This window comes from Pholis gunnellus (assembly GCF_910591455.1).
Source record: "Pholis gunnellus genome assembly, chromosome: 8".
Lineage (NCBI taxonomy): Eukaryota > Metazoa > Chordata > Actinopteri > Perciformes > Pholidae > Pholis > Pholis gunnellus.
This window is the reverse complement of record NC_136534.1, coordinates 20,981,289-21,269,646: the sequence shown is the minus strand read 5'-3', so window position 1 is coordinate 21,269,646 and position 288,358 is coordinate 20,981,289. Positions and strand designations below refer to the sequence as shown.

Genomic DNA, 288,358 nt, shown 5'->3' with positions numbered 1-288,358 from the left:
GGATTGAAAAAACAGCAAAAACCACTAAAAACTAATGCGATACCTCCAACACATTGACAGCTGTTGTCCTGTACGATACAATTAGACCCCACAGAGGATAATATGTCAGGTGGGGATCCTCTGTGGGTTTTTTTGGGCTGTCATTGGCCGAATCCTCAAGGGAGGTCCAGCCCAGCATGGCGCCGTGGTGATGGGCCTTCCCTCGCCTTGGCAACCAGACTGGGGTTAAATTAGGAAAGGCTGACCTCAGAACTGTGGCGGGGACGAGGGCGAGGTCAAACGTTCCCGTCTGCTTTGATGATGGCGGAGGTTGGAGAGAGCGGCAGACAGACGCTCTCCATCAGGAGCCTGAGGCACCCTTAGAGGACGGCTCAAGTGCTGATGGTTCCTACTGTCGTGTGCGTGTGGAGATCAAGCTAATTCATGCATCACCCTTCATTTTCGTGTGCCCTGTGCAAACGGTTTGCAACATTTGTTTCCCTAACCTCTCCACTCCACAGCTTGAACCCCGACTCTGTGAGAATGCAGGGGACACGTAAATTGTCCCCTGCATTAACAGTTGGCAACTGACTGTTCAAAAGACAACTCAGCCAAACAACGGTTGTCCAATCCTAGCTTAGCACATGCAGCTTTAGCCTCAAATGTTTACCATTATATCATGTGTGTAGCCATCAACTTTTCGACTTTTTACAGCCAAGCTATACGGAGTTAGCTTATAGCTGATAAAGTCAGGTTGTCATTTCAGAAGACTTAATCAACAGTTGCCGGCCAGAAACGAGAAACTTTCTTTTGTTTACTTCTGTGTGAAATATCAGATCTGTTGTTTGAAGAATGACTCAGAACTGGGATTTGCCTTTGTTAGAATTGTAAACTGCTCAAGTGCCACATGAGAAGGAAAAGCTTGACAAGCGTGACTGGAGTAACAAAGGGGAGTGGGGTTGAGCTAACGGTCACCTGGAGACGTAAAGAGCAGACAGTGATTTACTCTCCACCCCCGGCTCCTGGTGTCTGGCCCTGCAGAGGCTGCAGAGCTTCTCTCTCTCTGCAGCCTGAAGGTTACAGTCTGAGCCGGTCGGTCTACGCTGTGGCTGAGCTCAAAATGTGTGCTGTAAAAAAATGTTTCGGCATAAAAATGGCATAAAATATGTCCAGCATTACCTGATTTGAAGTTTGCCAAAAGAGAGCAGTTCAACATTTGTGGACATATTTGTGTTTTGTAAAAACATCAGTGGTATACTTTTGGGCTCTGTAGCTCCGCAAATGCATTTAAACTGCATTGTGAGAGTTGTAGGATTGAGTGTTTTTGGAACCTGACCCATTGGGATTGTACCAGCACCTGTTGAAGTGAACTATACCTGCATATATTATAACAAATGATTGCCGCTCCCTCTGAAATCCATGCAAAAATCTGTATTGTTGAGCCGAAGATAACTGCGTGGTTTGAGGATTTCACCGTCACTGAAGGCTTGTGTGAGGAGGAGGTGCTGAGGGAGAAGTTGCGGATGATTTGATTTTTTTAAACATACATTATCCCAAACTAATTTTTACTGACTGTGGAACACATCAAAGCTACCATCTAAAAAGGAAAAAGGCCTGTCATTGGTTGTACCCAGGCCACATTGTGAACATATGGTCCCCCGGAGACGCTTTTACTCTGTTTGGTGAAAACATCAAGACCTGAGAGTGAAAGAGAGTAAACGAAAACCATAGGGGTGCAATAAAGTGACTAATAAAGAGACTGTATCGAGGCGTTTGGGTTATGAACTCTGTGCCCTCGCGGGAGTCGAGTATCAGCGCCGGAGAAGTGTAGATGAATGTTTTCATGGATACAGTCGGGGAACCAGGGCCAGCTGTCGACCTGATGTTTTCCTGTTCCCACATGACTGGGAATATAGATCTGACTATGTGATTAAGCTGCTTTCTCACCACCCAGTGGCCTAAAATGCGTTCACAGGGAAGAACACACTGCAGAATGTTGCTGTAAAAGATAAATGATGGATTTGGATACAAAATGTATTGAAATTATAATAATTTTCAATGCTATACTTTGAAAAGAGTGGAAAACACTCATTTTTTGCAAATCTGCACACACCCATGTTTTGGGACTGTCTTAGGGTGGCATGTCGGAGGCGGTAATAATAGAGTCTGTCTGCACTGTAACAGCAAGTTCACGAGTTTGAAACCTGAATGGTTATTTGCCCATCAACAGCTGTTCGGTCATCAAGTCTTGCACGACTCCTGCCTGCTCACACAGCTATCAGGCGGTGTTTGCATCTTAATGCACCACATGCATGCACGTCAACGGATCATTTGTAGGGAATATATTATGAAATCGGATTAAAGTAAAATTTGTATTGTTTTATGTGGAATCAAGATTTTGGAAAGTCACCCCAGATTGAAACTGGGTCGTTGTTGAAGATACCGAACTCTCTTAAAATTAATCACAGTAATGACCGGTGGGACGCCAGAGTACTTCAGATCAAATTAGATGTAGCGCAATCCTGCAGCTAAAATACTGGTTTGCAACCAAAAGAAAGTTGACTTTGATCGCTGCTTGCCGCCCTGTTGAACCAACATCATCATCAAACTGGCTAAAGATGTCATGTGGCTTGCTGTGGATTTTTGATTTAGCTCCATAGTTTTATTATAAACCTGTTTACTGCTTGTTATGAGGAGCATCTGCTCTCAAAGAGACTTTCAAACTTCTCCAGCTAGCGTGGGTGAATTTTAGTTAATAAACCTCTAACCACTAAGAACATGCTGGTATTCAAGATGCCATTTTTGGCAGCATGAAAAAAAAAACTTTTTGTTGTTGTTTACTGCCAAAAGTTTATTCCTATAGTCTTTTGAATGGTGACTAGCTTGTTGTTTTTTTAGCAGAAAACTGGAGATAACGGTATGCAAATCTATTATGTATCTCTCTAACTTCTATAACATTCTTCAAAGCACAACTAAAACCATCCACCACAAAATCTGTTCTAATTTGTTTGTTGAATTCTTCTCATTCTTCCCACCGAATGCAAAGTAGGGCGTTACACCAACACCAAATATTGGTTAAATATACTCTGCAGTGAAAATGTTCCTCTCTCTCAGAGCAACATGTGCAGTAAACCCTGTTAATCTGCACTCCTAGCAGGTGAAAACAAACACGGAGGAATATTTGCTGCTAGTATTTGGCCCGGCGCTGCTGAACTCTCGACCCCACAGCCTCAAACCCAAACTATCCAAAACACTGGACTTGTCACAACAAAGAAAATGAATTTCTCTCTTTCCCGTCAAAACAAATAAAAGTGTCCCGTTAGCTTGCTGTACAGTAGTGGCTGCCCAAAATATGGTAATGGATTTTTTAATGTTCACAATAAGGAAGAGCACTCCCATGGCATGTGACATGTTTAGCATCCTTGACTTTCACAAATGTCATTGGTAGATTTTCACAGCTGGGACATTGTGTTCAGACAAGAAGAAGAATATCAAGAAATCATATTGCAGAAAAATAGTTCTGCACAGAGAACTCTGTTTGATTATTCTTACTCTAGAAACCTCATTTGGGTTCAAATATAATATCTAATATATCAAAGCTGACATTACTGTTGCAGGCAAACATACTGCTCTTTGGTTAATGGTTTTAAGGTCTGCACATTTGAACACATGTTTATGAGTAGCTGTATAGTTAATATAGTATTCACATTTAAAAAAAACTGAAATGTATTTCCAGACAATAAATCGCTTTTCTGGTTCAAACGTCTGAGAGATTCAGAGTCATAACAACTTATCTCAGATATAGAATATGTTGTGTTTTATTTTCAATATGTAATCATGTTTTGGTTGTTAAGTCAAGACACAGACAGATTATTAAAACCAAAGATAGGTGAGCAAGAGGGGAACATATTCAAACAAAGAAGGTACATGATTTACAGTTTTCAACTACCTGAAGAGTAAAAGACTATTTCTGACAGTCTAATCTATTTCTTTGAATATTTTCTGGGAGAAATAAAGTTCCAGGAAGAGCCAATTATTCAGTTTTTCTGCTGACAAGTGAAGCCTGTCAGAGATTAACTGGCTGTTTGCAACTGGAAGTATCGTAGGAGATAGCTGTGTGCTTCACTGTCAATCTGGGTGGAAAACTACCAGAATAAAAGCACAGTCTCTTTATTCATACCAACCTAGATTCCTGCACGAGGCAGCAATGGGTAAAGTAAACTATTTAACTATAACATTTAACTATAACACCTAAACCAGAAAGCTGTCAATAGCTGGAATACTCCCTGAATGAAAACTGTTCAACATTCAGTTTCGGTTCAGCCCGACTGCAGTCGATCTTTGCCCTTGTTCTACATTGAGGGGTCAAGAAGAAAACACATGAAACTCTTGTCTCCTCTTTTTGTAGGTTTCAGTTGGGGCTGAACCCGAGCCCCTCCGGCAGTCCTGCCGTTGTTCTGCTCTAGTCTTTCCTGGCGTTGGATGGTTATTTGAAGAGGGTCCGTGGCTCCTGGTCAGGTTTCCCACAGGCCCGAGGCCCAGCACATCTCCCCGACCCCCCGGGAAGCAGAGGTCACGCATGAGAGAAGGCGGAATGAAAAGGGCCACTCCTCCTGATTTATGACCCGGCGCAGCCATAGGATACCTCCAGCTCAGGGATGGTTTTTGTTACGGGAGGTGGAGGTACACCAAAGCAGATTCCCCCAGCACCTCCTGCCAACGTTGGTTTAAGATTTCAGACATTTAGAGGGGGAAGCTCGGCATTTCAGAGTCAAAAGGGGCAGTAGCTGAAACTGCTTTGTGGTGTGTCCGGACAATAAGCAGGTACAACACAGTTATCTTTTTCTGTTGACTGATTCTCTGGTAGGTTTGCATACCCAGATGTTCGCCAGCTGTTGGATTTTGGAACACCGTTACATAACTGATACGACTACTGCTGTTTTAGATCATTCCAGACATTCTTTGGACTCACTCATGAGGATTTTATTTTGGTGTCTCGGTCGTGAGTCTGCGACTGTATCAAATCAAACTGTGGGCTGACGTTCTGGTGTCCTCTTCCACTCTTGATTCATAACTCAAGTTCCAAAACTACATACTAGGGCTGTCATTTGAGATTTAGAAAAATGCAAAATCGACATGATTATTTGTTCGGTTTCTTCTGAACGCAACACATGTGGCTTTAATGCGGAACTTAGTCGTAGCACAGTTGGTTTTCTTCATTCTTATGCCGACAGACATGAGTCAAACGAGGACTTTTTGAACGAAGCTTTAACTTAAAGGCAAATTATGAAGCACTTACTGTTTGATAACACAACATTCAAAGTTGTGCCCTCACTCGCAGCATCACGTACGGCAGCGAAAGTGAAAGCCAACCCTAGATTCTTTCTCTTTTTTGGAACGAGCTTTGACCTCTTGACGTTTCGCCTTGTTATTTTTTGCGTTTTTTTCGGCACAGTGTCTGGCATTGTGGTTGCTTTCTTGTGTATGCATACTTGCGCATGCGTTGGGGCTTTACACCCGACAACCGGAAAACGTCCCAAACACAGTAAAATAATCAGAAAATAAGTAAATACACGTAGAGGGCACAGTCTGTGCAGATACAGACACCGCCACACACTTCTAGTGGGTCACAAGTGATGATTGAGAGGGATTATTTCTGCACAGTATACCTTTAACAAATGTTGTATACTTAATTGCCCCCTGCACCATTCTTACATTTTTCCAGCTCTGAGTCAGTCAAGTTTCTCTTTTGCCCGTCAACGGCACATCCAAAAAAAATCCAGCTAATTTATAAGGCAAACTGACATCTTTCATTATATTTCAGTCTACCAATGTTTAGGGACTACATACTAAAAACTGGGACACAGCTCCCTCGTCCTCACCAGTAACTTCATTTCCAGACCACCACTGCGTCTACAACGTCCCCATGCTTGTAGAATTTTGATGTATCTAGCACATCACTGATGAAAATGTGCCTTGGCAACAGCTGCTAATTGGCTTATCGTGTTTTATTCTTGTACCGGCAGATCATACAGACCTTTGTGCTAGTTTTGAGAGTTCAGCCGCTCTCTCCCTGAGTCATGAACCCAGCTTCTCTCAAGCGTATAGACATCCACAGTCTGCTGAAGCTGCTGGCACAGAAGAACTAGGCCAGATTTGACACACTTCACAACCCATGCTAACCCTGACACACATTACTGCTTCTCGGAGCTCAGAGGAAGACAAAATAAATCCTAGCTACACATGCGTCACAGTTTGAGGCCACTCGGACACAACGTGATAATATTCGACCAGAGTTGTTGTCAAACAGCTGGAATGGAGGTTTTTAGCCCAGAAGAAGCTCATTGTATGTCTGCCTCTGCGACGTGACACTGAAAAAGTCTTGTTGTGACAGTTGCTAGAAGCGTTGAAGACCACAGTGACTTTAACACTGCAGGCATGAAGGGAATCGCATTTTTCATTTGTTGCCCTATAAGTCTGTTCTACTTTTGTGGCATTGAGGAAACGAAATGGCCGTTTAACTTCTTAACATTTGCGGATTATTATACATTTGCAAGGTTTCAAAAGATGCTTTATTCGGGTAAAACTCCAAACCAGTTTGTGATGTCATAATTGGGTCAGAACTTTGCTGGACAGGATTTGCTGGTGGGCAAAAAGTGTAAAGCAGGAGGTGTTTGGACCCCCTGTGGTGATTGTTTTATGTAAGTGGAAAACCACATCAGAAGCATCAAAGCCTGGAGTGGTGGTGGATCGCTGCCAGTTCATCATCCACTTTGCAAACCAGGCATTATCTGCGAGCACGGCAACATTCTTAAACAGGTACACCATCTTGATTTTGCCACAAAAAAACACTGAACCGAACTAAACCACGTCAACCCTGTAAGAGCACAATCTGATTTGTCCTCTACTCTCCCAGTTACTGTCGGTTTGTTTCCAGGAAGACTGAGAAAGAAAGGCCAAACCCAAAACATGACCATATGTTTAAACCTTGTCCCATGAACCCAAAACAGGATGTCGCAGCAGGACCTCCGGTAAGAGTAACTGACATAGACATAGGCACATAGGAGGGCTATTGTTTTCTTCAGCTTTGGGAAAGACCGAAAGAGGGAAAGGGAAGTGTGGTTAAGGGATGGAGAAATTGGATGTGTGTGTTTATGTATGCAGTTACACTGAAGTGTTGCTGTGAGAGACTTAAGGACTTTAGAGTTATCTGAAGAAACAAACCAGCTCGCAAAATGCTGTTCAGTGTCTGCAAAACAGAGCCCTGGGAATGTGTCAGACGATGGTATCCTTAAATGTCCTTAAACCACGTTGGGCCTCTTTAAAGGGAAAGTACTTCCTAAAATAGAAATCATGTATTTTTTTCTTTGTGAATTTGAGGTACCTAGAGTCAGCGATTAGCCTAGCTTAGCAGTACTGGAAATAGCTAGCCTGGCTCTCCAAAGCATAGAAATCTGCCTTTCAGCACCTCTAAAACTCACTAATTAACAAAATATAGCTTGTTTGATTCATCTGTACACAAACAGAAATCTACATATGACAAGTTGTGTTTTTTTTAGGGGGAATTACGTGCTGTAACTATTTCTTGGTGAACAGACGCAGCACTGGTAGGTTAGCTGTTTTCCCTGCTTCCAGTCTTCATGCTAAGCTAAGCTAATTGCCTCTGGCTCTAGCTCAATACCTGACGGACAGATGTGAGAATGGCATCGATCTTCTAATTTAACCCTCGGCACGAGAGTTATCACGCATAATTCCCAAAATGTTCCTGACAATAAATGGACCAACTCCAAAATATGTCATCTGATATTTTCACTTCAAAAGCTGTGACAGGGGAGACCTGTGCGCATAAAAAAAACCCAAGAAAACCTTTTAGATTTCTTTCCCCTTGAGACTTGAATACATTGTGAACTGGTGCAGAAACAAAAGCTGAGTCAGCAGGTCTAAGAAGGAGAGAGGAGACAAAGACAAGAGTGTCAGGAAGAGTCTACAGGCAGGGTGGAGGTTGGCTCTCGGACGGCGTAGACATAGCATCGGGCCACACAGAGGCCTTCTTGTCTATAAACACAACCTGTTGCAACTCACTCAAGAGCATACCATGCAGGGAATGCTAAAAGGATTAGCGCGTAGCCACTTGAGATAATGTGAAAAATGAGACGTGATGTGGTCACAAAGAGTCAAGGACGAGACAGCGTCACAACACTGACTCAGTCAACCATTACCCTCTAAGAAGATTAAAGAACAACAGCCACAGCATTTTCTTTATGTTTTTGTACATTGACTGCTGTAATATCATGTAATATAAATGAATTATTTCTTAAATATTCACAGGATTTCTTAAGTATCATTTATGCAGGGACACTTATTTTTACTAATTGGTATACAGTAATTGGTTTACTAATACCTTTTTTTAATCACCCAAAAACACAAGAAAGACCAAAAAGAAATCACCTTCACACACTTATTTCATTCTTTGTGTTTATTTGCTGTGTACATCATACACAAACCTCTTTGGAATAAAAACTAAATCTCTCATATATATACTGTATATATATATATCAAATAAAAAAAGAGATTCAGAATTTCACGGAGCCACTTTGTAAACATGCAACCAAATGGTTTTCAACAGGGAGATATAAAAACAAGAAAAGTTGAAGGGATTTCAGGAGTGTGCCATGCCGATGCCGAATACAGAAAAGATATCATATCGAAGCTGCAAGTACTGTAATTGTGTAAATTTATCACATGTAGAAATAAATCGTGCCCTTGAGTTCAGTAACTCTCACCCCAGAACGCCTCTCAGTCTAACCTCCGCATACCTCGGCAGACCCCCAGTTCATATTTCAGTGGCATCCTTTCATGGAGATAAAGTGAGAATCACTGAAGGATGGATGAAGTGAGGTGGAATCCGTGGTTATCAGAGAAAGGAGGCTTCAGCCTCCCCTTGCTTGTTTGGATGGGAAACGGCTGACTGAGTCAGCTGGGAAGGTTCAACGTCTGCAAACTGACAGATGGTAAAAGTGACATCCTAAAAACATTTCTCTGTAAAGGGTTTGACAACTTGAGCTCTCTTATTTTTGGAGGTGAATATATAATTTTCATGACATTTTATTAATTTTTTAAACTTATTTTGTGACTTTTAAGTCCTCACTGTGCTCGTATGTGCTTGTTTTTTCTCTGACAGGAATCTTTCTCTGTTGCTGAGCTTGCAACCATGTAGCCTACACAGCTATGAGCACTGAACAGGCATGAAGCATTAGCTGTGGTAATCAATGACTGTGTCACTAGTGATTATTGGACAGTGTTTATACTGCGTGAACCCTCCTTTGGGTTTAGAAACTGAGATGAAAATGATAAAAATGACGGCCAGACATGGCTCCTTGTCTTCCACGAAGCAGCTCCTTTGAATCCAGCTCAGTGTTTAACGTTATATGAGATGAATCTCCCGTAAAGAGTTCAAGCCATATGTCTCTCTTTCATTTCCTCTCTCTCTGTCCAGTTCAGTGCATTAACAACCCCACAGGGGTGCCTCGCATGTTTGTTCCAACGCCTGCGTTTAAGGAGTACAAAAAAAAAAAGGCAACACACAAACTAAACTGGGACAGATCCGGATGAGGTACTCATGGTTCACTTCACACTCACACAACAGTTTTCCAGTTTAGAAAAAAATAACATAGCTTAGTGGTTTTCCATTTTAATTTAGTCATTAAGGGGAAGTGTTGGTGTCAAGCACACTGACTGTGCCCACTGTGTCATGACGAACATACACTTATGTGCCTTGTAGATGGTCACAGGGACTGATTTCAGAAATGGAGAGGACAACAACGTCTACTCAACACACAGTCTCACACACACACACACACACACACACACACACACACACACACATCATAAAACATTATGCCGGGGGAAATGGTTCCATTCATCAGTAAGGTCTGTCTATACACCCACACAATAGATCTATAAATACAATATATCAATTTGAACAGGAGATAACTAGAAGCAGTTGTTGTCCTCTCATTTGAAGAAACAGTCTCTTTGGAGTTGGGGAGACCAAGAGACAAAAGGTAATCGTGTGCCATGGAGTGCTAACCCTACGAGCAGTGATAGGCGTCTGAAACAAACCATAAGTTGTCAGAGAAATTTGTTTGAAATTTAAAGAAAATTTTGACTTGCATTGCTGCTCCAAAAATAGCAAAAAACAAACTCTTCCTTCTGCAATGCATTGCGGAAATGCTGCTAGCTAATCACAGCCCATACTGTTGCTTTTGAAATTCAAGTGATATTCAGTGATGATTCAATGCTTTGACTTTTGGTTCATAGTGCATCTCAACAGCAGATTTCTGCACAAAGGGTAAAGGTCTGCACCATGTGATATCCGAAAAAGAAACCAGCAAACTCAACTGTTTGTTTCAGACTCTCTGCACTCCACGGCACATGGTTTCTTTGTCCCTAGGTTAAACAGTAGACTCTTTGGGTCCCTCTCGAGCAGCGTTCTTACACCCGTAAAGCCACTTGATGACGCGAGCGTTCCTCTCAATGATCGACACGCCAGTGGGAGGCTGATCGGCCAGCTCCTCCTGAAACAGCCCGTCTCCTGAGTGCTGGGAGAACTCGCTGGGCTCCGAGCAACCGTCCCCGGCGACACTGCGGAGGGCCAATGAGAGTGTGTCTATGGAGCTGGCACCCGAGAGGAAATTTGTTCGACCCAGACGCTCTATCATGTCCACGTCCAGACCGCAGAAGTCAAAGAAATGCTCCTGCTCCGATAACGCTACTGAGCAGCGCAGATGCAGGTCTGACTTTGAGCGCCGCAACTCCCCAAACTGTCTTCTGGGTGCTGGTGGGGGTGGCGCCCGCTTCCACGGGTCATTCTCATCATCATGGTTACTTGAGTGGCTGCCATTGGTGATACCATCACCGGTACCATTTGTAAATCCGTTCTTAGTCCGTTCAAGCGTAGAGCTAAACCCAGGGCTGGGGATAGACCCTGGGCTGCGTTCTGGATCCGTTTTACTGGACCTCCTGCTTCCTGGTCCTCCATTCGTAGTGTCTTTCTCATTGGTCCAAGACATGCGGGAGTCTCCATCCCGTGAAGGCGCTTTCTCTTCACCGATCACCATCTTCTGGATTCGGCCTTCACTTCCGCTTCCCTTCTCCCTCATGGAGCCCTGGAAGAGGCGGCGGACAAAACTGTAGCCCCTCACTTCCGTGTTATTGTTGTCCCCCACTGCTGCACCGTTGGGACTCTTGCACTCTTTCTTCTGTCTGTAGATGACGAGGGAGTCCGGCCTCAACATGCGTTTGCCTGTGCTTCTCCTGAGCACAGGGGCGCTGTGCGGCGCTACCAAGGAGTTGATGCCAAGAGTCCTGGGGTTGGGAGGCAGTACATTGTTCGCATTGCTCCTGTTATGCGCCTCAACGTCCACAGAGGTCCGTCTGTTCTCCTTCCTGGAGTCATCATTTTCATTCTCATCTCTTGAGGTGAACGAGCCGGAGAGTGTAGAGAAGGGGGTGTTGGATGAATGCCGCGGGGTAAGACGAGGCGTCAGGCTCCCGGGGATGGATATAGCTCGCCGTGGCGGCGGTGGAGGGGTAGCACATGGCACCAGCACAGGCTCCTGTTTGGTGTTGATCACCTGCTGGCTCTTAACATATTTGGCTTTGTCCGCCTCAAGCCTCTCCACAGCGCTGATGGAGCGGCCGTGGCCTCCACCGTCTATCTGCCTGCGCAGGTAGTCTGGACCCTTGTTGAGGAGCCTCAGAGGAGAGGGGGATCCAGCTGGCGTTAGGGGCTTCATGTTGATTTACTGAGCTGGGAAAGACATCAAAACTGCAGCCCTCAAATGACCGACAGCCTCTGGTGTCCCCCAGTAAGCGGTTGTTGGCAGTTTGCAAAGGTTCCTGAGGGACGAAACCTGCTCTCTTTCCTGTTCAAACGGCTCTTGAATCTTCTTTGAGGAGTATTAGATACGTAGCAATTCAGGAGACCACAGAGTCCAAGTTTGTTGTAACCTTTTCTATAGATAGCTTGCAGTCTTTTTTGGGGGCAATTTCAGAGCCCAGACAAATTGATATCTCTATCCAGTATTTACACAGGCATTTGGATAGGCAGGCAGGGCATAGGGAAGTCCTTTTTTTGTCAGCCAAGCCCTCCCAAATGAGACGCTCCCTGCCCACACCGCAGCAGAAATAGCAGGCAGGGTGCACTTTGAAAGAGTGACTTTTTCCTCCCCCACTTTTTCTTCTTCTCTCCTTCTCTCTCTCCCAACAACACCCTTCACTGTTGATCTTTTCAGTGACGGCTGCCTGGAGAAATGAGATATAATGGCCTTAAATATTTGCTTTGCGCAGGTTGTCTGAGGGACGCCGGGTCAAGACTTTTTATTGTTTGCCGCCCGTCGTGGTTGAGGTGACCTGAGGGTGGCCGGCACCGAGGCACTCGGTTCGCTGATGGACAGATGGGGCAGATGCAGATCTCGTCCTTGTCCTCACCTCACCTGCGGGGACTCCTGGGAGACACAGATAGAGAAAGAGTGGGTTTTAGTTAGAAGTGTTATTCTCCAGGGCAAAAGCCACAAAAAACAGATGGCAGCAAGGACGGTGGTCCCTAAAGCTCAGCTCAGATTCTGCTCATTTAAAGCTCGAGGGGGTTACTTGTCTGGAGCAGACTGCAATACAGAGCTGACATGTGGAAGCATTTGATGACCTTACATATTCAATACTAATCAACTACAGGCTACATTGACATGTTGCAGCTGAACCAGACATTTTAGAAGTGAGACAAAATGTGTTTTTCCTTTGTCACCGAACATAATATCAGCAATTCCTTAAATGTGAACACAGATATCCCATATATGAATGAAGCACATGTGGGTAATGTTTCCTATGCATGTATTTCTTTAACTTTTGTCTGGTTTGTGTCTGTCCTCCTGCAGTTTTGTCTGTTGTCCAGACGTTCTTGCAACATCCTGTAAGTGTTGGATGAAAGATGAATGGATGCAAGGGTGAGGGTTCCGGGACACGTGAGGGGTTCCGGGACATGTGAGGGGTTCCGGGACAAGATGATGTCATGTGTACATATTGTGAAGCCCTCTGAGGCAAATTTGTAATTTGTGATTTTGGTCTATACAAAAATAAATTGAACAATATCTGATGTCCATCCACATGATGTGCCTGTTTCCTGCTCAGGAAGTACTGCATTGTTATTTTCTTTCTGGGCAGATTAAGCCAAGACAAATGGCAGCAAGTACAACATCCTGTAATTTGGATCACTGAGAAAAACTGGCAGGCAGAGACAGTCGGATTTTATTTTGAACATCAAAATCAACGTTATGTATTTAACTTGTTTTTTTTCCCCTATATCAAAGCACTGCAACAAGCACCAGTTCTGCTCTCTATCACCGCCTCTACATGAACAAACCAGGACATGTGACTGAAGGAAAATAACAATGACAGCTTTAAAATGTTAAACAAACATCTCAACTGAAATCAAGACTGAGGTTGTTCTCATTTAAACAGTTTTAATTAAACCATTACACTTCTGAAGCAATAACTCTTTCATAGTCACAGTTAAACAGCTTGTTCTTCAAATTAACAAGGCACCATGTGTTCTGTGAAGAGAGACGTTTCATATCTTTTAAGTTTTCGTGCTATGTGAGTAGTCGGGAGAAGGGAGGAGGCTGCGCGTCTCTATAATGGGAAAGGCTGGACCCGAGGAGTATTTATAGCATGAAAACAACCAAGCAAACTTATCATGTGTCTATGTATGTGTGCATGTGGTCATGGGTATATTTGTGAATCTGCTCTAGTTTTGCACCTGAGCCTATAAGCTGTGTGTGTGTGTCTGTGTCTGTGTCTGTGTGTGTGTGTGTGTCAGCACGAGGCAATAAGAGGCTTCCCTGAAAATGAAACGCATTCTTTCATCCTGTACCTTTTTCATGTCGACAAAAACAGAAGCTTGCCGCTTGCGAAACAGGAAGATAAAGAACTTGCCTCTTAAACTTGAAGCTGTTATGTATAGATACACCCAGAGGCACAAGTGGAGCCTGTTTTCCATTCGCTTCCCTTCAAAATGTATTAAGAGTCCACCTGGAGAGATAAATGCTCTGTGTTTCTGTGCTAGACGACAGGAGGGTGTTGTGCTTATTGTTCGGTCAGGTCTGCCTCAAGTGTTATCAAATGCTATTTTAACTTTTCCTTCACATGGGGGAAAACAATGGACAACCTTCTTCGGCAGGAAAAGGGATATATGTCTCATCATTTAAGGCAAACCATATGACTCAGCTGATAGTGGCAAACACTTAACCCTCAGCTTTTTCCGTCTTATATATATAAAGCATTTGTCATTTGTAAGATAGTAAAGATAATAGTGTGACATGCAACTAAGGTCATAAGCTACGAAGCTGAGGACAAAGTAACCAATATCAAACCTGCAGATCAGCAAATTACCAGCAGTTTGTTTATGGACATTTATTTATGAAATATATTGATCAAAATAATGTTTCACATTAGAAGAGTGCTCTTTTATTTCTTTTATTTGGCTTACCTACAATTAAAGAAACATTTATTTCACGAGGCAATTCCTAAAATGTACAACATTCAGGGTTCAGCTTGACTTGTAGTACTCTATAGTCTATTACTACTGAATGCTTAACTACTATTGATACATTAGACGGTGACATTTCATGCTCACGTAACTCTACCTGGTTCAGTCTGCTCACCCCTCACACAGAAGCTCGAGCCTGTCAAATGGCACGCCACTATAAATTCACTGAGGAAGAGGGGGGGAGGGGGGGCAACGGCCAACTAGTTGTTGTTTTTCCAGATGTCGGGCTGTCAGAGCTCGGGAAAGTCAGACATTGTTTAGGTAGAGTTCCGGGACAAAATGTCAACAGGTGTGGAAGGAAAAGAAAGGGCATGACACAAGTTAAAAAGGGTAGAAAATGAGGAGGAAGTGGGAAGAGAGGTTACGGTTTGTTGCTGGGGTTTGGGTATTTATTAGACACCTTTCTTCCGGAACAATCTGTTCCCCATCTGTGTTTAAAATGGATAAGGTGCAGGTTAATGCTATTGAAGCATTAAAGGGGGGAATTATCGCCATAGGAGCCTAGACAAAGTCATTAATCCTGATGGTGGCTTTCCATTGAAGGGGGATGGGGGTAAAGCATGCAAAATGATATGAATACAGCAACTAAACCAAACGCTCATAACCTTGAAATCCACAACACAGAGAACGATATTTTCCAGCTTCCAATGTTTTTTTTTCCTCGGCTCTATACTCTTAACGATAGTGTGCGTTCATAGAATCTGACACTACGAGCTTGAAGGAAACCAGCCGCTTTCAGAGGTTATCTCTTGCTCCGAGTGCTATCGCGGACATCATATGACTCAAATCTGAGTCAGCTGTTTGGGACACAACGTCTCAACCAGAAATGGTGCTGAGTAGAGACGACGACTAAGCAGTCTTTTCAACAAAATAATCAATAAAATGTTCAAACAAAACTGGAACATCAGGGAGAAGAAATGCGCATAGTGAAAAGGTTACATTTGACAACACACACACACACACGGAGTGAACCAGTGACTCAACTGGGATTTGCTAGAGAACAATAGCCACCATTAGCTCCATTGACCCTAATGAGCCAGATAAGTACCCAGCACCTTCTGCTGTGATCTCAAGGTTTGTGAAAATCTTTCTCTTGGTGCGTGACCTCATTTGCCTCTCACTGTAGGTTGTCATTAACCTCTAAACCCTTTTCATCTCTATAGTGAACAACCCCTACGACCTTCTCCTTCATAATGCAATCTAGCCTTGTGTCTTTCATTCCCGCTGAACTCTCCTGCTCTCCTTCCCACTCTTCGTCTCTCTACATCTCCTGTATATGCCAAAGGGCCTCCTTACCCTCTTATTTTCCTCCCTACTCCATCACCCTCTTCCTGCCTCTCTCCTGCTCTATTTACTGTGTGCTCCCTGCATCTAAGTGCAAGCTTCAAAAGCTTTTGCCAAAACAGGATGTTTTATTTATGAGAATTGATTTTTTTTCTTCATATATTGACACTGTTAGTTAAGTAAAATGTTCATGCGGAACAGTAATCCGAGGGGTTGCAAGATAAATCTGATTTCCAAACAAAATAGGTCAGAAGAAGGAAAAACATTTATTTTCTGAAGTTGTTTCTTGAGAAATGCTGGAGAGTTTTACCTCTTCTGGACTCTGAAATAAGTGAAATTCCCATTTTATTAAAGCAACCCGTGACGGGGGGGCTTAAGACATTGCATGCCTCTGAAGGGTCATAGACCAAATAGTTTGGGAACCAGTCGTCCAGAGTCCAATGGAAACATCCTCTGTCATACACAAAAAAAGAAACCTGATGTGGGCACCATGTCATCATTAGTTTACTTCTCTGTTCCCTCTCTAGCTGTTAATTCAGCAAAATGTACACATTTAATAGCTACAAAGAGAATTTGGGCAAATTTCTGCCTGAATTGGCAAGCTTCTCCAAGTGTCAGTCTCAGAAAGTTACAGCCCCCACCCCAAAATACAAGGGAGCAAAAGGTTTCAGATGCTGTTCAATAAGCACTCTGGTCCATTGCAACTCTATGTGAGCCTTATTACAGGTCGCTCTAGGTCAGTCTCTGGCTGAACAATACACAAGTTTTACAACATGACCAAGAGGATAGCTAATGTTAGTCTAAGTGGATGAACATACAAGGAAACAAGTGAAATCTCATTCTAAAAGTGATTTACGGGACGTGCGGTCAGTGCTAACGATAACAACGGAACCCAAACATTGACCAACTCGTGGATTATCAACTCAGCAGGTTAAATGTGCAACCGCTGTCTTACACCTTCCATCTCTCTGTTCTTTAATAAAACTCCTCTCTGTCTGTCTGTCTGCCCTCTATCTTCCTTTCCCGCCTCCCCCATGTCCTCCCTGTGAAGCGGATGGCCCGGCCTGCAGGGGAGGCTTAGCCAGGCGCCCCCATGCAGCTAAAGAGGAACCAGATGTTCTGTGTCGTGCTACATCAAGATGCTCCGCAGCCCTGACAGAGACCTGTCATGTCAATTTTCCCTTTAATCAACAGCACTTTCATTTGACTCCTTCAGAACACAAAGCGGGTTATGTTTACGTTTTGCTATCGATTTTACTGTCACGTGCAAATATTTGACGGTGAAAAGAAAAGAAAGAACTGAACACCCCCAGAAAATCCAGGAAGTGGTTGTTTACCCCACAGAGAAGAATAACTTCATCCGGGCTCACTGGGCGTATCCAAAGAAAACCATCTGGCCTCGGATCAGAAGGTTAAAGGAAGTTTGCGTGTGAATTATGCATTCAGTGAGGTAAACACGAGATACGAGGTTAATCAATTCACATGGACCACCTTTGAAGCTCCTTGGAATGAATGTAGCACACTTACCTGTCAAATAAATCCTGGGACAGATAAGAGGCATCTGCTGCCGCCAAGGAACCAACTGGCCATCTCTAACGCCTTTTCTCTTCCTTCTCTGTCCCTTTCTTTGTACCAACATCTGGCGGCACTCTTCAGGATGACACAGACTAACGATCATCACTAAGGGACTGAAATGTTCAAACGTTAACCAAAGCTCTTCATGTCATGACGAAGCATCTGTGCACATCGATTCTCTGCAGTGTGAATATAAAGCGCCTGCATGGGCCAGTAATGAGCCACGACTCATGAGACTGTCCGGTTGGGTCATTAACCAACACTACAAACCTCAAGAAGTCTGTGATGGGGCAGGACAAAGAAAAGGAGGTGTCTTCTCCTATTATCCATACCAGTCTGTCTTTGCATTATTAATGGGCCAACAACAATAGTCCTCCCCCAGGTCTACAGATAAGTCTTGACCTGGTTGCTCTGCCTCATTAGTCAGGGAGGGAAAGGGACAAATAACAACATGGTGGCAGTAAAATGTAAGAGATGGAGCCACGGGACAGACACTGTTCCCTCAAAGACAAAGCCTGGTAGCCAGTTGTAAATCCTGTCACCATTGTGAGGCCGTGAGCGCCGTTAACTGCTTGATCTACGGTTAGAGGCTACCTTGGGGATGGCTAGGCCACCTGGGATGAGTTAAGGGACCCCCGACCTGAATAGGCCTCCTCCCAAACAGTGAAATGGACAAGATGGGCTCTTATCTCCCTGCTGCAGCTCTTTTGTCATTCAAAGCAAATCATCGCAGAGACAGCTGAGCTCTGGAGGAACAAACCAAAGAGGCCTGGGCAGACTTTAAGATGACAGTGATAAGACGCGTGCCATGCTGGGTGCATACACAAGTCCGTGTCAATATTAAAGATGACGGTCAAGAGTGAAAACACAGGAGTCTGCGAAAGGAAGTTGCTCGCGATAACCAAAAACCTTTCAATTGACCAGCTAATTAGCCAGTGAACTAAGTAAGTCACGCCAATTGGCTAAGCTGGCTAATTACTAGCTAATAAGCTTATTAGCTTATTGGTAAAATTAGCCGGAACTCGTTAAGGAAATTATAATTTTGGCCTCTGTGTTGAAACTAAATTTAAAAAAAGTATAGGTATAATTCACATTCTACTCAAATAACTTAGAAAACATCATTTTAAACAGATAATTAGCTTGTAAATGAGATAATTATTAGCCAACTGGCATGTCAGCTAATAATCGATAGCGAAAACACTTGCTAGTGGCTGTATTCCACTTATCTGAGGTAATAACTAAAGCAATGAGATTTCAATGACAGCTTTAACATGTGACGACCTGTAAGAGCCGTTATACTGTAAGTCTGGCCTTTACAGGAACTGTTACACCCATGCAGTGCTAACACAGATAACGTCTGCTGAGATAACGTGTTCACATGTATTCTTACTTTTATCCACAGACTTGTGTAAGTTCCTTTCTCTTCTCTGCTAAGAGTGCCGTTGCTGTCGATGATTAAACAGCTCTGACCTATAAAGTTTTATGAGTCACTGAGTGTTTACCTTTTCAGCTACAGTTTTTCAAGCAAATATAACTGTATAATTATAAATATAATTGTCTGGCCAACAATTTGACTGGAAAATGTACCTTAAATTCAGTTTCAAACGACGAGAATAACGAGAGACTAAACTATCATTAGAATGCAATTCCAATTTCAGCCCAAATTTTGACATAAGTGACCCAAAGGCCTCTCGGATGATCTCGACACCAGGTGCACTGTGCTGGGAAACCTTATAATCCACACAGAGACACCTGAACCTGCCTCCCAGTCCAGGAATGTTAAGCCCAGCTGCAATACCTCACTTCTGATGAGTGAACTATTGTCGGTTGAACTCGTGCACTTAGAAGGAGATGACGTAAACCTGGATCCTCGTATAAGAACTGTACAGAAAATGTATTATTATTAAAGCCAAGGATCCAGAAAGACATTGGATTACTTGCATTTGTCTTTAATAAGGACAACACTCTCTACACTCATCTGTGGGGCATGGACCTATTAAACAATCAAAAAATGTGTCCTAAAATAGTCATTCATTTCAAAGAAAGCCACTCAATCAGAGGATTCATCTAAAAGGTTTCTACCACTCAGGTGCTCATATTGAATGCACATTAGTGTCTCTTCTGGTTGAGCCTGCCTGACTACCCACACACAACAATGATGCAAACACAATGATACAGCTTACTATGTTACTACTATAATAATTGTAGGAAAAAAAAAGAAAATAATAGAAGATAATACTAATAAGATAATAGTTTTTCATCTAAGTCGATGACCTGATTTGTCTAAATCGTGGGTCGAGGCCGTCCAGAGTGTGCAGTGTGTCATATGGATGTTTGTGTGGGAGGAGACAGTAAGAGAGAGTTTGAATACCAAGTGTCCAGATCTGGGCTACATCAAGTAGACGTCCCACAGCTCTGGACAGCGTTGTTTTGTAAATTATGACCACCGCTGTTGCTCCCTTCACATGCCAGCCTGGCTTATGTGACAAGCAATAGTCTACTGTGTGTGTGTGTGTGTGTGTGTGTGTGTGTGTGTGTGTGTGTGTGTGTGTGTGTGTGTGTGTGTGTGTGTGTGCAGCACAGCCCTGGACTGGGAATGCACTTTGCAACTCAGGGTAACACAGATCTCCCCTAAAAAAGCCTGTCCTCAGGCTGTTTTTACAGCGCAGTGCATGCACAGAATTCTGGGCACATCCCTGAATCTCCCAGGGTCTTAAATTATGAAGGCCTGCTCCCACACTGTGCACCCTCATTAAGCTCTCAGCTGGGGAGAATGCTCTGAAAGACAGCACTGTCTGGCCAGCTGCCAGATGTTTTATTTCACCAAGTCGGCACATTTTTCACTCTGCCAGGCATATACGTCTTCTACAAAGTGATAAAAGACGCTTCAGTGGATGGTGGCCGTTAAACCCGCAAAGATCAACTAATATGTCAAAACATGGTAAGTGGTGTTAAATCATACACCTGTGTACCTGCAGTGAAACCTTGTCACAACAAAAAGCCTCACAACGCTGTGATGGATGAACATCTCTACGTGGAGAGGGTGGGATCCACCACTTCTAGGTTTTGTTTTAAGATCGAGGACGTTGAACGAAACACCAGAGAGGTGATTTTGGTGATGCTCAGTACTCAATGAAGAACTCCCACAGCGCCCAGAAAGAAGGAAAATGAGCGTAACATCTGTGTAGCCCCACCCTCTTTTCACGCAGACACACCAGGTTGTCAAAAGGACATTCACACAACATTTGCAGAATTACTCTGAACACATGTTGCTGATGTTAGCAGTAAAAGGTTAGCACCGACTTGTGAGGACTCGAGGACCAGCGCTTGTTTGGGGTTGGTTAGAGCTTAAAGCTGCTCCAGCTGTGCCGTGTCCCTCAAATACTAGGTCGTCTGTGACTGTAGTGTCAACCCCCCCCCCCCCCCCCCCACCACCACCACCACCAACACCCCCACACACACCAACACCACTCTCCACCACTTAAAATGTGCCAGTATCGATTTGCTTTCTGCACAGCTGAACAGTTTGATCAGGTTCATTTAGTACAACTCCGGTTGAAATAATGATTCACTGACACTTCTTATTCATATACTTATTGGATAAACATCATCCAATCCTCTTTTTTGAGGCACAACATTTAATTCAAAGTGTTTTTTGCTAGCTTGCTTTAAAGTTAATTAAAAAGGCCCTGAAAACTTGGTTCCAAAGCTTCAGTATTTCTCTAGAACAGCAGATATTATGGACTATAATAATTAACTCTCAAAATTTAACAGTCAAAAAACTCATCAGGAATGTGTAGGTTTGACTTGACAGTGCTAAAATAATAGCAAACAACCCCACAACTCTCACTTTGATTCAACTGTTCCTGAAACCTGATTGGTGCAGGAACGTAAATAAGTGAGTCTGTCCTCTTTCTGCTAAGTGAGAAAAGCAAGGACAAAAACACATGATGCGGAAATCTCTTGTGTAAAATAACAAAAACATTGGCCAAAATAGTTTATGGTCATGCCCCATCACTCTTAAAAAGCTGATTCAGTTAAGGCTTTTAGGGCCTTACATCCAACATTAATCTCTTGCGACCTTTCCAAAACAAAACCTCAAACAAGCATAACAACTTTCCGACTACGAGAAAAGAATAACAGAAAATCTCCCACACAAAGTACCCTCGACCGAGCTTTTTCCTCGCTGCCATCTACGCTTAGCTGTTAACCTCCCCTGAACCTGCCAGCTGTCCTCTCTCATTACCGATCGAGCGACCTGCTTCTCGGCAAACAGCCCCCCGAGTGCCACGGAAAAGAGACCCCCGCCGTTCGTGCCTTCTCCTCCTCCTCCTCCTCCTCGCCTCCCTCGCCTCCCTCGCCTCCTGTCAGAATCCGAAAACATCTGGAGGAGCCGGAAGAGTTTTGCGGGGCGGCGTCGACGGTCCCCGCTCCCGTGTCGGAGCGACTGTCCGGGCCTGTGTCATCTTCCTCGCGGTTGAGCGGACATGCGGCGCGGCACGGTTGAGTGTGATGGGATGTGGCAGAGCGACAGAGGCGCCCCGGTCGGACAGTGAACAATTACGGGGATGTGAGAGCGGCGGAGAGAAGGGCTGCTCTCACAGCTGTCACCCACACACAGGGGACTGTCAGGAGATGGAGATCTGTCAGATCATGTCTCATGATTTCGTTGCCCACAATTAATTATGGATTGAGTTATGAGCCCCATGGAGATGCGAGTGACGTAAGAGCAGACTTCAGGCCTGCAGAGAATGACAAAACTTATTATGGTAATGATCACATCAGCTCCAGAGTTTGGATGCAAACACTTAGTGCAAGTCTTCATTTCTGCCAGCACGCTAAAGCGTATTCAAAGACCTTTCCCCAGAGCGCAGCATCATAAATCTTTCAAGAGATAAGCCAACAAGTAGAGGTTTCACTCCAAAAGGCTACATCTATTATGATAAATATGTCCCTGCTCATCAAATTATCACTTCAATGAACATGATTCCACACTCTGTTGTTTACAAAACAGGAGAAATAGCTTGGTACATATAGCAGATGGTGGGTTTTACTTCTCCTTCTCAGCCAGCAAGCCTTTATAAGAGTGGGTATCACGTTATCATGGGGTACCTGCCTGAATAAGTTGTTTTGCTGCTGGGTGTAACTGAGAACTGTGACTATTTTTCACAAGTTCTTCCTCTTTTTTAAACAGTTCCTCCTGAAAACTGTCAGCGAGGAGGTTCCCAGAGACAGACTCTACAATGGCCCAAACAAGGAGCAATAAAGCTAAATTATAAGCCTGGTGGCTTGTGTGTGTGTGTGTGTGTGTGTGTGTGTGTGAGTGTTTGAAGTCTCACACTGTTGTGAACCTCAAATTTCTAAAACCAGCTGCTGTTCAGCAACACACACACACACACACACACACACACACAAACACACACTAACGCAGTGCCAGGGGGAAGATGATGTCATTAACAGGGTACGTTTTCTTCTCTAATTAGAAACTCGAGCCTTCCACCATAACTTGGGGGACTTTTCATCTAACACATGCAACAAAACGGGGATTAAACGGAACAAAATGTTTGACATCATTCTTAAAATGTGACGTTTTTAGGGCTGCGCTCCGCAGGAAAACTAAACCGTGCCTTGAATGTGACTGTAGTACAAGCTGAACTGTGAGTGATAAGATACACGAGTGGCCCATTGTGAGCTAAAACCATGACATATCTGGCGGCTTCCGCTAGCCCTCCGCAGCCAGCACTGATGTGGCTCCAACCGATCAGATTATACACTCGTAGAGCCTCAAAAAAACATTGTTTTTTTCAGGGGAGAAAATTGGAAAATGAAAGACTTAAGTGGAATCCTTGTGTGCTATTCCGTCCCGTAAGATATTCCCGTCTTTGACCTGTGCTAGATCATGCGGACGTCAGTGTCGTGTGGTGGCTCCTTGGCTTCTGTTTCAGACGCCTGTACGGTGCGGTGAGCGTGTGAACAATTATGAGGATGTTTGGTGTCTCAAGGCTTTCTGAAGTGTTGCACCACCAACACCATCCTCATCCATATCACCGCTGGTGCTGTGAGCCGAGCGGGACGGGGAAAAGACCTAAATTACATTTCATTTAGTCACGTTAATGATGTCAGGCCTCCTGTCAACGCCGCAGACGGAGACTGCAGCGATCAGCTCTGCGCCCCCGGGCCCTCTGCTCTGTAACGGCAGGAAGTATTCCCGTCTGCTCCGCTGGGATCAGCATCAAACACAGACGAGGCCGTATTACAGCTGGAAAATTAGTGCACTGCCACATGAATCGCGAGAGGAAAAAAAAGAAGGGACTGTTTACGATAGGCCCCACACAGTAATTTTGCAGGTATAGGAATTCAGTCGGAGAGATGTCTGTCGCCTGCGTTCAAACACGTGCAACGTGTTGGATGTAGGTGTTTATGAGCTGTGACTCATTGTAGCTCTCGGGCAGGGATGCAAACCGAGTCAGATTGGTGGGTTTAAACTTTCAAGAAAAAGAAAAGTTGAATCATGGAAAGGTAGGGAGAGACAATGGGCCTGAATCTAACTTCTAGTAAATTTATTATACGTCATGCATAACAAGTGCCTTGAGGGTGATCACCCAAAACAGCAATCTTATATAAGTTTATCTCTTCAGCCAACATGGACTCCTTAAAGTGCTCAAAAGATGGAAGTCTGGGCTCTTTTGTCAGTTAGTTGAAGTAGAATCCCCCCCACCTCGTCTGGAAAGTAACAACAAAGGCTTCATAACCGCACCATCATGTCCATGATCTGCATCAAAAAGCATGAATTAAACCTGCGCACGGGCCAAACCAACGCGTGCTCACCTACGAATCTCAGGGTGAATGTGTTTACAGGACATGTGTGGTCTGTTTAGTCTAGCTCCAAGTTGTTTACGCTGCTGACCCCCACACCGATCAAACCACTGCATGAAACACATCAGAGGAGAGTTAGGGGGTGGGAGGTGGGGGGGGGTAGAGGCAGGTCAAGGTGGAGTTGACCCCGAGGGCACGCGATTGTCTCCTTGCGAGGAGAAAGTCTTCACAGTCTTTTCGGTTTTCAGAGTGGGTGCGTTGCATAATGGCCCCTCAGGTCCCCAACTTACTTTTGTTCTTTTGTAAGCTCTCAGGTAACACCGTCTCAGGCTTTATAATGCTTTCATTCGTACGACCGGCTGCAAAACGAGACATGCATATGTCACAAACGAACTGATTGGTAGGAAAATGCTTAATTTAATTTCAGCACTACGAAAACTCTCTTCCCTGATTAGTAGCCAGAGCCTCACTTGTGCCGTTGCCCTGATTTCATCCAGATGTAAATATTTTGTGTGGAGCAGAGTTAAGATGGGATAAACCTGCTGCCCCAGGTTATCTGCTTTAATCAGCCTCTCCATACTACGCTGCTATTACTGCTGCTGGACTTCAAGGCTGAGTTAAACCAGGGAGCCCACATATAGCTTTACATGGCAGATGATGAATTGCTGCATTTGTCAACTTCTCACAAAAAAAATAAATAAAATCCATCCATAAACCTGGAGTATTGTTTATGGATCATCCAGCTATAAAATAAAAGTCTGACATCCATCACAGACATGCTGCCAAGCATAATTTGCCTTATAGGGCATCGGCCATAAACACACCATAAAGATCTCAGACGTGACTCTTAAGAAGACAAACTGTAAGTAAACCTGTAGTAAACTTTAAAACGGCAGACACGTGCACTACAGTATGTCTCAGGGGGAGAGCTGTATCCAATTAAGGATTTAACTTGTATTAATTCATAGTCATATAGGTATGTAAAGCCAAGCAGACTATAATAAAGACTAGTTATCACCAGTGAGTTCCACACTCATTGCCAGAGCATTGTAATGTAATTTTATTTACCGTTTCAGCTGTTCAGTTCGCATATGGTTCATTCAATGCGCGAGCAATCCGTGCCAATCTTTCGCTCGTGCAAAAGTGTAAAACAGTGCTGCCACATTATGAGGGCAGAATCACAGCGACCACGGATCCGATGAATCAATTCCTACCCGAATCCACCCTGATCGGTACCCGGAAAACTTCCCAAAATGCATGTCTCGACTGAGACGTCCGCTTATAACGGAACCGTTAAAAACGAGAGCCAGCTCCTCGCTCACCTTGTCTGCTCAGTGTATCCGCTCCTTCAGATCCCGTAAAGGTGGCGGAGATCCTCGCTCTTCTGTGACAGACGGAGCTTCAGCGCGCTCAGCTCTGCGCTCTGCGGGGACTGTTGGCACACTGACGTACCGCTGCACGGCAGCAGCCGATAGAGAGTCCCTACAGCGGAGGGGGAGGAGGGGGGGAGGGGGGGCAGGTATGAGGCTGTTGCGTGTAAACTGACTCCTGTGCAGGGAGCATTCAGGGAGCTGAGTGGAGCTGAGTGGAGCGGTGGGGGGGCAGGACTGGAGACTCCAGTGTCCAATGTACCATCACAATAAGTAGTTTAACTTCATAGACATTATTCTAGTGTCAGTAGTGGTAGAAGTTTAATCAAGTCAAGTTGCATATATCTTATCTTGAAATATGTGATGGAAGTAGCTGAGGCAGTAGTTATTTCTAAAAGAGCAAGTCCCACTTAAAGCTGGGGTTGGTAATCTTCTTCACATTTGTTTTTTTAAATATTCTTGTTAAAATTCTCACAGCATTTCATTCGGTCCAAATCTTCCACAAGCTAACAGCCATGTTGGTTGTTCACGTTCATTATGATATGTTTACGTCATAATGGTAATTTGGGGGGAGGGGCTTTAAAGTTAAGCCTAAAAGGACGGGTTGTTGGTGTTTCCGTCTTGAAGAATTTCTTGCTACATTTAGCAAGTTTTGGAGCTGGTGCTGCTTTCATTGGAAAAGAGATGGCAACACTGGGCTGTTTTTTTACGGTTGGATCATTTATTTAATCTAGCATTCTCCTGCTTAATTTCTCAAAATTACTTAATTATTAATGTTCTGTAGATCATATGGGCAGGAAGGACAAATCCACGAGTTTGATATAATTTAATTCATAATAATTATTTTTTTCTTTTAGATTAGTAGCCCTACTTGTGTTTTACATTTGTTTTTGCACTAATCTTTTAGCCCGTACTGTTGTTGTAAAGGTTCTACCACTTATTTTTTGGAAAAAACTGGAGAAAACCTGAAGCAAAGTTGTTTATTAACAACTTGTTAACTTATAAAGTCTTTATAAAGTGTGGGGTGTAGGTAGCCTACCAAAAAGTTTACTACCATTAAAACCTGTTCATGACTAAGAGTCTACGACCATATTCTAGTTGCTTTGTGAGGCTGAACGGAGCTAAATGCTAACGTGAGCATGCTAAATAGCAATGCAAACATGCTAACGGTTATCAGGTAATATGTTTAATATTGTACACCATATATTAGCTTGGTGTATTAGCATGGGAACGTAATTGTTAATCGCCACCAAACACAAAGTGCAACTTTTACGGATGTTTCGTCATAAATCAAAGTATGACCAAAATGTATTTTATTTTAGAAAGAATTACTAAATCGTTAGTTACCCACTAAGCGGTTTAAAAATAGCTTCCCTCATACTGATTGGGTATACTATCTTGTTCACTAATGTCAATCCAGCATTTAGTTGATTGATTGATTGATTGATTGTGCTTTTATCAGGATTGTTCTCCAGTTGTTGAGTCAGGAACCTTACAGTGCACTTTACACAGTATCTTAGTGGACTTTTAGCTTTTAATAGCCTCACAATTAGCACATGATCTGAGCAGCTTTATCCACTTTTATGTTGTTAACTGTCACATGTGACGCAGTTAGAATAAAATAATACCAGAAAATGTTCCTTATGTGTGAACCATGAAGCTGGGAAAGCTTTACATTCACATGACTTATTTTAATGTAATTCTTTCATTTGTGGTCCTCTGCTAATTATTTGTCATTTGGCTGTGGGCAATAAATTATGAAGTTACAATATGCTGTTGTCCTCAATACTTGAATACAATCTAAGAATAATCAGCAGACTTTGCAGCTACGTGCTGCTCGTTCTCAGCGACCATCCTCTCTTCTTCTGTGTTTTCTCTGCCCCCCCCCCTTGTCATAAAACACAGCTCACCAGCTCAAAGAGGTCAGGAGAGAGAGGGGGGGGGGGGGGAGTGAAAGAGAGATAAAGGAGTGATCCACACATTTCACACACACACCTGTTTCTCATTCTCAAGCCCCTCACTCTTGACAGGGTCGACGGGCTAAACTGGCAAAACAGGCAAAACTGAGGCGGCTCTCTCTCTCTCTGTCGCGCACGGGAAAAGTGTTAAACTGATAGGAAAGTGCGTAAATGTGCAGTTTAAAAATAGCAAGCACGCTCAGCAAAGCCTTGAGAGAATAGAGGTTTAAAAAAAGAGATCAATACACTCTCAGTATTATTAGAGTTATGGCATTTCTTAAAATAGAAGTTCCTCTTTCTGCAGTCACGCTACATTTGGGGCACCTCCAGACTGGAGCCGTGGCTGTGCCACATCTGGGCACAGTAACACGATCTGCGGATCCCGTTCCCTGATCTCTGCCCTCGCAGCCACGACTCAAGGAAGCCACACTTCCTGCTGAGGGCTGTGCGCGAGGTGGCGAGCGACCTCAACCTTGTTTGACGCCATCTTTTTGCCCCCCAGGAGGGCACTTCCTGCTGCTATGTGGTTGCAGATGGCCGACGTAGCAGGTGGCTAATTCCTAGCATGATTCCTGGTGCCAGTCAGCTGTTTAAGACCCTGTTAACTCGGGGGCGATAATCCTGTAAAAGCCGTGAAAGATCACGCACAGAGAGGGCGAGGGAGACAACCAGGGTCCAACAGGATCTGAAATGTTTCAACTGTGAGAGATCAGACTGGTTGTGTGCTCTTACACTCTTAAACCAATTTGGGTTTTAGATCTTGAGAGTGAAGACATTTTGAGCGGTCCATTCTTAATGAATGGGCGGTTTGAGAGTTGAAGGGTCACTATTTCATAGTTCCAGTGAAAACTGTTCAGAGTATGCAGGAAACTGTTCCTGAAAATTGAAATTCCGTTAGCACCAAAAACTTCATTGGCTTCCATCATATTTGGGTGGGAGGAGGAATCATCGACACATATATTTTAGTTTGTTCTGTTGAGGGTTTTTTTCTGTAGATTTGGGTCTGACCCTTTGAATAATATGTGGTGAGTTCTGTGTTGTCTGTGTGGCCAAAACCTGATATTATTCTGTGCCTTAGAGCTCCATCATTGTTTTCTAAAAACTATATCAAAACACGAAACGGAGCCTCACCGTTGAACTGAATGGCTGATCGTCCTTCAGTAACATGAACATGGACTCATGTAGATTATTTTGAGATGAACCCACGTACATCGTCCTGCTGCGGTAAACAGTCAGAGCACCAAATGTATGTTGATGCACAGCTGAAAATAGTCCCCAACAAATTCACTTTTTACTCCTATTATTTAACTAGTACTTAAAAAAATACAGTGGCCAGTTGTTTTAAGGGATTGTTAAGCCTTTTTTTTTAACTGAACAATATATCTGTAACCTGATTTTTGGTAGGAACCATTTGTTGCCTTGGGGCTGATTGTCACAGACAGGACTTGGAAGTCAGAAAGTATTGAATGAGAAAATGCTGCGTTGTTGGTTTCGGTCTTTTTTTTATGAGATTTATGATTGTTTGAATCACAAACAGGTCTTGGAAAATTGCAGAAATGTCCTGACTCTCAGACTCAATGTGGTTTTCACAGAAATGGAAGAACAAGAGCACACACACACACACACACACACAAACATACACACACAAGCTTGAGGATTAATGACACTTCAAAGGAAGGAAGCCGCACCGTGGCCAGCTTCCTGCCCCTTCCCATCTTGGACCATTTGCTGGCATCTCTGTAGCTGACGTTGTAGCCTTGTGAGCCATGTGGTGGCTATTTGGAGCCACAGAGGTAATCGTCTGTTGCGGCGCTTCGTCTTCCGTATAGGTTAAGTTCAACAATAAGCGGCCTGGGGCACCTGAACCAGTTGTGGTCTTGCTCAAACTTGATGGAGCCCATTTGGCAAAAATAAATCCATAAACACAGTTTTAATGGTCGGGAAGGATTATGGTTTTAGTTAGATATTGATAAAGTCAACGTTAAACCTATATTTATATTTAAACAATATGTTTACCAAGCCTTCTCCAACCTAAATAGAGTGCTTTGAGTTGCATTAAGTGTCCTACAAAACCTTTTTGCTGATAGAAGTACAGTATAAGAACATCATTTCTAGGAGACAGCTTTGACTTGTCTGCAGTCTTTTCATCTTCAGTGCTGCTTTTATCCACAAAAATATCTTGAGCAGTGACCGTTTTCTCTCATCCCTACGTGAGTGGAGTGACTTAAGGCCCAGACCTGGTGGTTGACCTCAACATGCTCGCACCGGTGTGTCCTCTTTTGTTTATCTTGCCCTCTGTGCTGACCTTTACCCCTCTCCCCACCACACTCCTGCCAGTTACGACGCCTTTTGTATGGCGTTTGCATCTGGTGGAGGAACAGCATGCCCCTGCATTGTTTAGTTTTAGTGCTCACAATCTCACAGAAAGAAAGGGAGGAAGATGTTCGCAAAAAAAAAAAAAAGCCCTGAATATATCAGAATTGTTGACCCGGTGCCACAGTCGTTTGTATGAAGAATTGTTTTGTTTGCGCTCCAACATGCAGCGGCACTGATTGACGTCTGGGTTGCAGCCGAGGTGTGAAGTGCTGCGTTTTGGATCGGAGCCTGTGTCTGGGCAGCTCACAGCACTTATTGTCTACTGGAGAAGTGTACGAGAAGAATGTCAGGAATGCAGTGTGTGTAATATTTCCTCATATTACAGATCAATATTTGTGTAAGTACTGAGAGAAGCAGCTATCTCGTCACGTAGGGAGACATTCTCTGGGTATTTCCACTTGTCTCAGGGACTCACAGCCGTGGGCAGAACATCTTTGCTGTGGTGACACAATACCAGACGGTGAAGGGCCTCAGCAGAGAAGGAGCTGGCCTTATCAAAAGCACTCAGACAGTCAGACTTAGGGGTCCGTCAGCCAAAAGGTCTTCACGTAAACAGCCCAGGCCAACTCATTCAGGCTTTCTGTGAAAACAAACAGTGGAAAGTAGAGGATTAGTTTTAGTATGCGGGTCGGTATCTGTCAGCTGGATGGCCGGAGAGGTTGTCATGTCTAGATGGCAGCTCTGCCACCTGCAATAATATTGAACGCTGTAAAGGTTTGTTGGAATAATATGAAACTGAGAACGTGATTTTAGCCTAAAAGCCCTGATATGTTATCTCATTAAAGTCCTGATATTAAAGTGATACTTCACCCAAAATCAACATTTGACTATCAAATACTCTCCTCATGTTGGCTTTAAAGGTGGCTGCGGAGTTTGATCCATCACAAACAACAGCAGCTGTGGTCAGCTTCAACTTTCAACTCGCAGCCAAGTAAAACTCAGAGCGCCGACTTGAACATAAAACACAATAAATACATGTAACGATAACATAATTCATTCCAGGTCAAGGAATCCATAGTTTTCACAAGTTAACACCTAATATCCCAACTGACTACACAGTGTGACTATAGTGTGACATAGAAGCAGTATATTTACTTAAATTGAGTGTTATCGAGAGCTTACAGGTGGACAATGAAGATGTTCATTTCAGATGGATGTTTACATATTTTTACTGCTAAGAAAATGTGTAATTTAACTGAATTTATAAACCAACATAATAATTCAATATAAAGACGGGTATTCCTTCCTCTTACCTATATCTTTAGAATACTTTGGGTTGTGGCTTTCGACTACATCTAAATGATCATGCAGTATTTCCTCTCCTGATGATCTCACCGTCTATGGAAGTGTGAAACCACATGTTTCCTTTGTGAAGTGTTACCTTGCAATTCATATTTCACACTTTTTTTTCACAGGAGAGACTTTTGGAATGAACTCCAAAGTCATGTGAGGGTGTTTTTGTGTTGTTTTTTTTTACTTTTGAAATACTGTTGTGCCCCGTAGTGGAGGATGAATGTGGACAGTCAGCGCTGTACTGGAAGCAAGACAGACTTCAAAGGACTAACAGAAGGAAAACCTGACCATGCACTCCAACAGAATCTGTCAAACAGCTGGCACAGAGCAGATGTGGATCTCCATCCGGGCTAATCGCCTCAGTACAACCTTCCTCTCAAGACACAGCAGGTCAAGCCTATAAACCTGGGCCTATTAGTATCATTATGGAGCGCTCCACATCTTAAACAGGCCACTTCTGCCTCAACTGTACCCCTACAGCAGAGTGACCAGGTGAATACAAAATGGTTTCCACATGCCTGGTGATGTATGGCTCCTGGAGGCTGGCTAATGAGCTACACCAACCATTATAGAGATGGTTTGCAGATTGGGCTTCAATCCCACCGTTAGCTAACAAGCTAAACAAAGCCTCATCTAAGGAAAGTCATGCTCCAACAGCTTTTTTCCTGTTGAAATTCACCCTCGGATGAAGCCGACTGAAAGAGGATGTTGTCCGTCCGATAGTTCTCTCTGATGTATCCTCGTCCCCTGCAGGAAGACAGGAGCCTCATCACCTGTGCTGTGGCATAGGTGTTGAGCAGGGTAAGTGTCCCTGTGACAGGCCTTATTGTCCCCTCAGGGATGGAAGTTCGGCCCTCCTTTGTGCTTGTCCCTCAACAGGAGACACACTCCTTTTACCGTGCTGGGGTCCCAGCATGTGGGGACATGCATGGATTCACGTTTCCCTAATTTAGCGGCCCTGCTTTTTGAACAGTGGGGGTGGTCGGATGTGGACAAACTGATGCTTGTCAACACCTATGTTGCCCAAAACAGGAGACTAAGTGGACATATGTTGTAGCGGCGCGAGGCGTGGTGACGTGGCGCAGATTGCTCGTCTCGTGTTTGTTCCTGATTTGCTTCACACGAGTGTGTCTTTCATGAAGTTGATTTAATCTTTAACAGATCGCTTGGAGCAGAAGTCTGCATACTCCAATGTTTTTGTTGGTTTCAAAGATAGCAAGCAAGCATTATGATATAATTTGAACCGTGTGGCGCAGTTAAACCGAGTTCAAATTTTAATCAACGGGGGCTTGCAACTGTTTGGATCGGCCATGTGTTCACCAAACGGTGCTCCGGTTAATGAGGGTTGGAGTGCAGCAGCTTGTTGCCAGGCCATAGCAGGCTTCACACCCATGTGCCAAAAGTGTTTGTTGCCTTTTTTGACGAGGACAGTGACAAGCAACCAGCATCTGTGCCACGATGTGAGCTGTAAATCAACCAGTGTCCAAATGCCCATGAAACCACAAGTCATGGATCAAAGCGGATATGAAGCTCTTTCATTTCCTACTCTTCTAGTTGGTAGGGCTTGATTTGAAACGACAGACATTTCTCAAACACATCATCTGAATTTACAACTTTTTTGTGACGTTATTTCTATTGCGAGAAAGTCTGTTCGTCTCTAATGAGATTGCCGCCCCCGGGGGAAACTAATTTACAGTCGCTTGAAACGACGGCAAAATGTTTCATGTTAACTTGTTCGGCTCCAGCACGTGGGTACTTTTCATAATGTGTCCCAGTAGGGCATCTGCCAGCTCTGTGCGCAACATTGCAAGAGCTCACAGCGCTGGCGGATCTTTGATTCTGCTGTTTGGCAAATGTCACTGGCAGTTTGTGCGCTCCCATGTTTCATGGCTGTCAGTCACAGAGGTGGTCTTTGCTTTTAACCCCGTGGAGGTTCAAAGGGAATGGATTTTCCCAGTGCCATCAGCCTTAATCAAAATCACATTGGCTGCAGCTATTGGCCCATGGTGAAACTTGGAGGCTTATCCAGAATTTAACTTTGATTAGCCCTGCGTCCTGGGATTGAGTTGCCCACCATCCTCTGCTCTTTGATCTGCAAGAGCTCTTGCAGGAAGCTTCACTACCCCCTAACGAGCAGTTGGTGGACCAGTCCAAGCTTCCCTGAGGGGTTCCCGCAGAAGACTGACCCACAGTGTGAGCACCAGATTGGCAGACACACAGTCTGGCTCCAGCCATGGATAACCTCAGGGTACTCTCATGCCTAATGTCACATGGTCATTAAATCAAGGAGCCTCCATTAAAATGGACACAACTGCTTTTGACGCCAGTGTCTGACACACTGACACCCTTTATGTGACCATTACAGGGATCACTGCCCAGTGTGCGGTTGTTGACATAAAGGGGAAGTTTGACAATGCTGGAGGGCAGTGGTAAATCTGCAAAACACTCAGCTTGACCAGAGGCTTAATTGTGTAGCGTATCGTGTAAACTATGCAGTGATTCAGGCTAGAAAGCAACGTGGTCTGGTGCTTCCAGGTGTCCTGTTTTGCCCATTGAGTTGATTCTGGGTCTAACACAAACACAAGGTTAAGAGTTTGATTCCTGCTGGGATTAAGAATTCATGCATTCGTTATATTGTTGAAGTATTTTTTCCGATACCCAGCAGTCCGTACTGCTCATCCGTAAAGCACCCTTCAGACGTTCACGGGGGGTCAAACAGTTCGGGTTAGGCCTTGGTTGGAGACCTGAGACCTTTATGCTCTCAAAACAGTGTCAAATGGACCCTGACCTCAATCTCTGCCTTTTGCCTCAGACCTCCCACTCACTGCTTGTTTTCAGAGGTCACGAGTCCGCTTTGGTCAGTATCTTCTGTCATTTTGTGCCGGAGCTTTGCCCTATAATTGGCTCACAAAGGATCCTCTTTTTCTTGTGTTATACCTCTTCCTGCTGAAACTATTGCACTGTGTACAATATGAGACGTGAACATGTATTTCAGACTACAGGTTGCACGTTTTGTTTGACAGAGATATATCTCACTGGTTTTCCTTTGAGCCTCATTACCATCTTAACTTTGATTTGTTGTGCTGTAAAGTGGAAAAAGGCACTCAAGCCCGCGCACTTTAAAAGAGACAGACACGGCTGTAAAAGTTTCTAGTAGGTAAGTATCACCATGTTTACAGATAGTGCTACAAGATTACTGTTGTGATATCACTAATAAGAGATTAGCCACGGTAAAAACAACGCCATCGTAACAAATCTCTTTGTCCTCTTGTTATTCTTAAACCGTCTTCTGCACCTTTTATCAGCTGGAGGTTTCTGTGTTGTCTCCGGGGACAAGGCAGTAACAGCAAAGATGCTATAAACAGGAAACAGAGGCCCTCTCTGGTTTCGTTGCTCATTGCTCCCAGGAAGAGACAGCCCCACTTCAGTGAGTGACACAAACCAGAACACACACAGACACACACACACACACACACAAAGTCCTCAGCATCTATCAGGTATCAGGCTTTATTTACCTACTTGACACCTTAATCCTCCACTTGTCGACGCAGTGAGTGGAAATTTACCTCCAGCTTTACAGTGGCTGCCCCGAGAAAATTGATCCTGTCTGAAGAAGTCCAGGAATTCATAATCCTATCTGAAGGAGACGGACATGGATGTGAGACATACTTACTGTAGGTCATGACGCTTTGCAGTGATCAGAATTCAGAGACATCTCGTAAAAGAGAGCAATCTTTAGTGGAATACCGGTGATTCATGAATGTGGAAAATAATGCAGTTTGTTATTACTTCACTTCCTTGATAACTTTAGGTTGTCGGAGTCATGTTTTCTTTTGATTCTCTGGATCTGATATTATGGTAGAAGGACAATTAACAATACCTATGATTCAGTGGGAAACATTGTCTTGATTTGAGGTTATTTTAAGTCCAAAATGTTGGGAAACCTCATGGAAATTAGCCTCTCATATGCCGAAAACACGCTTCGTATGAATAATTGACTTTGGAAAGTTAACTTTCCATTGGATGATGATAGCGAATGGCAGATTGAATGCCTTTTCGCTATCGGGAGGAATTTGTCTCTCTCTAACAAACCTTGCCTCTTCAGCTTCTATCACTTGGACAAACACACACCCACATACAGATGAGGATCATCAGAGTGGGAGTCCGACCTGACTGACTTGCAGCTGTGTCAGCAGGAGTTGGAAAAATCCAGGAGAAAAAAACAAAAAACACAAAAGAGGGCGACGGAGGGAGAGGGATGAAAGGAGATAAGAGAGGATGAGCGGAAAGGAAATGCAAGTGTTTATGTTGGCCCGCCTCTTCCTTCAGGCCCATGGAGATTTACTTGATGTGTGTGTAAATATGGGTTTGTATGTTGTGTCTGTGTGTTGGTACATGGCTGAATGTACCTGCATCGTGTTTTTGAGTCTGCGAGTCAGTGTGTGCAGGCCGGTGCTAATGGCCCTGATAATGCTGAATGATGAAGTGGCTCTCACTGACAGACCGCTGTGGGCTGATGTGAGCAGGACTGTCAGCCATCCGTAAACTGTATAATGATGACTCATAACTCCTCTGATTGAGTCTGACTATGGCACTGTGTTTGCTCTTTCTATTACTCCCTTTTTCTACATTTCTGTGGGGAATGAGCGACAGCTAGGCTAACATAAAATAACTGTAGTTTTAGACGGATTCCAGGGATATTCAAGCTGCTATACAAAGTCTCTTTCTCTCTAGAGCTCGATGCGTTCATGGTTGTCTGGACGGACGTCTCTAAAGTCTCTAAAGCTTGAACACTTATGATTCTAATCATAGGTTTTAATCAGCCTTTATACACAGTCAAAACATATTCTAATAGTGTAAGGTCACGCTATGCACGAACACAGAACCATCTTTCCATCTTGCCCATTCACAATTTCTACAAGTTTATTCAAACAAGATGGACACGTCTTACAATAATAATAATATAAAAGACAGGCAGAGTTACTTTGTGCAATTCAACTTTTAACAGGAAGCAAGAACAGACAATAAAAACATGGAGCTGCAGATGGCTGGGTGATGGAGACAATATGGTCTGCAGCACAGTCCTAGACACAGTCACAGCTACATTTTTAGCCACAATATGTAAAATACTACTCCAATAATATTAAAACTTTCTCACATCAAGGATTCTTTTTGCAGCTGAAGAGCTCAATCTGCAGCCGACCAAAGATCTGACTTGCTAGAAATTCTTCTTTTATTATCCGGCAGCCAGATTGTTGATCATTCAGGCAATTAACTGCATGTCAAACAACAACTAGTCTGGCAGAAATTCAGTCAGATTCTAAAATTGGTGTGGGGCAAAGAATTCTGTTTTAAAAATGATAATGATCGTACAAAATGTCCTCTGCATAAAACTCTTTACCCTTTAGGAGACCGGAAAGGATGCACTGAGCCAGAGATGAGAGAAACCACCTATGCTGCATTTAGTACAAAGAATACAGTTGAAGTAGTTCTTCTTCTACATGGACTCCACTCCTCTATTTTCACTTGAGAGGTGTGGCTCATCAATAATTGTGCATCTGATGGAGGCTGTGATAGAATGAGACTCTTATTACACACAGACCAGACTGAGTAACATGGGCAGTGACTCCAGAACAACAAGTGTCCTCGAATAAACTCTGGAGGGCGTAAATAAATACAGAAGGTCAAAATTAACATTTTCACAGAGTTCATGCGAGGAACTCACACGGAGCTGCAGCCTGTTGTAAAAAAGGTTTAACTGAATTATCTGGAGAACTTTGCTGCTTTGAGTCAATGTTGGACAGGTGACTGAGTTTCCAGGTTTTTTCTCCAGATAAGTCAGTAAACCTGCTTTTTGTAACAGGACATTAGAGTACTGGAACAGTTTCGATTCATCCAGTGACCAATAGTGGTGCAACACAACTTACTTGGTGGTTGTAGTTTGTTTCTGTTTAGTCATCTTTACATTTCCCACGATGCAACTGGTTCTACTGTTAATACTGTTTATCAAGCGTACTCATATCACACTGTTCACACTGTATGTATATAAGTAACTTCATATCTACCCAGTACAGTTTGTCCTATATGTCACGCACAGTACACATAGGCATTACTTTGCACTTTACTGCTGTTTGCACTTCTAGTTGGGAGCTAAACTGTTTTGTTGCCTCAGTTCTTATATTCTTATGAAGTTGAATCTAATCACATTTTTTAATCAAAGTTTTTGATCTTCCACAGGGCCCTGCCTGTAATATCTAAGTACTGTACAGAATTTTTAGTTGGCATTTTAATGTGCATGTATAATATGCTGCTATATTAGCCAAAGGGGCTGACCCTAAATGAGTCCCTATAAATAAATAATAGGGTAGAGAGCTTCAATGAATGGCCAGAGCTCAGCCAACGCATGCTATATTCAGTGTGCAGTGTTCTTGAATTGGAGACTTGCTGAGCTTTATAGGGACATGAGGCGCGGACACGCGTATATTTTCTGTCTGTCTCTCTTTTTCGTAATACAAACATAGGCCCATTAAAATGTAATGGTTTGGATGATATGTATGTGTTGACGCATGCAAAAATACGATGAAATTATCACACACAGGCCCCACTCCACCCAAGAACACACACCACATCACACAGTCCCCCTCGCTCTCTTCAATATTTAAGGGACTGCGGTTCAAGTTCTTCCCCAAACCAACACCATGACATGTTTCTTTGTTTCTCTGCCACCCCCCCCCCCCCCCCCCCCCCCCCCCCCACCGCCACCTTTTCCTTGTGATCGCTGACGTGCACAAACTCAACAATCGCTCACTTTTTTCTCCTCTGCCAAAAACAGTACAATTCCTTTGTTGTTGTTGATGTGGCTGCCGTTGGACCAAAGACTCGAGACAATGGCTCATTCAGAAGAAGCCCCTGTGTGAGTGTATCTTCTTGTAACAGACGTAGACGATGTGGTCAAGACAAAAGAAGGGTTCCCCTGTTGCTGCAGCGGCGATTGAATACATCTGGGTGACCTCTTTCAAAGGCTCTCTTCTGAACTCCAACCGTTTCTTTGGTGAATCTTCTCACAGCGCGCCTTCTCACACACAGTTTGGGGATCAAATATAGCACCTTAATCATCCGCGTTAATCACCTCCTTTCCCAGTCCAGATTGAGTCAGCTTCACAGCACTCCAGTCACAAACCGGTTTCTCCTACCTTCAGGCTAACGTTTCCTCCATTCTGCACCAGACAGTTCCTGTCAACATTGCTGTTTTCCAAACAGACTTGTGTAGTAGATGACATCTTCATTTGGAATCCATCAGTGGGCAGGGCTGATTACAGAGCAGTGTTTGTCTATTGTATTGTTCCCTTGGTTGCCAACACGTCTGGCTTTCCAGCGGGCATTGTTAGTGGCTGTGACTCAAATGAACACTCAACACAGCGTTGTTTTAAAAAGCATTACCGTATGTGAGCGTCACACTTTACAATGCCTATTGTGGTTAATGGTTAAATCTAGCAGAGTTTGGGCTTTGTACTCGTGTTTCGTGGCTTTTTTTTGTTTTGCTAAGTGAGATCATGTGGAGCTGAGCTGCCAGATGTGCAGCATCTCTCTTTTTTTAAATTTCAGAGTTGGTGAACTCTTTTTTCCTGAAGTCTACCATAATGTAGCCTATAATGTAGGTATTTAACACTGAGGTATTCATTATGAAGAAGCTATCCATGAGTCTTTATTCCCTCCACTTTCACTTGTTTCTGAGTCTGAATATCCTGCACTGACGTTGGTTTTTCCTTCAGGAATTCTTAACATCTTCCTGATTTTTTATATGCAGATCCTTATCCCTACTCTGTAATGTCCAGCCCAGCCCATGACTGCATGCTCCCACCCTTCTTCACTCTAAACACACAGCGCTTTGTGGTTTTGGTCCAGAATGCAACTCTGTGGCCAGCCGCTACTTAGGAAGGCTGAATGAAATGGGAGCTCAGTTTCCCTTTCCTCACAGTAGCACCTATAACTTGTCATCACATTTACACAGACAGACAGACACACGTCAGCAAACTGTGGCTCACACTCAAACCATGGGAAACTCTTTGTAAAATACACTGAGCAAGAGTCTGGTCCAGAGTTATCAGGTCAACCGAGGAAGAGGCTCGGTGGGGCCTTCCCCGAGAATGAGGGTTCAGAGGTGGGCTCGAGCTCAGCCTCAGGGGGGTGGGGGGGGTACGGGGAGACAGCTCCAGCGCTCTAATGCAATATTCAAATCCAGCCTGTGTCTGATGCAGCAGCGTGCCCCGCTGCTGTAAAGCTGTCCTGTCTCATCACCGTCCATGCTGAGTCACGCTCCCCACGCCCCCGCTGCCCCCACAGCCTCTTGACTTTCTCTGTGGCGCTCGAGGGCCGCGGGGAAGAACACACATGCGGGAACACGGGCAAACACACACGCATGGACGCATGTGCTTTAAGACGAACGTAGGCGAGCAAGCATGCCCTTCATGTACCTATACACACACGCGTGCAGACACATGAACACATACTGTGTGCTTCAAGCTGGCTGGTAAACACACATAGCCTGTATGACCCCCTTTCATGTGCAATTATGGGTTGATATACATTGTAAATCCCCATTGCAGTATAGTTACAATGTACATCATGCACAGTTTTCCATAATTGCACTGACTTTAATACAAAAACAACTCCCACATGTAGAGTCTTTTTGCTAGTGGTGGAGAGTAACTAAGTATTTACTCAAGCGCTGGACTTAAGTACAGTTTTGAGGTTCTCCTTGTACTTTACTTCCATTTTATTTACTTTATTCTGAAACTTTACACTATTCAAAGATAAATATTGTTCTTATTACAACCCTATATTTATCTGACAGCTTATCAAGATTTTACAAACAATAAATATGACACGTTGAATAAAAATCAAGCTATAAAGGTAGTTTAAACAGCTCCACCTCGACCAGTACAGTGTTAAAGTTAGAGCTGTAAGTTTGTCCATTACAGAGCGCTGACGATTAAGATTATTTTTCCACAACTGTAAAAAGGTTTATGATGATGTTTAAGTATTATCTGCCCTTTGAAATCACCATGACTGCTGTTTACTGAGTTACAGTGCATCAGGTTTTCAGAGCCCTCCTCCTTGCAGACTTCTCCTCTGAAATGAGTATATGCGTTAATGCTCTGGGGCTACTCCCACAGAATTACTACTCAGGAAGCATAATTCAGATGTACAGTATGGTCGACGGAGATACGGCGAGAGCCAGGAAGGATGTGGCCTCTCCTGCGCTGTGCTGGCTCGCTCTTCCTGCCACTGTACTCTATACTGTACGTTCACAGGCAAGGTTACGCTTCACATTCTCTCTCCCTCATAAAACAAGTCGTTGCGTTGTAACAGTGAGTCTATAAACCAGTCGATGGCATGCTCCAATAGGTCCCATAGCTCACTTCAGTACAAACGTGCTGTCTCCCAGAAATAGTTCCCTGAATATTTTATGAGGACTTTTATTTTTGTCTTTCCTGAGCTGAAAATGGGGTGAAGACAGAGTTCTGTGGTTCTTTCTCTTCGACGGGCTGCTCCCTTTATAGACTCGTTGGTCAGCGTATCTTTCTCATGTGGTTTCACTACGAGGCACACTGGAAGTGAACTCTGGAATTGACTCGTCACCCTGAGCTGATGCAGTGGCAGCGGTTGTGGGACTAAAACTGAGAACTGCTGGACTGATTAAAGAGGTTGACAGAGCGCGGTGACATATTTAGCAAAGAAAATGACAGTTTACTTAAGAGGAGCAGTGTTTAGAGAGAAACGCACGGTATTGTGACACATGTGACAGTTTTTGCGTGGGTAAGACACACAATTCTCATCACTATGGAAATAACAGCTTTCCTGCCCAATTAGAAAGCATCTTGTGTTGGAAAGGACAAAAACAAAATACAGCTGGGAACAGACTGAAGCAAAGGCATGACGCTGCTGTTTGAAGGAATACTTCAGCCCCAAAATGACTAATTGTATATCAGTAACTCACCCCGTGTTACTTTGAATTCTAGAATAAAGCTTTGTTTTTCTTGCACACCTCCACAGTGAACGGTGAATCCGAAAACCGAGAAAGTCTCGATGAATTGAAGTTAATGGGGGGCCGCGTTTAACGAAAGCAAAACTATGTCAAAACATCTGTTTACAAACTCTCACACATCAATTTTCGCTTAAACCTTAAAACACTTCCATATAAACAGATTAACGCTTAAGCAGGAGCACAACTTGTTCTGACTTGCATGGACAAGTACCCTGTTTTAGCCTGTTTTAGCCGGTTTTAGCCTGTTTTAGCCTGTTTAAGCGACCTTACAGAGCTTGTTCCTGATTAGTCATTTCAGGAATAAAAATAATAACACAACATCGCACATTACATCCTTTAACATATTTTGCATAATGTGTGCATATGGGTATTTCCCCCTAGTTCATTGCAGTACATGAGTATGTGCGTAATGTTATGGGTGTGTGTCTGTGTGGATGCAACACACAGCATTGGTACAGCATTCTAAAAATCTACTCCATTTACTGAAAAAGACGACTGACCGAAAGTGGTTTTGCGCTGTGCCACTCTGCAGCTCCCCCTCTATGATCCCCTAGTGGTTATTCTATTGGTATTTATTTATTTGTGACAACTGGGGCGTGATTGTTTACACACCTTAAAAAATCTTACAGTGATGCCATTTTTTGTATCCATTATTTTTAGTGTTTTTTATAAAGCGTTGCAAAAGGTTTGACTGTGAAGCCTGACTCCATACAGTAACAAATAAGTTTATCAATGGGGAATTCGCTGTCTCAGCAGAATCCTCAACCTGTGCTCTTAACATCTATAATTGTGTTCATTTGATACCCAATAACTGGTTGTGCTGCAAACTGTCTACGGATTTTACAATAACTGCAAAACATGTCTATAAATACAGATTTGAATCATTTAATACTCCTAAGAAACGTAATTACATAAAGTAAAAATATAGCCATAAAACCAAATAGAGTACACAGCCTTTCTGCATCCATAAGCTAAATTCCCTCTATTTTGTTCCTGAATTGAGACCTACCACATTATAACATCCGACTATTAGTGCCTTTATTCAGTTTCACTCCTCACAAACTCCCTCAAACAGTCAGCTCTGTGTGTGGACATAATTGTACAGTGAAAACAAGTGCAGAGTCCAAATGACGGGTTATTCCGTTTAATAATACACGGAAGAGGAATCTCTTGTGGTGGTAAATTATACATGAAAACTGTGGTGGTGAAGTACAGAGCCGCCATGTCAAGGTACATGCTGGAACATCTCCTCCTGGCTGGCTGCACCTCGCCGAGAGGATGATTTGTGTTCACGCCGGTGCATCGTGAGAGGTTGAGTCAGAACACTGTTAAAACGCCAACAGCTTTTGCGAGTGGCGTAATGTGTGTGTGTGTGTGTGTGTGTGTGTGTGTGTGTGTGTGTGTGTGTGTTTGTGGGTGGAGTGTGGATCCGTGAAGTGTGAGGACAGATAACGCCCGGTATGTGCATGTATTTGGATAAGAGACAGAGAATTGATGCTCCTTTTACGCTGTACGTTCATATTTCTCAGCCTGTAGAGGTACTGATATACGGCTCATGTCACAGCTGGCCTTGGCCGGTGCAGCCTGAGGTAAACCAATCACTGTCTCCCTCTCATCCTCGGCCTTGTGGTTGAAGTCATAACTCTAGCAGATGTTTTCCAACAAACATCACTTGGGGATTAATAGGGCCCTCTACAGGTTAAGTAATAAACTGACAAATTGTGGCGTAAAACAAAGTTGCTGAGTGAAGTAATTAATGCCCTCTAAGACACTCTAAGTGCTCTAAATTTTGCAGATAGTTAAAATATGAATTGGCAACATGCGAGATACCTCTCAAGTGCTCAATCTCTGCTAAATAAAATGTGATGTGTGTATACAGTGGAATACCTCCGAGCAAATTGTAACGCCTGCTTTGAAGTTCAAAGTGTCCCCTCCCTTCACCCCCGTCTCCTCTATTCTGGGTGGTGCCAGATGTGACCTGGGCAGAATCGCTGAACGAGCGCACCTTTCTCGGTAATGAGGTAAGAGTTATGGTTCGCCCCGGAGCCAAAAGGTCTGCCTGGAACACAGAGAGAAGAACACCTTGGCAACCTCGACCTGACAGCACAGAGCAGAGTCTGGCTCAGCTGCACTTAACGCACTTTTATTAAAGCAGTGTGTGAGGGAAAACAACATGTGACGTTTCATTTTGGGATAAGGCCTCACGGCTCCCATCTGAATTTGATTTACGTCGCTCAGATATTATGTGCATCTCTGCTCAGGGATTTAAGCGTGTCCTCGCTCAAGGAGCTGACGTCATTTCTTTAAACCACAACGATAGACAATAAAGGCCTTTTCATACAGTGGCGTATTTTGCTTCTGGTCCTGCCAAAAAGACTGTCTCTGGACCCTGTTGACAGGCATACTTGTGAGTTCAAACTCAGTTGCAATGTAACCTTCTGAATCCAAAACCTCATTATGACTTTTTAACCTACATGTTTCCTTAGTGAATATGTAAACAGAGTTTGTCCCGCTTGTTGTGGCATTTTATATTTCCAGACAGATGGCACCACCTTCAGGCAGATAGCTGTACGTGCACATGTTTCACAATTGCAAGCAATGACATGGGGTTGATTTTGGGAGGTGGTGCTGCAGCATCGTGGTGCTGCATCATCGTGAGACAGCTTGAGTGAGTCAGGGTTTTTCTTCAGGTAAAAATATCTTCTCCATTCAGGTAGGTGGCTCTAGTAGGAGAAGGCGGGGGTGGGGGGGGGGGGGGGGGGGGGGGATTTTATATATAATAAATGAATCTCATGCTGCAGTGGAGAGGCTGTCACAAATTAAGCAGAGAAATGTCATCACATCAACCACCCATTCATTTGGTTGGTTTTGTAACTTCCTTATGTGATTGCAAAATTTCTCTATTTCTCATCAACTGTTTTCCTCATCCGGCAATTTCAAAATGCATGTCTCCATCTTTGTCTGGCAGTTTGAGCCGAGCACAGAAAGAAACTTCGATTAAAAAGAAGAATCAGGGCAAAACAACCCAGCCCACATAGTGACACAAGGAGCAGCATTCTCCACCAATTTAGCATTGCACTCGCAATGAGACGGTTTAGAAAGTGATCAGAATCAATGCAGCCAAAACCCAACGATATTTCTAATAACACACGTCCTTCTTCCTTGTCAAAACCTGGCACTTACATTACCCACAATGCAGCTTGTTGTAATGGCCTCAGGCCGCAAACCTCAAGCACAAATGAGGAGCTGGCTTCAGAGGTCGCGTTAACGCCCTTCTTCCTAACTCCACACGGCCATATTGTTTTCATTTTCAAACGGTAATAGTACGTGTATGTGTGAAATCGTTAAGGTTCCCCTATATGACTCATATGACATTCTGCACACAAACAAATATATATATATTTTGTTTTCCAAATAATTTAACATATTCTCTCTTGCAAGTAAGAGATTGGAGTGCACTGTTTCAGGTGAAGAAATGTCCTCCTGGCGTGACATTTCTCCAGGCTCTAATTAATGACAACTCTTGGTAATTTAATAATGATGGCCTACACAGCATGCTGTCAGCTACTCTGAGTGCGTTTCACGGGTCATGTCGATTCTGAGCGGCCACCAGATTACACCAGAGACATTATGTGGATCCCCGTCTGACCCTTAGCGTGCCAAGGCCACATGGCCATAATTATGAAAATATCCCTTTTCCTAAGATGATGGAAATTATACCCTTGAGACACCAGTGGTCTGCGGGAGCTGTTGTATACGTACTAAGCATGATGTGATCTGACATTAGTTAGAGCAATGATATTTGCAATGGCTGAGAGGAAATGGGGGCTGAAGAGGTTTGCAGTGATATGATGAGAGAGAGATGTACTCTTAGAAATAAAGATGTTGGAGCTATTAGTTATTTTATTCACAAGTAGTGTTGTTAACTTATTCTAGTTGTTTGCTTATTTAGGTTAGATTTTTTGATGTATTAAGATAGCTTTTTCTTTTGATAGTCATTCGTTTAGTTTACATTTTTGTTGTTGTTAGTTTATTGGTTTGTTTGTTTGTTTAGGAACTGGGTAACACTGTGGGCACTTGCGGTTATATATACGAGACAGGACCAGCATGCACCGGGGTGGACCTGTGTTTTTTTTACCAGAACAGGAGGGGCAGCGATGGGAGTTCCTTTGTTTGCTTGTTTTTGTTTTGTTAAATAAATCATGAGAAACACGGATTGTTTTTCATTTTTCGAACAAATGGCCACTACAAAAGGTGCTAACTAGAACCGAGTTCTTCAGTTGTTTTTTTTAAAGGTTCCACCTGGAATCCTTACAGAGGGTTCTACCTACAACCCAACATGAAGGGTTACAACTAAAACCACCTGAGAAAAGTCCCTCTCAGAATCTTCTGCGGAGGTTCTATCCAGAACGTATACACTTTCTAAGAGTGCTATAATGTAAACCCACATCTAGCGTAAAACCCTTTTATATTCCATGGGTTTCATCTAGAACGCACCCAGGAGGTTCAACTGAGGATACTTTTGTTTTCCAAGATCTTCATCTAAGTCATTTAAGGGCCAGGGCTGATGTGGTTCAGCGCAACCCTCAATAATCACAGCTCCTCTTAGTTTTTTTGTTCCGAAGCAAAGGGTTCTTTGGAACCCTTATTTCCAAGAGTGGACATTATTCAGATGCTATGTCAGAAGTGACTGTTTGCCCAGCGAATCCTTAAATAACCACCTGTGCCAGAGGGAGCTCAGAGTGCGTTTAAAACCGTCAAAATATTTTGCATCGGCCCCTGCTGACAGACATGCTGTCAGAGCTCGTCATCATTTACAGAGCTTAGGTGGCCTCATGTCACCATGTGATTTTTTTTTTCACAAGTTTCATCCCAGATTCCTGCTGGGTCATCATCCACCAGGAGCTGACAGCACGGGATCCTGCAGCCAGCCTCTAATGTTAAGCTGATACACGCAGCCAGGGACAAGTCATTCTGAGCAGGGGAATGAAAAAGAGCAGTTTGCACATAAACTGTAAATTAGGTGTATGATTTATTCATTAAATCTGACCTTTGGTAATCAGCATGTGTATGTAATGCAGGATGTAAGGTCCCATTTAGTCTGATATTACTTGTTCATGTTGTGTTTATCTGAATAAATGGGATACTGTACACTCTACAGGGGGTTAATATTAGAGTCACTTTTTCCAAATGAAAGAAACATGAAGACAAAGAAAAACGCAAAGTTCGTTATTTGCCTTGTTTTATAATCCAGTGGAAATAGTAAACATTACAGCCAGTTTTTTTTTTCTTCCCTTTTTAATGCTGCCTGGCAATAATTGACTTGTTTTGTTCCACAGTGCGTGGTTTGTGGGAGAAGACACAGTGACTAACTCCATGAAGATAAAGGCAGAAAATAGAAACTTCAAAGTGGATATACAACCCGTTTTGGGGTCAGGGTGAGCTGGTGGAGTTTTATGATCTGAAATTGTGTAATTGCACAGTTCAGACTTCTATCACTTGGACTGGACTTTCTTTAGCTTCAGGAATACGAAAGAAAGCCTCCTAAAAACAAAAACAAACAAGCCTTGGACTGCAGGCTTGGTCACCAGGGTTCAATACAAATATTTGTGCTTGATCTTGGATGGATAGAAGGCTTTCAACATGCAACTCCATTTTCTACAAGGCCGAGGATTTATTTTTAGTAGAGTACAATCAATCTTTGATCAAATCTGAATTTCTGGCTTCAGCTGTAGGGTGCAGAGTTGACTACAGCATTGAACTCCATGTGGCCTTGAAGCACATTATTCTATTTTGCTGTAAGTAGTCTCGGCCAGGAATGTTGTTTAGCTCTGTTCTCCCGAGTCGTTTCCCTGTATCCACTGACCACAGCACAATGCCTCCTATTATTTTCTCCAAAGGTTTAGGGCAAGGGTCGGCAACCCGCGGCTCTTCGGCCCCTCTGTTGCGGCTCCCTGAGGCTACATCCACTGCTATTGGAGTGGAGTTTGGAGTTTTTAAACGAAAACGATCTCCGTACACACGGCGTTTCAGCATCGTATTCGAGATGATCTCCAGCCAGACTAACACGCCTGAAAACGAATATCACGTGACTATACATGTACACTGGGCACGAAGGTGCCGGTGTAAACAGGAAGTAGGATTGGTTGCTTAGTTAAAATACTACGACAGAGTAATAAAGTAATTAAAGAGTCTTTAATAATGAAAGGTCGTGCTTGATACTTTGCTCTACTGGTGACTGAAGTCTCTGTCGTTCTGGGGAGCAATCAATGTTTTGTTCCTTTACAGTTTATGTGTGTGGACTTCACAATAGTTGTGCAGAACAAGCATAATAATAAGCATAAGCAATTAATAAGGAAAGGAAAGTTTTGTGTTCGTCCTCCTCAAAGCCGCTAACGGTGACTTCAGACGGCCGCTCCGTAGGGCTGATAACACCGCTGGCAACGCCGCCAACAATAAAAACATGTTTTAATAGTTTGTCAACTAAAATGTGCGCCACATCCTATTACGCCTTTGCCTGCAGGTGGCCAATCATATATTATTTGCAGACCTCCACCCTCGGTAAGCTATTATGTTGAGCACAAGAGCTCTCTAGCAGTGTTCCTGTGTATGTGTTTGGTGCTTTTATTGTGAAGGATGAGACGGAAAAAGAAAAAGAGGTTGTGGTGAAGTGTGGGAAAAGTGAATAAAGTTGCTGCTGTCTTGGTGCAGATTATTTTATTATTATCATAAAGTATTGGCGCAACATTAACCCTCTGTAAACTATCAATGGATAAATCCCCAAAAAAGAAAAGTCACGGAGAAAAGTCACGGAGAAAAATGGTGAGTTTAATTCTGCGTGGACGTATTCATTTGCTTTCACTGCCAACGATGCCGGTTTACCTGTATGCTTGAAATGTGGCGAGAAATTAGACAAAAAAACATGTAATGTTGAAAGTCACTTCCAGAACAAGCTATTTTTTTTCTCCTCTTCATAAGAGTTTGATATTGTTATAAAATGTCAAGAATTGTCTTTATTCTTGTTCTATAATTTCACAAATACAACAAACTATAGTTGTTGTATGTATAATATAACTATATACAAAACTTTATAAGCTGTGATATCAAATAGCTTTTGCGGCTCCAGACACATTTTATTTGGTGCAAAATGGCTCTTTGGCTTGTAAAGGTTGCCGACCCCTGGTTTAGGGGATGTTTGGAATCATGTTGTAGAAATCTGGGTTCTTGCAGCGAAGCTCTTGGCATCACAGCTTTACCACAACAGAGCTGAAGGAGGGTGGGTAAGTTGTGCATGTATGTGTTCCAACATGGACTTTACTGAGGTTACCCGGGGGGTTCATCGTCAAACTGTTAAGTAAAGTCATGCAAATCGACTGAAGAGGAAGCAGAAATAGATGTTCTGCTTGTGTGAGAGAATAGAAGAGACCTTCGACATTCATTTTTATGAAAAAGCACAAGAAGCACAGTAAACACACACGCTAAAACAAACACAACAGCATGATAAACGAGAGAGATATCCTGATATGGATCAGAATAACTAACATGCCCCCCTGTCTTACAAATAGACAGCACCCCTGGTCCTGCAGATGTAAAGGCGTGATGAATCTCAGATATGACATGCAGGCATGCTCTAACTATAACCATGAATATATATACAGGCTCAGCTCCCCTCACCTTCTTCCTGTAGGTCAGCAAAATGGCTATAACCATAGCAGAAAGTGTTGTGTATATATAGTGTATATTCGGGTTTCATTTGCTGAGTACACAGGAACGAGAACCAAAGTTCAAAGACACTTTAACACAGCTGTCAGTCAAAAGTGAAATGAAAACATTAAGTCACATAAAAAGAAGCGGCTGGTGGTAGCCAGCCACTTCCATACATACAACTTCAAACAGGTTTTGAGTGTGTGTATATATTAAGTATACTTGAATCAAAACAGTATGCATACTTGAAAAATTGTGTGTGTTGATCTGGATGATTGTCCAACAAGGTAGTGCAAAAAGGAAATGATGCACTGCTCACAGCTGAATGAAATGAAAGATTTTGACTTTGTATCATAGGAAAAGCACGGGTGTTAATAATAATATTAACAATGGTTCTATTCAAGTTTCCCAGTAAGCCATGACAGTGTGATAGTGAGCCAGAATCCACAATACCATTAGCCTGAATGTGAATCTAAGAAGACCTGAGAAAATCACTGGGATTCAATCATTAGGGGGAATACTTTCTTTCTTTTCGTGTTTAATTTTCTGTGAAGTTGCAGCTTGACCGCTTAAGATATCTTGCATTACTTCCTGTTGTTATTATGTAAAACAAATACTGGAAATACCAGTATATTACATACATTTAATATGTGAAATGAAACAGGACTTGTCTATCAGAGGAGGCCCGTGTCTGTCTGCATCCACCACAGGAGATAGTGGTGACTACAGATCAGCGGTCTATAGGTGTTTCCTGTGATGACGATGCCTTATCTGTGGCGGTAACTATTCGGCCCAACAGATTATAAGAGGCTGTAAAACATAGAACACCCTTTCAGTCATAAAGAATGATAAAGACATATAGAGACAGAAAAACGGCACAGACAGTTTGTCGCCTGAACTCTGTGACGGTGTTTTAAATGTATGTGTTTTGTGCAGGACACTGTTATCAACACTGACCATACCTTATTAATGTTTCCCCTCACGATCATTCTGAGAGACTAGACATGATCTAATTCATATGTACTCAGAAGTTTTGCCTCAGAGCAATTAGTGTCCTTATAGTTTTACCTTCACTGGCCAGTCTCTTCTCTAAAAGTCCATAAAGCAGCTATTTGAGCACAAAACTATAATCAACCCATGTGTCTCTTCGTGGTCCTAATTGTTGGGGCAGAATACACAAGTGGAAACACTTATTATCTTTATTTTCATTATCAATTAATCTGCTATATGTTTTCTCTAGAAAATATCCAAATAAAGAATTTAAAAAACGTGGATTCATTATGCTCTTGGGGTTGCCCTTGTGCTGGCACAGAGGCAACATTACTGGTTTGATTAGCCTGTGGTGTCACTTCAATGCTTTTGTAATAAGGGGAATTATGTGTTCCTAAATCTGAAAGGTGCGATTGGAGATTCACTAGTATTCACTAGTTGAGTCATAGTTTCCAAGGCCACACCCACAGGAACAAAAAACAGAAAACAGTAAACTGGTTATTATGACTATCCTTAAATATATTGGTTCAATATACCTGCTCTCAGGGCCCCTGACATTCAACATTACATGTTTTTTTGTTTGCTAATTTCTCGCCACATTTCAAGCATACAGGTAAACCGGCATCGTTGGCAGTGATAGCAAATGAATACGTCCACGCAGAATTAAACTCTCCATTTTTCTCCGTGACTTCTCTTCTTTGGGGATTTATCCATTGATAGTTTACCGAGGGTTAATGATGCACCAATACTTTATGATAATAATAAAATAATCTGCACCAAGACGGCAGCAACTTTATTCACTTTTACCACACTTCACCAGAACCTCTTTTTCTTTTTCCGTCTCATCCTCCACAATAAAAGCCCCAAACACATACACGGGAACACTGCTAGAGAGCTCTTAACGTGCTCAACATAATAGCTTACAATAGTTTACAGAGGGCGGGCGTCTGCAAATAATATATGATTGGCCACCTGCAGGGAAAGGCGTAATAGGATGTGGCGCACATTTTAGATGACAAACTATTAAAACGTGTTTTTATTGTTGGCGGTGTTGCCAGCGGTGTTATCAGCCCTACGGAGCGGCCGTCTGAAGTCACCGTTAGCGGCTTTGAGGAGGACGGACACAAAACAGGACTTTCCTTTCCTTATTAATGCTTATTTTGTTCTGCACAACTATTGTGAAGTCCACACACATAAACTGTAAAGGAACACAACATTGATTGCTCTCCAGAAGGACAGAGACAGTCACCTGCAGAGCAAAGTATCAAGCACGACCTTTCATTATTAAAGACTCCTTTATTACTCTGTCGTATTATTTTAACTAAGCAACCATTCCTGTTTACACCGGCACCTTCGTGCCCAGTGTACGTGTATAGTCACGTGATATTCGTTTTCAGGTGTGTTAGTCTGGTTGGAGATCATCTCGAATACGATGCTGAAACGCAGTGTCTACAAGATCGTTTTCGTTTTAAAACTCCAAACTCCACTCCAGTAGCAGTGGATGTAGCCTCAGGGAGCCGCAACAGAGGGGCCGAAGAGCCGCATGCGGCTCCGGAGCCGCGGGTTGCCGACCCCTGCCCTAGCAAACATAATGTCATTAAAGGAAATGTATCGCCATTTATATATTCCAAGTCAATTTTTGCAAATGTATGCACCCTCACTCCTCTGACAAGACATTTTTGAATATTACTGCTTGTAATGCTTGGTCACATCATGCTTAATAAGTATTCAGATCACGGAGCGATCTGGTGTCTGCAGGCATCATTTCTATAATTTCTATCATCCGAGAACCGTGTTAACGTTTTCAGCAGAGCAGTCACACTAATGGTTGTAAGGGGACAATGTTAAAGCGAGCATCTACAGTATGTATTCAGGTTTTCAGTGTTGTAAAAACGATGCTCTCTAGGCTGTGGGCTATAATTAACCCTGACCTCGGACCTTCCTGTGAAAGCTACCAAGCAGAATTCACATGAGATTAAAACAGTATCAGACTACTGACATTGACAAAGGAACAAATGTGCAGCCTAAAACGGAGGAACTAGTTTCAGCAGTTATGGAGATGCTATTTGTCTTCCTCACCAGACACCTTAAACCTCCATTCCTATAGGTGTCACTATAGTCGGCCGTCCCCCCTCCTCCTTCCACTCCAATCCTCCGCCCATCCACCAAACCTCCGCGAAAGGGTGTGCGTTTTGAAGGTTGTATGAAGCTAAACAAAACGCAGACAGGAGCAGTCGCTCATGTCTTCACATCAACCTGGGACGAGCCTCTGAAGCAGAGGCGGAGCACACCCCAAGTCTCCCACCACTCTCCCTTATCCTCCCTCTGGGCTGAGCCCCCGACCAAGGTCCTTGTCATCCTGGGGAATAGCCGGACGCATATGCGGACATTGATATCAAAAAGTTAAAAGATACATAGGTGCGCACGGGCAAAATGCAATGTGGCAGCAGTGTGGCTTCTTCTCTTCAAGGTCAGTATCTGAGCACCGCCGCCGCCTCACGGACGCGTTTCTTCTCGGGCAGTCGGAGGGAAGAAGGAGAAGAAGAAGAGGCGTGGATGGGATGCCGCTGTGTCTCGCTTGCCTCCAGCATCAATGACATATGTCACCGAGGAGGACATTGATAAGTCACTGACACTGGACCTTGTGAAACAACGTTGTAAAAACAGCGTAGTTGTCTGTGCAATAACTCTTTCAAACATCTTGGCGTTTCCTGCTTTCTCTCCACGGCCTGCGTCGCTGGGACTGTTTACCTGGCTGTCAGTTTCGCGGGCTAACGTCACCTGACAGAATGGACGTTTGGTTCGGTTTAAACTAGTCGAACCGACCGTTAAAGTCAGTTAGAATGTTTTACGGTTGAAACCGTTGGTTAACTAACTAACGCTAACGTAACATTATAAAGTTGTATTCAACTTCCTCGAACTCGCTTGGCTTACAAGCTGACTTTTAGTGTCTCATTTCTTTCTTTTTTTTGTTTCTTCGACACCATGCCTTCGAGGACAGGTTCACAAACTCTTCCCGGTATCGGTAAGAGTCTACCGGAGCGGGGGCTGCTCCTGCTGGTTGTTTTGGTGTTACTCCCCCTCGGAGCGGCCAGCTCTCCGAATACCAACCAACCGGAAAATGTGGACAACCACAAAGTGCCGGAGGAACGATATAACTATACTAAAAAGGCTTTCCCTGTGCTCAGCCTCGACTACCATCACGTACACGTTCCCTTTGAAATCGCGCTATGGGTGCTGCTGGCCTCGTTGATGAAGCTAGGTGAGTATCGTGTGAATGTTGAATGTAGTGCGTTTTAAGTTCATCTTATCCAGGAAATGCTAGCTTGGAATCTGGGTTAGGTTATCGGGGTTGGCCACAGGTGTAGTAGTCATTGCAGGAAAGTTGGCACATGTGCAGCTAGTTGTGCACAATATGCCTGCATATGAAATTAAGGTAGTCTGTTTTGTTTTTTTTATCAGAAAGGTATTTTAATCAAAATCAAGAAAAGACTGTGTTCAGATAAATCCAGCAGAGATCTATAAATCACAGAGGTTAACGTTACATGTCACAACACATCTTTTAATGGGCTTGCAGTGTTTGACAGAAAGATCAAACCTGTCACTTTACAGCTATAAGATAATGTCTGGCCTTGCATTCTGCATAACAATGGGAGATGCCACTGGTATGCTGACACAGCGGACCAGAATAGCTCAATTTAGTTGGAGACTCTTTGGGCGAATCTATACTGCTGGTGACGCAGATTACTCATCAGATCCGTCAGCCTCATGCGCTGAGAGTCCCTTTGCTTGTGCTGTCCTGACTCCTTGCTACAGTGATGACTAAGCACCTTGATGCAGCGGTCTGGATGTTGGACAGCAACTATTTAGCACAATTTTCCAAGACAGTGGATCTTTCTGCTACGCTATTGTGAGCCAGAAGCCTCGAGGCATTGTCTTAAAGGATGTCTCAAAAGGATACACACTGAGACACTTCTGTCCAGCTCTTCACGTTCCTCTGCTGCTTTAGTGTTTCCTCACTATTTGTTGCCACTCTTGGTACTCTTATTTCTTTCCTCTTTCTTTCTATACTGTCATCAATGCCTCCTCGCATTGTGCTTTCCACAAAACGCTGCATTGTCCCCCCTGCTATCTTTGTCCGAGAGCCAGCAGCTTGTTGTCAGTTGCCGGTGACATCAGGGGCCTGACTGAGCACCAGCCGGTAGCCAGGGGAGTATATACCGCCTCACTGTCTGGGCGAGGAGCCCGGTGTCTCACGGGAGGGGGGAGACATGCAGAGAGGGACCGTCCTGGCTCGGGCGGCTCTCTGTTGGGGCGTAGCTCAAGGGCATGGAGGGAAAAGAGATTGGGATGCTGAGAGAGAGAGAGAGAGAGAGAGAGAGAGAGAGAGACAGTTAAAAGAAATGAGACAGGACTAGTGTGTGCGCTGACAGCAGTGACCTTAAGCCTCTGATTATCCCAGGATGACTGAAAATGGGCAGTGGGTAATTTAGAGTGGCTGCTTTACATTGCTCAGCGTTGGCACAGGGTCTGGTTCATATCTCACTGTAATTAGCTCTGAAAAACCTGCTACACAGACCTCATAAAGGGATCCTCTGTGTTTAGAAGAAGGTTGTGTTTAAAAGGTCTGCTCAGGTATAACCAGGAAGAATTAATGCTAACAAGCTCAGCCATTATCTCAATGACCTTGTCCCAATATAAGTTTGTGAAAGTAATATGTAACAGCAAACTCATAAACAAGACTTGGTACAGTTTAGCAGGATGTAATGCTTTTGTAGTTTATAGCCTCATCAAACATCCACCGGGCTCCCGACTTTCATATTGACCTTTCGGTTTGGTCAGATCTGATAGTATTCACACTAGTAAAACATGAATGGGCCGTTGGTCGCGCCTTTGTGGAAATTACCTCTGGTGGCTGTGAAGCTGCTTGGTTCCAGTGTTCCCCGTCCTTCAAGCGCCGCATAACATGTCTTACAAGTCCCGCTAGTCTCGCCTGCCATTTACAGTTCAAAACTGGCCAAACACTTTGAAGAGAGGGTGTGTGTTCCTTCAGGAAAGCCTCACACAGCTTCACACACACACACAGAATTTGAACTGCTTGTTATCAATGCAAGCTTTATTATTATCAGTTGTAATTATAGGCGAGGCACAAAATGACAAATACTGTGTATGCTATACTTACTACATTTGTCTAAAAGTGAAAGCTATTCAAGCACATATAGTAAGTAGAAGTACCAAAGAAGAAATACAGATATTTAATAGTCATAACATATTGTATTTATTTAGACAGTAGGAAGTGACATAAGGAGAAATGCAAAAGAATACACTCACTAAGATTTGGGAGTAAAACTATGCATGTGCATACAATATAAGTGCAGATTTTGAAAGCATGAACTGAGTGTCCATCTTCAATGTTATTTAGTAAGATATTGCACATATTCAACGGCAATCCAGAATTGTAACTTCAGAAGACGGAGTGATTATCCATCCATTTGTCTTTTGTTTTTGTTGTATTTTTCTGAATTATGTATTTTTTCCTTTTTTGTTGTTTGTTTTTCTCTTTCCTGTGACATTTCTTATTTTTTTCAATATCTGGATTTTATGAAGTCTTTTGTGTCTGGAGAAAAAAAACACTGCCAGATTATGTCAGTTGTTTTATTAATCGTCGAGGAACTGCAAACCTGCAGGTTGTTTTTTTGTCTTGTAATTACCAGACACGACTGTGATCTTAAATCTCTTTTTTTTCACAGTGTGTTGTTGAATTTGTAAACTTCACCGAGGTTTAATTTTCTAAGACCCACAATCTCTTGATTAACTCTGTTTCATGAATGCTGCCATTGTTTAGCTTGTATTTGTAGAGTAAATGGTTCACTAAGAGACCTGCCCGTTCCTTAAAGGATTGTGTTATCTATAGTAAACAGTTGATGATAACGAAGGTGGGAGACATTATCAGAACCACTGGGTTGACCAATAAACCCCATGTGTAATTATTCCTGGACAATGTGTGTCCCTCCTAATCCCTCCTGCTACAGTTATTATGTAATTCATCAACATTCTGTTGATGAATTTGAAGCAGTGCACTAGAATGAACCAACATACTTCCATCTGTTGTTGTGGAGTCATACATTACAGCATTTGGCAAACCCATTTAGAGATGAGGGCCATAATATCGTCCTTATCGATAAAGCCGGCGTGGGAAAGATTCCAGGTACACCATTAGAAACCACACCCTTGGTAAAGCTGATTGAGCTCTACACATCTTATCTTCAATGTGTTATTTAGGTTATGGCTTCGCACAGCCGTTTTCTTAAAGAAAGAACAAAAGTACATGCCCTTAATCTTAGAAATAGATGTCTTTGCCTTACACTTAAATCAATATATACTTAATATAATTTAGGTAAATAGCTTCTAAAGCAATAATGAATATTGATTTGGTTTGATGCTTCTCTATTCTGTGCATGCGTCAAACGGTAATCATCATTTTAGGTGTCCTAGGCGAAGGACGTTTGAGCAATTAGTGGTTGTAGTTGACACACCGTTATCTGTTTTATTGGTAGGCCGGTGGCTCGGTCTCTTTAGCATCGTAGAAATAACTGTCTTATCTGAAATACTGTCGTTCCCGTGAAAACAAGACAACCTTATAAAGGTGGATCTACTTGTAGTACAGTGTTTTTACTTTTGTTTCCCTCTAATGCCAAATCTTTAAATGTTTCTACACCAGACTAACTAAACATCACGAAAAGACCTTTGTACAGTATTGCCTGTAACCGACATTTGACACCGTCACTGAATTCTACTCCATTCAGTAGTTGTAGAGTAAGATGTGCTTGTGAATTATAGTAAGGATCAAACCTTTCTGTTGCTTAGAATCATCACCACGTGAGGACTCACCCATGTGAGTCGGTATTGTTGTGCAGATATGGCATCAGGGGTCATACTGAAATACACCAGCAGCAGCAGCAGGCCCTTATTAATAATTTAAACCAACACTGGTCTTGCACAAGCAACTCGAGGAGCACAATGATCTGCATCAAACAATCAAACTATGACTCACAAAAGCTTAGTTTGTACTCCGAAATAAATGTGCATCTTGACCTTCCTGTGATCTACGTGTCACGGTGTTGGAATGCTGGCCAGCCGGTCCAACATCTCGATTTAGGAAAAAGAATCAAACGTATCATCAATCCTCTCCTTCAACAAAGCAACTGTTTGAATGTTTTCTCTCTTTTGTGTTTGCTTAGTCCAGCAGATTTGGTTTGCCGGCAGTGTACAATTAGTCACCTGGCAACAGGACACAGTTCCTGGCTTTGGGAATGGTCTTGTGTAGCGAGTACCTGGCTCTGCTGACACTGGGTACACATGCAGAAGTGAGAGGGCTGTTACCCTTTACTGGTTTTCAATAATGTTTCTGCATAAAGGCTCTCAGGGGGGGAGTGGGGCAAGGACACAACGGCTGCCATTATTGACAAGAAGAATTAACCGTCTGATCTTGTAGTTCTCTTAAGATCTTAAGACTCTGACATAAAAAGCTTTGAGTCCACTTACCGCCTATCTCCTTCATACATATGTCTTGAGAGCGCTGAAGTTGTGTGCCACAAGTTGTTCTTTGAAGTTCATAAGCCCTCGTTTTCACTTATCTTATCTCCTGCGGCATGGCTCTTCACTGACGAGCACTGAAGGCCATAATCGGACTTTAAAATATGTGAACTGTCTTCCTCCGCTGAGTCTTTTGTCCGTGGTCCTGTATGCGTTGATGGTATTTAGAAGGATCAGCATTGAAGCCGAAAGGGCTTTTTGTCTCATTCTCTTCCTGGTTGTCTTCACGTGTCCCTCCTGGTCACCCATGAATGATAATGGGTCATTTAGAATGGGTCCTTCTGGGATCCAGTGTTGACTGCAGTAATACGTTTAGGTCCATCCAGTCACGATCTGTTTGCTCTTCCCTCGAGGACTTCACTGCCCTTCTTTTGATTAAAGGATTTGTGTAAATGGATTTCACTGCAGGACGCGGCCATTCAATCAGTTTGGGTATTTTCTACCCTTGAGAAGTGAAAAGATGTTCCTCTGTGAGCTGCTGGGTTTTATTCCACAGCTTTTGCTGAGGTGAGCCTGAGACTAAAATAACACATTGACTGAAGAATGTAAGATCCCACGCTGCGACTGATTTAGGATTAATCTTATTTTGAAATATGAGACTCGATATGGATGATGAAACGTAATAAAATTGAATTTGGTATGGAACCCTTGGCAGAAACACCCCAACAGAACTTTAGACGGTGTGTTGGTACCATTTTTAAAAGATGATCAGAGTCTTTATATACCCATTATCTTTAATTGCCTGATTCAACTTAAAATTCCAGTTTGGTGTGGCCTATTCATGGCTCATGACTCGGGGAGTGAAAGCTGGGAGCTAAAAGTACTCTGGCTGAGGTCCATTACTTAATGTCATTTAGAAGGTCACTTAACACAAGGAATCATGTGACTCCTTGTCCTCTAATAATGCCCCCACTTTGGTTTCCTCGTACAGTTATACTTTGTTTTAGTAGGATAGTTCTATCATGAGTATCTAAAAGCTCTGCTTTACCAGAAGGTCTCCGTTTGGCTGCTTAGTGGCTAACAGAAGTGTGTATAACCAAACCACTCACAAGTGTAAGTGATTCGGTGTGTGGAGGATTCATGAAACCCTGTCTACCACTAGAAGTATTCCCTGTGGACTTTGCTGAAAAATAGCCTGTGTTTACAGTCAAGTATCCTAAATTGTAAACCACATGTTGTACCAAATTAGAACTCAATTATGAGGATTAAAATACACCATGAGGTTCCATAGACTAGCGGTTTAGACCATAAACTAATGTCTACAATGTTTACTGAGGTAATAAATCAAGTTAGAAGTAGGGACATGTTCTCATAGACTTCTCCTTGCAACTATAGCACACTGCTGACTATTAGAAATAATGCGAGTTTAAGGTACTTCTCCATTGGACCCGGAGTTTGCCGCCTTATCAGTTCTTAGATAATATTGGTAAGTCGCTGTCTTCCTGGACTTCAGTTTCTTTCAGTAGTGGCTCTAACTTTTATCCAGCTGTTTACAGAGGATGTTTATTTTCCCTGTGAATAGCAAACATAAGCAATATGTTTCTGAGAAATGTAGAGCAGAAGGCCCTTCGAGGTCTGGCTGGTAGAAGTAAATGCTCTTTGTTTGCAATCTCATAACACCTTGTTGTAAGCGTTGACGTCTGCTGCCCCATCACGTTGCAACAGGTGAATGTGCATGTCTTCCATTAAAGATAATGCTAAATGCATAAGCTCTTAACCTTCCCTCATGCACATACATGAAGTGTTGCTACATTTAAATTGCTAAGAGGGGAATATCTGAATTCTTTGCGAATACCGGCAGAATTATGTAAAACATGAGCATACATTCTGTGGAAGGCCTGTCACTGTAATCTGTTCTGGTGAACCGGGAACCAATTAGCTGACTGGAGTTGTGCAGGCCCACTTATGAGATCTGGTGTCCCCCACACTGAACGGAGATCTCTGCGGTGTTGAGGTCTCAGACACTTAGACAGAGCTTATTAATCATGTAGCAGTGTCCATAGGGAGACGAGATGTTGTGAACTATATTGTGCTAATTTAGCTGTCGTTTTGAAGCCTCCAGTCAGCAGATTGGTGCTTTCTTCTGAAGAGACATTGTGCCGTGGATGGTCTCAGAACTAGCTGTGGAATTTACATCCTGCTCGCCACATAAGCCTTCAGAGGGGATCCACGTAAGCTTTCTGTTTACTGTGCTTCAAGCAGTTATCACAGAACATCTTTGTTAACCCAAGCCTGCGAAGCTGCGAAGCCTCTGCAGAGTTGTGGGCGGTTTTCTGTTTTCCATTCCAGTGCATCGAAAAGAGATGAGCACTGAGTCTCTGACATCTCACTGTGGGGGAAATGAGGTCTCCTTAGACCATTAAAGACAAAGACTCCCTCACTATCTTTCCTCAAAGCTCCAGAGTTACAGCTGCATGCAGCTGCACAATCCACAGGCATGCACTTGTTGACCTTGCATGCCGAAACAGTAATAGTGTTGTCTTCAAGTATGAACGCCCCGCCCCCTACCTCAGATGTCTTGAATTATTACAGAGAATTTCAGGCGTGACACGAGAGGGTGGAGCTATGTACAACCGAACGTTACAATTAACTTTCATGAACTGTAAACACACTGTGGAAGGGCTAAAGTTGTAAGACGAAAAACACGGAAAACTCCCAGAACACCGTCATAGCGACCTGTCAATCACAAGATAGCCCCCCCTAAAGCATACCCTGCTTTATCTATTTCACTCTAAACAGGACCGTCATTTACTAAATGAGCGTCATGCTGTATTGAAGAGGACTTGATACTAGCGATTGAGACTATAAACTCATGTTCACAATGTTTTACTGAGGTAACAAATCAAGTATATACTTCTATACGAGTGGACGTCTTTTTGCAACCAGAGGAGTCGACCCTGCTGGCTATTAGAAAGAATGCACGTCTGCATTGGCTTCACTTCTCACACACATGGATGTTGACGCCTGCCTATTGCATAACAATGCAATATGATCGTACGTTAGCTGCTCCACCGTCCTCATTTTACACATGTAAGCAAACCGGAGGGGAACACGCCCTGTGGCTGCTGTACCAGATGGTGCTGCTGTCACTGCCCCCTCCACTGTTGTACTATGTAGCTGTGGTGGTTATTGATAGTTTAACGTGTGTGCTTTGATCCCAACACACAATGGGTTCAAATTCTGTTCATCCATTTTAATCTAGACATTTTAGGGGCAGGGTGGACAAACACCTCAATGAACACGTTGATCCCTCTGTTTCTGTCTCTGATATAGACGTCCTTACAAACTACAGGTCTCATTGTGTTATTCACAAGGACATTTCATCCTTTTGGAGCATGTAACGCTCACATGAGCTTCTAGCATATGTTTCATATCTATTTAATTCTTTGCATAAGATTGTTTAGCCTGTGTGAGCATGTAGCCTTATTTATCTGTTTGTGTGTCCGTGTTAATGCAGCATGCGGTTTACTGATACAGTGCCAGCTGGAAAATCACATGTCAATGTGCTGCTGTAGTGTACAGTAAATATAGACGCAGAAGAACTTCTCACTATGCGATGCAGGCTGGTGTCTCTTTGAAGTCTTCGGCTTCTTATGTTTATCGTTTAAGCGCAGGCTGCAGGTGTCCCGTCACCTCACTGTGAATGTAGCCTTGGTCTGTGTTTCATGCGAGACGTCACGGCAGCTCAGGGGTGACGGTATATGTGGTCCCGCATCAACTAACTAGTTACCCGTGTTGGGCCAGCCTTTTTAATTAAAGTCAAACAGCTTTTGTCTTATTGCTTGTAAAGACATCCACATTAACAATCTCTCGGGTTTCCCCACAGAGTTGCTTGTGCTGTGACATGCGAGCCAAACGGCCTCAAGCAACAGCACGTCATTGCAAAAGGTCATTTCATTTACGTGGGACTCCACCAAAATTGGATTCGTACGTAAACGAGAAATAGAAGTTGAAAGATTCTCTTTTCGTGTCACTGGCAGCACGTTTTTACTAGTCTCATCATCTCCTGAATGTGGTCTCTTGGCAGCCAATGACTTGCTGACTTGTCATGTGACATCTTTCGACAACTAATGTTTTGCATATTATTTCCATTTTTTCCTTTTTAAGAACTCCCCAAGGCCTTTGTGTTGAATGTGTGTCTCACCAGCATCTCCGCAGCAGACTGTACACTTCTCATGTTCTTTTCCTAAACTATACACCTTCAAGACTGGAGACACCAATGTATGTATATGTCAATCACATGGTGAGAACATAAGTTCTTTAACCGTTTTCTTTTACAGACAGGTAGTAGTTGAAATAAGCAAAGGTGTGCAGGAAAGCCTTGACGTGTCTGCACAGCCTACACTAGAAGCAGAAGTGTGTTTCCTCTGTATTTCCTAAGAACAGCCTTTTATCTACCTGAGAGTTCTACAGAAGTTAGAATCTGTTGCCAGGATGGTGCTAGTACTCAAAGAAGTGTGGTATGTCACAACTGATTGCTCTAGTAAAGTTGTGTATCCAGTTCTTAAAACTTCTTGGGAAACATTCCAATTTCCAGGTAAATCACTCCCTCGTCCTTGTTTATTGTCTTCCTCCATGCCACTGCATGTCATCTTTTTTTTTTTTGTCCATCCATGTCCCCAGGATTCCACCTGATTCCTCGTCTGTCCGGTATTGTGCCGGAGAGCTGCCTGTTGATCGTGGTGGGTCTGCTCGTGGGGGGTCTCATCAAACTAGCCGGAGAAAAGGTCCCCCCAGTGCTGGACTCCAACTCGTTCTTCCTCTGCCTGCTGCCGCCCATCATCCTGGATGCCGGCTACTTCCTGCCCATCCGTCCCTTCATGGAGAACCTGGGCACCATCCTGATGTTCGCCGTCGTGGGGACCTTGTGGAACGCCTTCTTCGTCGGAGGTCTGCTGTACGCCGTGTGCCAGATCCAGCCTGGCAGTCCGTCCGTCCTCAACTCGATAGAGCTCCTGCCCTGTCTGCTGTTCGCCTCCATCATCTCCGCTGTGGATCCCGTCGCTGTGCTGGCCGTGTTTGAGGAGATCCACATCAACGAACTGTTGCACATCCTGGTGTTCGGCGAATCACTGCTCAACGACGCCGTCACTGTGGTGAGTGACCAAAAAGAGGAATTGTGTGCTGCTAGGAGATCTTTCATGCTTCTATTTGCTTTTATTGTTTCTCCAATGAAGTAGACCTGTAGAGTAGGAATACATATGCCGAGGTGTAAACCGGTGACCAGAGAAACATTAACGTTGTCTCCTTGTGAAGAGCATAAAGTCATTTGTAAATTAAAAGTGTTGTTTAGCTCAGCAGTCTGGGAAGCAGCTAAAAAGTCCCTGGGTGTTATCACCAGATCAGGTTGTGTGTTAAATGTATTAATTCGTATAACCACACAGTTAGACTTAACCTGTCAACACACTGATTGTGGTCTGTCGACTACCCTGTCACTACACAATAATCCCCAGCTAACAGCGCATCAGCAACAGCACCATCCTCCGTATAAAGTTACTTCAGCATCATAGCTATCCAAGGAATCAACTTTAGCTTTAACGACCTGTGTTTTTGACATCAGCTATCGCAACATTTGTGTCAGTGAATGCTGTGTTACATTGTGAGATGCTTACTAAATGCTTGGTACACAATATAAAGTAATTTTTAATCCATTTGGCACAAGAAAAAAAATTGCAGTTGTGTTTTCCCTTGCAAAGCAGTTATACGATGTGCTCAGTTTCTACATATTCATTAAGCAAGAACCTGAAAATGTAATAAAAATAAATAACCAATCTTTTACCTTTTTTGTTTTGGGATTTTAGAATCAATACAGCAGTATGAGATACACTTTTCTATCATCCTTTCTTTCTAATATTATGTATTCATACTCCTCTTCTCCTAGGTGTTATACCACCTGTTTGAGGAGTACACGGGTGCCGGCACCGTGACGCTATTGGACTGTTTCCTGGGAGTCGTCTCCTTCCTGGTGGTTGCGTTGGGGGGCGTTCTAGTGGGAGCTATCTATGGGTTCCTGACCGCCTTCACCTCACGCTTCACCTCCCACGTGCGTGTCATAGAGCCACTGTTTGTCTTTGTGTACAGCTACATGGCCTACCTGTCAGCTGAGATGTTCCACCTCTCTGGCATCATGGCGTAAGTTTGGGGGGGGGGTCATATATAGATTTACATATTTTCAGAATGTACTGTATAAATTCAATGTTTGATTTCTGTACAACTCAAGCGTCATTTTAACTGTACTGTATCTATTACATAATCATATTTTATTGTTAATAATTTTCTGTTTTTACCAATTTTCTTAAAATAATTTGACAAATCCTAATTACTTTATTTTGCATATGTAGCGCATGCTTTCAGTAGACGTCTTTTAAAGCCTGTTAGAACAGTAAGACCATGGATTGTCAGCATGGTTCGTCCCAGAATCCTTAAGACTGACAGTTCTGGTGCCTCCGTCTAGTGAGTGAGCTACTTCATACAAGTTCTGCATTTACAAATTCAGTATCCAGTGTGTCATGTGCGCTCTCTGGAATCTGTGAAATACTCCAGCTGTCTCAGGGACGTCCCTCTTGCATCACATGTTTGTATTATGTGGATCTTCCCTCAGTGATGAGATGTCATGGTCGATGTACAACCTTGCCACTGCAGGGTAAACCTATTTCACTCATTGCCCTGACAGTATCTCAACTGTACGTCTTGGCAGATTGCACTCCATATAACCAGCAGTATATTGAAGTAATCTGATCCAACGTCCCCTAAACCAAGCCTTAATTTATTGGCATCCCAACATTCGCTGAGGAGCCGTTTCTCATCTGCTCCTCAGGTATTTTTCAATCTTTTTCCTGGTTGAGCTGCTGGGTGTTATTGATGTTGCAGACAGGATGGGATGATGTACTGAGTCTCGGGGCCGAAGGATGCGTAGCTTCAAGGTCTATCTCTTCCAAAGCCTGTGGCTGTTTCCTTGCTCTTCGGTTCATAAAAAAAAAAGGCAAAACGGCTCACTGTGTGGATTCCTTTCATCGTTCCCTAAAGTCTTGAGAACCAAACCACCGTTAACATGGAGAAGGAGGTGGAATGAGGGTGAATGTTGAGTAGCCGCTGAGGCTTATGGGACATGGTTGGCGTTTATTTCTGGCCTTCTGGCCTTTGACCTAGAAACATTGCTTGACAACAGAATGGAATAGAGAAGTGACCACCAGACAGGGAGTGAGATATCTTTATAGGTGTCACATGTTTCCAAAATCAGTTTGGAACTCTGGGTATCCACAGCACTCCTTTAGAGGAAGCCTCTGACGCTACTGTTGCTCATGACTCACGTAAAACCACCATTTCTCCTAAAGTTAGGGTTTCCTTTAACATTTCTTATTTGTACTTTGCTTCATTGTTCAACTGTGTTTAATTTCCGATGACATCTAGCATTCACAACAAATTTGGAGACATGGAATCTATGAAAATATGTTTCGTAATAGTGCATAGATATATATATCTCATTTGACAAACATCTGCCTCTTCTCCTTCCAGGTTGATATCTTGCGGAGCGGTGATGCGGCCCTATGTGGAGGCCAACATATCCCACAAGTCCCACACCACCATCAAGTACTTCCTGAAAATGTGGAGCAGCGTCAGCGAGACGCTAATCTTCATCTTTCTGGGTGTGGCCACGGTGGACGGACCTCACTTCTGGAACTGGACCTTCGTCACCGTCACCGTCATTCTGTGTCTGGTGTCACGGGTCATAGGTCAGCTGCAGTGATTCTTACCTCTTGAAGTAAATGTGCCATGCTGGGGTGTGTAGCAATATTGCATGAAGGGGAAAGAGTTAACCTGCAACAGAGGAAGTGTTGTTTGTTATATTGTCAGTTGTTTGGGGTTAATTCATGCAAGATCTCTTTGATGATGCAGTTTGCTTTTATCGCTGAATCTATAATGAAACAATCACTTCATATTTCATCTTGAAGTGCTTTTAAATTTAACCGGTTTGTCATCAACTGGGCTTAAATGCAAATCAAGAAGAGCAACAAAAATAAGTTGCTTTGTATTTATACATCTTCCAAGGAGATACACTCATTATAGTGCACTTTGAAGTGAGCTGTAATTTACACACAAAGGATGTCAATGTGTGCAAAAAAGTCCTTTTACTCAAAAAAAGGGGAACAGGGAACTGCCGCCATCATGTTTCATCACACACAGCTGTCGGTGTGTGAGAAGGAGCTCCGCCGAGGATTTCCGGGTTGACTTCAGGCTGTCACAAGTCCTTCTATTCCTGATTCGTCATACTAGAGTTATTAATGTCGTTGGAGAGAGAGCGAGAGATACGCAAAGTGAAAGAACGATGAGGCGAGCAATACTGACTTCTCTGTGACATTCTCAGCCTGAAGAGCTGACGAGGCTTTGACCAAACATTTCAAACACAAATATGCTGTCTGTGACTGTTGCAATCAGTAATCATGCACGTGTTACCAGCACCACATGAGACGAGATCTTGTGATGGAGAACAGTTCAAGTGGTTCTTCTCCTGTCAGTGAGCCACTCCGATGTTTTTGCAGGTTTTAGGTTGTTTACTATAAATCACATATCTTTTGCGGTAATACTTTCCAAAGTATGCCTTTAGAGTTTTGAACTTGATATTAAGTTCAAATAGCAGTCTTTGACATGAAAATACTTTCTTCTCATTGTATTAACTTAACGTCTATTACAAGCACACAAAGTCACAAACGTCCTGTTCTCATTACGTTGTCCTCCCCAGGTGTGGTGGGTCTGACCTTCATCATCAACAAGTTCCGCATCGTCAAGCTGACGACCAAGGACCAGTTCATTGTGGCCTACGGTGGCCTGCGAGGCGCCATCGCCTTCTCTCTTGGCTTCCTGCTTAAGAAGGAGCAATTTCCCATGAGAGAGATGTTCCTTACTGCCATCATCACCGTCATCTTCTTCACGGTCTTTGTTCAGGTAAGAGCACTCGGTTTAGGTCGTCCTGGTTTGTTTTCAACAGACTTTCCTCATGTGTTAGCCTCGTAATGGGATGTTATCATGACCACAATCACTGCACAATGCAAAGAGATTCCTATGCTGTGGCTCTTAACTTAGAGTGAAAACATTACAGTACTGTTGGTCCTCTCAGGTGCACCAAAATTCATTTTTTGTGTATTATATTTTCCCAGTAAGTCTAGTTTTTCAGTTTTACATTACATCACTGTTTTGAATTCACACTGATGGGTCCACCGACAAAACCAATCCATCTCAGAACAAGCATTTTATTTGCAACCATTCAATGAAATGTTGTTAGATGTGAACATCAAAGGCTCGTGGATTTGCATTTCTAGAAAAAAAGATCCATTCGATGTTTCATCAAGCGGTCAGACGTTCTTGATCTTGAAGTAAACAGCTCCAGCTGGTTTGGGAAAATGTGATTTCAGCTTCTCCTTTAAAGTACACCTTGAGGCAGCCAGGTGGGCTAATTAGTGCATCAGATCTAAAACACATGCCGAAGAAACACAACATGTGGTTTATGTAGACACACATTCCTGCTGTCCACACCCACATAACATACAAACACATTAAACAAAGGCGAGATGAAGACAAACAGGCAGTGACTCCATACATCTGCCCTGTCCCGTCAGATAAACCTGTCCCCTGGTGAAACTGTAGGAACGTTCTTGGATGTGTTTTGGGTCCAGAATGGAGGCCGCTAAAATAGAACCCGGAATACATGGAGTCTCTCCTCAGAGGCGAGATCAGAAACATGTTTTATTTATGCTGCTGGATTCAGCTCTGTGCAGTGTGAGGGGAGAGGCACCTATCACCTGCCATGTGGAGTTATTTAAACGTATGACTCTGTGACAGTGCGGTTATCTTTTTATTTGGAAGAGAGTAAGCCTAGCTGGTCTGAAGTGAAGATCTTTATCAGAGTAATTATTATCTATATGACAATTTACAAGTAATATAATAAACGTTGAATATCCTGATGGATGGTATTTCCTTTCTTTTGTTGGATTACTTTACTTTGCGGAATACTTTATTACAGTATAACCAGTCAGGAAAAGTGTAGGTTCCTTTGCATGCATGCCTGATAGCATGACTGGATCTTGTTAAAGAGCGGGGACCTTCAGTCATCCACTTTAGGCCATTACAGATAACCAGACGGTCATCTTAATCTCTTTAAGAAGCAGAATGATACGCTGGAGCTTTTAGGTGCAGACAGGCACGAACGCACACACACTACTAGTTATCTTCAAGTAGTAGCCGAACATTAGACTGATGTTTGATTTTTAATTTCTCGAGCCATTCTGTTGTGGCAGTGTATTTTACTTAATCCTGTTGACAGCTGACCAGAAATAAACCCTTTCTAGTAAAACGACAATGGATTTAGGTTTGGTTTCTAAAATCTAAAATCAAAGTAAAAGTAAATAAAAGTTTTTGTGCTAGAACGTAAGAGGAAAAGAGTTTATTTTGGATCTTTTTGTCTGAGTTGTTGGTTGGAAACTCACCATTTGCTGCTTTCCAACCATTTTACACAGGAACAAACACACACTGTGTACACACTCCATTATAGTAGTAGTTGATGATGTATGCACTTGTCAGTTGAGTGTGTCTACAATCACATACCCCCCCCCCCCCCCACACACACACACACACACTTACGGAAACAACAATAGGGTTTTGTGAAAGGATATGTGACGACCTGATGTTTGTTAATCATCCGTTGCAAAATTTGGGAAGTGTGGCCGATATCAGTTACCAGAGTATGACGGTTTATGTGCTCAAATTAGCCTGACACACTGAAAGATGCTAAAACATTACAGATACCAGTTTTTGAACCTTCTCATTTCATTCTTGCGTAGCGCAGAGTTGTCGATAAGAGGCTGCTTCTATATTTAGCTGAGGCCAGGAGGGGAATAATGAATAAAGCTTTGTTCCTCTCACCCCTCTTGCAGGGTATGACCATCAAGCCCCTTGTGGAGCTTCTGGCAGTGAAGAAGAAACAGGAGGCCAAGCGGACGATCAATGAGGAAATCCACACCCAGGTAAGACCTTTCACCCTTCAGCCTTCATGATCAGAAGCTGAGGACTTCTTGATGGTTCATACATATTAATAACCCTGAACCTTTGAGTATGCAGTGGATAAATGAAATGTTCGTGCCTCACAACAATGAATGATTGTGATACTATTATACATTCCTTTCAGTTGTATTTATGTAAGATGTGACTTCCTTTTTCCAGTAAAGACAAAATCACACTACAAGTCACATTGATGTTCTGTTACTGTACCGTTAACAGCCTCTGAGGCCATTTCTGGATCGCTGCTTCCACCTGCTGGCTGTGCGGTGGTACTTCATCTCATATATTGTACTGTACAGTGTACTTGTACAGCACAGTGAATCTCAATCCAAAGATTAGAAAAATGACCGTCTGGTTGAATATAACTCTCACACACACACAGCGTCTTGTATCAACAGTTTCTCGTACTCAAACACGCCTGTGAGTGACCACCATGCTCCACAAGAGTGTTTTAAAGCTATTAATACAGCTCAGATATGCACAAACACACTTCCTCTCTGGGGCTTTGCGGTAAGTCACCAGTGCTCGAGGCTAGAAGAGAGGCTGTCTTCATGGCTTCTCCTGAAGAAGTGTTACCCAATCGTCCGCAAGCGGCCAGGTGACGCACCTGTCCCAACTGTGGAGAAAAAAAGATGCAGCAGCTTCTAGTTATTTGTACTCGCTCTATTTCTAATTGGGTTGAGAATAACATGACTAAACAGCGCTATTAAGGCATGTTGCTCACAATGGCGACGGTGTCACGATATAGGTGATGAACTATTCAATATTAAAGTGTAAGATATTTTTCATAGATCGTATATTTGTTTATCGAGGGGCTTTTATAGATGGTTAGAAATAAAAACACCTGTCCCATTCTTCAAATGACAAATGGACACACAGTGAACTGGTGAAAGGAGAAGCCCCCGTGTCGAGATGTTTGTAATAATACATCTATGACCCAGTAATAGTGTAACCAGAAGAGATTTATCATAACGTATCGCTGCGGTATCTCACCCTCGGTGATCTAGAGAAACCTTTCATACTGTTGCCACTTTTTTAAAATTCATTTTTCACCACCACCCACGCAGTGCTGGGCAGTCTGTACATAAATCCGTCTCTTCTGACAAAGCAGAAGTACATTCTGTAGCTCTGCTTAATGACTTGTTCCCATAGCTACGCTGCCTGTCATCAGAGCACCAGGGGCGACCTGCGGCCGACTGCACTCTGAGCAACAAATGCATCGGTTCATGTCTCTGGTTCCCTGAGCAGGCGTGCTGCCACTAGATACATACATACATACATACATACATACATACATACATACATACATACATACATACATACATACATACATACATACATACACACACACACACACACACACACACCCGGCTGCTGCTGCGGCTTATCTCCCGGCATCGTCACTTCAAAGCTCGTCATCACCTGCTGCTGTTGATAATGATGTTGGCTGAGAGCGTGTTTTCACTGGGAGGAACGGTAACTGCAGGTGAAGCAAAAAGGTGTGAGATGCAGCCAAGTAACGTCTGCGGTGGAGTATTCATGTAATCACAGTTAACACTGTTGATCATAAATCCATGATCTGTCCATGACCAATTAAATTGCTCTAAATTACATATATGTACTACAGCATATAACATGGGCCCCTGGAAAGTCGTGTTTATTAGATAGTACGGTATAAAAATATTATGCATCTGAATAAAGTGTCTTTTATAACCTATTAAAACACTCAACAGAAGGCAGAGGGTCGTATTGAAAAGCCCGATTCAGCTTTTTTGTTTGCCTCTTTTCATCCCCAGTTCCTTGACCACCTACTAACTGGAATCGAGGACATTTGTGGACACTATGGACACCATCACTGGAAGGACAAGTATGAACTTAACAGTCATAACTTTTGTGATCATCTGAGAATCCAAAAAATAATATTTCACTGAGAGAAATTGTAACTATGAAGAGTTTTGTATTTTTGCTTTATATATATCCATCGTCCAAATGCTCATTGGTTGATTTTCTGTCATAATCAGCTAATAGATTTAACCATTGAGAGAAGAAATGTCCTTTTCCTCTTAACGTGCACCTTGTGTCAAACCTCTCACATCTCTCCCTGTCTTCGTACTCCCACGGCTGTCTTTTCATCCGTAACTCATTTCCTCCTTCCAGACTGAACCGCTTCAACAAGAAGTACGTGAAGAAGTGCCTGATTGCCGGCGAACGCTCCAGAGAGCCACAGCTCATCGCCTTCTACCACAAGATGGAGATGAAACAGGCCATTGAGCTGGTGGAGAGCGGAGGGGGAGTCAAGCTGCCAGCTTCTATGCCTTCAACCGTTTCCATGCAGTAAGTAGGAGTACACACTCATTCTGTCTTCAGTTACCAAACGCTCCCAAATTGAAGTCCTTAAACTTGAAATATTGTTTTAGCCACTTGGGGGAAGCAGAACACAATATTCCCAAGTCATCACTTTTTACATTGATTTGGCAAAGATTGTAAGTAAATAGTTCCTTAATTACAGATGCAGCAGCCATGTTTGTGTCCACCTGATGAATAAAACACCAATAATCCCTCTCTTTTAGCTCTGAGTTTGGCCTCAGCCAGCTCCTGAGGGAAATATCTGGCTCTTTAGCTGCTAAATGCTCTACTATGTTCATCAGCTTGTCACTAACTGTGTCTGTCTACTGTTTGGGGCTGAGCAGCTAGTGTAGAGTGAGGTATTATAGCTTTTTTGGCCTAAACGACGCTATGAGAGTGAAACAAAAGCTTAAACCTGCAGGCCGGACAGCTAAACAGTGAACTTGCTACATCTTCACAAAGTCAATGGAAGCTGCAGATTAGTGTCGTAATCCTGGGAGTGACCCCTTTCAATATGACATTTAATACATTGTAATTATAAAAATGATTGATCGCAGCCAATTTAAATAAAAAAAACCTTTACATATACTGATTAGATCAAAACAATTCACAATGCTGCGCTCTGTATGTTGTTTTTAATTCCCTACTCTAAAATCATAGTCGTCTCATCTTTAATAAGTGGATGGCTTTAATGACTTCATGAGTTTTTATTCTTTTTTTCATAGTTCGATAGAAAATGTCTTTTTAAGGAAGATTGCTCATCATTACTGATTTCACCAGAGACGTCATGGTGGGTTTCAGGGTGGAGAGGCTGCCTGATGATCGGAAGGTTGCTGGTTCTTTGACGAGCACTGATGTGTTCCAGTTGTTTTGTAGCCAGTAGTACACAAGCAGCACCTTCGTCATCACCTGCTCTGTCATGTCGTAATGCCCCAAGTGGGCAAGGAGTCTATGGTTATCATCACAAAACCTAATGTGAGCATCTGCACAGGTCTCATTCATTCCACATCTGCAGTACATAGTCAGTGATGAAATGCTAACTTAAGCATTGGTCCGTTTTATTACCTAGTGTGAGAGTAATAGTCATACTTCACTAAATGTAAGTAAATGCTGGAGAAAGTCGGATTCTCAGGAAGAGAAGCGCAGTGTTCAGAATTCGTCTGATCACTGTAGAAATGACTTTTTTCACTCTACCGCAACCAAACCAAGGACAGACGTGTCAGCTAAATGAATCCAGTTATAACATCACTTCACAGTTAACAAGCCACTTACATTATTGATACGGAGTATCCGTTACAGAAAGAGCTCATGTCAGCTCTAACTTTGGCTGTTTTTAATTCCACAAGCTGTCACGTGACAACCCAAACTTTCTCTTCGTCATCAGATACCAGGAGGAAATAATGAAATGTCATGTGTCCCGACGGAAGCGCTCATGACAGACACCTGTCTCTGTCACACAGACTACGAGAGTCCTGACTCTTTTTTTTCTACATATTTCTCAGGAACATCCAGCCCAAGAAGCCTCCTCCTGCCAAGCCCGCAGAGAAAGGTCTGTCCCAGCTGCCTAAAGGCCGAGAGGAGGAGATCAGGAACATCCTGAGGAGCAACCTGCAGAGGACACGGCAGCGGGTAACACCGCTGCGACAACGACGAGATAGTATCATCACTGTTCATATTGATTTGCACTGATAAACAAAGTGGTATTAGACTACAGTGTAGCGTATTGATTGTGACACAGTTAGAATTAAATCAGTAGCTCCGCTCATACATTGATCATAATACTGACTTATTAGCACTTCTCATTGATTTTTCCCTTGTGGTCATGATCTGAGTAACGGTCTGCAGGTCTTCGAGATAAAGAAAACCTTCCCTCTTTCATGTACTTGAACTTGTATTTGTCCTCTTAAACTGAGTTGTTTTATGTGTCTCGTCTCTCTCTCAGCTGCGCTCCTACAACCGACATACTCTGGTGGCGGATCCGTTCGAGGATGGCTTCGGTGAATTCGTTATCAAGAAGCAAAAGCTGATTGAGCTGGAGAAGAAGGTATGATTATCAGTCTGCGCCGGGGCAACGCCTCTTGAATCAAGAATCAGTCTGAGCCAGCTGTCTGCATTATCACATTTTACTGACACCTCGTCACGTTTCACATTCTGCTGATAAGCCAACGCTGAAGAAGACACAGAAGAGTCAAAAAAAACAAGCAGCTTTTCTCATTTCATACCGGGCCACCAGCAGTTAAATGATTAATTAAAGTCCACTTTCAGTCTCCTGAAAACATTTTCTCGACATAAATTTGTGTCTGATTTATTGGCGCTGTTGAGTGGCTCGACCACTAACTTCCGTTTCATCAGCCTGTAATTACATAATGAAAATAGACTCCTGTTTTGGGGTAAATTGAATGTGCTAGAAGCCACCGTAGACTCAAGACCATTTATACAGACACCTACCCAAGCAGCACGTCATTTTAATGAATAGTGACTTACCGAACTGCTGCACTACAAACAATTTGATGAAGCAGAGTGTGTACTTCCTGTTTACATGTAAACCTAAATCGTCCCATGAACAAACGCCGTCCCTGTGTGTTCCCAGATACACGACATGAATAACTACCTGACGGTGCCTGCTGCTTCGCCTGACTCCCCGACCATGTGTAGAGCCAGACTGGCCTCAGGTAAACACAGCCGAGCGCAAACGCACCATCATACTGAAACTGTACCGCGTAAAGACAATCGGAGGAAATTCACTACGCCACCGACGGCACCCACGGTGATGAGACATTATATTCTGTTAGGTCTCTCATGGCAGCTTTCACGAAACAATAAACACTGTTGAAAGCACTACTACTGTTCATGCCTGCAGCCACAGATATTTCCCCCGCTGAGGGAAATATGTTTGCATGTGGCAGCCGGGCATGTAAACCAGTGTGTGGTTTCATTTTAGGCAGAGGTACTGATTTCAAACCTGCTCAGCAGCAGAAAGGAAACAAAAGCAGTCCAGGTATGTAGTGAGTGTAGAGAAGATTCCTCTCTGAGTCGTGATAACCCGGCAGCGATCCTAACATGCATGTGTCGGTTGTGTTGCTCGTTAACACTCATTAATCGCTCATCACTAACGAGGGGATCTCATGACATGAGGCCAAACGCCGATGGTTTATGTTAGCCAAGAAACAAAGACCTGATTAAGAGTCAAGCATGATGTGTGTTGCAATTTCCGCTTGTGTATCTCATCATAGTTTTTAGCTAAAAGGGGAATTACTTCCCGCATGTGTTGCATCATAAATCATTGTGACTCGTTGCTTTTGTCGTGTCGTGAAACATCTGAAAAAGGTCTTGCAGCCTTGAGTTTGTGCCGTGATTGTAGCTTCGTTGACTGTAATATTTATCCTCCCCTTGTACATCGTACGTTCATGCACGCTGATGGAATGAAATTCAATCCCTTTTTTTTTTGTTTAAAGCCTCGGTAAAGCTAATTCCCTGATATTGCAGACCCACAAACCTACAGCATGAAGCCGGAGTCGGACAGCGTGCCGACCATCCAGGTAGACCTGGCCTCTCCTCAGTCTCCGGACTCCGTCAACCTGATGGATGAGTTCAAAGCGGCCAGCAAGCAGCAGCAGCAGAAGAAGCAGCAGCAGCAGCAGCAGAAGGAGGAGGACCAGGGCCTGATGATGAAGCCGAGTGGAGCCAACAAGCCAGGTGAGGCGGACGGAGGCCGGGATCAGCAGAAGCTGACGAGGTGCCTGAGCGACCCCGGCCCCAGCGCAGACGAGGAGGAGGACGAACCCTTCCTGCCTTGACACAGCAGACCGGAGAGGGAGGGGTCGGGCTGCGTGCCCCCCGCCCTCACTCAGTAGAGGAGAGAGCGCTGCCTCACTGCTCCACTCTAAGTTATCTCTTTGGTTCAGACACCAAACAAGCCAAAACTGCTATTGCTGTAACCACAAGCGGAGATCGTCTGAGCAGAAATATAAGAGCCATTAGTTTTTAATTATCATCGCTCTGTATTCTTTTAGACGGCATCGCAACAGCTGCAATCTGAGAGATGGTGGAGTTTATGGTTGATAGTCATTCAGACATTCAGGAAAGAACTATGCATTACCAAAGGTCTGGACTGTTTTAGTGTCAGACAATATCATTGTTCCTTGTCAGGACTGTTTTCCTTCTTTAAAGACTTCCTTTTGTTGTTGTTTTTCTGTCTTTAAAGCTACCTTTGAGACATGCTGGGCCTCTAGTCCTAAATTTAATCAACAAAGCAATCTAGTTCCTCTTTCGAACATGGTACTTGTGTTTCCGGTGCTTGTTTTAATCCAATATCTCACAGACACTGTTCGCTGGATATTCAAACATTTAGAGTTCTAATATCTGGCCTTACTTTACCTTTACCTTTTCACTTGGTGCATTCATATCTTTGTCTTTTTTTTTTAAAACCTGTTTTTACGTTCAGGGGTACTAACATGTTTGAGTTTGACCCAGTGTTCGTAGTCGCGCTTACAGACCTTCTGGTCCTGTTGCTGCGGAGGGAGTTAGGCGGACTCTGAGAACCCCCCCCGCTGTTGTGTGAAGCTGTTTGGACCTACAAACGTGGAGCGAAGCCGAGCGTTTGGGAAGCTGCGACCGCCAGTGATGTAGCACAGATGTTCTGATGTCGGTGATCGTGCTTGATTCCCCGTCCCAAGTCTTCTGAAGTTAAATCACATGTCGTGTCACGCTTCAGTGTAGATGTTTTACCTCAATTTTAGAACAACCTTTAAAACTAGCAGTAGTTGTCTCTCTTGATGTCATGAATAAGTGCCCATCCAACAGTCACCTTCACTCCATGTTTTTAACTTTCACAGCTGATTATATATCAGGACAGAGTTGCTCTCTCTCTCTCTCTTACATGCCAATTTTCATTCTTCAGTGTTGTCACTGGCCGCCACTGTGCTCTACATCACTGTTCAGCTATTTACACGGCGAGTGAAGGTTAGTTAGTACAATCGATCCTCACGTGTTAAAAGATTCACGGCCGTGGTTACACTTGTCTTTTCAATGCGAGTATCGTCATCCGATCTCCGGCATCACGGGGAGTTCCTCTCCCGCGTGGGAGCAAAGAGAGGACCCGCTGCCTGAGTCGTGTCCAGTTACCGCTGGTGCACACACAACACGTCCTGATGTTGCTGCTTCAAAACAAAAGCTTTTTAGATTACAAAATAAATGTATCCACCGTTATACAGCTGCTCCTTTGACCACAAAACAAATAATATAACACACACGAGTTCTGATCTGGTGCATCCGAAACACAAACGTTTCATTGAACAGACAAGTGCAGCCACGGCCAAAGACTGTAGGCATCTCATGGCAAACAAAAAAAGTAATTCTATGCAGTATAGATGTGTAAAATATGTAAATTGATTATAATATCCTATATTTATGAATACCCTTTAAAACGCCATTGAGGCGAACCACTGCTAAAGTCAAAGCTAACATCAAACACGGGCATTAAAGTACACGGTCACAAAAAAAAACAGTTAGAAAGTTATCTGCACGCACGGAAACATAGTCGTGCGTGGTCGTTGTTAACGTAGGTTAATTCCTCTACTGTACTGTACAGTGTCTTGTACAGTGTGTGAAATGCATTGCGCGTCGTTTCTTACACAGCCGCTCAGTCATATAGAATGAGACAAATCATTCAGGGGGCTGATGGGATATGCTTTTCTGATCCATTTTAACATCTCGTGGGCCACAGCAAGTGTTCTTCCACCCGAGTCTATTATAACTTGCAGGCCGTCCAAAGGACGTACACTGGGAAACGACCTTCATCACTGAAACACTTCCTTCTCTGCAGTAGGCGGACTGAGTCACTGCTCCAGTTTTCTGGCTGTTAGTGGCCGCTGAATGCTCCCTGATCCTCTTACATCCAGAAGGCTCACATATACAGCCGACAGCCTTACACATTTCCTTTAACTCCTCTCAAGCGTCTGTGAATGGTTCGCCACGCTTGCTACAGCGAGGATAAGAGGATATTTTGCCCGCGCTCATGTAAACCTTGAGTGTATAAAAACGTGCAAATGCGAGCGCACGTGCACCGCTGTCGAGCGCGTTTTCTTTGCCCCTTGTACTTTTCCCGCTTCCCAATTTGTGGAAGGGTAATTGTAGCTGAGCGATGGGAGGGTCGAACCTTAAAGCATCTCATTTCCCCGTCTGGACCCAATTCAATTTACTGTCTGAAATGTCAGCGCGTGACGGAGTGTCGCAGTGGAGAACTGTGCTGTAAATGTCAACAGGGACGGGGTCGAAGAGAGAAGGGTTGTTTAGAACCCTGAAGTGACGAGCCAAATGACACGCGGCCCTCCCCCTGTCTTCAAATCCTCCTTTTATTGCTGCTTAGAGGACAGTGGTCTTTACACGCAGTGTTTAATTCATGCATTTATTTATACTTCTTTAGCAACAAGAGGCCTGAGAAGCGTTTCTCTCTTGTGAATGTGCTCTTAATGCGCTGCTGTTGGGAATATTTCTAAACCATCGTCCCAGATGCTCTTTGATTCTATTTAAAGGCGGTTTTGTTGCTCATTTAACCCTTTACTGCTCTGCAGAGACTGATAAGTGGGTTTCAGGGAGGTTGCGGCAAGTAATGCATTTCTAAACGTACTCCCACTTGTGAACGCGTGAATGCAAAGTAGAGTCTCTCAGAGAGAATATCCATGTTGTATTTTAGCTCGGGGGATGTGATCAAATATAAGAAACCAAAAACCTCCAAATTCAGATTAAGACGAACCTCAAAACAAGAGGAATAAAACCCCTGATTGCGTCACATTATCCCAGACACTTCTAACTTCTTAAGAAGAAGAACCCCCCCCGACTATTTTCATACTTCTCTGTTTCAAACCAAATGCATATTTTTTTTTGGGCAAACATTCTCCCACCGCGGGGGAATGTTTGGTGCAGGAAACCTTAATCTTAAACCATACAGCCTACAGAAGAACCTATTTAATTGTACGCGTCATGTTTGCCTTTGTCTCGCTCGACGCATAAAACAAATGGAAAGTCTTTAGATTTAAATCGCTTGTATCTTCACATGAATGCTCGCTGTTCTTGATTTCCACACTGGGTGTTTTTCGCTGAGTTGCTTCAAGTCATGGCCGATGTTTGTGTTGAATGTGTCGGACTGAACTACAACAGCACTGTTGCCTCACCAGCATTCGCTTCAGCTTTTATTTTCATGTTTGCTTTATTCATGTGCTTTATTTTCTGTAACTGCGTTATTGTACAACTAAGTTTTTTTGGGGCTTTACAGGGATTTCTGTAACTGCAAGTCCCGTTATGTTATTGTCAAGTGCTTTAACTGGAATCATGTGCATTACATCACTCCATGTGCTTTACAGAAGTCTAGAACTTCATGTGTGTTTTTTTTTTGCATCATGTTTATTTTTCACTGCACTCCATTTGTCAACCAAACTTTAGACCGTGGAGTTCAGGCTCAAGCAGAAAGTGTCTGGATCTATAAACTCTAACCAGTACTCCTACGATTTTAACCCAAACTCTGCTTCAGTTCCACTGTTCCACTGGGAAGAGTAAAGTGAAGGCAACAACTTTAATCAGCTACGCATGTGGACCAATCTCTTCGCATGTTTTAGATTTGGGTTTGTTTTTCCCTGGTATTCAGGCCACCATTAGTTTCCATTCATTCTCCAGAGAATAACAAACCTTGTAGAGACGTTAAACTGCCTCCAGGTCGACTTTTCGGCCCGTTACAGTTCAGATGAACTCAAATCAACTGAATCAACTTCAGATCTATGTTACACCAATGTTGACATGCTCATATGTCCATTGAAACAGTTGTTCTTCCTGTCCATAGCAGCCGTAAAGAGATCCTCTCTCTGTGTGAAAAGGCATTTCTTAAGTTCAGCCAAAGATAATATGAACCTCAACAGTCTGAGAGACTTCTTCTCTCTTCTGTTTGTCTTCCAAAGTAGAAATGTTTTAGTATGAAACTAACCCTTTGTGTTATCGTCCCTCCACTGCAGCTCAGCTAGATGAAACACAAAAGGGGAGTTTTTGTTCTAAAAAGACTTTGAGTGGAAGATGGACACTTTATTTGTTTACGTTAGACTGCTGATTCAAGCTCATACTATCTTCTGTGGAACACTGCAATGCATTTTTGTATGAAACTGTATTTTGTCTTCCATCAATTATATTGGAAATGGTTTCAGAGGAGATCTTTTAAGGGCCAGTATGAAGAGAACAAACGATTACAGTGACGGAAAACTGTTTCAATGTACATAAGGGCTAAAACTATTCTTTAAAAGTAACAATAGAATGAATGGAGATGAATGGTTGCCAGAAAAATATGAAAAACACACAAAATCTTCCATGCTTTGAAAAACACTAATTTGGTTTCCACAGGATTTGTGTGCTGAAACATTTAAAACACCGCTGTGTTCCTTTAAGTACTGTACGATTTGACCGGCTAACGGTTAGACTGCGGATGACGCTCTCCAATTATAGAGACGGCCATCAGAGTATGACGCACACACACTCACAGGTACGTCATCGACCTAATGACCCCCGCGGTGTCGTTACTCCACCACCCAGAGACTGTTTTCCTCCCTCGTTTACCTCATCGCTCTCCACCATCTTACACCACACGAGCACTTTACCGGAGCTGTACCTTTTTATCTCAAAAACACAGATGTTGAAGAGAGCAATAAGTGGCTTTAATGTAGTGTACGGGTTGTGCATTGGTTATCAGGTGACACATCACAGGGAAAAGGAATGTACTTCATGATGGGCCTTACAAACAGGGATGTATTCGGGGCTTTTAGTCGTCAGGCAGAGAGGCGGGGGCTTTAAATCCTCGTGAATGTCAACTTGATGAAAGAGTGGATTGTATTTCCCTTTTATTCTTTTTTTTTGTCTTCATCTAAACGTTTGAATTTATGTTTTTGCAATAATTAAGAGGTTTATTTAATTTTATATACACATAAATGGGAATATATATAATAAAGAAAAAAAACCTATGTATTAGAAATTTACTATATATGTACAAATCCGAAAGATAACAAGTGTGCACTTTCTTGTTGATTAATCTTCAGCTTTCAGCATTCCATTCCTGTAATGACCAGTGAAACTAACTACCAGAAATGAAACGACGTCAGAAACTATAAACCAAATTAAAGATTTACTTTATAGCAATGCGGTGTCCACGTCTCGTCATTTTCATGTTCCTTTTGTCCGATCAAATGACTTTGTGAATTTCAGCATCCTTCAATCTAATATATCAAGTTTACACATTAGCAATGTGGGAATAAGTATTCAGATCCTTTACTTCAGAGTAAAAGTAGCAATAACACAATATAAGAATACTGCATTCAAAAATTAAAGGAAAAAGAAGTGCAGAAGTATTATGAGCTAATACTTAAAGCATCAAAAGTACTCATAATGCAGAATGTACCTTTTCAAACTGTCAAACATGTTATTGGATTATAGTGTTTGATGTACATCTTAATCTGCAACTTGTGACGACAGCTGTCTGATGAATGTAGTGCAATTGAAGTACAAAGTAGCACAACATGGGAATACTCAGGGAAAGTTAAGTTGTACTGCACAGTACTTAGTTACTTTGCAGCGCTGTACACGAGCAGTGTATCTTCCCCTGCCGGTTTAATCCACCCGCAGTAACCTTTTGTGGCCAGAAGAGGGAGTGCTGCTCAATATAATTCACATTTTATAAAATCCTTCAGCGTTCTGAAATCAGACAGGATGAGTCCCAAAAGTCAAACATTCAGGGAAGAGTTGGATTTATTATATCCGGAGGACATTTTATAATTGGATACTTTATTGAGTCTGATGCACTGAGGATGAACTGTCTGCCTTGTTATGAGTGTGATGGCATCACTCGTTCCCGGCAGTGTTTAATGGACAGTGTGAGACGCCCAGAGAGAAAGATGTGGCCGCTCTGGCTCAGCTAGTTTGTTTATTCCGCTCCTGTTTCTGTTAAATGGAAAATCACAATGACTCATGTGCTCCTTAACCAGCTTGGCCGAACATCCACATTTCCTCTGTAATATTTCTGGAATGGATATGCCCTATTTGTCATAATCACTCTTTTTAATTGTTGGCAGTCGCTGCATTCTATCATTTTGCTTGCAGAGCCTCTGGGTGGCCAAGTTAATTTGACATCTGAGGAGTTTAATTTGAGACTCTAATTACTAGTATTGTTGTTGGCTAGAAATCCTCTTTGCATATTTGCATTTGAAGGACTTTAAACTGATACTCATCCAGAGGAATTAACGGAATAAGTAAACAGTGAAATAAGCTTCAATTCCCAGATCACCGAGCAAACGATAGCTAAGTCGTGTTTGTGAGAGAAGAGTTTGTCCCGTCCATGAATCTGTGAAACAAACTCAACGTCAATGTGTGTTTGCAATGTTTTTTTTAAGTCCTCACATAACGTCACTTTGATTTATAGATGTTCTATTTCTGAGCTGCAAAACCCCAACACCTTCACAATGCTCTGGAATGCAACAGCGCTGCAATTAATACTTTGTGAGTGGGTCCTCTAAACCGTTTTTTTCCCTGGGGACTGTGTCAAAAGAAAAGACTTGATTCATCTCTGTGGTACATTTAGATTGAGGCCGTACTCTGTGGCGCTTTTGTTTTGGATTGCTCACCTACCTCCAGCACCAGAGATCACGTGACCCCAGTCCTTCAAAAACCTGGAACTGGCTCCCCATTCACCAACAAAGCCCTCCACAATCTATAGCCCCCTCCTCCCTCTCTGACCTCCTGCACCGACACACTCCTCCCACCCGGGGGGGGGGGGGGGGGGGGGGGCTTATACGTTGGTGCCCCCCTCCCTCTGGATCTCTGTCCCCCCAACACCTCAGATATTCTCCCTCACTGCCCTCTTTCAAAACAGCACTCAACACCCACCTATTTAAATCTGCTTTAAATCTGTGATTCATTATTTTAATCATCAATACAATGTCATTGCTTTTATATGTTATAATGTTATTTGTTTTGGTTTTATTGTTTCTTTTGCTGTCTTTAACATTTACTGTGCCTTTAAGTACCTTTTTAAAAGCGCTATACAAACCAAAATACAAAAGTAATAGTATTAGCAATAACATTACTATTACTATTATTGTACAGGTGCTTTCATTTTATTGTGTATGTATGTCATTGTGTCTTCTCTTTCAGCTCAAATACTGTAGTGTGTGTATCTGTATCTGCTCTTGTGAATTAATATGAAGCTGCAAACGGAATTTAATTGACTTCACGGGTCCTTTTTTTCTTTTTTACAGAAGAATAAACACACAATAAACTCAATAAAGAAATATTGAATAGCCTCGCCCGGTGTGGATTGAACCTGAAAGCTTTTCAAATGGATCGGTCCGAGTGTGTATTTACTGTCTGTTGTGCTGCAGTGAAATCCCCTCCATCTCATTTGACTGTCAGCTGGGTTCCCACCGCCGTTAAATTGGTCTTGTTTGCGTGACGGCTCCTCTGTGTATTTCACTCCTGATTGCTCTTTAATGTTCACGAGAGTGGCTACCCTTTGCATATTCAGATATGCTGTTTGTTTTGAATGTTGGAGCAGCCTGACCCACAGTCACACTTAGGAACCGAGTTTCTTTTTTTTTTGCTGTTATTTGCTTTGGGTGCAAAATATGTGCAGTCAGCGTAAAATATAATCACTTTTAATGTTGCTGCGAATGACTAAAAGGTGACCGAAATTCAGCCTCAGTGGCGTCTCAGGGCTCTGCTTGCAATGCATATAAACACCAGCAGATGGCATTGTGTAGCCATAAACGTGCCCAGCTCCTTAGTAAGGGCTGTCATCGCTGAACGAGCTCCATACTCTTCCCCCTATTATTTAGGAATGCTTAGTGCACTAAAAGCATAGTGGCATGTTTAATCGTTGTGCTGGGGAGGGAGTCAGGTTTTCTGTGGCCCCGTTCCATCAGCTTAATGGTGTGTTTGCTTTTGCATTCGCTCTCATTTACATGGCCCATATACCGCCTCTAATGTATGGCTAATTGTTGTGCAATGGAAAAAAAAAAAAACCCATCCATGTTCCTCATGAGTGAATGTTCGTCAGATTTTCCGCGTCGGCTTTTGTGCTCTGAAAATGTTTTGTTGCACAACAGGAGATGTTTTGCTCATGAATCTGGTGGAGACGGGTCACTCGAGGGCCGCATGCACACAGCAGTTTGCCGTTTGTCTCGTCTATAAAAGGAGCAGACAAATATAACTTCCGCGAGGCAATAATGCCGAGCTTATTGTTCCACCGATACTATTTGCACCGATGGCTGAGCCGAGCTGTGTTCTATTTATGTTGAAGGGAGAGACGAGGAGTGTGTAACGTGCCACTTTAGACCCACTCCTCTTCAGAGTAGTTGCGCACACGATAAGCAAAGTAGTGCAATGTTTGAAGTCAGGTGGTGGAAAGTTACAGAACAGTTGCACTACTTAAGTGCAACTTTAAGTAACTTGTACGCTACTTGAGTATCCACTCCGCTACATCTCACAGAGAAATATTGTCCTCTTTTTACTCCACTACATTTATCTCACAGCTGAGTGAATTCTTTCAGACTAGTGGAAAGAAAACAACCAAAATACACATTTAGGTGTTTATTTTACTGCACCCTTTTACTGCATTTCTCCTCATTTCACCAAAAGTTAGCATTAGATATTGCCTCATTTGTGTATTAAAACATCAAATTTGAGAATTCAGAACACTTGTAATAGAGAAAAATAATTGTCTTAATGTAAGTAATCACTGGGGGAAGTTTCATGGCGAAATCTATTAGTTGTTTTTTCCCTATTCACGTCGGGTGTCTCTCCAAGCGTTTTAACCCAGGACATAAGCTCGTGACAGAGTATACTTCACATTGTGCCATTACTACTTCTACCTAAGTAAAGGATCGGAGTACTTGTTCTCCCTCACAGCAGCAAACCGCCCACTAATAAGACGAGGCCATCCAACATCAGACGCATCAGGAATTAGGTGCCAGGGTCACACCTCGTCAGGTAACCCAGAATTCATTGAGGGGGTAACAGCTGGGTCACCATCTTCAATATGCTTCATCAGGTATCTCTCACATCATGCACCCAGGGTCAGCCCCCCCCCACCCCCACCCCCCTATTCCTGATATTTATGACTCGACATCAAGCATGCTGCCGAGAGCCACGATTCACAATGTCAGAGAATGCATTGCAGCGGTGCTTAAAGAAACAAATAGCGGGCGCGGAGACATTATTAATCTGGACACCCTGGCACGGGCCAATACGTCTCTGCCTGCTGTTTGATGTATTGGAGTGAGTAGAACACAGAGATGGACTTTCTCATCGGCATCTTGTTTGATGAATAAAACATCAGTGTGGGTTGGGACAGAATTGAATTGGCTATGGATCACGGCACTTATTGCGGTCTGTGACCCTCTGCATAAAATGGTTTCAAGACAGTCAGCTGTTTTAAGCCACGCCCTGCATACTTTTAGAGACAACGTGGTCACTTTTGTAATTGTTAGACGAATCCTAATCATCAGCTATTGCACTGTAGTCCGTCATTTAAACTCATGTCTTTGAGAGAAGAGTGAAAAAATGCTTCATCGCAGTACATCTGTCCTCTGATCTGTATTACATGCCGGCTGTGAGAGGAGAAGAAAGACACAAAATCATTGCCTGTACTCCTGGATGTATTCTGTGTGTGGTAAATGCCTCCCAACTGAAAACAACTTCACATGAAGCGCCAGATTTACCTTCCCCATGCTTATAATTTGTACACGGAGGAGCAGGATGCTGTCCCCCCCCCCCCCCCCCCCCCACTGATGAGGATGCTGTGTATGTGCGGTGAGAGTGAATGTAAAGCACACAACCTTTTGTAGGAGCCCTTTTCCTATATAGACCGGTTGTTTTCTGTGAAAAATGTCAGCACTTTGATTTCATCCGGGCCTGTTGGTGGTGGTGGTGAGACTGTATTGCCTTGCTCATCCATCCTTGTGATGAACTAGGCTGTCACCGGCTGGCGCAGCTTCATGCGAGCTCAACGACTGGACTCATGTATAACTTGGCCTTTTGAGAAATACTGACTTGACATGTCTATTAAGTTGTTGTTGTTGTTGTTTTTACAGAAAGGAGGCAGTCGGTATTTTATTTTGTTGGAATCAGCATAAACACATGAATAACCCATGAGGTGAAACCAATTTCAAAATGCCTCAGTGATTACAGTCATAGTAAGTATTAATTCATGTTTATTATTGGGGTGTTATTTAAAGGTACCGGACTACTTTATATCAAGAGGCGTTTCAAATTTTTTGTCCTCTCTATTTACATGCATGAGGGTGACGGAACATTAGAAACACCTCTCAATAAATTGTACTCCATTAGAACTCCACCACTAACTATGAACCTAAAGCTAAAATCTAAATATAACTTTATGGCAGTTGCATTGCACTGCATCAGGTTGTACAGGGTGTACCTAATAAAGTGGCCGCAGGGTGTATGCTGCACTGCAAAGAGTGATACAATGCTTATACTCATTCCACACAGACGCTGAGCCGTCACAAAGCCCCTCTGTCTGACTACAAACTGTCCTTTTGTCAGTGATAAAGCCCGTGAAATGCTTTATAGATGTACCTACTTTCAGAAGAAAAGCTCTTGGATCTGGAAGTAAAGAGGCTAATTCAACAGTTCTTCGTTCCCCCTCTGTTCTGTAAATTACAGACAGCCAGTCTGAACCAATTAGGGTTGCTGAGGGAGATGGCTTAACAGTGACAGTGTGGGGTCAAACGCAACACAAATTACCTTCAAATTAGCTCGTCCCACCATATGCACCTGACAAAAAAATAATAAAAATAACCTAAGGAGTTCCACGTGTCAGGTGTTAATAAGAGCCTACCATATGCTTTCACAGGAAATGTTCAAATTCTAGTCAACTTGTTTTGCCCTTGAAGAAAGTAAAAACGTTTTTTTAAACACTTTTATTTTGAAATCAGCATTACAACAGCAGAGAAGGAGACCGAGGGAAGAGAAGAGGAGGATGTGTGCTTGAGGCTCATCAAGAGTTCATTAGACATCACAGACATTGTCAGGAAAGTCAATGACACTGATGGTCCGCACTGAATACACTGATTGTAAGGATGTCCTGGGGCAACTTTTGGGCAGCGGAAAGACAATAACCCTCTGAGGACCAGCAGAGGCCGCAGGGTGGGATTGTGGGGTTGTGACCTGTAATTAAAGACCAATATTGAATCCGATCAGACCTTTATTTTCTTTGTCCTGCTTTCAGGTGCATTTGTTGAATAGTGCTGTGCAGGCTCTTCAGTAATGGCCGACTCACGGGCCCATCTATCTTATTAAATACTGACAAAACACTGTGTTTACACTTTAGCTTCTCTTTTGCTTATGTAAACATTATGTAAACTTGCTTTTCTAAACTTCCTGTGTACCTTAGTCCCGGGGACGATGCATAGAAGACAAATTCAAACAAATACATATAGCTGTGATTCAGTGTGTTGGATTTGAGCAATACACTTGAAATCAAGCATGAAACTTCATTCTTGACTTTGGAAAGAGTTTTGACGTCAATCCCAACTCGTGGTTCACTTTTTTAGCTTTGTCCAGATCTTTCAGTCTTCATCACACAGTCTTCATCAGCGGATTGATCTGCTCAGTCACGGAGAACAGCTACTAAGCCGTAGCATGTCAGCCGATTTGTCTCCATGACCACTGATCCAAGTCCATGCGCTGAAGAAGCCAGTGTGATATGGCTGAAAGCCCCAGAAAAAGCTAGTAAGTAGACGCTAAGATAAGATGCTTTGTTAAACTTGCTCAAACATCTTGATGACTTAATGTAGCTTATCCAAGGCCTGGAGTCTTTGGCTGAATTTAGCTTGATATAGATCATCAAGTTTCAGTTTTTTCTGAAATAACCCAAACTTTGAGACCCCTTGCGGGTGTTTTGAAGACATTTCCAGATTGCTTAGAGACGACCGTCTGCTGCACATTAAAACAAGATTTTTAAAAAACATTTCCTTCAACCAAACAAAGATAGCCATGGACTCTCCGTGACATGTTTGTGTATGTGAAGTACATTTATGTAAATAAGTTAGAATGGAACTGAGGAATAAGTAGAATTAAAAATGAATTTTGACGATACTCCAACTGACAAGCAGGTAGATGCGTCACTTCCGGCAACGGAATTAGTTTAGCCAATTCAAGTCTTGCAACGCGGTAAACGTGTTAAAAAACATCTTCAATGTTCATCTCACTATTTTAGTTTCTTTAAGGAATCAGAAAATGTCTTCAAACTTCTCGTGTTTACGTTTGTGGTCATCAACTCTTGGTAACCCAACACACAACAAATAAAATAAGTAATATTTATGTTACTTCTCATCAGGTGGGTTTGTCCCCACTGGGGTTCATCTCTGGACAATTAAGTCTTGCAAATATAAAATAAAGCGATTGAGATCTTGTACGGTGGCCTGTAAAATAAAAAAAGCAGTTGTTAGAAAGTGCTTTCTTCATTATATTGCTTGTTTAATTCTTGAGGACCGTTGAGACATCTGTGGCAGATATCTCTATCCGCTTTCTAAAAGCTTCTCCGGGATTAAACGAGCTCATTTTCCTCGAGGGGGGGGGGGGGGGGTGTGTGTGTGTGGATGTTGTTTTTCCTTTTTTTGCCTAATGTACAGAACCATCCAGACCTCTCTGTCCAAACGGCTTCACAGTGTTTTGATAAGCCGCTGTGAATATCCATCAAGACATCCGACCAGCCCACTGGATTGTCGAGCCTCTCCACCTCCTCGCCCCTCTTTGCCTGCACTATATGTTACATTGTTACATTTGCAGCCCTCTCTCTCTCTCTCTCTCCCACCCCTCGCTATTCCTTTTTTTTTACGCAAGCGGACGTCCACGGCACGGCGACACAAGTGCGCACTACAGGCGAGAGTGCGAGGCACTGCACGGCAGGCGGACGGACGGACGGACGGGCGGCGTGTACCGGAGCGACGACGACGCGGCGGCGGTGTGTGTGTGTGTGTCTGTCTTTTGTTGGAGACCTGCGGGGGGCGGACTGGACGGTGGATTTGTTTATTCTCTGGATTTTTGGATCAGGGGCTATAGGATAACTTCGCGTGGGACAAAAAAAAACAAACCCGCCTCGTTTCATGTCATCCACCGAATTGTTTCGCCCGGCGTGTTGACGCCAGCTGAGTGGGGGGAGAAAAAAGAAGAAGGAGGAAACGCAGGCTACTGGAGGAAGAGCGCGACTGACAGATAAGCGACATGAATACACACGCGTTTCCGTCCGCCAGCTGTACAGGATAGATGCGGAACAACACACGGCTGGCGATCTTTACACGTAGATTTCAGGAGCACATGATGCGGCAACGTGGGTCGGTTTCAACGGAGATAAGCGAAAGTGATGCTCTGCTGCACGCTTGAGGTTTGCACCGTTTAGGGGCAATGTGTTATTGACGATTGGAACGGAATAATGCATCGAGACACAACTTTATTCACAGACCTGACACACTGCGAAACGTTTCATTGTATCCTATAGAAGTGATACATTTGCTATGTTATAGTTATCCTTGAATATAGCGTAGTGCTCCGGTTGAACGCCGGTGCCGTTTAATCTGTGCTGCGTTCACGGTTTACGTCGACTCAAATCCCGCAACCCATCGTGATGTGCGTGATGTCGGCTGGATGAAACCTCCAAAAAAAGCTCTCGAGTTGTGCTGTCATATGATTGGTACATTGTTGGTGTAGGCAGGCCTAACCTTCGCTTATGCAGATACAATCGATAGCGAGATAAGAGCTGCTCTGGCAGGCTGTTTATGCAACTCTGGAAGTGTCAACTCTGGGGGGTGGGTGGGGGGTGCTTTAGAAGTCACGCATTTCTAGTTTTTACAGATGCCCCAACGCGGCAGTTAGGAGCCGCTCAGTAGAGACTGTCAAAACCACTGTGTAGTGTCGGAGAAGAATACTGTGAAGCAACGTCTCCAGAAAACTTTCAATGGTTTTCCGAAAGTTGCCCGGTGTGTCTGCATCGGGCATGGGTCTGCGGCTGTCCCAGAAGTTCGTGTTTCTGCTCTTTCTCTCGGGTTTGGTGACGCTGTGTTTCGGGGCCCTTTTCTTCCTGCCGGACTCCGTCCGACTAAAACGCATTTTTTTGTCCAAGACTGAGACCCAGCCGGTCACCGTCGGCTCCGGGTCCGAGAACGATGCCACACGGGAACACTTGAACCGACCCAAGGACCAGGAGCCCTCGCGGGGCATGACCCCGGGCAAAGGAGAGACCACCAGCACCAAGCTGAAGAGTCTGAGCCGCAAACCGACGGTCTCCCGCGAGGCCACCGAGGAGCGGCTCGCCGGGGGTAAAGCGCAGGAGGACTTCACTTTGCCCAGGTCCAAGACGGAGTCCGCCTCGGAGAAGGCGGCGACCTCCACCTCCGACCGCGCTGCCATGTCGGATACTTTCAGTTACGACAAATTCAAAGGGTGTCTGCTCAAACCCCCGCTGGGACGAGACACCGGCAGGCCGAGCGACCCCCAGACCAACGAGCGCCGGGAGAAAGTCAAAGAGGTAAGGGTGCAGGTGGATCGTGGGTAAAATGTTTGTGTCTGCAGGAAGGTGGACAGTTGACTTAAAGTAGCCCCGAGGGTTATGTGGAAGTAGTGATATGTTCGTATTATAGGAAGTCAAGATTGAGGTTGAGTAGGAACAAAAAACAGTGAAGTCGTCTTGGGGTGAATACTGGACAATATAATGTGAATATTTTCTAAATCTATCAAATGAGCTCAGTCAGTCACGTGACATCACTCCCCCCCCCAAAAAAAAAAATAAGCAGTTTTTTCAAATGTTTCTCTCAGAGCTTTTGAATGGGAGCATGTTTACGCTGTCAAAACATGACAGATAAATGTCAGTCTGCCATATTCAGATATAAAAAAACAACAACAAAAAACCAGGCATGCACAGTTGAAAGAAGTAATTATATTTCCGTTGTTGAATTTGATTAGTCTGTATTTGTGTGACAATACGGACGAGCAGCGGGACAGTTGTTTGCCAAGCTCCTGTCAAACAGATAAAATACATCCCTCTCAATCATATTGCTTGTCCAAATTTACCCAGTGTGTTTGCCTTCCTGTAGATGCATTTCTGTTGGGTTTCTATTGATGAAGACGGAGAACAGTGACAGGGGTAAAGATGAGCTGAGTGATGTTCCTGCTGTTTTCTAGAGATGTTCATGAAGCCTAATATAATAGAAAGCTGTGTTCAAAAGAAACAACGTGAAATAACTGTTTATAATCTGTCCGCGGGAGAACCGTGGCATTGCTAAATAGGTGCTGCTCTGAGCAGAATGCAACGTATTGCATGTTTTTCTTCTTATAACCTCATTGTGTTTGTAAAATAAGCAGATCAAAACTCATTCTGACCATTCACCTTTTGTGCAAGTAATCATAAGCATTATCAGACTACCATATTTGTCTTTTGGGAGCTCTTAAATTGCGTTCCATCAGGTGATTCAGAATGATAACAAAACAAATGACGTGACACTCCGGCCAGGAGCTCTTCAAGCTGTGTGCCAGCTTTTGTTGAGCCCTGTGGGTCCAATAAGGGCTCCAGAGTGGCAGCGTCTGTGGATCACACATCTGTACCCACTCAAGGCAAGTGAGGGGGAGGAGGGAGGAAGGGTTAGGGTGTGAGGCAGCCATTGGCCAGATGGGTTTCAGCCTTGGCATGTCACACGGATAAGTTCCATTGTCATTCTCACTTCCAGCCTGCTGTCGCCCTCTGTGCGCTGCTCACATGCCTCGCATACCTAGAGGTGATGTGCGACATGATAACTGAGGCGTCCGAGGACTGAGAGGGTTGCTTGGCCCTCGTGCACCGAGCTCTCTTCACTGACTCATTCTCTGTTGATCTCTCTCTCTGCAAGAGAATGTCAGTGTGACTTTGCTCGCGCGGCCCGTTTCAGCTGAGCTCGGAAAAAATTCCCGCCTTGAGGTGGGGGCAGGGGGGGTTAAAAGTTGTTTTTCCACCACGCCCTCCTCCTCCCAGTCACAGTCGCAGAATTGCAATTGCGCTTCCTCGAGCGAAGACCTTTTCATGAAGGCACCGACGAGCAGACGGGGCCCCCGCTCATTCTCATTGCATGGTCATAGCCCGTAGTGCATTGCTGTGGTTTGCTGTTGCCGATGCTTCAGTTTCCACTGTCTCGAGTCTGCTGGCAGCGTTCCAGACGGCTTCCTTCTTTCCCGGAGGCTCACATTCGTGCTGCCAGCACGGGCTGACGCATAGTGAGCCTCTGCTTTGTCCAGGTTTACAGATGTAAAACCAAGTGCTAACTGTAACAATGAAACATTTTTTTGATTTTCTTTTTAGCTGTTTTGATGTATATTTCTGTGAAGCATGACATATCATCCAGACTTTCATTTCTAGTTGTCCCTCTCAGCTTGTGTTGTGATGTACAGACAGAGCAGCTCTGTAAAAGCAGTGTTGTTTTTTGTGTTCACTGTAAATGAATGCAGGGAGAGGGTATCTCCCCCCCCCCTTCCAAAGCCAACAGAAAGGGTCTGGTCCAGCCCACTGAGTGCCTCAATGCCCAAACTGTGAATGAGCATCGTTTTTTCTCTCGACTGCCAACAACTAGAAAGCAGACTCCCCACCTTCCTCCTCTGTGTGTGCACCCACTGCCAAGTGAGGGTGAAACGAGGGACAATGACAGTCTGATGATCACACTAGGCAAATATTTGAAGGCAGCCCCCCACCCCACTAGCTGGGCCTCCACGGGATACCAGGAAGTACTGCCAAAAATGGAGAAGGTGCTGTTTACCTCTCCGCTGGTGGATAGTTAATTCTCCCCTAAAAGTCCTCAGCTGGATGAAGATGAGAGAACTTTTTCAAACGTCTTCCTATTTGTAATTCCGGGATGTCATGGCTCAAAGAGTGTCGCCGCTGCCTCATTGGCTCCAGGCGTAGAAGAGGCTGGATGGCAGGGGCCGACACCACACAAACGTGTCCTTTTGATGTTTGATTCACTCAGGTTACAGCTTGGAGTGCAGTTATAAAACGCCCGATGCAGAGCGCAGAAGTAGCGCATCCCGAGCAAATGAAGGGAGCTCCCTGGGCGGCTGTGGCTCAGAAGTAGAGCGGGTTGTCCTCTAATCGGAAGATCTGCGTACCGATCCCCGGCTCCTGCACTGAGCATGTGTAAGTGTCCTTGAGACAGAAGATGCCGAACCCTTAAATTGCTGCCGAAGCCTGTGTGTGAGCATTAGTTTAGATCTGGATGGGCAGGTGGCGCCTTATATATGGCAGCCTCTGCCATCAGTGTATGAACGTTTTTTTAGTGTGAATGTTGACATGTAGTGTGAAGCACTATAAGTGGCCGGAAGACTAGAAAGATGCCACATAAAAGTCCATTTTAACTCTGCACCTCCATAACCTCCAGATTGCTCTCTTCTGTCTCTCCACAACATCACATCTATCAAAAGAGAAGTGTGCAATAAAGGAGGGTCACTATAAAGCCTGAGACTTGTCCGTTAGTTGCATTTTAACAGAGATGTCCCAGTGCAGTCAAATGAGGATCTTTCCTTGAAGAGATTGGAATAAATTGTATAATGTGGCCTCCAATCTGATTCATTTACATGAGGATAAGGTAGGTACAGTATGCCGGTACCAATACACCAGGACCCTTAAAGTGATGTTTGATACTTTTTTCCTTCTTCATTTAATTCCCATCATGTGAATGGAAGCGTTCAGCTGCGTAAAATCAGTAAAACCACCACATTTATTTCTATCTTGACGCCACGGGTGTGTAGCATAGCCGTACTTTCCAACGTTTTGGTGGCATGTCGGCTGTGAGCTAAAACCACACAAATACTCATTCTTTTCTAGATCTGGGTACAAAAATCGTTGAATACGGGTATCGCTTGACTGCAGACGTTTCGATAATACTCGGTACGGAGCACCGATACCCGGCCCTACACGAGGAGATGGTAGCGCTGGCAGGGGATAAAGCTGACAGCTGAGAGTACAGCAGTGAGAGGACAGACACACTGCAGCCTCTTGTGGCAGAGCCTCCTCCAGTGGAGCAATAAAAAGTCTTTAGGGCTTCTTTGTTCTGTGTGTGTGTGTGTGTGTGTGTGTGTGTGTGTGCACTGGATGGCTTATCTAAATGATCAGGTGCTTGGGGATGACTTTGGAGTTTGACAGTTTCAGTTGGAAGGCTTGTCACTGTGTTTATCCATCCAGTACTGAAGCCCACCTGCATCACTGTGTCGACTAACAAGAATAAAACGAGATACATCTGTTCAGTTTGTAGAGCGATTCTACTTAATGGTCAGATGGATGTGCGTGTGTGTGTGTTTAAAACCAGAATAATAAGCAGTAACATGGAGAAATGGAGAAAAACAGATGGTTAGGAAGCACAAAATGGTTTGATCCACAAAGTCGGTACAAATGTAACAAGAGTTTCACAAAGCTGACACACCTCGTCTGTACTAAGGAAACGTCTTCAAAATTCACTTTAATGTGAACAATTCTCAGGTTATTTGCTTTTTGTTAGCTTCCAAAAACGGGAACCGAACACTTGGATCTTAAATTCATGAATAGTAATAATAAATCAAGGAGGTTTGGTTCAGAGCAGTTGTGTGTTGCTGAAAGACATTTTAGTAATGTTTTCCTCCAGTTAGAAGGATGGTCTCAGAGCCACCGTGCAATACATCTAGCTTGTTTAATATAATACACTTACGTTTTAAATGTTCTTGTATTTGCTCTTGAGACACACCCAACTATCGAAATTTTAGATCAGTCAACTTCGTCTGTTTGTTTGTTTGTTTGTTTAAGAGCCGGAATCAAAGGTGGAGTGTCAAGCGTTCCTTTTACAGTGTGCAAGGAGTGCCGCTAACTGTGGACAATATCAGATCATTTGGCCTTCGTATAACAACCAAATTGTCGCATTACACAAACTCTCACACACCCAAGGACACACAAATCCAGCACAAAGCTGCAGAAATAGATGAGCTTGTAGCCCAGACCTGAAATCCCCTTACAGCAGTAATGACCTGTGAGCTGGGTGTCGGTCTGAATAAAGTGCTCCCGTTAAGCCGGCGCCTCCTGGCCGGCTCTGACCTCCCGCCCCCCCCCCCCCCCCCCCCCATTCCCCCTGCTGTCTCCAGCTACGAGCCAGGTGCGCCAAACAACCTTCAGTCCGAGCAAGGAAAATGGCCGCCCGCTGAGCGAGAAGAAAGAAACGGAAGATGAACAAAGTCTTAAGAAAAAAGGCTCACACTCGCTCTCTCTCTCTCTCTCCGTCTCTCCCAGCGCTCCCGTGGAGCTGGAACATTTGTGCTTTTCCTCTCCTCTGTGGATGCTGTGCAAATGTCAGCGGCTGGTGTTTGGAGTATGAGCCCGTCGTTGTCTTTGGTCTGTTTATGCGGGGGAGTGAGCCGCTGTGCCCGCTGGATATTGATATATTGTGCAAGTCAATGGCAGCCGAGACAGATATTATCAACCTGTCAATGCTGCCAGGCTTTGATGGAGGCCTTTTACCGCCACACAAGAAGGAACCGAGTCTCAGCCGTTTTCTGAGACGTGTCTTTTTCTATATTTACACTGTAGGCTTTCAGTCGCTTTCACCCAGGGCTGCTTACAGTAATGGCGACGGGACGTCTCGGGTTGTTAACATTATGAGCGGCTAACGACACTGAGTGGAGGGCAGGGATGAGTGTACCACCTGGTGTTGTACTTCTACTGTGAGAGCAGCTCTCACTTTATCCTTCCTCCTACTTTCACATTTAACTCAACTGGTTACCCTCTTAAAAGAACATAAGAACCACTTTTAAACTAACCGTAGTGAAATCAAAACTGTTGATACTATTCAGGACGTTGCAGTGAAGCCACCGACGAACAGAGATCTTTATCTAGGAAGTAAACCAGAGGATATGTCGGTGCAGAACGCATCAAAATGAGCTCAGACTCATTGCATGCAACAGTGACGGTGCATGCACAACGACTACTTGGTGTGAATATAAAAAGAAGAGCATTGCATAATGTAAGTGCTGTAAGTATATTTGCATCTATCACGTCGTGGGCGGATGACCTGTTCTGGCTCCACAGCCTGTAGATAAGTTTTGAAACCCTCAGAGAATCAAAAGTGTGACATTAACTTAAACGATGCTCAGAAGCTTCTATACTACCTGCAAAGTACATGTCTGAACAAAAAACACACACTGACTATTTACAGATTGTTTGTTCTACATACCTGCCATCGACCCACTAATTTAAGCATCAAATTCTGAGAAATGGTCACGGGTAATGATTACTCTGTTAGTAACTTTGTGTCTGTGCGGGCAGAATAGATCGTGATTAGCACTTGTCGTGTAGCCTCGTGTGTATGTCTTTGCTTATGTTTATGAAATACGGACTTTGCTGCATCGCTACTGTCGGGCATCCTGCTGCAACGCTTGAGTTACTACATGCTGACCCGGTGTTGACCGATGGAAATCTTGCTTACTGGCGCCTACGATTATTGATTTCTTCCTTCGTGGCCACCCCTCGTGTTCTGCTCCCTTTTTTTTAGGCATTGCATAACAATTAAAAACAACGTAGCACAGATGACCCTAAAGGTCAAAACAACTGCATCCAGGAAGTCTTGTATTTCACAGAATAACAGCAAGAGGAGGAAATGTCAGGTAAAAAAAAAAACAAACCCTGGGAGCTCAGCAGAGAAGTTTATTCTCCAGCGGGTGATAAAAGCTGATTAAGCAACACAATACCAGGCCTTCTCCCCCAGGCCATCACTGCAGGAAGAGAGTGATCGGGTGAGATGGAAAAGAGGAAAAGGGAAGGATGTGAGTTAAAAAGGGGGGAGATGATGTTGTTTTTTTTGTTTTTTTTGCCCTCACCGCAGTTCTCTCCCTGCATTCCCTTTGTGATAAAGGCAGCAGCTCTCTCTGTTGAGGCATGCTTTGTGTCTGCAGATACCTCTGATGCAAGGGCCTTCACACACAACTCTTTGCACAAGTTATCCAGCTACAAGATGCACGTAGGCCCTTTTTCTTTTGTCCAGGCATGCTTGTTTAATTTTGTGTGTGCTACTTTTTGTGTACTGTGCGTGTGTTGGTGGCTCACAGGCAGAGCGGAGGATTATATCACATCTTGAACCAATAAAATGCCTTAAGTGTCCCTCTCTCTGGAGAGGCCAGTCAACTTCTTCTTCTTCCTCGTCCAAAAATTAACAACAGTGGGGTTTATATATGCCGTATAGTGTGTGTGTGTGTGTGTGTTTGGGTCACGTGAGCACAGTAAATCTTCCTTAGCAGTTTTAAAGGCACACAGCTTGTATATCTTTGCTTTTCCTGATGACGTGGCCTAGTCAACAGTTTGCAGATGTTTTCCCATCATTGCACATTATAAAAATCCCCTTTTTTCTCCCTGAAACTCGCCCCTTGTTGTTTGCTCCCGCACTTCCATACTTGCGAGGTATAAAAATCAGGCCTGACTCCAGTCTATTTGTTTACCCCGCTGTCTGTTTACTATAGCGTGGGGGTGTTGCGTCACTTGCCAGTAAAAGCAGAGGGGGGGGGGTCACGTACCGGACCAGACATTTGCCCACACTTTGAACACCTTCCCTCACAGAGCAGAGGCTCAGAGCTGTGAGGGAGCAGCGCTCTCGGCAGTGGCCGTGTGTTTTTTTTTCTTGAAACTTGATTTCTGCTTTTTTTTCGGATTTCATCAGCCAGACCCTCAAAAAAAAAAGTCAGTCTGCCCTTCCATTGCTGTGGTGTGGCAATGAGTCCGTTGGAGGCACATTTTATCTCGAGTTAACCGTACTGCTGACATAATGGGGTCATTGTACTTCCTAATCTTGGCTTCTGAAGGCCGGTGATTCCTGGGGAAAAAAACACACGCGCATTCATTCCCGACTGGATCCTCTCAAGTTCCACAGTGTTCCCCTCTTTTTGATAACATCTCCCAACATCCTACATAGTTTTTGTCTCCACTTAAACTGTTTCTCTCTAGTGTGCTCATCATTGTTAGGCTTATACATTAAAGTGGGCTAATGGCCATGTTTCACACCGTGAAATTCGGTACAGGTCAACAATACCAAAACATTTTCTTTTAACTAGAACATTTTACACACAACACAATAAAACTACTATCTGGTCTCCTTCCTCCTCCTCCTCCTCCTCCTCCTCCTCCTCCAAAACCCGCCCATAAAACCTCCAGCAAAGCTTGAGAACGCCGTCGTGTGTGTTTGTGTGTCTCTGAGGAAGCACGTGTGAGACGTGTTGCCCAGCCCATTTTTGCATCTCCCGTTACACATTTTTCAGCGAGTGTGGTCTCCCTCGAGTTTTGAAAAGTGTAACCAACACATGCCACCGCTTTCAGCTTCCCGTTTCCTCGAGTCTGACCCGCTGTGACTTGAACGAGCTTAAAGGGTGTTGCAGTCTCTCTCTCTCTCTCTCGCTCTCTCGCTCTCTCTCCCAGATGCACCCTCAGTTACCAAAATTTGGCACCGATTGACTTAAAGTGAGTCGGTACTCGGTTGTAACAACTCTGTGTGTGGACTCCCAGCATCCGACAACAGCACACATGCTTTCAGCTCAGTCATGTTTTTGCAAGCTTCAGTGTGTGTGTGTGTGTGTCTGTGTGTGTGTGTTTGGCATGTGTTTGTTGTTACAGAAAGTGGAGAAGATGAAGGATCCGGGGATGGCCTTGTTTGCTCCATCCCCTCTCTTTGGCCTCCCTGCTCGTGCAGATTCAACAAATAGGAAAGAAGTGGAGAGAGAGAGAGCGAGAGAGAGAGATAGTGGCCTAGATGTAACCAGCAGTGTATCCGAGCCCCCAGCTGAGTGTCAGCCCCCTGCCTTTATGCCTGCCTAATTGGTCAGAAAACATGCGTGGCTGTGTTCACGGGGTTAATGGCAAGACATTAGAGTGGACTAGGGGACCTGGCTTGTCCCCATTTGTCTTCCTCCTCGTCCCAATTGTTGCTCATCCTTTGTTTGGCTCTAGTTGCAGTAGATTTTTATTTAATTTTTTCGTTGGAACTGTCACTGATTCTGTCTCTGTTACTCAGTCTTCCTCTTCGTCCTCCCTCTCGTTCTTCCTCCCCTGCGTCTCGAAGACGAGTGGCCCCGGGCCCCGCTCACTGTCACTGCTCTCCCTCCTCTTCCTCATCACCAGAGAGCCAGCGTGAGCTGCCCGGCCCCTGTCGCTGCGGATCGGCCCGTCTGCGTTGCCGCTATCGTGTTGTGACATGGCTTCAGCCTACTTTCAAGATGGCTGAATAATGCTGTCAAGCTTTTGACCTACAATTTAGGCGGATCCCCGGAAGACAACATCATCTTTTATGTAGCGAGCCCTTGTTGGGCATGAACGTGTTTTCAGCCCCCCCCCCCCCCCCCCCCCCTTTCGAGTGAGGACAATGGCTGTGTATGGAAAGCCTACCAGAACGTTTTCATGGTCAACAACACAGTGCTGTCTGGCTTTCCGTGGGTTGGGAGGGAAATGTGTCTCCCTAGTGATTTTCTCCTTCATCAGCATCAGTGGGCAAATAGTCATTAATTAGCCGAATGCTTACAAGACCATTTTAGCCAGAGCTGGGTGTATTTGTTCATTATATCACAATTAAGTCCCTAATCAAATGGCAGCAGCGGTGCTCAGTGCTCATTAGGGAGCCATATAGATTTCTCTTGGTTCCATCAAGGTTGGATGATGGGCCAGCTAGATAATTACAATTTCCAGCCGTCCGAAGGAGGTGGAAAGACGGAGAAATAACAAATAAACTGATTTTGATAGTCTTCTAATGAGTTTGTGGGCGGGAGAACAACTAGTTTGCTGATCGTTGCAGGTGACGGGCTCTTGAGCGAACGTCTTGTGCGTTAATATTGCGCTGGACGGATGGGGCTGGGTGTGGAAGAGATGGGTACATACGGTGCCCTTTAATATATAATACATAAAACCCATTCAAAATGTATTTTATCTTGACCAGAGGGAACCAAGTCAGCCCTCTAAAATAACTAAAAACCCCACGTTCAGGATAGCAGCTGTCATAGTGTGCTCATTTCAGAGCTTCTTTAGAATTCTATTGGCAGGAAGCGTTTGCTTAAAAAGTTCAGCTAAACCCTTCACGTCAAAACGCTCATTGTCATTTCAATCTTGAATGATTGTAATTTCTTTAAAAGGAGCATCTGTTTTAGAGGATGTAATCTCTCTAAACCTTTCATATCCTAAAAAAAAAAAAAATGATTCATGTCAGAACTCGTTTTAATAGTGTGTGTGTGTGTGTGTGTGTGGGGGGGGGGGGGGGGGGGGTTCCTTTTTGTCTCTCAGAACCAAACTCTTTTTGTATTTTCATTTAGAGAAGAGCAGATGGTGATGCGGTGTGTTTCAACAACAGGAAATGGGCGCTGTCCAGTTTCAGTAGTGACTGTGGTTAATGTTTTTTGGAGAACTCCAGATATGTTGTCGAGCTAACCACCGTTTGTGCACGCAGAGGTCATTATGATTCATACATCGGTGGTTAGTGCGAGGAAGGATTTCCAAAGAAACAACTGTTATTCACTTTAGGTTTCACGAACATACTACAAGTAAGTGAAATTACAGCGAACCGATACTGATGTCATATTGGGCTGGTTTGAGTCTAAAACAGGGCGGTAGTATCTGAGAGTTCCCCTCTTTCAAGCCTCATATGATTAATATCTATATATATATTCAAAGGTATTTTACACCCAGCGTTCGATATCAACAAAGGTACATTTAACAAGTGACCCCAGTCTAATGGCTTGAGGCTACTTTCTTTATCTAATACTTCATATTATTGATTTATTTGGCCATTTGTGTCCTTGATTAATAGGTTTAATGTCAGAGATAACTGCTTCTCACAGCCAGTGGTGGCATCCTCTTAGATCTGACTAGCAGTAGCAATTTACGATAATATAAAACCGAGAAAATCAACCATTTCTCACTTTGGAAAGGCTGAAAAATGACTTCACGGATTGATCGATTATCAGAATAGTTGCAGACTAACATTCTGTTGATCAGCTCATCAATTAATCGAGTAATTGTTTCAGCTCTATTACTCAGAACAAGTAAATAAGTGACATTTGGAATGCGGCTTGATATTGACGGGCTAAAGGGCAATTTACAGGACGGACACTACGGACTGAAGTGTCATAAAATCAATCAACCAATCAGCACAGAGTGGAGGAATCCGTTCCATTTATGAGACGATGCTCAAGCTAGGGTGCTTCTGAGTCCTGCAAATGATCCAATTAGGCCTTTTTATGTGCTAACCGTACCGATAGCTCGATCCATCTCTTGAGTTAATTCGGCCCGCCATTAGAGTGGAAACCTGCTGCTAACCAAACGTCCCCCAGAAGATGTGGCCCCTGGTCATCGGCTCTCTCATAATGATTTGTCTGCTGTGGTCTCCCGGACACAGCGAGAGCAATGACAATGGAATGTGTGTTTTTTATAATGACATCCCTGGATGACCCAGGACAGAGATTGTGGCTTCCACCTGCAAAGGGAACAATTATTGTTTCGGGGACTGAGAGCCTGCCACTTTAAATCATCTCCAATTCAAAATGCTAATTGGAAACGGCGGTTGAAACGATAACGACAAAGCATCAAATAATATAATAATAGTGACAGATTTGATATTAGAGCCTCAATTAGAGACAAAGGTTTATATATAATTCACTCGCCGAATTGACGTGATATGAGTTGACCCCAAAACTGAATTCCTGCTGAATTTTACTAGCGCAGTCAAACATGTGAGATTGGGTGCGTGCCAGGATCTCCAGAGTTCTCCAGCTCAGGCTTGTGGCTTAGCAACAGTGGAGTTTATTTTTACTTGTTCGCTCGCTAGTCTCAAAAGCTTTAGCTCCTTAACTGCCAAGTGTAACAGACACCATATTAACGAGTTTAGTTAGTGCTGCAAGAGCCAGTTTGATATGTGTAGTCACTGAGCTGGGAGTGAGGCATGCAGACGAACAGCCAGGTAAAGGTGCTCTGTGGGAATGTAAGCTATTTGAAAGATCCAAACAAACACATGGAGGCACTTCTCTTAGTCTTAAGAGGGCCTGAAGTCCGCAGCACAAAGCATGTCAAAATACAGAATTCAGAAAGGGGCTTCAGATGTTCAGAAATGCAAACGTTTCCCGTGCTCTCTAAAGAGTAATTTAACATCAACAGAAAGTCTTGTTGCGATGTCGCTGCATTCCCAGATCTCAGCAATCACTTTGAGATTACATTCATCAAAGTGGTTGTAGCTACACCCCCATTGTAATAAACCATAGTTTTCCAAAGTCTTTTGAAAGTAATATTCAACAGTTGTCAGAACGCAGAATGCAGCACGGCGAGATATAAAGCATCCGTGAGCCCCCCCGTCCCCCAAAAAACCCAGATCAAAAGATGACTTCAGGCTCACGGAAAAAGCTTAGTGAAGGTAAATGGAAAACAGACCCATGTCGAGGGGCTGTAGAGAACACTGTGTGTGTGTGTGTGTGTGTGTGTATGTGTGGGGGGGAAGCTGTGGCTTGACAGGAGAAGTACCGTTGTCGTTGTATTTTCCAAGTAAAATGAGATGGATGGTTGCAATTAATTCTGCAGTGACCATTAGCTCAGCACAATCCAGCAGCAGGACGCCGGAGCGTGTGTGTGTGTGTGTGTGTGTGTGTGTGTGTGTGTGTGTGTGTGTGTGTGTGCTGGTGTGTGTGTGTGGTTGCGTGCTGGTGTGTGGTTGCGTGCTGGTGTGTGTGTGTGGTTGCGTGCTGGTGTGTGTGTGTGTGTGTGTGGTTGCGTGCTGGTGTGTTTATGCGCTTGTGTGATGTTTTAAACAGTTTGCTCGTGGACCTTTGAGGCCCACTGAGTCTTTACAGGAAGCAGCTATGTGCTGACTAGAGCGAATGACGGCCGAGGGGTCCATCCAACATCTGCCCCAGATTCTGCCTGTGAATGTAGCGAAGATCTTGTTTTGTGTGTTTTTTATGGTATTTTACAGTATATATATATATATATATATATATATATATATATATATATATATATATATATATATTTTAGTTGTTGACATTGGAGGCACTTAAAATGCCGTTTTGTGGAGGCAGAGGCAAACAAGCTGTCAACCCTTTTTTGAAGATACAAGAGGTTGTGAGGGCATTTTCCCAGAGAGACACATTTAAATGCGACTATATTTCTTTGCAAAAAGCGACTACACTCCTGTCAAGCCTGAGTATTCGGCATCACTGCCCCTTCAGCCTGTAAAGCAGAAGAGTAGATCAAAAAATGTGTACACTGTAGTTCTGGTGTTATCTCATCATTTTGGTATTTCGTTTTTCTGCGAGCTGCAACCTGTTTTATAAACGGTGAACCTCGAGGCAGCTGGTTTGATTGCTTCTTTAGATTCTTCAGGATTGCTTTTCAAGAGTGTAAAGTGTTATTTTAATTGTATCTTCCTAACCCACTCCTCTTACCACCGTCTCGGTCCTTTTTAACTGAACAACAGCGTAATGTGCGCAGAACTTAAAGCTCTGATCAGCTGTAACTTTTGCAAGTGATCCCCCGTTTGACCCTCAGGTTGTCTCAGTCGGACCGTCTCGCTGTAATTGAATCAGATTGTGGAGATATTTGCAGCTAGGGCAAAGGTCATAGGAGTGACAATATAAAAATGAAAAAGGAATCAGAGTTACAAATTGATATTCGAGGCATTGTTTCGAGAGTCGCTGCAGAAAAAAGATGGAAATTGCAGATGCTGCAAAAAAAAAAAAAAAAGACGCCATTTGTGTCGTATTTTAATTAGAAAAGAGGAACTGGACTGGAGGTGTGCAACGCTCTGATTGGCAAGACGGACCAATTATTTTCTGTAATCTACAGTGTAGACATATCTGATGCAAGTGTTTTTAATCACGGCTGTAAATGAAAGCTTCCGTATCTGATCGCGACCTGTGACGTGATGTCACTTCTGTTGCCCTCTGTGTGGCCTGTGTAAAGACTAAACCAGTGAGAAGGCAGCGGGCTGTCACCTAACGATACGAAGTGGATGACTTTTATTTATGGTCGGCCTCTTCAGGGGATTGTTTGTGTAATTAAAAAAAAAATCAAGCCTGACAAAAGCCATGTGACATGACTTTTTTTTTGTACTACTGTATTTCCATAGTAGAGCTATAACCGAAAGCAGTAAAGCAAGAAGTTTCATTAAAAAGGGTCTGTTTACAAAAACAAAAACATTAAAATGCATCTGGGCGGATGCCGGCGTAACTTTGTGACCTCAGTGCTCTCCTTGATGTGCTCCATTCATAAGTGATGACTGTATTGCACCACAAGGGGAGCTTCTCGTCGCGCCGAGGATACTCGTCTGTGTTTTTGTATTCATCGAGGCAGCGGGCCAAGATTCCATAGCGCGTGTTGTCACTCTGCTCGGATCTGAAGCGATGCCTACAACAGCAGCTCTTTTGCACACGCAGGGGTCTGTTGGCCGCGGGGAACGGACTTATTTTAGCAGGGAAGTCGACACATGAGTGAACTTACAATGCTAACAGCGCTAAAAGGAGCTAACAGAGCAGAAAAGCCCAAACCACAACAAACAAAGGGCTCTTGTTGGGCACAGGCTGCAGGCAGTTGGCACCGTGACAAAAAGCACCATTCATATTAATGCAAAACTGTTTTTTCTTTCTTGATGTTTGGAACCATCGTCCCCCCCCCCCCACCGCGTGGCATCACATACCAATCTGGCAGCCATGTCCTATCAGAGTTGCTTAGAAACGTTTTGGAGACTTGAAGTTAACATTCAGTGTGAACTCGAACAACATTACTTCAAGACCGTAAAGTCTTAAGGGCTGAGACTAATGGTTACTTTTATCAATTAATCTGACAACCGCTTGTTGTTTTGATTAATTGTTTAGTCAATACAATGACAAAAAATGTTCCAAAGCTCAAATTCTACTTGGATTTTGGACTGTTGGTTGGATAAAAGCTAAAGAATTTAATTTAGTCACAGAAGACAAAGGCGTATCCAATCAAGGGAATGTATGGCATTATGTCTTAAAATGCAATTTATCAATATGATTGCATCAAAGTAGTTGTCGAGTTCTCCCTTTTTTCTACTTTATGTACTACTTAAGTAAATAGGATTAAATCCATCTGGTGGCTGATTGTCATTCCTGCTGATATCATTACAGGATTTTGTTAAATTAGGGATTTGTTTTGCAGCGCTCTGTCCTCTGTGGGAACAACTTGGTTGCCTCGAAACAATGTGCGCTTACATAGAATTATTCCTGACACTGCATAGCATTTGCTCGCACTCTTTTGCCTACAATCTGGGGTCATTTCACATTGACACGTTTCTGTACTTTTGAAAGGATTGGTTAGCTTGATTACATTTGCAGATGTAGCAAGTGTTTGTGAAAAGCCCCTTTGGCTAAAAACATGCCCAGAAGAAGTCACTGATCTTGATAAGCCCTGACCTACGCTTGATATCTAGTGTTCATGCATGTGTGCGCTCTGTCACCAGGGACTATAGTCCATTTTATGGAGGTTATCTCGGGGGACTCGCACTGGGCGATTCATCCCACCCCTCCCTGTGCGCTGAACTCATTTGGTCAGTGCTCGCATTAATAATTTGTGGTTCGTCTTTCAATCTTCTCCACGACCGTTCCACTTCTGTTGCATTTCTCCTCGCTCAATATTTTAGGCCGTCTGTTTCAATCTCACGCCGTTGCTCCCGTTTTTTTTGTTGTTCCGACTGTCCGACTGTATTTAAAATGCTGCGCCGCTGTACTTTGCCTGTCAGGAGAGAGCGATAATGTTCCTCCACGTCTGCCCGACTCCCGTCACCCTGCCCAGTGAAACAGATGGTGCTCATGTTAGGATACGATGTTGGCATCGCAAGTTAGAGGAGGCCACGGCGGCGGTTCGCTCGCCGACGTTATGATCTGGACTGTAATCATTGCTCCCGCACGCTGGGATGTCCGTCGTTCTCAGATTCCAATGATGATGAGGGTGACACAAACTAATTATACAGCGGATGTCAAAAATGCATAACACGGCGGGGCAAATTGTAGGAGGGATCAGCATTGTTGTGTGAAAGGTTAGGCGGGCTGCTTGACTGTGTGTTGCAGCATGCACAGGCGTGTTGTAGCTCAAGGGGTAAAACTGATGTATAATTTAATTTACTGATGTCACTGAATCAGGTGATACATGTGTGATACAAAGTAAGCTCTGGAGGAAAATCCTATTCTATATCTAAGGTCATTGCACAGTGCTGAGCGCCATTTTCTTGTAAACTAGTCATATGACCACTGCAAACAGTTCCGTGTCTCTTCTATTCTCATTATATTTCTACGGTCTCCACTCCCAGCTCAGCAGCAAAGTAAACACAGTCTGTCTTTCACCGAAATCACGCTTCCCCCTCTGCCGCTTTCGCACAGTAACGTCCTCAAACCAGCATTCATCAATTTAACCTCCATCTCTACGCCGATGCGTAAGAAGCTGCGCATCAACTTAACCAGCTGCCTGCATCTACTCCCACGCCATTAGACATGTAAATATACGGACTGAACATCCAAATAAGGACCTACATTGATGAGATGTTGCCATGGGCTTCGCGTGCAGACTTGATTTTCTTAATCAAAATCTCTGTATATCTAATGCAGCATCCCGAACACTTAAACCCTGAGGATATGTCACACGCTATTCTTTCTTTCCTGAATCTCCTCGGGATGTCCCACTCTGCATCTAACGCTACATGCATTATAAGTTAAGTGATGGCAAAGGGTTAAGCGTGTCTGCTGTATTTCCACATCCTTCGGGGGTTGAGAGATGCCTCATGCAGCCTTTCCAATTTCCGGGTTGAGAAGATCATGAGCAAAGCTGGAAGTGGGAAAAACCTTCTTTATATGCATTTAGTTATTGGTTCCTTTAACGGGGACTGTGTAAAGCCTTAATACTCTATATAGGCTATTTTTCATTCTTGGTTATTTTTCCCTCGACATGCGTTTTGTTGGTCACAAGAACATTCCGCTTGTGTAGTTTACGTATTTCTCTTTTTAAGCAGGGAGGGACTGTAGATAGTAGAGTATTTAGACCGTGAAGCCGGTAAAACCCTGGTTTAAGTGTGGCTGGTGTGTGCAAAAACCCAAATCTTTAAAATACGCAATAATATCTTACCCACAAGGGTGCAGGCCCTAACAGTTTGCTTTTATTTAACGAAGATACATTTACTCTTGACCACCAGTCAAAACAGACCAAATACTGAAACCCGAACGCAACCGTGACTGACATAGTGTAACTGATACCTATCCCCTAAATATACTGTATATTAGGAATGAGGAGCAGCTGAGTGGCCAGATGGCCGGGTCAGGTGATGACATTTCACAGTGATGGCTGGTGGGCAGGTGTGAGTCAGTGGGTCCGGACTGATGGCGGAGGTTGGCACTATATGCGCTATAGACACAGAGATCAATCAGATGCACCAGAGGCGGAAGACAGGAGGATGCACCAACGGTCGCCAGGATGGAAACTTTTCTTTCTTAATTTACTTTTGACAATTATGTCATTTAACCCCTTCTTTTTGTCTTAAAGAGTTGTGTCACTTATGTAGGATTAGTTATGGTTGCTTCGCTTTCATCGCATTTGTCAAATTAGCACCACTGTTCTGAAAACACTTGTCCCTAATTCTTCTCCCCCCCCCCCCCTCCAGTAATATCATTTTTTCACCCGCTCAACATTGGAGCCTGGATGTTAATGTCCCGACGCCTCGGGGAACCAGCAGTCTCCTGACATAAATTAGCATCTAGATGCTCGTAACACCCCGGACAGCCGTGTGTCTTTATTGCGGTTCATCTCTACTCGGGTGTTTCATTTCGGTAAGCGTACTGTAGAGCCCGGCTGTGGTCACGCACAACACGGGGCGGGTGAAGTTCATTAACACCCACTCTTCCTCACTAACGCATAAATGCATGCTCTTCTGTTTCTCCTCTTCGCCTGACCTGAATTAATGGCCGATACATCCTCTTTTCCTCGGCTCCCTTTTGAATATATTTCCGTAGAGCAAAGCAGTTTTGTCCCCCCTCCAACTCTCGCCGACCTCTGCGCAGACTATATCTGGATAATTACTAGTGTGTCTCACACCGCACCGTGTCTAATCTCAGATCTCATTTCATCACGTTGTTTTAGGTGTTAGTGACTCATCTCCATGGAGACATCAGTGAGTCTAAGCAGCCTCAAACTACCCCTGAGTGACCAATGAAGCTCTTCAGTGGAACCGGCTGAGTAGCTGGAAAAACAATGTTTTGTTTTTTTCCCCAGGTCTGTAGCAGGAAACAGGAAGTGGACTCAGCAGTCGTGCTGTTTCCCCCTCAGAGATAAACATTATCAGTGTCAGCTTGGCTGCCTGTGTGACTTCTCATTGTCATCCCCAGCACATTCAGACGTATCGTGGGTCGGGGGGCGGGGGGGGTCACCTCGCACTCATCCACACTAACAAAATCGGGGAGTGGAATTTCCTGCAGCTTGTTATTGACACTTCAGAGGTCCAAGAGAGCGGCACCTGGAAAGTGCCTTTATAGCACTTTGTAGTCGCGCTCCCCCCCTCCCATCTGCTAGGAATACTGCTGTACTTTATTGGACAACAAAGGGAAAACAATTGAGATTTATGAGTCATGAGTCATGTGGCGGTGTACGCTCTTAACATTCTGCTTTCTTAGCTAAAGGCGAGCTGTAAGTCATCGCTCCTTCACTCCCTCCTTCCTTGCATCAGTCACTCTGACCTCGTAATCCAGCAGCCGTTTCCTTCGACCTCCTCGTGGGCCTCGCCTCTTCTCTTCCCGTCGAGCGTTTGAATGAATTCCGTACGAGGTCTTATGGGTCTCCAGGGTCATATGTGGCATCTGGTTTTAATTTAGTTCTTGCCACTCAGAGGATGTGTGTGTAGCAAAAAAAAAAAAAAAAGTCAGTTTACCCAATTTAACTGTCCCATAAACCTCCATAACACTTTTTAATATCTTTCATTCAAATGCAGCGTGTGACTGATCGAACTGATTCAACATGCCAAAGAATCGTATTTTTCACAACGTCTTGGTTTGCTAAAAGAATGTGAACTCTGGTTGTTATAGAGATGGAAAATGAAACTGCAGCAATTGCATTTAATAAGACATTCCCAGAGACATTTAGCCCATAGAAGGAATAAGTGAAAACTGCAATCTTTTTGCTCCAGCGGTGCGTATTCAGTTGCCTTCTGTAGAAAACAAAGCGAAACGGCAAAATTACTCGCTTTTGCGCTTTTTTTTTCTGAAAAGAATTCAAATAAATCGGCATACTTTTTCCCAATCTAGGACAATAAGGCAGATTCATATAATATCAGGTAATCAAAGTTGACGAGAAGGTCTAATTTTGTTGCGTAGAATAGAAGGGGAACCTTCACATTCCTATTTCTTCCTCATATGGGGGAAGAAGCCCCCCGCTGTCCCTTAACTAAAACCCTAGTTTGTCCCTCCGGCTTGCGTTGGAATGGCTCTTTCTCTTTCTCTCTCCTAAAACTCACTTTAGTGCCATCATCCCAGGAATGCCGACGAGCACCTTGAGTACACCGGCATTAAAAAGGCATGAAATTGTACACTGCTCTACCTTTCTTTTTTTCTTCAAAACATTTAGAATTGGCAGAGAGTTCCTGTTTTTTTTTACTGACAGAGTATGTTTGTTGGGGCAGGCACAGCCGTACTGCAGCCGGCCTCCACGGCCCACTTCTCCCCTCATGGTTCACAAACAAGAGCAGACGAATGCAAGGCGAGAAACAAAGAGACAGAAAGAAAAGAGTTTTTAACGGAGGGAGAGAGCAGATCAAAGAAGTTGAAGCACAGATTGTTGTGTGTGTGTAGTGTATATTATGACACTTCCCTCGGAGGTGGGATGAACAGTGCCCTTGGGCTGAATACACAGAGTTAGGACTGACAGGCCCTCGTTTTGCCTCTGTGCTTTAAGACAGAGTCTCACCCCAGCGGCCTCCTGTAGATTACAGCCAAGTGTACGGCGTGGAAAAAGGCAAAGAGAGTGCGTGTGTGCTTTTGTTTTGTATGTGTTTGATTTGGTATATGTGCAAATGTATTTCCCCGAGACAGCTCAGCAAAGCCGTGCCTACCGTGCCCTTTCCCCATTATCACTTCCATGAGAACTGAATATCCGCAAAAGCGATTTCCCATGTGCCTCGACAGAGTCAGAGGGAAAAATGACTCAGCAGGACCATCTAATCTCCCAATTCCCAATGAAAATTTGCACACACACACACACACACACACACACGCACACAAAGGCGTATTCCAGTACACTTTCCCCTACTGTACCTCTGACAAAACTGCTGCTGTGGGTCCTGAGGAGAAAAGGCCACGCTGGAAAGGTTGCTGTGGGGGATCAATAAGGCAATTTTCTGTCGGGTCAGCGGCTGACACTCGGGTTATTTACAGAGAGGCGGCGGCGGCGAGGATAGATGGGGGTGGAGTGCGCATGTTGGTAGACATATTGCTTTGCTTACCTAATCTCTATTTGAGCCCTTTGATCATGACAAAGTGCTTCTGCAATGTCCTCGAAGTCATCAGGAGACGCACCTCCACCACGCTTTCACTCAGTGGACGGTCCTGTCCCTCCGACTGGGCAGCTAAAATACATTCACATTGCCCGATGCACATTTTAGTTTATTTATAGATGATTCTATCTCATTAGTTTTTGATTGGTCCCTAAATGTATTTGAGGTTATTTGATTGCTGGAGTATCTAAGCTAAGAAATGTATCAAGCTCATAAAAGAGACATTTCTTCACACTGGCTCACTTTGGGGATCCAGACTTGGAGAGCGACTCCAAGAAGATTTGACGACTCGCCGTGTCATTGCATTTGAATCTATACGAGTTGGGACTTGTAATTCCAGCGTGGACTGAGTTTGCATCAAGATCCAGATGTGGGTGCCGTTACTGTAGCTTGAGGCACAGCCTCAGAGCTTCTCCTGCCTGAGGGTAAAAAAAAAAGAAGCGAATTGAATTAACCTCTAGCGTTTTGGGAAGGATGTTAAATGCACCAAAATGACTGTACTAACTGGACTGCGTAGTCTTTTGTCAATGCTATTGTGTCTAACGTTGAACGATTACACAATTAAAAGGAAATTTAATTGGCGACAATTTTGCTAATTGATTTATTGTTGAAGTAATTTCTTTTAAAGAACAAATTACCCAAATTCTCTGGTTCCAGTTTTTAAATATTTCTTCTAAATGTCTTTAAAATGTCGTGCCTTGTCTGAGAAACACAAGGGAACCAATGATATTAAGTTCACTATCACGTAGACGAAGACACGGATCACATATTTGGCATTTCCACTTAATAAAGTGACAAACGATAATTGCAATCAAAATAGTTGCAGATTGATATTCTGTTGATGGACTTAACGATGAATCGACCAATCGTTGCGGCTCTGATCATCAGTTGCAATCCTTATGGTGTCCCCACTGTGCAGTTTAAGAGCAACCTCAACTTTAATACACTTTTATGTTCCTTTTCATGCTAAGTGCAGTTCAACGTTCTTATTTGTGCGTTTTGCATGACGTTTTCTGCTTATCTTTCACTTCACTTCAGTTTATCTCTTTGTGAGGCTGAGCCTCACAGAAGGCAGTGCGTGTTTCCAGGCTCCTGATAACCAGAGAGTGCAGACACAATGTACCATTTAAAAAAGAATGCCGTGTGCATGGAGAGACAGCTGGTGCCGAGGCGGGCGGCGAGAAGAATCTTAGCAACACAAACATAATGTGGCCGAAACAGAACATTCCTGTCTGTGATGAAGGATTAGCTTAAGATTTCAGGGAACAGAGCGACTCAACTGACCGACGCAGGAGTCTGACTAGTGCCTCCAGCCTCTGTGATGAATACCACTCCTTTTTTTTTACTTCCCGCATTTTCCCAATGAGCACCCCCCCCCCCTCGTGTTGCCCGTGGAATAACAGAAATCCCAAGAGAGATGCAAGTTAAGAAGATGCATAGATCCTATATTTAACGAGCCCGTGATTGGATCCGTCGAGTCTTAACGGCTGTAAGAGACGGCAGCTTATCGCCGTCACAGAGGTCTGCGGTGAAGCATAAAGATCTGAATTCACACAAATAGGTCTATCATGCAAATGGGACACATTAGAGCCCCCCTTTTTTATGCTTTTCATAACATGATGTATTCGAGGTGAAGTGGGAACCTGAGATGCTCGGGCTAATAAACGCAATCATTCCCCCACGTTGGAGTCGGCGGACATTTTTACCAGTGAGAGTAAAGTGAAGCTGGTTTCAGGCACACACACGGAGATAAATGCATGGGATGTTTTACTGAATGACAAGCAGGCCGCCCAAGCGTTTAGATGATCATTTATGATCCCTAAATGTGTTTTGTAGTGCATTACAATCATGGTCCTCTTTGAACTCATCGTGATGTGAACTGTAATTTGACCTTGCCAAATGCACTTTTTTTTTTTAATCGACTTTTGATTTAATGTCCTATAACGGTACCGCGCCACAGTAATCGCAAAGTGTTCAGCCTGCCAAGCAGGTGAATTCAGAGCACCTCGCTGAGGGTTCGGGTACGTAATGTCACTCCAGTGGATACTCTGACTCGCCAGATGTTGTATCTCACACAGCGTTCTCATCCCCTATCTGTTCTGCAAGGGCACCGTCGCTACGTTCCTGTCCTCAGCATCGCCGAGGACTACTGTGATTGGTTAAAAGAAATACGAACGAGCCAGAGGTTGTGTCCCCCCCCCCCCCCCCCCCCCCCCCCCCATACCAGAATGTTAATGTGTGGAGGTCTGGCTATGCGAGGCTACCCCAGGGATGGAGGCAGGCCAGGTGTCATCAGGGAAATTGTGTGCAGAATATACAGCGGATGCATATCATTGAGCCATCCGATTTGACTGCCATGCCCAGGTGAAATGTTCTCGGAGCAGAGGCCCCATCTCTCTTCCAATTACAGCGGCGGTGCAGGTGAAGTGGCCTATTTGCCTGCCGAGGCGCACAGGGCGCACTCGGAGGAGAGCGGTTTGAAGCGACGCAGACGCCCCCATCTGCTGTCGTACGGTTACATTCTCTAATAGACGCTGTCAATCTCAGTTGCGGTTCCACTCGGCATCACCGTGTTATCAATGACAAAAACAGGGAACAAAAGTCTGGCTCGCTGCAATTCTAGAAATAGTTGATGAGGATGGAAATTTACAAACGGAGGCATACGTGCACTGAGGTGTGATATGTCTAGTTGTTATACTTTTCTTTTTTTCTTCTACTGCTTGTTTTTTTGTCCAGACACATTGTTTCATTCTTGATTATACTGGCTGCCTCTTTTATTGTGTTTTTTACATAGTCTATGTTGTACCCTGGATTTAATTGAATGTGTGCGATCAAAGGGGGTTACAAGGCTTTTTAGTGTTTCCTTTTATGTCTGCTTTTGTTGTGTACGTGACGGATACACGTGCAGGATTTTATTACCAACATTGTTTGTGTGTTTTGTGCGTGAGGTGTTTGTCTAACTCAGTATAGCTGTTTCACAAAGTGACTGTTGCAGAGAGAGACGGAGAGGAAGAAATGGAGTGACGAGTGTGACTTGAGCGGTCAGGGGAGGGAGGAACGGGCCGTGATACCCGGCCCGTCTCTTTCGCTCACAAAAGGCCGCATTGCTTTCTTTTGTTCCTCTCCAAACACATCTCTAGCTGGCACAGACGTGAATGAGGAGCGGCTGCACTCGTCTCACTGAGACAGAATCGAACCACGACCCGTCCACAAGAAGTGTGAAGAGAAACAGTGCTGCCATTGTTTTACCATCTGCTTTGGGAGCGGGGGGGGGGGGGGGGGGGGGGGGGGGGGGGGTGTATACCTCAAAAAACAAGAATCTGAGGGAGGCCACTGCACAGCCCTGACACCTAATGGGGTGACTGACAACCCAGTTATTACAGCAAAGGATTCTGGGAAGTGAGGGTGAGCTATTCACAGGCAGTGTTGACCGGGGAGCCTCTCGAATGGGGGAACAGAATCACTCTTTGTCAGAGTTGAAGTCATGCACATTCAGTATTTCAGTTGCCTCTCAGACATTGCGCTAGCTGTGGAGTGGTGAAGAATGGGGGGACCCCCCCCCCCCCACCCCCCCAGACTCCCCCATGGCCCCGTAGTGACATCACTGCCGCTTTTGTTTCGTACCCCTGCTGAGCACCAATTAGCCTGTCGCCGCCTGCTACTGGAGGGGCAGGCCTTTTGTGCTCCGCAGCCGAGCAGCAGCCTTGTTTTGCTCGTTTGGCTCGTGGTTCACTCTCCATGTCATCCAGTCAGGAAACGGGATGGTGTGACAGTAAGCGGTAACACGCAGACGCTGTCGCATACTGTACGCTCAACTGTTCAGTTGGCATTTCATCAAGTGATGCATCTCGCGTGCAGTTTATTTTTACTGCTCGGGCTCCAAAACCCCCCCGCTGAGCTCCACCGTGTTTACATTGCATCTCGGTGCAAATGTCAGATATGATTAGATGCCTTTTTTGGTTTTGTCTTGAAAATATTTAAGTATATACTTCTAAAGCCTCTGTTGAGTGGGCGGGTTTCATTTTTGAAAAGTCTAACCATTTAAGGGTTCTGCCAGTATTCTGTTTTTACAAGTTAGTCTGCTCAGTTTCATGCTCGCATGCTGACTTTTACAAGCGGTGAGATTTGTGTGCAGACGATCAGAGACTAGACAGGGTTACATAGAGGGAGGGCTTGTACACAGAACTTTTTGTAAAGATAACTGAGGAGTTGCAGGAGGACTTTGAACTTTTGATTGGGTTCAGTTTCCGTTTGTTTGGGGCTGCTACTGGAAGGTTTTAGGTCATTAACGACTTTACAGAACCAGGTAAAATGACCTGATGTTTTTACTCAAGAACACTTGTAATGTATAAATCTAACCCTAAAAAGTGATAGAATTAAAGATGGTGAAATCTAGCAAACATTAAACTATAGGGATGCAGGGATGTTGTTGTTTTTCACACACATAACACCTCACAGCTAAACTAATTGATGCTGTGGAGACTTATCGGGGAAGCGGCTGCACGTGTTCATGAGAATGCACGCAGTGGTGTTTGGTGCGGTTGTACCGGACCAGTTACAGTTAATTACATGAGCACATTATCGCACCGAATCTAGTATTAATCAGTATCGGTGCCTCCCAATTAAAATGAATGCAACTTGAGTTCACAATGTTAATTGTTCAGTTTACAGGTGCAGATTCAAATGTACATGTATATCAAATGCTAGATGTACAAAACAGTCATTTCAAGCATACCTTTTTTTGGGTATATGCCACTGTGAAACGCAGGTGCCGCACAGCATGTGTTTCCACTGGTAAAGGAATGGTTTAAGTCTCATCCCTCATTGTGGCCTCCAGTCACATCTGACTTTGGCTAATCTGGGGATTGACGTGCGACCCATTCAAAGGACACTTACAATGGCAGCTCTCAGCGGGATTATGAAGGATGTGAGCGCATACAGCCGAATGGGGTCGGCTGGAGACGTTGATCCAGCTCACTTCCTCAAGGCTTTTTTTCCTTTTTTTTGACTCCTCCAATCACTGTCAGTCACGTCGTACTGTGGCTCCAGGAAGGAGAGCCGTATGTGGCATTTGTTAGGTGAAACAGGTTTCCCTCTGGCCCTTTTGTAGTCAGTGGACCCTGACACCTGTTTCCCCCTTTTTAGTCTCTAGAACAACATTGTGTTTGGCTGCTTTATCTCCTTTCACCTTGGTTCCATTACCCCAGAATGTGCTTCCCACTGTGGACAAAGAGAAGGCCATTTAGCTGAGGGACTGTCTCACTCCACGGTTGTAATTGGCTACCTTCCTTTTTTTGCGGTGGCCTCGATAACCGCTCTGAAATCGAGGTTGAGCGGCCTTGTGGCGCTCCTACCCTTGGCAACTGTGAATCATTGACAGTATTAAAAGTTAACCGGTCAACCCTGCTCAGAGATGCTAATCCGAGTTGTCATATAATGTTTACGCTGCGGCATGAACAAAAGTCAACAGGGAATCCAGCCTTGGGGATTTTCCAGTAATCTTACAATTGGTTTTCCTCGAAGAGTCTGTAGCTTTACGATAACGTGAGATGAACTTAAAAGCGTCTAAAACACGACCATGTCTTGTTTTGATACCGTTTGCCTTCATGTACTCTGCTTTTATTCAAGACCAGCATCGCAGTTCACGTCCACAACATCCAGGCTACCTCTTAGATCTTAGCGCCAGGCTAAATCTTTTCCTCATAAAATTGTAAAAGTTATAGTTGGATGTTTGTTTTATTTCCTGCTACCAAAGCTGACATGTTTGTTTGTTCCCCCTCGGTGCTTTTGTCAAGCCGCTTCCCCTTTGTCCCATTTTCAGCTGTACTCTGTCTGCCCATAAAAGACGACGATAGTGTGGGAAATCCTTTGTGTCACAGATTTTATACCCAAATAAAATGGATATACGTACATAAAATCAGGAACAAAACAAAGATCTTGTTGTTGTGGTGCCTTGCTAAGTGTTTGAGTTAATATGATAAATCTAGTCCCTTCCATGCCATCCCCTTATTTGTCCAATTTCACTCTGAAGTTACGTACAGTAGCCTACTGTGTTTAGTATAAACGGCTCTACAATTATAAGTGGACTATTTGATAGAGACTTAAATGAGGCTTTGCACCATGAGTAGCAGTAAGCACTGGGAGTTGAAAGTGTTGCAGTGTTTGTGAAAACCTTGTGACTTCAATTTCACTTGAAATTCCACAGAGATTGCTATAGAGTTCATGATATTTCTATTTGATCTGTAATTACACACCTGAGGGAGTTCCTCAAGTCTCCATTCTTGGGCCTCTTTTGTTCATCTACATAGAGCGTATATTCAACAAACGCAGATTATGGAAAACAAGAAAATATTTTACCATAATTATGCAGACTACATAGACTACAAACTCCATATCAGGGCTTAAAACGATTGTCACTGCACTTATTTTCTTCTTCATTCATATCTTGCACTGCACTGTGATTTTGATTGTACCGTTTCATTTGTCTTATTCCATTTTAGAGTACTTTATCTTCTCATTGTACTTTGTTCAACTCCTTTTTTATAATCCTATCAATGTGTCTTTTTACATTGCCTTGTGTTTCTTGTACAGCTTTTTCTGAAAGCCTCTCGGTCTTATGTAAAGCACTTGTTGTTGAGAGGTTCTATACAAATAAACTTCACATGGAATCGGCTGCAGGCGAACGGTAGCTGGATGCAATAGTCAATGAAACGACTTGACATTTACCCGAAGACTATAAATGAAAAAAGCAACACCTTACATTTAGAGGCGTTTTAAAAAAAAAAACCTTGATCATGACGAGGTACTCTATTTTCACACTAGTGATATGCATCTGCACAGAAGTCACCGAGACGAGTTCCTGTACGGGCATTATACTTGCTTGATGGTAGCGGTTCGCTTTGCTACGCCACTTTACACATGCAGTGACACCTCCGGTCTACATCCTGCCTCTACTCTCAACTTCCACTTAACTCTTCGCCTCATGTCATACTTTCTGCAGCGGTGCTTAGCGTGTGCTGCTGAGTGATCTGTGGCGTCTTGTCGACGGTGGTCTCCTGTGTGTGTGTGTGTGTGTGTGTGTGTGTGTGTGTGTGTGTGTGTGTGGATGCTGTGTGTTTCCCTCAGTGAAGCAAAGTGGACTGCTGATTGACATCTTATTATAGGGACTTGCTTCTCCTTCACGGGCCTGTCAGGGAATTGAGGAGGTGATTATATGACAGGAGTCCCGGCACTGCCACGGGAACTGGCTTCTTTGCATGTGAAGCTTACAAACCTTTTGTCAGAGTTATGGAGAGACAATAAACTGGGCCAGTCGTGTGGCTACGGTAAAGGGAAAAGCACCAGAGAGCGATGTCTTCAGCACGTAACACAAATTTCCACATGAATCTGTCTTAAACAAGTACTAAATTTAGCATTTCACTCCCATAACATTGCCGGACTCCTCCTTATCAAAACTTTCCGTCTACATTTACCCACAATGCAACTTGACACCCGGCATTTGCTGGGTGTTATGACGTGTTATGCTTGTAGCAGCTGACGTAGCCTGGAGCTGCTCGAGAGTTTACTAGTGCGACATCACCTGAGGCAATTGATCAGGCGTCACACGAGCTTTATACAGCGCTCACAAGATCTGTAAACAGACTTTAATGCGTAAAATAGGATTGGGACAAAATATTCACTTTTCGAGGAAAGCGCACACTCTGGGCACAGCCGTTGGTCCATCGGTGGTTCTCCATGGTCACTCGGCTTACTCTGCACGATGCGGAACCGGTTGTGTTTACTGGTTTAACTGCCGTCCTCCAGCTCCCTCTCTTGCATCTGTGCAATTCGGCTTCTTTCTGCTTTCCCGGCATGTCTCGTACACCTCAAGTCTAAGCCCTAATTAAGAAGTGGATGTTTTCCTCCAGGGGCGTGAATGTGTGCATTTTACTGCGCAAGTGGGTATGTGAGTGCGTGTCTGTGTGAGTGTACGTGTTAGTGCTACTGAGAAAGCCTTGGAAGAGCAGCATGCCGGGCTGTATTCTCTGTGCTACTGAACCAGATATGAAAGATGTCTGGTTTAATGTTCAAATTAGTGGATTCCCTCCTCAAGCTATTGTTTACCAGCTCTAAAAACATGTCCTTGTACCAGGCCAGCACTCGTGCACGCTTGCATGTGCTCACTTCCACCCGCACATGCGCACAAACATGCGCGCCTTTCTTTTATTCATTCCATTACCCCAATTAACTGCGGCATGCAGCTTCAGTGGTATTGTGTCTGCTGGACGGCTCTCAGTCTTGCCCAGGCCGCTGCTCCGCACACAAAGCTTGACAAATGAGAGAGGCCTCCCCCTCATTACCTGGACTGTAATCACTGTCGGCTGATAAGATAACTGTCACGCTGCACGCTCGGTTATTGACAACATCGGCATTCCAGATCAACTATCTGTGCTGAAACGAAACAAACGGTGAATGTGTGATTGCTGCACTTTTGACCCTTTTTTCTTTCTTTTTTTTTTTTTCCTGCTGCAGTGGATTTGTGGAGCCCCACAGTAAATTTGACACGGATGTGTGCTCACACGCATGCAAATATACACCAAATGCTCCATTTACATCCATCCATTTTGTCTCACAGTCGCTGGCAGGCAGCGGTGGCCCGCATGGTGAAAGTGACTTTTGAGGTGAGGGTGCCAATTGGTAGCGAGATGTCTATTCCCCCCCCCCCCCAGCCCAGATCCCACGGAGAGAGCCCCGGGCTGGAGTGAAATAAGAGCACCACTGAGGGAACCGTTCTCGGCTTGGCTCACTTCTGTTGTTAGCCCCCCCCCCCCCCCGCGCTCCCCTCGCTGGTCTGTTTGAGCAGCCTCACTTGGTTAAACGAAGCCTAACATGATTATGCAGAAAGAGAAACATCAGTCAGGGAGAATAGACTTTGCTTCAGTCTGTACTGAGGCGGTTATGACTGATCTCTCTGCAGTGACACTTAAATGGCCCCATAATCTGTATAGTATTGTTGCAAAAAAAAAAAAACAACACACTAATTAATGGTGCAATCAATTACTCTTTTGAAGCTTTTCATAAAAACAATAGATGCATGGCTTCAGAACTGACTACATATGACTCAGAAGTTACCTTGTTTTTTCTGTACCGTTATGTCCTAACTTGCTGTACAATGTCCAAGGCTCTCTGTTGGTGATCAGAGGACGATGTGAACCTTTTTTATGTCGATGTGAGCGTGTCTTTGTTTGCTCACAAGAGTAGGTAACGGGGCTGCGTTGGCTGGAGGCTCGCCCTGTCACAGTGATTAGTCATACAGCCAGATGTGGTCGGCAGGCCACATTGCGTAATTTGGCCCAGATGTAGGTGGAGACTTTGCAGCCAAAGGCTGAGCTGAAAGCTTTTGCTCTCCTGAAAACCCCCACCGCTTTTGTTTTCCCTTTGACTTTGGCTCAGAGGTTTCACGCCCCCCAAAAAAAGTCTGCAGAGTCTGCATGATTAGCAATTTGGATGATGTGAGAAGACCTGTCTAAACCTGGAGAGGTGCCGGGAACGGCCTGCGTACTGTTTGGAAATGTAATATCCTTCAGGTCATACTCTGTTCTGTGTTTTTGTAAAAAAAAACCTGTCTGGGCTTGTTTTGTTGTTTTCTAGTTTCCTCCCATCGCTTTCCCTCTGCTGAAGATGCATGGTGCTTGTCAAAAACTGGAGCAACACAGAATGGGGAAAAATAGAAAAGATAACCTAGAAGATGACCACGGGTTCAAGCGGTGGCTCAAGATGTGCTGGAGTTTTTTTCATAACTTTCAGCAGAGGGAGAACAGCCCCGGACTTTTGACATTTTAGTTATCTTCTGACTCTCTTTTTGTCTTCTGTTCACTGCTTTATAGGCTGCTTCTCTCCCTCTTGTGAAGCTAAATGCGTACGACGGGAGCACAAGGAAGGGGAGCGTGAATATCAACAACCCATTTAACGCACTTCGGTTGTGGAGACACGTTTTCCATTTATTTGTATCGTCGGTTCACGTTCTAGGGCTCACTGGAATGAAGTATGATCAAGTCTAATTGCACACTATCCACCACATCTGATTCACGTCATTACTTAAACAAAGCAGCTGTGTAGTTCAGCTGATTCAGGTCACTGTTCATATGTTTGAACTTTAACCTTGATGCAGTTTTTGTCTCTGCTCTGTATAATTGAACAAGGCACCAGACATGGTTTTTCTTAGTTTATTGCTAGAATATATTTCTTTCCTTTGTGAATATTTAATAGCAAAATGCTTAGGAAGGAAGTAGATTTGCATATTTGCATTGATATGCAATTCCCTTGAAACTTTTGCCTTTCATTTGACCTACTTTTGTTCTTTTAAGGTATGATCCTCTGCTGCCATAGCTCGCATGGTGTCTGCTCTTTCTGATAAAGGCTTATTCTAAATTGATTTGTATGCCCTGGACATGACTTGGTCAGCAGTACTTTTTAAACTGTCACAGAGGAAGTGGTCTTTTAAATGTCAGCGTCCCAAGAATGGAGCGACAGAGACGTAGTCACCAAAGGCTTATCAGTAGAGTAAAGCTGCTTCAAAAGATGGATCCAAAAACTGAAAGTATGGCATTCTTAAATTAAGTACCGACCGGTTGCTCTGTAAACTCAAACTGAAGACGCACTCCAGCAGCACTGTTTAAATATCTCTTCATACTGGCCATATGTCTGTAATAACCCAGAACTGTTGGCCATCAATTAATAGTGGCTGCAGCTGACACACATTACCCTTCCGCCATCTTTACTTTATATCCCAGTGCCACAATCCTGAATAAACCGACGACTAGCATATGGCTCATTGGTTTATGTGGGTGGCGGCAAAAACCTACTATTTACTTAGATGACCCTTTCATCGAGGAGCCAAAGCCTCCACGGATGAAGGATAAACAAACGCTAACCCTAATTTGTAAGTTTCTCATCTGAATAAATGGACTGAGGTTCACATCACTGCCATACCGCTACAAAATGAGCCTCCTGTGGGAAAATCCGAGGCCGCACAGAGCAACCTCTCCTTAGGTGATCATTAGCATTGCTGTCAGGCGCTTGTTAGGACAACCTCATTGCTTGGGCCGCCTGTGTCCTTGAGGCATCCACCGTCGCCCCTTAGAGAGACCGATCATTCGACTCTGGCAGCAAAGCGGCTATCATCCTGTCGCAGCCTTGCTAAGCTGTTAGCCTAACACAAGTCGACCGGTCAAAGGTTATTTATAGGGCCAAACGCAGCTTCTGCGATGAAGGGAACCAGTGTGATGGAGACTCCGCATTCCACAAATGTGCCCTCAGGACGCCCTTGTTTCCATGCCAACAAATCATTGATTTAACAGACAATCAAGGTTCAAAAAACGGAACTTAATTCCCTCTCTGTTGCGCGCCAGAACCTCGTTTGGACTGGGATCGCTTCTGGATCAGATATTTGAGGGGAGAGATATAAGGTCAGCCTCGAAGACTTTAAAGCTTTGGCACACACAAACACACTATTAAAAACAAACACACACACACACACACACACACACACACACACACACACACACACACACACACACACACACACACACACACACACACACACACACACACACAGACACACACAGACACACACACACACACACACACACACACACACACACACACACACACACACACACACACACACACACAGACACACACAGACACACACACACACACACACACACACACACACACACACACACACACACACAGCTCATTCCATACTCTGATTCATGGCGGCCTTTTAGTTTTTTTTGCTGGAAGGCTCTGCTTACTAACGCAATAACACAAGCACCTGCTTGATATAATGCAATACAGTACAATTGCCCAGCGGTACATATCTTATATCAAGGCCTCTGCCAAGTGAGGGACTCTTGTGGCCGTGGGGTGCCAAACAGTCTGACTTTAAAACTTTCTACAGCACCAGAGGCAATGCAGCAGACTGTGTGGAATTGACAGGAATAGGTCATGAAGTCTGGTTAGCACAGAAATGGTTCATCTCTTCCCTCGAGGGACAGGAGGCCGACCTCTGACCTTTCCACCCTGTGACCTCAGTGGCCACGCATGATGTCCATAATGATCCAAAGCACAGCCGGACTGGAGGTCTGCATGTATCTTTCTATCAGAGATGTGCCTGTCTTATAGATTTGATTATAGATTTGTCTACATTTGCAGACGCAAGGTTTTGCATATCTTCCTGCTTCCGCCTCATCAGTATTTCAGTCCATGTGTAACTCTGTGTGTGTTCTGCCCTGTGAACCCTCCGTTCCACTTCTCTCCATCTCCCTTTCCTCTTCTCCCCCCCCGAGGGCGTGGAGATGTGTTAGTGTGTGTCTACCTTCAACAGAGCGAGTGCCTTTTCCTTCTTTGACGTTTCCAATAACACGAGAGAACTGTTGTCTTTCTAAGATCTTCTTCACAAAAACTTGAGAGCCGCTTGTTAGCTTAGCATAAAGAACGGTAGCTCGCTAATTATCATGTTGTATCTCGTCTGTTAACTAAAGTGTAAAAACTAAAATTCTCAATTGTCTTTGTGCTAAGCTAAGCTAACCAGCCGCTGGCTGTAGCTTTATATTTAAGTGGCAGGTGTGAGAGTGGTGCTGATCTTCTCATCTTAACTCTCCACCAGAACACAAAAATGTTGCTTTGAAGTTCACTAGCTTTCCTGCTAAGTAGCATGACTCGTGGTATGATTGCATTCTCCACAAAGCGTTACTCATGAGTGAGAGAGGTCCAACAAATGTGGAAAACATTAATCAGTCTTGTGTCACAATAACCTTCTATTTGCACTTTTAATAGTGGAAAGAAAGTAAACGGGGAAAAAAGCGTTTAAAGCGGATCTAATGAGAAGCCTCGTCGTATCAGCGTATGATGAAGTGTTCCCTTGTGGTAAACACAAAATGAGACATACAGTAATGTGTGTGTGTGTGTGTGTGTGTGTGTGTGTGTGCGTGTGCTTGTCAAGACAGCTAGTCATCTGTTCAGCATGGTATCTGAGACCAGCATGCTGCGGCCCGTCATATGACTCCCGGCGATGAGTCAGAGATGACAGCGGGAGTCCTGCTGCCTGTCTGAGCAGCCTCAGCCCGACCCCCCCCCCCCCCCCCCGGGGCAGCGCCACCCAACACTCCGCTTCTCTCTGTGGCCGGTCACCCATTAGCTGGCCAGCGGACCTCCCTCTCATCCAGCAGCATTAATAGCATAATGGAGGTCATGGTTGGGGGTAATTTTGCGTGCGTCGCGTCAGATTGTTTGTGTACGGAGGGAGCATATGTGCTGGGCTGGTTTGTGTGTGTGTGCGTGCGTGCCACCCATCCAACGCACACAGAACTGTTTGGATCATTGCCTGGAATAATTAAGACACTAAGGTGGGCCAGACTTGTTGGTGTTAATAATAATATGACAACACGTAGTAGTTTGAGGGGTAGTAATTGTATTCTGATGCATACTGGACTTTCCAGGCTGATATTTATTTTTTAGAGTTTAACATATCTGTTATTGACGTACTCTTTGATATTCTCTTTTTTTCTTTCTTTTCTTACACAAAGAAACATGTTTAATGAGGATCCCACTTAATACTGTATTTTTGGAGATGAAAAATAAACTTGTCAGTGCGCCCTGCTGGTCATATTATATAATGGATACACTGTTTCGTAACTCCCTCATGAAACACATCTTTTGCATTTCGCTACTTCAATTTGTTTTCATTTACAAGTCGGCATAAACACTGATATAGTCACAACTGGGATATGCTAAATGTATTATATATGAACAATGGTCTGGCTAATATTAGCACAAGCTAGTATTGTGTAATGTCATCACACATTTAACGTCTACATCGCTTCACTAAAGACAATTTAAAAGCAGACGATGCGCGTCAGAAATAAGACAGCTCCTCTGTGCAGACATCCTCAGGTCGTACTCGTGTCTGTCCCAGGAAGCAAATATGCCGCGAGGTAAAGAGCCGGGTCGATAACCGGAGGAAGGTTGCTGGTACAATCGCTGGCTGTTATTACATCAGTGGTACTTATAATCCTGGCCGAACTTCCCTCGAGTGAGGTATTGAATCTTAAGATGCTCCAAGGGCATTCCACTGCTCTGAAACTATTCAGTGCATCGGAAAATAAAGCGCATGAAAAAATATCTCGTCTAAATTTTTTATTTCAATCTATTGCTTCCTGTCGATCTGAGTAAAAAAAACGCCATCGCGTGTATACTTCTGCAACTGTGGGAAGTGTCTCTGCTTTTAACGCTGGCCTCCTGGCAGAGGATAGATATAGCTTTCCACTCTGCCACTCACTTTGTCACTCGGCTGCCATTTCCTCCTCAGGGTCTCCTCTCTTGAGAGCTGGCCTGTCAGCCGGCGACGGCGGGGGAGGTGCAGGGTTAGAGGTGTCAGATTTGACTGGGATCTGGAGGCGATAGACGAGGAGAGAGCTGGGAAGAGGGGGCCACTCTGAGGTTATCGGCTGAAATGAGGATGATTACCCTGCCGTGGCGCGCACACAAAGGTGTTTTTTAAATGTTTTATTATGTCTATGCAGCTCTGACTGAACTACTTTTGTGAATGGAAGTGAGTTGGAGCATGCTATGGAAGTCTTTACCTATTTAACCGTTGCCAGCTCTGAGCCCAAGTGATGAACCGTGAAGTTGTAAGACCTCTCCGGAGCATTATCCTTATTGTCCTCACGCAGCGTATTGACTCGCTCTGAGATGGGAGACCACTTTGACGCAACTCCAGTCTTCTCCAGCTACACTGTACAGACCAAACAAACACGCACACATTCACACACACATTCACACACTGTCTCCACCCGCCACCATAAACAATCGTGATCCTGGCAGTCTATTTAGCTGATGGATTTGGTATTGACTTTATGGCCTCTTGCTCCAGCTGCAAGGGGCTGACATGGTTGGTTTGCTGCGTTTGGGGGGAGTTAGCTGAGGTGGATGGATTGACTCAAGTATCAATAACTCTCCTTGTCTGTGGGCAAAATCTCTTTTTTATTTTTTGTGGCCGCAGGCGAGTGGAATGCTGAGGGTTAGAGAGGAGAGAGCCCGGCACGGAAAATCGGTGCTTTATCGGTCGGTTTAAGTTTTATCTCTCAGTGGAGGGCGATGAGCGGATCTCAGGGGTTTGGAGTTGGAGAATAAACTGAAAGCACGTCTCATTGGCTGACTTTATACAGAATCTTTGAATATTCACATGGAGATGAGATTAGATGAAACATTAATGGTCCCCTCGGGCACGCTGGTCTGTATACTGTCAGCCAGAGCATTGTGTTTTTCTGTCATCAATTTAAGATGCTGCTTTTATGGTGACACTTTAAAACATTAATGGTTGTCAGGATTTGCTGCTTTTATACTGATTCCTTCACTTTTGTACTTTTTGGACTCGGACAACAAGCTCATTTTTACTAATTTCTTGGCGCTTTGTGAGAACACTCAGGAGCTGGCTAAAGGCCTCTGCTCTAATGTCGGCCACTGACTATGCATTTGTCTGAATTCCTTTGTGTCTCCTTAGCGCAGCTTATTGATGGAGGCCTGATAAGTAGCTGCAGTCTGCCAGTGCCATGGCCTTAGCTTTTGTTTTCTCATCGCACACAAACTCTTAATGGCCTTATTGGATCAATTACAGTCCCTTCTATAAAGGTGTTCACTCGGTAACTCATGTTTTAGCCGGCCTTCATTAGCTTATTTGGGCTGCTAATAGGCTAAGTCTGTGAATGTGTGTGCAAGCTTGTTTGGATTTCTTATCTTTCCTGCTACTTATCTTGTTGGCAGTTTGGGTTTGTGCAATCGACTCTCACTTAAAGTTGAGATAAGTGGAGAAATACTTCCCTCCTAAGTATGAAAATCTTTATTCGGCTACTTCTTGCTGTTGCCGACAGAATGTAAAATGATATGAAATGATACCTTCATACATCCATCCACCCAAAGTAGGTCTTGTGGTGTTTCCGGTGCATATCTGTTCAGGAGATCAATATAAAGGTGTTTTTCTGTGACTCTGGCTGTAGTTTGTTCCATCTGCTTACCGTGAGGAGCAGCAGCAGGCCGGCTGCTCTTGAGGGCTCAGATGTACACGGCACACATCTAGCCCCAACAATCGCACCTGAAAGAGGCCGGGACACACGTGTGCAGCGCACTGCACATGCTCACACACTTGGAAAAGAAACAGAGCGTAAATAAATCTCCTCTGTGCCCTCGCATGCGGAATGGTCGGCTGTTCGGGAACCTTTTTACCCCACATGACGCCCTGCGCCTTTCTGCTCTTCTTCTCTCTTCTCCGTCGGATGACAGGATTTGTTTTGTGTAAATATGCAGACGGATAAACAGCGGTTGTTGTGTGTAGGTACAGCCAGTGTTGGTTGTGACGAACATGTTAAAACGTGTTCCATCGGTCAGCTTTAAACATGCTCGTAGGTGATTTTGTCCTCTTTAGACAGGCTAACCTGTTTCCTACTGTTTCCAGTCTGTTTGCTAAGCTAAGCTAACTGGCTGCTGGATAAAGCTTCATACGTACTGTGCAGTAAGAGGGATTTCAATCTTCTCGCTCTGACTTTTGGCAAAAGCGAATAAGCATATTTTCTAAAATGTCAAACCCACCCTTTAACCACTACTGTTGTTATATGCCACATTTTTATAACCTTCATTAGAAAGCTAAATATTTATACACTCCAAAAGCAGCTGGTTGATTTTTTTTAGTTTGTCATTTTAGTAGCTCTGCACTTTTAGAATACTAATGGAATATGAGATGCATGATCAGATAAACAAATCTCCAAATCTCCCCTTTATTATATTCCATGTCAATATTTAGAAAAAACAACCAATTGTTTTGAAAAAAATGCCATTGTGTTTGCGTGATGTTATCAAAGAGATAAAATCCTGATAAACAAACTCTGAATCCTAATAGTCAAGGAAATCCCAGACATCGATATACCATTATGCGGTGAGGAGGAAATCAAATCCCTATTTGAAACGTGTGTGTGTGTGTGTGTGTGTGTGTGTGTGTGTGTGTGTGTGTGTGTGTGTGTGTGTGTGTGTGTCCACTAATGTGCATAGACTTTAAAGAATGTCAACTTTAACTCGACCCATCAGGGGCTCACTTCACGGCGGTTCTTGTTGATAACCGGATGGCTGCTGGGTGCTTGTGAACGGTGTGATGTGAGCGCACAGTTAGAAGTGATGTACAGTATCCTGCTTGCTTTTTTTTTTTACACCAGATAGTTGAATCTTATCCGGCGTTTTAGGCCCCTTTGTTGAAAACTCTTTTTTAATGAAAGACATTAACCAGCTTAGACACCTCGATAAGGTTTTTTTTCCTCCACACCAGAAGTGCGGGGAGGCAGTAACTGTCACATCTCGCAGCCGTGTTTATCGCATCTTTCTACACTAAAAAGAGGTAGCGGGAATTTGCCAGATCTTCGATGACAGGCCTATTATCAGCCTCAACCCTCGCTGCTCCCGCTGCGAGGAACACCTAGATATTGTCGGAGGCGTGTTTGGGCAGCCTTCCCCGAGTCTAGTTTATGCATCAGTAAGAAACCACACAAGCTGCCCAGCCCCCTTGTGTCAATCACATCTGCACTCGCTGACTGCTCTCATCTGAATCTTTTATATTGCAGCCCACGTCAAAGATTCACCAAAAGTGCTGTTGTGGCCGTTTACTGTCCACGAGACGGTACAACAGTTGTGACGGGCATGAGTCATTTATACACAAGACCCTTTACAGGACACAAAGCCTCCGCCAGTGAAGTGAGTTTGCGTGTATCCCGTTTGTCAATACGTCGACGGTTCAGTCGGGGTAAACTGAGGCCGGGGGCAGAAGCACGAGTCAGTGCAACAACAGGAAGTGCGTTGATTCTTATTTCAGTTGAATCAGGCAAATAATCCATTGTTGTATCTGCTGCAGGGGCTCAGAGGTTGTTTTTTTTTTTTCTGTATCTTTTGGTTTTTAAAGGCTAGTGTGTCGGCACACGCCATACACGCTGTGCATTAGTAGGTCAAATGAGATTAAGCCAATTCAAAGAGAGCTTGTTTATTGTGTGTCGACTCCCACCCGCCGCCCCTGCAAACCCATCACAGTGCAGGCCGTGGGTTGAGAATTAACACACTTGTTTTTGTCAAATGCACATTTACTTCCCATTTTCTATGCTTTTTTTTTTTTTTCTTCTTCTTCTTTCTTTTTAAAGTGGCGCCCGGAAGTATTAGGCTTTTAGATTTCACAAAGCGGCTACAGACTCTCAGGCTTCTTTTGAGTCCTTGTTGTTACCCCTCCTTTTGTTAGAGGAGGTGATTCAAATAAAAGTAGATGTGTTATCTCTTTACAAGCACTCCACAGCAGGATTAGACGGTGATGTCGGAGCATTGGATTAGTCGCTGCATTCCTGGTTATTCCCGTTCCTCAGTGCGGGTTCACATTGAGCCTTCCACTCATTCTTTTACTCTCCAAATGTTGTCTGCTTCTGTGATTTCAGAAAGCTTGCATCCCACTCTGTTTACCTCCAGCCAAATCAGACTCAGATGGAGAGATGGAGAATAAAAGAGAGAGAGAGAGTTTAAGGACGGACAGTCAAATACAGTTTTGGGCCGTTTATGGTTTGTTAGTTTGAGGGGGCTCTCATGGCACATGGCAGGAGCTTTGTAATGAAGAAGTCTGGCCCGCTGCAAAGGCACCAGTGCTCTGACATTTTCCGAGTAACAAGGGAGGGCAGCGGACTAGAAGTGATTTGAGGGCGCTCATGCATGTTCATCCCCTCATCAGGCCCGTCTTCAGGCCCCGGAATCCACCGCGAACAAACGTCCACCAACCGAGAGCCAAAGGACCGCCGAGCTCAGTTTATTTTCAATGTTTGTGTTTTTATACACATGCATGCCGTGCGTGTGTTTGTGTGTCTAATGCCAGCTTGCGCAATCGTACGTCTTTTTAATGTATCTTGTCTTAGTGTTCGGCGTCTGCTTATATCCAATTACGCCCACCTGCGTTTCTTCTCTAAAGCAAGCGGCACATTAATGTGAATCAGCGGAGGCTTTTAGAGCACAGAAACGGAGAAATGCATTGAAATGCATCTTGCCGTCGTCCTTTTTGGTTATTTACTTTTGATCCGAGCCCGTGTTAACTTAACAAACTGCCCCGGTCGACCCCCGTGTTTACTTTCTGGACCGTGTATTCAATGAACACAAACGGCTCTAATGTGGCTCAAATGAGGTTGATGCCTAAAGCAAAGAAGGGACCGTGGCTGTGTATGTTTGATAGAGACAGAGAGGGAAAGGCAAAGCCAAAAACTGGCACATAAATAGGAAATTGGTTTTGATTTTGTTGTGTTAGTAGTCCTTTTATAGCAGAGGAAAGGGGGTCTATGCATTCCAGCTATTAAAGCGTATGGTCAGCTAACCTTCACCTGGAAGAAAATGATTGATAGAGTGCTGCAGGAGTGAGTCCTACAACCCTAAAATGAGTTAGCATTTTAGCACTTCTGACTTCTCATCTCAAAGTCAATGTTTTTTTTGGTTAAATGCAATATTAGATACGTCAAACCCCTCTCGAGCATTTGCTTTTGCATGCCTTAAAAAAGGCGGTTATTAACATTTGGCCAAATGAGGCTACAAAACGTCATCACGCCGGCTAGTCCGTGTCACTTGTGCTCATGCAACTGGTTTAGTTTGTTAGCTTTTTAGTTGTTCCGATTGTTATTTTCTGCAATAATCCAGAATCCAATGGAAATTTCCCATTGGCTTTTTGTGGAGGGAACTAGTGCTATGCTAACTTCCAGGGTTGGCCTACAAAAATACATCATCCCTGAAGCACTCTGGGATGATAAATCTTATTTTTAGAGTCCTAATACAAACAAAAAGTCCCTTAAAGGAATGAAGACGAGCAGAGAAGGAGAAAGGAAGCGGGTGTTTTATATCTCATCGCGCCTTCATCAAGATAGTGCTTCCATATTAATCCATGTCAATATGATTTCACACCATCATAACTCTCATGGCAGCCAAATGAAAAATGACAAAACAAAGGACCTCAGGCTGAACAATCAATGAAACGCTAATTAACGCTATATCAAGGAATTGGCCGTGTCCCTGTGATGTTTTAATGTATGCGTCTTTATATATTTGACCCCATTATATAGCTAATGATTACTGAAAAATGGCGTTTGAGCCATTCAGTAGCGCAACAATGCATCTCTGCAGAAATGAAAATGTGCAATTCTGGATTGAAGTGCCACTTGCTTTTGAGTATGCAAAAAAATGCTAACCTGTGCTTTTTTATTCCTCTGTTTTTCCCCATTTGCTGCTGCAACGATTGCTGCCTCTGCGATGCCTTTTCAACAGGTAATGTGATTATTTTGTATTTCTTCTTCTTCTCTCTCCCTCTCTTTCTATCGGCCTTATCCGTGTTATTCACCAATGTTCTGGCCTGCAAATAACGGTGTCAAAGACTTACAGTAACGGCAGATATTTAATAGATATGACCTCACTGGGGATCGGAAAATACATACGCATATATACATATGGTATTCCACATAATCTCCTGCTGGAGAGCTGCACTTGAGTTGTGTTTCACGGTGAACGGAGAGAACAAACTGAGGTGGTGTGTGTGGGTCAGGGTGGGGTTAAAACAACAACAAAAATATGACTCAGTGACTAAGTGGTATAAACCTGGCTGCAGGAAATTCCAAAGCATTATGGAGGCATTATATTTTTAGAAGCAAAAAAACCCCCAAAAGGTCGAACTCAGGCAGAATCCAGCAGTTGCTTTGAATTGAAGAGGAGCTCTCACTTTAGATCTGCCTGGTCTGTGTGGAGCTCAGCGAGGAGGAATAACCTCGCGTTAATCCCTAGTGGCCCATCTGGTGTGTGTATCTGCGTGAGTGTGTGTGTGTGTGTGTGTGTGTGTGTGTATCTGCGTGAGTGTGTGTGTGTGTGCACGAGGATGCCACACTGCCCTCATTCACTGCTGTCCATATTTCAAATCCCCTGCCGACCCTTCTTGCCGGCTTGCCCTTGCAGCCCAATCCCAGTGTTGTTGTTTTATATTTCCGCCCCTCCCCCCGCCCCTCTCCTCCTCCTCCTGACCGTTCATAATCCGCCCATTTCATTGTCTTAAACCAGCGCGATTTTAAGCCGCCCTCCTCCTTTTACACTTGTTTCTCTTGACCCCGTTCCCATCTTCTCCTTCTTTTTTTTACCCTCCTCTTCATCCTCTCCCTGCTGCTGTGGCCCCTCCCGTCCTTCTGACGCCGTTTTCCCCTTCAGCCTCCATCATAGTATGATGAATAATTGAAAAGATTGCCCAAATTTTCTGTTTTTAAGTCTTGTCCTCGAGGCTTGTAGGATGTAGATGCGTTAAATGGTGTGACGCCGCGCCGCACCACATCTGGGGTGGTGGCAGATGATACGCCACCGCCAAGCAGCTGCCTTTCAGACTTTTTCTGTGCGTGTGTTTGTATGCGAATAGTGGCTCCTCTGTCAGCTGTGCAGGGACTGACAGTGACTCCCCCACTGTAATTGTTTACAGGTTATCTAGAGGTTGCTTTTTGTGCAGCTGGTCCACATTTATATTTCCATCTCTCTGCATGTATCTCTAATCTCTCCCCCAAGTCTGCCCTTCCTTCCTTTTTTGTTGTTGTTGTTGTCCTGGGCTCATGTTTTTGTCTCCATTGCATCACGACTGCCTTCAGGAGACTGTTAATGCTCTCCAAATGTCATAACATGACAGACCCTGTTACCAAAATATGACTATCTAGTGCTGGTGTCTAATGCATTATACAGTATATTTGTACTTTGGGATGTTGTGCTCATGTTTTATGTGTGTGTGCGTGTGTCATTGTTGTCTGAACAAACAAATCGGGAGATTCAGGGATCTTATCGTCCCACAACATGCTGGTAGCTCGTCTCTGCCTCGGTCGAGTGTTCAGATGGAGGGCGGAGATTATGAACTCATTAATTTGCAGGGGAAGATTTCGGGGGGCCAAAGGAGAGGCGATGGCAGTGAGCTAAGCATCTGGGATTATCCAGATTTAATGGAGGGAATAAAGCGGCTGATGGGTGGCAATCCGCTTTCCATCGGGGCACATTTCCGTCACATTGACGTGTGATGTCGCCCTGCAGGAACCCTGCAGCGGAGCGCGAGGGGGCCGGGACTCCACGCCACCAGATGGCGCTGTCCTCAGTTTCAGCTGCTATCGTTTACTTCCAGAATAATTGGACTCATTTCAATGCAACTCTGCAGGAGACATTACAAGTGCAAATCAGGTGTTGTGAAGTTAACAAACAACACAATCTAAGGGTGAAACATTTCTGAAAGGCAATAACATCGTATTTGAATTAAGGAAGCCGATTGAAGAAGTCATACACAGAAATCCAGTTATACAATGTTTATCCGTGGGACGTCTGAGAGAGACTGCCATTAATGTCCATTTCTCTTAAATGCATTTAGGAAAGGTGTTGGGAAGTAATAGCTGTCAACCGTTAGATTTATAGCATGTTGCGTACGCACAAAACGGGGCCGGAAAGAGGGGTTACGCCACTTCACACGCAAAGTCTATACAAACAAACTTGAAGGCGACTTTATTCATTCTTGGTTTATTCCTTAGTGACAGATAAAGCACACAGACGAACTGTAAACAGCTACTGAAGCAGAGGAGCCACCTCACCTGGCAAATCGTCACCACCTGCACATAAGGATCGTGTAAATTAGCAAAGTGTGGAAATAAAGCCAGTGACGGCTCTCGTACGATCGCTCCATATCATCATTATCAGTACTAATCATAATGCCATAAGAAATCAAAGTTAGTAAATTATATTCACCAATTTGTTTTATGGTAGTGGTGGATCCCACTGATTGTTGTGATCATTTTGGCAGCAATCAGTGTGATTGCTGTAAACATATAAATACTACGGGGACATTTGTGATGCGTTATGTTGCACAATAGATGCTCTGGCACCGTTAGGACTGTTAGGAGGGAACAAGTGTTCTTCGTCTCGGTAGTTGCCGTGATTCACCGTAAAGACCCATTTATCATTCCTAGGCATCAACATTCATAAGGTGCTTTGTGTGGACCAGTTGTGGTTGAATGTGGGCGTGTAGAGGGCGGGAAGCTGCACACATTTACCGGTTGATTTGGGATTTATTAAAGGAAATTGCGCACTGGCAGGCATCCGCAAGGTTTCATAAATCAGAATATTTTTTGCTGTACGTGCATTTCCTCCATTTTGTGTGGATCTGGTCACTTCTAATCCAAAGTAAACGTGTCAACCGGTGTTTGTGTCAATGGGAAGTGTCACCCGGGGCAAACTCCATCCGACCTCTGAAACTTTCTGAAAAACTCCTCGCATACAAAGAGCCTCACCACAGATATGCAATACCATCCAAATGAATAATACAGGATATCCACTCAAATAAAGGAAGAGGGAAGGATCAGATTCAATTTATAGGGATCTGTGATTTCAGCAAAGCAGGTTGTTGCCAAAAGAGAAGCGACTCTGCCAGTGTGGATGCACATCTGGTCCGGTGTTGAGCCACCTTTTGATTTATAGGTTGTGTTCACAGTATAAAGTACATTATTGTGAAACTTTGTATTTTCATTTTATGAGACCCTTGAAAGACAAGACTTCAAACTTTATCATTAGTTCCCTCTACTCTGTTTTGGCCTCCTTTTTATTAGCTATCAAATTGGCCGGCTGTTTTATTCATTCAATTTAGTTTCACAAAAACCCACGTCTCTGTCTCACCCGAGTATTTGATGGTGTTCTTGGAGAACTTGAACCGGTGTAAAATTCTCCCAAAGTGATTCGACTCGTATTGTTTTGCGTTCAGCCAGACTGAACCCTGGGTCCATAAATCACTCGCTATAATCCATCACAGGAGACGGGGGTCGTCCTCTGTGTTGTCTTGACTTCGAGCTCTGGACTTGAGAGGTTGATTATTACACAACAAGAGTGACCCCTTGATGAACGCACTCTCAGTCTAGATTGGCGAGTGTTAATGAGCAAAAACGGACCGCTGACCTCATCCTCTGCAGACGTAACACTTTGAAACCGAGTGGATGTCTGATGGTTCAGATGGTTTCCACACAGCGCTGTGTGTGTGTGTGTATGTGTGTGTGTGTGTGTGTGTGTGTGTGTGTGTCTCTTGGGGATAGAAGATATGAACAGTGGGTGGGTGGTTTGTGTTAAAAAAAAGGCCTGCATGTGTTTTTTCGATGTCTGTGGGTGGTTTAATTTGTGACTCTACATGTCTACATGTCTCTGTGTATGTTTTTTTTTCTTCTACTTTTGTGTGTGTGTGTGTGTGTGTGTGTGAGAGAAATAAAAAGCATGTGTGATGCTCAGCTCTCTCTCTGCAGCTGGCCCATCCATGAACACCCTTGGGCCAAAGAATTCAAAGCAATCCATCGCGCCGCGCCAGGAGTCCTTGAAATCCACAGTGTGCCTTTGTAGGCCCACCATTGAAAGGTTTATGATATTTACGACACTCTATTCCACCTATAGATAGTGATGAATACCCCTCAGGCACAGTGAGGTATGTGTCTGTTCACAGTCTCGCTCGATGAAGCAACAACCGCTCCTCGTGTCACCTTGGGTGTCTGAGGCGAGGAGCAATCCAGCTGTGTCACCCAATTACTGCAACACGTCACACCTTTGTGTCACTTATACGGTGGTCCCAGCATGCACTGTGTGAAGGAGAGAGAGAGAGAGAGAAGAAACGGTGGCACACAGTCATCGAGATCAGCATTTTTCTGGGGAGCTGTGGACATCTAACAGCTGGTGGGGGGAGGAAGGTGTGGGCTAAATTTCCCAGGTGTCTCTCTTCCCAAACAGAGCGACCTGTTCTGTCAGCAAGGAGGAACGTTACCCCTCTCTCTCTCCCTCTCTCTCTCTCGCTCTCTCCAGGTAGTTTTGTCGTGAGATTCTTTTGCGAGCCGCTTGCTTTCATGTTCTTGACCTCCCGTGTGCTTAAATAATTTGATATGGACCTTTTCATGGCTTAGTTTCTGTGATATTTTGCGGCACAAGTAAGCAAAGGCTTCTTCAAACAAAGCCACAAGTATTCCAGTTCTCTTGAGCCCGAGTCGTCGAGATACTTCTGACGACTGCAGCTGTTCTCCAAATGCTCTTTTCCAAAGACGCACGTGAACAAGTTCTCTGTTAATCTCTTCAAAAGTTTCTCCTCTTCTAATTACCCGGCGTATCTTTCCTCCGATGCGAGGGCTTTCAGAGAATTCCTCTCCCTAAGCGAGTCTCAATATTGTTGGCAGCAACAAGGGAGGCATTTAGGGGGATCGCATCCCTCCGTCTTTGCCCTTCCTCCTCATCTCCCTCGTCAATCTGATAAGTCTTATCTCGACGGCTGCCCCCTCTCAAAGAACAGTGCAGCCCTTCACTTCACAGCTCTCTTCCGTCGCTTCACATCCTTAAAAAACGTTCGTCTTTTGGGAATTTGTACCTGGAAGGGGGGGGGGGGGGGGGACTTTGTGTAGCGCGGCTGTTCCTCGACCATGGTTGATTAGGAGAGGGAGATTGTGTGTCATATTTAATGAAGTGAAGGTGTTATCAGTGTGTGTGTGTGTGTGTGTTATCAGGGGAGATGTGGATGGAATCCCTCGTGGAGTGTTTCTTTTCTGTCTCTGCAGAGGTGAAGTAAGTGCACAACTGCGGTAGATAACTGTACTTGAGCAGAATACACACCGTATGATGTTATCTGTTATTTCTGCGTCTATAGTGTGTGTGTGTGGTAGGCCTGCAACTACTGGTATATTTATCGATCAATCTGCCGATAACTTAATCGTTTATTCTATAAAATGTCCAGAAGACAAATCGCGTTTTATTTAGAGTGATATAAAACAGAGTACAGGTGCAAATCTTAACATTTGAGAAGCTGGAACTGGAAAATGTTATGATGTTTGGCTTAAAAAATGTCTCAAAGCATTAATCAACTAACAAATAGCTGCTATTCATTATTTGTCAATCAGCTAAATCAACTTTTAAGCTTGTAACTATTTATTTCAGATTTTTCTTGTGAAAGTTTTACTATTAAGGAATTATTTGACAAAGATCCAAATGACCCGTCCCATGTCCCGCCCCTTTTCGCTCTTTGCTCCAATAACAGTTGAGTAAGCTTGGAACCAAGCAGACCTTAATGTCAGTGTTTGAGATTTTGGAATAAGACAGATATATCCTGACATATTTTTTTAGATGATATAAATTATCGTCCTTTGTTTATATTATCTCTTGCCGCCCCAAATTAACTTTTGGTGTTATTTATTTGGATATACACAACGTCTAACTCAGTTACCTGAGTAAAATGTATCATTGTGAACGTATCCTTCAATCCACTGTAGTCCTTGCTGTCGGCTCCTCGAAGCTATATTGCCTGACGCACAGAAACTATAAAGCACACTGCGGCACCTACCTTAACGCGTCGCCATGTTGTTGTTTTTTGTCAAGCTTGTCCGATCAAAATTAAATATCTTAATTGACCAAATTGATTGACACCATGTCATTTGGTGCGGCCTACAGCAGGAAATCCTCACTGTCCAGTGTCCACAAGAAGTAATAACAGTAAACCTAAAAGCAGAACCTTCTTCTAATCGTCAGTAAGCCGTGACTCTGTTGTTGTACTCTGTGAACAGCGACAAGGAGCGAGGAGGTGTTTTCATGTCTCTGTAATGGAGAGCAAGACTAGACGCTGTTGTCGTTCCTCGGTTTGGGGTCCCGGCTGCCGTGTCGCCCCTGAGTGACGGAGCAGCGAATGATGGCTGCAGAGAAAAGTCTACTTCGGGGGGGGGGGGGGGGGGGGGGGGGGGGTCGCAGGGGTTAAGAACCAATGAGCTCCAGTCGGTAATAGGATTGGCCCGGTGGGTGGGCTGTACAGTACGTCACATATGTCACAAGAAGTGATTGAAAAAAAGCGAGTGATCTGATGCCGTTCGTGTCACGATGAAAGATGAGCGCGGCGCACACCGAGGTCTGCTGCGGAAGAATCAATGCAGTGATTGACCGACCGGCTGTCATCTCGCCCTGTCCCTCCTGAGGTGTAATTACTCAGGTGGAATAGCCGTGTTTCTACGGGTCATGAATCCCAATCTCGCTGACGATGGCGGTGGTGGTGACCCAAGACCAGTGGAGCATAATAGCTGCTGTGCTGGAGCTGCAGTTCAGACCAACACTTTTAGTTTGAATTACATCTCGATCTAGTTCAGATTTGTGTTTGTGACTCACGTTTTAACTCACTGATTAACCCATATGGTCAATAATTGGCGTGGCTTCATCATGCGGTGATAATAATGCCGTTTAGTGCTCCCGATGCATTAGCTGCAATCGCTCTGCGTGAAATGAATGAGTGAACTTAAATGCAATACCGTATAATCCATTTTATTTCATTTTGAGCTGCACGCTGCTCTTCCCTCATACGATCTAGTGTCTCGATTGCTCCGTTCACACCTTAATGCTCTGGGGTGTTTAAAAGATTACTTTTGTGATTACGTATAATCCATATTTAATATCATCGTGTGCCAATGAGAAAAATGTTACTGCAGCCAAAAACGGATAATTATTTAAGCTGTTGAGCGTGCTGTGAAACAGCCTTCAACTGGGAAGAAATGAATGTTTAACGTCACACGACTTCACATTAATACAGCTGCATTTGCGTCTGGGACAATAGTTTGTTTGGCAGCTTCTTTTTCGCTGGAGTTCTGTGCTGGTCCCAGGCTCTTGAACTATTGACTTTTCTTTCTCACTACTTCCTAGATTATCGGAGTGCACAGTTCACCTCGACGAGGCACACGAGTCAGGTAGTTGTTTGTTTGCGTTCTAAAATATGCAGAGCTTGAAGGAACTGTGGGTGAGCAGCATTGGCAACTGAGAGCTCTGAATAACGGAGATGCAGCACCTTGTGCTCTCATACATAAAGAATTCTAGTGGAAGTCACACAGGCATGAACCAGCGGGGGTGTGGTAAGCCAGGGAGGGGGTACGTATTTTCATTTAATTCGGCGATTCAACACTTCAGTGTTGGAGGTGGCATTTTTGTTGTACTCTGCTTCTCTTTGTTCAATCATCTACAGTTGTGTTGTGTCAGAAGGTCCTTGCCAATTCCTGTCCCGTCTATTGGGTCGATGGCGCGTTTGAATCGGTGTGTGTTTGTGTGTGTGCTCTCTTTGTGACTGGCTGCATATGTAGGAGAGGGCAGCTAAACAGAGGCAATCCCCTTCCTCCATACTGTATCCTTAAGCTCACTTACTCACTCTCCTCATCGTGTATCCAGCAAATCTCTCGCTCTCTCTCGCTCTCTCTCGCTCTTGCTCTCGCTCGCTCGTATGATCAGTATTCAGCAGCAGGACAAGAAAGTGTCACAGGTTGCCTCCGAGCTCACTGTGGTTAAAAAGGCAACTTGAGTGGCTCATTTTCCCCAGACTTAATATATGTAGACATCTTGACTTTGTCCAAACCCTCCTGTATGTGCACCGTGAGTAGGTTAAACTGAGCTAACAGGTGATAAAAGGTGATTAGATGACACAACAGAGGACAAATATCAGTTTGTATCTAAAAAGTACCAAATGTAAAATATTTGTTAAAGAGTTGGGCTGTAATGAGAATAGCTGGTTTACCATACAATCCAGCCCCACCTCAGAGCCTGAAGTTGTGGCTAACTTCAGGGCTAATAATTGAATAATCAAGACTGTATTTTGACTTTTAACTGTCAAAATGTAGAGTTGTTTCAAAGTGCTCCGGTGTTACTTTGAAAAATGATACTTCTTGCTGTTGAATGAATGACCTTCAAAAGAAGCAAAATCTTAAAAACAAGACGTTAAAAGCTGTTTTTCCTGAAGAAAGAAACGAGAAAAGTGGAACTCTAACAACAAGGAGACACACTTTACAAACCACAACATATAAAGTTATATTGGAGTGAAGAAAACACAAAACAAAACGAGTGAGTATTAAGAAAAAACAGATGAATCAAATCATGAATAGATTCATCACAAACTGTCTTGAACAGACAGTATTTCATTTCAGATCTAGTTATGTAAAAAAAAAATCATATCCAGACTTAAGTGTTACTCTTCATGTCAGTGACACAGTGTTGACCTCTGGCCTCATCCTCTCTTGCTGCCTTTTCTGTACAGATGGCCGGTCCTTGTCAGGAGAGCGAAACCCTTTTGTTCCCCTTGACTTTGAATTAGGTCGGAGTCACTCCGATAATCAGAGGCCGATCTGATTGTGTTGCGAGGCTTATACTAAACCTACAGCCATCACATTAACATTTACATTACATTACTGCGTATTTATTCATAGAGCACTGTCACGATGGGGCCTGAGTGGAATAATAGATGGGGCTAATGGCTTTAGCTTGGAGATGGATGGAGGGGCAGAATCAATAGGCTCTGCAGCCCTTTCACTCTGTGCAAAGAAAGTATCCCGAAACTCCAGTGTAAGCAAAGAGATACGGCGGTGCAGGAGAAATATCATTTCCCATTTGCCCTTGATAGACATATGTTACATGACTGATCGTACTTTGTGCATGTTTTACTAGTATCATCCATGTCGGCAGCAGCAGGCATGTTGTGCCCTTATCCTTGTTCTCTGATCCGGGGTCATCTGAGGCTGACGTGGGCTCGGCCAAAAGGGACCAGACTAGTGTTGAATTCCAGTAGCATTATGAACTTTAAATGAGACACTATGGATTCGTTCCCCAAGAACGAAAACAACCCAAGCACAAAAGCTTGCGTTCCTCGTGTCTGAAGAACCATGGACATTAAGAGAATTAGTCTGATAAAAAGCATCTTCGTTTGTGTGTTTCTTTGTATTTGTAATGGATTTTGGGAAGGGCGTTTTCGCAGACGGCACTGGGTTTTTGCTGCGGTGTGGGAGTGTCACTTACTCATGTGATTGACCCATTTGATTCGAATGGCACACTGATATCCCGTTACGTAATTGGCCGCGCTGGGAAGTCGGGTTGTTTTTCTTCCAAAAGGGGATTCTGTTTCAACGTTTTGCCGCAGGCTTCTGCGTGTTTTTTTTTTTCTTCCTGGCATTGCCCTGATCCCCATTGACGCAGTCCAAACACACTATACTGCATTCACTAACACACATTCAAATGAATAGGAGGACTGGCGTGCGGTTTGCTGCAACGCCTGATTTGGTAGGAATTTCAGCCGAAGGGACATCAGATAAACTTCAGCGGATCATCGCTACTTTGTGTCTTCTGCTGCTGCTTCAGTTTAGTTCCAGTCTTACTCACTTTCTTTCTCTCGTTAGTGTGCTCACTTTTTATTCTTCTGCTCTTTTTGGACGAGCTACTAGATCGGCTACAGGACTGTGTTTGAATGTCAATAACATTGCAAGAGATTATCCTCCCATAAGCCATATATATATACATATATACACTAGCGATAACAAGTGTCTGCATACAGTCTGAATTAATGCAGTACACCGGTAGCTGCCTTGAAGCTTATGTTTGATAAATCAATGAAAATTAGCATTTCCAACTTCATATGTCGGGACATCTTCATGCAGCGAATTAATAATCATGAATTTGCACACGGATATTGATTCCTATCGTTGTGGAATCTAGTGGCTCTACCACTCTCGATATTTCTTTCTCCGTGATATTAACGTTTGCCCTTCTTGGAGGATTGTTTTTCTTTTACAACCAGTAAAGCCACTCGGGCTTTTCCGCTGCTTGTCAGTTCATGTTCCTCCTCCAGGCCATGTAAAGTGGCTTAGGTGACCCCACTGTGATAGGGGTCTTTTAATGCCTTAAGAAACCCTCTGCCTGGAGTCTCCCACCGGCCATAAAGAGCACACACATACACACAAATACACTCTTGTGCCCGTACACGCTCATCAGTCATGGTGCTGCTGTAAGTCATGGCGGTGAGGCCCGGGATTGGGTGGACGAGTGCAGGAGGCCAGAGCTGTGACCACCTTAAGCCGTAAAGATGAATTGTGCTGCGGATGAAGGTACTTATTCTGCTGCTTTTGTGGGGCTGTAGGGACTACTGGGTCGCTGCCTGGGGGTGTTTGTTAATCAGCCTCAGGATGAAAGTGAAGTTATATATGTGTATTTATGGGCCTTGAAAATGCCTTTACATTGACCATACAAACACACGTACCCCCCCAAGACCCACAACAAGTAGCTTCTGTTTAACCTATAGTCTTCAAATGCAGGGGCTTTTAAATGCTGTTCCTTCAGATACCTAAACTACTGTATGTACTGGGCATATATTGAATATGCAAAATTCAACTCACACCGCTTATTTGTCTTAATTTCAGTATGACTTGAAAGCAGGAATTTTAAAGGTGCTATATACAGGACTATACCATAATATAACATTTAACAACTATTAGCTATGTAAAGATATAGTGGCTCTCCCTCGGTGTCTGTGTTGTAATCCGAGCAGCTCCCTGCTATGTTGACATAACGGGGCCGGCTGTGCAGGCTTTTAGGCGACGTTTGGGCATGTGAGCCTTTATTGCGGCTATTTGCACCGTTAGCGCTGTTAGCACGTGTAGCTGCAAGCTGCTGGCTCAGCCATTCTATGTTGTCAGCTGTTGAGAGGCCATAGAAATGCTCCCAATCCCTTTGTTTAGCACCTTTCAAATATATATATATATTTAATTCATGGATTGTTTTTCAAATCTTTTTTCTCCCACAAGAAATAATAGTTTTAATAAATACAGTTTGGGTCTTCTTGCCTTATATGTTCCCTTGCAGTGCCTGTGCTGCGTCTATACACTGCAGCCTATTAAATATGCCTTTAGTCTATTAAATATGCCTTTCACTGACTTTCTCTATACTGTTTAACAGACTGAGGTCCCAGAGGCACTATTTAATTTTGCCTCCCCCACAGTTTCGCTCCTCCCTCCCCTAAATTACCCAAAGGGTGGCCAGGAAGCGGACAGGTGAGACACCCTCCCTGACGGTGCGAAGCGTCCCCCCCAAAACATAGTTTTTCTACTCGTATAACACTTTAAGACTTCTTTATCGTTGTCGCATTAAATTGCTGCTAAATCAGACGCTGTCATCTTAAAAAAGACCATTGTTTTCATTTTCCAGAGAAGTTACAGCACTGGCAATATAAGTCTGGTCAAGCGGGTTGTTTGTTTATTGATTTTTGCACCTGGCACTGTTTACACGGCAGCTTCACCAGCGATGGCACTTTGGAACTTCTTTATTTCTTTAACATTTTCAGCTTCTCTCTCCATCCAGGTGTTTGTAATTCGATTGGATTTGACATCTGCCAGCTTACTCGAGCGCTTGCTCATGCATTAGGGAAATTATCACTGTACTCTTGGGCACTCAAGTGATGGCGTGATCCAGGATGAGTTTGTGAGTGTGTGCATACTGTATACTTTGTGTGTATGTGTGACCAACTCTTTAATGGAGCCTTACTGCATGCTAATTAAGCTGAAATGATTCCGTTGGAAACAAATGTGTTTTCTCAGCACGCTTTTTTTTTTTTAATTCTTCCCATTTCCATACTCCATCACACTTATCTTTAGCAGCTTGAACTTCACTTATTTCCTTTTTCTCCTGTCGGCTTTTCCGTTTCAAAGTGTTTTTCCTTAATAGTCAGCTGTTTGCTGAGCTGGTGGTGGTTCCAGAGAATGTTTTCAACCATTACTTCATGGACGACGACCAACAGCGGATGTTTAAAGGCCGATAAAATAATGACAGTTTCAGCAAGAAGAAGCCGATTAATCGATCGATACGTATCGAGAGCTGTTAGTGTTGTGTTATATATTTGAGAGATAACTTTTGCGGGTCAGATATATGAGCCATTTCCAGGAATAAAGCCGGTGCCTTTCTGTTTTATTTCCCTTTACTAATGCCCATTTTAACATGCAGCGTGTTTTCGGCTTGATTGCAAATGGTTGTTGGAATAAAAAACGGGTTGATTCTGTTTTCGAGGACCCCTCTGGAGAGAGAAAACGTTTCTCGGTAGCATTTGTGCATGTTTCATGTATCGCCCTGTTGTTTTTGCAATCTGCTCTCTCCTCTATCTCTCTGTTTTTATCGACGTGAGCATAACGAAAAGTGATTATAGAAAAAGAAAGTGTGTAGGCTAAAATAAGAACAAGGCAAAAAAAGTGAAGAGCATGCTCATCCACATTTGCTGGTGTTATTGCTAGAAGCTAACCACGATGAACACGCCATTACATTCAAAGCAACCGGAGGTTTTCTGCATCTCTCTCTCTTGTTCTGCTCTGCCTCTCTTATTTCCTCTTTTGTCCTCTTTCTATTACTCTCTATCCTCTGCGCTCTCCTCCGGTTTCCCTTGATATCCATGCCTTCTTTTGGGTTCATCTCCTGCTCCCCCTCTCCGTTATCTCTCTCTCTCTCTTTCTGCTTTCTTTTCCTGTCTTTTGTCCCAGAATGATGGCGATCCCTTTGCTTATGGGAACGACGGCTTTGTACTGGGACAAGGGGACCAGGATGGTGCTGGTCTCAGGTCTTTGTCAATATGTTTTTCACATGGGTGAGGTCATTGTTAGCTTCATCTGCCCTGACCTGAAGGGAGGTGAGCAGCAGCTAGAAGTTAAAATGGGCTTCAGCTGTCGCCAGTATGTCCCCTTTATATTTTAAACATTCAACCCATAAGGACTTCCTGCTGTTGTGCTGTTTATTGTTCCGTGGTGGTCTTGGTGTACGGAGCCTTCGCACATAGCGCCGTAGGCTACACTGCAAGCGCCGTTATCGTGAGGAGCTTAATTAAAGCCCGATGCCGCCGGATTACACACAACAAACAGGTTAAATCCGCTGTTTCATGTGCCAGACTATTTCTTGGCTTCCCTGCCGGTTGCCTAGCAACTGCTCCCAGCCAAGAAATAGTCCGACCCGTCGCGTGGTAGAAAAACATCAAATCGTCTTTTGTACGCGTTTAGGATTGAACGGATTAAACACACGAGACCCGACATCTTAATTAGTACGGTTTTCTTGTTCTGGTGGGCGGATTTTATTTCATTCGCACAAAGCCAGGCTAGCCGTTTCCACTAGTTTCCAGTCTTTGCGCTTAGCTAAGCTAAACAAGCTGCTGGCTTCAGCCATCTATTTAAAGAACTGGTATCGATCTTCTCACCTGACTCTCCTCCACAAAGCCAATAAGTGTGTTTCCCAAAAATGGTGAGCTATTCCTTCCAAGGCCCTGTTCTGGAGATGTTGATGATTTTATATACTCCTCAAAATAATTTATTGTGTATAATCAAAATCGGGGTCCATAGCTGCGTTTGGCCCCGGGGCCCCCGAAGTGGGTTAGTCCGGCCCTGCTGGTTAGCTCTTACTTGCTTTGTGAATGTTGCAGACAAAAAGCAGAGTGAATGTGGGAGTGAGGGAGGCAGAACTTTAAAGTTTCATATGCAGCTGCTTACAGGGGTTAAAGGTTTTCAGATGTATTTAAAAGAACTCTGCTTTTGTAGCCTTCAAGCTAAAACCACATATTGACCAGGTCTGGATCAGGCCTGGATTTTCACCTCAAATCAATGTGTTGCCAGTGAAAAAAAAACATCCATCTGGAACAGTGTGTTTGGTAGGTTTGATGGTCATTGATCAACACTGGACAAGATTGCTGCAGGAAGTTGAATCACAAGGGAGGAACGTGTGTGGGAATTCAGCTGAGAATTGAAGTTGTGTGTGTGTGTGTGTGTTTGTGCAACCACGTATTTGCTTGCACCATCCTGCGATCATCAGTATCAAACCCCATTTGAGGACCCGGCCTAAGACGTTCATGATTGTTCATATCTCTCCCGCTGCTGCTCGTAGGCGGCAGCGAATGCGGGCTGCAGTTCATCATTTCTGACACATACATTCTCAGCGTGAGACAAGGGACATGGCAGAGCACACATTTATCAGGCCCGTATTTACAATCTTCGATAAACTGTGCTGCTTAGAGTCGGGCTACCTGCAGGTTTCACCGCCTCGCTCAGCCTGTGGAATAAATAATGCGAGCGGAGACGCCGACACCTGCCGCGAAACCGCCGCCGAGCAGCCTAATAACGAACGCTCCCTCCTCCTCTCCTCCATTTTGCTTTAGTGCTTTTTCTCATATTTCCAATCAGACTCGTACTTTATATCCTTCTTTGTTTTAGTTTTCTGCCCGTATGTGTCTACCTCTCTTTTCAGACACACACACACAGGCATTCTCACATGCAAACACACACTATAGTAATAACTAAAAGCCCCAGGGTTTGATCGCGAGAGGGGGAGAGAGACCGACGGGTGTAATATGAGTCTTTCTGGGACTTATCAGTATTTTGCAGAGACACAGAGACACAGGAGGGAAAGAGCATTTGAATCCCTGCACAACGGATAGGGCTGCTTGCACTTGGCAAATATCAGAATCAACAGTATCTATTGACTAAAGGAGCTATTTGTAGCTGAAAAGTGTGTCATTGAGCCTTCTCCGCTCTACAAGCTGAAACCACTGAATGGCCATACATGTTTTATGGGTCCATGTTGAGCTTTTTTGTCTTCCTAAATCAGAACCGTTGTCCATCTGTGGCAAGTCATTCATGCAAACGACAGATGGCAAGTTATAGGTCTCCGCTGGCGTCTTTCTACAAATACAGTCCACCAAATGAAAATTGATTTTCCATTTTCTGTACACCGTGCCACTTCACGAGCTCATCAGATAAACCGAAATAGAAGCACGAGATTTGCGATGAGACGAGAGCAGAATACGTAATGGTGGGCGCGATGGGAAAATAGACAGAGAAACGGTAAAGAGCATAACCGATAGGAGGGCTAAGCAAAGGTAAGCGAAAACAAGGCGAAAGGAAAACAAGCAAAAATAAACGGAGTGCAATAAAACTAGAAAGGATCAAGGGGTGAAACAATAATCTCGCACAAAACAGCCAAGACGGACCTCTCACTCTGTCTCTGCGGATCCTCTGTAATGGCCTCGCTCAGAAAAGCAAGGCATTGCACAGACTCTAACTCATTTTCTGCTCCCAGGGCACATTTTAGAGGGTAAAATGGATTGAAACTTGAGCACAAAAAAGCTTTTCTGAGACACAGAACTGCTGTAACGCCGTGTTCCTGCTCTGCGGCGGTTGAGCAGCACAGGGGACCGACAACCGGTTGTGGCGGAAAGTCTCTCTGCGCTAGCTCAACATGGAGACGAGGCCGATTGTAGTGGTGATTCTTGTGTGGAATGAGTGTAACAATTTAAATCACATTAAGTGTACTAAAGCCATTTGCTTTTTAATGCTCCAACATTTGGCTTATTCGACAAGCTTAAATCCAAACTCTGTGGCTGCATACTTTTTTTTTTGCCTGGGTTACTTCAGTGGGAATGGAGCTGCTTCATACACAGACGTACTTTTCATATCCAATATTTATGCACATTTTCTGCCACATTCTGGCACAATAAGTTCTATACTAGAACATCCGGTACAAGTGATTCTGTTTGTTAGTGGTGTCGCAGTGAGTCAACTCCATAAGTGCAACCCCCCCCCCCCTCAGGAGTGAGTGAGTGAGTGGGTGTAAGTAACACAGCAGGAGGTTTCCAAGCTTATGATTAGGCACATGTTTGATGGCTTCATAAGCTTTTGATGGTTCAAAAGTGAAATTGAATTTAAAAAAAACAGAAAATCATCAAGGACTCAGTTTTATCATGATGACGTTTGGTAGAATTCGTGTGCCCCTCGCCATCTTAGCATTAGTGTTGTGTATTTTAGAAGCCTATACATGGCATTGGAAGAAAATTGGACCTTTTGTTCATATTGAGAATTTGCTCTCTTTCTAGTTGAGTGTTGAAACACCAGAAAGAGAAGTTGCATATGATTGCAAGGCATCCTGCCATGTCAGAGGAAAGGATCGCTTTTTTTGTCTCTGACAATAGAAATGCCTCCTTCCTCTGCAGTGGCGTAAAGATGTTGTCCGTTTTTAACTTTTTCTCTTTGAACCTATGATTTGTCTGGACAGGACTGTATTTCTGGAGCCAGTATTTTCTATTTCCACACAATTGTCACCTCAAACACTGTATATATATATTTATCTTTATTCCTGGTTTTTGATAGTTCTATGTTTGTTTTAGAGCTGTTGTTGTGAGAACATAGAGTGATATGAATCCACCCTAAAATACTTATAACACTTGCGTTGACACACCTTGTGTTGTAATGTTAGTCCTTTTCACTCGAATAACAACTAAAGAAAAACACATGTTCTCCTTGAGTTCTTGGCTCAACTTTCCATGGATTGTGATCTCTCTGGCAGCATGAGCCTTGAAACCACAAGTAATCTCTGTGCAAACATTTCATGACTGGCCTTTGTGGATTTTATTATTTGTTTGTTCCACTGTGCCTCTGATATTAAGCCCTCTTGGTATACAACGCCTGCTCACTCGCCTTCCATGTTTGAAGGTTCTATAAGATATTCAGAGCCTTAATATAGCAGCAAACAACTATTTGCTGCATAAATATATAGTGGAGTAATGAACTCACTTGGTGTGTGTTGTATTCCAAGCTTCTATGTGCTTCTTCATACAGCGGTTACGTCTTATAGCGCCGTCGTCTCAGAGCGCAGTGCCCAGCCTCCCCTCAGGTAAAACGTATTGGCTCTGTCGGCGCTGTTGCCCTCGTTTGCGCTGTTATCATTGTTTTTCTGCGTGCTGCGGCTCAGCCGTCGCCATGTTAAGAGCCTTGTGGAGGCAATAGATCTGCTCTGAATTTTGTATCAAGCACCCTTTTAAACATAACTCTATCGAGATATGACCTGAGCGTGTCACTGCACTCAATAATTAGGCAGCACTTCTAGGAAACTTGTTCCCCACAACCTTTTGTCAGCACATCCCCTGAGTCCTCTGCGACTTCTGTGTAATAGCGGTTATCTGAGGGGCCAAGGGGCGTCCCCATTGGTGTTTCTGCGAGTGCCGGTTTTCCTGAAGAAAGACGGACTGATCCTGAATCGAAAGCTGTGTTTATGATAGACTACAGGGTCACCTTTTAGCTGCTGTGTTTATGATAGACTACAGGGTCACCTTTAGCTGCTGTGTTTGCTGTTTTTATACACTGAACGTATGATTGAATTGTCCTCCAGCTGAACTGCTTTTACCTCCTGATACAAGCTCTCTCCATCTGGAGACCTCTGGACACATCGTTGTGCAGCATGCTAGAACAGCACACAGCTCACATGTGATTGCTGATCCGTTTGGAGTGGATCGATGGCCTAGCATGTAAGTGTTCCTTCCTGTCTCACCAATAACATGGCCTTTTAGTTTGCAGCTTTCGAGTGCCTCAGATAGATGTCTACGGGAGCATTCGGCCATTTCTGTAGAGCGGATTGCATCCCTTTTGTAGGTATACAATAATGTCAAATGTGGTAAGTCCTCCCATCCCCCCCCCCTCCAGGTTTGTTTTTCAAATACTGATCCTGCAGACGTACGTGATCAATAAACCCTTGTAGGCTTTGCAAAGGGCTTTGATGCTTCACATCACACCAATGATACAATTTGTTGTGCTCTGCTAAAAATGTATGCAGTAATGGTAGAGCTGCTTTGGTTTAAAAACAGGCCGAGACGTTCTAGATGTTGTCACTGGAAATACAAAGATTAAACTAAACCTATCCATTTCTCATACGGGAGTTAAAACTTTTCCAAAAGCTTAGACGGTGTGATTAGATCTGTTCTATTTTCGAAAGTGACTTTTGAAACTTTTTTTTTTTTTTTTTCTACTTTCCTTTTTCTTCCCAGTCATTTTCTTCCGCTGCATTGATATATTGTTGGTTTATGTTTGACAGAAAACAACATCAGCTGATTTTTAGCTGCGACCAGCAGCTCTGCAGCTCATTATGTTGGTCTGTTTCAGTATTCTTAATCCCGTCTACACCAGACCTGTTTAAACTGCAGAACAAATTTGAGATGTGGGACACGATCATTTTGGATGGATTGTCATTTTGAAATGGTTGTTATGATCATATTAAAAGGATGGATATGGAAATGTAAAACATGTAGACTATTGTAAAATTCCTCCTTTAAATTAAGAATAATATTAAGCTTGTAGTTTGCAACTGTCGGCCTTATCTCGAAACAACATATTCACTGAATTACCATCTGTTTCTATAGTTGGATGTCAGCAGGCCAGATGTCACCGCATGCTTCTGTAAGATTCATATTGAGAGAATTATTGATGTGTTAATATAGCCGTGATCCGCTCAAAAGCTTAGGCTCCCATTGTTTTTAATTGAAGATGATATTTTGGGGATTTACTGGGCGTGGGTGTAGGCAGGGAGATGCCTGCTCTGTCGTGTGTGAATGTGACAGAGAATAAGGAAGTGGAGGGTTATTATTATCTGAGCATTGAAATTGGCTGGTTTCTGAGTTGGGATTTCATTAAAATCAAAGAATGGGGCTGTCGGTAACAGTTCTGGTAAGGTGACTGATGTCTCCCTGCTACCTCAAAGGCAAAGAAAGGGAATACATAATTGTCCTCAACCTGCATTCATAGTTCAGCAAAAATGCATATTGCATTTTAAATGACTTAAAATCCTTTTTATGAAGTGCTTCTTTCATGATTCATGGTTTGTATAAGGACAGTCAGGTATTGGTGGTTTATTGTTTCTGTTCACAAAACACATTTCTGGGGGGAAAATAAATGATTAACATAAAAAATATCTCATTCCTCATTCGTTATCTCTTATAGGCAGGCATCATACTAATAGAATTAAGCGACAACAAAAACTTTTGGCATGCAAATTGAGCCTTATCAACAGAAATGTAATAAATGAATTGGTTTCATCTGTATTTTCTGTGGAAATGCTATTTTGAGGGAAAAAAACGCACACAATTAATTCACCACAGGCAACTTTTTCCCTCCTGAGAAGTGACAAGTTCATTTCAAGATGAAAGCAATTGCCAGGTTGTTCATCTTAGAGTTCAAAGACTTGCCTCCGTGTTTGAAGAATCATACGGGGAAAAGGAAGGTGTTTCAAAGCAAACAGCTCGAATGAGAAGGGATCAGTAAGGATTCAAGAAGTGTCCCATTGGTGCCGCTCCTGTCAGCCAGTGTGAACTGTAGCAATGAACATTATAGTAAACGCTGCTCCAACTTTACTGTGGAACTCTGGTAGAAGATTCTGTGTTTTGGGATCTATGATTATCGTAAGCAGCAGAAGTGATTCTAATTTTCACTGCAGAACTTTGATTTTCTCTCAAAAGGAAATTCCTGTTGAAGAAAAAATGAAAAACCACGATACTACAATGACGCAATAAGACAAAAGAAGATATTAAAATGATAGACTCTCCATAGAACTAAAGGGGCAGTTTATGGTATAGGTCTAAATGAATTAAGTGCATTTGTTTGTGGAATTAGTGAAAATTAGAACCTGTTGCACCTCCTTTTCCGAAACACATATATACAATATGCAGAGCCTGAAGTGATGTCTTGAAATCGCTGCAATTTTTAGCAGCTGTAGTTGTTTATCCAATCAGCTCAGGGATAGACGCTAATGTTTTCAAGCACTCGCCCAAATGCAAACGTGTTTAAAAGCAATACAGAAAAGACTCAGCTAAACTCGGAGGAGAGGCTTGTCCCCAAAATGAGAATAGCTTGTCCACCTTAAAGGTCGGTCCACCTCATGTGAGCCTGGGCTGAAGGTGTCGCTCAATTCGGGGCTAACTCGCGTCCCTTTAATCAGCAGGTGGCGACTAAGACACAGGAGTTCATTAATCAAACAAATAGCCTAAACTGTGAACGCACTGCCGAGTTTGCATCTGTAACATTACTGCTAACTTCTTTCCCACCATCACACATGCTCTCTCTCTTTCCGCTTGCTAAAGTAAAGCACACAACCTACTCGTGTATGAGTCGAGTTATTCCCTGAGGGAGTTTGCTACTTAAATACATTTTTAAAATACATCAGTCCCGGTGGGGGGGGGCGGACCTTTATTTAGACACGTAAACTCATTGAGACACGCAGTCTCATTCTCAAGACAGGCCTGATTAAACTTGGTGGCCACATTGTAAGTTGTTGTGGCCGTCGGGCCATGGTTAAGGTCAAACCCTGTCTGAAGGGTTTTCTCTCATCTCTAATCTGCTGCAGACTTGCAAAATGTCAAGATGGCCATCTCACCACAGGGAAACATAATGCCCGACACTCTTCACCAATGGAGATTATTTTGAGTAGATGTGATCTTTGCTTCCACATGGAATTTAGATTTGACCTCAATTTAACACACTCTGCCTTCCGATTAGTCTAAAATGACCAAAACACACAGTTATCATTTGCACACTGTGGCAGGTGTTTGGGTTCGGCTATCAGGGTGCTGACTCAAGGTGAAATGAATCCGAACACCTGGCAGGTGACACAATAACTAAACATCTGGTCATCAGTCTCACTTCATCAGAAATGCATTTATTATGTAAAACTCCAGCTCTCCCCATCTTACCTCGCTGAATCTATTACGGGTGCTCCCTTTCTCCTCTCCCTGGTGCATTTGAGCTCTAGCCCTGATCTACTTGTACTTCTTCCTCTCAAAATAACTTCTGCTAGAAAGTTTTCTGGTTGTTACCAAGTGACTTTACCTACGGATGGGTGGGAGGTGGGGGTGGTTAGGCCTCTGGCCTTGTGCGAAGCTTTCCACAGGGGCTTGGACATTGTAGATTCGTTTTCTAATAAGCATGTTGGGCTCACCATCATGATCCATATAAGACGCTTTGTGCTCCGCAGAGTGGAACCCTTTCCCCCAGGCAGCCCACTCAAATTGGCAATTTCTTGCAGACAAATGACTTCCCACTCCTCTCTTATGTCCTTCTTTCACTACCCCCCCCCCAGCTCCTTTATCTTCTGCCTTACTCTTTCTAATAGTACTGTAAACGCTCTGTAATGGCTTGTATTTACTTTGACTGACCCCCTCATTTTCTGCACCACACCTGCAATTTCTTCACTAGCTTGTGTTTGGAAGAGAGAAGGGCCGCTGTCAGCAAGATGACTGAGAGGGGAGGACAGCAGCAGGTTAGGGGTGTCCGGGAGAATTATTGGGCGTGCAACATTTCTTGTGAAAGTTCCCGTTACTCCACTAAGTTTGGAGACCACTCAGCTCTCCACTCCTTCAGATTCCATCCACTTTTTCGGGCAAGGTCCATCGATTGGGTCGGCTCAGTGATCCAAGGAAACTGAAAGAGGGGGAAACAATTTGACTGGCGCCTTGAGAGCCCACAAACGCTGGATGCTTGAAAGAGAGAGCAGCTCAGCTAAAAGAAGTGTTATTCCAGTGTTTCAATCAAGTTGCCCCTCTAAGAGTGCAACTCTGTGACTGTAGGACAACACGTACTTCATAGTGTATGTCACCTTTGTAGCTAAAATGAATAAAAGGAAGCGTTTCCTTGGTTTCCTTTTGTAGTCCGAGTGGTATTGACCAATCGTGTTCGAGCAGGCTTTGGTTGAATGCAGGTAAAAAGGAGGTGTATCGTCTGACTCTTTAGCTGCTAAATGCTCCACAATGCTTGCTAGCTAGTCATTCACTTTTTGGTGAAAGCCATGCTGCCCTTCTCTCTTTTTGTCGAAGATGAGGTCGTCTTGTTTGAATGAACTTCATTTGTAGTTCTGATAGACGGACCTGATCCGCGTTTACCGTGAGCTCTCTCAAATGTTGAAGGTGGCCATGAAGAAATGCAGATTAAAACGTCTGCCCATTCTAAGAAAAAGTCCTAAAATGTTTAATATTATTCTGATACGAACTTCTTTTAATACAGTTTTAAAGCTAGGTCTATTCACAACTCTAATGTCATGAATCTCTTTCTCGTCATCGCTCATCATCAGCTGGCTCTACTGGGACCATTTAGGCGCGTTAATACTCCAGGACTACATCTCCAACAATTCAAGACCCGAGTCCAGACATTTTAATAGGCTCCTTGTGGCAATTCTCTCTCTCTCGCCATGAGTATTTCCTGGCGCTTTGGAACTCTCAACCACCAGTGGGAGACGCTCAGGAAGCGACTTGGCACGGCCCACATATCTCTCCTAATGATCCGTTTTTGGAACGAGCGGCGAGGACACCTGCCAGAGAGAGAGAGAGAGACGGATACAGGCACATATGTGCACACGTTGTGCAAACATCAGAGAAAACCAAAGACTAACATTGAATTAAATAACATTACTGAAATGTTCTCAGAATTAGGTCATTTTTTTTAAATATGGATACCAATAGTTTGCTTGAAAATAATACACCAGAAAGTCACGTTGGATAAAAACCCCATGGATCTCTGGGTGTGATCTGCAAAAACGATTCTGAAGATTACAGCTCGAATCCAAGTGACCGCATCAGTGGTAACCGGGATTTTGCTCAAATGCTTTGTCTTGCAGCTTGATATAAGCATTTCTGAGTGTACCAAGGCTCGATGACTCAATCATTGTTAATTACAAGGACTGTGCAGACATATTCTAATCAGCAGTCTGTTGTGATCGTGGTGTACGGTTACTTTGCATGTTCTGTTGCTCTACGCAAGAGTTGGACTTGTGAATATACAATAACAAAACTCCACATTCTATTAATGGAGAGATTTTTACTGATGACTATCTTATCCAATTTTTCCTCTTACTGTCCAGCTGCTATTGTCCAGATGATGAATTAGGGTGATAAAAGTGTTGATACACTATCTGAGTCTCAATGATTACCATTCGCTCACAGTAACGAGCTTAACGAGCAGCAGCGAGTGCTTCGTCACCCTGTAGGCTCCATACGGGCTGCCCCAGCTTATTGGTGGAGGTCCAATGCTCCTGCAAAATGCTACTCGGGGCTGAAAAAGATACCGACAACTATAGTTTTCTTGTAAAATAAATGTATTTAATCTACAGGGCTAGTGCCCAACAATGCAGAGGTTTACATATTTCTATTTTTAATGATAGGCACAATAACCCATTTTTAAATGACATATTTTACTTCATTGTGCCACCCCCCCCGACACAATACTGCAGCAGACCTACATCCTCGGTGGATATGGTCATTTGATTTTGTGATTGATTCCAGACATTCATTAATTCCATGCATGAATGATCTGCAGCTCAGTGCTGCCTGGTTGTCCAACTTTGGCTCTTGTGTTGTGCTGACTCAGGATGAGACCTCCCCGGCCTCCCGAGACCTACAAGGCTCCGTCACTGCTCTTTGTAAATGTGCTTTTAATAGGAAGGAAGTGGCTGTGCTCCAGAGAAGGGTCAAATACTGGGCGCTGGGCAAGTTGAGGTTGCAAGTTCAGGGGGAAGCGGCGGGGGGAAAGCTGATTCTGAATCTTCTCTGCCAAAGATGCCCCCGGTTTCTGGTGATGACACAGCACCTCGTTAAAGCAGCGGTGTCTCGGGGGGGCTGCCATGCCAGGGTGCCGGGGTGATTTATTATCCATGATCCGCCCAAAGCCTCCTCAGATTAAAGGGATGCCTCGCTCGTGGAACCGACCATAACAACTGCATTACAAAACGTGCAGGGTGGGAACGTGTCATGTGTGCTTTGAGGCATGCTTTATGTATATTTATGAGACTCTTGTTCAAGTGGAATGAAATGACCCGTGTTGTTTTAGCGGAGGTACTGCGGTCCGCAGCGGTTACACCGTTTTGAGGAGAGAGAAGCGAGCAAAAAAAACAAAACTGGAAAGTAGACGCACACAGTTGGCTTGTATGTCGCAAAAACAATGGAGAATGGAGTCCCCCATACACTTTCTTTTACTAAGTGGTTGAAGCTGTGGCTCATTAATAATCAAACATGTGAACATCTTCTGCTTATTCTGTCCTTTCCTTGCATGCTTCTTTTCTTTTCCATTTATTTGTGCTTAGTGTGGATTACAGCTAACTGCATTAGGAGCTGGTGGGTGTGTGCTTGTGTATATTTATGTTGCTTTGTGTATTAATTCAGTCAGATATGCCGTTTTATTCTGCTTTTAGGGTATTTCCCTGTGAAGTAAGTGAATAGAAAATAAAATAAAAAACAACTGAGGACCAGCTCGACTGACTGAAAGCACAATGAAATATTCAAAAAGATTTTCACCCAGTCAGTTGTCAGTTATTGAGTGTAGTGTGATTAAACAGCTGCCTTGTCTTATAGTTAAACTACACCGTCTGTTATTGTGATACTCTCGGTTCTTTGGCTAGTCCAAAGCAATGTTAATGAATACATTTTAACTCGTGTTTCTTCTTACCTAAATCCGTATGGCTTCCTGTTGCCTTAGAATAGATGACAAACGATGCCAGTCCAAGCTGAGACTGATCACTTCGGTTTCATTGTATTCAGCTCTTTAAGGCTGGAACTCAACAGAAACCAAGGAATCTGAAATATTTCTGAGATACTTGTTATGGGATTCCGCAGTACTTAATAATGTCTTTTTTGTATTTAAACATGTTGCATTGTGTGTATTTATCACACATGTATTGGCTATCTTCCCTGTGTGAAACATTTTCTGTCATTATATGAGAGGTACAGGGTTTGTTGAAGAAACCCACACAGCTGGGTGCTATCGAGGGGGATGATCACTGTCGCTGTGCTTCAGCAGAAGATCTGCTCTAAGTAGTTGTCCAGACCGAGCTCCAAATTGTTCAGCCCACCAGTTAATCTCGGCATAGCCACGTCCCCTGGGCCACGCGGGGGCCGCTCGGTCCGAGCCCAGCTTGCAGTACCACGTCTGCATTGAACCAGTTTGGTGACCTTCACTGGCAGTGCAGCCAACTTCAGCCCACACTGTTGGCTAATTAGCGACAACAGCAGTGAATGTGACTGTTCAAGGATCTTTGTCAGAGATATATTCTGCTATTGTGGAAAGTAGAACGTGGTAACCCCTCACCTGCGCTTCTCACCAGTATCATCCAGCCACAGCCTCGGAGAAACCATCTGCGCACTAGTTTTCACTTGAAAACCAAAGATCGTCATCCTAGGAAGCTAATCCTGAGAGCCCAGTGGAGGAAATACCGAGCAGCACGTCTTCCCAGGAAATAGTTCAAATGTAAGACGGAAAAGTGGAAACCACTGATGCACAGTTTCAAACCACAGTAAAGCTTTCTCTTTTCATTAACATTTCTCTGGGATTTAAAAAGAGTGATACATGAGAGGAAAACCAAATCCTTTTACTCTTTGGGAATAACCCAGTAGGGGAAAAAAAAACAACCATGCTGATGATTATGGCAGTAATTTAATTTAGCTTCCCACGTACTACATTTCGCCGTTGGTGAGATTATTAAAATATTAGCACCTTTACCCTTCAGAAGACATCACTTCATTGAAACTCCAGATTCACATCATTACCTCTAGCAACGTCTCATTATACCGTCTCTTCCTCTGTGACACTACCTTTGGTTTAGAAGTTGCTTATTATCTATATATCAACTCTTCCTTCATGAATTTCCCACAGATGAAAACTACACCTCTGTGTCCTCAAAATACGCATGCAAAGTAAACATCATTGCTCCAAAAAACTTCAGTTCAGAAGGTTCTTTGCCTCTGCCTCGTTCTTTGAGATTGTTATGCATTGGACCTTCTTGGATGAGTCTGATTTTTGCAGGGACGGGTAAAACAAGAATTAAAAGTCCCGCTTGTGGTCCATGGTGGCTGTGCTGCCAGTTAGTGTGAATAAAGTGCTCTGAACGGGTTTTAAACCTAAACGTCTGTACTCCTGATGTTGATTCAGGTCGTGCTCTGAACGCTGCAGAGGGAACCCTGCAGACCGGTTCGGTTTTCTATGAAGCCGAGGACCAACGCTGAGATAATTGTTCCCTCCTGTGGTGTCATTTGTTACAATCTACACTAGAAACAATCGATTTCCAGCATAAAAAAGTAAAGCTTTCTCTTTTCATTAACATTTCTCTGGGATTTAAAAAGAGTGATACATATTTTATTTTTAGAGCATAAGGAAATGATTTTCTAAGCTCTTCCTGTGCTTGTGTTGGATATGATAAAAAAAAAAAAATAATTTATAAATCTTAGAATTTAATAAAGACTTTTGAGCTGATGCGGCGCAAATGTAATCGCATATGCGGCCGCTTGTGTTGCTTTTATGATCTGATGATGTTGTGTGACCATCCTTGATGTGTGTGACTTCTGACCTGCGGTTTTGTCATCGGCACGTTGTGCCCCCGAGTCTACTTTTAATCACTGGCTCTAGTTACACTAATTGGCTGGTTGTTGGGCAGAGGAGATCAATAACTGAACACGGAGAGCGGGTCAGTGTGCTGTCTGATCATGTCTGCTTTTTAGTGCCCCTGGAAATGAATCATTCATCCGCCTGCTCTCTGGGAGAGAAGCAGCGTTGTGGGGGGGGGGGGCGTACTCGGCCACGGCTGCAGCTATTGATTAACGCAGTGTGTGTGTTGTGTGCCGTGATGATGTGTTGTTACGTCAGCGGTCCTACGGCTGCGTGACACCGGTCCGCCCACATTTTGACCCTCCGCCGAGCGCAACAGCAGGGGTGTGAAAAACACGATGCCAGATATCTGTTTCATCAGTGTGCAGCAGCAGGAAGCTGAGCCAGAGATTCTTGTGGAGAATTTTTATTGTGCTTACATTTTGGTTTTAATACAAAGCTTTTCCTTGTACAGGCCTTGAGTGCGAGTCTATTGTGCCGTGCCTGGGTTTGATGTGAGCCGTACTCGAGTGAACATGAACCGTACTTGGGACCACCTTTTCAAGCGGACGTGCCCCGGGACGGTACACAGCGTTCACACTAATCAAACGAACTGGACTTTAGTTGGTCAAGTGTACTCGGTCAAAGTAGCCACCAAAGACGCTTCCATGACTCCCTTTGTTTTGGACCAGACCGGCTCAATGCACATGTGCACATCTGTTAAAGGGTCTTCTTGCTGCCAGTAATACATAACAGGCAAAGTCTATTTATTTGTCTTAAAATATGTATGAAAGAAATGAATTAAACATTGCTCCGTAGAGTCCAGTAATAATAATTAACACGGTGTGATGATTTCCCGCCTGAATCTACACGGAGTGCTGGGAGTTTTTTCACCAGTATAATCAGTAAAAAAAAGATTTTTTCAATTCCTCACTACGTTAATTTTGAAAAAAAAAAAAAGTAATATCATATTTGAGAGAGAAGAGAAGATTTTTAGATTATTGTCATTACCGATTAATCAGTTGCTCATTGTTTTGATGAATCATCTATTAAACGGGGAGAAATGCCCATCACAGCTTCTCAATGCCAGCTGCATTATTAAATCCTTTCTTTTGGCATCTTTTAGAGTCATGTCGTCGCTGATTAATGTTACCATTTTACATTTTCTGCGCCTTCATTCAGACAGTTTGAGCGTACCATCTGCCTGTTTTCTACCCCGACATTAATTTGATCATGGTTGTAAAGTCCTATTTCCCTTGAAGGTTCCATAATGCCATTTGATCATTTCTGCACAGTGTGACATACAACGTCCTTCAAACAAACGCAGTGTGACACAAAGTTTCAACGTTTACCAAAATCCCACAATGTTTTCTGCACTTATTTTTCTGTATTACTTTTGTTCTTTTGCTTCTAAAGCTGCCTGAGGAGCGAGACAGGTTGACATTATAAAAGATGGAATACGTTTGAAATATAACTTGAGACACTCGCCGCTTCCCATTCTGGGAGGCAGAACATCCTGTCGGTACACAATAAGACCAGCACCGGGTATTTTTGTCCTGCCAATGCTTTCTGAAGGGAATTATTATTATTATTATGGACATATTTCCACCATAGCATACATTGGTGCTATTGCCTCTAATCACATTGTGGGGTTGTTTTTCACATTATGTGAGATTGCTGCTGCATACATTGTTAGTATTTGTAAGTAGAAAAAAAGCCATTGTTTAAAATGCTGCTTTCTCAGATGTAATGCCGTACTCTAGATAAAAAACAAGAAGATGAGAAAACAACAAAGACGACCCTAATGTGTTGTTTCCTCTGAATGTTTTTTTCATTACAGAGTGCCTAAATGTGTTGCTTCACAAATGCCAAATGCCAAATTAAACCGGCGCAGTGGCTTCAAAACAGTTTAATGGCATATAATTCACCCTAAATCAAATCTCAGCTCCCTGACCCGTAGCCGCTGTTTTCATGAACCTGAAAGACATTTTAAAATGTATTTGAACATTTGTGTCTTTTATGGACACTGTGGTTGTTTCACTGTGAGAAGGGACTGGAGCTGTGTCTTCTTTGAGGGGTCTACAATGAGCTTTTTAGGGTGAGAGGATTTGCAGCTAATCTGATTCATGTTGTGTATTTCTCTCAGGATTATACCAGCCCACCTGGACACATGTCTCGTGTAGTATTGATAATACAGATGTCCTCAGTGTTACTGTGAATATCCAAAGAAGGGGAAAAAGTCTTATTCTGGACTATCTGTCCGTCTTTCGACAGATTGCACCGGGCGTTTGTTTGATCGCGCTGAAGACAATTGTATTTCATGTCGACGTTGTTGAAAGCACTCGAGTCAAGTATTCTTGCAGATGGAATTAGTTTACAATTTATTTCAAGGCTATTTAGTTCATATGCGCATGAATCGTGGCATCTCTTTGATGATGATATGAAAAAAAAAACATTCATTTCTTTAAAAATATCCGGCTGCCTTGCTGGAAAAGTAATGATAGCGGCTGCATCCTTGGGAAACACGGCTTACAGGACTGCTGCTCTATTGTCATACATAAGAGACATCAATGCAAACTAGAACAAAAGAACCAAGAAGCGTGTCCTCATCCAAATCAATTTCCATAACAAGGGGATGATGGGAAAGATACAGATATATCAATTTAAACCTCTGCATATAGAATATACTGACATTTTACAATTCAACTTTCACACCTTTACAACCTTTATGCTCAAGGGATGACGTTCTCAGTTAGTCCACCACTTTGGTCCAGATTAATATCTCAACAAGACATTTTGGCAACACATCTACTATATTTAGTGCCCATTCGCTAACGTTAGCGTCCTAACTCGCCAAAGTGAAGTGGCGAACATGGTAAACATTACACCTGTGAAACACCAGCCTACAGCACTTTTGCCTATGTATTGGTTATTCTGATTTGCGACATCTGTTTGGCCACATCTGTCGAACATCTCTCATAGATTCAAATGTTGCTCTGTTTGATGGAACGTAATCAGCTGGGAGCTATCGGCATGGTGTGCAGATTTTGTCTGACTCTTGCCTTCATTTAGATTTTTGATCCGGCATTGTGAGCATGTTGGCATTGTCTCAGTTTCCTTTTTCTTTTTGGATGTCTGTGAATTTAATTCAATTAGTATGAACCAACTTTCCCTTCCAGGCTTCTAAGCTAATTGTAACTCTGTCTCTGCAGCAAGACAAGCATTGCTCAACTTTGTGCCTCTAAGCAGAAGTTGTTTCACTTTTCGTCTTCATCCCTCACTTCCTCGTCTTGCTTTCTCTGTTTTCCTGCATCAAAGACAGTTTTCCTTCTTCACATCATATCAAATCACATCCAGATCACTTTTAGTTGGTTCTGTCGGGGAGGAGTACAGAGCATCAATTTGAGAAACACTTTCTTCTCTGAGATGCGTTCTTATCTATAAAAGTCGCTTTTCATCTACTGACGCTATTCAATCTTTAATTTAGGAGGAGAAGCTGCAGGGGAAATGCCAGTCTCATTGTTTAGCGATGCGGTTTATGTGTGTTAATTGCTGCTTGTCCTTAAGCCCGTCTGATCAACAATCTATCATTCCCTTTGCCTTTGAGCTATGCCAATTCAATTAAGTCTGTCTTCGGATGTGTGATGCTTTGCTGTCAGTCAAGTGACCAGTATGTCCCCCCCCCCCCTCTCTTATGTTGCAGATGATGAAGTTTTCCTGGGACAACTACAAGCGCTACGCCTGGGGCAAGAATGAGCTGCGGCCTTTGACGAGGAACGGGCACATTGGCAACATGTTTGGTGAGTGTCAGCGCTCTGCTTGCTTTCAATCATTTTATTTTCACTTTATACAGCTCAGTAGTACATAACATTTGATCTCTCTTTGCACAACACTGAAAAAAAGCCAAGAACTAGCCGTTTTGTTTAGTTTAGTCTGTAAGTTGGAGACGCAAGCACAAACTTAAGTGAGGCTGATGATGGAAGCATATTGGTTTCCCCGAAACAGAAAGAAATCTGCTATTTGTCGGGTATTTAAAGCACAAGAGTTATATTCTGCATCAAGCAACACAAGGAAATCTAAAGCTAAAAGTGGCAGCATTTAAACCCTATTTAAGGTAAATACATCAGTGATCCTGTGTTTGTAATGTGTGGCCCACAGAATGCTGTGAGACACATTGTTCTGTACTCAAACATTTGACGTGGTTGTGCATTAAGGTGATCTTTTCAATCAGAGGAGAGCAATAGGTGGACACTAAGCTGCATGTCGTGTCCTACCTGCTGCCAGTTTATTTATATTTTCTCTAAATTATTCATTACGTCTGTGTATTCCTCTTTGGGCTGTGTGCTTTAACTTTGAGCCTGTTTCTGTATTTGGCCCTGATGGAGAGCTGCAGAACACGATGTTGATATTGAAGGCCTTTCAAATGTTAACTTGGGCTCTGGGAGATTGTGATGGGCCCTTTTCACTATTTTCTGATGTTTTACAGATTGAATGACTATTGAATAATCAATACTCAAAATAATAAAAAAAAAAGTCATTGCAGACATAACTGTATATTGCTGTGTTCACACCAACACAATGCAAACGGCGAGATTACACACAAAATCAATGCAAAGACGCGAATGGCTTCGAGGAGACACAAAAAAAGAATGAGGCGACACAAGTTGTCAAAAATCATTTGAGAAACATTCATCAGTCAAGAATAACAATAGTTTTTTTTTTCCTTGCACCACTTTTCAAAACCAATCATAATGAATCAAATCTTTTTGGAGCTGTCAGTTGGAAGGTAATACGTCGCACCTGTTTGCGCCTCATTGAGCTTTTGTCGCCATACTTTCCCGACCTTTCACTCACCACCCTACCAGCGGTGTCTCAGTGTCTCCAGCAGCCTAATTGGAGCCGGATCCAGAGGGGCTCCCCAGGTCCTCTGCAGTGGAGCATATCAGTCAGTTCACGCTGCCGAGCCAGAGAGAAATCCCACAAAGAAGCCTTTAATAAAAGGCGGATCAGCTCTTAATAAGACTTGGCCGGGATGCTTGCTGTCTTCCATACCTGAGTTCTCCCCCCATCACATCTGTAGAGACGGGGGATTATTAAGGCGATGATGCAAACTCTCTTGAAAGTACAGTTGGTGATCCCTTTTGCTGCGCTCATTCCCCCGAGGTTGCCAAGTTCATAGTTAAGAGGAATCCCTTTTATGATAGGTGTTATCTTTCAAAGCAACAAACGCAGATTTATTTTCTGACGAAATCTACCAAGAAGATCATACACACCCTGATTTTGTTAAGATATTTTTTTTAAGTAAGTCACTGCTCCATTCACTGAGTAAGCTGCATTCAGCAAGAAGGCAAAGTGTGTTTTCATTATGAAAGGATTTGTAAATGAATCCATTTGTTCACTCTTCCCTCATAGTAAGACAGATGTACAAAGAATAAGGTGATAAAAGAGGAAGAAACGTGTTCATATGCCAATAAAAGTGAGCAAGGTTTTGAAGTAAGCTGTTGATGAGTTTGAGTAAGAAGTATTAAGAGGAGTTGATGGCGGTGATGTCAAAGTGGCTTTAAAGCATTCAGTGCTTTTGTAGCCCAGGAGCGCCCATAGAACGAAACAAGACATATCAAACACTCATTTTACCACTGCAGTGGCACACGATGGCTTTCTTTCCACATAAAATAGTTTTGAGTAATAAAAACTCACAATGTATTCCATCTTTGTTGTCAAATTCATTAAATGTAATTATCAGGTGCTTTGACCAACAAACGCCATACATTTCATACATCCGTAACAAAGACACAAAAAGATTTTGTGAACAAATTAAACTACAACAAAGCCAAATAGATTTTGTTGATTGAATCTACTTTCCGTTTGAAAACCTACTTTGTTGAATGTCCTGTTAATGTGCCGTAAAGAGGAGAGGTCTGTCGAGGCATCGTCTACTCACACCACTTGTGATGTGACGCATCATTTGGAAGGAATAACAGCCAAGGACATTGAAAACTAATGGACTGTACCGTTGTCAATACTAAAACTTGGGGAATGATGGAGAGTCGGTTGCTGTGATTTGTTTGTGTTGAAGCTATATTAAGCAATGTGCGACTGCTGGAGGGCAGACAGTAGACTCACAGCAATGAGCCTTGATATGAGCTTATTACGTTGTGATGGTAAGCACATTAGCAAACAATTGCTATATATTACTTACAGATGCTGTACAAACAATATCGGCATCCCATTAGTGTTGTCACTCACAGCGGGACGGCTGCACTGTAGGGCCTTAGTCAACAAAAGACAATGACTGAAACGCTCTCTACTCTACATGTTCCTCTAGAGTAACTAAATCAGCAACAGTGCACTCTACCAGTAGCCTACATGAATTACACATAAAGATAAAAAGGCTTATCAAATTATTGGGAATTATTATATACTTAAGTGATAACACATGATCAAAGTCGACCAGTGCACCTGCCAATAATCATATGATGTACAAAAATAGAAAGAGCCGCCAAAGCTGTCGTCGTTTCAGCAGTTATATTATAAACAAAACGATTTGACTATTTATCAAACCAAACAAATCCAAATATGACAATTTTGCTATGTTCACACAAAGTTTATCCGCACCCAGCTGACCCATTATGACAGCCAATCTGCACCACCCAACCTAAAAATAATTATATTCAATTTATATTAAATAAAAAGCAGCACCAACGATGGTCTGACCGACATTAACTTTGTGGTGTTCTGAAGGCTTTGCGTGGATGTGTGTTTCTGAAGAGGGTTGAATGACTTGAACCTTTCTCCAACTTGTTTCATGCTGCCTCCAATATCAACAATCTCCACTGGCATCAGAGAGTGGTAGGAGGAAAAACACAAGATGAGCAATCACAAAGATACCATGGACACACACACACGCATACCATTTCATTTAGTGCGTTAATGTGTTTAAAAGCAAAAGGGACTCAACCACATGGCCCGCCGAGTTGACAAAATTGCGTGAAAGCAGCTGAAATGTGCAGCGAGATAGAAACCGGTGCATTCATTCTCATCGAGATCAACCGTACGAGCCAACCTTTCACATTAGAGGAAATTAATTTGACCCAATGTAAATATATATAAAAAGCTTTAAAGCTCTCCAACACAATATACGAAAAACTTGACTCACAGTTTTCTGGCTCCAGAAAGAGTCTATAGCTATTTTCTGTGCGTTATGAATCAACTGGTAACAGGAAGTGCCTGGTTTTCCACAGCAGATATCTCACATTGAAGCCACACTTTTAATAGAGCTCTGCTGTTGGGGCCAAAGGTTTCATCGTAATGGAGAGTGCAACCCTCAACTTTCGGCGGCAATCTTTGCAGCGCAGCTAAGCAGTGCACCTTTAATGCAGATCCAGCCGATAACGCAGACAATAACATCAGAGACAAAATAAGCTGTTCGTCTCTGGGAGTAGAGAACATAGTCCCGTCTCCAAGTGTGGGGGGAGGGGGAACGACGTCATGGTTAATCCTAGAGGCAAATGTATATTTCCCTTCTGTGTGAGGCTGGCATCAGTTTTCAGCTCACAGCCATCCTTGTCTGCTACACAGTGTGTTATCGGCGAGTCAAAGGGAGGAGGAGGAGGAGAGAAAGGGCATCATGCTAGCGAGTAAATGTCACATTGCGAAGGGTGGTGCAGGAAGCCAGGTATGAAATTGGAAGCTGTGTTCTTTAATTTAATCCCCAGAGTAGACAGAAATGCGGCACGATGGGATCTACTGTTAGCGTTTGCGTCAGAAGCTTGTCAATATGCTGCGAGTCACCAGAACATCCCTTCTGCTCTACACTCAAAGAAGCACAACAGCAATCACAGAAAGGCAGAGGGAGTCGTTTTCCTCTGCTGCACTCACTCCTTCCCTAGCACGCTTTCACTTAACTATAATCTTCCTCTCAACACCCCCCCCCCTTATTCCTTTTTACTGTAATCCCTCTCCTCTTTCCTTTGTCATGACCCTCAAGGCTGAAAGCAGCTCTCTCTTTGTTCTTTCCTCTTAACCAAAGTTGGTTCTGATAGACTTTTTTTTTTTTTCCTCTCATTTCCCCTTTTTGTCGTTTAAAATACAATATGTCTTTTAGTGCTTATTCAAAAGTTTCTTTTATCTTCGGGCAATTAGAAAGCGAAAGCTGGGCTATTCACGGTACTTTCAGATTGTGTGGGAGCTCTCACACTCTGAGGATAGAAATTCATGGAAAAGTTAAAATATGCGCATTCATGTTCTTTTCCTCAAGAAAAAAAACGTAACATTTTGATTGGTAAGCATTATGTGAACACATTCTTTTAAATGTCGTGAAATATTGCACTAGAAAACCTCAAATATATTTCACAGAGGAATTATTGGGTTGCCGATTGGTTATAAATGAACGATCCACTGGTAGTTCCACCATGTTTCCAGCTCCCCTTTCATTCCATTAGATTACTTTTTCTCTTGGTAATCATGTCGAATATTAAATCTCCTGGAGCATTATGGAATTACGGAGCGCAAAGGGATGAGATCAAGGCCAGATTCTCGTGCAGCGTGACTGATGACAACATTTGCTGCATTTACTTTTATCTCAGGCCTCAGAAATCGTCATTAGTTTTGGTCAAATATGACGGAAAGACATGAACTCACCATCATAGATGAACAGCTGTCGCTACCCACAAACGAATGAAAGCGGTTGAGTGCTCCTATTTTGGAGAGTAAAATCGTAGAGCTCAATTTTATTAATGACACGATAACCTCTGCGATGGAAAAGTTGATCTTCTTCTGAAGAATACACAAAAACATCGTTTTCACTGTTTACAGAACGCTGATGTAATGTGGAATTAGTTTACCTGCTTGAGTTCAGGTTTATTGTTCTATTAATGGATTCTATTACGATATTCCTGCTCAAGCTAAGAGGTAAAATCAACTGTGAACCGACTGGATATTGTCTTTTTATAGTTCAGTGCTATCTCATATTTACACGTACTAATAACTTTAAGGATTAACTGGTGCTGATATTGCCAGATGTTCCCACTGTGACTGACATGAATCACTGCAGAAGGTCAATCGGATGATCTGCAGGATGCCTTGTGTGCTGCTATTGACTTTCAGCAATAATACATCTCCAAGCAGGAGGTGCTTACTGGTATTAAAGCTGAAATGGTTTTGTCGAATCACTGCTCAGGGGAAGCAGAAAAAAAACTTGGAATAAACAGGAATATATCAACGACGTGTGTGTGTGTGTGTGTGTGTGTGTGTGTGTGTATATAAAAAGTGCTGCATACACTTCTGTCAGTCAACAGAATTAGATTTCCCCGCTGATGCGTTGACGATGCAGAATGATAATTGCAAAGACTGTCCATTCAATGAGTTAACTGTCTGTATAACTTCATTTTGACTCTTTGTTTGTTTATAAGTCAGAGTAAACAGGAAGCGGACCAGGATCTGGTGGCTACAGCAAATACTGCACTAGTAATCAGCTTGGCAGCACCGATGTGCTTTTGTGCTTTTGTTCTTTTCACTGTTTTGGTTTTGTTTTCAACTTGTGTTATTCCCCTGCTGCATTTGGTTTTCTCTTCGTCTTTGTTTTCCCCCTTTTTTTTGTTCACCTCTTGAGACGTTTCCTGTCAAAAAGATCAAGAGAGGTGGGACTCATGCCATCATGGATCATTTCATATGGAGACAGACGATGGGCAGGGAGGTGTCACGGGGAGAGGAAAGGCGCTCCGTGGAGGGAAAGTCTTGATAGCTTGGAGCAGAGGAAGAGGTGAACATATCAAGGCTTCAGGCTGGAAAGACTTCCCTCCCATGTGTTTGTGTAAACATATTTAAGAGAGTGTGGGAAAGTGATACAAAGTCATTTTGGGACACTTGTTAGCTGTTCGAGACTTGCAAGCCAAAGCCTTCAGTGCAGTGAATTATTTTCAATGTTTGGCTCCCAGAGCTCTCGTGCCCTACTTTCATGGTGGAGAGCATTAACTAAAAGTGTCGGCAGTGATGGTTCTATATTTCCAGCGTATCTCAGAGTACGGCTGAATAGAGCCGTCAGCCTTGAATTTAAATGATGATGTTAAACGCAGACAGGGCATTGTCCTTCAGGTAATATATGGTACGTAGAAGTACTTCACACTCAAGGTTTGCCAAAAGAAGATACTGATCCTTAACTTACTCCAGGTCCCGCCAAAGAAAGATAAGCAAAGCCAATCAAAAGTCCTTCTTTCTGGGATGTTTTGATGTCTTAAATACTTCGCTTTCCTCCGACGAAACCAGGCTGTAGCCGGAGGATCACCTTAAGAAGTTTGTACGACTTGTTTGTGAGTGTGTGTGTGTGTGTGTGTGTGTGTGTGTGTTTTTTTTTTAAAGCTTACCATTCACCACCGTATAACTGGAAGCAAATCCGGTTGGACAGATTGTTTGTGTTATTAATGTTTTATCACCAGAGCCCTGTAAGCGAGGCTGTTTTCTGTGATCTGAAAAGAAAGGCGATTCAGGAGAGATCTATTGTGAAGGAGGGTGTTCTGTGGCTCTTGGACAGCCTCTGCGATGCGTTATTCTCTTCCCTTTGTTACCGGCCTGGGAAAAAGCTGGCAAATGGGTCTCTCAAGTCAACTCTGTCCACCCATCAAGCGTCCTTGAAACCTGAGACGCTTTTTCTTTTCCCTTTTGGCCACAACAGAGATGTGGGAGGGAGATTAATTGGACTCCTGTGCTTAACCGTCTGTAAAGCAGAGGGATGGAGCTTGGCTTCGTGTTTCCAGTCTTTGTGCTAAGCTAAGTGTGTGCTGGCTGGGGCTTCATATTTGGCATGCAGACTTGAGAGTGGCATTAATCTTCACTCTTTAACTCTTGGCAAGAAAGTGATTTTAGAATGTCACCCAAAAAAAAATAAAAAACTTTACCTTTGAACCAGACTTTTAATCTTGACAAGACAACTTGGCACCAACTTTAGTGCTGTAGTTTCCTAGTCTCAGCTTGTGTGCGATACCCAGCCTTAGGTGTACATCGTCAGTTTTGGTCAATCACATGCTTTTAGCATTATTAAAAAATAAGAAAAGAATTAGACTCCAGTGTCATCTCTACTCTTTCCGATATAGTACGAGCTCTCTGGCATTTCCCACCACTTATGCCCTCTTCAGACTTCCTTTCCTTCCTGCTTTTGCCGCGACTAACTCATTTTCCATTCTTATTAGAGCTCTCGTGTACGATATCACTTTCTCCCCTCGCTATGAAGTGAGAAAGCCAACCAGTCCCACAGCCTAAATGGAAGGATTAAAGAGACGTTCATGCCTCTGTGATCGACGTCATTACCCTCGTGTCTGCATATGTGGGTCAGTAACTGAAGCACACGGCACATTAAACGCCAAACCCAAACCACAGTCCAACAGATGCCGGGGACGAGGCTTGTGATTGTGCTTTCAAAATACATAAATAGTGAGAGCATTACATTAGGTGTCACAGTTGCCCCTACCTCACTCTAGAGAGTTTCCATCTACAATAGATGTCCCATGGCTGTTAGGAGGATTGGCCACATGCTGCTATTCACAATTGCCATACAGCTCTCTGCCCCTCTACAACAAATAAAAGCGTAACACATGGAAAAGTGGTTTCCTATTTATTCTCCCCCATTCTTCCTTTTACATTTTTTTTTTTCCTCGCTTTGCCCTCATTTTTCTCTTTCCTCTCCTCATCCCAAGAGGTGCAATTAAAGAGCAGAAGGTCACCTTTTTTTTGCCGAGAGTTGTCCTGGAATCCAAAATGAGCCACTTCGAGCGACACAGGCTGTACCCATCACCTTTTCTCACACGGCACGCCCCCGGGGATCATTTAAAACCAGTAGCGTTTATTAGAAAATCCCAGAGGGAGGGGGGGGAGAGAGGGTTTGAAAACTTGATTTAGCATGGATCGATGGCCCGCATGATGAAGCTTCAGGTATTTATTATCTAGTCGTCTCTTGCTGACGGTACAATTGAAAGGCGGAATAAATGTTGTATAGAATATATTGGAGGCCCTCCGGATCCTCGGCGCCCCTCGACATGATGAGGAATGTTCACTGTCGTACATCGTTATGATTGTGATCTTTTACAGCAAACAAAGCAGTGACAGATCTTCTGAAGTTATCTGCTGAGACAACACATTTGCAAAGACAGTGCTGCTGAGAAGGGACTCATACGAGACTCCGACATGCACACAAAGACACGCGTGCATACAACACACAAGCACATTACCGTGAGGACCTTGAGTTCATTTCATTGCAAACTCTTTGTTTGATCCAACTTTCTTTTTTTTAATTAAAAGCATTGAACTGACAACAACTCCACTTGCAATTGCCTGCTCTCTTCTGCGCCCACATACTAGGCTGAGCAGACAGGTTTCCCCCCCCTTTGCAATTACCTCCCAATGGGGTTTGTGCCTGGTCGTGAAGCGGGACTCTGTGAAGGTTGGAGAGAACAGTGGAGGGAGTGGCAACCTCCCCTGTCATTAGGGTTGAACGAAGGGCTACGCAAATGGCGGGCTATCACCGCCTGTCACATTGGAGTCCCACAAAGAGTGAAGGGTTGACACCATCCACCCACTTTCCATTTCCACTCCGTCGATGTCTATATCCCAGGGGCTCCATCATGGTGCGGCAAAAAAAAAAAAAAAAAAAATCATCTGTCTCCATAGCGACCAGAGCCAAGTGACAAATCAGGGTCTGGTCCCTCCCGCCTCTCTGGAGAGCGAATCCCAACCCTCCAATGAATATTGGCTATTTGTTCTGGAACCAATAAGGCCTCAAACTGAAGCTGCTTGCATGAGACGTCGCATATCATCGTGATTGTAAGACGTAAAACAGGTTTTTATCATCGTGGTCATACACAGCAGCAGCTGTGATTTATACATACTGTCGCGTCATTACGAGGACGTGCATAGTGGAGCTCGACCGACGCTGGATTTTTTAATCTTTTTTTAGATAGATGCCAACCGCATAACTTTTAAATAATATAACATCTGATAACAACATTGATTTTCTTTTTGTTTTACATTAACAAAACATCAACAAAACATTTTGTGACGACAAAGTGTCAAAGTTGATAATTAAAACAATTAAACATTTATTGCTGCAGTTAACTGCTCTGCCAACATCCACGCCTACAACAGTATATCTGTGATAACCTGATATCAGCTCATAACGATGCATTGGTCAGAGTCCACTGCACAAAGAAACAATGTGTTCGTCATCTCGTTTATCGAATAGTGCAAGGTGGGTTTGCTCTTTGTAAACTGCTGTGCTTCATAGATGGACACGTCGTCACAAGCAAACACATTAGACATGCATATATCCACATACAGCGTCTCATTTTAGCGTATCTCAGACCCCATAGTTTTCTCCTCACTTACTTTTGTAAACTATAATGATGCTGCAGATATTGTGGATAGTTTTTATTCAGGTGGATAACATTGTTTTGGGCATATTTGTGGAAACCGCTTCTGAGCTTTGGCCCTCTGGTGAGGCGTTTCCCACGGCACCAGTTTAGTGACAACTCTTGTTTCCAGGCGACGCAGTGCCGACCGAAGATCTTCACAATGTGTGACGAAAAGACATTTCTTCCAAAGTATTCTATCCCTTAACAGCATTCAACATTTGGGTGGATGAGTCATGTTCTTTTCTTTTCCACGGGGAATGTGAGAAATAGTTATCCCAGCTTACTCACGTTAGCACTGATTCCCACTAATCATACATGTTAATTGTTCTCATACTGAGTCATTGGCCACACACTGAGTGTTGTTTGTCGTGCATTATAGAAAGAAGGGGGAGCTTTCGTCCAGCTGTGGTGATGGGGAAAATTCACCACAGGTAGCATACAGTCTTAATACGGTATATGACAAAAACTAATATTGATATCAGTTGGAGAACTTGCTTTCTCTTCTGCTCCACTCTTGAGTTTCTGCCTCACATCTCCACTGGAGCGCCAGTGAACATCATGAATACGGATTTGCAGGGATACGTTGAGATATATAAGGATTGAGAACAATTAAAACTCGAGAACACTTGACTATTTTCCCCTGCTCTCAACCCCTTTTTATGATTAGTTGAGCAAGCTCACTTCATGAACTCAGTGAAACGTTGGCATCAGCAGAAGAGAGAGAGAGTATCTCACCCTAACTGTGGGTCCACGCTCGAGCATTAAAGGTGCAGGCAGTTGAGGAACTTGACAGCGGGCCTCTGATAATGCACTCTGCTGCCAGAGCAGGTTTCGTCCCCGGTGCATGTAATGTGACAGGCCGTGGCTGCACAGCTCTGCATCTGCTGGCACCGAGGCAGCGACAACTGCCTGGAGATCACAGCACAGCCAGACTGGGCTCAGTGCTTCACTCGTAGCAAGAGCTAGCAGGCTGAGCTAGTGACAGGGTTATAAAAGCATGGGGTTGTACCGAGATCCTGAGGCGTTTCGTAAGGACAAATTGCCACGGTAGGATGCAAAGCCAGGAGAATTAAAAGGCTCAGAGAACGACTTTAGTTGAAACACCAAAGATGTGGAGTGCATGACCTCAACCTATTCCTAATTGTACCTGGGATCTGCTGTGGGGCTTTTCCTTGCCGATCATGTCATTTGATGTATGGGAAGATGATCTGCTTCCTCATCCACACAATCCAAAACTATCAAGTTCCCCTCATTGGGCATGAGCGCATCGTCAAGCCTCTGCGCTAGGATTAAAGCCAAAAATGATGAACGACTGGTTGCAAAATGTATGACGAAGCAGGAGGATTATGAGGGATTCTACTCTCTTCTACTCTAATGAATCAATCGCTAGCTGACGAACACAAGGGGGCGAGGGTCAAATCTGCTGTATCCGGATAAAGCCTCAAACCCCCTCCATGTTGTTTTATCTTGACGTTGTGGACCGTTTTGGATCCTGAGTTTATATAATCCGTGAACACCGATCAGTCTGCAGTGACGTATTGCCGGAGTCGCTCTGGCGATGACGTCTCTGAAACATGAGACATGCTGTTTGCTGTGTAGTAATCAGTGTTTGGCAGTTTTTAATCACAAGCTTTTCCTGCCAAGCTCTTAAGCTGGTGGCAGTATAAGGGAGCAGATTTAGCTTCATTCACTTATTTTAGGGACTATTAATATACAGTTTTTTTATATTTTTTCTTCTTTAGCTTCGCCTCTACTCTCAGCTTGAATATTTCACTAAGCTGAAGAGTCTCGCAGTAACTCGTCCTCAAAGTGCCAACGCATCCGCCCATCTTTCCATCCATCGTCTTTGAAACTGTCCACCGTGACTCATCAGACTTCCAGTCTTAATGACTATTACATTCCCCTTAGACCCCTGTCTGTCAGGTGTATAGGAACATTTAGCTTTTGTCTCCATGCTCACTCATTATTCACCAGTAGCTCTTCTGATGTCTTTTACGTTCCCTGAAAACACAGAGTTGTGTTTTACACTTCTGACTGTCCTCTGTCTGGATTCCTGCAGCTCTCAGACTTGCCGTCGTCTCGCTCCTTCACACGTTAGCAACCCACTGAGCAGAAATCTCCTCGTTCCTGTGGTGAGCGTCGTACCTTGAAGCATCAAAACTGTCTCTCGGAGTGTAGCAAAGACTTAACAGTGGCGCAGGTTGACCTCTGCAGCCTGTAGTGTCTTTCATGCTCATGCGCTTTTGCACGCAAACTCTCTCTCTCTCTCTCTCTCTCTCTCGCTCTCTCTGTGTATCTCTCTGCACGCAATCTGTGCCTGTGGAAAATGCTTCCTCCTGTCTCGAAATCCACAGCCGATCACTGCCAGGTGAGACACAGTGGTGACTCTTGACTGGTGAGTGAGGGGAGGGGAAGGAGGACGCTGGTGGCAGAATTAATAAGTAACATTGTATGGAATTAATTCCTATTGTTGGAGCATCCGGCCGCGAGGGTTTGGAAAGAACTTTCACGCTGAGTTCCACAGTGTGGGCCAAACTTCACAGCAGTGGGGGGTTTGTGAAGGCTGCTAACAGCCTCTGGCATCCTGGAAACAGAAGAGGGGATGGCACTGAAATAAACGAAGAACTGAAACAGGAATTGATTTTGAGTAATGCGGACAAGTGTTTCAAATTGCCTAACTCGCATTCCTCTCGGAAATATTGCTAGAGAGTTTGCTGTCACGCCGTAATCAAGTGTGAAATTGCAGGTGAGCTTGCAGCAGTACCTCTCAGTGTACAGACGAGAGGTCTCTAAATGGGCTATCTACAGTCGATTAAAAAAGTATCATGTCCTTTTTTCTTAATTAAAACCTTTTTTTTTATTTAAATAAGCTGCAGTTGCATTTTAACACAAGTGCCAGAAGCTACAATTATGTCTGTACCGCCTGTTTGAAACCTGAAACCTTGTTCTGTCCTCCAGACCAGTTATTAAAAGACATGAAGCAGATGTACAAAAGAGCACATGCCTATAGACAAACTTTAGATACACACATACACACACACACACACACACACACACACACACACACACACACATATATATATATATATATATATATATATATATATATATATATATATATATATATATATATATATATATATATATATATATATATATATACACACACACACACACACACACACACGGCTTCCTAACTCCAGGTTCTTATCTACCTTTGAATGCCTACAGGACTGCACTAAATGATGCGCAGCGGCTGCTCTGCTTGGATGGCCGGTTTAATTTCTCCAACAGAACAGCCGTCTTTGTCAACAGGTTATTAAGGCTCCCCTAAATTGGTCGGGCTGCACGGCTTTTCTGTGTGCAACTAGTGAGCTAGAAAGCCCCGTTCAGATGAGATAAAGACAGGCGGGCAGCATATGAAGCACTGCTGCGTTTTATCTAACGAAGGAATCTGAGATTAAGCTTGCAAAATGGATTTCTACCAGGGTTACACCTGGGACCTCAGACTGAAAAAAAAACATTTCACTCTTCCCCCTGCTAACCCCTCCTGCAAACTAAAGTTTTATATACGACTGGGAATATTGTTTTCATTTAGTTTACTTTCTGGATTTAAGTAGGATGACCTTACAACGGGTTGAATTGTTGCTGCAGTGCCGCGCGGCTGAGTGTCTTTATCAACTACCTAATCAGAGCCTCTAGTTTTAGCTGTCATCTCCAATCAGGTTTTAGGGGTTGACAGAGCATCAGATGTATGATCCCCCCCCCCCCCCCCCCCCCCCCCTCTCTACTGTGCTGCGTGTTTGTTGATCAATGCAAGAGAGGCATTTGGAAGAGAGAGGAGGCAAGAGGTTCGATAACACTGCGTGCGGTGTGTAATCTCATCTGAGGGGCTGTCATATCAGACAGGGCTGCTGCACTGACACGCCACGCTCTCCCAGAGTGGCAAATTAGATTGCTGCAATTAGATTGACGTGCGCACCGCCCAAAGGCTGGAGCCTCTCTCGTCGTGTCTGGACACTGTGCATTTTGCATTTGTTTGTGATTAGATTAATGCGTGCGAATGTGTGTTGATTGGCTCTTACGTCTTTGGTACACTTTGGTAGTTTATTGATATCCGCAGTAAAAGCCAGTCATCTCACATTTAAACCTATTTTAAATGTTAACAAATGACACACAAGTTACAAGAATAAAGCATTCTATTTTAAAACTAAAATCAACGCCAGACAATGCTTAGCCGATTTAATTTGTATACAAGTTTGGAAGCTTGTCTGACAAAGTAGAATATGAAAAGAAATGAACATGGGCTCTCCTTAAAGAGATTAGAGATTGATAGCGTCTACCGTTGGCGAGTTTTCATCAGCGGCCATGTGCAACATGCAGAGAAACACTGATGGGCCCCAAAATAAAAGGATTCCTGCTGTCCCTGATTCTAGCCAAAGCCTCTGTCTGCTCCTCCTCTGAAGGCCTCATAATGGAACAAATTCGTTTTGACTCCGGCTCTAATGTGCCTTGATCTATCAATTCTTTGTCCCTTCCTTTGTCTTGCAAAGCAAGTGCTCTGGAAGGCACAAAGCACCATTAGATGCATGTCTTTTTGCGGTGCGGTTTGACTGTGTGATTACTAAAACGGTGAAAGTGGAGAGGCAGAGGGGGATAGAGGTGTGTGTGGGGGGGGGGGGGGGGGGGGGGGGGGGGGGGTGAGTCCGGATGCAATCAGGACTGGTTGCCTCTAATTGTATCCATGTGGTGCTTTACTGATGGGTTAGGGAGAGTAGTAGTGGGATTTATATGCACAGTACTGGTAGCCATGGCAGCAAGGCAGTCGTACAGATGAATTCACAGAACAAGGAAGGATTCCACTTAAATCTTTAGACACACAGTACTGACTCTGCAGACAAACTGTTGAACAAAATGTTCTTTTTCAAACCAAAGTCTGCAGTAAGATTGTTAATATTCAACTTGTGTCTTAACGAGGCCCGACAGAAAAAAACGTATATAAAAACAGAAAAATAGTGTGAACATACTAGATGGCTGAAAGCCCAATAAAATGTTCTAAATGCACCTTGTGGTTGGATTGTTTTCTCAAGTTTGAACCCTCAGCTTTTGAGCCAACAAGATCTTAAAGTGCTCAGAAAAAAAGAACCATTTCTAAGAATTTCTAACAAACAGAATTGATTAACATTTTCAGTAAGAGAAGAAAGGAATTATTAATGGGAGGGGGGGGTCAGCTTTCCTCATCCTTATGATTTAAGCAATGCTTCTCAGTAAATAGACCTCTCCAAACAGCTCTGTCTCCCGTCAGCTGCTCTGCCAGGCTCTCATTAGATACGCCTCTTGTTCGGCGGTATTACTCGAGATTAGAGATCCTCAAAAGGTTGATTGGAGAACGTGAGATACGTTGCAATTTGTCCGGTGCAAAGAGAACAAATTGTGCAGTCTTGAGTAAAAGCGAGGATTCAATTGAACATGTCCATTGATCCCCATGTACAGTATGCACCTTTTTGTTCTGTGCAGGAACTGGTAGAGCAGTCTTTACATTGATAATCAGTGGGATTAGGTTCCCCCCTCTTACATCTTGTAGCAAGGGTAGAATCTGGAAGTAAGGATCTTATATTTGCAGCTGCAGAAGTACCAGTTTCCTCCGATTGAGCCACTGTCAGTTTCTGCAGGCTTATCTTTGGATGGTTGCAGTCAGAAATGGTTTGTTGGGATGCCTACAAACAGTCAGCGGTCCAGCAGCCTGTGTCTGGTATGTTTTCTACCACTTCTTTGAGAGCTGGGCTGTTTTCTGAGCCGCCCCGCCTCCCTTTTTCATCTTCCACTGCTCTTGTCTGGACAGCGGTGCTATATCAATGTGTCACAGCTATGCATATTCCTCAGAGCAGGGTCAGCTTTGCTTAGTCTTATGATTTAAACAATGCATCTCAGTAAACAAACAGCTTTAAATGTAAATAGACTCCTCCGGATTGAAGCGCAAGTAAACGAGTTGCGAGAGTGTAAACCTGCACCTGAAAATGTCCTCACTGCGGGACTAATAAAGGATTATCTTATTTTATCTAAGACTATGTAATATATGTAAAGGATTTTAGTTTTTAAATTGTTAAAGATATGTCCAGGGGTGCCTAATGAACCTGTTACGTGTTGAAAGTGTAGTCATTGAAGTGGCATTAAAAAAAGATTATAATCTTTTCACCCGCAAATCACCGAACTAGCTGCACCAACGATAACCTAATCTACAAGCACCGCTCCATTTAAATGAAATCTGTACACCCAAAATTCCTCTTCAACAATTTCAGGTGTTTCAGATTTCTTTTGAATTATGTTGTTAAATGATTTGATTCCAGCGCAAGAAATCATGAAATTGGAAATGTTGTTGCTTTATTTTCAAAGCTAGCGAGTAATACCGGCTAGTTTCAAACCACTTTCTACTGTAGACGTCAGACAAAAACATGACTTTCTCCAAAAAGTCTTAATAATAATAATTTACATTACTGTTTTGAATAGTTTCTACATTCACAAAGTCTGTCTTCATCTGTCAGAGGGGCAGATTTTCCAACAAGTCCTACGGATCTAACAACACAATACGTTTGTAACGACATAAAGCAGTGTTTTGTGATCTAATTCCACTATCGGCAGGACGACATAACAACAACGACTGATTAGAATAAATCTAATAAATGTATGATATGAAGGTTACCACTTGGTTTGGTTTTTGGAATGATCGTGGTCTGAGTCACACTTACTATAAGGTCAGGGTCCGTCATGGATACAACAATAACCCTTTGATTTACATAAGGGAACGGTTGTGGTCATGGTTGCAAGAAGCCTTCAAATAAGCATGAGTTGGAGCACATCCAGTGGATCCTCCCTCCTCACTGGTTGGTTATTGATTATTCTTGATTTATCTGACATCTGCTCCTCAAGCAGTCTAAAGCACACAGTTGGCGTTGAAAGCCTTTTTTCAGAAAGGTCAATCTTGATTGATAGACGTGACATTTATCTAACACTGTTTCAAACCTGCCTTTTTCATGTTCTGCCCACCTAATCCAGCCTAATCCCACTCCCTCTGAACCTACTTTCTTCTCTCCCACCGTTGCCCCGTTGGCGCTCTCCATCAAAAGTCCACTCACCTGCAGAGTCATCTCCTTAGTGCACTTTATCTGTGCAGCGCACCTCGTGCCTCGAATGGCAAACAGCTATATATCGTTAACATCACACAGACGCAGCAGCTCGCTAACCCTGTCGCTCTGGTGCCAGATAGCATTAGCGCTAACAAGATGCTCATTGCCCTGGCCGATTGATAAGTGGATACTGGCAACCTCTAGTAACACGGCAGTGTAATTAATGTGCATCACAGCGTCTGCCTGAATAATATTCACTTTGATGACGTGACCAGTGTGACTTATTGACCACATGTTTGATTTTTTATTCTTTTGGCTGTTTGTGCCATGAGTCACCAGCTCAAATGAGAACGACACATAGAGCTTTGATTTGACTCCTGTTTTCCCAATGGGTGTATTGAAACACTTCATCTCTGAAATCGTGTTATTCTTATCTGGTTTACTCTATTGCATCTTTTATGTGCCTAGTCAATGGAATTTATGACAAACATCTGATGGCATTTCAGGAATATCAGCATATATTTTGCATGCACGTCGCACAGTTTATTCTGGTTAAATGAAATTAGAGCAGAAATGTTGCATCTGAACTTTCCCCTTGAGGGATTAAATAAAGGAGGGGTTTACCCTAATACATATATCAGTAGTGTGAGTTCATGCGTGTACGTTTAGGGAAAAGAGAGGAGGATGAAAGCGAGGCAAGTATTATCACAACACACAAACGGACTGCAGTGTGATTAATCGGGCGGACTCTCGCCGTCTAATGTAACCCCCCATAACCGACAATGACTGGCCTGTGACAGCCATGATGAATGAACGTTCACCAGCCAATGTTTTACTAATGGCTTGCTATGTACTCTGCGTGCCTACACACACGCACACACACACACACACACACACACATTTATTAGCTATTAATGCAAGACCCGCCCTAGTTCATGTTCTGTATCAGTGGTGTGAATTCCCGAACATATATGCAATTGATCAAATTATCATGTGTATCAATCTTTATAAATACACACCTATTGACCCTGTCTTCAGAGAATCCCTCAAGGCTCCTTTATTTGTAGAAAAGGGCTACAGAAATAAATAGGGTCTTAGACCATGGAAGCTGAAGGAGAACACCATGATGGATTGATCCGCTCCGTCTATCCTCAGAGTCAATCAATCATCTTAGCTTTGGTGCTTTTCTCTATCGGAATTTTCCACACTCTGCTGCTTTCCCTGCGGCCACAGAGAGCTCGGCTACCTCTGGGGTTGGATAACCAGAGTGCATTAGATATATGAATACACCCGCCTTCTCAGTTGTCACCATCACTGTTTGTCATCGAGAAGAGATAAGGCTGCTGGGTGAGCTAACTGAAAAAAAACAACAACTCCTTTCCTACACAATAGAGTCAACGTTTGTGTACCTTACTTCCTCTGTTACATTTTCAGGAGCAGAAAGTCTTTCTGATTTGATACACCAAAACACATTTGACACTGAATAGTGCCAGGACAATGGCTAACAGCCTCGGCAGATGGTCCTCTAGAGTTACTGGAAGAGGACTATGTGTCTTGCCTCGGGCTAGCACTGCCCTCTCGCTGACAGTATGAGGTGAACTGCCAGCAGGCAAACTGCAGCAGGTGAGCTTTCAAAGAGTGGGGATGCTTGGTGTGTTTAATCGGAATAGTCAAAGCCACGACATGGCAACTTTATCAGGAGTACAAGCTTGGTATGGGGTAACTGTAACAAAAAAAAGAAAAAGCTAATGAGAAGAAATCAGTTTTGCGGTCATGTTGTGTGGCTTTACGAGTGATTTGGAAGGCGCACAGAGCTTCAGTGTTTTTCTGCCTCTTAGACTATTAATAGTACGGGATTTATGGTCGAAGCACATGGTACCGATCATCCAGTCAAGCCAAGCCATTGACCCCTGTCCTGCGTGCCCTTCGGCAGCCGGACTAACCTCATCGGCTCATCCATGAAGGTTTGTAGATGAGGTGAAAGGGCAGTGGTGGTCAGAGTTCTGATAGTAGTAATGTACCAATATAGTAGTAACAAATACTATATGAACAGCATGTCTGGTAGAGTTTGATGTTTGTTGTTTAGGTCACTTCAGCTGTGCATCATTTGAATATAAAGGCAACATTTTAGTACCAAACAATTAGTGACTGAATTGATTAGTTAACAGACAGAAAGGTCTTCAACAACAGCTCATTATTTTCTGTTTATTGGCTTCACAGCATGAAAACAGCAGCAGAGACCGAATCATTTATTGTTGGAATTAAGCAAAAAGGCTTCAACTTTTGTTTTTATACTGACATTTTATGGACTTAACAAGTAACTGATTAAACTAAACTAAAAGTAATTATCAGTTGCAGCCGTGCATCGTTTCGTGCAACAAATTAGAAGCCGGAAAAATCTGCAAGAGTTTTGTCGCCCAAAGGTTTGGTTATCAGTTGCACATTTGCTGAGCTGTAACAATAACTCCTGATGGAAGCTGAAGGACTTTGATGTGCCAGGTTGCCGTGTGGTTGCATCAGATCAATCCAACCATCTACTGTTGGCTACGTTATTCTCAGGGATGAGCATGAAGATGTTTCATCACTACTCATTTAATCAGGTCAGCTTCCACATTTTTTTCCTAGTAATCTTCAATGTGAGCCCCTGAGCAGTGAGATTCACAGTCTATTTAGTCACATTGTCTTGTTATTAAACTTACAAAGCACAATTTGCCCTTTAACTCTTTTACAGTAATTCATTAAGGATAATGTTTATATTTTCTTTGTGCCTAGGCTCATCATTTGGTCATATGAGAATGAAAATAGGCCATGCATGCAATCTCTCAGAAGGCCATCAGCATGGAATGTACACCCTTTAGTGTTTCTCATTTAGTTTTTGAAAAGAAATGAATTGCTTCAAATGAGATTCATAAAGACAGACATTAAGAGTAACTGTACACACACACACACACACACACACACACACACACACACACACACACACACACACACACACACTTTAAACACCGTGAGTGCGACATATACACACAGAATTAACGAAGGGAACACATACACCGAGTTTTAATCCAGGAGCAGCTGTTAAATGTTTGCTATAATCAAAGTGTATCAGTTCTTTAATCCCCTCTGGTGGTTGATTCCTAAATGACTTGACTTTCATGTTACAGTACAGTGATCGATGCTTTGTAGCTGATTCTTTTCATCTGGGGCCACTCAAAGCTGTTTTAGTATTATCGTTCAACATCACTGCAACAATTACGGAAGCTTACTGTACGAAGGACTTTCATGTTTTACTTTTTTTTTTTATCACGGATGCTGTCAAGTTGCTGTTGCTAATCGGACACATAAAGGTTTGGGGTTAAATCTGTGTGCTTATTTACCTTCCAACAACTTATGTAGCAGTCAAGTAACTCATTGAACGTCAGCTATTTGTTGTACCTACTGCTTCATTTCCTGTTACAAGTGTTACTCTTCTCAATTTCACACATTTACATTGGCATTAGGGAAAGTTTCTACAAAGGAAACACCATCTGGGTGTGTTCATTCACCATCTCAAGGATTAGTGATTGAAGTGCTGTAGCTTAGCATCACTGTGATGAACTGTTTCAACAAATACAGCGAAACACAACATGCTGTCATCACTTTGCAACTTTAATACCAGAACTTAAAGTTATGTACTTTAGATACTTAATAAATGGTTTATAACACACTATAATGTAGCTGTAAACAAATACAACATTACAATTGTGAATCTGTCAACAATAGGACATATGCCAACCAGGTAATCATATATTTGTATGTAATTACATCAAATGTTATACTGTCTGTGATATAAAGCGTTTCCAAAAAGCGCGGTGGAAATTATCCAGAAACCACATGTGCCTACATATGATATTATAAAAGATGTCATGGATGTAAATTAAAGCGTTACCGATGGAGTTTAAAACATTTCTGCTGAGCCACACATCTCTTACCCCATTTACACCTTTCATTCAAATGCGTTTTGGGTGATCAGAATGGAATTCAATAGTGCTTGATCACAAAATGCATTGAGGCTGAATGTGTGGTCGGTATTGTGACCGTACTGAACACAAATATAAATGCAATTGCCTTTAATCCACAAACAACAACTACGTGGGCAGAAATACATAATGCCAGGGCTGTTAGAGCACCATTTCTTATGCTCAGCGAATGTTCAAAGCTTCGAGTGGGTGGGTTGGGGGGGGGGGGGGGGGTCGAGGGCTCAACCTTCAGAGTACTTGCCGCTCTCAGCGCTCCTTGGGTCACTGACCGGAGAGATCTGTTTGTGCTCATCACCTCCTCTCCTCATTGCTTTTGTGTGTGCGAGGGTAGACGGACCTCAAAGTCGCGTTTACGGAGCCTCTCCCCCCCTAAACGGCAGCGTTTGGAGGCTGATGTCTCCGTGCAAGGCTAGCGAGCCCTCGCTCAATGCAGCCCTCTCAGACAGAGCGATCTCAATGTGGACACTGAAGACACGTATTAATACCAGGTGTAAATGTAATCAGGTTAATCATATCTAGATACGGCACTAACTCTCTTCTCTTGTGCATTTTGCAGGTGGCCTGAGAGGAGCCTCCATCATTGACTCACTGGACACACTATATATTATGGGACTGATGGAAGAATATAACGATGCCAAGGAGTGGGTGCAGACCAGCCTGGACCTGAACTCGGTAAGAAACCCGTTCTCCCAATTGTTATCATTTGCTTTTACCTCGCTTTTAAAGTCTTGTGTCAGCTCGCGGGTAATCACTACATTAAGATAACGACGTTTTCAGCAGTGGCGTTGCATGCTGGATTGATTTTAAGCCCCGCTATTGTGCTCTAACACCAACATTGTGTCCACTGAGTTTGGCAGTTTTCCAAAGCTCGGGACATTCCAGCAGGAATCAAAAGCTTCCTGTGTGGCCACTGGCCACGCCGTGTTAACAGCTGATGGGATTCTCTGCCTCTTTGAAAGGCCTTTGTGGGGCAGAAAATGTGATAAATAAAGGAAAGAGGAGAGGGGAGGGGTCGAAGGGATGTTTTTTCAGATTTAAGAGGCTAAAAGAGGCCATGGCTGTTTCATTGAGCGAGTCCGTAACGACGGGGTCGGGAACAACTGAGGGTTGCCAGTTCTGATGATATGTTGGGATTGGGAGCCAACCAGGACAGGTTTTTGTGTGGTTTTGTGCTAACAAGTGCCAGTTTGTCGGTGGTTTTGCAAATAAGAGAGGCCATTTCCGGGCCTCACAGTCACGCTTTCCACCAGTTGTAATAAAGTGCATGTTACGTAATGGCGTGCAATTACACAAAGCTTACAAATTTGACTATGTCATTATGACTGTCAACGTCGTACTGAAGACACAAGGCAATAATTACACCTTTTCCCTGCCTGTTATGACAAGGTGTCGGATGCCTCCACTACGAAAAGATTTGTTTACTGACAGAATTTGCCTCAATTAGAATTTAAAAACACTCATTTCTTTGGGGTTCATTGTTAAGAAAACAATCCTGACTGTAGTTTGCATGTGTGGCATAGTGCACTTGATGCCCCCGGTACGTTTGAACAGCACGCCATTGTGTGGGAATAGATATTATCAAGCCTACAAATGTGCATGCATATTTATTTATATTCCACCGGGGAGCAGCCCCAGTATATAATCAGGGCTATACACCTTAACGGTGTGTCTATAATATGCTTTTATCTCGTGGAGCTCAGCAACATCTTGGTCACCGTCAATTTCGAGGCCATAAAGGATCCACAGTGAGCGTTAATTTCCCTGACACATCAAAGGAAAGCCTCAGTTTTCAGCTTCTACACCTCTGGCTCATGGCAGGACCACACACACACACACACACACACACAGACACGCCCATAGATGTTTATGCATAGAGAGATGCATGACACTGACTCTCATACACACATAGACACACACTCAGGTTCGCTGTGTCCCTGTGGCCGGTCTATCCCCGTTAATGCAGATGACGGTTAACTGTGAGAGGAGCTGTGGCTGTGGCCAGTAATGGCAGCCACTGACAAGCAGCCGCACTGTCACCAATCATAAAGACAACACACTCAGAGTTACACCTCACACTGCGTCGTCACACTTTGTCACGGGTGTGATCTGCCACAATCGGTCAACCTCAGCCCCTCGTGCCTTCAGCGGTGGTCACCTCTGGGGGTCACATCCACCAGGCTGCTGCTCCATCACTGCTGGGAGAAGTAGACATGACTTATTAGTGGCAATTTTGGTTAATTCTCCAAATATGATATGTTGAGGGTAAGTACATTACACGTCATAGGGTAGTAGCGATTTTCTGTCTTGACATCAGTGATTAGATGTCAGATTGTCTTAATATCTAATGATGAGATCTTTGAGTGGCGGCTAAGGCTTCTCTGAAAGAATATCAGCCAGTTTTATAGAGATTAAAGCATATTTATTCACATTTATGAATTTGATACGGCAGTTGTTCCGCTAACATGGTGAATGAAGTTGAGATTGATCTGTGTAAAATGGGGAGAGACGGGGAGAGATGTGAGACTTTAGTATACACACACACACACACACACACACACACACACACACACACACACACACACACACACACACTCACCTGCACAAGTGTACACAGAAAAGTGTTTTTAGATATCAAATAACTGCAACACCTCAGAGTGTTCGCAGTACACTTGAGAAATATGTATGTGTCACAGGATATCATCATTGTGATACTGAACTACCTCATGCAGTTTGGACATCTACACGCCTGCCTCTGAAAAAAATTACTCACTGGCTCAAGATACACACTCGTCAGATGCACTTGGTTCACCGAGCTTGCCAAGAGCCTTAGGATATTTTCTGATGTCCTAATTTTATCGCAATACCACTTACATGCAGGAAACACATGCAGTACAAGAGCAACTGTTATGAAATAGCACTTGAAGTCAATATTATTCTCATTTATAAACCCAAATTAAAAGGCATTCCTGCTCATTCTTAATTAATAAGAGATGGGATTTTGGCTTAGGAGGGGGATCGGTTTTACATTTGGATTGTAAATGTCAGACTACTATTGTACATTTTAACATTATAATTGAATAATTAAAATCTGTATCTGTACAATGCAGTTTGTGGAATCACTCCACCAGTCAAGCATTGTTTTCAATTTGTTGCAGATCTTTTGAATTCTTTTAAGATTTAAATGAATTATATTCATACAAGATAATTCATGCAACTTCCCCTTTCTAATGTTTGGGGGATTTCACCTCTTTTTTCTTTGGGTCAGTACTTAGTTGTGCATGAGAAACCCTGCATGTAACAGTCCCTTATTGTCAATGTTGCGTCCTCATACTAACCGGTTGACATTATTCTTATTATTGATGTATTATTGGTAATATTCTCACCTGATCTTGGATAAGGTGTTAAACTACAAAAGAAAATGTTCACCACTTACTTGTGTAACTTACTGTTTATAAATAAGAAAATGGACAAAAGAAACTTTTTTGTTTTGGTCTTGGCAAGCTAGAAAAACCATATATGATTATATTGGTCAGTTATTTTGTAGTAAATCTGGTGTTGGTGCCACAGGTCTTGTCCCAGGAAGGCACTGCCGGTCTGGACAGACAGACAGGGACAGCATTACAGAAGTACAGATATGATATCTCAGTCTGTCTCCTCCCACCAGGCGGCTCGGACAACAGTCGGAAGCGATCGGTTCAACTTTGGGTCTAGTGAGGCAGCAGATTTTAAAACTCTGTGCCAAGTGAACAGATTACATTTTTTGAAATATGTCTTAAACATATGACTTTAAAACAAACACCAGGCTCCTGATGTAGATCCTGACGAGCCGCACAGCAGACAGACTGGTCCGTTCTGGCGGCAGAGCCAATTACCGAGACAAAAGAAGCTCCAGAATGTTCAGTGATGGCTTTTGGCATATTTTCCCACAAGCTGTTGTTGCATAAAGCTTGAAGAAGTAGTTGGCATTGTCACAGCCAGTTAGCATTATGGGGGTTCTTCAGTCTGACTTGCTTTACAGTATGTTGCCGTATTAAGAGGATCTTCTATCAGCAGTTTGGTCAGTGCTGTATGACTTTTGAGTTATGGTGAAGCAATTCTCCCCCAGCTGGTCATCAGACCGTATCTCATTTAAAAGAGGGTAATTAAGAGGGTTTAGTGCGGATTGTATTTCCTCATGACGCCTCCCGAATGTTATTAGTCCTCGTCCTCCTCTTCTACTCTTTCACTCACTGTTACTTCAACATTCTCTATATCAGTTATAATCTGATTCAGCATTTCTCTTCCATCAGGAAATGTATTAGATGTGGTGCGATAAAACGACACAATGATCACTTTACTCCAACCTCCTTTTCGGGCTTTCATCTGCTTTCTTTCATCCTCTCGTGGTTTGAATACACACATATAGGCATGGACAGATCTCCTATCAGGGTGTTGTGATTGGTTTATTGATGGATATGTGTTCCGCCAAGAAGAGGTTTTCTTTTCCATATTCAGTATTTCTTTTCTACATTCGTGCTATGGAGGGGTTTATAGGATTTGAAGAAGGGAAAATGGATTCAAAGTAATAGTAGACGGTAGAAAAACATCCACAGCGGAGGGGACAAAACACACATTACCTGAAATGTTACAGGTCATGGACCTTTGAGATGACTCATTCAGAGGTCCTCATGCTGTATGAAGGAGAAAAAAAACAGGAAATAACAAGACGAAGGTACAAATAATACCATTCAGACCATTCTTTTGTATTTCACAACACCACAAGCTCCCGCTATGGGCTGCTACTCTCAAGCCTGTCATTTTCTTATAGATGCTAGAAGCAACTGTGCAACTTATTAGCTACCCTGACAGTCAGTCAGTCCACACCTGGGGTGTGATTATTAAGTAGTTTGTAATGGTTTTTGAGCTGAAACGATCAGTCAATAATCTATTCATCCAATTAGAATTGGCAGCTATTTTAATGATCACTGGAACTTTGAAAAATCAGACAAAACAACTTATTTGCATTTGACAACACTGGGATATTGCGCTGGATATTTTATATTTATTTAAATATTAAGCATTTTTCGAAACAAATGTTTGATCGTTAAATCGAGAATATAAAAGGCAGATTAATCTTTAATGAAAATACCTGTTAGTTGCTGCCTTTACCGGTTTAGTACGAGTACGGATTTAGAAGCTTTGTTCTTGTTACATTTTCAGTAGACAAACTCTAAGCATATATTCTATTCATTTGTCTGCCATGTGTTATTTACCCTGCAGGCCGACTTTTGGCTGTCGCTGCCGCCAACAGAACATTAAGGGACATTTAACAGTATTTCCGGTAACTTAGTCATATCCTCTGTGGTAATAATGTGTATTTTCTGTCGCACTGAACTGGTTCAGAAGCGGAAGTGTTCACATCTTTTCCCAGTGAAATCTTGTGCATTGCGATTTTTGCTGTTTATAGATTAAACGGTCCCCCTGCGTGCTTGTTGATGATTCCCATGAAGCATATTCAGCGTAAGTAGCAACATGCACTGGCAATAACTCCCGAGAGACCACGGTGACGATCTCCTGAGCCAAACCGGGCGGCAAAGTGTCTGGATAATTAGCACAATCAGGCCCACAATTCCACGTCTCAGGTGAGACTCAAATGACTGTGAAGTCTTGTGGGTGTCATTGGGAGAGACTGGAGATAGGAGCCGTTGCTATTTCTGACATGGTTATGGTTCATTCTTCCGCCCCCGGGCAATGCAGTAGTGTGGATGTGTCGGCAATCCCTAAAACAGACACACACTTTGTTGTTTGAATGAAATGTCTCAACAACTAATTGATGGATTGCCCAAATGTCCATATATTCATTCCATCATCAGGTTTTCTTTTACCTTTTTATATTTAGTGCTAAGTAGCAAGAATTAGCATGCTAACATGCTAAACCAAGATGGTGAACATGGTCACCATCTCACGTGTGAACGTCGGCATGTTACCGTCGTCAATGCGACCGTGTGCACCTGTGTGCCTCAGTGCAGCCTCACAGAGCTGTTTGGGGTTATTTCTTCCCCTGCGGTCATTTGGTGTTTTGGTCACTTGCTGTGAGCTTGACGGTGCTGCAATGTGAAGAAAAACACAGTAAGGGCTGTGTTGACAGCAGAATGAAGAAGCATAACATAGTATTTTCTTGAAACTTTGGTGGAAGTTGTTCACCTCTCAGTTCCTCCCTTCAACATCCCAGCGTAGGAAAAAAACAACAATCCCTCAAATCTTCCCTGTACGGCACATCTGTCAGCTTGAGATGTCTGTATGCAGAACAAAAAGCCTGCATGAGCTTGAGGGTCTCAATTTCATTACAATCAAATACAGTTTGCAACAAGATAAAGCCCGTAGATTGAAAGCAGCTCAAGTGTATTTATATCTGTCCTGGTATAATCCGGATGTAAGTGACTTTTTTTGCTACAATGAGCGCAGATACATTGCTTATTGTTGTTGCTTATAATCTGTTCCACCTCTGAAGGGTGCTGGGCCCAGAGGCCAGACAGAGCTCACAGACTTCCACACAAGACACACTCCTTTCACAGAACAGTGACGGTTTGGTGAGAGAGTAGACTTGTGAGGGAGAGGAACTTCATCAGATCGACTCAGAGATTGCCGCCAGCGTCTCACCAACTATAAACAATCCACTGCTGAACCGCAACACACACGCGAAACACCGCTGGAAATGGAGAGAAATGTATTGGCAACTATTTCTAGCATAATTGTTGACAGAGTTCAACTTTGCATATATATACGCCTCAGGCAAATATCAAGTGCGTGTGTTAGATTATTTTCCTGAAATATTTTGAGCAACCAAACATATATTTAGAATTTTTCCGTGATACTGTTTCTAACATTTTCGAGGTAGAAATTCAGTGTCCCGCCATTCTCATTCATATTTTGTATCACGAAGCTTGTAAATCAGCCTATTTTTATTCAGCTGTTAATGCATTTTTTTTCTAAATGTACGCTCACGTTTGAGGACAGTACGAAGTGGCATCATTCGGTAACGAGAGGACCTGGAGCAAGGTTGTTGATTACCTCTGCGGAGCTGCTTTTTGACCCCCAATAACCTCATGTCTGCGCTAAACGAGACCCAACGTGCTCCCAGTCATGCAGGCGTCCGAGGGAAAACTGTGTCATTTCTACGGTGCTGGGAGACGCTTCAGTGAGAACGCCGTGCCCCGGGGCTGAGGTCAAGCTGAGCTGACATTCTGTCTCAGGATGTAGAGGGCAGAGGACATTTTGCATGGGTGGTTCGTCCTTACGGGTATTTACCAGCACATCTTTATATCATTCTTGATTTTTCTTTTTTTTTCCCCCCCTGTGGATTCTGTTACAAAAATACTGCTAATAAGATGAGGACAGAATTTGCAGATTGAAAAACATCAATGAATGACTTCAGGTGTTGATGTGAAAATGTCTTAAGTGTTGTTTGTTGACCTTTTTTGTGGAATAATTCTTGCAGGGATGAAGCTGCAGAGTATTATAACCTGAATCACTTTGGGCTCTGGGAAACATGTTACAGGCATTTTTTTTACTACTTTTGGGAGAGAAGAAATCTACAGATTTATAATGAAAATATGTATTTGCAGCACTAACAGTGACATAAAAACTGGACATAATAGGATCTTCCTAGATTCACCACAGAAACTTAATCTTAAGAAAATGATGTGATTTTGATTTGGAGCACCTTCATGCATAAATCTGAAAATTAATGTTTCATTCTTATACCGCTGAAGTTATATGAAGACAAGTACATTGAAACAGAAATGTTTATAATGGATGCATTAGCTCAGTTGATGACCTCGACTACATGACGGAGCGTTTAATATATCAACGTGAACACAGTGGGACGTGAGGCAGCTCAAGTGCCTCTCTTTTCTTGTCGGCAGTTTGGGAGCAAGCGGCCTCCAGTGCCGCGCAGACAAAGCGAAGGGATGTGGCTCAGTCAGCAAGGCCAAATACAGTGGGAGGCGTGTGATGAACAGAGACGGAGGCACAGAGTTGCACACCGAGTCAGTGAGAGGGAAGATGGACTGCAGCGGGCTGAATAATAATAATGTCAGAGTGAGAGCACGGCGAAGTCCCACGAGACCCGAACATTATCATAGAGGACTCGGTGGGGAGCTGCTGCAAACCCCCAGGAGAGCGCAAAGACCTGCACGCAGAACGCTACCCTCCTGATTTTGCATGCGTGTTTATTTGTGGATGCATAGAGAGAGCATCAAAGGACGACACTCTGAAAATAGACGCAGATGCAGATCGACACATGTTCTGGGTTGCGGAGGACTGTGAAGGGAAAAGATGGAGGGGTGATGGGCTGGGTTTGTAATTCGGCTATAATGTGTCACTCTTGCATATTTGATTAATTATTCACCAGGCTGTTAATCTACAATTTAATGCATTTAGTGGAGATGTTTACATTCTCTCCTTGGTGTTGCATATCTATTTGATGATGCTTAAGGAGACGTAAGCCACTGATTAATTACCAGATTGTAAAAGATAAGTGTTATCAAAGAAATAAAATGTAAATCATTACCTGATGAGATTCGAACCATTAGCCAATGCTTTATCTTAATGCCTCTCTGCTCGGACCATTCATTACGGGTTTTATTAGTCTGGGCTGGGAACAGGCGTTCACTGAAGCATCTACCCCCAGCTTGCAAAGATGCATCATGGGAAATGTAACAAGAGCGGAGCAGTCAAATGAAAGAAAAAAAGAACTTGATGTATCGCGACTGATAACCATTACGCGCTAATGTCTGTCAGTTAAAATGCTATTTGAAAAATCTGAAACAGTCACTTTCCATTTCAAATTACCGCCGTGAATGAAGGCTTCAGAAAAAGAGACGCGACTCGCTGATGTTTTGATTGTTAAACTAAAGGGAGCTTTTCACTGACAGTAACACAAACTCTTTTTGATTGATTAAATTATTTATTTTATTTGCCATCAGGGTGAGCGTGTCGAAGAGAAGAGGGTCAGTCTCTTTGGAACATGCTCATATACTGTAATGACAAAAACGATGAAAGAAAACATTAACTCTTTTGGATAAGCCTCATTTAACAATCGTATACGTTTTTTTAAAGCAATCTTAAAAATGCAAATATCCATGAACACAATTATGTGATTTGTCACCACACTTGATAGCTTTGCAGTCCAGTGTATTTGAACTCTGATATAATAATATCTCATCGCTCACTCTTCACAGCGAGGTTAAATATTGAGCTGTGTGGGCTCATCATTTGTGAGAACCCCCCTTTTTTTTTTCTTCATATATGCATGAAGTTATAAGCTCCCTTCTCCATCAGAGGAGGCTGCTTAGCATGCTCCAGAGGTTAGTGGTCATTAACGCTAATGTTGGGAGACTGCTCTCAAAGCTTGGACGCTGATCAAGACTGTAATTACTGTACTGTGAAAAAAAAAAAGAATAGGAAAAAACAGCCACAGCTTTCCGTCGTGAAAGTAGCTGGGCGGAGACGAGCTGCCTTGGGGAAAGTCCCTTGAGCAGAGGCAGCAGCTTCGAGTGTGCTGCATGCTAGACTGACGGAGATTAGAGAAGCAGGATCTAATTGGTCCCTTTCATGATTTTCCCATGTTTAATTAGCGATGTTAAGTTAAATCACAGTCTTAAGTGTGAATCGCCAGCTCTGGTCGGAGAGGCAATCATCTGCTTAATTTTATCATGGACTCATCAGATACATTTTTTCTTTTTCTTTTTTCTGTCACATCAGGCTAATCTGGCTTTTGAAATGTTGGAGCCATTTTAAAACCTGGATCGAGTCATCTGCGCAGCGACAACGATGCCTGTTTTATTAGCAGTAAATCATTACATTAGCGTGCGAGCAAGACACACCACTGGGCAAGCGTCCTCTCAGCTCCTTGGCACACAGCAGCACGGCAGCCATGCCAATCAGGCTCATGTCCCAGGCAAATCTGGGCCGAGTCCGACGACAATCTTTGCCATGGCTGATGAATACTCATCAACAGTGAAACGAGCGTCAAACACTGTCAGAAACGCCGCGCGGTGCTGGTGAAGCAGAACACCTACAAGGTACGACGGCAGTGTACCCAACGAGTCATTACACTCATTAATTAATTTTTCTTTTCTGCCGTGGCTCCTCCTGTACAGCAATTACATTATGTCGAACAATTAAAATGCTAATTTTTCTCCTAGTATCACGCATATTTACAATACGTGAATCGTTGTTAAATACGGTATCAAGTTGCGTGCTTAGTTTGAGATGTTCAAGTTGTCGACTTTCCTTTTTTTCACACCTGCATTTCGGTTCATTTGAAAAAAGTAGAATACAAGCACAGCAGAACACAGTTTTAGCTGTTTTTGACTGTCTGGTTCTCAGGATTACTAAATGATTTACACCAATAGACAGATTGATTATCACTTCCTGACTAGTACACGTACAGAAAATGTGTTTATCGTTAGTTTAGTGCCCTTGGAAGTGGTCTCGGTTGAATTAGTTGGTCTGCACCAGGGTTTGACAGATTTCACGCCGCACCAAATAAACCGTACTCGCCGGACAAACGCACCCAGGTCCGTCACAGCGAAACATACAGGTTAGGTGTAAAAGTGGCCACAATCTAGACAAGGCGACACAGGAGCTATGCATTCAAATTGCTTCCAAGTATTTACAGTAGACTTGTTTTCCATGGCGTCTGAGAGCTTCATCACCAACATGTTTGTGCAAGTAAGAGGTTGTTTGTGCTTTAAAGCTGCAAGCTGCAATGCAGACTTGTTCTTGCTGTTGAGTAATCATCCTTCAGAAAGTCTCATTTTGCCTTTTAGTGGCAGAGGTGGTTCGCGCTCCTGTGTTTACTCTGACATCCTTGTGTTGCCTCCTAATTAGGTCCTCAGCTCGAGCACCGTGAAGAGAGACAAGAAAAAAAAAAGAGTAAAAAAACAGGTGTTATTCACTATACCTGATTTCTTTTTCATACTTGCTGCACCACGCTTAAATGTGCCTCGAGGAGCAGCAGCACAGTCGGATTGAACTCCCTGCTGCAGCATTTAGTCTCTTAGTGGGAGAGGATAGCTTTCACAGTTGCTTTTTTTGTGGTTTCAGAGAACCGCTTATGATTTCCTCCTGATTCATCTATAATTCATTTGCAGGACAATTAAACATAGAACCTATAAATTAGGTTTTAAACTGCATCAAACTGTATTAAACTGAGATGACACCACCGGTCACATCAGGACTTGAGTCGGAGAAAAGGCGAATCAATAGCGCAACGAATGAAACTGAATTATTCATGTTGACATTTCCCATAATTGTCTTTGATCTGCTCTTTATTGATTTTTCTTTTGTGTTCACCATGAATATCACTTTGTGCTTTCAGTCGGATGAAAACATCTGTTTTACCATACATTTTGAGAAACTTGATTAATCACTGAAACCTAAAAAGTCTTCCCTCTTTTTGTCATAACGTAATTATGAGAAGAAAATAATATATTACGATATTCCTGAGATTCAAATGAGCCAGATGTGTTTTTTTTCCAAACAGCCCGAATAGCTTTGAAACGTTGTAATTTGTAAATTAAACTTGGACGATGAAAAGAAACAAAGTAATGTACTTTTTGTTTTGGACAAATACACATTTCGAGCTGGATAACCCCGTTTAAACTCCAACCAGCTCTACAGCGGGCATCAGTCAGAGCCAAATCCAATCTGCTGTGCAGTTATTCAACTTCACCTTCTGTGCAGTTAAGTGCAGCATTTGTGAACTGCCTCTCTGAGAACTTTGACATTGTTATTTATGTTCTGTTTGGATATCTTGCTTTAAGTCGGCGAGAGTTGAAGTTGTGTTGTTTTTGTGTGCTCTCTCTGAGCCCCGGGTCCTGCTTTTTTTATTTATTTTTTATTTGATTTAATGGATTTGCAAATCTGAACGGTTGCCCCATTTTCACAGGAACAATGTGTTAGTTGTTCCTGAAAAATAGATCAGATTCAAAATGTAAAAATCAACAAAACCCTTTACAGAAAGTGCGTCTGTTTTTATCAAAACGCACTTTATGGGATCTTCAGTGCAGTGGTATTTAATATAAGGCTTGCTGGGTGATTTATTGGGCCTGTATAGGGAGGTAACAGTATGATTAGCAAAACCATTGTCAGCATTACTTGTCCTCCCTCACTGTATCTCCTGCCTGTCTTGCTGAGTGCCACTGTCCCTGGTGATAAATAGACACTCCGTTCCTGATCACTGCCATCGTATTGCCATTACTGAATGGGCCACTCATTTCAGGGTTGGCAAGACAGCTCAGCTCAGCTGCCCTGCCAGAGGCATCAGTGCTCTGTGTCAAGAAGTGTCACCAGTGTGCTGACTTCGGGGATGGAGCCAGCACCGTGGTTGTAAAACAGTCCTGCTGTTATTGCCTGATTTATAAAGTTCCATAACACGTAACAAGGACAATGCACGTTAAAGGGATAGTTTGACATTTTGGGTGGGAAATATGCTTATTCTCAAATATGCCAAGCAGGAGAACATGGATACCACGGTCATGTCTGTACAATACATATGGAGCTGGAGCCAGCAGGTGGTTAGCTTAGCATAAAGACTGGAAAGAGGAGGAAACGGCTACCCAGGCTCTGTGCAAAGATAACACAATCCAACTAACAGCACCTCTAAAGCTCACTAATGTATTATTTAATACCACAACAAACCAAGTGTTCATGTGATTGGCTTATGCTAAGCTAACAGGTTAGCGCAACAGCTTCACATTTACCAAACAGACACGAGAGAGGTATTGATCTTCTCAACGTTTCCTTTATTTGTCAACATGTGTTTGTTGCCAAGTTGGGAACATGTTGAGAAATATTTCTAGTAAAATGAAACTGACAGCAAATTAGAACGTATTTGATGATTTGTTGATGCCCAGTATATATATATATATATATATATATATATATATATATATATATATATATATATATATACACACACACACACAAACACACACACCCCTTGAACCGATGCCAGTAGCTCCACATCTCTGTGCTATTCTTCAGAGTGCAGCTAATTGCCCTCTCTGGCACCCTATTACAATTTCCTTATCATCCACACTTGAGATAGCAATTTCCCTCTCAATGGGTCTCCAAGAGTTCCTGACAGATCCAACCTTGAGCTCGCGTAAGAGGCAATAATTATGTTGCTATATTTAAACACACTCCGTGTTACCTCTTATTTTATATTTGATGTAGAAAAGAAATAGACTTAATGTTGGCAAAACAGAAATGGCAACTTAGCACAGCACCTCTCCATGTAAGGTTTCATAGTTGAAGCGTGAAAATATTAGATATTTCTGCAAAGTTTCCAAAAGTACAATAAATATAAAAAATGTTGTTTGAGGTAAATGAAGGGCTCGCAGGTTTCTTGAGCTTTTTCGTACAGTAGTTGAAAGACAGAATTGCTAAATATATAATTGCTAATAACACTTCCCCACAAGTAAAGGCAACGTCGGCCACCATGAACACATAGAGGTCGGATGAAAATCATTAAGGGTGGGTTACATTTAACTTTACTCTTGTATCTGCCATGATAAATTAAGCATAACGTCATAAATCAAGTTTTCATCCAAATGCAGTGCAAATGTTAACCAGCAGAAAATCAGTGAACATGAGAATATTGACATTTGGGCGCATCAAGATAATTAAAAGAAAAAGAGTAAATAAAGGTGCCGTTATATGAGAATTTAAGATATATATAATATGAAAAAGTTCTGCTGGTGTCAAAAGAAGACAAGACAAAGATGACATTTCAAAAACGTTGTTCATACAACAAAGTGGTTGAAACTTGGAACGAAAGTCTCCTTGAGCCAGTTGAACTCGCTCTCCATTAATCGATCTCGCCCGAGACACCTCAGACAAAAGAGAGTTCTGAGGAAACAAAACATGATTACATGGCTCCGACTTTCTGACCTGGCTTTTTGAGTCTGACCTGGCTCGAGTTGTTGATTTATTTGGAGAGGGAATCTCCATCGCAGCTGGTGTACAGAGAGACGAAGAGGAGCATGGGAGGTTCACATATGTCTGGCCTTGCCTCTGGACTATACTGTATTTTGGGTTTTTTTGATCTGGCGGTGAAGATGATGTTAATACATTGATATTGAACCTTTGATGTTGGTAATTAATGCTGATTCTGAAGTTGCACTTCTTTATTGGCTTGTCATCATCATCATTGTATTATACTGTCACAGACTTGTGAATACACCACCATGTCCTAATGAGGGATATTAAGGTTAATCAATTAGTCAATCAGTGGAGTTTGTTTTCGTTAGTTCTGTCACATCCTCTCCTAGCAACCCCGTCTGCTGTTGTCATGGAGATTCACTGCCGAATTGCCTTTCTTTAAAGAGACGCACAAATACTGTTTATGGCAGAGGTTGTACAATAAGAGACGTCTTTAAAAATGTGTAACTTTAGTCTGTACAGTTGTTTGATGAGCCTTTTTTTTTTACACATTAGGAGGAAAAGTCTGCTGGTATTCTTTATTTTACTGGTCGTTGACACACACACACACACACACACACAGTCGTGTCACTGTAAATACTCACTAAAAAGTCTCCAACAAATGATCACTATTATACTGTTTCAGTCATGTTTGCTGAAAACTATAATGTTCAGCTGGTAAAGGTTTTTTAAAAGAGTTTTGCCAACTGTATCCTTTAATAAATAATGCAAGCATGCAGTCTATGAAAACGACTGTAGAAAATAAGCTTGTGATTTCAATAGCTTGTGAAGTCAAAGTCTATTGAGTAATCTGCTGAGGTTGTTTCCTCCCCAAAGTGTAGGTTGATGGTTCTCAGTTTAAGTACATGTTGAGCGTTTGGTATTGTATTACATTACTACTCACTAGTTTTTATAACACACATAGTATGCTATTCTAAAAGCCGCCATCATCAGTTGTGATTGACTTCCAATGTCCAGAACCGCAGTTGGCATTTATTGCCCAACGCCTCTGAGTCACCGCCCACCTCTCACAGGTCTGGTGTTGCTCTGTTAAAAAGAAACGTTTCCAATCAACACCTTCGTTAACGGGACTAAGGTTACTAACCTCTTTCAGACTTTTACAGAGTAGCTGTTGAGCCTTGTTTAAATCAGATGGCTTACAAATAACAGCTCTTTAATAAGACCAACACCATGCAACGGTATTTCTTATGAGAAAGGTGTTTCGTTTTTTTTCTGTTCTCTCCGCAGGTGTAATCAAATGTGTAATCTATCACTTGGCACCTCTGGTTCTTTTGGAAATGAGTATCAAAAGTTGAATGCGTAATATTTTGTTGCTTCTCCTCGTCCGAACCGTTTGTTCACCCAGCCTCAAGTTTTATAGAAAATAAAAAATACTGTTGAATGTAGAGAAAATCTGGTGCACAAACACATCGGTCGCAATGATGCTGTGTAGGTTGTGTTCGATTTTTCATGCCTTTAAATCATGCCTCTGATTCACAGAGATTTCATAAGTTTACAGTGTGTGATGGAAAATACGCTATTAATAATATCCACATGTGGGCTGCCAAAGGGGTCCCAGCAATTTAATACATTTACTATGAAAACTCACATCTAAGTAGTCACAACTATGTTGACTACAATGTTATAACTTTCCCATAAACACCACTGTGCTGCTTTACCGCTGACTGAGGCCTTTGCTGAAAATGACATTTGACAACTTGATCTCTCTCTTGATTCAACAGAACGGTGAAGCATCCCTCTTTGAGGTGAACATCCGTTACGTTGGCGGCTTGCTGGCGGCGTACTACCTGACAGGAGAGGAGGTAAGATTAATAGATGTCTGTTATCCCTCTACTCTGGGGAGATCTGCTGCTTCCTTTATCCCCAAACCAGCCCCGCAGTTTGAATGATGAACAGGCTGCAACTGCATGTGTGTGCTTAGTATTGTATAATTTTTCTTTAGCCTTCATTTTTTTCCAGCTAGAATGAAAATGAAACAAAAAAAGTAGCAACATTGCTGTGCTAAATTCAGTTAGGTACTCTGCTAAAGGCGGATGGAAGCTAAAGAGTACTGTTGACAAAACGGAGAGTATAAGCTGCTCTTAAAATCAATTTACTCTTTATTTCTGGGTTTATTTTAGCCGTGCTTTGTCCCCAACTGCAACAACAAAGTGTGTTGAAGTACTCTACCGCTCTGATTCTGGTCTCTGAGAAGCTTCCTCTTCATAGCAACGGCCGTCCACAATAATCAGCCCAACGCATACATCGCTTCAAATCTGCTGTCATTGCATTATTGTTGAATTTACGACCGCAATAAAGTAGTAATACTCAGACCAGGGAAGTGTCCTTGAAGAAGCCGCAGTGGCTCCGGTGGAGCTGCTCTGCGGCCAAGTGTAAAGGCCTGTGGTTACAATTGACAGCGACCAGGTGTGAAGCTGTGAAACCTTTATGAGCGTGAAGCACGGCCTTGCCAGGAGAGAAGTATAAATACCATGCAGGCCATGGCTGGATAAATAGAGGTTTTAAAGATTGCCTGTGACAACCACACAGCACAAATGGTCCAGTTCATTATATCAGTGCATTGTGGAGGCCGACGCGTCACCGTAATGAGCGTCCGCCTGTAGCAGCCTCCCGGAGCGCACGCTCGCCGTACACTGCAGTTGTACTGTTTTGAAACGGGCACTCAGTCAAAGAGGCGAGAATCTGTGCAGAAGCAGCATTAATGGAAAGAGGATCCAGTGACATATAAACACTCAAGTCACTTTAATGGACATTGATTTGCAGGCCGAGTGAGTTGAGGGGAGAGCAGCATTAAATTCTCCCCCATCGCTGGATGAGTGAAATGTGAATACATTGCTGGAGCAGAATATATTGTTGAATCCATTATCCCACATTTGCGTGCCATTAATTCCATGCAGAAAATGTTCTATGTTATTCACCGGTCCATGGAAATTTCTATACATGGAACCGATAACGATATTTTATAATATGAATGTGTGTGTGTGTGTGCAAGGAAAAAGTGTAGTAGGCATGAAGTTTGATCTTATCTCGCTTTTACGCACGGACATGCGTGCCACATAGTCTGGGTGAAGAAAAGCTGTTGATAAGGAAGAGCTTTTAAAAGCTTTAGATCTTTTATTGTGCTTTAATACCTGTAGTTTGTTGTAGAAATGGGAAGAATGGGAACAAGTTATACAATGTTGGCTTTTAGTTCTGGTTCAGTTTGTGTTTATACCGAATTATTGCCAAAAAAATAAAAGAGAAGTCATGAAGCCATATGAACTGACAGGTAAAAGACAATAAATGATATTACAGTAAGGTCTATGTGTATTATCGTCTTTGGTGTTCACAAGGAGCTCACTGGTTATGAGCGTTGTTGGTTGTGACTGTAGCTGCTTTTTGATGTCATAAATGGTGTCAAACCGTTTATGACATGGTCATAAACGGTTTGACACCCTCCTTGAATCGTCTTCCAAGGAGGATGGAAGACGATTTTGCACTCTACTATTACAGACATTATTGTGTGATTGCTACATTTCATCAAATATGTAATGGGAAACGGTTAAAATACACACCGTAGGACACAAGCTCATTACACCTCTATTTAACCTCACTTTCTGACCAATCAGGGAATCCCTTACATACATTTCAATCTGTTTGAGCCTACAAGAACCGAACCAAACAGGGAAATGCACCAAAGTCAGTTTGAACTGAATCAAAGCGGGTATAAGCAACCTCAATCAATCATTCTCCCTCTCACCACACTGGAGACATCGTTGTGTTGGTTATTACAGTTTCCATCATCTCCGTTGCTCACTAAGTTTTGCTCAGACGACTGCAGCCCCCTCATCTTTGCGTTTGGACTTTCTTGCCGCTTACACTTTGCTCCATCTTTCCTATGAGATGGAACACGGCGTCTCGGTTTTCTGACGGATGTATCAATACCCTTTACCCCGGCAGGGTTATCCATCACAAGGCTCACTTGTGTGCTTTCGGTGAAGGGTCCCTGTGAGACAGATTTATAGCTACCTGATCCCCCCCTCCCCGACTCCCCCATTAGGGTCTTGTCCTAGGAGTCTGCTGCTCCATTCGAATGATAAAACCGACAGATTGAAGGTCTGTCGCTGCAGCAGAGACTTAAATCAACCGAGATACTGTGCGGGAGACTATTACGAGATTGCGGATCCAGTTTGACCAGAGGACATTGGGCAGCTGGTGCCGCTGTAAATGATTTCTGGGGAGCGAGCGGGTGCTGATTATGGCTCCTCACGGGATGCAGTTTTGCTGGTGAAGTGCTTGGAGCAGAACTGGAGCAACACCTGACCATTAATAACTTCCTGTTGTTTTGACCGTGTGTGGGTGTGTGTGTGTGTACTATTTCTATGTGTGTTTTCTCGGGGCCCCAGGAGGATCATGGTTAGTCTTTATGTCCCCAAGTTAAACGTCTTGTTCATTCGAGTCTGGCCGCCGCTCCTTTTGACGCTCTTTCATCATTCACCGTCACACACTCCTGGCCGGGCCAAATGGCCCGAACAGAAGAGGCAATTACAGTACTGCAGGTGTTAGATGTGAGTGTCCTTCTGTGATGAGCCCACCTGTATGGCCACTTGTCGATACCTGAGGGCTGCATTACCGATTTCACTGTTAATTGTCTCTTGATTCATTGTTTCACTGTTTAAAAAGTCAGTAAATTGTCAAAAACGCGATTTTCACAGACCCCAATGTTAATATTCTGGCATATTTATATATATATATTTACTTGTATCCCTCTGAATCTGAACATTTGAGCTGCGTACAGTTACAAGAGCGATTTAAATAAAATCCTTTGCATGCGATTGGGCGCCCCAAAAAAATGGGCCCGCCGGGAAAAGTCATCAGCGTGTACCGCCCACGCTGCTGTGACAAAGAGGCGGTTGAAAACACAAAAGTTTTTGCCCACCGATATCCAAACACACATCTCTTCCTATCTCCCTACACACATCTCTTCATATTGCTCTGTTAGCTAACACGTCCACAAACAGAGAAGTGGCGTTTCATATGAACGGTGTGGCTATCCAAGAGATGGATGCATTTATCCCCATTTCCATTGTCTTAAGAGGCTGTGTTTTTATCATAGAAGCCTCTCTTATATTTGAAATACTTGCAGTTCTGCGTGGGTCTCCATGTGTACATGTGTATTAGCATGAGCATGTCTTTTCAGGTGCTTTTGCATATCCTATTAGCCCCTCTCTTCACCTCCATATAAAAACACGCGTGTTTGTACAGTAAGTCAACTCGACCTCAATTTCTCAACTGCATGACTACGTGCAGACCTGTGTGCGCGTGTGCGTCATTTGTAAGTGTCCATTTATATGCACGTGTGCGGTGGTGAGACCTTCTTGTGTCATCCCCATCCCTTAGCGAGAACAGAGAACAGTGAAGGGAAAAAGGAAAAGGGGGGGTGAATTCAATCAGCCTTGTGTGAAAATTGCCCGTGGGCTGAGCTGAAGCAGCAGGGAGAGAGGGAGGCAGCAGCCGGCAGAGGAGAAGAAAGACGTGTGTTCATATGCTCATCAGCGAGAGGAAAGAAGAGATGAAGAGAGACAGAGGTGGGGGAGGGGGAGGGGGAATCGGGAGAGGTGAAGCAGAGAAGACGTGTGTTCATATGCTCATCAGAAGATGTGAGAGTGCATGAGGAAGTGATACAGAGAGGCAGGAGGAGAAGGAGAGGAATAGAGACAGAGTTAGAGAGTATGAAAGATGGAAAGAGGTGAAAGATGCCATAAGTAGTTTTCCTAGGGGGGGGGGACAAAGGGTTCAAAGAAAACTAATTGATCTCCTTTTATACTGTGCTATTCACTCACAAAAGTATGACAATCCAGGGCTACTTTTTTGGAGATACAAATGTATAAAGTTTTATAGAACAGACCAAAAAAATTACTTTTCTTTAAATAAAAACATTTATTTCAAATAAACAGCATTTCGATTAGATTAATATTTGATTTCCACTGTAAAAGACACAAAATGATGCCCAAAAAAGCCTCATTAATTATTATTTTTTCTGCTGTCAAAAAGTTCTAATTAAAAACAACCAAAAAGTTTAACAGTAATAAATTATACTCATAGCAACTTGTCTTTGTAGCTCTTATAAAACAAGGAATTCTCCTGATGCTGCAGAGACTGTATTTATGAGATGTAATCCCTCAACGTGCAGATTTTGTCGTTGGATATTTGAGGTCAAGGCCTCGTGTTGCCTTTCTGTTTCCCCCCCAAAGAATCATGTGTCATTGCCTGAGCTTTCAAGCACGGTTCCGATCCGCATCGCTCAGTTTTCATGATGATGCTTCTGTTCGCTGTTTGGGTGCATGCGGGGAATTAATGCAAGTCTTCAGTATTGAAGTAGTAGAGAAGACGGTTATTGATATTTTGTCTGACGCAAGTATGACAATACTTAAAAATAGCCGAATGGAAATCAGACAATCAGACAATCTTGGTCACAAAGTACTTTTGCATGAATATTGTTGCACCATGCAGTTGTATTTGGCCAAAGAGACTTGACATTTACTTGCTGGTGTACATGCACTATAGCTGCACCACCTCCCGAATCCCTTCTGTTTAATCTTTACAAAGAAATAACTTCCTGTCAAACGCCACAGTCTTCTGTTGATTGCATAGCACAAATATGTCATCTACAGTACCAGCGTGCATGGCTTTGAAATCGATATTTAGCCAACAACTTGAATAATACGGGGCAGCTGTGGCTCAGCAGGTAGAGCGAGTCGTCCATTAATCGCAGGATTGATGGTTAGATGCCTGGCTCCTCGTGTCAAAGTGTCCTTGGGCGAGACTCTAAAGCTGGAATTGCTGTGGAAGAGGAAGGTAAAACAGAAAATACTGGGGGGGGGGGGGACTCTGAATTTATAACGTACTTTGTCAAAAGATGGTGATTGGTCTTTTAAGAGTTCCCAAGTACTGACTACTGATATTTGGCCAGTGACAATCCATCATTCAGGAAATAGTTTTTATATATTTTTCTCTACTCCCATGTCTTGGAGTTTGCAAGTGCAGTTCACCAGTTTTTTTAAGAGAAGTCGGATCCCGCAGCAGGTGTTGCTAGACAGCTGTCAGACCCTCTGTATATAACAGACATGTGGGTGCACATGCACATGTTTTATTTATACATATAAACAGCCTGAAACTGACTTCACCTCAGGACATATATACAGAATATGGTGCAAGAGTTCGTCTGTTGTTACGTTATTTGCTGTGGGATAACAGCTATTCAGTGCGTAAACAGGCTTCATTAACCTGTTAAAGCAAACAGCCTCCAGCAGAAAAGGTCCACACACGATAGTTTTAGGAATGTTTGTTAAAAAAAAAGAAAAAAATCTACTTTTTCAGGGGGAAGGGCCCTTAGACTCCCCTTGTAAGTGGTCCTCTCCCATGTGTGACAGACTGTTTCTATCCATGAAAGATGCAGAGAGGCAGAGAAAAGTAAAGACAGACAGATGGGGAGGAGAGTCAGGAGAAGCGAGTGGAGAGGCAAAGAGGCGGAGAGGGAAAGCTTACAAAGGAAGGAGAAGAAAGAAAAATGCAGAGGGAGACGGGGGGGGGGGGAGTGGGAACGAGAGGGAGAAGAGAAACAGAAAGGAGAAAGAGATGCTGTAAACAGAGAGGGTTATATGTGTTATATATTATTGGTAGCAGCCACATTATGGACCTCATTTTACCCTGCTCCAGTCTTGTCAAGCCAACAAAGAAAGGTCAAAGCCCTCATTCTAAAAATATACTTCACACTACAGCTACGCAAATCAAGGCATATGTTTTCTGAGAATTGAAATTCTGCTCTGGTTCTCCTTGGGAGGAAATAAACACTTTTTTTTTCTCATCTTGTTACCTGCCTATTTTTATTCTGGGTCGATCGCGTTGACGTTTATGACTGGTTGGTGGTCTTCAATCCACCACTTTCACATGTTTCTGGGAACGAGGGACAAACTGTGGATGTTGGGAGAAAAAGCACAGGCCGTGAGTCTTATGAGCACTAGAGCTGCAAAGTACTGCGACGTATTTGTTTGTTATTCTCCACTTAAGTTCATAAAGTTTAATCTTTGTTTATGTCCCGGTGGCGTCATATAAATACCATCATTTTTAAGAGGTTTCTGTTCAGTTGTGAGGGAATGTGGTGGGGGAGGGGTATAGTGTTTTGCACTAGTCAATGTTGTTTTCCCTCTAATTTGGGTGACCCATTTCTGTCTCCAAATATGGTTCCGTTTTGGGTCATAACACAGGAGAGCGCTCACACACACACACACACACACACACACACACACACACACACACACACAGACTATGAATATCACACATATCACATTGAGAAAATTGCTGTAAATTGTAAACTGATCTTTATCCGTTTCTACTTTGACGTTTGGTGCCAAGCCAGATTCAGTTGTCACGTTAGTTTGCAGTGTGTGCAGCATGTATTGCCGTGGGAACTAAGTTTGTCCTTCGACTGGATGATTTGACCTTTACTCTCCTGCTTAAAATGACGTGCAGAACAATTTGATATTCATGAAAGCAGCTAATGTTGATCAGTGTGTCTCAATCACAACCTGATATGCAGGAATAATATGAAAACATTTCTCTGTGCGTCTCTCATTCCTGCAGCGCCTCCAGAAAAATATCCAAGTCCCCCGACCTTTTTTTAAAGTGATGCGGCTGAATTCAAAATGAGTACAGAGATTTATTTTTGTTATCTTTTATAATTTTTCGGTTTATATTATGATAAAAGCAACATCTTTTAAACATTTTTTTTAAATGTTATGAAATTGATATATTGAAATTTCAAATAAATATTCAACCCTCTGGGCTGTATTTTCATTATGGTGTATAGTGCGGCCTGTGTGCCCGTGAAGTTGCATTTGTAATCTTGGGCACAGCCAAGCTTTTTTCTTGCCCATACTTGTTTGAACTGTAAACTTGACGACACTGAAGCGGGAGGAGTGGCGCTGAGAGGCTGCAGTTCTGTGTCGGTGTTCAGGATCTCCAGCATTTGTGGTTGTGCTGCCGACCTGTGATTGCACAATCATCAATACTGACAAATCGCTGAGGATGTTTGACTTGGAGACGAGATCCTCATTAGACTCACCATTGTGGAGTTGCTACCTCTTCTATGGATGTTTGAGATGGACATCCAGTGATATTGGCTTTCAATAGTTCTCTTTTTTTTGGATCATTTCAGTGGGTTCACACTGACAAATTTGAGTGCTAAACTAGTGCTTAGTGTTATTTAGTTAGAATTATGGCCGTGGTTAAGATTCATGTATGTTTATAAAATAAAATCCCTAATCGGAAAACTTAATTTACAAAACATTATACCAATCAAATGATATAAAATAAGAAACCGAAACATCAGTAGACAGCGGACTATGTCTGAGCTATTTCTTACATTACATTTCACTTTGTATCAAAACAACATCAAACATCGCCTTTAAAGCTAATTTCATTTACGGTAGTTGATGGCGACTCTGCACCTCTGGATCAGAGTGCTGTGACACAAAGCTTTTAAAGGAAAAGGTAATTATCTTAGTCATGACTGATGCCAGGCCCCGCCACGCCTTCTGCTAATGTTCCATCCTGATTTGACCTAATTTCCAACTGCGCCGAAGTCGCACCATTCACCTCTGACCTCAATATTGACTAAATATCAGCTGCCAGGCCATATTATGCACCTGCACCATGCAACAGTGACTTTGTACTGCGTCCCACTGATTCACAAACATAATGTGATCTGAATAAAGTCTTTGCAGAAGCACCTGGGTGCAATTACATCGTTTTCATCTGTTGTTATTAGCTTGGTGGGACTGGATTTTTGTATTTTTTCTTTCTTGCAGATTTGTAGCTTGGCCAAGTTGAAAGGCTGCACTGCATGCAGTGTTTACTTTGAGGGCGTCTCACATTATTCTCCACCTCAGTTTTGTCTCTGATTAGATAGTGTTTCAGTCACTCTGCTCTGGTGTCCGTTTGGGCTTCATCTAAAACAAACATTGTTCAAAATCATTAAAAGTATTAAATGCAGTTCAGCATTCATGCTGCACAAGTCTGACTACGGTTAACGTCCCCTGTGTTTGAGCTTAAGCAGCCAATGAAAGCCCACTGTGTCTATCTTCTTCAACTCATCTTTCTCCCATCACCCACTGCAGCAGACAGCAACAGAGAGATGAGATCCTCCCTGACCGCTTGTCCCAGTGGAGATAAATTAATGCCAGGTGATTTATTCTTTTTCCATAGTACAGTCGGTTACTGTATATGGGAAGCCAATTGAATAAATCTGAGCCTCAGTGGTCCAGCGGGTGTTGATATTCATCAGAGTGGGCAAGGAGAGGATCGCTTTAAAGACTGGGGTGTACTCTCCTGCCAGTTGAAGGGTACTGTGCCTTTTCTAACTCCCCATCCCCCATCACACTGGGCTGCCTCTTACATAAGCTGTGCTGAGAGGCAAAGAAAAATGGAAAAATATAGTCTGGTTGAAATCAGAGAAATGTGGTTCAGCCGGTGCAGGTGGGGAAAATTGTAGATGGAGATGATTTATCTGAGTATTTCTGTATGGGGATTACGTATAACTGAGTTTAATGAGTTTGTCGTGCTGCCATCTGAAATATAGAGTAGCTTTACTTCGAATATGATAGAAAATAGGGATGTGACAGTGATTGTTTCAACAGTTAACCATGGCTCTATAAATGTCAATGTTTCTGTTGGTCCAGACTGAAATAGTTCAACATCTATTTGATGGTTTATTTGACTGCAAAACTTATCTCGTTCACATCAGCCTCAGAACTTTGTATTTTATTGCTAATTAGCAAACGTTAGCATGCTAACGCGCTTAACTAAGATGGTTAACATGGAGACGTTACACCTGCTAATCATTGTAGCACTGCCATTGTGAGCATGTTAGCATCCTGGTATTAGCAGTTAGCTCTACCGCTGTGCTAAAGTACGGCTTCATAGAGCCGCTCACTTGGATGTACTGTAGACTCTTAGTCTTGTTTTATCTTGGTTCAAAGCTAGGTGCAGCTGATCTAAACCAGCTAAAAGACTGCAGAGTACAAGGTACAATATGCAATCTAGCTGTTGGTGCACTATAAGTTGAGTAATCATGGTGTTATAACCTAATTGGAATATAAATTTTCCTTTGCATATCTCAATTTTTTATGTATCTCAGGACCTCACAGTCTTTCTGAACTGGCAGGATCAGGCATTTCCTTTTAATTGCAACTCGCGCTCATGTCAACTTCACTCATGTTTCTTTTAATACCACAAGGCTTGCCTTCTGCAAGTGTTAGCTAATTAAGGAATTTTCTGCTTTGCAACATAAAAACAGGAATCCGTTCACAAATAGCCTGGTGGTTCATACTGTATTACAATAGCGTTAACAGTGGATGGCAGGATAAATAAATAAGTACAGTAAGTAGAAATGAGCCTGAACTCGCTAATGTGTGCTTGTATCACCTTCATGTCCGTGTGGTCTGCTGCCTGTGTGTGAGCAGCGGCTGCCTTCGCATTTTTATCTATTTTTATTTGTTGTCCTTTTGCTGAAGAGCCGAAAAGTGGTCTTGGAAGAAATTTCATTTCCTCAGATCTAACTGGATCATCGTAATCGCAGGGTAACCTGCCTCTGTAGTCGCAGCCGCAGGCTTAACCGTGAAAGGAAAGCTCCCTATCCCAAACCCTCATTCTGCTCTGTGTACAAACACCTAATCCCATTTGTGCAGTTAGAATAACTGTGCTCCGCTCCACTCTTACACCTTTCGCTTTTATTATGGAATTAAGAGGCACTGGATAAGAACAACATCTCACAACAAGCCGCTCACCCATCTTGCATTATAGCTTGTTCAAATGTTGTACTTTATGCACCAGAGCATCCTGCTTATTTAAAACTATGTTGTACAATCCTGTAATAATCACTCTCACTGAATGAATCTGTCACTCAACAATAGCAGATTCTTTGCCAGAACTGCAGCCACGCCGAGCCCGGTAGGATACGTTTCTGTGACTGCTTGGATTATTACATGATTAAGAAGCACAAGGATAGTCTTTCTACGCTGCAAGAAAAACACAAGACCTTTACTTTTCTGCATATTGATGTGTCCCCGCTTTCTCTAAATCAGTCTATTAGTTTTCTCCCGGTATAAGCCCCTCAATAGTCTTTATTTTTTAGTGGTACATAACATTCTTGCTGGGGTAATTGGACTCAGCCTGGAGGAGCTTTGGCATAGGTCCAAATGAGCCCAAACCTCAATAGAAGCCCTGCTGTGAAACTGATGAAATTTGTGCCTTTTTTTCTTTCCACAAGTCACTCCAGTCAGTAAGGACCAGGGCAAATCAAAACCAGGGGATCATTAGGCTGTTCTTAATGATGTCAGCCTTGTGGCATCCAGGCCTTTTCATTCAGATGTTGCATAGCTCACAGTCCCAAGGTCGTATTCATAAGCTTCACTGCTCTTTGTCCATCTGCAAGTTTGAAAAAGAGGCTTTTTGTGCCTCTAAGGATGAACTGAAGACATTTGAACAAAATCCAAGAATTCAATATATTCTTTTGATTGACAGCAGCACAGAGAAATATCGTGGAAAAAAAAATGTTTTTCAGCATAGAAAGTGTTACTCTTTCACCTGAGGCAAGTATTGCTTTTGGATGTGTTTCCAACCTCAAAGACACATGAATTTGATTTAGTAAAAGAAGCCCCATTATTGCCTCAGTACACTTTACAGTATTATTTAAGGGGTCAACGAGCTGGCTTTTAACAGTGAGAGTATCGATCCCGGTGACTTTGGCTGCAATCAATGCCTTCCTGGAAATGGAGTGTCTGTGTGTGCTGGGACTGGTGGCTGATTTGTTGCTGGAGAGGTTGAAAGACTAAGTGATGCATACAGATCATGTAGTTTACTGTAAAATAACTTAGTGATGCATACAGATCATGTAGTTTACTGTAAAATAACTAAGTGATGCATACAGATCATGTAGTTTGCTGTAAAATAACTTAGTGAAGCATACAGACAAATAAAGATAAACAAAATACTTATTAGTCAGAGTTTACGTAGCAGTGGCAGACTTGAAGGCTGCAGCATCTGAATGTGTTGAACCCTACACTGCTTGTCTCCTATTTGTATTATGGATGTTGCAGTACCATTTTTTTCCTCCCCATACACATAGACCGATGTGTTAAAAACTAACCCAGTATTAATATGATATTGATGCTATCATTGTTATATGGTCTGGCTCAGGTTAAGCCCTTTGTAAAGCATGCAACAAACACAAACAGAGAATGAATACCATAGAACTTCTTTTATTATCTAGATTTACAGATTTTTCAGTGTAAAATATTGCCAAACTGCTAACCTATTGATAGCCCTGGCTTACGTTTTACTCACCTGGCCGATCAATAGTGTGCATGCGCAACTCTCAACAGAGAGGAGAAAGACGTGAGATGCTTATAATTGTATTGTTTTGTGTTTTCCAATATGTCTTTTCATATTTCTTAGTTCAGAATGAATTGTGTAGAAGCCAATATAATATCAAGTGTGATATTAGGATAGCAAACAGTGATTTCTAGTTTGTCCTGGAGTCATTCCTATTGTTATGTCGAAGCTGAAATATAATGGAGATACATGGCAATTTGAAATGATAGCACTTGTTATTGCAAGCCTAAACAAACACCATAGCTCATGCTGCCAAGAGGGTATTTTGAATTCAGACAATGTTGGCCATAACAGCTTTTTATTCAAAACGAGAACCCATGGAATTGGTTTGGGTGGCAGCCTCTCCAAACATGAGCTGGAAAGATAAATGTGTGAGTTTGCACATCTTTGTTTATGTGCATGTATTGTTTGTATACAAAACAATAACTCTTCACCAAATATGAAAGAGGCAGCACATTGAATACCCCAAAAACACAGTGTCACCAAGAAAGAGTCTGGACAGGAGACAGGACAGCCGCAGCCTCAGAACAAACAAGCTGGTGCTGAACAGCTGAGATTGTTGACAGCCAAGTTGATTCAAATTTTCGGTCAAGAGGAAGACTTGAGCTGCAATTTTGCCACAGATGCAGCATGTCAACAATATGAAAAATCATCCAATTTTGTCTAGAAGACTAAGTCTATCTTATTGAATTCCATTTGGGCTGAATGATGTCTCTGTGCCGTCCCCAGCGCAGCGATACGGCACAGACTGCCACGGCTTTTCAATTCCAGATGTAATTGAGTGTGTGTTTTTCATGAAGCTGCAGTGGCCATTAATTAAGCACATAAAAAGCAGCACATTAATTGTGGGACAGGTTAGAAAGCCTACTTGCAGTAATCAATTACATGATAAATAATAAATGAAATCTCCCCATTCGCAGCCTGGGGAAATTCAATTATTTATCATCCTCACTTGTTCCCTGGAGGAACATCCACGTCTGTGTAACAGCTCAGGTAAATTATTGGCTTAACATCTTCACCACAGACGACTGCAGGATTGTTTGTGGAGCCACAATGCACACATTAACACATACACGGGTAGGTATAGAGAAGCCTCCATGCACGCACACACAAACATTAAAACATTATCTTGATCCCAGGCGGAGGCGGTAATTGATTTGTTTCTTCATATTTAGTTTAACACAACTAGCTAATGGGCCAGGCCTCTTAGCAGTCATGCAAGCAGCGATTTGGAAGCACTCCCCTCAGAATCTGATGATTGGGGAGGATGAACGGCTGTCAGGGCCGGGCCGACTGCTCCTCGCTCTTCCTCACCAACAAATAGCCCCTTCCCCGACTTCAATGTATCATTACGGCTGCAGTGCATGTCCTTTTGCTCGCTGTGCGAGTAATGGAGCCCGGTCTCGCTGCAGCATGAGATGTCCTTCAGCCGTCAAAAAGGACGTGTCCAGACACGGTTCCTGATGCAATGATGATATACTGTCTAGTGTAAAAGATGAGTTTGTTCCAAAGTTGCGGTCATGACTTGCAACATTAAGTTGTCTTTGCTCAAAATCTATTTCCTCCCCCTTACTTTTCTCCCTTTTTATCTCATTTCTGCCCATTTTCTCTCCTCAGCTTTATCTTATTTTTCTTGGTTGAAGCATCACTCCATGTCGCTGCCAGCTGAATGCATGCCTTCTCTCTCCTCCCCTCCTCCCCCTTTGTGTTCTCCTGTAGTGGTGCAACTCTAAGCTTGCACACAAAGTGAGGTTGCCCTGGGATAAAGGAGTCGCCTCACAAACTCTACCTGAGGTATTCACACTTCACTGTGCGTCTGAGGAAAGAGGGGACGCAAACAGAGTGTCCCCTCGGGCCTGTGGGAGAGTCTGTGTTCACAGCCTGCCTTTGGCGAGGGGGGGGGGGTTAATATATCTTATTGTTGCACTGACAGAGTTAGTTCTCTCAACCTTTCACTCTTTTCTCCGCCTCTGCAATTGAAGATCACATGCTTTACACGACTAATCAAAACACGATGTGTGATGAACGGAGCAGGACAAACGTGTGCCCTCTTTCACTTTTTCGCTCCCCTTCAATCTGTACAATGAGCGTTTCTTCTGAGTTCATGGGTCCCTCGTGGCTGCATGAGGCAGAACCATTCACACAGAAAACCCTCCGGGGCTTCTTTCAACGAAAGCTTCCATCTGTACGCTGACGATAAATTATAATCCTGTTTATGTAAATGTTGCATTGTTCCTCTCCAACTCTTTCTTTATCTGCTCGTATGAATCTCATCGGTATTTTGCTTTCACCTCAGTTATCTGCTGCCTTGACGCGGTCCATCGGGATGAGATTAGAGAACAGACTTTTCTACTGCGGTTTCCCATGATTGATTGCTCTCAGGCAGTTGGAGTTATGATTCTTACCGAGAATTCATCTATTTGATTCTCTGCTTTTAATACTCACAATCCCACGGTGCAGTTTGTGTCTTAGTGAGGCCGAGTATGGCCATCGGTTGACCGATGGCTCGCTGCTGCTGTTGCTGTGGACATCCGGCTCATGAGCAAGCCTGTATTACCGCTCTACATTCGGTATCGTCACTGGGCGGTCTGATTGAAGCCAGAGAACATGTTTACAATTTTAAAAGGAAAGCACAGAAAAATAAATCCTGAGTGTTTTACAACCATAGCCCTGCAACAGCCAGTGCTGGGGTTTTGAAAGCCATTCGCCTATCAGTCACAACCCACAGGCTGGGCTTACAGTCTGCCTGCCTATTCATGCAGGAAATACAATATCTGTGTGTTCACGCCGTGCTTTATAATTCCAGGGAAGGGCTGTAGTGTACAATACATGTGTTCTTTCAAAGCAATTTGCAGCTCCACGTTTACAGTTACACATACTCGCACAAGCTGCAGCTCGTGGTATTACACATGCTGCACATACGGGTGTGAATAAGATAAAAACAACACTTGCACACTGCTATGAAATCAGAAAAAAATAGAATATATACAGATAAGCCATTCTGTCCAGCAATTGTGAAGATCTAGTTTGTGTTGTTTCTTGCGAAGATTCAGGTTTAGGTCTGACGATTTGCTACTTGTCTTTGGATTATGTGATAATAAACAGAACATGTTTAAGTGTTAAATGTCCCCTTGGGCTTGAGGATACTGTGAAAGGCCCTTTTTTATATGTTCCACCATTATATGGACCAATTCATCAAGAACATAATTGGCAGGTTAATCAATAACAAAAAAAGCTTTAGTTGCAGGTCTTAATTGAGGAGAAGGGTGTGTACAAATCACAACATAATGCAAGCTAACACAACCCCTCTCCAAAACAATCTCAACCAAAATCAAATAATTACATGGATTTCATTTATTGCCAGGCTGGGTGTCCATCCAGTCATTCACATTTTGCATTTTATTTAAATGAATAATTGTGCCTAAAATGTTTTTTTGTAAATTCTACTGTGACTGCTGCTGTTTGCACCCTCTAGATTAGGGGTGCCAAACACCCGGCCCGCGGGCTGAATCCGGCCCGCCACGTCATTTTATGTGGCCCGCGAATCCGCCAGCCAAAAAAAAATTATGTAAAAGTCAGACTTGATACAATTTAGCCGCTCCCCTTGCGAGCAGCAGCACCCCTTTGGGGGCAACCATGAAGCTGATGTGGCCCAGAATGAAAATGAGTTTCACACTCCTGCTCTAGATGCACTAATACAAACATTAATCACACTCACCCCTTTCATGTCGACCGTATTTAGTGCGTTCTCAAGTGTAAATTGCTTGTTTAATGTAAATACAGACCTCATTTGTCCTTTTCTTGTTGTCCTTCTTTGCAGCTGTCTTAATAGCTGTCTTAATTTCCCCATGTGGGTCATTTGTTTTAACATTTACCTCTAGGAGGCCTCACAGCATAACCAGCTTTTTAACAAATGGGGCGTTATAAACCTTCTACAAAAACATTTAAATGGCAGTTGCTAAGGTAAAAAGGAGCATCAGTCCTTTACTGTCCATGTTCAGTGTTTTTGAAGCCGGTCTGAGAAACCTTCCTCTGCTGCTGTATGTGCATGACATTCATATTAGACGATGTTCTGCTTCCTTCTGTCTGCGGTAATGTACAGGTGAAGATGAATGCTGACTGTACGCTCTCCGGTGGCTCAGGCATAGTGAACCCATCACTCTGAGTAGGTTAGAAATAGGATTATACTGCATTCTGACTGTCGGGGGTGAAAAGGAGTTTGATATGTTGGTTAATATGCATGCCGGCTTAAGCTAACAGTTCTTGGCCTATTCCCAAGTGGAGAGGTGTGTAGATCAGGTATTAAGTCTGCTGAAATCCCAGAACTGGTCTTTTCTGGTAAGTAGGACAACTTCCATTTGTGCAGGAAGGTATTTTATCACCAGCTGACAGTATCCAGGTGGTAGACGTCACGCTTTGTGGGTACAAATGTGATGCAAACGAATTGAACCTGAATGTGAGGGCTCAGATTATGGCACCGTGGATGTGCACGCTGACGTGACTATATAGGCCGAAATACAAACTGGCAGAAATACACAAAGCCTTCACACACAAACGCACACACCCATAAGCCCATAAAAATACCTTACGTGTGGGAAGAAAGACGAAAGTGAAATATCAATTATTTGTGTCTCATATATATTTCCAAGCTGCATCAGGGCACTGTGCATTCACACTTCTGTCTCAATTTTAGAGCCAGGATATTGTTAAGAAACATGCTTTGCCGTTCCCTTTATTCATTTTTACAAGTTTGGAATTATATGACACAAGGCCTTGTACCTTGCTGGCTTTTAATGTGTTAATGCATATATAAGGTGTTGTTTGTATGCTTAAAAGTGTGGCCAAAACTTCACAATGCAATGTGATTTCTGTGCAACAGAAATGGTAAAAAAGTGTATGTTGGATGTTTGTCCAAACTGCAACCGAGTGTCATCGTGTACTCTTCTCTTATTCAGCTGTTTTTTCTCTTACCCTTTGTTCCATGACAATGTTCAAACTGATCTGGTGTAAATAATACAGAGCAAAAGGAAGAAAGAAAGGAAAGTGCTTAAGATGTTTATTTCTTTAGATGATGCCCTCTTTTTAAGAACTTTACTGTCATTAATGTAAGTAACGTAGGTGACGGGAAGTTGTAGATGCTTCCCAAACAAAGCCTTTAAGTGTGTTTGGACAGAAAGCAAAGTCATTTTTTAAATTTCAAACAGAGGATATCGTAGCAGATCCGTTTAGGCAGCATGACATTTGGGGGGAAGACACATATAAAAATATTTTTTTTTAAAAAGGAGAATAATGCAAGTTAAAGAAAAATTGCTTCCAGTTTAATATGGCCCTGAATGGGTAGAAATGATTGGGGTTTTGGCAGAGATACATAAGGTGAATAATAGAATCATAGAGTCTCGGTGATGCAAGCCTGCTGAAAATAGTTAGTTTTTGGCTTCAACATATATTTTCTTCCCCCGATAATATGCAAATTATTGTAAACAAGAATGAATGAGAATCAAAATCGATAAGCAGAATGGGAATTGATAAAATCATAAGCAATAACACTTATCTGTCTCTTCCTCCTCGTTCCTTTTGTGCAGCAGCGTCAGTCCAGTGGGCAGCTTGTACACGGCTTTGGTTTGCAGCTGGTCTGATTACCACAGGGAGATGGGCCCATGTATCACTCCATCAGGGGCAGACACGGGGGCTGCTGATCGGCGCCACTTTATTGTGGAGATGCGGTTGATTGTTCTGGCAGAACCTTCGACCATCCTGCCGTCATTCTGTCGCTCGTTTACAGACACACACATACAGAGCTGGAGCTAAACGTTATTGTCAATGTAGTTTGTTTTTTCAATTAATCATTTAATCTATATAATGATACAAATGGTAAACATGGCCGTGACAGTTTCCCATAAACCAAGATGATTTGTCCAACCAACAGGCCCAAAGATACTCAGGAGGAGAAAAGCAATAAATAAATACTAGAATATGAAACACGTTTCAGAAAATGCAAGCAGCAAACATGTTTTATGTTAATCAGATTTATCTAACCATTGTCCCATTGAGCTTAGTTTAGCAAAGTAGACACGAACAAGACAGCAACATAAAAAACTAAATCAAGGAATGGATAAAACAATAATAAAACAATAATTAACTAGACTAAAATACAAAAAAACTAATAGTTTGAGCTGAAAATGAAGTCAGGTAGGCACTACAATGCAACTATTTTGATGAGCGACTATCTTAATGGTAATGTAAGATGAAGATAAAAATAGTTTTGGCCATTTCATAACATATTTTCTTACATTTAATGAGATAAAAGTAATCGTTAGTTGCAGCACGACAAATAACACTTAAGTGAAAATAGTGTAAGCTAAGAACAGAGACAACCAAAAAAATGAAGTCTTGACTTCTCCACACATTTAAATTCCTTTTGCACACTATTCCACGTGGCTGAAGCAGAACACGGGAAGGTTTTCTTTCCTATCTTCTTCTGTATGTTTGGGACAGACGGCAGATACTCGTCTTCTGCTCTGAGATAATGGCTATCATAATGAATCATTCTAATAATGAACTTTCTTTGGTCAACTATTCGACTAATGACCTACATACACATTCTTAACCCAGACCCAGACACAACGTTTGTATTCATTTCCATCCCTCATTCTCCACCTTTCTCTGCCTCTGACAGACCTTGTGACACACACACACACACACACACACACACACACACACGCTGATGAACACTGTGGTGCTGTCTGACATGAGCCTGCAATGTGAGATGGCAGGTGTCAGTCAAATGTTCCCATTAAGATGGAAATGATGAATTCACTAAACAGGAAGACGTGTTTGACGGGGCAGAAGCCGGATCTACTGCTAAACTCGGCCTCACGCTGACATTTCCAATCAGTAAACAGCCGGCGTCGTCCCACACAGCAAACGCCAGATCCATCTTTGAGTTTGAGGCGTAGTACGGTGCAGTGAGCAGGATACGTGTCTGTAGTTCATCTGCTTTGAAGCCGTAATTGGACAATTTGTTTTTGCAGCTGCAGTAAAAACAATAATTGCGAGTGTAGCCATTGTGACGGTCCACGTTTCCATAATTACTGCAATAGAAGCGTGATTTCGGCCCCCAATTATCATAATGGCTACTGTACTTGTCTTAGAATCACCTGATGATCAAAGTGATAAAAAAAAAGATGAGTGAAAGTGAGTTCAGTCACTTTTCTTCTTCTCTTTCTTTCCCGCTTGGTCTACCTGTATCCATGGCAACCCGAAGGCAGAACATTGCACAAGATTATTAAGGGAACTGGAAGACGAGATTCGGGGGCATAGATGTTTTGATGTCTTCACATTGCATAAGAGAAGGTGGCAGCTGTTGAGTGTGTCTACCCATGATGCTCTGGGACACCTCTCTGCCAGCGGCCGCTTCACTTTCCCGTTCCTTTTTTATTTTTATTTTTTTTTTGCATTGTGACATTTTTCAAAAAGCGTCCGACATCCCAAAGGAAAAGGCTTCCACTTCATCCCTCATACCCTCCATTCGAGATCAGACTCTTCAAGCCTTGTTGATGCCATGCTTTGATTTGATTTTATTCTTTTGAAATATGAAACTTGCCAGCTTCTTCTAAAAGATGCGAGTGACCTTAGTTCACTGTGACTGTTAGTCAGCAGAATCTCAATGTGACGAGCACAGAATTGTCTTGAACAATAGTTCCCATCCCATTAAATGAGGAAATTCAATTCCAGGAACCAGGACTTCTAATCTGTACTTTCTTTCTTGTGAAACACTGCAAACATTGAGGTGAGAGGAGGAATTCACTCTTTTGTTTGTCTTCCCATCCTCTGAGTCTGGACCTCCACAGGGTCTCAGGATTAAATCTGAGAGGTCGTGAGATGATCGATGGGAGTGGACAGCAGATCAAATATATTTCTGCTTCATAAAGTTGCGCTTTTATTTGTTTAATCTCCTCTCTTTCATGTTCTTGTGAATGAAAGGACTGAAGAAATGATTCAAATGACCACACATTGTGTTGAGCTGTGTTGGACACACTGTACTCGTGACGTTAAAAACTGTTGTGAAACGCTGGTCTTCAACAGTGATAAATTCATGAACTTTGGTTCATGTAGAGTAGGGCTGTAAATAAGGATTATTTTCTCTTAGATGAATCTATAAAATGTTATCACGCCATCATGACCATGGCCCTCACAATGTCCCAGAACACAAGCTGAAGTTGTTGTGTTGTCCAGCCAACAGTCCAGAATCACATTTGGTTTACTATCATTGGAAACAAAGAGAATCAACCCTCATTTTGAGAAGTTGGAACAAACACATTTTTCTTAATTTTAACTTGAAAAATGACTCAGCAATTAATTGGTTAAAGATTGGTGCCATGTATTATTTAGTCAATCAATTAATCAACTTCAGCTCTGGTTAAGAGTGGACTATTCAAATCTATTCATGTGACTTTATGGTGATCTTTGTTGGGAAAAAAAAAAAAACCTGTGGTGTCCTCACGTCCAGGCTGTGAACCACTCACACAGCGTCTGTTCAAATTAAAACTGAAATCTATGAGCAGCCCCTCAGACATGATCTTTCCATTACCCTGTAATTACATCCCAGGAGCCGACGGGAAACCTCACCGCCGTTCTGCCCGGCTCCACCTGCTTCCTCCGCGTCATTTGCTCAGTGAATCAAGAACATGTCAATCCTCCGCTACCAATTCCACCACCGTTTCTACTCCCCTTGAGCTCATTTGCCACCAATTCCTCTCCCATCATCCGAACTGTTTTTGGAGGTCGAGATTGGGCCTATTTCTTCCAGCACGACATTTCATTACATCCAAGAAATGAACACATGGTGACCTCGGCTCAGCTCCAGGCGACCATATCGGGTCAAGGCTTCCTCTCTCTCTCTTTTTGTGGAAGAGAGTTTTTCTTTTTTCTTACAGCCAACTGACAGAGAGAGCTGTGGCTGCACAATCACCGCTCTCATAACGATATCAATCAGAGCCAATCGGGGCGCTTTCCTTAGATGTTGAATGCTAATTTGGGCCTTAATGAACCCCATCTTAGGATGATTTTGTCGCCAGCTCTATGATTGCATTGATCAAGTTAACCTGCGTTGTATCTCAGTGGGGGAAACATGTCTTGATTTGCCTGTCAGACGCTCATGTGGAGAAAATGTCCTCGCAGCTTCAAAGTGGAGAAGCTGGCTGCAACCGGCAAAGGCTAGCAGTGACTGGGCAGAGCGCCATCATAGTGAGGCTGGGAAGTGCTTTCTTTTTGTGCCAAACACTGTTTTTGGCACCGTCTATATCCTCACATTTTGCCCATAGAGCACGGACATGGAGTGTCACTCGAGGTATTGCACTGAAAAACACAAAAAGAAACAACACAAACCTTTCTCTCATGTTCCTCCATTGCTTCTTAAACTTTTGATCGATCCCCTCTGTACTTCTCTAGCTTCCTCTGTTGTGTTAGAGGAAGCGTTCAGATCATTTTTCAAGTAAAAATAGCAGTTCCAAGGTGTGTTATATTATTCTATGTGTTATACTATTGGATGAAGGTTATTTATGCATCAACATGTCGGCATTTTGATGTTTGAGCTTGTTGAGGAGGAGCCAATTTGAACTACATTATATACTGGAGGATATTTCAGTCCACAATAATGTATTATATCCATGCAACTAAATCTATATAATATCAATTTCACGAGCTAGTAAATGGGTCTTGAATTAAGATTATTGTGTCCAAGCAATTTACTCGTTTCATAAATTTTCACTAATTCACTGTCTATATTTTGACGGATAAAACGAGGCAGGTTGCAGTACTAAAATAAAGAAAAATACGAATTAATTAATCAATACAACTTTTAAGTTTAAATGAACAAACATGTATTGATAGGAAAGCAGTAATCTACAGTGTGTGCACACTACAGTATGTAACGAATGAATAATTAGTATCTATAGGTGTCACATACTAAACCAACCAAAACGTATTATATAATGGAAATACCACAGTAAAGTCCAAGTACCTCAAAATTACATTGCAGTATTTGAAAAAAATGTACTCAGTCAAGTTTTGTCGGCTATACGATTACTAACTGAATTAAAGAGTGCTCTGATAGTTCCCAGGGGATTAGTAAATGTAACATAATCTTGTTGTAAGAAATTAAAAATGTAATAGCAGAAAAAACAAGAAAACAGTGTGTCTGTAATATTCAAAAGGGAGATGATTTAACCATGAAGGTGAGAGAAGCAGAAAAAGCTTTCTTTCTATATAATGAAGCTGTAATTGTGAAGCTGTGCTCTCAGGTACAGTTACTGTCAGACACTCAGGCCACTTTAATTGCCTTCCGCAGGTGAAAACAGGTTCTCCTCTCTGCACACTCAACTGAATCCAAATGTCATATGGCCTCTCCGTCGTTTTTTATACTCCGACTTTTTAAGTTTGAGCGAGCAGTTCAGTTGTTTCGGTGTCTTTCTGCTAATTGGGATGTTTGAGGCGATGGCAAATTGGTGGATCAGTGGTCTAAGAAGTCGTCGCTGAGAGGGAAAAACAAAGAGAGAAAGAGAAGGCAAGTGACAAATGGAGCCGCGGTGAGACGGTTCGTAGCTGCCAAGCAGGTAGCTGCCCGCACAATGTGACACATCTGCCACCTCAAACTGGGTGCTCACAGGAGCTGCCAGCTACCATTCCTCGCTTTTTCTTCTCTCACATACTCCTACAAAGACAGGTGAGCTCTTCGCACATGCCACTGCTGTTTGAAATAAGCCGTAGCGGGGCCAGGTGCTGCTGCCGAAAAGAAATAAAGAGAGAAAAGAAAAGAAATGTTCAGCCTGCTGTGTGGACATTGCTGTGGCAGGAGTGACAGCACGCCTTCCCAGAAGACACCTTGGCTCTGCTATTGTCACGACTGTGGACACAGCAAGTCCCTGCAGCCCTCTGAAATTAATACAAGCTGACCAGCAGTCTGCTCTCACAGCCTCGGCAGGGACGGCAGGATGATTCAGGGCGACAGAACCTGTGACTTCTCCCAACAAAGCCCGGGTGTCCTGACCGGGCCGGGACATTGCCGAACGCCACTCTGCATGAAGCGCTCTCTCGATTACTGCTGACTTTGGTTTAGATAAGCAACATAACCACACCGAGGTGACTTTCAAAAAGCTCCCACTTGTCCTTTTCAAAGAGTATAAGCACATATATCCTTGAACGAACACTTTATTTGTCCCCCTGACACTTTCAAGTGAAGCCTCACAAACACACGTTCGCACTCCTCTGTGCAGGATTTGCTCTGTTGTAACCGAATGGCAAATAATTGGTAATGTAGCGCTGCGTTAAGCTGATTGTTTTCTACGCCCCAGTAAATAACATTTAAACAACTGACTCCCAATGCAGGGCCAACCACTGATCCACATAAAGGCACTCGCTCAGATGTGACAAATCCAACCGAAACACACACACTTTTATGAGGGCTAAAGTCAGACCCTTTTTGCAGCTCAGTGTTGTTCTGCTGGCTCATAGATTGAGGACCTCCTGATGCGATCAACAGCTGTCTCTCAGCCGAGTGGCGAGCTGATGGTCGCCTGGTGTTGGTCGGCCTCAGTGTTTGCTCGTCAGGGTCAGCCCCATTACAAACCCTCTTTATGTGCACATTTCTTCCCTGAGCTAAGTATCAGTAATGCTCCTCACAGGCTGCCTGTGTGACTGGTGGCGTTAGCCTGTTAGCTCTGAGTCAGTGGCCCAAAGACTTCGGTTCACACGGATTTTGAAATGTTTTTCACTGTGTGATCAGCCTGCTCACCTTCAGGAAGAAAAGGTGTAGTTGTTTATTTGATCTGACCAGGCTGACAAATGTGTTGTGCTCCAGAAAGGATATTGATTTAGAGCATCACACTAACATCTGGCTTTCAGAGCAATTTGGTATGCTTGCATTTGTTGTGTCAAGACATCCGTCCCTTTTCTCCTCTTCCTCTTTCTTTTAAAACTTGATTCATAAAACTGTGTAGAATCACGACTAAAACTCTGAGTCGATTCATGATCAGTCTCATAATTAAGGCTATAACAACACAAAGACAGAAATAGGCATCCACATTATTTAAGATATTTACAAAGCTTTTTTAAACTCTCCAATATCGTCATTGTATTGTATTGGCCTGATAAATCCAATATTGATTGGGCCACATATCTTACATTTCAGTACCTCCACTTACTCCGCCTCTGGTTGGACCTGCAGAATAAGATAAAAGCAAAGAAGTGCAAGTGATTGTGCCACATCTGCAAGGTCCTCCAACGACAGTAGAGCAGTTGTCATGATTCTGTTATCGTTATTAAAGAGAGAAATATGATCAATGATTTAGCAGACTTTACAAAGTGCTTCACAATAGAGCAGAAAATGAAAAGAGCATAGACAGAGAAATACAATTTTAGATGTGGTCCTTTCTCTTTTTATCATTCCATCTTCACACGCCTTCCCTTCCTCTCCTGCAATTCCTCTTCATCCTGGCGCTTGGTGAGCAGTAACATTTAATTAGCATCAAAAGGCAGAGGCCCATGCAATATCTATGAGCTGTGACATTTGTGGCAGGATAGAGATCCCTCAGATGACCCCGGGGCCTCGCACATCGAGGGGTCCGGGGAATATCAGACACCATTACTCACCATCTTTTAAGAATGTTCAGCCCCAGCGTCTTCAGCCCAAAGATATCCCTGCTCTTGTGATAGGTCAAAACTCCAAGCACTGCTCTTACGGAGAAGAGTGTCAGAATGATTCATGTTTGTTTATGTTGTTGGTCATGCCTGTAGCTGTCTCTCTTTTTTTCAGCCGGTGCAGTGCAATTTTTTTTTCCCTAGTTAGTGGTCTGACTGCATTTCTCTTGATTGGTCCAAAATGCGAATTCCAATGCAACACAAGCTACGTTTGTGCAAAATCAACAACACCCCGAGAAGAAAACCTCGAACGAACATTATCGGCTTGTTCCGGGAGAAATGGCGAAGGACCAGTGACCACAGTATTGCAGGTGCTAATCTCAGGTGGAAAAGCTACAAGCTACAAGCCAGATGCCCTCAAGCATGGCTCTGCTCTGGCATTGCCTCAGTGGGCACACAGTCAATACGGCACCATTGTTACCAGGACTGTCCAGGTAACCCCTGCTATTTTCTGATATAGTCAAACTTGAATTGTTCAGGCACTACATGTCCAAACTTTCCAATTATACAGATACAAGTAATGTAGAAAGTATGCAGTGATGGAAAAATATTGGGAATAAAAGTGTAGAAATTTGCAGCAGTAGTTTGATTATGAAATTTAAGACCGTTTAACATTTTTCTCATATGAGTGACCTGTTTTCTCTTTGGGCTTAGAATAGCTCCACAGTATTTATTTGTTTTTTTTGTCACTCGCGGTGCCTGAATCCTGCACCTGGGTCTTTTGGCAGGAGTGAAGCAAATCTGTTCAGCTTTCCTAACATTATTTTGCCTTCAAATTGACGAAGCATGTCCAACCCCCAAACAGCAATCCCCTTTACTGTCGAGCAGTGAGTCTGAACTTGAGTCTGGAATTGTGTTGATGTGTGCCAGTGCGGAGACAGAGGAGTGGCAGCAGGATGGATGCCACCCCCCGGTGAGAAAACGAGTGGAATCACAGCGTTTTGCGCCGCGCTGACACCCCAGACAGATGGAGCTAGCGAAAAACTGCAGCACAGCTCCAGCCAAAACCATGGCAACAGCATGTACGCGGCAACAGGAAGCCTGCCAGGCCAATCGGAGAGGAGAATGCATTGCCATCTAAGTAGGTCCCGGAGGTAGACTCAGAGAGGATGATAGCCTAACCGATGGAGGTTGGTGCTGAAAGAACCAAGAGGATACATCAAAACGCTCGTGGAGGATCGAGGGGAATATAATGCCGTATGCCTCGTATCCTATGGGTATGATTTTGATATTGGCTGCAACTAGCATTTTAGATCACTGGCAAAATGGCATGTCATCACTAATGCCTTTGTGTAGCGCTGTTAAGCAGAAGCTGACAAAAGCCTGAAGGCATGTCTATGGTAGATGTGTTTTTAGAGAGTTTACGTACACAGTGCTTTGTATTTCTGTACTGTAGCCTGCAGGGATTCGGCATTTTGCTCCTCAGAGCAGAAGACCAACAACAGCAACCAAACAGCTGAAAGAGATTCATTGTCTCACTCAAGGACACTTGACTACATTTCGACCTCGGGGCTTGTAGCAGAATGACAGTCTTGAGTTCCCTGCACTCTGTAAACCACCTTGTTGACCGAGCGGCTTGTTGTCAAAATGGGATTTCACAATAATTCATATGTCTGAATTCACAAAGAAACATGTACCGTCAGGCTTGTAGTAGGTGGACACAATTTTCTCTGCTGTGGCGAAAAACCCCTCACAGCGTTATCGCACCATCTGCGTCAGATGTGAAAGCACGTGGTGTAATGTGGGAGGCCAAGGTAAATGTCATAAACCATGTTCTCATTGCACAGGTAGGGGGGATAGAAAACAAGGTTGCAAAGATTGAAAATCAAAACTGCTCTTTTATTAATGGAATTTGTGTTTGGTGCCTGTTTTTGTATTAGTTTTAAGGTCAAATTGCCTGAGATTGAAGCTGAATGTGACCCCTACATGCCCCCTTTCTATTTACAGTTCTCAGATCAGCCCTTGTCTACCACATTTTTCTGACATTACTGTCGTGTCTGCAAGAGTGCAGGCAGAGCTTAATTTATGTGTGCCAAAAAAAAAACACCAATGAACTACCGTCTCTGCATTTCCAGATGAGCTCTGCAGCACCGTGACACCTTTGTTACGACTCCCACTCTCCTGTGTGAGACGGATCAAACATGCATTGACAAAAGTACAGTATAATTGTGTATATTACCATCTCAAATAGTTTTTTACTGAGGTAATGCCTTTACCATATCCCCATTTTTAATTGAGAAGAATCCAGTTTGACCTTGTTCCTTTATCAAATTATTTTCTTTTTTTTTATATATATATGACATTACATGTCTATCATTTTAACAAGTGAGCCGCTGCCTTTGCACTCAACCCTTTTGCAGAACTTATGAAATTGAGTTTTTGGAGTGTCTTACTCGTTTCAATTTTCTAGGAAAAGCAGTGAAATGTTGGTGGGTCTGAATGGCGGTTATCTACGTTTCGCAGACTGTGCACTGTGTTAAGCTGAATTGCCTTTTCTTCACGGACTCTATGGAGGCTTGATGATTATGTAGACTTTTTAAGGAAGATACATTACACAGAGGTTTTTGTCATTCGTGGCAGCGACTTTACTCCAAAGACACAGTGGAGTTAAATGACAGCATTGGGCTGACACATCTGACTGCACGTCTGTAGCCTCCCGAGTGCACTCTGCTTCCACCGCTGTACCCAGAGACTATAAGACGTGGACGTAGTCTCCATGACGTCACAGAGGTTTCTGGAGAGCCGTTGTGAAGCTCAAAGTGGGTGGCTCGAGCCATCGCCGTCATAACAGCGACGACACAGCCTAACTTCCAGATAATTCAAAAAGGATGTGGAGTGTCAAACCAGCCATGCCCTTAATGAAGCATAACTTGTAGGTTTATTTCTGCTGTGAAGTTAAAGGGAGGTCTATTGGGATTGACTAGCATTTTGGAGCCAGCCTCAAATGGCCCTTTGAGAAAACTGCAGTTCTTGAAACTTCCGCGTTGGCTTCGCTTTTCAGCACCGTTGGACGTCGCTTGGCTGTGCCTCTTCAGCACCCTCCTCTTAGCCGCCGACGACACAAAAACCTCCTGCAGAAGCCCCCAATGAAGGATTCGTGCCACAAACATAAGTCTCTGAAAGCACGTTATATGGCGTCCTAATCTGCAGATGAAGAGGGCACAAACGCATTCTCAAGCAAACATCTGTCCCTCTCGCTTCCGCACACTCACAGACGCTCCCCCACGCGCATGGCGTCACAGTGGCCATATCCTCCACTGAGTCGTGTCTTTGATGAAGCAGGCGATGCTTTGAAGCCCTGCTCTGCCATCGGGAGCTTTTAAAGAAGCCCCATTTATCTCTCTCTCTCTCTCTCCCGCTCTTTCACTCCACAAACAACTTGCTCGTATACACCAACTGAACGGCAGATACATGCTCGGCCACACAGATAACCCAAATCTGATCTTCCCCATTTTTGCCTTGCCTCCTCTCATCCCGGTCAAAGATTTAGACATGAACCACCCGTCATTCTCTATCTCTCTCCTTCTCTTTGTCTCTCCCACTGTGGCTGTGATGGCTTTATCTTCTGTACTTTATACCCCCCCCCCACCCACCCCCACCGCATTGTGTTCCTCCTATCTCATTACCGCTCTCGTACAATCTGCTGGCTCTTTTCTCGCAGATCCATGTTTATCTCTTTTGGGTAATGAAAACAGGTATTTGCAATTACGTTTAATGTCCAGCATTGGTGTGGACCTTTTCGTACCGGATGAATTCAGAAGATTTTATTTTCTGTACACTTGTTCACACCTTGGTAAATATTTGCGCTGAAGAATGGCAGTGCTTCTTTGTAATCAGCCTGAGAATGATTGTCTCGGGTGGTCCGTCTTTAGTCCAGAGCAACATCTTCATTTTTAGGCAATGTCCGCCTGTGGTCGGTCCACCGCTTTGGTCCAGACTAAAATAACTCTCTAAATATTGTATAAATGCAAACCCTCCTGATTTTGGTGATCTTCTGACTTCTTTCCAGCTCCACCAGTCCCAGTTTTTCGCTACTTCTGTAAAATACAAAAAAAACATCTACTTTTGGCACAAAACGTGCAGACTGTCACTGTTCCATTGATCCCCTGACCATTCATGTAGGGAACTCATGAGGTGAAATTTCAACTTGCCCAATACTTTGGTTCATGACCCGCAAGATCCGGCCACTTTTACAAATTTACCATAAAATGTACAAACCATTTTTCCATCTCATACATATCAATGAGCTTTCCTCTTCCTCAAAATGCACAGAAGATATCTCAACCATATGTGGATTTTCCATGGAATCTGCTGTGTACTGTCATGTCCTCAAGCCGGTCAAACATTTAGAGTTCAGTGACCGCATGGCCTGCGCTCTAGCACCTCCCTAAGGACAAACTTGTAATCCACTACTTCTTTGTGGACGTTTTGTGTTAAAGAACAGAGGAGCATCTGGGTGAATCTATCCGGGCTTCAAAGTTTTAGGTTTTGTTTATAATTGCAATTTGCTGGCAGGATATTCAAAAAAAAAAAAAAAGTGTGTGTGAAAACTTAAATCCATCACCCACACTGTCTAGCAATGTCTCAGCCATTTGCATGTAACAGACAGTCTCAGACAGGTTTTCTCTCATACTTTAACAAGACCTCTCAGATTTCCTGCGGTTTCTCTGGGAGTATTGTCTGCCGGTGGCCACACAGGAAGGTACCTCTTAGTTCTTCTGTCTGGCTGAGTGGGCTACGAGGTGCCTGTCGTCCGCCCACACCAGGCCTGGGAGACTCTGTCATGGTCCTAATGAGAGCTGGACCTGACATCCTCTCCAACCAATGCTCCACTTCTTCCTGTTCTTCGTCCGCAGTAATGATGGCAGAGAGGTTATGGCAGCAGGCAAACTGTAAGTTGAATTATTAATGGGTCACTAGGTCCGTCTGGTCTGTTGCTACGGAGATGGATGATCTTGTATGACATCCATCAATGAAAACAAGTATAAGAGTGTAGTTATGTGACAGGAAATCTCTTTTATTTTTCCTGTGTGGAGCGTTGAGAGTGTGTGGCTCAGGGGTAGCTGATGAGGTCCAGTGTGCCCAACAGTATTCTCTCTCAAGTTGTGTAGAATGACAATGGCTCCCCGTGATTTGCTGTGACAGGCAGCTCAGAGATTGCTCCACAAATGTAACACGATTTTATAATGGGGTGTCCCTGTATTTTTCTAAACAGTGGAACATGCGTCGGATTAACTCTTCCCTCTGGATCCTCCCCCCCTCTCCTTCTTTCATTGCATGCAGGCATGGTATTGCAATCAAGTTGCACACAACAATCAGCTGCGGATGAAAAAGAGCATCGCCTGATTCCCCACGGGGGGGAAAAAAAGAAATGAAGCATACAGTGCCACTCGGTGGCTACACTGTAATATGGAAAGAATATATCGGAGTTGAAAAATCCCAATAATGGCTATTTATGTTTACAACAACCAATCACCCGCATCGTCACAAGCATCCATAATCCTGTGCGGCAGGAAATGTTTTTTTACCCCGGCATTCACACACACACACACACACACAGGGCAGATATAATGGTGTGTTTTCATACTCGGTAATTAGGCTCTGGGTAAGATAGAGAGAGCTGAAGCACAAGGCAGAGACTATATATGCAATATAATTGCATCATTAGATGGAAAGGAATAACAGCAACTATGTCTGCTGTATTATACAGTAGCAGCAGTCAGCAAACTGTGAAATGATTTGTTCAAGCCCAGTTTAGTGGGTCAAAGGGAGGGGTAGTAAGAAAGTGGGTGGTCATGTGCTTGAGAAGAGAACGTTTAAGCTGATGAACATTGCTCAACAATATAGCTGTAATGTGGACGAATTTAGAGCTGCTCCTTTCCAGCGGGGGCTTGATTGAGCAGCCGCCACTTGTTTGTTTTTCAATTTGGGCTTTGGTGGGTACTCCCATTTTACTGCTGCGTTTGTTTTTCCCGAGAAGTCCTCATGTCTAATTTATTGGATCTGCTTTAGCACGTTCGCCTACTCGCTCTCAGCCAATGCTATGCTGCATAAATGATGCAGAGTACTTTCCGTCTCCGACATCAGGCCGATGTGGGACTGCCTGCCGCAAGTTTGCAGACAGTGTTCAAGACGTCTATGTCACTCTGCCAGCTTTGCCGATTGAGACTTTGAAACATGTGTTGCAGGCACAAAATTGCAGCTTAGTCGGATAAAATAGAAGAGAATTCAGATCAGCAAAGAAATCAACGACATGGATGGAATAACATTTTTAAAATTACCGAGCCTTATTTTTGGTTCTAGTAATTGTTCGAGGAGAACCTACTGTACAACAAAGAGTGACTTTGTTAACTTTTAATATTTAACATGAATTTTAAACACCACTGATGCGCCTCAATACAGCCGCCATCTGTAGCTGAATATTCCGGATGCAGGATAAAGCTTTGCTCAAAGGCAACAACGTTGTTCACAGACTTGTTGAACCGTAGTCGAGTGAAGGTGCTGCGACCTGTGGACCTCTGCTTCACAGTCAGCTCGCACCAGCAGCTTGTGAAATGAAGAACGAAATCAATGTGCAAGGCAAGGTCTCCTCCTGTCAGTCTTGTCAGATTCCGGCTGAAAGGGTGGACATATTGGGGAGGATGATTGAAGCCGATGCTTGTAATATTCCATCTGCGGTGACTACGCCAGTGTTTGAGATACCTGAAGTGTATCTGTTTCTTTTTGAATATTCCCTTCGTTCCCCCGACAGGCCCATGAAGATACAGAGTAAAAGATCCCAATAATGGTCAATGCCGCTGGGAGAGAAACCAAACAAACCAGGTGCAGCTGCTGCTGATAAAGAATCGACTTTTTGTTCCAGTTGTACTGAGAAAATGAGCATCTTATTATAGCCAGCAGCAGCCGTTAAACCGTGTTTTAGCATGAATGTGTGTGTTCGTGGGTGTGGGCACAGTTTAAACTCCAACCATTAAAACAAATATTTTTCAGATATAACAATGCACCAAACACACACCCACGGAGTGCAGACATGCTCCCGCTGGTGGACGGTTTAAGTTATGATGATAAACACAAAGTTTTATAAGCATTTTGACTTGAGAGTTTGCAAACGGCGCCTCTTTTAGTATGAGTTTGAGCACTGTATCTGCATCTCTTACTTAAAGGGATAGTTTGGTCGTTATGAAGTGGTGTTGCATGAGGTACTTATCCATAGTCAGTGTATTAACTACAGTAAATGGTGGTCAGCAGGCCCGCAGTTGTGAAAAACAGGAAGCAGTACCGACACGGGAGCAAAGCGATGTACAGACGGAGAGCAGCGAAATGTATTTAAGCCATCTGAAAGTTTAAGTGAACGCTATATTTTAAAATGTTCCCCGCTTTATCTTGCCATCTGACGGCCTTTTCTGAGAGGGAAATTGAAGTTAAAGTGAAACATATCAATGCTCTCTTCAAAGCCACAAGGCTCCATTGACAAAAAAGTAAATCTTTCATCCAGCAGGACTAGAGTAGTACCTGGGGACCTCAAGAGATTTGAAATAATATCGGAGCTCATCTGTGATCATGATCCCGCGCAAATCAACAATGTCCGTAATTTGTCAAGTAAATATTCCACTGCAAATAACTTATCATATGTCGTCAAACACAGAGGTCATGTGATAATATTGACAGCATTTTGGATGCAAATCCAGGCGGCTCATCTCACTACACAGCATGGAGATCCAATTTGCATGAACATTAATGGGCCTGTATAATATAATAATGTACAAAATATTAAATATAGATGCAATATAGTATAATATTTTTCATATAAAACAGATACGCTGAACCTTCACATCATACCCGGGGATGATGTCAGTTTGTCTTATGTGAAAGTAAACTGAATATTTTTAGGATTGTCGGACAGCACAAGACATTTTAAGATGTCACCTTCAGGAAGTTGTCTTTAAGATTGTGCCTCTCCCCACAGAGTGATGGCACAAATATCAACAACTTAAATAAAACCCCTGAGATAATCCGTCTTTTCAGTCTTTCTCTGTGTCTCATCCACAGGTGATCGCTGTCGTCACAAGCTTTCTTTGGGTCTGTGAATGACACAACAGTAGGGCACACGTTTGTCTCCCTTTGTGGACTGAGCTGTCAGTCTCTGCTGCCTTTTAGCTGCTTTATAGATTGCTCAAGCCGTCCTTACGTTCGACATTACTGTGGACTTTCATGCTGTTTTGAGATAGTGATGGCGGCAGAAGAGGCTAGTTCGCAGATCCGTGTTCATAAACTGCCAAATAGGAATTATTTATCTGTGGTCTAAAGAAAAACGCCTATTTTCTAAGCCAGGCAACATCAGAAGATTCTCAAAATGTCACCCGCTGAGTTTTTAGATTTAGTCGTTATTTGTGGAGCACAGAAACCTGAAATGACTTCAAATAAACTCTTTTCACAGAGGCAACTGGTTACTGCACCGGACTTGTAAAAAGACAGCATTATGCATGCCCTCTTCATGTGCTTTGGTCTCAGAAATAGAGGACATAATCAAGGAAACCACTAGCAGTCCTCAGAAGCTGAGATGGAATTTGTCTTCGAACTGGAGAAACGTGCTCTGCTCCATTTCTCAGCTTCAGCAGATCAGGTTTTCAGCTTTCTTTGTCTCTTACACACATTTGAGTAAAGTGAGTAAAGAGGAGGTGATGACAGGTGCGAAAGATAAGGCTTTGTTCTTGTATTTAAAGCCCACATTTTTACCTAGAATCAGTGACACTGTGAATGACGGATTTGTGCAGCTGATGAAGCTCTCCGCTGGCTGCTAAAAAAACATTCAGCAGCTAGTCACACAGTTCGCAATTTTATTGCCACGTTGTATATTCTCCGTGTCCGTCACCTGTCTAATCAGACTCGAGGATGTGTCCTGAATGTGAGGAATAAAGGAAGAGCTGGTGAGACATAATAGAATGTTTGTCAAGCCGAGAATCATGAGGAGTAGTCAAATACAACCTTTGTGAGCAAGACACTTAATACAAAATATTCACCATCACCTCCCTTATCTTTAAAGATGCATCACAGCACATTGTCAAGACATTCCACGAAAAGATAGAAAAACAAATATGGATCAATCAGCATTAGTTAACAAAAAACACAACATGCAAGCAATGTAAATAATCACTAGAGCACTAGTTCTCAATATATATTTATGTCTGTCTGAGGAACGTTGAGAGGTTTGTCTGTATGCTGATTTTAATACTTGAGACAACCTCTGCTGACAAACAGCAGAGGTCGGTATCTTTTTTTTTTGTGACTATCTCGAGCCACCTCTCAAAAAGCAGTGGGATTCAAGCAGCAGAGTGGCAGCACACAGTCACTCGTTAATTCTGGCAGAATAATACAGAGCAGCCTAATGTGTGTGTTTGTGTACACTCCCTCTCGAGTCCCCTGGCTCTCTATTTTATCAAAAGCAGCACTAATGACCCTCCGCCTGGTCCCATCTCTCCTCATCGGTCCTTTCTACCACCATCTACACACACACACAGATTCAAAGCAAGCACACACACACAGACTCGCTTTTACTTATGTGCTGGGTTTGCATCATTTCAAATTTCACTGTGTAATCGTGCACTTTTAAATGAAACAGACACACACACACACACACACATTCTTTCTAGGATACATAACACCCAGACACTCACGTCAAGAAGCCGGGGCAGCAGATTATATTGCACTCATTTATTCTTGTTTGCCTGTTTATGAATTACTTGATTAATTATAGTAAAACCCCTTTGGCTGGCATCTGCTCTGTGATTTACTGTACGCAGCATACAAGCTAAATTAAGGGCCGTGTTCATAAATCTGTCTTCCCCGACACACTGCTGCTCCCTTGTGCCACACTGAGAGCCTCCTCCGACACGTGAGCTTTATTATTGAAGTGCTATTGTGATTACACTCTGTGTTTGCACCGCCTACCCATCCATCCAACAATACAAAGCTATCAAGAAAGTTCGAGTTTAGTTTTATATATATATCTTTTATTTTGTTTTACTTTGCTGCCTCCGATAAGATGGCAGAATGGTGGAACTCATCAAAGAAAAACATTGATCCGATGTGACAGCCGACAGGTCGCTCTCTTCCCTTTCAGTTGGAATTCCCTGTCGGACGGGGGAAAGGAGGCTGGACACAAATGGTCTTTCCATCAGCTCTTAACCGCTGAAGACGAGCGTCGGGCATGCAGTCATCTCTCCCATGGCTAACGTCGTCAGAGGCCAGTGGAGAAACACTCTGAGAAACATTTCTAGGTCTGCCGCTTCTGTTTAAAAGTAAAACCTCTCAATCCTCGCCTCAGGGAACAAACAAACCCGAGAAAATGGCCCCGATGTGCTCTTCCATATGGGGGGGATGTACCCAAATCCAAATCCGTCATTCAGAAAGGCACATATAATGTGGTGGAAACAAATGTTTCTTTATTATTCGTGGTGAAAAAAAAAGCCACGATTGACATAGTCTGTGTCAGAAGAGGTGGGTACCCAAGTAAAAGTGCTGTTATTCTGCAAATACTTGGATGGCTTGGATTTATCAAACAGCATGTGATATACAACGTATTATTATAAATACACTCAAAGCACCAGCAGGCTGGTTGTTAAGAGTTGATTGCGGAAACGGAAAGTATCGGCGGTGTTGTTACCATCAGGATGCCTCAAGTATTAAAATCAGCATACAGACAAACCTCTCAACGTTCCTCAGACAGACATAAATACGACATTTATTGAGAACTAGTGCTCCAGTGATTATAGACTGAAGCTGGAATGTTTTTGTGGGGTCGACACAAAAATAAACTGCAGGAGCTGTGTTCATGATAATGAAGGAACATGTAACCCAGTGCAAAGATGTGGCTCACTGATGTGGTTTTATACGTTTTTAGACAACAATGCAGGTCTAAGCAGAATAAGATTAAGATATATCAGGATTTGGCTGCACAGACAATATGTAATTCATACTGATTGATCCATTGTTGTTTTTTGTTTGGAGAGGAACTATATAGTGGACACATTTCCCACTCAAATAAATATAATGCACTATAGAGTAAATGGAGTGATTTCAATAACAGCACAACACACCTGACGAAGCACACTAGCTGGGTTTAAACTGATGAATAAACACTCAAGGTGTCCTTTCCAAACTTTTGATTGTCTTATTTAGTCAAGTATTTCCTGCTTTAAGGGAACAGTTTGAATGTAATGGAAGATCTTGTTATTTGTCGGGGAAGCGTTCGGCCTGTGCGACAGAAAACATCTTCTGACAGCGTCTGTGAGAATATCTTATTCACCAGCCGGCATGAAACCCTGGCCCCTTTGAAGAAAAATGCAATTTGAAAACTGCGGTTGTCAATTCAACATCCAGTCTTGTTTGTTCCTTCATTCAATCATCTGATTTATTTTCTTTCCAACTATGTGATGCAGTGTTTTTTGTAAAGCCGAAAAAATCCGACGGTGCTCATTCGTATCTCCAATAACATGCGTGAGAGTTTTTGAAAATATTTGGAAATTATTTTCCCAAACTGCAGCAAAGGACACATCATTAAGAATATACGGTAAATGTACAGTAATACTTTGCTTTTGGAAAATAAAGTAATTATTTTTCAGACTACAGACTACATGCACGCTGATACTAATAATAACACATTTTATTTGTATAGCGCTTCAAAAGGTAATGAAAGGCACTTTACGTGGTAAAAACATGTAAAGTGCAACAGTGATTTCTACCCATCTGATTCCTATTTTTCCTCTTCCTCTATTTTTGCTGAGTCACTGCTCCACACTGCTGCCACGCTCACAAACTCTCTTTCTGGCTGCCCTTTGTCCTGACTCTGTTTTCCCTCCGTATAACACGTCTGTCTCTTCTCAATCACTTTCTCCGCTCTCTCTCGTCTCCAAGGCTTTCTAGTCTCTTGCATGAATCTCCCCTTTCCCTCTCGCTTCTGCGCTGCTACCTTTGTCTCCTCAGATGTCTCTTTCTTTGTCGGGGTTTCAATATCTTTCTCAACTGTCTTCAATTTCTTTTTCCTTATTTCTTTCAAACATCGGTCCCACTGGTTAATGGAGAGTTGGTGACTGATAATGCCGCTCATACGATGATGCATTAACTTTGCCTCAGCCTTGGCCTCAGGGAGTCTGGCCCAGTGGAGATAGAGATGCGGAGGAAGAGCGGTTTTAAATGGACTGTTGTAGATTGCATCGATGAGATTGCTTTTAATCCTGCTGGAGTTCTGTTGTTGCAGGCCTTATGTTTCACATAATTAGCTTTGGACAGGAAATGTGTGCAGGCCTGTGATTCCTAGCCTGTGACTGTTTTTTTAAGCTTGGCTGAGAGGACGACAGTTTTTCTCTTTGTACTATCTATACGTGTCTGTCTCCCCATGTCGAATGTGTGTTGTTTGTATATTTACCAGGTTGCCTCTTTCTGTGTTTTCCAGCTGTACAAAAGCAAAGTAATGGAACTGGGAGAGAAGCTGCTGCCTGCCTTCAACACGCCAACAGGAATCCCCCGAGGAGTCATTAACCTGGGGAGGTGAGTCTCAGCAGCAGCTTTCACCTCCAAAAGTCCTCCATCCCTGATAACGGACGATATCAAGTTATCACGCTGGCTGGCATTAATCAGTGCACGTGCAGTTCATTCGTCTTGATTCAAAAAAAAAACGTGAGCCGAGTTTGAATTGAGATGTGAAGTATACTCCGAAATAAGCTACTCTTGTATTCAACCTTCCTCTGAATCCTCAGTTAAGTTACACACAGCAACGCTGAATTTTAACTTTCAGCTGTTGCGACGCGTCGACGGTCATGATACATAATACAAACTTTCATGTTCTAAAAGAGGAAAGTGGATTTGTCTACTACTCATCTGTAGTTTCATAACACAATTCAGCTCGACGTGAATTTTCAGAAATTACTCCACATTTTCTAAGAGATGGCATGAAGAAAAGAGAATTATGAAAAGAATACTTCTAACAGACAGGCCCCCAGTCTCTGCTTATTGACAATGGAACAGCTGCAGGCTGAGCTTTACAATGACCATAATATTTGGATAAGAGTTAATCTGTGTTCATAAATACATTGGAGGATCACATGAATAATATTTGCTTGTATTTAAATGAGTTGTTTTAATTTTTAATCTGTTCCAACCCATTACCCTTCTAATCAAAAATATTTACCGACACAATCTTGTTAATGCCGCGGTCACGCAACACAACATCAAGCTATTTTCTTTTTAGAACAATTTGACCATGCATCTCCCCGTGGTTGGAATTGGGTTTGATTCTCCTCAGCATGATTGGCAATGTGCCTCTTGTTTTCTGATTTAACAATTTTAGAGTGAGACAGGAAAATCTGACAAAGTGATGCTGATAACAGCTCTGTGTCAGTGACTGTGACAGTCAAATTAGCATCGCTAGCTGACACACCCACAGCCTGACTTTACCTCTGTTTCATGCCCCAAAAAGTTCACTTAATGATTCATTTGATGAAGTGTTATGCGAGTGGATCTAAAATAGTACACTCATAAAGCCATGTTTGATTTTTTTCAAAGTTATTTAGCCTGATTTAAACTGTCAAACTGTCTTTTTTTTCTCTGTTTTTAGATGTCTGTAAATCCTCCAGTTTCTCCTCTCATTGCCTAATCTTATTTTATAAAATACTTCCTGGCGCCTCTGTCATCCACCTGCTACCAGTTGCCAGCCAAGCTGGACAGCTGCTGGCAGATTTAATTACCTTTTTCTACAGTTAATTCCTGCTACATCACCAACATGGGCCTGTGGTACAGATGGGCAGGAGGCACCAGGCTGCCCATACTGCGGTCATGTGGGGTGCATGGAGCAACGTGTTGTGCAGACACACAAACAAGCATATGCACTCTATATACACACACACACGCACACACACACGTCACTTGAGAAGAGCATATGCAATGTGTAACAGAACACAAGCAGGCAGTCTGCACACAGGGGAGTTCAGTTCTGCTGCACAGCCTGTGCTTTTGACTCCGTATGGGAAGTATTTTCTTATATAAGTGAAGGAGTCTTGTGCATTACTTGGTGTCTTTTCCTGCATGTTTGTGTTATTGTGATTCGTCAAGCATCTGCAGGTGTCATTAAGGTCTGCGCTTCGTCTGGTTCAATACATCCGATGGCAACAAGATGAAACCAGATCTACTGAAAAAACGATTAGAAGTATTTTTTTCTTGTTCATGCTTCTTAATTCTGAGGGTTTCTGGGTTCATTTTTCTTATTTGACAGTGAACAGATTTTCTTAAATTTGTAATGGAGAGATTGCCCGCTGGTTGCGGAGCTCTGCGACCACACCTGCTCAACCTAGCCTAAGCAGCGGTGCTTGACAGCGAGAGGCCAGACCTAGAGTTTCTCAATGAGGGAGAAAGAGCAGATGTACTTCCAGCAGCTTGTCAGAGTTTTATTTTTTGCATTTTTTGTGGGAAAACCATATTAAGATGCTGAAGATGGTCCTGAGAGCGCTTAAAACTGAAAGATCACAGTTGTATTGCTGTGCGATTGTGTTCAACATCGAACCCTTGAATTATTTTAGCTCTTCTGTCACGATGCACAAAAATGCCAATTTCTCCAACATATTATGCGTGACATGCGTTATTGATTTTTGCATTTCTTATTATTTTCGACACCTCGTTATATTTCTGACAGCTTTGGAAGCGTGTGAGCGTGTGTTTTTTAAAGGGCTGAAAAGATTAATGAGTGCTCCCATCTCCTCCACCTTTCCAAACACACATAAGCACACCACCCGCTACCCTGCACCTCCGCTTTGATTCTCAGATTGATTCTTCTTAAAGGACGAATCAGATGTGACTCGAGCCAGAGCTACTAATGATGTAGCCCCCAAACTTTTAATGGATGCATTCATCAGAGTGGCAAACTCTTTCTCTCACACACCACCAACCACCAACCACCCACCTCCCACCTTTTTTTATCTCCCTCCGACGTGTTCCCTTCTTACAAATTCAGTTCAATTCATTACCGGATGTCTCCAGCATCTATTAGAGGATATGTAAAGCCATTCTGCTGGTACATTCTGCCTCAAGTAATCACAGCCGTGCATTAGTGCACCGTCTCAGAGACCACACATTAACTGAGAATTAGATTTGCAGAGTAATATTACCCACACTGACTTGAGGAAATAAAACTGAATGTTATAATATGTTTCTGACCTTGATGTTCATAGTTTCTGGGTAACTTTTTTTAAGCCGTCGCTACACAGTGAAATCACAGAACTTGGCAAGTTTCAAGTTGAGGTTAACGCAGGCGGCAACCTCCGGGTCTGAAAAGTAAGTGCAATGCCGAAGTGCCTTAAACTTGCATTCTTTCTAATGGCCATCAGGGGGCGGCGACTCTGGTATAGAAGTCATGACTCTACTTCTCACTTAATTTATTACCTCAGAAAACATTATGACATGTTTGTGGTCTCAATCTCAAGTCTTCAATACAGCATGACGTTCATTTAGTAAATAATGGTCCCATTTAGAGTAAAATAGCCATAAAGCAGGGTAGACTTTAGGGCGGGCGTACTGTGATTGACAGGTCGCTGCCGCAGCATTATCTGGTCTGGGAGTTGTTTGTGTTTTTCGTCTTACAGCTTTAAAATGTTTTCAGTTCATGACATTACTTTTTTTGTCACATAACAAATTTAATTTTTGTCACATAACAAATTTAATTTTTACATTTTTGTATGTCAGAACATTTGATTTATTGATTGCTGTAAAGAGAATTTTAACAAATATGACAAAAAAGGTTTCTAAAATGCATTATGCAACCGAGCTTTATTGGTAGATGCGGGTAATCACTTATTCAGTTAACTATCACATCATACACAGAAAAGAACAACATTTTAGAAGCTGGAACCATCAAAAATTGTGGAGGATTAACGTTCTGTCAAATGTTAATAGATTAATCAACTAATTGTTTCAGCTTTGTTGCACACAGTTAAGATAGAGTGAGTATAGGAGGATGATACATTGTCCAACTCTGAAAACCACAAATAACAACAGCTGAATGTTGAAATGGATCGATAAACTTTGGACGGAATGCATTACGCACATCTCTGGAGACATGCAGTAGATTAGATTATTGATTTCCATCTGAAAAGGGAATAAAAAAATAAGACCTGTCTGTTATGATGCATTAAACACAGACAGAAGGAGAGGCGCTCTGAATGGGCGACTTTCTGTAACTTTGTTCAGTGTAATACTGAGAGAAAATCACTTCTAAAACCAAAAGTAATACTGCTGCTGATACAGGAGGATCACATGAAGCACTAGTGCATTCAGGAGATTGTGCTGTATTTAGATGAATCAGTTAGATCTACAGTACGGACTGCATTCATGCACTATTGGTGCTTTTATTCTATTTTACGTTTTGCATATTCATTTACTTTCAATTCAGATTCAAACTAGTACACTTTTCTCACCCTCCTGTAGATTTTCAACTCTACATACTGTAAACATATTTACTTTTATCATTTTAATGAGTGAACATGGTTGCTTTCAAGAAGTAACTGTGTTGCATTACTCAGTAGTAAAGAAAACAAAAATGGTTGTTATAAATCTGTTGAAATCAGGAACTACCTGCTGTAATGACGGTTAAAAGGTGAGCTGTGCTCCTGACTAACAAGCTTGTTGATCATTATTATGTGGCCTCAGGTTCCCGTTTCGCCCACCTTTAGAGAAAATGAACATACTTCTGCTCACTGCATTTTTTAAGGCATGAACACAAACACAGTGCGAAGAGACACTGATCAAACCTGTCACAGGATGATTCGTTTTTCTAAATAAACTGCTCATATGCAGTAATCTTATGAAAGTGTTTGTCCTTGAAGACGCCGGTGTGTAACAGCCATGAGACTTAGTCTACTTCTTTGGTTATTGTTGCAGTGGCACCAGTTGGAGTTGGGGCTGGGCCTCAGCCGGGAGCAGCATCCTGGCTGAGTTCGGGACTCTTCATCTCGAATTTGTCCATCTTTCAGAGCTCTCCAGGAATCCCATCTACACAGAGAAGGTTTGATATATACAGTACATTTCCAGTGTTACTTTTCAGGACTATTCTACTGAAGTTTGACCATGGATTGGGAGTGTAGTATTCTGATATTCATTGTACCCTGGTGTCTTTGCAGGTGATGAACATCAGAAAACTACTGAACAAGATTGAAAAACCCCACGGCCTGTACCCCAACTTCCTCAGTCCAGTCAGCGGCAACTGGGTCCAACGTAAGTACTGTGTCAGCTGTATACGGGACCTTCATTCTGGAGATTATTGTAAGATTATGAGTGCATTTGGGTTGTAGAGTTTAATTTGTAATGAAGGACAAGTCAACGGCTTTCTTGCATTATTAGAAAGAACAAAAAGAAAGTGACAAATCACTGTCTGAGCTGCCCAGGGAAGGTCATTCTTGTTACCTAGTAAGTATTTCAATAATTGTATTTTCCAAATGTGGGATTAGAGTAAAATACTTTGAGTTCATTGAATGTAATTTCCCATTTTTCCCCATTTCTGACTCTTTCATTCGGCTTTCACGCCGCTGAAAGACCTTGAGTCACCTCACGTGTCAAAGCTCTTATTGCTGCTCATCTATGTCACCCACCCATCCGTCTACTTCCTTTCATTTTTAATATCAGCCTCATAGCAATGGCTATATACTCCCATTGCTCTGGGTTATTAAAATTATAATGAATTCAATTACTTCAGGAAATTGGATCTTTCCGATTTACCTGAAAGGAGTTGGGGGGGGGGGGGGCAAAAAAGAACGCGATAAGACGAAGCTGGGACTGAAACAGTGCTAATCTGGATGATTACAGAGGCTAATTGTTGTGGGTGAGTGTGTAGAGAAGCAAAACTGTGTATACGTATTTCAACAAAGGGGGAAAAAAAGAAATCTTGGCTTCACAGCTCACCCTCTTCTGTCTATGTCAAGGACAAACACAGCAGCACTGTGATAACCTTGCGGGGGAGTTAGCAAACGTGTGTGTGTGCATTCAAAGAGCATGAGTGGATGGATGAAGACTTGTAGTATGCACGCCTCCACTGCAATATCATATTCATCTTTATGACTTTGAACATGGACTTATACTTACCACTCACAAGCTTTAAGTGTTTTACATAATTAAAAATGTTCTACCACCAGTGAACAGAGAGCATGTGGGTTCATGTAACTTGATCATGCATGCCTCGAATTAACCACAAAAGCCCTAAACGAATGACAAAATGTAGAAAATGCAGTTTATTTTGGATATTCTAACACTATGACATATGTTAGTCAGATAGCGTTGGGTTGTTGGGACCCTTTTAATACGACATCGGGCGCATTTTAATACCTGTTTCCCCCCATTATACCGGCCAGTGTGAAAGTATTATGGGAAACCAGAACGATATGGCCTAGAATTTATTTATACTAGATCATATTTATTGGGTGTTTCCCAGCAGTATTTATAATAGGATAATTCATTAAAATATTGCAACCTGGATAAGTGGCAATAAATGGATGGATGGATGTTTTAATTAACCGATGAAAATTATTTATTCATACATTTTTGATTTAGCTAAAAATCACCACTTTAAAAGTTTAAAAGTGTGTCTCCCAACAGCCTGATTGCATACGAAAACATTTGCATTTTGCAGATAACCTGAATACAGACCTGTATGTGACCCTGCTGAATATTTTCACACAGATCCGTTTTCCTCCTGTTCCCGTTCTTAGATCACGTTTCCATCGGTGGCCTCGGGGATAGTTTCTACGAGTATCTGATCAAATCATATCTGATGTCTGACAAGACGGACGAGGACGCAAAGAAAATGTACTACGGCGCGTTGGAGGTATGGAAATTTAAATATTACATTTCACGCTTATGCACGGCTCCATTAGATGAAATGATAATAGTTACAGTCATTTGCATAAGCCTGCAATCAAACAAAGTGTACAAAGTGCTTTACACTCAATACAAACAGCTAGACAAAACGGGCAGCAGGTACATTGCTTAAAGTTTTTAGGGGATAGTTGAAGCCTGGCTTCATTCATCTGTTAAGGTGATTGTGTTTTTTTTCATTCAGACAGAGAACATAGTCAGTAACTGAAATATTCCTTAATGGCTTCATTCAGACTTTAATAAAAAAGAGCCACAACGTTTTCTTGATGTTTGGCTCGTGGTGCCACAGAGATCGTTGAGTTAAAAAGAAAAATAAGAAGGTAGAAATGTGTTCCTTGTCCTCACAAAGGCTGCATTAAAGATGATTTTTTTGCAGTTGAAGACTTAATTAGTGACCATCATGAGTGTGACTGCTGGAAGCTTGATCGATGAGGGTCGCCCTCCCCTTCTCTCAGAGTGATAATAAAATGTCTCATCAATTATATGTCATTTGACACAAATCTTATTATTAGAGAGCTGCCTGTTTTATTAAACCTGACACACGGGCAGGCAATACATGGCACAACATTAAGTTGGGTTTCTCACATGCTGTATGTTTAGAGTTACTCTGTGAGGGGGGGGTGAAAACAGACATGCATTTAATCGCTCTTTGGGCATATTAATCTTAATCCTGTGCTGCTGAAGTCATTTGGTTATGACGGCATAAAATTCAGACTTGTACTGTGTTGTAAGTCTTACAACCCATTAACAGTGCTGTCATGACTTTTAAGCAAAAGTGACATGTTGAATTGCCATCCCATTTACATACCAATGTCTGAAAGTGTTTGTACTGCACTTAAAGAAATAATGGAGTGATAGTGCAAAGCAAAGTGTCCTCTTGTCACTCAAAACCAGAGGTCTTTTTTATGCATAGATGATTAGATGATTCTCTCTCCTACTGACAATCAGTGGATCCGATTTAGAAGCGGATGTAGGGCGGTAATGGCTGCTTTTATTCAAAGCACCATACCGTGATTATATACAGCGGGAGTACTTTTGTGACAGAGATGCTCTCAGTGGAACGGTCATAGGGCAAAGAAAGGAAGATGATATCGAACAGGAAAGCTTCCTGTTACTGCTTAATGGGATTATACGGCAACTGATTCATGTATTTATATAACGGTCATGTAAAATTGCAGCACTCCAACTACCTGCAGAAAAAAAGTCTGTGCACATGAACCCACTGCACAGTGTACATATGCACAAAAAGAAAAACCCATCAGAATCCATCTGTTTTCGTCTTTAATGGAGATAGTGTCAGAGTAAAGCGCATTCCCTCCGGCTACAATTACTGTATCACAGACAATAACCTAAAATTGCCATTGAGATTTCCTCAGTTCTCATCGGAGGGTCAAGCCAGAGGCATAACTGCTAATTCCAGACTGTCCTCTCCTGTGACTTGGCTTTTAAATGGCCAGGGACCCCCGTGCTATCAGATTAAGTTATATACTGTGTTTTTGTAGAGCGATCTAAGGTGAAGGCGCGGCACAACTCATTATCTTTGGCATTCGTATAAAAGTAGATTACTAATTAAAACACAGTGTTGAATGTGAGAACATTTTCCAATTAGTCTATGCCATGATTACTGCTAACAACTGCTAATTAGCAGTAAATTATCATCCCTCAAGAATTTTTTTTTTTTTCTGAGAACATGGTGTTTATAAGCTTTCATAGTATACACGTGTGTTTTGTCCTCAGCATGTTTCATCTTTATCAACCCTCATTTAGCATCAACGGTTTGTCTCATACAGCTGTGGTTGGAGGGAATTGTTACGTAAAGGATAAAAAAAAAAACGACATACTACAGTACTGATTGTCACCGTCACCAAGTAATTTGAAATTAAAATGTCCCACTCCACAAACCAATTGCAAATCTAAAAGAGGATTTCTTAATTTCCTCATTTTGTTTTCCCAAGCACATCCTAAAAGAGCTGTTAGAAAATAATAATGAACGATTAGACCTGAGATTAGAGAGAGAATTTACACTTTTAATCACTTGAGGTGAGGTGTTGCTGCTGAATAACACAATCCTGTATTCAAATGCAAAATGAGCATGGAATAGATGAGACAGCGATGAGAGAAAGACAAATCTGTTCAAGAGAGAGAGAATGATAAATTGTTCAGAAATTATCTGATGAGATGTCCTTCTAACTGTTATAAAACATAAAGTGCTGACAGGAAGCACGGTTGCAAAAAGGCAGAAATGTAAAAAAGTTTTTTTCTCCCTTCGATTTTCTCCGCCTCGTCCATCTGTCTTTTGATCATTTATTAAATAATCTGTACTGGACCTCTTCAGGGTATCAGATAAAATCCCTCAGAGGTTTGTCGTACTGTTATACAACATATACATCATTTAAAATATAAATGCAGACGTTTACAGTGTAGCAGCCGTGTTGGACTTCTCTCCCTGTTTGAAGATTGTACTTATATACAGACCTTTATAGAAAACAACGTCTATAGATACTCCATTTGGGAAGTTGCGTCCGTCAGATCAAAAAGGGTGGTGGTTGTTGCTTGGGTTCATTTAGCACAAGCTGCCACAGCTGCGTAATCCTATTCAGTTCACAGTAAAATACACATTCTGTAGCCTTAAGTTAATGCTGGTTTAAATAGTCCTGACCTTGTGTTGCTGCAGGCGATTGAAGCTAATCTGGTGCAAAAGTCCCCCGGTGGTCTCACCTACATGGCCGAGTGGAGGGGAGGAATCCTGGACCACAAGATGGGTCACCTGGCCTGCTTCTCAGGGGGCATGATCGGCATCGGGGCTGACGATGGGGCGCCGGAGAAGAGGCAACACTTCCTGGACCTGGCTGCTGAGATCACACACACATGCCACGAGAGCTACACTCGCTCAGGTGAGTGGAAATGCCAGGAATGCTGAAGAGGGATACTCAAGCTTGGAGAGGCTGGACTATAGTTCAGTTCAGGAGGCGCAATGTCGTACAGGAGGAAGGCAGCCGATGAGTGACTCTTGCTGCTCATTTAGTTTTAAATATAAATGTACCACGTCAAATTGAAAGATCGTTTTTTTTTTAATTCTCACACCTTACCTATAGTCGTATAAAAATGTTTTCAAGATAGACTTCTGCACATGCTTAGGATTCAGGATTCAATATTGCCACACAATTTGGTTCGAAGTGTTAAAAAATAAAATAGAGACCTGAGTCCAGCCCGTACCCGGTTATATGCTTCCTTTGGAGGACTTCTCACTAGGTTCAGTGGCAAATAGACACATTGCAGTCGGCTACCAGCATGCAACATTATAGCATCTCAAAATAATACATTTTCCACCTTACTGGTTAGTGTTTATCTTTCTTAAAACTTCTTGCTTCCCATCATTCGAAATGTGAACTCGTCAGTAATTTCTACTTGGTGTTCATACTCTTTGGATCCAATTCATTGGCTATTATAAGAAATAAGCGTATGCTCGATCACTGTTGTGGTTCGCCTTATCTTTCTTTCTTAAGAGAGGTTATGGTGGCATTCAGAGTAAGAAAATTACAAGTGTAGGAGTCCAATATTGTAAATTAAAAAGGCCTCGGGCGTTTCAATTTTGCCCTGACTGAAAATGAGAATCGCTCTCGGTGGCTTCACCTCAACGGAGAGACAAAGGGCCTAATAAGGAGCTGCGAAAAAATCACAGTCCTTGATTATTCTCCAACGTCTCACAGCTGTAGGCAGCAACAGCCGACACAGAGGTGTCTCGAAGTGTGTTAGATACTGATAATCACATTTTGTTATAATTCAGGAGAAAGAATGAAAAGAAAAGAGACTAGGAGAGAAAATGGAGATAAAGTATTGAAGAATAATAAAAACTGAGTCCACAGGCAATCTTACTGCGGCTCCAACCTATAAATGAGGGAGAGTGGAGGAGTTACCCCGGAGAAAAATGCAATAGAGAGTGAAAAAGGAGAGGAAAGTTGCCAGCAACAAGCCTGACTTCATTTTTTTGGAAAGGCTGCTGTTTGATCTCTTCTCTTCCCTGGCATCTGTCTTGGCCCTGACAATAATCTCCTCTGCTAATTTCAAGCTTCTTTTTTCACCCCCCCTCCACTGACGGCTGGGCTGTAAGGATTCATCCTCAAGTGTTCACTCGCCTTCGCTTCTCCAGTAAGATAACGTGACTCATCACTAAACAGGTTCCTTGATACGCTAGGAATACTTCTGATCCGCAGACCCAGAAGGCTTCTCTTTCATAGTCATCCACCAGGTTTCTCTTTGCTCATTAAAAGGGACTGGATGGGTTCTTAGCAGCTCTTGGATTAGCTGTCTGCAGAAAAGAGAGAGAGAGAGAGAGAGAAGAGAGATTTGCTATTGCATGTGCGTAAAGTGGCGGCTATTTAGCTTTGTCTTCAATAAGGATACCTTGAAGACTCTCCTCCTGCTGCTGCTCTGGATGTCTGCCACCTTCACAGCAAACAGACTGATGCTGAAAAATGGAGGTCTCATGGGAAGCAGCAGGAAGAGGAAAATGTTATTGGTTTCAGACAAAAGGTGGTAATAGAGTTTTAATTAGCCAAGCTTCGTGCTTTTCTACTATTGATATGCATGAGCTGATGTATAATAGAGTCAATTTGAAAGACTGACAAGCATGTATCACTTAGGGCTATCACCTCTTATTCTAACTGCTGTTCAAATATAGGAACAAATATATATTTGATCTGTAATCATTAACGATCAGCGGGGAATTAACAGAACACAGTAAACTGGATTTTGCCGGAGGAAATTTAATCATGTACAACATGCAAGTGGGTTAGGAAACTGGTTGGTATGAAAGATACAATGATAAATATATATCATAAATCATAGATGTACATACTTACCAAAATGTATTTTGGCATAAAAGATCTCTATTCAGTTCCCAAAGCGGGTCGAACTAATCCTGAGACAAACTTCTAAATTGTGTTAGACACAGACGTACTATTCGTCTGATCAACTTGTGTTAAAAATCCATCGTGTTGTCTGCGCTGTGAGTTACTGATGATCCTCTGTTGAATTAGCGTTTTAATATTCCAATCACAAGCGCCAACTGCACAGAGAATTACTAAGTTCAAAACAGGCTGTCAGGAGGCAGGAAACGGCCCAACAGTGAAGTGTGATCAGGAATCAGATGTATGTAATGAAAAGGAGAGGAGGGGCTCTGAAATGCGGAGGGACAGGTGTGGCGTAGTTATGAAGTTGTGCCGGCTAAGTTGGTGCAGTGGAGGTGTGCATTTTGATAAATTTCATCAAGACAATAATTAAAGGTACCATGTGTAGCAATGCATTAGCAAAGACAGAGAAGAAGAAAAGTTAGGCTACTAAACATAGACGTAAACAATTCGGGGGGGAGAAAATGTAAAGGACGGGAGACGTAGCTCATGTACTAGGTGACAGCGACCGGACGTAGATTTGTCATGTGTAGTTTTTAGTCGGCTCGCATATCTGCAACGTGAAACCAAGACCACTAAGATACACACAATGTGTTTTGGTGAGTGAGTGAGTTTATCTTTATAAAACTTGAACTGAAACCACTTTTTCAGACCAAGTAGAAGTACTTACATTTGAGTACTTGCCAATACCAAGCACCGATAGGAGTACTTAATGATACCATTACAGTTCTAACAATAACTTTGAAAACATGTTTTATTGTTTTGTGTGTCATGTTTTGTAAGATAACCCTTACTTTCTGACCTTAACAATTTCAATATCCGACATGATGCTGTTTCTGACATTTCAACATTCAACACTGTGTTTTCCTGATACAAAGAGCATAGTTTTCAGTAGGGATTTTAATAGTTATCCATTTAATTTAACTCTTCTAATTTAGCATCTTCTCCCTTAAAAGAGAATAGCACTGGTCCACCTTAAAGGTCATTTCACTTTAATCATCAGCTGGCTAACAAGCAAGGCACAGTTCGCTCTCGTCTCCTCACAGGTTTTGAGAAGTTGTTAAATAAACTGTACACACGCACACTGCACTGCTACATTCACAGCTGTAACTTAACTGCTGACTTCATACTCACTGTCACACACACACGCTCTCTCTCGAACGGACACTCGCGAACGTTAAGCCAGGTTTTCAGCACACTGGCGGGAAGCTTGATAGATTATGCTAGACACACAAACTCACAGCTAAACTAATTGATACGCTGGAGATTTATTGAGGACTGCCTGTTTTACGCACTGCAGCTGGTGATGAATTATGGATTTAACCAGTTTGTGCATCATCGTTGCAGCTGGGCGGCTTATTGGGCTCAACTGACGAGAGGTTATTGCCTCATTGCCGTAATAGTAGCTGGTGTGGTCGTATCAGAGTAGTTTTACGAGTACACGAGCACAGATGCTGGTATCGGTATTGGTCCATCTCTTAATAGAACCTGTTGAGAGTAGATGTAGAAAGGCTACAGCGGATAAATGACAGAGCAACAACATGAAATGCAGACATCAAGTTAAAAACAAAGTGATTAATTAAAGAAAAATAAGACAAATATTGAATGTAATGTAAACATAACAGCAAATAAAAACAGGAAAAGATGTGAAAAACAAGGACACTTTTTTACTAAAATAGGTGAAATGTACGTATAAAAAATGGGAAATAAAGGTATGTCTCTTAAATAGGCATTATTAAAAAAAATAGAGGTTTAGTTCTGTATGTGGATGAGGTAAATAAAGACTCCAGGAACAGTTTGACATTTCCCACCATGAAAAGCTGTCGGCTCCATATAGTAATTGTGCTACTGCTGCTTCTGTCTACTCCTCTGTATCTACATCACATGTTGTATGTAAAGAAAGATCCTGAAAGACGGATCCCTGCTCTGTTGCACTTCCTATGGTTCTTTTGTTTCTTATCCGAATGGAGGGTCAAAGCATATTGTAAAGCCCTATGAGCCATACTTTTGATTTTAGACTGTATAAACAAAATGTACCTGGAATTGACTTGAAGCAACTGATCCACCCGCTGTGTCTTCCAGTCTTAATGGCTTTTACCAGTTTTCCTTTTTGCTCATCTTTTCAGCCACCAACTAGCCAACCCTTTTTTTCGAAACTAGCAATAATTGAATGGTCTTTTTGCTCTGTGATGTTTGTTTGTTTGCAAAAAAGAAAGAAAAACATTCAGTGTGCTGGTATTTTTAGATTTAGAAATTGATTGCTTATCTGTCGAAAATGTACCCGAATAATAATCTCTTCTGTTTTTTCTTTTTTTTTTTTGGCCTCCGTCAGCCACCAAACTGGGACCTGAGGCGTTCAGATTTGACGGTGGAGGAGAAGCAACAGCGACCAGGCTGAGCGACAGATATTACATCCTACGACCAGAAGTCATCGAGAGCTACATGTACATGTGGAGACTGACCCACGACCCCAAGTACAGAGAGTGGGGCTGGGAAGCTGTTGAGGTGAGAAACTGCAATAGAGCCTACAAGATCTTTTTTGGGGGGGATATGACATTTTGAAAATGCATTTTTATTTATTTTTTCATCATTTGAACATAAAACATTTGATCACACTAGTACTGTTGGCAAAGCTTCCCCGAGATACTCTTAGTCCAAAGATAACGGTCTTTTTTAGGTAAAGGTTTTTTCATTAAAACAAAATGTAAACCCCACATTTTATTCCAAGACTAGAAATGTACATACTGACAACTTCAGAATATTCAATGAATCTCCACCTTAAGGTGGTTGAGGGGGGTTTTGTGCCTCAGTGACTCTGGGAGCTGCCTTCAGATGTAACAACCAGAGCGAAATATTGTCGTATATTCAAACCAGTATGGTAAAAAGACTAATTTCACAATGTCACCTTATTTTTTAAGTGGGAGATACAGTACAGTGTAATTTGATACCCTAGACTTCTCTCTCAGCAGTAGCTTGGACTCTGATTTTATAAATTGTACTCACCTATTATGTCAAGCCCCTTCAACACCCTCAATTACCCCCAACCAGCTTCCTTGATATTGTGTGGCACTATACATTAGCTTGTAGATCAGGCAATCCCACTGGCAGGAGGTGAAGGTTGTGTCGGGAGCACCATTATTAATGTGGCAATAGACGGGACATTAGCTGTAGTAAACTGTAGAGGGCTGGCATGATAGATTTAGCATTAATTTAGTGTGCACACAAGTGGAGAGATCAGGCCGACGAGTTTGACGGGCCTTTAATTATCGGGCACAAAGGTTGAAAGTGGTGCACAACGCTTCCCTTCATGAACATCAAGCATTAACACATCGGGGTCTTTGGTAATTAGCACATATAAGCCAGCCCTTTGTAGCAGGGGTGATAATGTGCTAATCCGCTTGGCTAGCTCAGCCACTCACCATTAGCTCTTGTCAGATTTAACATTGCTTGGGCTTCAATTGTGCAGCCGGCTGAAGGGGCTTGACATGTTCCATCATTTACTCTTTCTTTAGGTCTACATTGACACACTGCCTTTGGAGTAAAAGGTTTTCTCTTGATGCACTATAATATATCAGAGGAATAGGCTTTTACATGTATGATTTCATCTAGATGGTCCTGCCACAGTGCAGAAGAGAAAAGGCAATTCTGTGAGAGCTGATTGAGTGGGTGAATAAATATACATGAATAAATGGATGAAGTAGTATTGATTCAGTTTGTACACTCAAGCTGGCAACTGCAAGGAGTGGTCTTTACCTTGTCCTGTTTTTTTGAGATGTTCACATTTGAACCTGTCCTCTGCCTCCTGTCAGGCCCTGGAGCAACACTGCAGAGTGGAGTCTGGCTTCTCCGGGATCCGTGACGTTTACACCTTGACGGCCAGCCACGATAACATGCAGCAGAGCTTCTTCCTCTCAGAGACACTCAAGTAAGTCCTGTTTCCTCACTACATCTCCGGTGGCAATTGGCATTTCTACAATCTGCATGCATAAACCATCATAGATTTAGAAAGTGTTAATAGGGTCTAATTCTTAATGCTGCGGATTCATCTGTACCTTTTTATCTGTTTAATCTACTCAGTGTGTTTAGGAGTCATCTGTGGGGATTCCAATCACACACACTTTATTCTGTTTTACTTTTGGTACTTTAAATTTATTTTAATGCTAAACTTTTACTGGTGAACTTCTCCATATCATTGTTGTCGTAAAGACAATCGGAAATGCTTTCCGTCTTCCTGAGAGCCTACTGCTAGCAACTAATTTAGTGACTTATTCAGACCATCAGGGAAAAAAGAAGAAATATATTCAAATATATTATATTGTAATTCAGTCCACGGTTCCTCTGTCAACAACACAGGGTCTCTCTACTCTTCTGCCATAAGCAGGCCCTCTCTCTCTCTCTCTCTCTCTCTCTCTCTCTCTCTCTCTCTCTCTCTCTCTCGCTCTCTCTCTCTCTCTCTCTCTCTCGCTCTCTCTCTCTCGTTGCAATCGACACAACCACTAAGATTTATGCAAATGAATTAGCGATGACATCACTAGGTCTGCATTGGAAAAAATATATATTGTAATTGTTTTCTCTGAGCTATTTATATTGCCACCCTAACTTCTGTGCATTTTAAAGTTCAATGCGTGATTCTGGTGCACTTTGAGAGCAAAAGGAAGAGGCTGGATGAGAGAAATGGGAGCCAGCCAGCAACGGGGAGTAGGGATGGGTATTGTTAGAATATCAACCTACTCTTCATCAATACTCCTTATCAGTTTGGTTCTTTAATGATACTCTTATCGGTTATTTTTCATTACTAAATAATTGCTTGTTAATATATTATTTGAAAATTCAGAACAGGATTAAAATGTATTAATATGATAGATTTAACTAAATGTTTCTAGAGCAGAAACAGTGATGTTTACGACAGCAAAGTCACTATATAGAGTCATTAATATCTGTGACATCACAATACAGAGTGAAATTTAGAAAGAATAAAGAACCCAGACAACAGACAGTACAGATGTCAAGGCAAGCATTATTTTTGTACCAGGTCAATGTCAAAATGACTACACCACACAGGACTCTCTGCAGATTGTTTTCTAGTTTCTTCGGTCGTTCCACCGTCCGCCATTTAAGCTACTGCGGATAGTAACTGTAAAGAACATGAAATGAAAAGTCTTTGGTAGGTGGGGATAGCTACCGATAGCTGTTGGGGAAAACAAAAGTACTATCTTCATCCTGTTTTGGTTGCAAAATGGTTGACGCATTAGTTCGTAGAATCAATTAATGGTTGGTTTTGTTTTTGGAGTTTGGCTGTGAGAACAATACAGAATATATCTGCCCTTATTCTTTAAATGTGAAGATACAGCAAGCTGTAATAGATAAATAAGATTACTTTTTTTTAACTTGAGAAAATGCTTGGTCTCTTTTGTCTTTTCTACCAGAACAATCCTGTTGAGAAAGGTTGTGTGTCAGCATTTTTTACATGGGGCAGTATGTTCAGAGTGTTCAGGTTACACAAAAAGTAGATCGTAATTTCATGCACTGCAGTAACTGGTTACTGCTGATGCACATATTCTTGCAGCAGGACAGTAATTAGGTTTCCCCTCAAACCATATGGCCCACTTCTTTTAACTGTATTAGTGGTACAAGACACTGCTTCCTGTAGTGAGAGCGCAGCTTTTTCTTACAGCACAAATCTAAATCTTAGAAATATTCAAAATGTTCACTGCCAGAAACCATCTAATTTATACTTTAAGTGAGTTTTAGTTTAGTCTGAATTTAGAAAAAGAGGACGTAAAGCTACATTTAGTTATCTTTCCTTTCAACCCACTGCTCTGCTGCCACAGCGATACTCTCTCCGTCTGAAGTCCGTCGCGCATAAAAGTAAAATAAGCTGATTAGAAACGTGGTTGTGAATATACATGCCAAAGACATGTACATCCCAAATACTGAAGGTCCTATTCACATTAGTTAATTAAAGCTAAAATTATTGATTTTATATGAATGAAGGTTTAAATGAGGTATGCAATCCTCGAGAGTGAAGAGGTGTCACTCTGTTGGAACCACAGAAAGCAGAAGTAAGGTGTTCAACGAGCCTATGTTTGGATTAAATTAAACTGTGAAATTGTTTTTCCCGTGTGCTCAGGTATCTGTACCTGCTCTTCTCCGATGACGACCTTCTGCCTCTGGAGGACTGGGTCTTTAACACAGAAGCCCATCCGCTGCCCATCATCCGCAGGAGCTGCATGCAGGACGAAGCGACACAGGATAAGACCGTCTCCGAATAAGACTGAACACTACCAACAGCCGAGACGGACACGTTGGCACAGCTCGTGTGTACACACAGAGTCACACAAATATGACGAAACACCAAGTTAATGCAGGTTCAGAGTCTTTTCAGGAGCGTGTTATGGACTCTCAATTTGTTTCCAGTAAAGGACGCCGTCGTTTTACGCTGTGATTGTATATCCTTTTCGCCGGGGTTACTTCCTGCTGGCAATTCTTTTCTTTTTTTGTGAACAATCAAGACAAACATGACTTTCATGAAAAGAGCACCTTTTTCTTTCCTTCTTTCCTCTGTGAGGAAACCAGTATAACTTGCAGACCCAAATGTAGTGGGAGGAGGGTTGAACTATGGGCCATATTGTTAGAAAGAGAGAGAAACGTATTGAAGACCACTTGAGTTTTGCTCTTTGAGTTTGTTGTTTCGTTAATCTTAAGTGATGAATGATTTCCTTATATCGTCATTGCATCTTTTCCTTTGTGAGTACACTCTTTGACCAAAGGTTTCTTTGCATTTCTATTTCCCTCTTTCCAAGTAATGTGTTTTTGGTGAGTTTTGACCCGAAAGTAAAAATTTACAACGAGGCTTAAACTGTAATGAATATTGATTAATGTACAGACAAACACAAAATGTGATCCTCAAATTCACCTCCAAACTAATGTTGATGTCATGTTTCTTACTGAAACAAGCTTGAATGAATTTCTTAAAAGTTCGGAGGTGTCAGGAAAGTGGCAGTGTCTTATGCATCCAGGGACAATTTAAAAAAAAGAATGCTGTTGGGTTGAGTTTCCACTGTATGCTTGGGTTATTGTGTGAATAGGACAAAGCTTTCTCAGTCCTCTCAGCCTTTCAGATCAAAGTAACAAATGGAGTGCTGTCAGTTCTGTGGCTGTAAAACAAGCATAAAGGGAAAAGAACACGTTTGCGCCCAGCTCCAAATGGGTTTTCCTGTTTCTGTTGTAGTTTTTCTGCTTCACCCTGCCTTTACATGTGAATCCATACAGCTGCCAATACTGACGCTAGAGGCTATGAGCCCGCGAGTGGAGAGATTTCATTTTCGTCACGGTTCTATTCATCACCGCTGTCCTGCACAGTTGTGGAGCGAATGTGCTGTACATACAGATGAAGTGAATGACCCCTGTATGAGCTTGTCTTGATTTTAATTTGTGGTCTTTTCTTCTTCTTTTTTTTTTTTTAAACTTCAGTGGTTATTTTTTTCTGGGTTCTCTTTTGATTTGCTTCCCTCAGGTGTTTCAGTTTTAAAAAAAAAAACTAAAATGTTCTGACTTTTAAGTCTAGTTATCGCTGATAATAATTATTATTACTTATTCTTACTGTTTGATTTAACTTTCATTGTTGGATATTTTCAAATACTGATAAAAAGACCTGTGCAACTTTGTACATTTAAAACAATCCTAATTGTGTGTGTTGTTTTTTTGTTTGCTTCCATACTGTTTTCCACAAAGTTTTCTGTTTTCCACAAAGTTTATTTTACAGCAGGTTGCTACATACAGTTCGAAGGATACAACATGCAGTGATTAACAAAAAGGAAAGAAACTACTTATTTGCTGCTTATATCTTCTTCCAGGAAACTCATTACAGATTTAATTGAAGGGGGATGTCTCAGGGTTGTTCCTGCAATCACAATGAGAAAATGACTAATGCAGTTCAGCCATTGCACCTCTCTCATGGTGTCAGGCCAACAAAGCAAAATGTAATGCCTTCCTCCCCAAATGATTTGATTCTACCTGCTGTCATCTGAATCCTAATTTCAGTTTGATAGCGTGAAGTGATTTTTCATTTGCTTTAAATCAGCATTCATTATTGACAGGATTGACATTTCACAGTCATTTTAAAAAATGGTACTTAAATGTACATTAATCTTACCATCTCCTTAAAAAAAAGGACTAATATAAAAGTGTTAAATATTAAGGGCAAATGTGACCCAAATTGAGGCCTGCAGCGCTCTTCTGCAGTGCAGGACTATTCTTCCCTTAAGCAAAGGTGTGATAATTAAAAGACGGGCTAAAGTGAAGGGCACAATTTGTACACGTGAGCTCGCCTGGAGACATAAATGGGAGGATCACAGTCTATTTGAATGCACCTGAGACTGATAGTGAAGGACAAACGCTAGAGATAATCCGCTCCCCCTGCTTTTCCCTCAGCTGCTGCCACAGCCCCCGACAAGCCGAGCAGAGCGGCTGAAACACGGACGAGACGTCGGCGTCTGTGGGACGGCTGTCTGACTTGGCAAGACCTTCCGTCAATGTGTAAGGACGGGGGAAGAGCCATCGCTATCTCTCTGCCACAGCTGTCCCAACCAGGGCAGCAGTTTTACAGGGAATAATAGGCGTGTCATGGAGATCTGGTTCAAGTATTACTTCATTTAAAAACACACAATTTCAACTGCCCAGTGATCAAGGACAAAGGAACAGCATTTAAAACATTGTTTTCAAGCCAGTCAAAAATACCAGAGCAAAACAGTGTGTTTTTAAAGTTCAATTCACTATCATGAAGGGTTGTCCGATATACCGCTAATGCCTATAACTGTGATATCTAAAGAAAACTTAAATTGTCATATTAATAATAGGTATGTGATAAAGTTTTTGAATTAGATGACTTGTATTCACTTTTTTCGACAAACTGACACATTTTGACGTACTATACTATGACTTGTCATGTTTTCTCGACATGCTACGATATGACTCTTTTTGAATTAATACACGATGTATTTTTAGTAACTTTTTCGTACTATACCATGACTTTATTCGACACACTATAGTTTGACTTTCACCTAACTATACTATGACTTTTTAATAACTTTTTTCAACATTTTATACTGTGACTTTTTTCGACATACCATACTATAAATTCTTTTTGACATACTATACTATTCTCATTGTTCTGCTATTAGTAGTGCTATTAGCATTGTATGGCTTTTTTCAACAGACCATACTATGACTTTTTTTCAACATGCTATTACTTTTTTTGACATACAATACTATGACGTTTTTATAACTTTTTTCGACACACTATATTATGACATATAGTGTTATAATATATGATATTATATTTCCTTAAGGTAATAAGGTGTGTTTACTTTTACTTTCTGAGATATAAGTTGCTCCTGTTGCATTGCATGTTGTTCATTAACAGCTCCCTCAAAACTGAGTTTAGTATGCAAACTAATATATTTTAGTGGTAGGGGTGGAAATTCTGAAATAAAATACAATACTTTACCATCACCAATATTGTTGTGGTGTTTCCTCTTATATTGCCATAGAAAACCTGGTTATTTCTAGTAAGGCCTTCTGCCACTGGTGGTGCTGTTGTATATGGGGTAGGTGGTATTTTGCACACCAACTGCTAGCATGGCTTGCACTCGTTTATTAAATTAAAATGTAGCTCATGACAACCTGGCATGGTCGTCACACATCTCCGTCCTGGTGAAAAAAGCTCATAAACGGCTGTATTTCTTATGTAAACTTAAGAAGACAAAACCTTCACAGAGGAGCAATAGAAAGCATCCTGATTGGAAACATTACAAACTTGCATGGGATGTGCCCGACCCAGGACAGGATGGCTCTACAGCAGGTGACTAAAACTGCCCAGAACATAATTGGTACCAATCTAAAGAGCATCAGGGACAAGAGGTGCCTGCAGCTAGCCCAAAGGATATTAAAATACAATATGTCTCCCAGCCACAGCGTGTTCACCCTGTTGCCGTATGGCTTGCTTACAGAAAGATCCGTTGCCGTACTGACACACTTCTGAGCAGCGTCTTTCATCAGGTTGTGAGACTCCTAAATTCATCCTCAACCCTCCACCATAAAAGATAGTATTATGATTTTAGTGTGTCTGTTTTTATAGCAAAATGGGACGTCAAACTGGTGTACAATGACAATAAATGAGCCATGTGCCAATAATGCAGCTCCATCAACTCTTGCTTGCTTTGTGTAGAAACCTCGGATGTGACCTTCACGAAGAAGGCCTCAAGCACGAAGCTGCCGAATACAACAAACCGACATTACAATATAATGTGTTTATAGATACATGCATGCTGTCTACCTGTCAATTCTCAGCCCTCCTACTTCTGACCCACAAGCTGTCTGTGTTGTTTTTAGAAGCATTAGCAGCTGATTATGCAATTGTGTTACCTTCTGGGTTCTAACAAGATGTTGGGGCAGCAGATGAGGCCGGCCTGGCCAACCTTCAAGTGCTGGCAATGCGGAGTAGAACGGGATGTTCTGTCAAGCACACAGCGGAGCTGCACAGTACCCTGTCTGAAGCCTGAAGCATCTGTTTAGTGCACACATGGGTGAATTTATGTTCAGAAACACAAACTCCCAGGCTGTGGTTACACTTTTCATTAAGACTTTTGTAATCGGATGCGCCAGATCGGGACTGAGCTGTGTTTGCATGTGGTGTCCACACTTGATGCTTCAATGCAACCTGTCTCATCAGATAGTGATCGGATATATTTTGTGGTCAAAGGAGCAGCTGTAAAATGGTGGATTAACACATTTAATTTCCTATAAATTCTCCACAATTAAAGTCCCCTGCAGTTTTTTATTGATATCGTATCGTAACACGACTCTGACTGTGCATCTCAGCTGTGCTCCAGCCCTGGTTTTCCTCTTCTCTTTGGCATGTGGACTGGCTGATCTGATCCCAATGCGAGCAAAGTTCCAATCTCAGATCGTAGAGACTTGAGAGTTAATGCACTCTCTGGCATGATCGGATGACAAAAGTTGTATTGAAAAGACAAGTGTAACCACGGCACAAGACTTGACATAACAACACACAGCCAAACACATACTGCAGGCTTGTTCTTTCACAGCATTTATAGCAAAAATAGATAAAATGTCCAATAAATTCATGAATGGAAAGATAAGCTTTCCACATTACTACTAGTTATCTTATTGGAATGTATAATTGAATATGAATATTAAATGACAGCATGGAAGGACTAGCATCATTTCCCTGAATCAGAATCTAGTTAATAATTATAATTATAATAATGAATAGCAGGGAATAAAGCAGCATGGGCATTCTCCAATCATTCATCTTTTTGCTAATCAAATGCATTAAACACTACTTTCTCAAACAATCAAAGTAAGATAAGAATATTACAGCTGACTCACTCACTTTCCAGTGTCTAAACTTTGAAAAAATAAAGAGGTTATGGGAAACACTGTTTTGAAGTCATGCTGTCTACAGTATCACTCCAGGAACAAATGCATCATCTCTTCTGCTTTTCAGGGTTTCTTCCCCCAAAACAATTTGTCTGCATCTAAGAGAGCTACTTTAGTTTGTTCCAAAGCAACACCTAGCCTTTCCCTGAAAATATAAAAATGGAAATAATTTACGAGTCCCTGAATAATGGAAATAATTCAATATTCACCTCATTGTGAAGAAGAAATTCATTCACATCAATCTATCCTTGGCTTACTGTAGAGTGAGTAATACTGTGTGTATTCAATGGGAAGCTATCATTTTTTGACAGAAGGCCCAAGTAGTGAACTCACAATTTTGCAGCAATGAACTCTTATTACACTGCGCAAAATTAAGAGCGAGGTACTTCACCATCAGTTATACAGAGCAACAAACATTCCATATTGTCTCCCCTTCCTTCCTTCTTACCAGCGACCCTGAGAGAAAATAACTATGGTTAACAAACCATGAAATTGTGCTGACAAGACCCGAGAGGAAGGAAAAGAACAGAAGGAGGGGGGAACAGGAGTTTAAATGTAAGTCTTAATATTATGAAAAACTAACAGCAGGCATGGGATGTCTAACTCATTGAACTATTTTTGAAAAAGTTATTCCCTAACTGTATATATTCCCCTTGTCAGAAAGTGACATTTCAGGTGAGATGTGTTTGTATTTGTTTTGAACACTGCCTAAGAGGACATTGTTGTCCCGGAATACATCTAAGGGATTTTGAAGCAAACTCTTGTTTCATCCAAAGGTGGAAGTAGGTGGTTTTGCAATATAGGATAAGGAGACTGAACCTGTCATTTCACTGTATTTGTCACTGGAGAAGACAAAGAAAAGCTGGCTTGTATCTTTATTATCTGCTATATGTGCTCTGGCATTTTCCTTTCCTCATTTTAGAAATATTGTTCGTCAAAGAACATCCATTTTCTTCTTCTTTCAAAGGTTATGTCTTGTGTTTATCCGTATTACCTTTACCTTGCAGTACCAAGACAATGCTAAATCATATAGCCTGCTATCAGTGTAATTTAAATCATTTCAATGTTTTAACATAATAAATCTTGGGTGCTTTTTTTATCAATATAACAATGTAAATAAGTTCCTCCTGTGTTACTTTCATGTTCGTTTACAAAGTGGTGCAGGAATTATATATTGTTATAGTGAAAATCAAAGAAACTGGACGGTCATCCACGACCACTGAGGCTGAAATTCAGTAGTTTGGTCTCAGCTCTTCTACAAATGCTGTCTCTTCCTCCGGACTTCATGATTTTGAACATTATTTTATAGTTTTTCTCTTTTTTATTGCATTGCTTTACCATCACACATTCACACCAGGGAGTGGCTCAAAACTACATCATTTTAAAATTGGACACTAGAACAGCTGCATGCCTAATAGTGGTTCATAAAGGCAGTTTTTAAAGGAGGGATTTCATGCACGCAAACTTCACCATGTCTCTCCTTTTTTTCTCTTTAACACTACAGGGGGCCCAAATTCCTCCAGGAACTACGAGGCCTCGTTGGCAGTGCCAGGGCCACACTGGGTACGCCCAGTGTGGGACACAGGCAACGGGCAACACGCCGACCCAAGCTGAGCCTCCAAGCTGCCTCTACTCCCTCACTGCTGTGGCGGTATGATGAAAGAAATACATTTATATTAATCATGTCGCCATGCTTCTCCAAGGACTCTCTCTTTCCGTTGTCCCTTTCTCCATAAATAAAAGAACACCCAAGACATTGTTAATTAGGCGTAGATTTGAACAGATTCGACATTAGCTATTTTGGAGAAAACTAGTGACAGTACAGCTTTAATGGTACACTATTACAGTAGTAGCAGCAGCAGTGGTACTGTATGTTGTTTTCAGGTCAGACGTTATGACAATATAGCTTTAAATGTGTTACTAGGGCTGCAACTAAATATTATATTCATCAATGATTACAGGGTCAGTCATTTTCTTGATTAATTGTTTGGTTTACAAAACATCAGATTCAATTAAAATTGATTTGTATGGCAAAATCTGCTCTTCGACTACTAGTTGTGTGCATGATCATTGAATCATTTAATCATAGCCTAAATCAATGCATTTCCCAGAAGCCAAAGTGATATATTGAAATAGCTTGTTTTGTACAACCAACAGTTCAAAACCCCAAATCCTTAGTTTTACAATAATACAAGAAAAAGGAGCAAAGTCTGACATTTAATGTTTGGCATATTAGTCTTAAATGATAGATTAATTCATTTTCTGTTGATCAGCTAATCAATCGTTTTAATAGTACTACTAGTATGTTAACAGATCTAGTAGTATATCTTTTTTTCTAATTGTTCCCTCTTTACACTCCAGCTGTTACAATTTGTTTAGAGAGAAATTATATGTAATAGCAGTGGACCGATACAACCTGGATTGCTCGTCTGCTTTGTTGCCTTTGCAATTTAATATACTGTATTAATTAGAGCTACCAAATGACTGGAGTGTGCTTCCATTTCACACACGGACATGGTGAGCTGAGGATTCTCACAGGAACTATCAGCACTGTAAAATACAGCAACATAATTAACTTATCTTGGGCATCCACAAAACAGGCATTATAGGTTTTTAATGTAAACATAATCATCTGATCGTTATCATAACAGCCTGAGTGTAACAGGGAGTTTATCCTACTCCAGATCTGAAATCACAGCTGTGGTTTGATTACTTTAAACTTATTATGGCTGATCTCTGGATTTGCATGTCTGTAGCACACTATATAGCTGGTAACTAGGGGAGGATGGAGCTCATATTGCTTGTTTTTGGTTTTACTTAACAAATTTGCATTGTTTTTGCGTCTCTTTAATCCTGTAAGACTTTTAGGATTAAATTAAACATATTAGGATTAATGCAAAAATAACACCTCAAATCTATCCCTTTTCTCATTCTTTGCACTATATTTAGTGGTCAATTTGCAAAATGACAATATTTTGGAACATATGGGTATATGGATGGACAGACATCTTAGGTGGAGGATGCTTAAGAAGCGTTTGTATATGTCGGACTGTTGGTTGGACACCTTGTCACCTTAGATATAGGGCGTGTTTGGCCTTTTTTTAGTTAGACTAAATGTATTAATTTATCGTGAATATAAATGGCAGATAAAACAACAATGAAAAAAGTTATTTTTGATTGTTTTTTTGCCATAAAAGCTGGTCATCACTTGAACCATTATAATTGACTGAATTCAAAATGAGCAAAGCGGTTTTCTGACAAAAAGGAAACTAAAGTTTAAACCTTTCAAGACAAGGAAAGAGTGTCTGACAATCAGACCTTGAACAAAGTATATATTTAAAACTGGAGGGTATGAAAGACCTTCAAACCAGGCAGTAAATTGCAAGAAGACATTTATAGCGATATTGAAGTGGTATCCTAATCTTAGCCAAACTCCTTTTGCAAAAGCAGATGGTAATTATCAGAATCAGACTGCAGTGGAGTGACGACTTGGCTCTGTTAGTCTCCACACTGGACGCGATTGAAGTCCTCCGGTATGTTTAAAACATGTTTTAAATTAGCGTGATAGGCGGCCAGCTGGCTGTTTCTTTAAAACAAATGTTACCCTCACAAACAGGGTTTATAACTCTACATATATTTAAATATCAATCTGACCATTAGAGGCAGACAAATGATAATCTTTCTGTCCACTGTGACTAAAGCACATTTAGAAATTAAATAACATGCTAGTGGAGGATGATCTATACTGCTATACATGCCTCACTGACTTGTGATGACCTATCCTGTTAGATTACATTACTGTGTAAATGTCCTGCTGTTTTCTCAATATGCAGTTTGCAGGCTTTTGGATCTATTGCAGGAACAATGACATCAGTTTGGATTCAAACATGCAATTTGAGGACAATCAGCAGATATGAGTCGTTGTGTGTTCCAAGAATACAACAATACTTGTCTATGAAACAGCTACATTTAAATAGAGATTGCCATGCCGGGTGCACATGTGTTTGAACCAAATTTTTCAACTGATTATCCAGATAAGAGATATGCTGACACTTCTAAACTGAGCTAGCTTTATAGGCAAAAGCCTCATGCGAATTATCAAAACATACTTAGTATAATCACCTTTTAGTTCTCCATTATGGTTTTTAGTGCTCCAATTTCCATTTTTCTGTTGAATTTCTCACACTTTAGCCTACATTTTGTTGATTAGCTGTGAAGTACTGATTTAATATTCCAGGCAAGTAGCTCAGAAATGGATGTGCAGTTGGACATAATATCTACAGAGACCGCCGATATCATTTTGAAAAATTCAAGGCAAAAACAATCCATGTGGTCTGCAGAGAGCCTGCAATGACACTTCAAGTTCATGTATTTTTTTGGAGAAAGGCAAAAACATTATTGTTTACTCTGAATCAGAAAATAAAATTATTTTGATGACTATCAGCCCACGCTCACATCTTGCTAATTGCCCATGAAGTCATTTCCATAAATAATAGCTCCTGTTTACCACAGAGGCCCCATCTGTCACACAGGAGTAATCAAATGAGCACAGTGACTTTGAGTAATGGCACATACGTACTTATATTGGAATACTCCACCACAAAGCAAATGAAGTGCAGTCCTGCAGCTCATAACACACTCATCATTTCAACAGTTAAAATATTCCCTTCAGCTCAGGCTCACAGTGAACATTAAATTAGAAAATACGACTTTTGGCCTATCAGTGCTTTAGGGATGGTAGTATTGGTTTGTTGGTACCCTACTTTGGTCCAGAATGAAATACCTTTAACTATTTGATAAATTGCCATGAAAGTTAATGAGTGACTCTGTGCTCAGACACTCAAAATACACAGAATCGCTAAACTCATAAGCAAACTGTTATTATTAGCAAACTGTGTCCAAAACATTCAGGTATCTGCTAACTGTTGCTTTCACTGGTTAAAAAGACGAACATTTTCACACCGTGAGTAACTACTTCTGTAATTAGGCTCAATCTGTTATTTCTTTGTGTCAGATACATATACAATGAACACTTATTGATCGGGACAGCCCTATTCTTTACAGATTCTGCTTTCTTTTATGGGTTGCTTTGAAGAAAAATAATGAAAAAGAATGCTTTGGTAAATATACCAATATTCTGCAGAAGTCCTGCTGACACAGCCAATTAAGCAATTATAAGCTCCATTTGACTGCTGACCATGATGTCCCCGACTGTTTTCTGCTTCAGTACCCACTACGTGTCTCTAATCTTTTTAGAGCGTTTGATTTAATATCGGTGCGCCGGCAAATGCCTGTTCTCAATTTTGCAAAAAAGACGTCCATAAATGTTTGCATTGAGATAATGGCCTCATAATTTGAACTTCTTCAGGCTGAAGAAAACATTTAAAAAGGACGACAGTAAAGAAAAATCTTAAGTGTTCTGAGTGACTGAAAACCTAATTAAGAACTGTAATTAAATGAAACCCTGATTAAATTTAACTCCTGTGTTCTATTTACGATAGCAGTTGATGTTACCCTTAAATTAAGTCGAATTAAAAATAACTGCATCCAAATTGAACAGATAAACTTGTACAGAAGTGGCAGTTTTAAAATAACAGATTAGAACATCAGCAAATGTTTGACTCCTCACCATTAGTCTTACATCTATTTACATAATGTTTACCATTTTAGCTGAGCTTGTGTTTTCATGTCTTACACCCTCGGCTACTCGGCTCACAGCGTGCATGATTTTGTTGGTGGGGTCTATTGGGTTTCATGACATGCCGCTGTTAACTGCCTAATGGAGCTAAAGTTGCGTTTTCACTTTTGATGAGATGCTGCCTTGGAGACACGTAGTTATATCTTGATAAACAAATTAAATTCTAATACTGGTCCCAGGTGATAAGCATTCAGCAATTTAACTAATGAAGTGAAGTTATGTGTAACTACATAGCAAGTAGCTCTTAGGCAGAGTTGGCTTCACCTGCGATGCATCATCTTGAAAGGTATGTTTAACTGTACATCAGCTTAGGTGATGAACAATTCGTTTTCAGACTCCCACGAATCATCAGAAATACAATGGGGAGAGATTCGCTCGCCTTAATCAGTTGGCAGAAATCATTTTACTTTGGCTTAATTACTAGAATAAAACATGAAAACATCATTAGAGGTCATCATCAAACCTATCATGAATTTGAAAACCCTCAACAAGTTTTGTTTAAATTAAAATCAGGTGTTTGAATAACAGCACAATAAATATTGATCGTCAGAAATATTATTTTTAAATTAGTTATCATCAACTTAATAATGAGAATATTGAAATGACAAGACAACTGATCACATTTCCAGCGTTTCCACTCAGGGTTTTTTAATGCACACATTAAAAATGTGCATTAAAACAGGTGGATGAAATGCAGTCATTGTGTTTACAAACAGCCAGCTAACATTGTAATAAGGACATGGGATTTTTGACCATTTATCTGGCCTACGCTCACTTGTTACACAGAGTATTGCTTAATACCTCTGCTATTTGTCACAACCCAATCAGTGTCATATGACGATGAACAAACGTGTGTGATGAGCAGGATGCAGACGTACCATTGTAGTCAGAATCCCATCTGAATATGTAGATAAACAGTGTGGCAGTTTGGTCAACTGGAAGACAAAAAGGTAGATTGGGCAGCTGAGGTGAAAGTTAATGTTTGCGTGATAGTATTTTCTTCATAGCTGTTGCAGATTGACGGCAGTTTTAACCTTGAAACGTCATCAATCAACTGTGATACTGTGGAGATTGCTGGCTTGTGAGTACTGGCTCAGAAGAAAGTGTTAAGGCAACAGTCCTCCTTCAACACAATAATGATAGAGTCCTAACGTACCAAGATGAAAAAATGATCAGGAATGAAGGATTGAGTCTACGCTGCACTATAATCATCCCAAAGGTTGTTTACCTTCAGACCAAGGATCAATGCTTCAATTCCCACAGGTGTTTGTAAGGATTAAATGATGATTAATGGTGTTGTTTAAAAACATCAGTGCCTAGTGCAGGTAGACTGGGTTTCCTCCTTTGGTACATTCCTTAATTAATTATCTCCTTACTCGCGCCTCTCATGTTTCCTTTCCTTTGTCACCGTCTGTATTTCACCGATTTGTCCCCTGTGGCTGTTTGAATAACTGGATATTATTAATAGTTAGTAACTTGACTCATAACATTTCATGAGAATTGAAGAAATAGTTACTTATTAGTAGTTGCTTGATGGCTGGTTGTTTAGTTGGTTGCTGCTTAGTTATTACAACTAACATAATTATCAATTAATCAGCCGATTATTTTCTTGATCAATGGTTTGTTTTATAATGTCATTACAGTGGAGACATCATAACTGACCCTTTGCCAAGGCTTCCACTTCCTCAAGTGCTGGATTTGTTTTCTCTGTCTTTGCAACTATGTAACCTTTATTAAAGAGCTTCAACTTTGGGATCGTTTTTCAAGTGTCATATCAGACAAAGAAATGAAAAGAAATGCCAGACTTAAACCAAAAGGTCACAACCACAATTACAACAGCAATTTCTAACTATAGGAAACTCTTTGAGCAGCTATCTCGCAAAAGAACTTGCAATGCACATACTGCACGGTAAGAATTAAAGAAATGAGCAATACCTGGGTAATCTACAATCAGATAGTTATTAAAAAGCTCTGATTTCCTCTGGACATGTGACTTCTATGAAAACATGAAGCTCAAAGAGTGAAGAGATATGGCCCACACCAAAACTTCAGCATCAAGGGAGGAGATGAAAAAGGCTCACGAGGAGCAGCTGGATTGTGTTTTTTCCTTTTGATTCCTTTGTCTTCGACTTCCCCTTTCTTGCTACTTCTCATCTTTTTGCTCCCTCACACTCCCGACATTATACGTCGTAGTGGACTCTTTTACCATTTTATTAAATCAATGTGCTGTCCTCTTTGTGTATTTTTCATATCTGTCACTGAGGTTACACATACTGAACATAAATCAGGGCTGAAACTAACAATGTTTTGTAAACAATATATATAGATTTTTGAATTGAATAATAGTGTACAAAACATTGGACAATTTGGAAAAATGCTCATCATGACTTCCTACAGCCCAATATGATGCTTCTTTAATTACTTGTTTGTCCGAAAAACATTCCGAAACCCAAAGATATTAAATGTATAATGATGTAAGACAGAATTAAGTTAGAAGCCTTCACATTTGAGAAGCAGGAATCAGCAAATTATGGCATCAATTATAAAAATAGTTTGACCAATTTTCTGTCGACTAAGTGATTAATTGATTAAACAATAAATTGTTGCAGAAACCCGAACCACAGGCTTGAATCCACCTGAGGCTACAACAGCATGCTTTCACATTTGACGGAAGGTCGGCGGTCACAATCAAGGCTGCTTCCATATTGCATTTGACAGATCAGGTGCATTCAGATTTTAGAGACAGTGCAGTTGCATTATGTAAAAAAATCAATTTTTTAACTAACTACCACTGTCGAGTCTAGTTTGTGCTTTGACTATTTGCAGAAAATAATCACAGGCTGCAAACATTCAGAGGTCAAACTCGTGAATGAAGCAAGAACCATTTTTTTGTGAATGACGGGCCTCAGCAGAATGGCCGTGTTGACATTTAAAATGCGATAGGCAGCAAGTCTGCTGGTGTAATTAGCAACGTACGCTGTCATAACAGATGGATTGCGAATGCCTGCCGGAGACGATGTTCTGCAGATTAATGTATCTGCTCCTCTGATAGTTAATGTGTGTTTGCTTTGCAGGCACAGCCTCAAAGCTAAGACACCTGATGAGAACAAGGACGGTACAAGCTCAGTCTGTCGTTGTTGCTGTCGTTGTTGTTGTTGTTGTTGTTGAGGTATCTGAGCACACAATGTGTACTTCCCCTTTTCTTCCCCCGAAATCCAACTGTGAATAAAGGTGGAAGCAACTTCAATGTGTATAAACTTTAAAGGTAAAGCACAAGAAAAAGTTTTTCCTAGCTCTACTTCACTAATATACATGGTAAAACTATGACTCAGGCATCATTTTATATTTATATTCATATCAATTACTATGGCAATGCTAACACATATTAAAGCTACTTTACCTTCTTTGGTAAACGCTGCATAACAGATTTTCAATATTTTAAAGTCCAGCAACATTTGTAATTTGTCTCCACCACACCATTTCTGTATTCGATCACTTTGAACAAAGTTCACTCATCTGTCTTTGCTAATCGGTGCAACTCGTCTGCTGCTGTTTCCTCTTGTGACAGGATTGCAGAAGCTGTACATCAGCAGCGAGGGATTGGGTAGCAGCAGATGAGCTGCCAGTTTCCGTTAAAAAGCCGCATCACCGGGTGTTTGCAGTGTCATTCAGAATTTAGAGCGTACGAAGTCAGCAGTGACGTCTCAACAGAAGACAGTTTGTCAGATTAAAAACTGCATTCCTTTCAATTAAGAGGCGAATAAAGAACGTGTGATTAAGTGGTGGAGTCTCTGTGAGTAATGTCCTGATATCGACTTGAAGCACTACGCAGGACTTAATCATATTTCTGAGTGCTTATCTCAGGTCTGGGAGTCATTCTTCCCACTGTCAATAAATACAATAAATGATGTTAGACTGTCTCACAGCAAACTGACACCTCAGTCAGTTGAATGTCATGACCTTATGAGATATACAGTAGATAAGGAAAACAATTTCATGTTTTTTTGATCTTTGAAGTAGGGCTGCATCTAGTGAATATTTTATCATTGGGTAATCTCTTAATTATTATTATTATTATTCGATTATTCCAACAATCATTTAGCATATCAAAGGGTAATAAATAGTGTAAAATAGGGTAAACATTTAAAAATGAACTGATACTGAAGAACGTTACACATTTTTTCCAATAAATGAATTCAACAAATGATCAACATGGGAAATTCGAAGCATTCCAGGAGTTATTGCATAATAAGTGTTTTATTTTTCTTGGTGAACCCATTTTCTCTCCGTCTGCCTCGTTGCATCTTCGCGAGTTTGTGATTAACTGTGTTTCACAGAAGGGAATTTCAACAATGGAAATCGATTGAGGTATTCCACGATTAAGTTCATTTCAGTTCTCCTAATTTACTTTATGCACTGCAGGTTTTTGAGTTTCCCTCCTCTTATGTTAGCTGATCCTATTCAATAAATAATACATCCGATTGTATTTGTTAATTATATGTATGTGTGAATTGTGTTGGATTAGAAGTATAAAGCAGCAGAAAATTAAAAAAACTAAAGTAAAAGTGCCTCCAAATTTAACTTAAATTCAGTACTTAAGTAAATGTACTTTCAACCACTGTAAATATATATATAATCAATAATGTGTCAGTCTGTCTCTGTGTGCAGCTAAAGTTCTGTGTGAAAGTGCATTTCAGAGGTGAGGTCATTATTCATTCAGGAGTTTCAGGGGATAAGATGTTGTTTTCTCCTTTCACTCTTTCATGAACTTCATACATCAACACCCACACTGTGAGTTTGCACATGCATGCGCACTAAAACACACGTTGGAGAATTCCACCTTTTTTGTGCAAACACCTTTTATTTTTGCACATCAGAAACGAAAAGTAAAATAATGTTGCCTGCAGAGCTCACTGGCAGGTCTCACCATCACATGAAGCTTCAAAGGCTGCTCACAGCCTTCCACACAAGCTCATGCAACAACATCACCGTCGGTTCATGGGGTCTCTCTTGGCTAAAAAAACAGACCATCTAGGCCTCCTGGCAAGATAAAAGAAAACTTTCTCTGCAGTCCCTGATTATTATTCATTTGTGCATCGTAGTTTGTAATTGGGTACTGATTATTAATCAAGTGTCAGCCTGATACAGGTAAATACAAAAAAAAAACAACAACATTAAATCTATTAGGCTTACCCTTCAAAGGTACAAAAAAAGAAGAAAAAAAAAAGACACGGCCACCTCTTGAGCTAATCAAGGACACCCAGTTGAACAAGACAAATATAATCAACACCAGATTCAGGGTTACCACCATCTATCAATACAGCTTCGTTTAGGTCAACCAATGTGATTTTGAAAACAATAACATGCTTAACATCAGTTGAGGACCCTCATGTCGTCAGTCGAAGAAGGAGACTTGTGTCACAGAGAACACACACAATAACAGTTTGGCAGACTACATTGTTTCGCAAAGTCTCAAAATAACTCTACCAAACATCCTGAGGAATACGTAGGCAGAGCAGCACATTACACGCAGTGATTCCAAATGCCAGTAAATTAACTAAAGCGTGAGACTTGTCATGTAAGCTATTGTAGAGGATAAGGTCGGGTCCTTGGCAGGTTGGTTTTAACGGAAGGAACTTCCAGAAGCCTGACAAATATCTATGACTAAAGGTTTAAGTAATTACTCTGCGTAGGTCTAACATGCTTCACCCAATGTCAGCTGGGATCGGCTCCAGCCCTCCATAAGCATAATGGATGGAAGAGGACCCGAGGCTGAGCAACACTAAAACAAGCACTCACATTTTCCATCTTTACGGAAGCTTTTAGGATTCCAAATTAAAATATTAGAAACACAAAGACCCCCCCCCCCCCCACATCCCCAGGCTAACAGACTAACTATTTTTATATTTCACAGCTCCGAAAAAATAGATTTTTCCAACTCATTTTGTTACTATTACATTATTTATATGAATTTAATGAATCTTCATTTCATTTGATATAAAATGAAGATGTAGCAGCACTTGGATATAATTGAAATGGGATCCCAAAGAAACTAAAGTAATGCTTTATGTATCCAGGAATTATTTAGTATGCATTGCAGCTGTAATAGATGTATCTATAAATAATGTGCAATAGATATTTGGGGCATGCTTACACATATGAATTTTTCATTTACTGAGGGATTCGTCTTATTTCCAGGTATTTGAATATGCAGCATCTGATATGTTCAAATGCATATATATATATATATATATATATATATATACATGCTTTCTCATCTTCTAAATGAGTGTTATTTGTAATAGTTTAGCCTTGTGCCTCCTGCCTGTGTTTACTCAATGTTGTTTAATCATAATTAAAGTTCTTTAGATACTGCATATTAAACAGTCCTGCACCCATTTCATCATTTCATTTAATTGGTTGTTGATGTGGTCTGGTGGTCCTCTCCAATTGAAGTTCAAAGGTTAGTGTATTGGCAAATTATGGTACGAACCCAATCAATAGCTCCAGTAATGCACACACACACTTAAAAACCAAAGGTAGAGCCACTGCATCAATAATTACATGTACAACTGTATAACTTCAGCATATAAAATGTATGTTTATACTCATTTTGTATTTATAGAACAAAGCAAGAGGTATTAGTTAATCCCATGCTTTGATGGGATTGGAGGAGCAGTGATTATTTGAGCCCCCGAGAGGCCATGGGGGTCCTGGTGCATTTGCACACCGATAGTTGCACAAGCGGGAGGGAGAGCGAGAACAATGTCAGTAATGCACGAAGGAGAAATCACTGTATTTTCATGTGATTGATTATAAATATCTGTAGGAAACAAATTTCCTCTGGGTACCTGAGTCGGTTTAAAAAAGGCTAGAGAGTCCATGTGGGATGGTGATATAGTGAGATGCAAAAAAATGGACGCACTGACACATCGAAAGCCTGGCAAATATAGACTAATCACAGAGGCAGGGCCCACAGCTCTATTCTTCATCCTATTACTCATAAACCTCTCACTTCCCCCCCAGCTGTCATGGTTGCCACAGATAATGAGGAAGCCAAACATTTTTTCTCTCTGCTTTAAGAGTCTCTCCTGTAAAGTAGATGCTGTTTTTCAGACACTTTCTGCTGTTTCCTCGCAAAAAAAAAGCTGCTCTGATTATCTTTGGAGTTGTAATGAGTTGGATACATTTAACTAATAGGACCTTGCCAATGAGCTTTTGGCCAAACATGCAAACATGATTCATTACTTTTGCATAACTTTGATGTGCTGATTAAACTCTGTGTGCGATGAAGGCAAACGTCAAATAACAGTGACTGTGAGATATTTGTATTCTTCATTTAAAAATCTGAAATCAGACAGAACATTGTCACGTTCATAGTTTATGCTCTATAGCTCGAGGACAACTCCATTATTTGTTCCATGTGAGGGTGGTGTTAAGTGGGAGGTGAGTTAGTCTGTGAGAAACAGCAGGGTTTCTGGATGATATTTTGTCCCTGCCAACGCCATCTGCACCGTTGGAACAGCTCTCCCTTTTTAAGCAGTCGGATCAGTCGCTACATCTGTTTGCGAATTCTCTCACACTGTTGACCCAACTCACGTCATGTGTGTGTTGTGTGTGTTTCTCTTCTTCTATCTTTGCAATGACCATTTTGAGTCTTACACTTCCAAGACGAGGACATCTGTGCGACATATGAGGTCATTATGACGGGTCCTCCCCATTAGGGGACTTAGATTTATGGTTAAAATTAAAAGATTTATGATAAGGGCTGTAGTGCTGAGCCAATTTGTTAAGAAAAATTATTTATTGCTATATTATTCAAGAGCAAGCAGCTGCATGCTCTGATGTTGCACTTGTTGAACTGTCTGGAGTGCTTTGATGAGACCTTCACAGGGCAGCGCATAACCTTTTCTGTAGGTTACTATAAATCACGTGGAGGTATTTCGCTGAATTATAAAAATATCCTCCTCACCTGGCAGAGTTTTTTAACCTTTCTACTGTGGTAATTTGCTTGTCATTAATTTATCTAAAGCAGCATGGTTTACTGATGTATTATTTTGCATCCTTTTATTATTCAGGGTTTTTATATTGCTGTTGTGACCGCCTGATCCTACAGTTGGGTTTATACTTGATTCTGATAATATAGTTTTATATGGTATGAATTTCACTTCGCAAAGGCTTTTATCTGGCCCCAACACTCTACGCCTCTGGCCTGATTTGGCGTCGCAGCTGGTGTGATCCGATTTGGTGTGATCCAATTGCAAAATGGTTTCTAGTTGTGTTTACATTCCTTCATTCACTGTGATAGAGCGGCGATCGCCGCAAGTCGAAAGTTTGCAGTGGAGATGTCTTTGATAGAAAAGGTGAAGGAAAAGGAGAAGACTACTGTGCCTTTTTTCAACTTCATTATGTTGTCATCACTCTAAATAATCTCTACCTCCATTTGAAACTTGAAGAAGAAAACACAAGCAACCAAAGATGACGAGTTACAGTTCTTGCAGCCTTCACACAGCCTTCTCCCTGGCCGCCGTAGCATTTCTGAGGCTACGTATGTGCAACGCACAACTATACATCCTTACTAAGTGCTGAGGATGTATTAATAATACAAATATGTGTGTTGTTGTGTGTTTAGTATTATAGCTGTTATAATAGCATTCGTTCTGCTTGTGATTCAATTTGGTATCATCAACTGCCAAAGTGCTTAAAATCTGCAGCCCTGTTCCCATCACCAAGCTGGTTTTTTACGTGTTCCCCATATGAATGAATGCTGTAAAACTATCCTTTGAGGTATGTTTGTGAAAATGAACACCAAGCAAAAGTGAAGATTTTTTAGTATCCACATAGCAGGGAAAAAAAAGTTTTATCCTGTGAGATAAACCATTTAGCAGATGAGCTCACAGCTAGAAGTGGTTTGACGTGGTTTGGTGGTCCTGAGCCAGATCAGGACACCATTTGGTCCACGGTTCACCCTGCTGGGTAATAATACTATTCACTCTCTCTGTTGCTCCTGTGCGCTCGCCATCTGGGGATTTAATGAGCCCAGAACGGCCTTGTTGATGCCAACCAATTGCAGAGCTCGCAAGCAACCCTCCTGGTTAGTCGAACCCCAGCATGAGTCAGTAGCTTCATGGAAGCAAAGAAATGTGTCCCATACAGTGAGTTTAAGTGAGTCCCTGCATGACGCGCATACTACTGGAGCCGTATACCCACAATACCACTCTCTGTCACACATTGACACCAACATATGCACTCTCTCCGTGTATCAATAGTTATATCCATAATTGCTTCAAAATGATGAAGGGAATCTAATATGACTGAAAATGCTATCTATTATCTTAGCGAAACATCTGTAATTAGCAGGTCACATTGTTCAACTTTTCATTAACCCCTTAAAGTTCTCAGACGTCTACCAGCAAACTCTCCGTAGTTGAGAAAAGTTAGTTTTTCTCAAAACTCCCAATTCTACCCAAGGACATCTGATAAGACTGAGAGCAAGGGTAGGTGTGTGTGTGTGTGTGTGTGTGTGTGGGGGGGTCCAGTGTGGAGACAGTTTACAGCTCCAAGTCTGGTTGAACTACTTTGTCTCGCAGTATGTGGCAAAAAAGATCAATACTGCGTGTTGCTCATGTTGTGCCCTGCAGTGCTCTGAGTGGTGTCGTCTTGACATAGTAGCGGCCCCAGCTGCTGATTCAGAGTGCACTGATGGTGGTGAAATCCTCCCTATGATGGAGGACTTTAAAGCAGCAGAGCTCTCCCAAAAGGCCTGAGTGGGGCTCTGTCAAAGCACTCTGATGCTGCTCTTCAGGGATTTCAAGCTGTATGTATTTTGTTACACAAAAAAACCAAGACAGTAAAGGTGGCCCCCTGCTGTTTTTATGTATGGTTCTTATCTAATTACAAACCCTGTTGACATTTTTTTATATTTGTTTTAATTATTTCAGAATGGAGAACCATTGATTGCCAAAGCAGAAATGTAGTTTATCTTTTTTTGCTTTTATGCTTAGAGATCAAACATCAGCACAATAGTCGTAATTTTGCACATCTGGGTGCCTCAAAACTGTACCACTTTTTCCAATTGTTCAAGTGACAAAACAGAGTTAATAATTGTACTACAAATCATGAGAGTACTAGTCTATAGTGCATGAAGCTTGCCGTTGGTGAACTCGGAAATTTTTTATGTTCTCATTTTGAATACTGTGCTAGTAAAATAAATGATACAAAAAGACATTGGTGCCAATACAACTCAAAATCCCGATCAGATCGTTAACAGAGTGGAGCTTTGACAGGCTCTTCATCAAATGATGGAACCACCTGGAGCTCTCTATCAATTTCTATATGCTGATACTAGAATTCATTCGGGCCACAATTGGTTTTATCGGATATAATCAAACACATTAATGCGAGATTTTTTTAAGCCTTTCAAAAACATCACACTGGGACTTGGTCTCAGAGGAAAGTGACAGAAGAAACACAGCACACTTCTGTGTGTAGAGCAGCGAAGCAAATTAAAAGCAAACCTCAACTTTACTTGTTGGTAATTTCCCCAAACATCTGCACCCAAGCGGGAGTCTTAAAGCTGCGTTTCCACCAAGCAATTCAGTTCCTCACACATCAAACTGTTATTTTCACAGTTCAATTAGTAAAAGTTGTGGAATAGAACCAATCTATTCTTGGTTCCACCTCAAGCTGAGCTGATACTGGAAGACTGAAGACCACTGATTGGTCAGAGAGAATCATCACTGGCTCAACACAGGACATCCTGCACAGACTAACTGTTTTTAATATAGCAAAGATAGCGTAAACAGCAACCGCAACTGAACTCTCTCAACCCAGATTTTGATAAATGGCAGCTCACAAAACTATGCCGTACACACTATACACTGTACAATTAAGTGCAGACGTTCTTGTATTTGGTTGCCGATTAATTGATTCAGCGATTGTCCCGTTTAAGATGATGTCAAAGTTTCATGTGAGAATCCCGCCAACACTGAGGGGGTACAACCTGCAATGGAAACATGGCAGAGAAAACATGACTGGGCGCCAAAAGTGAGTCACGTAGAGCAGATAAATACCATGCATGCAGTGGAAACACGGCTCAGAAGGCCACTACCTTTCATGCATTCAGACACTCTTTTGATACAGTTGATCCAACCCTTTGTGTTGTTTGTTTCAAACCTTTCATTTTGCACATGAGATGGGTTCTACTCCTTTTAGCCATGAAGAAAATTAGGACAAATATGAGAGGAGAATCAAAGACCTTTTTTCCAGCAATGTGCAGCACAATGGCTTAGCCAAAGAGGAACTAATTAACCTTTCTTTCCCCGTGCTTTCTCTTATCTCACCACACAGATACAAGTGACTTTGCTGGCTTTTCAGTCGTCTCTTTGACCAGGCACACTTTGTCAACACAATTTAATTACTTCCTCATTGGTCACGCAGAGGGCTTGTTTATTGATGTTCCCTATTTTATGTGCTTTTGATTATGTTTTTCCCTTTGTGGGGCTTGCCAGTTATGCCCTACAGTTGCAAATAGCTAATGAGGAGCTTTGTTTGTACCTGCTGCTTTGTTCAACACCCCATCACAGCCACGTAGTCTTGTTCCCTTCTCCTTCTCTCAGCTCACATAATGTGCCCTTCAGGAGACCCTAAAAACTGTGCTCCACAATCTGCACTGGGGTGATTTTCACTGTCTGCGCCTCTTCCCAACTGAGACTGTAATTAACTTGCACTGATTGAGCCATCAAGCCCACTCGACGTGTGCTCCCGCTCATTTGAATCCCACAGACGAATCAACGTGAACTACAAGGCGTGCTGCTGTTTGGTTGATTATAGTTTTGTGGTTTCCTTCTTCCTGTCTTTCAAGTTGTATTGTGCTTCTATTTCAGACGATTGTGCCTCCATCTTCACAATTGTAAATTCCACCAAAGGTAAAAGCAAAAGAATAAATCAAGCATTACATGAGAGCTCAGTCTCTCTCTCTCATACACACACACTAACATGGTTTAATCCAGAGAGCTTTATTAGCAACAATTCTGTGTTATCTATATAAAGCCTCATAGGCCCTGGCTCAGTGTGAGGCATACCACTCAATCCACATGGACGCTTCCCTATTGGGCCAGATTATTAGATCTCAAAATAAGACTCTTCAAAGGCCTTGTGACTTACTCTTACAACCCAAAAGAGCTAATTTCCAACCGAGGGGTTTGTCCGGGGTCGAACGGGGATTGTCGGAGTTGTTTCTGGTCCAATTATGCAAAGAAAATAAGTCGTGTTTGTTACCCTACAGGGACTAAACTACAGCGCACTGATCTTATCATCAATTTGATTTGTTTAGATGCACTTGATGGGGTTTCTCAGAGGTTTTTTAGATCTTGACAGTTTATTTTTGAATTATTATTAAAGCAGTCACACTGGCTTTCAGAGTGGCATATCTTTGTAAAGGGATACTGTCTGAGATGTCAACTTTATGCTATTTATATATTAGAAATGACATTAAATAAAATGACTAGCCAACATCACTGGACTTTAGTAGCAGACTGTTGTTGCTGTTAAAAAAATACTTATTTTAACTGATTTGATACTTAGGGTTGGGCAAAAAAATATAACAACTGATTGCAATTGAAACATTTCTTTATTAGCAAATTAGAAACAATGACATACTGTCAATGAACTGCAGTGCTCCACACTGTACTACAACCAATCACCTCACAGAAACAAAGCTATCTCTTTTAGGAACAGACAGCCCACGTTCTAAAATGGGTACAGAAGGATTGTTTAAGTTAACAAAACAAAGAACACGTTTTTTTTTTGTATCAAAAATCAATTAGTCATATACAGGACTGTCTCAGAAAATTAGAATATTGTGATAAAGTTCTTTATTTTGTGTAATGCAATTAAAAAAACAAAAATGTAATGCATTCTGGATTCATTACAAATCAACTGAAATATTGCAAGCCTTTTATTCTTTTAATATTGCTGATTATGGCTTACAGCTTAAGAAAATTCAAATATCCTATCTCTAAATATTAGAATATCATGAAAAAGTATACTAGTAGGGTATTCAACTAATCACTTGAATCGTCTAATTAACTCGAAACACCTGCAAGGGTTTCCTGAGCCTTGAAAAACACTCAGCTTGGTTCAGTAAACTAAATCACACGTATGGGGATTATCACAATATTCAAATTTTCTGAGACAGTCCTGTATGTAAGACACAGAAAGGAGACTTAAAAGTGACAAAACCTCAAGCGTAAAGATCTGTTGGCGATATTTGTTGGCCACTTAAAGCCTTATTTGGTCACAAAGTGGCTGATTCATTCCCAAATGGGACTAGACTTCAAAAAATCAAAAACTAAATCGATGTTGATGTATAGTGTCAACTCTGATAACTTATTCATGTGACAAACTTGTCATATCACTGCAGCTAAAAAAAACTCGGAAATTTACTTTGTACTAAAAAAGGACACGTTTTGTGATTTTGCATAAGTGATGAAATCCAACAGTGAATGTCACATTGCCACATTAATTAAAGACAATATTTCACCTCACTTTATGGCAGCACTGGTATCATTAAGTTAAAAGAAGTCAACCGTTGTAACTGTCGTAGCTGCATGTCGCACAGAGCCTACGTTGAAGTTACCGATACTGCATCCCATGCTTCTGTGTTGTTACCAGGAGACATATGAGGAGAAGTTTAAGATTCCAGGCATTGTTTGGGAAACGACCTGGAATGAAATTAGGAGAGACAGCAGTGAAATGAATACTGGTTGATCTCTCGCTCCAGCTAATCAGATAACAACAAAAGGCAGCAGAGCATGTGGGGAATCTGTCAGTGGGATCTTAGGGTCTTGAAACAACGGGAGAGGAGCAAATGTATTTGATTGGGGATGAAAGAGTGCCAGAGGTTCCTTGGAGGACCGTGCATCTAATTGCTTTTGTAACGGATGCACCAGCAGGTGTCAGCAAAGCAAATGCTAACTAGGACACACACCAAACTCCCCCCCCCCCCCCCTTACATGAATTATTCACACCCAGTCTGATGATCTGTTGGGCCAAACTGAAAGTATGAGAAAGAGAAAGTTGGTGCAACCTACTGACGATGATTCATAAGCAGTTTGAGCTCTGTCATCTCTCTCCCGGCTCTTTCATATTCAGTCCGGCTCAAAAACACTCACATGGACATGCTTACTGTACATCACAATCGGAGAAGATAGTGTCTTTTGAATTTTCCTCAAGCTGAATGATCGGAGGATTCGGTGTCTTATCCGCCCGGAAAAAAAATAAAACAAATGACACATTTGACCGCGTTGGAATTACTCACTGCCTCTCAGATATGTAGCAGCAGGGGGTCCTGGCTCTAACAGTGCCTTTGATATCTCTGTCTTACAAAGGGAGGGGCACCAAAAAAGCTCAGACAGCAGTTTGAACAGAACATCAACACAGCTTTCACAGTCTGAAATACTGTGTAATAAACATGTCAATCAAATAATGAGACAAACTGTGGAACTTGGTGTTGTTGAAGAGGCTCATTAACTTCACTCAAATAGGGTTTCAGCATATGTTTGATCGATGTTGATCAATCAGGAAATAATCAACAGGAAATAACCAGGCAGCTATTGATTAATTGTATTTTCTTCAAAACATTCTCTGGTTGCACCTTCTCAAATTATAAGATTTGCATCTCTTCTCAAGTTTTTTAACAATGTTTGACTGAATACCTTTGGAACCAAACGACTACCTTTCACTGTTTTATGAGATTTTATAGACTAAACACTGACCAATTAATTGAAAATATAATCAAAAACAATCAATGCTTCAAAAAATTAACGTTGGCTGCAGCTGAATGTTTTTGCATTTAAAAGCATCTCCTTTTACAATGAGTTTGCCCAGTCGTCATGAAATTGTGGATGTTCAAATTCAGCTGGAGTCAGCTGTGAACCGCAGCTTTTAATTAAGATAACATGGACAAGAAGTCATTAATGGTAACAGATTTCTGTAAAGTCTGAACCATTACGGCACATTAAAACATGAATTTGTTTGGTGAATCTGTGCAGCAGCAGAATGCATTCATGTATAATAACAATAGTGTGTGATATTCCAACGTTATTCATGCAGTTTTGATGAAAAACATTCATAAATTGATGGCTGGAAAATCTTCTGTGATGGATGATGAAACTGACTTCTGAAATGTAATTAGTGAATTATACGTTGGCTTTAGAAGAGGCATTGTTGAGGATGAGCCAAACATATTCAGTTCATTGGACAGCACATTGAGACATATTTATTTCTTTATTATACATGTGTAACAGTTATTTCATATTGCAACATACTGGAGGAGGCGCTTTGTATCACAGAATGACGACTCTGTAATGCCACCAGACAAAAAGAGTGGCATTTGACAAGTTAATACCTGAGGGTACTTAAATGCACTGCCATCAATATTGTAAAGCGACTAATTCATAATAGCTCCTGTGGATGCAGAAAGTGGTAATTATGATAATCTGTCATAAAGAAGGAGACTGGAGGATACGTCGGGTGGATTGACAGCCATCTTCTGTGTACTGTCACGTCTATTTGCATCTCCATACGGCCTCAGTGCTGCATTTAGCCAACAGCTGTCTGTTTCATGTCAGCTAGACGCTGCACTCTCTATTTCACTGCTGTTTTACAGTCTCACTCGCAGAGATGAGATTTATGCCTGAAAGAATGACTGACACAAGTCACCAACCATAAATAAATACACAGAAAAGCAATAAAATATTGAAGGAGAACAGACTTTGGTCCTCAGCTCATTCATTTATGCCCGAAGCTGTTGCATAATTCTTTCCGTTACCTCCTTCCCCGCTTCCTGTTTGCCTTCATCCGTTGGTAATGTTTTCTATTTTTCATGGCCGGCAGATCGCGAAAGGGTTTCAAATCATTGTCAGCCCTGACCTTTCCTTTGAAAATTGGCCCGCATGCACGACATATATTGTTAGAGTTTGTGGGTGAGCATGTGTTTCCATGAGTATTTATGTGTTTGCATATGAGCGAGATCCATCACCACTAATAATAATAAAAAAAAACCCCACTGTAATCAGAATGCCATGGTCATTACCCTTCATTTCTCCAGGAAAAAAAAAAAAAACGAGCGAGTTTACAAAAATCTATTCGCAAAAGGTCACACTACACCATCTAGCACTTTTGCTGTTTCATTTTCATTTTGCATCGCGCTGCTTCTCTCCCGCATCGCTCTCTCTCTCTCCCCACTTCACTGCCTCCCAGCCCCGTCTGTCTTCCTCCACAGCATTTCTCATCACACAAACGGAGCCTGTCTTGCTTTCCAAAGCAGCCACAGCGAGCAGCTATCAGCCTGTCACATCTTATCTGAGTTTTCGCCTTCTTTCCTGGGAGAAGAGACAGAGCTCCAGAGGAATCATGGCCCTGTGGATTCTCAACCATTAAATAATAATAATAAAAACGAGTCTGGCAAGTTCTCTTGCCGACCTGTTTACACCGTTTCCAAGTATTTTGGGAGTATTTTGGTCCCTGTTGGAGCCCACAAATTTGTCACAGGGCCGTAGAGTATTTCTGGGTCACATAAGGAGAGAAAGTTGAATCTGGCAGAGTTCAGATACAGAAAACACATATTTCTTCACATGGCAGCCCTCATTCCGTCATCTCTTATTGAACTGCCAGCTGTAATTGTTTGTTTTACAAAGCAGCAGCTGAAAACAAAAATCCCTTTGAATTTATTTTTCCATGTTGCATGTTTTGCTGGAGATTGTTTGTCAGACATTGTAGCTATCTCAATTGGCATATTTAACACAACATGGATATTTGAAACTGGATGCTGGACAAAAAACATCAGATTTTCTTTTTTTTAATGACTTTCTTCAGTGGTGCAGCATCTAGTAGCAGTGGCAGTGCCTTTTAATATATGATGTGAGGGTAGGGTTATACGTTTCTGTAAAACAACTGGAATCTGTTTGTACTACAATTTGATGAATCACATACCGATAATGACATGAACACGTTTCTTTTTTTTTTGATGCACTGGATGTTTTGCTTGTGAGAAAGGTTTTATAAAACCTTTATCTTAAGTGTTTGAGAAAACACTGAAAGACAGATGTCTGTGTCAATTCACACTGCTTTATCTTGTTAACCCTCAACATGTGATGCGAAGGCTTTGCACAAAGGTATAATTATTGAGCACATTCTGCTTTTTAAAAGGAGGAGACATGTCAAGATTACAGTGCTTCCTTGACATGCAGAAATGGGAACAGACATCCTTGCCACATTCTGAGGCAAGATGGATATTAAGAACAGAGAATGGGAGGGAATGGCTGTGTGAAGAGTGGCAGATAACCTTGAGCAAGTCATTTCATGTTTGTATTGCTTTGAGCTCTTGTGGAAGATGAATTCCAAATTTACATAGAATCCTTTAGCATTTAGCTGATACACCTACAGCACTCTTGGTGACTTATTATGCGTTCAACAACAGAATAAAAAGCATTTTCAAAACCAATTTGTGCCAAGGTCACCCGGGAAAAAGAATAAATCAATATTCACTTATTTATCCCTAAAATGTTTATGTAATGAATTAAATTATCCAAAACCGTGGCGCTAAAAAGGGGACAAAAAAACCCTTGTTTTTTAAACCAAGAGAGAGCTTGAAAAAGTCTGTCCTTTGCTCAATACCAGAAGGTTAATGGAATAGCGACTTATATAAAGTCTCCCATCACAACTAGGAAGTTGTGGAAATGGCAAAAGATACTGTAAATCTTTGATATCAGTGAGTGCTCATGTATTATTCATTTATTGTGTTTTTTTTTTTTTTTTTGGGGGGGGGGGGGGGGGGGGTCCTTCTGTATAGTCACCGGCATGACATGTTTTCGAATTTACGAGACCACAGTTTACTCAAATCCTCACAGCTAAGAAATTCATTTTTGTTAAGAATATAGCTTCTCTGGTAGCTCAAACCGTTGAGTCGGCGTCAAATGGAGAGAGGAAGAGACTGATTAAATGTTTACCACCATCCTGCATTCAACTGGTTTCCTCTATGATAGGAGTGTGATTATCCTGGATTAATTAACGGGGGGGGGGGGGGGGGGGGGGGGATTAAAAAGTGTAGCACTCGGGGGAGCATTTACCTGCAGATTTTACCTTTCTATTTTTTATTGCTAGAGAATTTACTTTTTATGATTTATTTCTGAGCAGGTTTTACTAATTATCCTCTGGTGACGGAGCACTTTTCAGTAAACAGTATCAAAAGGCACATTACTGTGTAAATATACTTTTTTTTAATATCTGTCTAAATGTGGTGGTTATTGTGCTTCATGTTGAAGAATCAACATGTATTTCAAAGGGGAAACAAGAAAGAAAATGGGTCCATGGAGTGATGCATAATACACAACACGTTGAAGTGATACATGATACTTTGTTTTTATCTTTTAGTCATCTTGTACTGTATTTTCTTTTTTTTCTCCTTATAAACTACTCTCTTACGCCTCGTTTGAAAAGTGCTATATTGATGGAGTTCACTTAATGACCTCTTCTGTGGAGGACAAAGCTCTCAGTATGGGGTTTGATCTAATTGGGCACAACATATTTGAGTAACTTGCATTCAAGGGCATTATTAAGTACCTTCTATGGAACTTTTATGGGGATGGTTTCGAAATATATATATATTTATTGATCAGACACCAAAAACCCAAAGAAACCCTTTTACAGATTTGTCTTCGTCAACCAAATATCGTAGCTGGAGGTCATGGATATGTGTCTTTCTTCTCTTCAAAGTGAACTCCTGGTGACTCCTTTGCTAATGTGTGCTCGGAGTCTCTCCTCTAACCCATGAATTAATCAAATCTTTAGAGAAGGGCCACACAGAGTATAGGGGTGAAAGGAGGAGGGGAAGCGAAGAGCAAATGGTGCCTAAAGAGAAAGAAACGATGTGTGTCTGTCTATATCAATTATTAATCAATCCACAGCTTTACAAAAATACTTTTTTTAATTACATTTTTAGAATATATGACTCATATTTGAACTTAGTCAGTACTCCCAATAACATTAAAATAATATTTATTTATTGATCTGTTGGGAAAATTGGGAAACGCAGTATAAGTAATTTGATTAAAGTGCATAATATAAGAAACGATTATGTTTCCATATTAATGGAAGCGTTTTGGTACCGAGTGAAGTCATTTCAAAATTAGACATTTCAACATTGTATACAATATTACCACATTTTTTGTGTACTGTATGTGTAGGTGAATGACATGTAGTTTTAAAGCGCTAGAAAAGCGCTATAAAAATACAAGTCCATGTACCACAGTGTATTGAGACCAAGTCAAGACCAACACCTCAGCAGGTGGAGTGCGAGACCAAGACCTTCAAAAAGTGGTCTCGAGGCCAAGACCGATCTCTAGTACTACAACACTGCTCTGCGCTGCATGAGAGATTTATTGTTTCCACGTTTAGTAAAAGGTATTCAAAGACTTTTTCCTGTACTGTAATGTACTGTGAGCTGACTCAATATTTTTGCGCTTTACTATTTAAAGTCCATTGTTAACCAAACACTGCATTTTAGCATATGACACATTTGTCGTGTAGACAATAACAGCAGGGCCAGAAACTTATTATACAACGATACAGACTTTGACATTTACTCTGTATTTCTGGAACAGTGTATTACCATATGAGGAGTTCTCAAAAATAATTAATATATTACACTCTAGGGGTGGTGGAGTAATGATTCAGACACGCAAATAAAAAAAAATGAACTCACTAATGAGTAGTTTATCTTCACTTTGTTGTGACTTTTTACATAATTACATACTAATGAGTGCCATATTCTTCACAGCTGTATGTTGTCACACATTCAAATCAAACTGCTGCTCTTCCAGCTAAGTGTATGTGTTGTGCTCTACATTTGTTTCCCAGCTCTGGTTGAATTGTCAGCCTGTTAAGGTTGATTTCCTGCCTTTCGACAAAGATTTTACAATTTTGACTTGAATAAATGAAATAGAAGATAAACTGACAGAATACCAGAATATCTTCCACCATCACAAAATGCCTCTTCACTTCACTGTGATGTCCAATAAAAGACATGGCTCCTCAGATCAAGCCAGACTAAATTAAGAGTCACACACCAAGAGAGAGACAACAACAGCATTTCTTCATTATCGGTCCGCCTGCTCCTTAACCAGCAAGATACCAAACAGTTAGCTAACTGCTAAACTAACCTCTATGCACTTTTATGAATTATTTCTACTACGGATGTTATTTTGCATTTGTTTCTGTTTATCCCTATTGTAATGCATTGAGCTATATTCTGGTACTGGTGGTGCTATATGCTTAACATATTTGATTACATCTTGCATTCTTGTTTTTATTTTAACAATACAATTTTCTCTACATTTCTCATCATTCCATCTCGCTGCCTTTCTGTCTGTCATCAGTCTCTCTTTCTTAAACCCCAGTTCAAATGTGAGGCCAACGTCACTGATTCAAAGAAGGAATACTTTCATTTCTCTTCTCTCAACAGCAAGTTAGAACCTTTTGTTCTATTATGTATCTTTCGTTTAATTTCATTTCAACGTTGACTGAGTTTGAAGGGTGGTGTTATGTGCTTTGGCTTAACATTTGCCGTGCTGTCAGAGTGGGTAAGCAGCTTTCTAAAATGTGAGAGAAACCCACGGGAGTATGGCCACACACAAAATGTCACTACCATGCAGAATAATCCCGGTGCTGAACGGCTTAGTGAGTGTAGTTTAATTGAGGATAGGATGCTCCGAACAAGGACATGGAAGCTCTCTTCGCAAACAACAAGAAGTTGAAATGAGGACTCACAGGGCTGGTGTTGAGCGGAGGAAACAAACCACAGACTGCCTGGTCTGTGTCAACGATGTGAAAACCTGCTTGAAATTTAGTAGACTCATACAAACTACCCACAGTCATAAAGCTGACGTTGTGGAAAAAAGGTCTGTGTAGCACGGCTCAACCTTAGTATTGTACAATTTGTTTTGGTCACAGTGGTAAACCTAGCTTGAAGATGGAAAATGGCAAAAGGAGAAGCTGTAGCAGTCAATTCATTTTGTTCAAGTAACTTTGCATTGTACTCGATGGTAAAAAAAAAACATAAATGCATCACAGATGGCTGCAACATTGACAGATGCAGAACGACCAACATTATGTTTATATTCCAGGCATGTCATTGATGCTTTTATGCACACTGATTTGCAGTGAGTAAGCAAGCTCAATGTTGTGAGCACAGATAAAGATAGGATGGTTTTCTGCCACTGAGAAGTAGTCAACATACGATTGTCACGGTGGTGAACTAAGCCTTTAGCTAGGGGTGGGAATGTTGTTGCGATTTGTTTCGATTTCCTTTCAAAATGGATTCTTTATTCAGTAAACGGAATACGGGGCCCTCATTTCACTCTCTTACTCCAATGCCGACGATTGGTCAGTGCCCCCTCGGCATCTGATACCAACGCACATCGCTTTCAACTAACTAAAACCCACTGGCGTCTTTAATAGAGGGTCAGAGCAAGCAATGAAGTATAAAGAGCACGATAGTCCTCGCAGGCGGATGGGAAGGGAGGTGTACGGGTCAAACAAACCCAGGTCCTTTGTCCAGGAGACCGCTGTTGCTCGGTGCAAAACTAAAAGTAAACATCGACATTTTGTCACATCAGATATTAATCACCTTGAGTCACGAGATGTTAGTTAAGTTAACGTCAACCCATTCTTCTCCTAAAACTATCTTCTTGTGAAAACTGAAGTTTATTTTTGAAAACACACTAAGCAGGTAATGAGTGGAAACTGGAAAGATGTCCCTGCCACATCCAAAAGTGAAACTAGCAGGGTACCTAGAGCGTCATAGTTTGAAGCTTAGGGCCACTGACGAGATGAGAGTGAGAATGGGTTAAACAAAGTATGCACTACAAGTCTTTAGTATATTTTGTTACATTTCCCCAGCAGTGTTCAGTTCAGAAGGATTCTGATTTAAAGACATGTTCTTTAGAGGGAGGGTTCATAAAAAGGGCGATGTATTATTTTATTTATGGACTTGCAAGGTGTTTTGAGAAATAGGTCATTTTACATTGCAAATCCAGATAAATATCGACTTACATAATAAGAGACAACGTTGAAAAAGTCAACCATGTGAATCCATAGTCCTCTCTGAAGATGCATCAATAAGGAAAAAAATAGACTTGCGACTTGGAGGACACGATATGCCCTTTAGAGGGCACATTTATGCCTTCGTTATAATTCAATTCCCAAGGTGAAGCGCAAATCAGTAAAATATTACACAGGCTACAGGCTAGAGGCTGGTTTGTGCCTTTAAATTGTCACGTTTTGATTTGTGAGTCCTTAGAGAAGCCCAGAGGGGATTGCATTCATTTACGCATCATTCTGTTGTGATGTATTTTGTCTTTTATCCACGCATGAAACGTCCAATATGCCCGGTTCCCTGGGAAGAATGATGGATAGTGGTTGCCAGCCCAGGATGACGCATGGGGCCTGCGGTAAACGCTGTCACTAGCCTGTATCTTCCCGAGCTCTCCAAGGTGGCTGCCGCAGATCCACATCACTCACTAATGTTGAGTTAAAAAGGACAAGACTGGCATTAAAACCCTCCCAGCTAAGTTCACTGGATATCGGCTGTCCGTACTCTAATAATCAATGATTTACTCGAGGCCTTAATACATTAAAGTTGGCTCTAACGTGGACTCAGATTTATATTTATATTCAGCTGAGCCAGAGAAATTTAGATAAAACAGTTTTGGTCTCATTACAGTAGGAGAGATATTTCCCTAATACATTGTTGCGTTACCCTTTGACCAGTCAGTTTGAAGGATAATCATATTTGTGTGGCTCTGTGAAATGTTTTTCTGTCTAAATTCAGACAAATTTTCTCGGCCTTTAGTAATGTGTCAAAGTTGAAAAGATAAGTTGTCCTCTTCTCCTCTCCGCCCATAGTTCCTCACAGTAATTGAAACCCCTCGGGATGTTTCAGACCTGCTATTGCTCACCTGTCCACCAGCCGTCATAAGCGAGTTATTTTTCTGCTAGTTACCGCTCCTAGTCACAGGGGATGACTTACAGTTGTTGCCTTGGTGCTACAGCCTTCATTGTGTCTGTTTTTATGACCATATACTTGGCTTTTTGACGACTACTTCTTCCCTGCCTTAGCCCTCTAAAATTGCCTGATTCGAGGTCTGTGATCCAGTGCTCCACAGGTCTTATTCTTCAAATTTGTTGGAAGTTGAATTGTTGTTGCGTTTGCAAAAAATTCAAGAAAGGACTTGAGCACGAGAATTCTAGAACTGATGCAGGATGCACAGTGTGTTGCAAAAGTATTCAACCCACTCAATAATGTTTCTGTTGCATTACAACCTGGAAATGAAAAATTTGGATTTGATGTAATGGACCAACACAAAATAGTCAAAATTGGTGAAGAGTAAAGAAAAAACTTATTTTCAAATAAAGAAATGAAATAGTGAACAAAATTAAAATGTGGCGTTTGCATACGTATTGTCCCTCTTTGTCATAAAGCCCCTAAATTAGATCTGATGCGACCAAATACCTTGCGAAGTCACATAGTTAGTTAAATAAAGTCCACCTGTTTGCAGTTTCACATGATCCGTCACATGATGTAACGGTGCATCATTAAATCCATTAATACAAAATGGAAAGAATACAAACCTGCTAAAGAGGGGACCAATACTCAGAGACCAGGCAAAGAGGACATCAATCAGAGAAGCAGCAAAGGAACTAAAGGAGCTGAAAGCTCCACAGTGGAGATTGGAGTATATGTCCATAGGAGCACTTTAAGACGCACACTCCACAGAGCTGGGCTTTCAACTCCTTCAGGGTTCTCTTTGGTTCCTTTGCTGCTTCTCTGATTGATGTCCTCCTTGCCTGGTTTGCGAGTTTTGGTCCTGGCAGGTTTGTTGTTGTGCCATATTCTTTCCATTTGGTAATAATGGATGTACTGGTGCTCCGTTAGATCATGTGACAAATAATGAGATACTTAGACTGCACACAGGTGGATTGTCATTAATTATGAGACTATTAAAGGTTTTTAAGCCTTAAGGGTTCCATAACAACAGAGATAAATATACGAATGCACACACCACTTTTCAATTTTTATTTTTATTTTTTTTATTTCACCTGACCTATTTTTCCTATTTTATCTAGGTCCATTACATACAATCAAAATAAAAAAAAAACAATATTAATTTGAATTCCCATTCCTCTGTTGCACACACCTGCACTGCTGATGGTCTCACCACTGGGCTCCTCCACTTTCTGTGAGCTGTTGTTTTCATCACTGTATGATTGTTACAACAAATATTTAGTCGCTTTAGCAAGACAAGCACAGCCAGGCAAGATCCTGTTGAGATAGGATTTACTTTTGGTAGCAGCATGCTCTAGTGACAGGGACTTGTCAACGCTCTGACCTCTGCGTTCCCTCTGGGAGACCAGTTTAACGACATTTTGCAAGAGTGAAATGTCACCAGAAAAACATCTGTGTTTTATTATTTTACCTCCAGACTAACACGTTAAGAATCTCTGGTTTAAGTAGGAGTGGTTTCCATCCTGTGTGCTTTGAGATCGCAGGTTAAACTTGAGGGGTTTCCAGAAGATTAAGAGGATAGTAGAGCCAGCTCTCTTAAAGAATGTTAATTTTTTAGACCATCCACCAATCTTTTAATTTCCGGCTTTTTAGAAATGATTCAAATGAAACAAGAAAATAAAAAAGTATCTTCGGTGGAACTGGTCTCAACTGCCAGGGGTTTAAAAGTAGACATTGCTTTGTTTTAAGGGGGCACAAGCTACAATGATTAGGAAGCACTGGTTTAGTTGTGTATTGAGATAATGTGGCTCGGCTTCCATCAGCAGTGACATAGAACTGATGAAGCTGTTCACCAGTGGGGTGCTCAATGTGTCTTGTGCTTTTTAATATTCTTCATTGCAGAGCCGGTGTTGGACTAGATGAGTGGGTTTTAATGCATTATTCAATGTAAGGAAAAATGTATATGAAAAGCCCAGGTACACATCAACAGTCAACATGTTGGAGTCATAGCCTCGGCCTTTCATCGATGCATTCCCTCCTCATCAGAGTATTAATGCTGTTCCAGTTTCCCCTTTTGACTCGCTGCCCTCACAAACACCCCCGCCCCCTGCTAAAACTATAATGATCTTGCGTTAATTGATGGGTTTGGATAATGCCATGGCATGAGGCCAGGCGTGCACAACACAAATCACATTACTGATCAGACCAAGGGTCTAAGCCTCAAGGCACACTGTAGACGAGTTTAACATAGAAAAGAAATCCATCCTCATTAATTTATGAAAAGGGCACATCTCACAACACCATTATGTTGCTATTAGTGAGCGTGTCGTTCAGAAGAAACCATCTATTTTGTACTATATACTTGTTCAGAACTTTCACATTCTTGCCTCATTATACGTACCTCCTCGTCGCTCTGTTGTGGTTAGTAAAAATGTTTGGATTCTATGTAATACGTCTCCAATGAGCCATAAATACTGTAGGTGCTTTGTGTATTTAAATGGACATTAATGCAGATGCAGTAATAATGCAATCTTATTTAATTTTGTTTAAGGATAAGCTGGTTGTGCAGTCTCCGATGTGCTTTTAAAAGGAGCATATTAATAGTAATATGTTGTCAAGGATTATCCCCTTGATTTAAATTCACTGGCTTGTCTTTAAGGGAGTGATCTGTTTACCCATCTCGTGTGTTTTCAGCCTATCTTTAGAACTGTATTTTTATCTTGTTCTCATTCTGCCTGTCTGTAAACTTGGCAGCTCGTCTGTTTGCCCGTCTCTCTGTTTGCCTTCTTGTCTGTTTGTGACCCGTCAGCCGCTCAGTGATAACCTACACTAAACACTGCATGGAACAGACCTTTTCTTTGTTGCTCATCTGTCAGGTTTTCATGAACTTTTTTCAATTTCTCTTGGGGGACAGCTGAGGATACATTATATTGGTTGGTGGAGGAGGTGGCAGGGGGAGCCAGAACTCATGGCAGGCAGTAGAGGCTTTGTGATCACCATCGCTCCCTGCAACTAATCCCTGATATGAGCAG

General features: G+C 42.4%; 3 protein-coding genes across 3 annotated transcripts; 2 read left to right on the top strand and 1 right to left on the bottom strand.

Moving 5' to 3' along the window:
- Window positions 1-10,433: 10,433 nt before the first annotated feature.
- Window positions 10,434-11,959, bottom strand: fam110d (family with sequence similarity 110 member D; the record flags this gene model as incomplete). Its single annotated transcript, XM_079165083.1, has 1 exon — window positions 10,434-11,959. Exon 1 carries the CDS (start codon window positions 11,775-11,777, stop codon window positions 10,434-10,436), a length of 1,344 nt encoding a protein of 447 aa, XP_079021209.1. The 5' UTR covers window positions 11,778-11,959.
- Window positions 11,960-52,852: 40,893 nt separating this feature from the next.
- On the top strand, window positions 52,853-80,157 carry slc9a1a (solute carrier family 9 member A1a). The gene is made up of 12 exons (XM_079164853.1): window positions 52,853-53,260; window positions 62,218-62,690; window positions 63,476-63,726; window positions 65,110-65,327; window positions 66,335-66,537; window positions 68,523-68,612; window positions 70,443-70,513; window positions 70,804-70,980; window positions 72,495-72,621; window positions 72,935-73,036; window positions 73,583-73,664; window positions 74,479-80,157. Exons 1-12 carry the CDS (start codon window positions 52,984-52,986, stop codon window positions 74,787-74,789), a joined length of 2,382 nt encoding a protein of 793 aa, XP_079020979.1. The 5' UTR covers window positions 52,853-52,983; the 3' UTR covers window positions 74,790-80,157.
- An 8,748-nt stretch (window positions 80,158-88,905) lies between these two features.
- LOC306699477 (mannosyl-oligosaccharide 1,2-alpha-mannosidase IA) lies at window positions 88,906-252,767 on the top strand. Its single transcript, XM_079164105.1, has 12 exons — window positions 88,906-89,560; window positions 160,326-160,422; window positions 181,719-181,834; window positions 196,876-196,956; window positions 233,733-233,827; window positions 238,205-238,328; window positions 238,444-238,537; window positions 240,025-240,140; window positions 242,865-243,084; window positions 247,433-247,605; window positions 248,910-249,025; window positions 251,231-252,767. The coding sequence occupies exons 1-12, from the start codon at window positions 88,991-88,993 to the stop codon at window positions 251,370-251,372; spliced, it is 1,944 nt and encodes a 647-aa protein (XP_079020231.1). The 5' UTR covers window positions 88,906-88,990; the 3' UTR covers window positions 251,373-252,767.
- The last annotated feature ends 35,591 nt before the right edge of the window (window positions 252,768-288,358 follow it).

Excerpts from the sequence above, each read along its gene's own strand:
- LOC306699477 (XM_079164105.1), top strand. The coding sequence starts at position 88,991 with ATGGTTTTCCGAAAGTTGCCCGGTGTGTCTGCATCGGGCATGGGTCTG. Across the intron at positions 89,561-160,325 it reads GCCGGGAGAAAGTCAAAGAG|ATGATGAAGTTTTCCTGGGA; the intron begins GTAAGGGTGCAG and ends CTTATGTTGCAG. Across the intron at positions 247,606-248,909 it reads GGGGCTGGGAAGCTGTTGAG|GCCCTGGAGCAACACTGCAG; the intron begins GTGAGAAACTGC and ends GCCTCCTGTCAG.
- slc9a1a (XM_079164853.1), top strand. The coding sequence starts at position 52,984 with ATGCCTTCGAGGACAGGTTCACAAACTCTTCCCGGTATCGGTAAGAGT. Across the intron at positions 70,981-72,494 it reads CCTTCAACCGTTTCCATGCA|GAACATCCAGCCCAAGAAGC; the intron begins GTAAGTAGGAGT and ends CATATTTCTCAG. Across the intron at positions 73,037-73,582 it reads TGATTGAGCTGGAGAAGAAG|ATACACGACATGAATAACTA; the intron begins GTATGATTATCA and ends GTGTGTTCCCAG.